The sequence below is a fragment of the Parus major genome, chromosome 1 (assembly GCF_001522545.3).
Source record: "Parus major isolate Abel chromosome 1, Parus_major1.1, whole genome shotgun sequence".
NCBI classification, from domain to species: domain Eukaryota; kingdom Metazoa; phylum Chordata; class Aves; order Passeriformes; family Paridae; genus Parus; species Parus major.
The window spans coordinates 87855715-88118176 of record NC_031768.1 but is presented as its reverse complement, the minus strand read 5'-3'; the positions used below and the strand labels follow the sequence as shown (position 1 = coordinate 88118176).

Sequence of the window (262462 nt, the reverse complement as noted above, 5' to 3'; positions counted from 1 at the left end):
AAGGGAAGGGAAGGGAAGGGAAGGGAAGGGAAGGGAAGGGAAGGGAAGGGAAGGGAAGGGAAGCTAAAATTACCTGCTTGAACAGAGGCTAGATTTTGCTTTGATGAAGCTGCAAAGAATATGAGTACATATGAAGAATATCTTATGAAAGTTTTTAGAGCCCAAATAAGACAAACTTCACTTCTTAAAGCAATGCCACAGAGCAATCCCTCATGTCCCATTTAGTACATCAGCCACAGTGCATCAAGCACCTTCAGTTTATCACTCTGGCATCTCTCAAGTACCTTCTGTTCAATCCCCTCCTTCAGCCTAGGCAGTTGTCTTTATTCTATCACATCTTTAAATGCAGGAAGACTAGGAAGGCAGAAGGAGGACAAAAAACACTGCAGCTTATATCATGCTACTGACAATTATTTTAAAGTGATAGAAAATGAAGGACGAAGCAGAGACTGAGTGAAAGCAAATGTAGAGCCCGTCATCAAAAAAAGGAGCAAGATTGATGCTAGTGAATGCTGTGGCTGTCTCAGATGGCATCCAGGCTACCAGCTGGACTGTTAGCTGTGATATAAATACTTTGTTGAGGTTTTATTTAAATATTCATGGTAACTTTTTGAAAACATTTTTCTCATTTCTGGAGTCACACTCTATGAACTGTAAAGTCACAGTAATGTATTTGTAGGCCAGGAATTGTTTAGAGTCAGGAGTAGAGCTGGTAGATATTTTTCAGTTGAAAACAATTTTTTGATGAAAAATGGCCTCTTTTGTGAAACCTTCTGTATTTAATGAAAAACAGAAAGCAAATATGTTCTTTGACTCTAAGTTAAGAGTAAATATCATCCCAAGGCAGTGTGAGCTCCACATGAAGGGGGAAATCAAAGAGTGGGAAAGTGCACACACTCCCCAGAGCTTCTTTCACTGAGAACCTGTCATTTCCTCCATAGGAGTGCTTAATTGAAACTGGTGCAGGATACAAATGTTGAATACAGAGGAAAATATCACTTGCAGGAGGAGGACTGTAGTTGTGTGCCTTATCAGAGAATATCAGCTAAGGGCTGATATTGTTGTCCTCAGATTCAGAGTCCATGGTCTACCTGTTTGAAAGATTTACCCATGCAACGATACTTTCTGGTAATTTTTCATTTTAGTGTTATTCATAGTCTTCCAGTGATTCTGAAATATTTATGGTCTGATGTGGGTTCACAGAGTGAGCCACGGCTAAGGCATTTTTCACTCTAAACATAATTACCTTCAAGTTGTCCTCATTTCCTAATGTGCTTAGTCTCTGCTCTGAGCTGGTAATAAGCTGGATTCATCTTCATCATGTAAGTATTTAAGTAGTAAATAATTTTGGAGTCCTATGTCATTGAACATCCCTGTACTTAAACATATGTGAACTCTTGAGACTAAATTCAATCCCCAGCCTCTTCCTCTGCAGGGAGTGCCAGCTTTGTGTGCTACAAGGGAGCTCATTTATTGATTAACTTGGTGCTTCATTCCTTAAGCACATGGCACAAGACTGATGCTGTGACTTGTTGCATTTCACTGATGTACTTCTATAAACCGATGTCTTAATTACATTTCTTGTCAAGATAAAGGGTTACAGACCCCAGAGACAGATATTTTGAACAGGAACTCTGTGACTTGGGTTTTCTTATGGGAAGCTTATTCCAGATAAAGGTCCTTTTTTTGAGGAGCAATGAACAGAGGCCATGGATCACCCAGGAATTCAGCTGTCAGCTCTGAGAGCTGTGAAATTGTCCTATCAGCAGTGTCATTGAAGGGAGTACCACACAGATCTTGAAACAGAGCTAAATGACTGGGAATTGTCCTTTAATATTTTCTCATGGTGCTTCACACCGGAATAAACTTTACACTTTTCCCTTAAATCTGACTGGTCAGAGAGCACTGAGAACCCTCTGTGTGCAGAAGTGAACATAGGGAGGGTGTGGTCCCTTAGGGGCCATCCTGTGCCCACTGTAGAAGGTCCTCACTGTTCTGCAGGACTGTGTCCCACTGAAAAGCAAGGAACCAGATACACTGTGTCTGGGAAGTCTTCCTTGGTGAGCTGTATTCACACCTCGTGTGCAAGCAAAAATCCTAGAAAAGATGTAGCAGCTTGCCATTGCCTTAATTTTTTTCTTGATTCCTAGATCAGTAGCACTTATGATGCCCCAGGCTGTTTCTTCTGCACCAAGGTTAGATAGCCAGGGGAGGAATAGGGCCTTATAACAGATGTGCTATTACACATCTGTGCTCATGCTCCATGACAATTTTAGTTCAAATTGGCTTGAGTGTCATGTTATTTTATTTTTTTCCCTTTTATTTATGCTCCAATTTGAAAGAAAAAAAAAGTATGTTGTTTATTTCTAAAGAAAGAACAGTTGCAAATAAATGACAAATCTTATCAATCAAGAGGGAATGATTGCTGAAGCTGAACATGCAGAATTTTTTTTTAGTTCAAAGGCTCTCTCTAATTTGTTCATGACTGTCTGTAATTTTCACCTATGAGATATTTTCAAGTCTGACCACTGGTCACAGTTTTTAAAAAAGTGTGAGAAAAAAATGATTTAGTAATTCCTAAGTAGGAAGAAAAGTGCAAACCTCATGCTTTCTGGGTAAAAAGGGATGGAAATGTTCTTATGATAATATAGCTACAGACAAAAACTTCAAAATAGGCAATAAAAAGTGTCTTCACTGAAGAAAAAAGCTTGTGGAAGTCCTGGTGAAAACTGATTTGCTTTTGCCTGAATAACAAGCACTCAGGGATCACACTCAGCCTAGGCTCAGTTTGTTTTAAAGTGCTCTTGTGGTACTCTTAAAAACAAATGCCCACTGGAGCCTTTACTGTGTCCATTGCGTTTCCTGTACATAAATTATTTTTGTGAACTGTTTGTCTGGCACATGCAGTGGTGGAGGGCACTGTGCATGTCTATTTGAAGGAGAGAAAATGGTATGGCAGAAGTAGGCCGGTTTCATTGGTACTGTAGCATTATGATTGCTTTAATAGTTGCCTTGGCATTCTGAAAGATCAAAATGCTATGGAAATACAAATTATAATGCAGTTATATAAAATTAGAGCAGCAGTAAAAATGAGAGTGGGCTAGAGCCAGGAGAGGATACATGAGAAAACAGTTCCTAAAGTGAAACATGGATTAAAGGTTCATTTAAGCAGGTTGCTGTGTAGCTCTGGACTGACCACAAGCATGTTAAGGCAGCATTCAGCTCTTCTGTATAACATTTGCTGGTCCACAGGAAGAGTTTGTTGCATTAAGTAATTTATGGGGTGCTAAGAAGTTCCTTAAGCTATTATTAAAAACATACAAAATCTTCCCTGGTTAGGACTCTTGTAACTCAGACTTCTAACTAAGCAGAACTGATAGGGCAGTCCTTTTGATGTTTAATGAGTTCTGAAGCAGATGTGAGATGTGATAGACAGGGGAGCCAGTGTGATTTAGTGCTCATGGAACAAAATGATGAGATCCCCTCCTGAAAAAGAAAATGTAGCTAAAAAGGACAGGTTTTCTGGTTTTTTGTTGTTTTTCGGGTTTTTTCTTCTTCTTCCCCCCTTCTTCCTTCGTGGTGCATGTGTTTTTGATTTCCTCACCCCGTGCCTCTCAGTGCTGGCTTGTTTCCATTCAAACACACACAGAACACTGAAAACTAATTAGCCCTGGATGCAGCCACAGGAAGTTAGCCTGCCAAGTCCCCTTTCCCCCACAATTCCTCAACTTTCTCAGCTTGCCTCAGGCCAAGGGCCTTGCACTGGGCCTCTCTGTGTAGGTTGCCAGGTCTAATTTTACAATTTCCCTTCACCTTATCAAGTGTGCCCCAGGCCCAACAAGGGGGAAAGGATCAGAGCCAATGTTGTGTTGTGGGCCTTTCTCCCCCACACCCAGTCCCCACCCACCTCTTTTCTTTTCTGCATCAGTTTTGGGAGTCTTGGTCGTATCTAGTTTCAGTGTTGACTTGTTAATCTGACCTTGGCTAATGCTTTTTAAAGGAACTAAAGAGAACTTCACCATCTTGTAAAACTTGAAAGTCCCTCCTCTCCAAGAACTTTTCTTGAAGGTTAACAAATTTTCCCGAGAGCCAGAGGAGTACAGGTGTCAACCATTTTCAGGCATCTCATTTCAAAGCAGAGCCCACCACAATCCCAATGCGAGAAGCCAGAGTCTGATTAGAGGAGCGCAGCAGGCTGGATGCCAGCCTACAGCGGGCAGAGTCGTGACATGTGCAATTCAACTAGAAATTACCAGCCTGGCTGCAAAGTTACCAAGGGCTGGAAGCATATTGGGGTTCTCTTCTTGATTCTCATGCTTGGTTGCTGTGGGACATTTAGCAAAAGTCCACTTCAGCACTTTTGACATGCCTTTCTAAGCTGGTTATACCAGGACATAACCCCTACAGAGGGTACTTTGAGCTTTGTGGATGAAAGGCACTGGAATACGATGCCTGTTATCAAACCACAGTGGAAAGAGCTGGAGAAGGAAAGACATCAGGGAACTGAAGCTCCCCTTCCTTCTTCTGCAGTATAGAGGAGTGGAAACTCCTGGCCCTGTTGGACTGTTGCCCATCCAATCCAGCATCCAGAACCCAAAGTCTTCAGAGGAAGATTTGAGGATCCTGTGGTACAGTAGCTGAGTAAAGAGAAGGGGATAGTTTGACTTTGTGTCCCAGTGCCATTCAGATCTCCAGGAGCTGGGCAGTGGCAGAAGCCCTCAAGTACAAAATGTTTACTATTGTTGCCTGGGGCAGCTGTGGATGTTCTTGGTCTTTTCTCATTGTTGTTAGGTTTTGAGCTGTGCCCATTTCCTGAAGCAGTGAGTTCCACAGTGTAATTGTGTGTTGTGTTAACATCCTCTTTCCATTGATGGGCTCTGTGAATATATGGAGAAACTCACACAGCATCTGCTGGTGCAGCACCTGCTCTGTGGACAGAGAACTCCATCAGGCACAGCTGAGAGTGGTGGGTCGTCTGGGAACCAGCTCTAAATCATCTCACAGTTTGAAAATAACCTGAAGAAAAACATTAAGTACAGTGCTAGGAACGGCTGCTGTAGGAAGGGAAGAATATCCTATTCTTATTTCATTCTTCCCTGATGCAAGACTTGAGAAGAGTTTTGCAGTAAAGTTGCATTTTAAACACATTTACCATCTTGCCTTCAATTTCTATGAATGCTCTTCCTGTAGAGCAGGTGGTGGCATCTGACATGGAACAATGTGTGGGGAACCATGCCTGCTGCCAGCCTCTTTTTACAGTCAGCAAAATGCCTGTTTTGCTGTTTTATTTAACATTTCATAACATTTGTAACATTGTAAGTGTTAGAGACAACCTGGTTACAGAGAAGTGACTTCACTGCACAGATACACTGTTCTGGAGTGGAGACCAAGCAGGAGCACTAAAGTATTATGTTCTAGAGTCCAGTTTGGAGCATTCTTAAATGTGTGGTATGTAACCTGTAAGTAGCCTGTAAAAATGAAAAGGACTACTCTGGTGACTGCTGTAATGCTAAGTTCACACAGCTTAGTGAGCTCAGGCAACCAAGATAATTTTTAGGGAAAAAAACCCTGTCTTCTTTGGGTACAGATAATCCTGCTCATCTGATGTCAGAGTTATCAGTGTAGCATGAGTTGTGTCGGGCAGTCTATTTTTATCTCTGTGTCTGCACCTGGCACAAGTGACTACCAGTGTGTCTGGCCTGTCCCTATTACAACACTGACAAATGTAAATTTGGCAGGGTAGTAGAACTAGCAGCTCACTAGCTGACCTATATGTTCTCCCTCTGGCTCCAAGTTTTAACACTTCTTACAAGAAAACAGACTCTTAGTTTTTTGATCTCTGCCCGAGTGTCAGGACTCTTGGCCAAGATTATCACATCACTATTGGTTGCTCTGAAGGAATCTCTAAACCCCAGTGAGAAATAAACAGCAGGACCTCGTGTGTCTTAAAAGAACAAAACAAAGAGCAAAGCACTTTCTATGCAAACATCCGTATTTTTTTTAGCAGGAGCAGAGAAGTGCAAAATGGAACACTTGATAAGGATTATTTCTGATTCTTGCTTTGAAGTTTTCTGAGAGGTATTGCTAGTTATAATGACCTATAATCCTGGAACCACAACACACCTGTGTTGTGTCTATCTTCTGAGATTGGATGCCTCTAGCTCAGCTCATTTTTCAGAATGCTTCACTTTTCCTGAAAGGCAAAAGAAGGGAAACAAAAGTCCAATGTGAGTATTTGTCCTTTCATACCTGTGACTTCAAAGAAGAGCTAATACTTTATGAGAGTTCTAGCAAAATGAGCCCATGTGTCTGGTCCTAGAGCTATGATTAGCGAGAAGAATAAGCTAAGAAATTTCTATCCAAACTTTAGTTTGTAAAACTAAAAAAGGGTTTTTAACTTAAAATGGGGGATTACTCAAAATAATCTTTATTTATTGAAGTTGTTCACTTTTTCTTCTTAAAACCTAAACAAAAAAATTTCAGAGAACCATTTCTGAGTTCTCTGTAGCTAGGATTTATAACATTTTGTCAGTTGTTAAAAAATGTGTGCCGTGCCTTGCCTTCCCGTTCTAGTTTGTCCTCTTTCTTAGTGACAGGCTTTTAAAAAGTTAATGTTTTATGTTCTCCTGTCAAATTTCTTCTTCAGAAATCTTCACATTTCTAAAGGTATTACTGCAAAAGCTGCAGTCTGTCCACTTTTGGTAATTCTGTGAAGGAGCAATACAAGTGTAGCCATTGGTGATGCCTGAGCATGGTGAACAGCTTCAAGTGAGTGCACATGGTTGGGTTTGAGGAGATGAAATTGCCAGATTTGAACTGTCAGCACAAAAATCAAATTTTAAAATGTATGAGGAACTGATCTCACATCTCTGACTTTGTGATCAACAATAGTCTCTCTCCAGTTAAATAGGGCTGAATATACAAGATCTTAATTATCTTTCTGTGTGGTCCTGTAAATTAGTCCAGGTTTCTTCAAGGTTCTTCTTGTCTAATACAGAAGATCTCTGAAGACCTTTCTCTGGAAACTGCATTTGTGAATGTGTTTACAGAGACTCACCAGAATAAAATTTCTGCTACATTTTGCCATTAAAATCAGTGTAGGAATGGTCTAGATCAGGACAACAAGCCTAATGAACACCCTCACCTGCTGCTACTGTGTCTTGGAAGATAAGAGGAACAGGAAGAAAGACAGAAAAGTTTGATTGCTATCCCCCATGCTCTCCCCATCACCTTTGGTGATGTCTTCAGGCTGGGATGCTCAGAGCTTATTTTCTGGGTGTTGGTTGAGCATTAAAAACTAGAAGCCTTCTCAATTTCTCTACCCTCTTTATCTTGTTCCTTTCCTCCACTCCATTTCTGTGCCATCTTTCCTTCACATGTCCTGAGGATTTGATCCCCTTATACATCCTGCTGTTTAACACAGGGAAGAACAAAATTCATATTCCCCAAACTTATCAATTCCTTTCCCCCAAAATCAAGAAAATTAGATAAAAATAAGCATAAACCACTTTCAAATTGCTGTAGTTGGATGTATTTTCTTTTTTCTCGCCCTCTCATTTTGGTTGTTTACTAGGGATGGTTGAGTTTTGAATTTTATTTGATTTGGGCACTTTCCCAAGGAACTTGGATTCTTTCAGTAAAAAATCAACATGTGCACAGAAAATAAGACTTGCAATGCCAAAGTACTGGTTTACATGGTTTGCTTGATGCCTCTCCCTGCTTTTCAGATTTTTGTCTCTTACAGCATCTGTCTCACCAGCAGCCCTTTCCTGGTGCATGATTATGGCAGAGCTTTAAGGAGTTATCACTTTAGGATTCCACACTAGAGAGGCACAGGGGCCTGAGTGACCCAACACAGGTAAAAGCCAACACTGGTCAATAGAACTGTCATTAATGATAATTCTGATATCTGATATCCCACTGTGGTACACAGGTGAATACATTCTATTTCAGGTACTTAATCAGTCACAATGGAACAATTGCATGGTGTACAATGTGGCAGATAGGAATGAGTGAGAGAAAAATCTTTAAGCTGGTATATGAAAAACAAATTAATAAAACCAATATCTCTCCAGAAAGTGAAATAAAAAGATTTATTGCTACTACTCTGTCAGTGGAAAACAGAAACCTCTCTAGTGCAGCTGACATCCTTAGAAAGTCTTTGATGTCGGTGTCATCTTGGGTTTCCATTTTTGAGAAGCTATCTAACTCTCAAATATATCCATGCATATGAACATGGCTTTTTATTTTTGAATCACATGAAATAATTTAGTATAAACTAGAAAATAACTTCCAAATAACTTCCAAATGCCCTTTCTTGCCTGCACTCCTCTGAGAACATGTGGGGAAGATAGTACATACTTTTCTTACAAAGAAAATGAAAATGTCATTGTTTTCCCCAAATGAATTTGAAAAATTGATTTTGAAAAAATGTATCTTTGAGATCAACCCGTCCCATATCAATACATCAGAGGGGTAACCAGTCACCTCTGCAGAAACATTTATTAGTTTTTGTCCTGTTGCATTGTTTAAAGATGAGACAGCACACTCTGCAGAGGGCAGAACTTCCTCTCCTCTCCACTTTAATTGCATTTCTGTTCTCAGTATTACTTAACTTTAAAGGCATGTTATAAATATTGTTCTGCATCACAGATCATGTCTATAATTTATACAGCAGTTTCACGTAGACATAGTCTCCTAAAGAACAAGTTAAACATGGGAAATTAAAATAAAAGAGGCCAATGTGCCCATTTGAAAGACATTTGGTGCTTTTTCCCCCCCAGAAGTTAATTTGATGTATTTTGCATGGCATGGTAATTCTTCAAAGTCAGATTAGAAGGGTTTGATAATTTTGTTGGAATGAGAAAAATATTTTAAATGAAATTCCCCCCTCCCCATCCCCATATCCATAATTTCACATAATTATTTTTGTTGTATTATTTCAAATTCAAGATGAAATCATGTCTGATTCCCACCCACAATGAGGTAACCAGATTAACAATAGTGCAAAGCCACACTAAAAAAAGGCAGATGTGTGAGAACAACCAACTTCATTCCTTGAGCTGTAGAGCAAGAAAGAGGGGTGCTACAGGTACAGACATTTGCTCTTTTCACAGGGTAAGGTACCAGCAAGGTAAAAGTTAAACTGCTATGGCAGAGAATAGGGTTGTAATCCAAAGACATCTTTCTCCTTATTACAAATTCTGGTCACTGGCAACCTTGCAATCCGGCCTTCATTTTCCCATTTGTTTATGAAAGTACAGCTATGCAAACTGTCACTTTTATCATTCAGTGTATGAATATGTTGCCATTTGTCTTCCAGTTGAATGTTTTTAAGTCTACTGTGGATGATTCACTGTAATTTTGAAAAGAAGTAAAGAATGGAAATATGTAAGTAACAATTTTTTTTTCTAAAAATAGCCTTACCATTAGCATATCAAATGCTCAGACCATGCACTTTCCTGCAGAGTGGGAGTTCTGAAAAGCTTTATCCAGGAAGACAATTTTTTTGACATCTTCATTTCTAAAACACATTTCAATATCCCTGAATTATGTTTACTTTGGGGTTTTTGTTGGGTTTTTTTTAAACCATATTTCATTATTAAAATCAGTTTGTGTACTGCATAACAGTCTATGTTGTTCACGTTCCTGTTCTCTCTTAGGTGTTGAGTTCCCTGGCCGGGCAACATCTTTCCATGATGTGCTCAGAATCTAGTGATTCCCAGGACAAACTTTCTCAGGAAAGGAGGAGAATGGGAGGTACATGTGGAGATGGGATGGATCTCATCAATGGTTTCAGTAATGTACAAAGCATAAGAAAGCAATGATGGCTTTGTTGATGGCACAGAGCTGGGGACATCGTGAGCACAAAAAAGGTTGTGTTCTACACAGGAAAAAGCAAATGGCCAATAAATGTTGGTGCATGGAAAGGGGAGGGCAAGGTTGTTTCAGAGCAGGATAAAAATTGAGGGTTTACTTGATTGCAGGTTGGCTGTGAGTTGCCAGTGGGATATGAATGTGGAGAAAACATATGTTATCCTACAGTGTACTGAAACATTTCTACCAGATGTTGACTTTTAATATCATGATACAAGAGTTCAGTGAGAACACAGCTCATGCCTGGCAAAGCCTAAACTGGAAGTAAAATTGCAGAGGATGTCTTGCTGGCAGGCATGGCTGCGAGTAGAAAACCTGTCTTATGTGTGGACACCAAGATAATTTGTCTTTTTTAACTGAGTTTTCAGAAGACCAGGAAGAAAATGCTAATATTATCTGTGTATAATCCAGGCTGAGCAGCCAGGGTACAGAAGAGCCATATAAACAGAGTGGCCATCCTGGCACAAGAACAAATGGCTCTGAGCAAACATGTGCTGTGAATTGGAAGAGTGAGAAAAAGCATCAGTAGGAATAATGGAAACTGGAAGCTGAACAAACTCTAAGATGGAGCTGGTAGATATTTTAAAAGGATTACATGATGTGATTGCCTGCTTTGGTGACTGAGGAGGTTCATTATGGTTCTGCTTTCTGCTTCCTTTCAGCCAGTGTAACCCTTTCCTGGACACCAGCCCTTGGAAACAAAGGCTGAGAGAGAGTTCATGGTGTATCTGCCCACACATCAGTCATGTGGGCTGTGCCAGAGGTCCCTTTGCACATCTGAAAGGATGGAGAGCATCCTGTTGTGTCTCAGCTTCAGGCAGTCAGGCAGCATCTGCCCCAGGTTTGCCAGGGTAGAAAATTTCCATTTCATGTTCTCCATACGGCTGCTGCCTAGCAGATGACAGCGCCTAAATGCCAACAGTCCCAGCTCTCCCCTCGAAAAGCAGAGTGATAAGGGAAAAAAAATAAACCAAACCTCCTCCCTAATCCCCCTCATCCCTAAAAAAAGTGCAGAAGTCAAAAGTCTTAATGAATTTTGTCAGCTGAGGAGCAGCAACCCATCCTCAGGCCTCTTAATTTGTTATGGATGCTTAATTACGGGGTTGGTTTTCTATGTTTTTGTTTGGGTGGGAAGTCTGCAGTTCCTCTTAAGGCCCTGTAACGTACTTTGTGACATGTGGTAATGCTGGGGAGAATAAAGACCAGGAAACATATGTGGCTAGACAGGCAGGGCCAGTCCTCCTCCTCCTGCCAAAGTAGGCTGCTTCATATGTGTTTCTGGCAGGGAGCTGCATGACACCTCTGGTTCCCTCCCATGTCTTTCCAAGAGTAACAGAGATTTTCTTCTTTGCAAAGGAAAAATGAAATCATGACAAAAAGTAATAAAAGCCATCGTCCCAAGGCACTCAAAAGAGTTTAAGACAAGAGTTGGTGGGTTTCTAGCAGAGAATTATTTCTTTGCAGATTATTACTGGTAACTATGTTTTATCATTTTGTATTTTATTTTGAAGTGTTTCATTTCTTTAAGGTGGTGACCTTCAGCATGCTGAAAGCATAAGTGAATGATCTTACCCTGTTTTGTATGGTCCAGTCATCCTTATACATGCTTCAAACACTGTAAGCTGCTCCTAAGGTATTTTGAGACCATAGTTTACTAATTAAATTTTTGACTAATTAAATGTTGACTTTTCCCTTTAGCAGTGCTTGCCTGGGTGCACTCAGGGGAGCAGTGGTAGTTTCCCTGCAGTGCAGGAGCTGGCAGCAAGGTGGGTGGTGGTGTACCAGAGCTTTCCTGCAGTACAAATCTGGGAAAGATGGATGTCCCAAGCCCTCAAAAGTGATCAGCCCATTCACTTTTAAATATTTATGGATTTATGATTCTTGCAATGGCATAAATTGTCTTTCCCTTCACTCTGTTTTGTGATGTCTCTAGTCATTTAATACTCTCTGAGAAAACTACTTTTTATTTCTTTCTCTTTCCTCTGAAGGGTCTTCACCTCCCCAGCCTCTCAACATCTCTTTGTTCTTTCTCTTCTGACCTTTACAGTCCCCTATGGTCCTTAAAATCCTACTACACCAGAGAGTCCCCTGAGACCCCTGTCAGCCCTTCCTTGCACACAGCATGCACACAAGTTTTTGTAACTACTTTATTCTCTGTGGTCTCCCCACACACCCCTATTTTCCTTACGTCTCATCCTCCTCTTCCATGTTCTATGATCTCTTTCCCAGTGCTAAGTAGTCCCCAGTAACATATTTACCACTCTTTTAATAATTTCTAATGATTATAGTGTCGTGAAAGGCAGGACTTGCCTAAATAAGTGATAATTCAAAGATGAGACCCTAATTCCCTCTTTAAAAGTACAATCCAATTTGTCTTCCTCCCCTGCTTTGCCAAAACTACAAACCAGCCTGTCTTACATTTCATATATATGATCTCATGTCAGAGCAGAAGTTTTCTGGAAAATTTGAGACAAATTGGATGAGGCATTTTTGGACTTGTACAGAAACTGAAGCATTCTTTTAAATGGATTTTTTTTTTTTTCCACAATATTTTGGCATGTCATGACTCAAAAACACATGGGCTGGAAAATTCCAGATCTGCTCAAATCATGGGTTTTCTCCCCAGAGTCTGTGTTTTCAGGTTCTTCTTGGGTCCCAAAGAGTAAAAACAATCAAAGGGGCAGCTCTTTTTGGTTTGTTGTCTTTTTCCCTTCCCTGACTGAGCTGTGGTGTGTACCAAGGGACAGCCTTCCACATAATTACCCATCACCTCTCAATTCCAGAAACTGAGGGTTAGGGAAAGACCTGGCCCAAACTGAGCCAAGCACATGGGTGTTCAGTGTCAGCTTTTTTTATAGTTATTGAATGCTAGTTTTTGAATACTTTATCAATAGGTGGTTTTTCAGCTTGAATTCTGAGTCAATAGCACTGAATTTTATTTTTTTTCTTTACTGACACAAATTTATTTGTTTCTCCCAGCAAAATAAAACATTTTTTCAAGATGCTTTTTTTTTTTTTTTTTCAATACTAAAGCAGAAGTTTCATTTAAATTTCATGAATTGCTTTTTAGTCTGTAGGCAAATTTCAAAACAAAATACTTTGTGGAAAAATCAAAATGTTTATCAGGAAAATATCAAAATTATTTCTTTCCTATCTCGCCCCCTCCCCCTCACTCCCTGCCACAAAATTTCTCTAGATTTTCTAAATTCAGTGTGGATTTATGAATAGTTTTGATTAACCCCAAATGATATTTTTCTGGGAAAATACATTAATTATTTGCACCAAAGTATTTTGTAACTCCATTTTACAATCTTATTCTCTGATGATCTCATCACTGACTATTGCCTATGACTACTTTGGTTAAAGTCTAAAGCTGAAATAAACCTATGGATGCCTTTAGAAACTTTGCTTGCTGATTTTAATGAGCCTGAAGAAGCCCACCCCAGCCAGCTATGACATATTTAAATTCTTTTGTAGCTTCCCTTTTTTGGATACAGCATAGGTTGAATTCTCAGTGGATATGGGGGGGATTTACCCAAGCAGTTTTAAACACAGAGAAAGTGACTGGGAGCTGTGTATTTCCTCTGTGATAGTGCCATCATCCAAAGATTCAGAGGGCTTTGTCTGCTGTAGTTGAGGATCTCAGCTGCTCTCTCCCTGTGCAAGCAGCAAGCTATTAGTATGGTTTTTATTCTTGCCAAGATCAGTTCCTACCAGAAGTAGAGGAAATGTTGCATGGAATGCTGAAAAATAAAACATAAAATACTATAAAATATGCATTGTTTTATCTTTGGAGTGAGAACAGTGGAGAGGAAACTCTCCATCTTTTCTTTCTCCCTTTTCCTCCTCCTCTCTTGTATGAACCCTGGGATAACTCATGAGAGCCATGGGTATGGTCTGCCATGAGTGCCAGAGCTTTGTGGAGAGTAAAGATGGAAGGCTTGCATGAATTTTTTATTACACACAATATTACAGTGTATTTTATTACAGTGTGACTATCAGGGCAGCACATGATCACAGCTGCCAACACAGATTTCATGTCCTACCCTGCTATATAAATCAGGTCTTGCACTGGCCTTTTGCATAAGATTAATTTTATTCTAGAAAGAAGTGACATTTCTTCCACAGAAAAATGAGCACTCCAACAGTCTAAATTAAATTAAGATTAAGAAAATACCATTCATGTCTGAAGAATGAAAAATAATGGTGAAAGACTAGAATTTAAAGTAAGTAGGCTTAATGGAAATTTAGTGAGGTAACGTACAAATCTAAAACCTCAGCAAGTTCAAGGCCTCAGTAATTTTTAGCCTGTTTTCCTCTTGTTGCACGACTTCCCTTTGCAATACTGAAAACAACCCACACAGATCTGCAGTCCCTGTGTACATGGACAAGATGAGCCATCAGTGTGCATCGTATGTGATTTAAGAACATCTTAAGCTCCCACCCAGGACATGTGGACTTCCACACAACCAGAAACTCTCTTCCAACTCCTGTATCCATGGCAAAATCTTGACCTTTACAGCTCAAAAAACTAAAAAAGCTTCCCAGGTTCCCATTTAAATTCCCCCTTCCATGCACTGAAAATATTAAACCAATTTAATCTCCTTACAATTCCCAGTAGTGCCCTTTAAATCAGCTTTTCATTGGGAACTGAGTACATACTTTCTGTAACATAAACTGAAATCTGGGAATTGTAAGCTGCCAGCAAAATATGAAGGTATGCTGCATTTGCTTAGATATATATGATATGACAATATTTAATATGTATTAAATTTAACAGGTGCTATGATCTCCTGCGTAGATACACAATATTCAAAGGTGTACTCCAGAGAACTCTACATTCCCTGCTGGTTCTGCATTTCTGTCCTTTCCAGCATATTCTTATCTCTAATCTTACCTCCCATTTCTTACAATCCAGCTTCATTTTATTTAAGCAACATTATCCATATTTTTATCAGGTTCCTAAATTACAGGCAACACATGCAGCCTTAGCTCTGGCTTCCCAGAGGTGTTAGTTGGGGTAATTGCAGACTGTTTAGCTAAGCTTTGAGTGAAACAGAATGGAACTTGGATGTCACATTTCTCACCCGGTCAGAAAAGCTGTTTCTCTCACATGCTTACTGTTTGAAACTTATGTGGAGAAATTATTAGGGAAGGGGGAGATGGGAAAAAAGGATACTTTTATTTTTGTGCAAGGTCCTTAGACAGTGAAGAGTCATCCATTGCTACCTCGATCAGGGATGTAAAGCATGTCAATGTGTCCGCATTCTAAAATTTACACAATCTAAAAATTACAGGTCTTTCTGGGAAGACATGGTTCTTGATTGCCTGTTACAGCACCCACACATTGATTTCACTGGTGCTGCAGGCTCTGTGTCCCAAACAGTGACCTTTAGTTTGTTTAATGTCTCACCCACTCGGGCATTAATAGAGACATCATCCCCACCCGCACACACACGTTCCATGTTTTCTGGACGTACGACACACACCCTCATTCACTCAGCACTCCCACATCCACCAGTCCTTCTGCAGCTCAAGGAAGTCACAGGGAGCTTTGCAGGCCAGTTTTCAGTGGGGATCTGCCAGCTGGTGAGAAGCAGGGTCTCTGAAAGTTTGTTTTCCCTTTTCTGTCAAAGGAGGATGTTGAAACATTGCTTACTAGGAACGCTATGTGAGAGGAAAATGCCATCATCTCAGTGAGCTACAAAGAACTGTATTTTGCTCTCTGCCTGGCCCAGTATTTTTAAAAAGGGGCTAAATTTCCCATTGATGATGCACTGTACACAGAAGGAAGGAGGCTTCTCAACACAAAAAGAGAGACACTTTTAGACATAAAGAAGCTGCATGAGGTTAAAATCCAAAAATCAGCCGATTAAAACCAGAAACGGTAAAATAAAAACTAAACCCCTGTAAACACAAGACACTGATGATGTTCCCAGAGATCTTAAAGCCCACAGTAACTCCTTCAATATTTGTAGCATAGGCTTTTCCGTAAGATAGGCCAAGGAATTGCACCATCATCAATAGAATGGTATCTTCTGCTTTATCTCTAAATTAGCTGTTAGAAATACATTCCAATTTTTATTTAAAGTGTCAGCTGATGAAGTGTTGCTTGGGCAAGTGCCTTAAATGGCTATTTTCATGGACAAGAATATAGATTATATTTATACTCTGAGATGATCTTCCTCCGGTTTCCAGTCGCTCAATTTCCTTTTGCTTTTATTTGTCTTTCACTGGGTATCTTTTCCCCATCACCACACTTCCAAGAATTGCATGACATTTAACTCCCATTTTTATAAATTGGCCAGGATGATGTTTTCTTGCTTCAGAGAAGACCATGTCACCTTGCTTGTATGAAAGATGATGGAAATCATTGAGTTTCCTTTCCAAACCTAACTTCCTACAATTCTGTGGTAAACAGAACTTCAGGTGATATCTTTCTATCAAGATGCAGTCTCATTCTAAAACACTGAAGTGTCTTTCTAAGTGATATCTTGAACACCAGACAGAACCTGTTCTTAAACCTGCAAGCAAACAGGAATTAAGCACTATTGAAATATGTTAGATCATGCTCCATGGTCAGAATGATACCTTAAAACGAGTAATCCCAAATACCTCCCACCCCACATAGTTGTCCAGCAGAGGGCCTGGGTACAGCTATCACTTGTTGCCTTGAGAGGAGAAAAATGCTGATCTGAGAATGCACATTATTTGAGGAGTGTGGAGGTGTATAAATTCAGTATGTTGGATGCATAACATGTTTCATCATGATGCATGGATGTTTTAGGCCACTGCAATCCTGCTGGGAAAGGTGTCACATATATTAACTACCAAAAAAGAAAAACCAAAAAAAGTTCAAGATTCCTTAATGCTGGATCCAGCCAAGATAATTTCAGAATCATCAACAATATTGCCAGCCATCTATGGAATAGACACACCTCTGTCAGCCAGAGGTGCACTAGTACAATCATGCTCCAGATTTAGGAAGCTTTCCTCTAGAAATATGAGTGTTCCATAAAAGTTTCTGTTAGCATTTTGTAATAAGGCACCAACCTCCATATATACAGCAAAGCTGTTAAACCTTCCAAGGGATTAGCTTAAAATGAGCCAAAGTAACTCCATTTAGATTTTAAAAATCAGGTATTTTAAGGAATATATGTTGTAAGATAGTTTGTAACTCTGGCATGAGAGGCCTGGTGCTTGAAAGCCAAGTCTGGTCCAGTTGAGATTGGGTGTGATGCAGGTGCATGGCTGTGGAGCCAGTTAACTACTGATGAGACTTATTTAGGCACATGTTGGAGTTTCCAGTAGTTGGAGACTTTAAATCAAGCCTTTGAGCACATGGAAAGGTTGAGTGTCAGGACTGGTGTAGAGAGAAATGTTTTAGATAATTTGTTTTGTCTTTACATTCTAGTAAAACCTACAAGAGAAAAGGATGACAGGAAATTGAGCTAGCCTCATTTGCTGGGAAAACATGTTTTGCACAGAATGAATAAACATCCCGTGGTTATGAAGTGGAAGAAGGAGAGAGAGTGAGGATAAAATGTGGAGCAAAATCTTGCTTTTTCTTTTATTATTTTGGTGGGGTATGCCTAGGCAGCATGGGGTGCCTACTTCATAAAACAAATAAAATTAAAGAAAGTATGGTATAAACAGCTGTGTCCAGTGTGGTGCATATCCCTGCAATGTGCAGAAATTAAATTTATGTTCTGTGATATAACTTGCTTCTGTCAAGTGGTTGCACTGGTTTTGGAGCTTGAGGAGATGTGTGGACATGGCACCCACAGCCCTGATGCCTGAAAATTCCCTCTATGGTTAGCCCTGAAATCTGATTCTCAGTGTTGTAGCATATCCACGTCGTGATGCTGCCCTGTCGAATATCTTGTCTTTAAATTCTACACATGTTGTTTCACAGTGAATTTTTTATGCTGCAAATTATGCGTCTTTCCATCCCAGAACTTGTTAGTTAATTGAAAAACAATTAGAATACCTTGGAGCTACACAGAAAATGATGGCAAAATTGAGGGAGAAGCTGAGATTACTGGAAAAACAAATATATATGGATTGAAAGCCTTCCTGAGACCCACAGTGAATATATTACTTTGTCATCTTGAGCAACATTTGGCACTTCAAGACCTACCAGTAATTGCCTGAACGAAAAATGGGAGTGCTGCGTGCAGGGAACTCTAGAATATGGCCAGAGTGCTGAGGGAAAGACAGGAATGTTACTGAAGTGACTACTTCAGAAAAACCTTAAGGCAGAAGAAAATGTCACATGAGAGGCTTATTAATTAAGAAATTGGATGTCACCAGAACAGGAAATGTAATGGAAACCGGTACACCACTTCTTAATTAAAAGTAAACAAACAAATGCATCTACAAGAAACCCATATAAGGAGAAAGTTTTGTGGTTGGTATTCTGTTATACCTATCAGGACCCACAGAAGGCATAGATGTAGCAAGTCACAATGTAAATCTAGAGACAAATTCCCTGTCTGAGGAGCGCGGGTAACCAATTAAGAAACTTTACTGTATTGCCATTCATTATGAATGACTCAATGGCTGTTTTCTGGACTCACTTGCAACAGGGATATGTAGAAGAAATGCTGGTTAGCTGGTATTTTTGGTGTTCCCATTGTCTGCCTGACAACATATGTTAAAGTAGGAGTAAAATTACAGAATCATCTTTGGTTGATCTTGACTATTACCTAGCACAGAGACTGCCAACAAGCTAAGAGGTTATTGGCAGAGTTACAAAAAACTGTAGGCTTCTACAGGATTTAAGATCAAAGTTGTAAACCTAAAGGGTTTAGAATTTTTTTTTCAGTGACTTTAGTAGCCTGTGGTTGAGTTATAGCATATCCTTTGCAAATCTTTTCAGTTTTGATGTAATGCATTTTTGTAATGGAAAATCACTCATGTCTCCCAGTAAGTGATTTCATTGTTTAATTAAAAGTCCTTTCCAATTGTTCCAAATTTGTAACTCTCATAGTCTTTTCTTGCTAAACTAAAGAGCTCTTTCTTATCAGATGCCTCTTCCCCAAATACATATTTGTAGTTAAGGTTGAAATCTCATTTCAAAACATCTACTGGATAAGGTAGGTTTGCATTTCTTCCTCTCTCACTATACAGCAGATATTCGTGACCTCATATTAGTCATTAAATTATCTTCTGGATTTTTTTGGAATCCATTCCAATTTTGACCATTCTGTCATGGGCATGGACACCAGAACTCAAACCATTGCTCCAATCACATTACTTTAGCTGTGGGTATGAATTGTTCGGCTGCCCATTTCTGTGCAGAAATTAGAAAGATGAGAGACACACAGTTGTGTAGGCAGCTCCAGGACACAGTGCAGAAGTGCCTAATCTCCAGTCCTCCAACGTGCCTCTGGGAAAAGCCATCCTCTTGTCAAGGATGGTAGAGGGAGCCTAGAGCTTCCCTAAGCTGAGGTTAGCCTTAGTAAGAAACCTCAGAGCTAAGAATTGCTTTGCCCATATTGTCACTACATGATTATCTAGCAGTGTGTAGACAGATTTTCTCAGGCAGCTGATTCAGACAGAACCAGATTTACACTTTGGCCATGAACCAGGTTCCTGGTTCAAGAACTTTCCTGACAGTTTTCCATGTGGGATGTTATTCTGATTCATGTTTGGTCTGCAGCAATAATTCAGTCCCTCCATACAGTAATTTTATGCTTTTCTATCTTGTTTTCTTGGAAGATCTCAAAAATGCTATAAATATTCGTTGATTTACATTCAGGATGATGCAAGGAAGAAAGTAAATATGACTGCCTTAATAAGATTCTTCTGAACCTTTTTTTAATGTAACATGTGAGGTCAGTTTCCAAGAGGGAAATAGAGCCAGTTTCTCATGCAAACTACTGAGTCCATCATATCTCTCTACTTGATATTAGAACTATTGTGCTCTGCACTGAAAATTGTCTCCTCCTTTGTCTGTGCAAGTAGCCAGCCCTACTGCTGTGGTACACAAATACTTGGCTATGTGCTAGAAAGGAACCCCCAAGCATGTGTTGAATGTGGCCCCTTTTTTCAACAGCAGGGTTTTTTCCTCTCAGCATTCAAAAGAAGAAGAAAATGTGGACATAAATTCCCCAGAAGCATAATGGAATATTCCTGCTTCATACACTTCTCTTTCTGGACCAAGCCCCCTTGGCTTGCAAAGGGAAAACTTCAAAAGGAGAGGGTAGGGAGCTCTTTCTCAGTATGTTTGTCTAAGTTGTGGTCCTTCGTGCTATGAGAAACCTCTCAAGCAGCTTCAGCAAGAATCTTCTTTCTGCTCCCTTCCACATCCTCCTTTATTCCCAAGTCCTCCTCCCCCTCCTCACTTTCTTTCATGTGGATCAAGGCCTGGAAAATGACAAGCCTCTTGATTAATAGATACAGAAAGTCTTCTTATGTAATTTATTTGCTTTCTGCACCTGACTAGAATCACTAGGTTTATCTGGAAAGGAAAATATATCGTCCTTCCTGACTCCGAGTGGCAGCAGAGAGAGCTGAGCATGTGATATCAAGCTGCGCATGGAAAGCAAACAAAACGCCATTTCTGTATTTTGTAAGCATCTCAGGTCATAAAAGTGTCAGCACGCTATATTTCTTGCTGGGATCCTCTCTGTTTTATTATCTGAGCCCTTTCCATTGTGTTAAATGTGCAAGGAGAGTCTCCAAAGCAGGCAACATCTGTTTCCCTGCCATGTTTTTGATTATCAGCTCCATATTCCTTGCAAGTCTCTCGCTCACATATTCCAATCAAACTCAATGGGGGCTTCAACAGTGAGGACACTTCCTTATCTCCCTTCCCCCAGACTCTCCATCCATCATTCTCACATGCTGGCTCACTAAATGCTGATGCAAGAGGCCTGTTCTTACACTTAGGTAACACACTCATGACCTCTCCAATTTGTTTTGTTTGCTTAAGTCTAATTGCAGTAAGGATGCCTGCCTCTTGGTCCTTGGTGGGGGAGAGGTCAGAGGAAGGAGGCAGGTGGGACATCTTACTGATTTTTGCTTTGGACTTTTGGAGAACTGTTTTCCAATGCAGTTTTAGATGTGTTTCCCAGTTTTCTTCCCTCAAGAGGGAGTTTCTTCCCCTCTTTCTCAGTTCCCAATTGCTAAATCAATCTCTCTGTCCTTTGCCAAGAAGAGATCTGTTTTACCATTTATGCAGGAATTTCAATCTGCAGATGGGGACTCTGCCAATAAGAATCAATTAAATCAATTGTCTTTTGCCTATGGTATAGCACTTACAGAATATATCCGTCACACTGAGATTTGGGAATGCAGAAATCTAAGTTACATGGAACTATGAGTTGTTTCTCCAGTGATGTTTTGTATTCATTTCCACAGGATTTGTTTGTGTCCTTGTGCAGAGCAGCATTGAACAGTCCTAGGGTGATGCAACCAGTGCTGCAGTTAAGATACAGAAATGACATTCTGTACAAGAGAATTGTATTTACTTATTTAAACTGTAGATTTCTACCACCACGGGTAATCCATCCATCCATCCATCCATCCATCCATCCATCCATCCATCCATCCATCCATCCATCCACAACAAAGTCATATTGTGAACCCCCATGGCAAAACATCCCAAAATATCTCCTAGATCTAGGGGAGAGACTGGACTTTATACTTGCCTTGATTCTTGACAGTTTCTCTTGCAGCTTGATTAATAGGTGTGTGAAAGAGATCAAGGGTTCGACAGGCCAATAACAGCACCCAACTGACTCCATGATGAAAGGCAACAAGGACTGAATCAAGAAAAAAAACCAAAAGAAAGTGGCTCCTTGCAGAGCACCTGTCACTAAAGAGACCTGGAGGAAACAGAAGATAAGGGTGAGGAAAAGTGGGGAGATGAGATGGATGGACATAGCTCAGGTAGAAGGCAGACATGGAAGACCCCAGTCTTTGTTGGTGGGCCCACAGAGCAAACTGTGAGTGCAAAGACAGACTGTTGTGAGAAATTGCAGTGCTCGGGCAGCTGCAAAACAGGAGTGTCCTAGAAAGGGGGTAGGAATTCCTGAGGAAATAAAAGGTGGGAGAGAAGAAAGGGAGCTGCGGTAAAGTGGGTTACTGGGAGAGTCAGAAGGTGCAGGGTATGAATAGCCTGAATGGAAATCATGAGCAGGGACAGAGAAATAAAAACTGATCAGGAGGAGAAGGGAGCACTAGAAAATTGTGGTGAGGGAGATTCACCGAGTGCTCTGTAGGAAAAAGAGATAGGACAGGTGAGGAAAGAAGATAAAGAGTGTGAGTGAACATGGGCTGCCCGTGAAAGGCAGAAAGAGGAGGGGGAGCAGAGATCACAAACAGCAGAAACTTCCTGTCAGGGATCCAGGAACGGAACACACAATACCACAGCTAAGGCTACTCATCCACAGCCTTTGCTTATGTTTCATACACCCTTTATTTATTAGATTATTTATTTTTTTTATTATTATTATTTATATGAATGCTACCTTCCCTACATTCATGATCAGAAATGTGTTTACATAATGTATTATTTCCTATTTTTCTAAACACAGTATATAATTTTTGTGTTATTTTAGTATTTACTGCATACTTATGTAAGATTGGAGCTAGTTAAATTATTTCCTAGGCTGTCTTCTTAATTCCAATTCCACTACATAAAAGTGTGAATGGCCTCATTAGTTTTATTGGTATAATTTGCCATAATGTTTTTAATAAGTTCTTTGGGAAATTTCTAGTATTAGACTGTCCTATTTAATACAGTATTTTTTTAGAAGCATAATATTCAGCTTTACTGTTTAACAAAATACACAGCAGCAAGTTTGCATTAATGAAATCAAATATTTCAGTTTGAAAGTGAATTGTCCCCTAGAGAAAGTGCCTAAAAAAAGCATTTCAGTGATCTTGAATTAAAATTTGAGATGGAGGGGGAAAGGAATGTCCTGCCCTGCTCCTTTAAAATGTCAGGATAAGAAAAACAGCATGAAAAACCTCAGACTGAATATCTGGGCACCAAAAAAACATCTGGGAGGACACTGCACTTCTGAAATGGGAGATGGGAGAGAAGGTGGCTGCATGTAAAACTTTCTTCAAGAAGAGGCTTTTGAGCATGAATTAGTTAAATTTGTGAAGGCATTCACTCTCATTGTAGAGGAAACCACATATCTAGACCTTATCAGGAACTGAATGAGATTATAGGGAAATGTGGATCCTGTTACTGCGAATTAGTGACTTTGGTTTTCATTCGTGGATATTTCAGATGTGCTCGCCAGGAAACACAATCCAATAAAAGGCAGTGTTCTGTGCAGTGGTACAAGGAGAGTGGATTGCAAGACAGATTGACTCAGGGCTTAGCTCTGCAGTGGGTGTAAAAGCAAGAGCCAAGGTAAACTGCAACTCTAAGTGCAGTTTGGCCTCAACTTGCTATGTGGTCTCCTACACAATATAAAGGTGCCACAAGTTTTTGCCCTGTCTCAAATTCATGTGCTTGACCTTCCCTGTTTTCTCCCCCATGCTTTGACAACTCTTCTGTCCTTTCTGCTGCATTTGGGACGCTCTGTCTTACCCCTCCCTTCCACACAGCTCTTCTGCAATGCTCCTCCCCACCCAGGAATTTACAACCTTCCTGTACAACCTTCCTTCCTTCCTTCTTTGTTGTCCCTTCATCTTTCCATCCTTTATGGATTTCTACATCAAGTTTGAACTGAGGGGCAGTAGAGCAGTGTTTTAACTGTGAGATGTCAGATCACCAGTTCTACTGTCTGGGCCTGGCTATTGATTAATATTTAGGGTAGATGCAGGCTATGATTTTTTTGCAGGCAAGTTCCCATTCCATTTGAAAATGCAGTTTTTATTGAGTATGCATGATTGATAACAGCAGAAACAAATCTGGAAAACCTGACAAAAGCAATCATAATGTCGTTAAAAACAAAGGAAGTGTTCTTTGTGTCTAATTTCTATTCTGTTTAAAAATATTTCCTCAAAAGTCCTTTGTGCCAGTCATTTGTGTTGCAGCATCACAACATCTGCAATTTTACACTCCAGCAAAATAATTCAGACTGGGAGAAAAGCTCTGGCCATGTTTTGCAGTTGGGAGTGTGCCACCTTATGACCTGTGCCACTTTATGAAGGGCTCCTGGCAAACCTTCTCTGCTTGATCTTGCCCTCTGCTGCAGCTGCTTCCCCACAGCGTATACATCATTTGACTGCCTAAATCCAGTGCTGTCTTTGAGCCTGGATGCTGTGCATCTGATCTCACCTGTCAAAGGATAAGTAGCAAGATCTACAGTATGGAAGCATGAAGAGAAAGTAGACTTTGTCAGACAGAAGCTTTTAAAATGGATTTCAGCAGTGTGTGAGATGAATGGGAAGAGGGAGAACAGTGGGTGGAACAAATATGACATGAGAACTTGAACACAGAGCCAGATTCAAATGTGCTTTTCATGGCCCCCTGAGTAACCCCTGTTCCTGTCCTGAACTGCAGGAAGCCAGTCACACTGCCTCCTCCTATTTTGTCCCTTCTCCAGGTCACCAATGCAAGCATGTCACCTTCACATTCCTCCTGTCCTCACCTCCTCTGGCTTCCACCTGCCTGAGGTCAGTGAGACCAATCAGAGTAGCCTTCAAGCAGTTTCAGCTTTTAGGAGGCGCTTGCAGGCAGTCAGACTGGGAAATGCTAAGAGTGCTTTGCTGCTAAGGTTCCACAGAGCTAAGCTGCTTTGTCCTGCTTTTTTTTGGGTTGTGTCAATCATGTTGTAACTCCAAATTCGGGCCTTTGATTTTAGTAGCACAATTTAAAATGCTTTGTCAATTAAAGGCAGTCTGAGAATTGTCTGAAAACTGGCTTACGATCTATAGCTCTCCAGAATTTTGCAGAACACATTGCACACTGAACAATAATGTTAATATTTTCTAGATCTTTCAGGTGAGAGGGTGAGGCTCAACTTTCTCATGTCTGCAGGCATGAGGGTACTACCTCAGGGTGATGGGAAAAGAGAAAAGCCCCAAAATTAGAGAGTGTGTCACTGGGTGACAAAATGAAATCCTACTTGGGAAAAGATAAAAACCAATACATATGGGGAAAATTATCTGAAACACATTATTCACCAAGGGAGCCAAGGAAATATGTCGGCTAAGAAAAAGACCTACGTTTCGGAGAAGTCCGTAAATTAGACATGAGTTTCCAATGTGTCAGCAACGGAGTTTGGGATGCATACACAAAGGGCACCACATGAGAGAACATGATAGTAAAACCCCTCTCTACATGTCTGGTGTGCCCACACCTGAAAGTTTCAGGGACTTTGAAGTCAGTGGAGTTGTGCCAATGAACACCAGCTGAGTGTCTCTGCCTGTTGGGTTTGGTTATAGCGGCGTCATTAGAGATTGTTATTGACAAATTGGGTGAATCCAGTCAAAAGGAACAAAAGTTATGACTCAGATGGCAAGGCCCACATCTGTAAATGTGTGTATATATATATAGATAAATATATATGAGTTATAGAGATATATATGTGTATAAATGATGAAGTTAACTCTATATGATTAATGTTCAAATGTTAGGGAAGGGTCATTTATTCAAATTCCAAACAGCTGGCTGGTTTGGCTGCAGCTATGATGCACTCTAGGACACATTCCCTAAGGATGTTTGTGTAATAGTAGGTCTTTACATAGATTTGCATAAGAACAAAGGTCTGTGAACAAACATGGGTATGGGAGCAGTGTTGGGGCAGTGCCCTTGGCATGCCTTTTGCAGTTGCAGTATCCCTGGAGCTCTGGGCTTTGTTTTTCCCAAGCCTAACCCTAAGCAGAGCAGTAAAAGCAGCCTTTTGCTGAAGTGCCCAGCACATGAGTTGTGCCAAGAAGAAAGGTGTGGAGGCAGCAAGCTTTGGACAGTGGGGTGCTCTTTTTTTGCATTGAAATGGGCTAAACCTTGCCAACATGATACTCATTGAAATCCTGAAATCAGGGAAAGAAGTGAAACAAAGAAACTGGAGAGAAATTGATGAAATTTAATGCTAAAAAAATAAAATTAAAAAAAAAAATCAGAAGTGAAAACAGTAAAAAGGAATGGGATGACACAAAGTGCAGGGAAATGTGCCAAACCATGCTGAATTGATCCTCATTGAAATCACAAGATTTAATTTCCTTTTACAAAATAAAGAATTTCATTTTGTGAAAGGAAGTGAAATCTCAAAGTCAGAGGAAAAAAATGAAACAAACTGACCAGGATGGACTTGAAAGGAAATTCAATGGAGAGAAATACAAAAAAAATTCTCAAAAGAAGTGATTGTAATCAAATGTAAGGAGATGACGTGAAATGCTCCTGTTTGGATGCCTTCTGTAACTGCAATGTCCATGAAGCTCTAAGCTTTGTGCTTTTCTCAAGGCTAAGCCTAACCCTAAGCAGCCTTTGGTAAGGGTGAGGTTCCAAGCACATGGGTGGTGCTGAATAGAAAGGTGTGGAAGGAGCAATGATGGGGCAGTGCTGTGCTCCCCTTTGCATGCCTTTTCTAGTAGCAGTGTCCCTGGAACTCTCAGTATTTGAGTTGCTAAATCCCAACAGTGAGCATTACCCTCACCCTAGGTGGAGCAGTGAAACCAGACTTTTGGGGAGGTGAGGTGCCAAGCACATGGGTGGAGCCAAATAGAAAGTTATGGAAGGAGGGAGACAGGTTGGGGCAGTGCCGTCCTCCCCTCGGCAGGCATTTCACAGTGTCAGTGTCCCTGGAGCTCTGGGCTTTGCAGTTTTAAGTGTAACCCTCAGGGTAACCCTAAGCCTACGTGCATCATTAAATGACACTTTTTATTGAGGTGCCAAGCACATGGGTGATGCTGACCGGAAGGGTGTGGAAGAAGCAATACTGAGGCAGTGCCATTCTCCCCTTGACATATTTTTATAGTTGCAGTGTCCCTGGACCTCTAGGGTTTTTGCATTTCTCAAGCCTAACCCTATAGACTTGTTTTCTCTCCATATCTATCTTAGTTATATAGAAGTTTAGTTTAGATGTATACATCTCAGAATAGGTGTCTATATTTTTGTTGCTTAGTGTACAACAGGCAAAGTTGCCCTGAAGTTTCAAACATTTTCCATTTAATTTTTAAAAATACACTGGCCTTTAGAGCTAGTCAAGGTCATTTAATGCCATGTCCCTTGAAATGAAATCCTGAAGATGAAAGTTCCCTGTCATTCTGTATAAGACTATCCAGGACCTGATTCACAGCTCTGGAATTCAGTGAAAATCTTTCCATTGACTTCAAAGTATTTTCAGTCGTTCCTAGATAATAGCACAAATGTCACTTCTTTCTTTCTTTCCAATTGGGTTGTCTGAAACTGCACAGTGTATGATTGAATCCCTATGTCCCTCGCATATCTCGCATGCCAGCTCCCTTTAACACCTTCTGTGAAGCCCGTGATATTAAATGACACACTCAGTTGCTGTAGGCATCTTCTTTCCAATCTGGACCCCAGCTGCCTGAGGTCTAACAGATCATTCTCAAAGGACAATGTGAAAGCAACATTTGCTGTACCTACTCAGTTTAGCTAAACACCTCTAAAGAGATGACTGTGGAAGCTGGAGATTTAATCTGAGGCACTGAAGCCTCAGCAGCAGACAAGTTTTTACAAACTTAACTATTCGTTTAACTTAATAAGGGTAGATATTTTTTTTTGTTTCCAGTGATTATAATACAGAAGAGTCATGTGACTGAAGTGCCTACAGAGAATTTAATCACTTAAATTAAATTTAAGACCCAGATGACCCACATCATATACACAGATGAATGTGAATACATGACCAATTCTGCAGACAGGCACTTATACACAGAAAATGACAAACCTTATGAAGTCTGCACTCAAAAAACCCCATGTTAAAGACAGGTAAGCTTCATAGGTGAAAACTCTTTGAGTTTCTATTAGGTTTTGTTGCCACCAGATGATGCCAGAGGTCAATATAGGATTATTCATCTTTGTATGTGAGATGGGAAATAAAAATCCTGGAGTCTCTGATGCCCCTGAAGCTGTTCAGTTTCTCCACCACCTGACTGATGCCAACATCCTCCAGATAGTATTTAGCTCCTATTTAGGTCCTATTGTTAGTTCTGGAAACACAAAGCCTGCTAGTTTCATTAACATTTGGTATCCTTATATCAAGAACTTGCAGGAAGTGGAATTATCTCTCACAAATAAATGATGTAAATGTTTTTTTCAGGGGATTCAGTCCCATCCCTGAAGCTGGTCTAATCTGTGGGTAGTTTCCCTAAATTCACAGACATTGTTTCTCTCTAACAGTGTACAATCCACCTTTTCTGTCAGCCTCCTCACTTGGACATTTCTATTGCATGTGACAGTGCAAAAAGACATCACTAACTAATGTTGATGCCTAATGAATGCAAAGAGCTGAAGTGGAGAAAACACACAGAAGAGGAGGCAAGACTATTTGCCCTTGTCATGCCAGCTGATTGGAGATTGGAAAAAGAACAAAGTTGAGCAAGGCAGATGAGAGGTCAGTGTTCATAGGGGCAAAATAGCAGCATCCCTTACTAATAAAACCTGCAAATAAGAAAGCCCTCATATGTAGAAATGCAGTCCAAATACCACAAGCACTGATGGAGAGGAAAGGAGATGATGGGCAGGTGGAATGGAGGAGAGCACTTCTGGCGAATCAAACAATAACTCTCCGTGTTACCCAGACACAGATTTTGGACTCCAGCCTGCAGTTTGGGCACTCTCAGAAGCTTCTCTCAGCATGCCAGACAGGCCTGCTTTTGTGCTTCCATGTCAGTCCCAGACATGTGTAGGCAGGTGGAGTATTTACTCTGTCACAGCTTCATACGCTCTTTCCTGAACTAATCCACATCTCCTTGAGACATGCTTGATCCCTGCTGTGCTATAATTTTCACTGTCTTGATGAAACTGAGTGCCCAGTCTTCCAATGTGAAATCCTCTCTCAGAGGTAATAGGAATTATGAAATTATTATGAACTATGACCTGTGGTGAACCAGGAACACCCTCCATGACTGAGGACTTGGAGGTGGACATCAGACAAAATCATGTATAATCTTTTGCAGACCAGAGCAGAAGAGAAGAGAACAGACAGCAGTGGAATGCACTTAAGAGAAATAGATACACACATGAAAGAAAAAGGCCTTGATATTTAAAATATTTATTGTCTTAAAAGGCATGAAAACTGATACTAGCCATTAACTAATAGACGTTCTGCCTTTGTGATGCAGCTTACATCCATAACTAAAACCACATCTCTCTTCTGACTTTGTCTGAAGCCAGGTGCACAGATGATTAAATTCTGGTCCAGCTGTAAGGAGAGTGTCTCCATCCTGTCCTCTCCTCTAAGCACACACCATCTGTATGATACTTATTCATCTCCTTTTGCTGGGCTGACATACTGAGCCCATATTCTTCCAGCATTGGTTGTCCTCCTATTGTCAAGCTGTGCAAATGGAAGGGATCTAAGCCTAAGGGAGTAACAGGCTCTGGGAGTAGGCTTCTGCTGTGTTAAAGCAGTATTAACTGCTCTGCTTTAACCTTGATGTTGTTCATATGTGTTTTCACAAAAGAGATTTGGGGCTCTCACTATCCATGTTGCCAGCATGACTTACACATCTGTATCCACTATATTGAAATGCTGCGCTGCTGTGAGTGCCCTCTGTGTGAATCAGAAAAGGGAAGGGGTTGGCTTTGTATCTCCAAGCATATGGATTCCTTGTAATGAGTGGAGGGTAGAGTGCTTAAAGCATTTTTGTTTTATTTTCTGAACATAATTTTTGAGCCCCTGTTCCTGTGTCATAGGCCTGCTTGTAGCAGGAAATGATAAACCCAGACCCTGCCTCTTTGGGGAAAGGATAGGTGGAGAAAAGAACTTCAAATACATGTATGTTTTTCATAAAAAGATAAGACAGCTACTTTAAGTGTGCTGTACATACCAGAGAATAGAAAGAGACTCCATTTATATATATATATATATATACTTTTGTTTGGTTCTTCTTCTGCTGTAAGCCATGGAGCCTAACCAGATCAAATATATGCAATACCTTTGACTCACATGCAAATGACGCACATGTGATTCAGACCTGGATCCAGTTCTATCACCCAGGTTTTCCATTCTGGCAGATATGGAGCCACACAAGATTCATTCAAACTTCCATTTCAAGAAATTCCTCCAAAGCATGTCACTATTGACTGACCTTACCCTTTATTCTCTCTTCATTTCCTCTAAAATGCAAAAAGGCATTTTCTTCCTCATCTTTCACAAGGCATTAGGATCTGTTTTCTGTTGAAGATGATGCCTTCTCGATGTGATTCTGCCCTGTACTTCCCAAGATTATTTCAGGGATGATGGACTTGGACTGCTCAGGGCACAGCCATAAGGACTGAGGCCTCAAATGCATAAACTTTGAGAAGAGAGCAGGTAGAGAGCAGAGAAAATACCTAATGGATTCCACAGACAAAGAGGCTGATGGTAGAGATTCAACAGTGCTTGTTGAATATATCTGGTCAGGAAACAACATCATCCTTTACCTCTCATCACACACAACTGGTGTCTCTCCAAGGCACCAGAACAATGCTCAAGAACCCAGAAAGACGAGGATAGATCTGTGCTCTCTCTGCTTTACCAGTGGATCACCCACCAGTACTGCAGCAGTTTCAGTCTGATTAGAATCTAGGGTGTGCTAGGCCTGGGCCAGGCCAAACAGACGTGCCAAAATTCCTAGGGATAAGGAGAAAAAAATTAGCATGTTGACAGGAAGGCGACTACTTGTCAATAGCATTCTGTCAAGTGTCCTACACCATTATTTGGATGCCATAAATAGCATATTCTGCAGGACATTGTCCCTCCATAAAAATAGGATAGATAAAAATAGAAGCCCTAAGTGAAAGGACATCCAGGGCAGTGAAGTGCTAAAGGTGAGGTAGAGGAGAGTATAGAAATTATGAACAAGCCACTTCCTAGCCACAAAGTCCTTGCTTTCCTCAGCCACCTAAGAAAGTTTGTAGGGAATAACTATAGTTCAAGTACAACTACAGACATAGGACATTAAAGATAAAAATAGATCTTGATTTTATCTAAAATTTGCTTTAGGGTCATTCTTGCAGTCTGACCTTAAATTGCTCTGAGAAAGGCTGTATATCCTCCTCTCTCCCACATGGAGCTGGGTGAAAAATGTGAAACCACTGCAAGTTAATTAAGAATAATGAGATATAATAACTTTATGCTGACATTATGAGTGAGATGATTTACTATACTTGAGATTATATTGCTTTTGTGGGGGAAAGAATTGGCCTTGCTGGAGAAAAAGTAAGCAGGAGAGCAATGCAGTAGCCAACAAGTAAGCAACATTTCCCACCAACATCCAGACTAACAGGGCAATGGCCAAACTTCAGGCTTCAAAAACAGCACAGCTGAAAAATCCATTGAACATTTATAAAGCCCTCGGGACAGAGGAAGGGAAAGAAGATGAATGTACAGGACTGTCAGTGGCTTCTCTTTGCAAGCAGCTATGTTGTTCTGCTTGGTTAAAACCTGTTTACTCTGTAAGTTTTTTTACTCTCAAGAAATAATCCTTTTCATTGGGACACACACCTGATTGGAGGATGGGATTGTCCTTGCTTCTGGAAGGAGCAGAGCAGGAAGTGCTGCAGGGAATCAAGGCACAGCAAGGAAGTTCTGGTGTCCTTCAGGCCAGCCTGAGGAACCCTTTCACAGGCACCTGCCCTTCACACAAACCTTGCCAAGGCTCTGGACCTCCATGAAAAGGCATTGGAAGGGGCTGCTTTTAAAGCTTCTGCCATAGACTCTTCTGGCTAATAGGAGCCAGCAGAAATGACACTCATGAAATCTGTGTACATGGTGAAAGAATGCTACATTTGAAAAATAATGATTCAACTTTGTTGTAAGTATTCTATCTAAAGGAGACTTCTTTTTTCAACAGGCTGAGAAGACTGATAAGAAATTGATTCCTAGAGCAACCACATATATTATTTTCTGCATATACTTCTCTTTGTTACAGAAATTCAATACTTTGTTACAGAAATTTGAGAAAAGCAACCAGAATACAAAGCTTATTCCCTCCACTACACCTCAGTTACCATAGTACTGCATCTTCCCCTGCTGCAGCAAAATAAAAGATAAGACTAACACTAAAGAGCTGGAAAAAGAGCTGGAAATTTAATTCACAGACAAATTAGCTGCATTGCATTTAATATTCCCAGTGAGGAAATGAAGAGAAATTTATTCTGTTCCTTCTCTCCACAAATTCACCAGAGGGAATGATAACCCTTAATTAAAGAAGACTGATTGCTTTTCTTTTTTTTCCCCAAGCTTTCATTTGCCCTAAAATAAAATGATGAGAAATAAATGGTGCATATAAAAAAATAAAAACCTCACTGGAAATGCTGCAGTCATTCAAATTTCTCATTGTAGCAGATACTACATTCTAAAGAGCTCTTTAATAATCTAGCAGGAGAGGAGCTCAAATTGGACAAATTCATGCCCGGTGGAGCAAATACATTCAAGAAAACAAACAAAACCCAAGGAATTATTTCTGTTCATTCAGGGCTTATAATTATGAATGGTTTGCAAGTATACAGCCATTTTTTTTTTTTTTTTTCCCCATAAAGACTATTTAAATATGAAGAAAACAGGAACATCTGGATGAAGAAGGAGATGGATTGTAAAGTAGAAAGGAGCCTAGGACTAGAACTATAATGATGACACCTTGGCATGGTCAGACAAAATTGAATAGGAAACACAGGCTGAACAGCAGAACTGATCCTAATGCAAGCTTAAAAAAGAAGTGTGGTTGTGCCTAGAGAGCTGCAAGCTGTTAAAATATTTGTCAGTGTTTAAGGAATGATATGTGAACTAAAACCTTTATTTGCAGCTTATGTTTATAAGGAATGTTAATATTTCCATTTATTTAAAAATGCAAAGCAGAGGAGTTGGAAACTCTAGTTAGAGAGGAGACATCTCAGTGCCTTCTATTTCACACTAGACCAAGAAGGAGCTCTGAAGAGTCTGATAGCAGGAGGCCCTTTGATAATGGGTTGGTAAGGTAGAGATGACTCTTGCATGGCTTGTTTCTCCTGACCTGAGTGTAGCTGTGGTCTACCTTAGACTGGTCACTCAAAGGACTAATGACACCATATTGACAGTCTTTGACCCATTTCCCACAGCATTCTACTGCAGGAGCTGTTACAGATCCTTTCTAACCCAAACAATTCTAGGATTCTGTGTAAGAAAGAGGTATATGAAAACTGTTTTCCTGTTTTGGTCAAGGGTACTCTTAGCTCCAGTGCAGATCCTTGTGCAGCTTCTCTAGAGACACCTGTTCTGAAAAATATTTATTGCTGCTCTCTATTTTCTTTATTTCAATTAATTTTTTTCATGAGCTTCCTTTTTATACATTGGCTATTTAGAGTACTTAGCAGGCTTTGGTGAGGCACATATCAAGGCAGATTCTGTCTGCAGGGCTGTCTTTGACAATCTGCTGCTGATCCTTTCAGAGACATCCAAAGAAAGCTCTCAGAGAAAACTTCTCTTTACACAAAGATTTTGACTCACTTGAAGTATATTCTATTTCTTCACATGTGAAGAATGAATTCTCTACTGAATGCTAATGATTTGTCAACAGCAGAATTCACCCTCTGACACAAGCATGCCCTGGTCTTCTGGAGCTGTGCTGTTCACATTTCTAGGTTTAAAAAATACTATGAAGCAGAAGAACTGTGTTTCCCTGGATGTCCCCCAGGACCTTTTTTAAAGGTTGGCTTCATAAATGTCACCTTTCAGTCTCCAGATCCCAAAGAGGTTCCAAATGGAAGGCTGTAAATACTAATTCAGGGTTTCCATCCTTGATTTCTGGTACATATCATCTGATTCCATCAGCTTGTAATATTTCACTTTGTCTAATTGAAATAAAATCTCATCCACAATTACTTTGATTTCAGACATATCTTCTGCTTTTTCCCCCATATTAAAACTTCCCCTTTTCTTCCTAGTGGAAAGCACTGCAAAATGGCTTAATTGTCTTTGATTTTTGCCTAATCACTAACTGGCTGTGCAGAGCCCCTAGCAAGACTTTTCTCCAGACATTTTTGATGAAGTACTAGTTTTGATTTCTTTAGCTAGTTCTCCTCAAACTCTTTTAGGATTTTTGCTTTTAATCTGCCTGGCAACACTATTCTTTTCATTTTATTGGTTTGGATACAATAGACATCTTTTTGGAAACTGCCTTTTTACTGCTAATAAACTTGCTTACTTGGCTGTTCATATGTGCTGGCCTCCTTCAATCCATTCTCCGGCCTTTCTCAATAGGTCATACGCAGCGGTGTTATGCTTCCAGTCTGGTGTTCTTCAGAAGTTTCCATGCTGTTTGCTAGGATTTCTCTTTGCTGACCTTTCTAGACTCTTTTTAACAAGCTCCCTCATCCCTGCATAGCTTTTCTTGAAGCAGAGGACAATGGCACTGGCGTATTTGGCCTGCAGTGCTCCAGTAGAGCTGGTGAAGCTGAGCTCTCTGTGGTCACTGTCACAGAGTGGAGCTTCCATTAGAAGGGCTAGAGCCACAGAGCTGAGGACTGCCTTTGCTCCTGTGGGCTCAGACCAGATGCTCCATGGAATAATTGCTGACAGAGCCCCAAAATGTCATCTCTCTTTCATCTGCTGGTATGACATTTGTCAATCTACAGGAGGGCTGTCCAAGTCTCCCATTGCTACTGTTTTTCCTGCTTCTCTGGTTTCTTGCAGTGTATTGAATTCAAGGCATTTTGCTATCCTGGGTCAGTAGCATTATCTATCATAACAATAATCTTCCGTTTTAGGCCTCAAATTTCAACCAGCACAGACTTCATGTAACTTGAGATGGTGAACTTGTAAATTTGTTTTGATGATGAGCTTTCAATGAGGAGAAGCAATGCTCTGCTTCCTGCACAGTTTACCTCTGTATTTTATATCCTGTGTTTAGTGTCCCTTTTCTCCACGTTTCCAACATGTATGGTTGATCAGTGTCTGCATTTTGGATCAAACATTCTGCTTCCCTGTGTCCTTTTCAAGATTTCAAATGTTATGTAGAAATGAATGTACCACAACTTTGTTTCTTTTATTGGCACCTTGTATAAAATTCATTATGTTTGTTTTCCTTTGCCTGCTGGATTACTTGCATCTTCTGGATTGTGATTTTCTTCAGGATTCAGAACTTTCCCATTTTTTATCTCATAAAGATATTTATGTTGAGCCTGGCCTTTCCCACACCTATCAGCTGGCCCCAGCTACTTGGGTTTTTCCAGCCTGTTGGGGTATATTTTAATTTCAAAATTGCTGTCTGAGGCCTTCATTTTTCCTAAGAATGTCTGAGAATGTTTTCAATTTGCTGCAAGACCAAGCAATATCATGAAAGAGACTTTGGATGTTTTCAAATCAGCTGGACTTGATGAAATTCCTGCTAGGATACTGGGAAGATTGTCTGAAGCAATGCCAGCACTATTAGCTGCTATCTTTGAGGAACTGTGAGGTACAGAAATAAATGTGTTGCCTCTCACATTTTTTTTCAATAATGAGGGGGAAGGGGAAGCAATAGTTGAGCCTCCAGAAGTCAACTACAAGGTGAGTGGCAACCAGGGTGAATTTATTAAGAACAAATCATACCAAACCAATCTAATATGTTCCTTTGATGGGTCTTGTGGCTAGGGAAGAACACCAAAAAGATTATTTTAACTTTAAAGAGGCTTGGAATATTGTCTCATATGAGCTTCTAAGGAGCAAGCTAAGGAAATATTGTCTGTGTACAGTTTTCAGCAGTTGAGAGCAATATTGACTGAAATACATATATATATCAAGTAGACCTTGATATTCAGACTTAACTTGGTGATGGATATCTTTATAGCTAACTTTTTAATTAATCAAATAACACAGAAAAAACATAGAACAGAATATATTTGAAGAGTTTGAAATTACTTTAAATGATCTTGACAGCCTGGAGAAATAAGCTTTAAAACCTAGCATGCAGTTTTGTGAGGGAAAAAAAACATCTTCTGCCTTTAGCTTTCAATCACCAGCTGTTCATGAGCTGGACAGCAGCATTGCAGGCAGGAATCTGGAGGTTGCAGTGTGTCCCAAGCTGAAAGCTTCATGCAAAGCTGCTGCAAAACAAAGAAACCCCTCAGTGCATCATTGCCACAGGTCAGTGGGCAAACAGGGTCACACTGCCTCAACTCAGCTGCTCCCCCACTCTCAGAGTCAGTGCCAGCCAGAAGAATGCCTCTGTAGTGGGCTGGTGGGGATTGGGGCAGCCTCTGATCCCAAATTGTGGCCTCTTGAGAGCAAATTCTCTACTTTCAGGAGAGACCAAAGCTCTGCTGGGAGTCCAGACATTGGCAATAGTAGACAAACCAACTTGAAATACACCAGAGGAGGTTTGCTTTCCTGAAGGCATCAGTTCTGGTGTTCCAGAGCCCTAGGCTCAGCTTAAGCACTAGTTCAGTCTCAAGGGTAAAGGCAGCCTCTCATTTGTATTTTTGAGTCCACAGTCTCGTTTACGCTGAGATTCATGAAAATCTCCTTTACTTTCTGCCCTTCCACCACCACGAAATCTCAAGGCTGAGTTGGATCTTTCACAATAGAGATTGTTCTTGGCACTGTTGCTCAAAGGCCTCCTTTATACCATATCAGTTTTCTCTGTCTCTTTTTCTCTGAGTTGACTTCCTGGATGTATTAGGGTGTCTCTGTCATGTATTTGGGACGGAGTCTTTTTATGTCTTCTGCCACCTCTCAACATTTTTAGCAAAAAATGAGAGTTCTTTGCTAGGTGGTTGATCTCTGAGATTTGAGACTTCTATTGCCCTTACCCTGACTCTTATCTGAGTTGAAGAAGAGATGAGATGAACAAAACTGTTTGTCTCCTTGCTTCATCTCAGGATGGAATGGCACATCTGAAGAAATAAGTAAGGAACATACTGCTGAGTAATGAACACAAAAATACTATCTATCATCACAGCTGAATAAACAGTAGTATTGGCAAAATCTGCCTCCTTTGTTCCATATGAGGGCCAGGAGAGGACTCAGCTGGAAGATCATGTCCAGTTCCTGGTGCTTTAATTAAGGGAGGATGTTGAACAGCTGGAGAGTCAGAGGACCGAACTGGGGATGACCAGAAGTCTAGAATACATGGCTTATGATGAAAAGTCAGAGGAATTTGCATAGCTTGGTTTAGAAAAGAGACAATAGAGGGGTGGCCCATTGATGAACTTTAAATATTTTAAAAATAGACATAAAGAGAAAGAGACTGAATCTTTTTGTGCCAATTATGGATGGAAAATAACCAAATTACAGGAAGGGAGAGCCAGATGAAGCATCTGTAAATTTTCCTTGTATAGTCAGTCAATGAAACTGGTTTTCTTTGGAGGAAGTGGCATCTCCATGAGTGGAAAGAGAGTAGCTAATTCTGAATTCAGGAACAGGAGTGGACTAGATGGCTTCTCTTCTCCAGCCTACTTTTCTATTCTTCTGTGAATGTTATCCAGTGGCTGATGAAGACTTAGTCCTCACTGATTCCCAAATGGAATAGAGGGACCACTCTCACTGCAAGTAGAAGCTACCAGACGTCTTCCAGCTGATAAGATGGAAGTGGGACATCAAGAGCAGAGCGCTCTTCAATGCAGATAGGGGCAGGTCCCTCTTGTTCCTGTTTTTACTGTCCTCTGTGGACTTGAACAAGCTACTACTTTCACAGCCAGCACCACGGTACTTTAAAAACAAGGTGAAGAAGGAAGGCTACAGCTACAAAACCTAACTGGCCCAGCAGGCCAAATTAATCTAGCTAAACCTACATAAGGGTATACCATGATCAATGTCATATCCAGCTGCCTCTGACTCCCTGGCTTCAGGAGGGACAGCTGTCCATGGAAATCAAGGGGAAAACCCCAAGCTGAGTCATGTCTGAGCGCCTCTGCTGCTCCACCCTGTGTGAGCTCAATGTCTTCAGAGACAGCTTTGGCAGCAGCTGGTGAGAACCAAAGGGTTTTCTGGGAAACAGCTTCTGTAGACCTTCCTCTACATGTTTTTGCTCACCTCACACTTTACCCTTATTTTTCATAATTGCTATAAGTTGTACTTATTTGTGGAGTTCTTTGCCTGACAGTAGTCTTAGATATATACCTGAGGGGTGCTGTATGTTTTTGTACTGAGAATATGCAGTCACTGCCCTCCCTCCTTCAGCCTTTCCCAGCAATAGTTCAATGGCTCTGCATCTGCTCTCTGAAATCCATTTTTTGATGTTTTGTTATGGTGTGCTCAGCCTGTGACTCTGCTTGCACACAGCCTCCCTGCTACCTGCAGGTGACCACTCCTCACATGACCCAACTGGGTCTCCTACATCAAACACTGATGTGATCTTTCCTCACAGCCTATTGGACTTATCCAAGCATTGGTGGTGTCAGAGTTTACAGCTCCAGGTCTTTTATGAAGAGAGGTAACCAGGGGAATAGTGCATTATCTCTCTTCAGTGACACAAAGCACTTTGGATCTTCCTCATCTGAAGAAATACAATGGAACAGACTTCCACGGCAGGACACAGAAGCATGCTCCTGAATTCTTCTGGGTTTTTTTGGGGGGGAGGGAAAGGAGGAATGAAAAAATAAATTGTAAGAATGAGATGCAAGAAAGGATACCACAAAAAATTCTGAAGAATGCTGAGAACAAATCAAGTTCTCTTCTGGTTTTTGGAGGCAGAGTTTTTTGCAGAAAGAACAGCCAAATGCTTGGTAGTCTCCTAGAACACTAGAAAAATGTATCACAGGCTGTCCCCTTCTGCCTCTTTCCCAAATTTATCCCCTTCTCTTGGTCCTTCTACCCCTCTAAAACCCTGCCATCCCAGGACATCTCTGCTTGCTTTGCTCCCACCTGCTCTGTCTCTGACCTTGTTGCCTCTGCATATCCCTCCCCGTGTGTTCCTGGATGCTGCCCTGTAGGTCCATTTTTGAGCCATTATTTTTCTCCTTCTCCTCCCCTTCAGTGCTGTTTAAGGCTGTATCCAGCTCTGGGTGGCAGGCACAAGGTGAGGTAGAGGGGGGCACAGCCAGCTCTCTGCCCTCTGCTCATATTTGGGGCTGAGCTCCTGTGGCAGAAGCGTGCTCTGCACCAGGCAAGTCTTCAGCAAAGATAACATCTGGATTTCAGACAAGCTCTGCAGGCCATGTGCAAGTGGAAAGCAGTGATTTACAGCTAGGTCAGATCTGACAGGATTTTCATATGGCCACCAAGTACAGGCTGATGTCTCCAGGGATCAACCCCCACTAATTTCGAGCCCCTGCATGAGGCACTGCACTGCAGTGAAACCACTGTAAGATATTTTCAGCGTGGGCCAACCATATTTTTCACTAACCTCATTCTTGGAAGTTGCTGACCAACTTTCAGTGAAATGTTCCCAAAATAAAAGTCAGCCCAACACAGAGAGCAAGGATGGAAAATTTCAGCCTAGGATGATTAAAATATGAAGAAGTTAGAAGCAACCGAAAAACAGATCTTACAATCAAAACTGTTAGGCAACATTAAATATAAGATTTGTTGCCCTCTCCACCTGTAACAGAGGGATGGCTATTTAAGTATTCCATTTGGGAAAAACTTTCTTGCATGACTGACATGCAAGGAGAAAGCATTTTCCTTCTGAACATGAGGCATATGCCCAAGAAAGACATCTGATAAGGAGAAGCAGTGGTGACTGTATGCAAACTGTTAAGTGATCTGAATTATTTACCTTGCTTGGAGTTCACCAGATTCTTCACCAAAGTGTTTTAAAGTCCCAGACTTAACTGAGCACTAGTGGATGCATCAGGGAGAGAGATGTCAGCTTGACCCACGGTGATTTGCCATCTGTGAAAAGCAAACAAATACAACCAACTGGAGGAAGGAGCATTGTGACTGTAATAGGAACTGAAGCACAGATTTACAGAGGATCTTTGTGTTTGGGCTCACAAGTCTTTGACTATTTTAGCATTGAAAAGTAAGCAGCTGCAAGAACCCAGCACAGATCTGTGCAAAAATCAAGCTTTGGCTGCTGGCTGCTTGACATTCTACCTGCAAGGGTGGACCAGATGTGTAACTATTTCCTACACTACTTTCTTTAGTCTTCAAAAGAAGACAGATAGGTTTCCAGAAAAGTTTTTAGGGGGTCTTTTTAAGGTTTTTACTGTACTCCAATGAAAATGCTTCAGGATTTAAAAAATTGTCCACTTTTTTCAAGTATATACAGGGGTTATAATAAAAGATATCTCTGTGGCAAATTTTGATTTCCTCAGATTACAGCTTCACAACTGAATCAGGAAGTTTACTGCTATCAGAGAAAATACCACTTTTGGAACAAGAAGTCACTGCTACTTTGAATTGAGTCCATTTCTGAAAGAAGAAAATACATCTAGATGCAAAGTACAGCCTCTTAAAAGCCACAGCATAAACACAGAGATTTTTCTCCTTTCCTGATCCAAAATACAGTAGTCACAGACTATTTTTAATTCATGTAAAATTATGATAATCATGAAAGCATAAACTTCATGGTTTGTTGAATTGGCTACAATGTGCATCCCTAAAGTAGGGAAGTACTGAGATCAGCATAATGAGAAATATGACAGAGGACCCTGCAGACAGCTTGTAGGCTGAAACAAAGATCAGCCCAGACCAGATGTAGCTACATTTATTGCTGTGCTGTGCATCAGAAAATGTTAAAAATAAAGCACAGGGAGTGAAGATTTCCAAACATATTAGCAGACCTCTGGTGATGTGATCCTAGTGGTTTTAAGGCCATAGTGCCTTGAAGGCCAGCAAATACTGGGCTCTTTTTATTGCTTTTACCAATATAGATTGATATATATGACCCAAACCTGACATCTAGTGGAGGAAGAACGAGGGCAGGATTTTCCTTGCCTTCCCAGGGATGCACTGGGCTGTGAGCACACAGAGAGAGCACTTTGCTCTTCTCCTCTGAAGTGACCTGAAAGCCATCTGCTGCACGGCTCGTCCTGGCCAGGGAAGCAAACCGAGGGGCTTGAGGGCACTCCAGCTGATTGTGCACACCTTGTCTACTTCATGACACCTGAATCCACAGCCATCCATGCCAGAAGCCAGTTCCACAGTGCTGTCAGCAGGTAATGAGCTCTGAAGGCTGAATTTAAAGAAGTTTCAAAAGACAGTAGTAGAGATGGCCATGTCTGGTTGAATTTGGGCAAGGTCTTGTGAATGCATCTGAGAGAAAGAATAGGTGATCACAACAGCTGCACAGATGGCATCACTGACCTACAATTTCTGCTGTCACAAATGTCAGGTCTGCACTCCTGGACCAGACCAGTCAGTTCAATGCTAGGTCATGAGGCTGCAGCTCTGATTAGATTCCAGCTTTTTCCCAGTGCAGTAGTTCATTCACTGCCCCACCTGGGCTGCTGGAGATGGGAGGTTAACAATACTTTGGGGAAGTTTCAACAAGTTTCTGCCTCGTCCTCTTCACCTGCCACTGTAATATCTCATTTCTCAGTTACCAATAATCAAAACTTCAGGCTCTCATACCTGCATGGAAATGATGAAGCCGTGAACCCTAATGGCTAAAAAAAGCCAAAAGCCAAATAAAACTGTCCAGTGCTTATTTTTAATATCTTGCAAATTTAAAGCAATATCATAAATTTTTTAGTACCTCAATCCTGATGAGAGCCCTTACAGGCCATTTAAAATGGCAGAAGACAAAGGGTGTTTTAGTTGTTTATACACTGCAGGAAGCAAAACACATCTCCCAGGTGCTAGTAAAGAGTCCAGGCTTTGTAGCTGGGAGTTGTAACTACTCATACAGTCTGTGAATCATCATTTTGGGAGGATGAGGCAGTGATTTATTAAAACCTCTGACATACTGTTGCTTGCCTTACTGAATACATCCCCATCAGACACTGCCAAAGAGCTCAGCTACAGGGCTCTGTCCCAAGCAGTCGCAACACTGACGAGGTGATGCATGGTTTTAGAAGGGATTTTTAATCTCCTGATAGCAAAACAAAGTTAGTGTTATACAAACAGTACAAAGTTTACCACAGGATTGAGCTTTAATCTCTGGTGGTTGCTTATTGACTGCAGAAGAAGCAGAAGCTACTCAGTGAAAAGACTTCCTCAAAATCCTGTTTGCAGACAGACTTGAAGGAGAAGCTCTCACCCCCTGCAGCTTTCCCTGAAACCCAAAGTAAGTCTAAACTGAGGTCTGAATTGGAAGACAGGACTAGATCTGGGTTGTTTAAAATTCCTCTTTATTCTGACGCAAGAAAATTTGGTTTATCTTATTGTGCTTGATAATTCTGACCTTTCTAAAAGTTAGAAAAGCAGAAGTTGTGATAGATGGTTTAAAGAATGTCAGTGTATATACGAAGACTTGTGCTATCAGCACAATTCTTGAACTCAGAGAAAGCAGGTATGGGATACTTGCACCTCCTGCTACCTAATGCCTGTAGGAGCAGACAGAACAATACAGAAGAAATCAGTTGCATTTCCTCTTCCAATGAGTTCCTCATCTTGGGCTCTTTACTAGCAGAGAATTGTGAGTCCTAATTTTCAGATGCAGTACAGGTACTTCAGTCAGTGAGAAGCAGTTTGACAGGTTGTTTCTGTGTACATAACCTGCATGTTTATCTGTGCCAAAAGTGACCAACATGGGACACATGGGGCTGATTTTGGAGAAGCTTGAGACCCTTTCTAATCTGCTGTGGGAGGTTAATCCTGAAAATTAGGATATTTACTTCTTCCTGTACACTTTTTTAGAGAAGTCAGACTGAGTCACAGCTGTTTTAAAATTTCATGTTTCCACATACCTATTTTAATCAGGACTGCAGAAGTAATTGCAACAAACAATTTAGAAAATTGACTTTGTCTGTGTTTTGTACATGTTTCTGCACACACGGGCTTGGTTTGCTAAAACATCAATTTGCATAGCTTTCAGTTCTTGCTACTTCAAAAGTATGTAAGTGCAGGCATTTTCTGGGCAGCACTTGTGTTGGTTTGATTAGACATCTGGGTCACACCACTTCCATTCCCTGAAAGGCTGAGTTAGTTCTCAGAAACATGTTTCATATTGTGGAATTTGTTTTTCTCCAGTGTTTTCTCATGATTTGTCCAAATTCTGTATGTTCCCTTTATGGTATATATCAGTGCTCCAGCATGTAATGCAAACACCAAGAAGATATTTGTTACAGAAGAGAAAGGAAGATCTGTAGAAAATGCTTTGTTTTTGCTACAGCACTGGCCTTGACAGAGACTTGGTCTCAGGGTCTGGACATAGTTTTACAGTGTGTTCATGCTGGAGCAGGTTAGATGCAGAATCTGTATTTACTTGTTTCCAGATTTCATGATCTTGAATTCTGTCACTGGGCTCCATAACTAATTGTTCAGTCACGGAGTCGTCCTTAGGGGTAATCTAACAAATGATGTTCTGGGACAACCCTTGAGCAGAATTAGTGGAACAAATAACACAGCCTGTTTTAAGATGGAACTTATGACCAAATTACACAATTGAAATAGCAGAGGATCTAAAATTTTCTCTTTGGGCTGCTGTTTAAAACACAATGAAGAGAGGCACAGAGATCCAAGCTTCCTCCTACTCTTATGGCTGCATCTGCAAGTTTTCCTCATACTGGGGTAGAGGATTCATAGACCAATGTGCAAGGAAGACTGAGACAACTCTCAGCAGCTCTTCTGTAAAACAGATGGCTCCAAGTTTTGCATTCAGTGACATTAGAGCCCATGGAAGGGAGAATGACAGTTCAGGGATCTAATTTCTGCTCCATGTTATTCTTCTCTTCAAGGTTCCCTACACTCTTCAGCAATGGCTATGGTGTGTCTTTCTGACTTCGAAGCTTATGCTAAGAAGTATTTACCCAAGATTGCTTGGGATTATTTTGCAGCTGGAGCAGATGACTGTACCACACGAGATGAGAACATCCTGGCGTATAAAAGGTAGGGTGAGAGGGAAACGAAGGGGGTTGTACCGGGATCATTCAAACTTGTTTTATGCAAGTGTTTGGACTTGACAAGCAAGGACACCTAAAACCTTGTCCTTTCCAGGGGGGGTCCCCAAGCTAAATGCAAAACCTGAGCGACATGTGCTGTATGCTCTGATACCAGACTGAGTATGGCATGGGTTGTATGAGGCTTTAGGGATGCTGAGGGCAGAGGCAGGTGCTAGGGCTGGGTAGGGTACAGGGTGCTGTGGTGTGTGTGGCATTACAGGAAAGGGCACGAGTAACTCTAATAGAATGAGGTGGAGCTCCTGGTGAAGAGCAGGAAGCCTTTGTGCAAATAGGGTGGGATTTAGGGAAGGTGCTGCAAAGCCTGAGGGCAGGAACACTGTACAGGGAGGACAGACACACAAATGGTGGAGTGGAAGGACCCAGCCTGGCTGCAAGTAGAAGGAACCCAGGGGAGGACAGTGGGAGAACAAGACACGGTGAGCTGAGGCAGGAGATGCAGGAATTATGTACTGTGGCCAGTAAAGCAGGATTAATGCAAACTTGAAGTGACTGAACTGCTGGCTGAATTGACCTCTAAAAGCAAACAGAAAGGACAAAGAGCCTTTGCTATATTTTCATTTATTATAATTCTATTATTTGCTGTTTTCTTCATTGGCTCAGATTCCTGCTTTGCAATTGGTGAAAGAAGACCTGGAACTTCCATGAAACTTCAGAAAACTCACTGAACATCTACTGTCCTGAAGGGTTTTTTTTGCCTTACAGAATTCGTTTCCGGCCACGTGTTCTGCGGGATGTATCTGTGATGGACATTAGGACTAAAATCCTGGGTTCTGAAATCAGCTTTCCTGTAGGAATTGCCCCTACAGGCTTCCATCAGCTAGCATGGCCTGATGGAGAGAAAAGCACAGCCAGAGGTACTCTTCTGCTCTGGTGCCATGTAGCAAAAAGGGGGTTGTAGAAAAGCCTCAAGAAGCTGTTAAGATGACCTAAGTGTGACTGAGAAAAATTTTTGTTGGCTTGAGGGGGTAAACTCCATTCCCCCTTTCTGACACCCTGCATAGGAAGCTGTATAGATGCTGCTCTTCTTCTCCAGCTACGACCTTACAAAATCAGCCCCATGGAGCCTGCTGCAAACTGAAAACAAGGGCAGTGGACACATTTCTGACTCACACCAAAAACCACATAATGTTTTCAGTCCTGGGGGCTCTAGATGGGTTGTAAAAGTGTTGGATGGGGCTCAGACTGTGAATTCTTTGTTACTGGTTAAGAAATGTCTCCCTTGGAGAAAAAGATATCTCCTTTTCACAGATCCCATGGTGAGTTTGGAGACCTGACCCCTAGAAATGTTTTTTCCTCTGTGTACACTGAGTAGATTTAATAGTACATTCCTGAGAGAACTCAGTCATAAAGATAAAATTCATGTTTTTTCTAAAAACATAGCTGCAAAATGAAAGCACAGATCAGTTAATTACCTCTTCCTTTTCTGCTTTCTTAACCATGGGCTAACAAGAGTGCACGGTAAATACAGTCACTGCTAATCCCGGGGCGTAGCTGCCCTCTGTTTTGTAGGACACTCTTGAAATCGGGGGTTGGGGTGGTCTCTGCAAACAGTGCATGGTTTTGTATCTGACATCTGGCAAGACCCTTCAAATGCCTTTGTTTCTGATTCCTTTCCAATGCCTCCCAAGCGGCCAGGGCAATGAACACCTGCTACATTGCCAGCACCTACTCCACCTGCACGCTGGAGGAGATCTCTGCGGCCGCGCCCGGCGGGCTCCGCTGGTTCCAGCTCTACATCCACCGCAACAGGGCAGCTTCCCAGCAGCTGGTCCGACGGGCGGAGGCCTTGGGCTTCCAGGGCCTCGTCCTCACCGCGGATCTGCCCTACACAGGCAAGAGACGCGACGATGTCCGCAATGGTTTCCGCCTTCCTCCCCACATGAAAGTGAAGAACTTGGAACGAGCCTTTGAGGTTTGTAAAATGAGCCCGTCCTTTCATTCCCTGCGCTGGCATGTACCACATGAGACAAAAACCACTGCGTAACTGCTGCCTTGGCATTTGCTCTGCCGGGGCGTATCTTCTCCCCTGCTGGTTCTGCAGCATCCTGGCTTGACCTCCTGCCAGGCTGGGTTCTGTCTTCAAAATCCCCATCCAGCTGCCCTAGAGACACTGATCTCCACCCCCATTGTAATTATTCTCCTCCAGAGACGTGTGACATTTCTGGAGCTGATGAACACGTCTGTTGGCAAGTTTGATCAATCTGTTCTAGGGAAAGGAAAGACACCAAGGGACCTGTGCATTGTTGCAGCTTGGATGAGTTTTCCTTTTGCTGTTTCATTCTGGCTGTAGGGAGATGACTGGTCTGAGTACGGACTGCCACCCAACAGCTTGGATCCTTCGGTCACCTGGAATGACATCTACTGGCTGCGGAGCCTGACACGCCTGCCCATCATCATCAAAGGCATCTTGACAAGAGAAGATGCAGAGCTGGCAGTGAGACATGGAGTTCAGGGAATTATTGTGTCCAATCATGGTGGAAGGCAACTGGATGAAGGACCTGCCACTGTAAGTGAGAAAATGGATGTCCCACATTTTCCCTGTTTACAGGTTTGATAACCTGGGTATCTCTCCATGCCCAGGTTTGTGTGTACACTTCTGGTGTACCTGAGTTCGCCCAGTGGCCATGAATGTGTGCAGATGTACTTTAGCTTTGAGTGGTGAGCTCCATGCCTTGGCATGGGTAAACACACTGAAGTGTTTGCTCAGGTTCTTGGGAGGGTTCTGGAAGTACCACAGAAGCCACATAAGCGCAGATAAGCTACTGGCCTAAGTCAGGAAGAGTTCCTGCCCGTGTCTCCATCAGCTGGTGCAGCACACTCAAACTCTTTGCGCACTGCAGCAAAAAGAAAACAAAGCTCTGGAACCAAAATTGTACAAATGACAGCATAATGTATTCTCATTGTTCACATCTGTCAAAACATGCAAAACAATGCAGCTAGATTTAGTGAGAGGTCTGCTTGTGTATTTACAGGCTCAAGTCTAAATGGGAATTTATTGACTTACATGAGCCAGAAAAAGGATAACTTATCTGGAGAAAAATTACCCTGCTTTTTAATTTGTAAAAAGAAATCATGCATTGCTTGGACATGTGTGTATTTCACTGGCTTAATTTGGCTTCCGTCAGTTTTTCCAATTGCTCTTATTTTACGGTTCTGCATTGCACAGTATCTTATGAACTTTCTTTTCTTGGTTTTCTTTTGTTAAATATAAATAGGTACCAGGGAATTCTCTCCTATTGTACATCAAGGCTGAAAATAATGAATAAAAAAAAATTAATGAACTCAATGCTAAAAGCGTAATAACAGAAATGGCATCCACATTAAATTGTTCTTCTGCCTTAGAAGTTGTTTCACAAACACAGACAAGGCAGTAGGTACATAGTTGGGCTCTGCAATTCTTCTGGTGCCAAGCCTGGCTCTTGCTGAGCTAGTCCTAGAAAATTTCAGCCTAAAAGTTTTCAGTTTGAAATTCAGGAAAAAAAAAAATATTAAAAGAAGGCAAAAAGGTATAAGACACTGCAGAAAAGAGAATTTTTTGATTTGCTCTGAAGGAGAGTTAATGATGTCCAGTGAAATGTCCTGCCCCTGGTTGTACTGCCTTAGGGGTCTGAGCCAGCATCTCTGTGTGGTGCTGCCCTGCAATGACATCTGAGGCTCTACTCCATGCTCAACTCTACAGAAAAGACCTTAGGGAATCAGGAGACCTAACCTGGAGGAAATAATTGACTGTACCACATAGCAAATGAAACCCTTTGAAGATGCTTTAGAGGGAGGCACTCAACAAGTGGTCACCAGGATTAAGTTGAAATGTGAGGTTAGGTAGCATGAGCAGTAGAAGTTTGATATCAGCCTTTTTGCAAACAGATGTATTATTCATCATTGTCTCAAATTAAAGTAAAATATTGATGACAATTATTCCCATTGAAATTTATATTTATAAACTTCCATAAATCTAGTGAAAATGTTACCTTTTCACTAATGAAAAGCGATATCAAAGAATACCAGTATAAGCAAAGCTCTGGAAAATGGCAGTAAGTATCTGGAAAGCAGAACAGGCAGCTGCACGTTATTCTGCAGCTCCTGGCACTGGGCTATTTGTGATGCATCGTCACATTTCATTTTGAGAAGGTATCCTACTAAAGCACTGCATCCCTGCCTGTCTCTTTGGAATATAGCCTTCTCTTGGAACCAAAAGCTGTCCTCAAGGTGAGACTGGCTTCTTTTTTTCAGATTGATGCTTTGGTTGAGGTTGTGGAGGCAGTCCGAGGCAGAGTTGAAGTTTACGTAGATGGTGGAATACGAAAAGGAAGCGACGTGTTAAAAGCGCTGGCACTGGGAGCAAAATGTGTCTTTATTGGAAGGCCAGCTTTATGGGGCCTGGCTTACAAGGTGAGTAAGGAGCTCTGAGTTCATATGCCTGCTTCTCACACTCTCCAGAAGTCCTGCAACTGAAGTCACAGTTTTCACTAGTGGAGACTTATTTTTAAATTTTATTTTGCTGAATTTGAAGTGGAATAACCCAAATTGAATGAAACCCCAACGTTTCCTCTGATTTAAAAAAAAAACACTGAATTTCACAATTTCCTGGGATTTTGAAGGTGATAGCATTGTTTCCTGGGATCTGATTTCTTGTTGTTGCAGTTTGGTGCTAGAATACTTTAGGACTCAGGATCATCAGTGCTTTTGAAAATTGGAGCTAGGCTTATTTCCCAGAAAGATGAGTCGGACAATTTAATTTTCTTTCAGCAAATACTTGGGAACAATATATGGTTTTGGTAGAACAGACTCACAGCAGTGCTCTGAATTCTTCAGATATAAATACAGAACTCCATCCCACGGATGGCTGAAACATTTTGACAAGGCTGAGCAAAACTGTCCTGGAGGTACCTGGGCTTTCCACTGCTATTTCAGTTCCAGCTTTGCTGCTTCTCAACCCTGGGCATATTTCTATGATCCAGAGTCATGAATTAAACCTCTGATGCAGGAGGTAAACTTAAGATAACTAAAATTAAAATATAATTATACCAGTTGGGGTTTCTTGCTATTTTTCTTTTTCTTTTTACATTCTGGATGGAATATTTAAAAACTTTTCTCTAGAAGAAAAGATACTTTTTTTAATGGTCTAGACACATTTACTTTCTCTTAAATGGCACTCTTGTCCAGTGGTGTGATTGCTGTGGGTTCCAGTAGCAAGGCTTTGAGAAAGAAATCACCTGAATCTCCTGAAAAAACCTGCAGAAAATGGCAGTACCACTTCTTTTGCCAGTAAACATCAAAAAAGGACCTAAGATGAAAAAGGTGCTCCTGCACTTTTTCCACAATGGAAACAGAAAGGAGATGGGCTTTTGGGGGGTTTAATTGTGCTTTGGTATTATATTCCATAGAGTATTCCTAAAGATGTACCTCAGTGGCATTACCAAAGTATACAACAGAGAAAGGGCATAAACAAGTGCTAACATTGTCTGCACCCAAAGCATTCATTATTGCAAGACATAAAAAGAAAATTGAATAGAAAAAAAAATTAATCCTCCAGTATTTTATACTGGATCAAAAGATCAAAATAGAAGATCAAAATCTTCTATACATTATATTGGCTTTTGAGCTTCTTGGTGTCACTTACACAGATTAAAACACATAGTCTATTGTTTTTAAAGATTCAGTCCAGAATTTGAGTAAACTACAGTTTCTGGAGTGGTAACGTATGTAAAGCTCTCATTACTTCATTAAAACTTGTCAGCACTGTAAGGCTTGACATTTTAAATGGCAAGCCCATTGGCAGGGGAAAACTGAAAGCTAAAAAAAAAAAAACGAACCGTCTACAAAATGTCAGAAGTGAAAAACAGCTTTGTTTTCTTTCCATGTTCAGTTGCATCCCAAAAGGAAAAGCATCTAAATTAATCTGAGATGAACTGAGCACATCCATCATATCATTTTAATCATTCATCTCCATGAGAGACTGGAATTGGCATGGATTTAAGGGACTATCCCAGATGTCAGGGTGCAGGCATCCTGCAGTACTGCTCTGTGCCAGCGCTCCTCTTCCCCTGACTGCTTTCTCTGTTGGTGCAGGGTGAAGAAGGTCTTCAGGATGTCTTGAGAATTCTGCAGGATGAGTTTCGCTTGTCTATGGCCTTAGCTGGTAAGGATTTTGTTTGTAATGGGTGTTACAGATGTTTCTGCATGCAAGCCCTATACAATCAGGAGTGTGATGGATGAGTCACAAAAAGAGAATCCACAGGAGCTGTGATAGTTCCAGTTGCTATACGTGAGATTCTCTGCTTCCTGTGAAACAACTTGGCATTCCAGGTGTCACAGCAATGAAGATTTTATGGAGGGAGTAGGTTAGAGCAGCTTTGTGACCCAAGTAAAGACATGCAAAACCGCTAAGTACAGCCAAGCAAAACTTGGAATTTCTGTTCTCCTGGGACTGGCAGCATATGCTTTTCAGTATTTAATTAGTATTTATCAAGGTAAAATGCAACTAATTTTTTTTTTCTGCATGAAGAGTTCATTAAAAATGTATGCAGAATTTTTCTCTGTGTGTTAGAGAATAGTCTGTAGGTGATTACACATTTTAAAAGCTTTTCTGTCTTCTCCCAGCTTTTGCTCTCACTCTGAGTTTCTCACTCCTGCTCAAGCTGTAGCTGCCCTTTTTGAACCCCTCACCAAACAGCAGATTTTCAGAGCCCAGTGCAAGCTCCAGTTTTACTCTTGAAAAAGAGGGCTGTGGGTGCTGGAACAGGCTCCCCAGGGCAGTGGTCAAAGCACCAAGCCTGACAGAGTTCCAGAAGCATTTGGACAATGCTCTCAGGAACATGGTGTGATCTTTGGGGTGTTCTGTGCAGGGCCAGGAGTTGGACTTGATGATCCTTGTGGGCTCCTTCCAGAAGGATGCAGAATATTCTATGTATTATGACATGTAGACCTCAAGTGGATAGCAACACTGACTGGGAGACTGGAGCTGAAATCCCGCTGGCCATCGGGTGGTTTTATGGGTTACTTTTTTCAACCAGTAAAGATTCCTGGGGTTTTTCCCCAGCAGACTTTTACAGTTCTCTTCATGCAAAAGGGCACAGGATTCAGCAAGAGTGGCAGGTTGGAATCCTTTTGCTGAGGCTGTGCAATTCATTGAATCATACAATCTTTTAGGTTGGAAAAGACCTTTAGGATCATCAAGTCCAGCTGTTAATCCGGCACTTCCAGTTCTGCCATGAAACCATGTCCTTTAGTGCCATATCTATGTGTCTTTTAAACACATCCAGAGCTGGTGGTTCAACCACTTTCTTGGCAGCCTATTCCAGTGCTTGATAACAATTTCTGTGAAGAAATTCTTCCTAATATCCAACGTAAACCTCACCTGAACAGAGGATTCAAGGTGCATCCTCAGCAGTGCCCGGTACAGGGGACAATCACTGGCCTGGTCCTGCTGCCCACACCATTGCTGGCATGGGCCAGGATGCCTGAATCACACCTGGGCACACAACTGGCTCATGTTCAGCCAGCTGTCAACCAGCACAACCCATACTTGGCCAAATGAAATGGCAATGCAAATCTTCACCTCTGGCCATTTGGCACACAGCAACCCTTATCTTTTCTCTGTGTTTTTGTGCTGACTTGACTGGATCAGATTGCACACTGCTCAGCTTGATATAAAAATAGTTTTTTCATGTTTCTAACTTTTCTTGTGGGGGGCTGAACTTTGAAGAGTGGAGAGATTGAAGTACCAATCTTTCCCAACCTGGCTTGTACAAGACTGTGATTCAGAACAGGGGGGCTTCCAAGCTTCATCCACATCATTCATCCTTTCTCTCTCACCAATGTTTCATTTATTGCAGGCTGTGCCAGTGTCTCAGAGATTGGCCAACACCTGGTTCAGTTCTCAAAGCTGTGATCAGCCTCCTGTCACACTCACCAAACAGAGACAATTGAAGCTAAGGTCCCAACCAGAGTGAAGATGAAAAAGGAGATGCAATAAGTATCTGATAAGGCCTTCTGGAAACTTCTGAAGAGTTTAGGAAAGGCTCTGTGTTAGCAAAGGCTGCGCTCTGCTTTTACTGAGACCAATGAATTCCTTAACAGTTCGTGTAATTGTTACTTGCCTAAATACATTTGCTGTAAATTGGCTGTTCCACAGCATTACCTATGTTGGGTCTTTCTCCAAAGTTCCACTACATTGGACAGCCAGACATGGAAAATCCCATGCCTTGCTTTTTCCACTTGTGCTGCCAAGTCTCACTGCAGCCCAATCCGCACACCTCTCCTGCTCTGGGACAGCGAGTGTTGTGGCTGCTATCTTCCACAGATCTGCCTTCTCCTGGGTGTATTCATAGCAGACATAGAAACAGGATGAATCAGCTACCAGGCTCCCCAGCTACCCTTTGAAGGCGGGGGCAGTTCTCACCCACTGCTCCTGAATGCCAAGCAGTGAAGGAGTGGAGCAGAGCACCACTCGTGGGGCAGAGCCAGCTCTCAGTGGTGCAAACCTCCTGCCTCACCCCACTTTGGAGCTGGCAGATATCCTGATACCCATTTCCCTGGCATGGGCAGGGGGAGCCACGCTACCTAAAGGTGATCTCTTGCAAAAAGCCTACTTTAAATCGGCCCAAAGGAGGCAGGAGGAAGAAGCTAACCCTGCTAGCTCACTCTGTGCAGACTTTAATTTCTCTCACAGATAACAGTGTCTGCAGTGATCTTCCAGAGGCCTTCACACGGAGGCCTGCCTCTGTTCCAGGGACAATGAACCTTGTGGGCAGACTGACAGCCGGCAGATAAGACTTGGGAATTGCACCACATAGCACACATTGATGGATTTCAAGGATGTACAAGAAGAGAACGAGACAACTGGGAATGCTCAGTCCCACAAAGGCTGAAGGCAGGGGGAGGGGGATCACTTTTACTACTCATTTGGAGAAGATCCAGGACAACTTCTTGGATGTGTGCAGTAAAAGGGTGAAAGGCAATGGGCACAAGTTGCAATGAGGAGAATTCCAGGCAGAAATCAGTGGAGGAAGAAATCACCATGAGGGCAGTCAGACACTGCAACACATGGTTTGTGAAACCTCCATTTTTAGAGATATTCAGAGCTTGCCTGGGTAAGGTCCAGAGAAACCTCTCTGACACTGCTGTGAGAAGAGGTTGGCACAGAGACTGTCTTTAATCTGAATTGTAGGAGGATATCACAGAATCATAAAATAAGAGCTGTATGTGAGATCTGTACCCTGCTGCTGCCGTGTCCAACTACATGGAGCTGCAGAGGCAGCACATGCAGCTCTGTGACAGGCTGCAAGAAAGCATTTTCTGAGTGAAAAACAAAGATCTTTGGTGAGTGAAATTAAAGTGAGAAGTCTCAGGGTTCAATCAGGATGGGAGTCTATTTTTTAGAAGCCCAGTTTTTTCCAAGACATTGAAAGTTTTCTATCATTTGGAGTAGGCCTAAGCCAATGCATACCAAAGTTTCATCTCCACTGTCTGCACCCAGTTCTGCTTTAGGTACTTGCTTGTTGCATCTCTGATACACATACAAGCAAGGTTACATCTTACAAAAAACTCTCCTCAAAGACTGTAAACATGTAGATTAAGGACTAATCAAACCCTGCTGCTTCCCAGCATCCCTGGAGGATGGGACAGAGAATCAGTCTACTTACAAGGGTAGTTTATCTGCAAAATGGATCCAAATATAAACATTTTTCTTTGGCATATGAAGCAAATTTCTCCAGGTCTTAAATATATATGAGTCACTCATCAATTTCAGCTGAGGAAATAATGTTCTTCCAAAAACTAAAGGAAAAAGGAGACTAAATGTTTGTTTCTAGTTAATTACTGAAATCATGTGCTGTCTAATATAGCAAAGACTACTACAAGAAGGCCTTTTTGATCTTGGAGATAATGTCAGAAATGTTTGCAATCACCTTCTCCGTCCTACTGGAAGAATTTTGGTATTACTTAAATACGAGATATTTTCTTTGTCAGGTTTGAGGACACAGAAACACAGACCTCTTAAGGTGGTTTCCTACATACCCTGATTGACGTGATTGAAGGGTCTTACAACTCTTCTCCACTGTGAGAAGTTGTATTTATTCAGAGACCAGCACAGGGCAGTTGTCCAGAAGTTAATTATTTAAATTTTTTTTTTCCCTCTTGTCAATGTATAACTAGAAAAGAGGGAAATGTTTCCAGCATTCTACAGCAAAGTATCACATCGTGGAGGCTTCATTTGACAAAGAAGTCAAAGAGAAGGAAGACATCAACATAGTTAAAAAATGTCTGTGCCTTGACACAGAATGCACAGTTGCTAAACTTTTCAAATGCTGCTCAATTACGTTTTAGTCTGCAGCAACTCTTGCCTGTGCAGCAGCTCAGGATTGCTCCTGGTGGTCGGCTGGACTTTGGCCCTGTTGCTCCTTGGCACCGTTCTGGGTGTACAGCCCACTCCAGCATCTGCCTCCGTGCCCCTTGGGAGCACCAGGGCTGCTCTTGTCTGCACAGGAGGAGCTGCCACGCCACCCAGCCACCCCAGCAGCAATGTCAGCAAGAAACAAGAGGTGAAAGTGCTGTCTCTAGGTGAGACTGCAGGAAGCACCAGTAGGTCTGAGCTGGAATTGAGCAAATTGCTGCTGTCTGACCACTGACACTCACACACAGCAGTTCAGATGAAGGCTGCTATGCAGGGATGTATAAGATTCCCTCAAAGGGAGCCAAGCATTTGTCTGAGTAGTCCCTAAGAGGACAAAGCACAGCAGCAGTAAATCTCCCTGCACTGAATATGAGGCACTCATATTCTCACATAAGCACTACCCTTGCTAAGCTTGGTCATTCTGATAGGCAAGCTTAGTGTACAAGACTCTTTTCTATCCTAAGAGGCTGTGTGGCTGGTTTTATAATGCCTCTTTAAAGCATTTTATTTCCTTTTTGAAAGCAAAATGGAAGCCCTCTTACAGAGAATGCCGCTTGGAGCAGCAGGATTTGGCCAGTTATTTTTCCTTGCAAAGTGCACAAAATTAATTTGCAGCAGCTTCTGATAAGAATATACAATGTCAAGGTCCTGACTGTGAAAAGCCAAGGAAAGAAGCACTGATAACAATTTTTTCAAGCTTTGTTGGGGTACGGAACAGATTTTCAAGGACGCTGGGATTGAAACACTTGCCAAAGCTTCGTCATCTGTGTCAGCTAGAAACATTTCTCCTCCAACAGAAATGGTTTTGCTTTCCTCCTGTCACTTGCAAGCTCAGTTTTGCTCTAAAAAACTAACAATGTGGAGATGCTTCTTCTACAGTTTTTCTCCAGGGTTCTCTTTAATGAGTGAACAAAACACATGATAGAATAAAAAAAGGAGTTTAGCACTTAGTGGCACAAATGAAAACAAAGCATTTTTAGAGATCCATTCCAGCTATGCCCCAAATCAAGGATCCCTTTTCCAGTGATTTCAGCCTAATTAATTGTGTTGCTGGACTTCTTTGTAACTTCCTCGTTGCTCAAGGCAGCTCCCTATTTATTATCCTGCTTCAGCAGGGATGTCAGCCTATCCCTGTGTGTGTGAGAGAGAGAGAAAATAGAGCTGCAGCCGGCCAGCGTGTCCTGACAGACCCAGGAGGGCAGTGCTGGCATCAGGAGGTTCAGGCTAATGCCCTGCCCTGGTCTCACACCACAATAGAGTTTTGCTAGAATGGGAGTGAAACCCCAGGGAGAAACACCTGGGCATTTTCCCTGTGCATTTGAGATGTAAGGTAGTAATGACACAGATCACTGCAGCACAAACAGCCTTATTTTAAATAGGTACTCTTGCACAAGACATTTCCAGGGGTGAATCTTTCCCTCCTGCAGCTTGAATTTAACTTTGATGGTACATTAAACAATTTCATCACTTCAAATGCCTGCAGTATACTGAACAAATACAAAATCCCCGGGGTTAGTTTCTGATCTTGCACAGAGAGAGTGAGAAACCCACATTATAATGGGGGAGCCCAGTATCCAGAAAATATACAGCAGCAGACTGAGGTTTGAGGAGTACATTCCTCAAACCACTCTAAATAGCTTGTCCTGCTATTTACATTTAATTTAAATCTTCTCTACCTTCAATATCGGCACAATATTGGCACTGTATTACACAAGTCAGTGCAGCTAGAGAGAATTATGAACATGAGGGTTTATTTTCTGGGGATTTAGGGCTGCAGGACCACATCTAGGCTCAGACCTCACTGCATCCAGAGCCTTCCTCTTTGGTGGGAGTGGTGTGGAAGCATCACATTCTTTTGCAGCACAGGAGGCACTGAAGAGGGAGGGGAGCAAAATGACCGAGGTGGTGCCCTGCAGGATATAAATACAGGCAAATCTCCTCCACAGTCCTCTGAGCACTAGAGAGGTGGGACCGAGACCCAAGGCAGACTGTGTGGGGTTTGTTTGGCATTGAAGTTGATTTTGAGCGTTTTCAGATTTGTTAATTGAATTGGTATGTAATGATTTGTAAGAATGCTTTCTTTGCATGGAAAAAATATGTAGACTACTTCTGAATAGGAATAGCTGGCAAAAGGAAGACATGCTAAAAAAATGGTTTGATGTAGGGATTAAAGTTTGTTTTTCAGTAGTCTCTCCTTCTGGTAACACCCTTTGATTTGTAAAGTCTCCAGAGGTTGATGTCATATGTTCATTCCCTCAGGCAGGAGGAGAACCAAGCTCAAGAGACAGCAAGTTCACCAGTCACAGGAGCAAGGCAGAGCAATGTCCCTGGCTGGGGTGAGCTGCCTGGTGACAGGAGCAGGAGGATTCCTTGGCCAGAGGATTGTGCGCTTGCTGCTGGAAGAAGAGGAGGCGCTGGCTGAGATCCGCCTGCTGGACAAAGCCTTCAGCCATGAAACCCTCGGGAGGTTTGACAGTAAGTGCCATTTCATGAGGACTGTGTGTTACAGCTGTAGGTGTTGCTGTCCCTCATGGGTAGCTTGGAAGCCTTTGCCCCTCATCCAAACCAGCTTTGCAGACAGAGGCTTTATGCCAAGGAAGCTTTGCTTTATCCACCCCCTCCCTCCAGCACAGAATCAGATGTAAAATGTGAAAACAAGAGGGGTTTTTGTTAGGCCCTGAGGCTTCTGTATACTGTTCATGCAGTAAACAGGCTGCCTTCAACCTGACTTCTCTTACAACAAAACCCACAGAGCAAAATTAATGCAAAAATCTCACATTTCTTCTTGGGGGAAAGGAAAATTTAAGTGTTGCTATACTGGGTGGGAGGGCAGAGATATCCAAAGCATGCTGTGCTGGGCTCTGGTATGTCAGACAGTGAAGCCAGTGAAATGTTGTGGGTGCAAATTCTAATGGTTTTCTTCAACCTGAGATAATTGTGGTAAATTCTGGCTGAAGGTGTGGTGAGGTATTTTAAAAACTGCTTTTGTAAATAACATTATTGCAGTTTCCTGTTTAAGCAAATGCTAAACAGAAGAGATAGAACCCATTTTCAAAGTGCAGGGCAGAACTCTGGCTTCTTGAATGGATTTGAGACAGCACAAATGGGTGGTGTGCCCAGTGTCAGAAACAGTCTGTGGCAGGGAAAGCAGCTCAGAGTGTTTTATTTTAGATGTCCTATTTATTGAGATACTGAACACATCAATAAAAAGGCACAAAGGGGGCCTAAATTCAGTCAGGTTTGTAAGTCCTTACATTATATTTACTTGACAGTAACTCCCTCCATCACATCTTCACTGCAAGACTCCTCTTCCTCTATGCAGGAAACTATATGGGAACCCTTAAGGAATATCTCCATATGATTTGCTGAAGAGCCTCAATCACTCTATAGAGCATTCAAGTGTCATCAAGGAGTAGAAAAAGTGCACAATAAACCTGGTACAAATTGCACAAGCCTTTATCATGGTTTTACACAATTCAAACTTCTTCTCCATTCAATCTGACTCAGCATTTCACTGAGGATTTCTAAATGCCCCTGAGCCTTGCAGCAGCCTCTCCTGCTCTGGTTTCCAGAGAGTTCCCATAGAAACAACCCCAAAACCTGCAGCTACAGTAGAGGCTGAAGCAGCAGGAGTGTGTCTGGTTTAGCACTGATGCAGCAGTGCAGAGGCATCTACACTGCTTTGGGCCAGGAGAGCATTGTGGGGGTAATGGAGCATCCTGGGGAGTGAAAACAATTGTTTGTGTGGGCACAATCTTGGCTGAGCTGCAGAAAACGTTCTGATGTTTTATTTTTTTGTTAATAGGCAAGCTCTATGCCCTCTTTCCATATCCTCCCTTCTTCCTCCACGGAGCACTGCCCACACACCTCCTTTCCCATTCTTTTAACATTCCTTCTGCCTATCTGAGCAGCACAGGAGGTAGGGAAAAATCTGTTCCCAAAGCCTTTTGTTCCCCATAAACAGGCAGTAGGGACCATAGGCTGACATTCCAGATGTATTTAAACAGATTTGAACCCCTGCACTTTGACTGGCAGCTCCTCTGTCTGTATCAGCCCTTGTGACTATATCTCTTCTAGTGTTCTCCCAGTCCCTGTGCTCAGGACTACCCAAACTATTTCCCTGCCATTCCCTTTCAAGCCCTTCTCCATCACAGTGACTCCTATTCCAAGTGTGAGGCTGCTACAAAACCTCTGTGTGGGGCTGGAGTCTCCTGACCTCCATTATTTTTACTACAGGGACTTGCTAGCAGATGTTATCTGGATTTTTGGAACAGCCAGGAGCAAAGCTGAGTGGGTTTTTTCCTCATAATGTCTTGAGCACCTTGCACTTGCAATATCTTTGCAGAGTCAGGGCTGTGGGCAGTAAGACAGAAGAGCACATGCAAGTCACAGGCCTTTGTGCCAGAAGGCACTCAGGGGCACTCCTCTTTTGTCCAAACAACTTTCCTGCTGAGAGCTTGACCATCACACTCAGTCTGTGCAGGACAGTGGCATTTGTGTCTTCCACAGCCCCAGGGAGTCTGGGATGATCCAGTCAATGTTGAGTGCTGTGAGTTGGAGTCTCCCCAGTTACGTTGTGTGGCTGAGAATGGATGTCACACTGCACATGGTGCTCTGGTGCCCTGGGTTTCTTACCTCCTGTCTCCATGCCAGATTTATCTTCCTTTCCTGTGCTTCCACTTACACAACTCTTTTTTTTTTTTGTTGATCACTATTGCTCTTCTGGAAAAATCAAAACTCCTATGTTGTTCTCAAGTTTAGGGCAAATAGTCCAACTTTTCTGCTGGGTCAAAAATTGCTCACAAGGGGACACTGAATTTTATTGAGAAATCATTGCATTTTCAAGCAAAAACTACCCCATAGCAAGCAGGGAGCTCACTTACAACTCAGAAGACACAGAAACCACAGGTGAAGAAGAACAAGCTTCCTCAGTGAGTAGGTACTTTGTCATAATCACTTTATGCAAAAATGGAGAGCTGACTTCAGCTTATTCTGTTCCTCCCCCTCCGACCTACCCACATGTGTTCTTTTGGTGCCTGGGCAATGGTTTGTGTAGATGAAAATCAAGTTTCTCTTTGCTGGCCTTCTCAGACTGAAACCACTGTCTGCCAGTCATTTCTTTAGTCTTTTCTTCCAAGCTCTCCTGTAGTTTTCACCCAGAGCAAAACAAGATCAATCTGCTGATTCCCAACATGCAGCTGATGTTGCTAAAGTGAGCAAGGCCCATATTGTACTTACCATGGCAACTTCTGCTGGCTAAAATGGAATAGAGGAGCAGATTTCCTGACTCATATCACACTCACACAAACTGCAAGCCCAAACAAGGCACAAAGCAGCTGGACAGCAGATTTCTTGTGATCAGCTTTAAAAGGGACAGGTTTCTTCTGTACTTTTCCTGAAAGCTTTGATTTGCAGGTGTAAAACCTCCATTTTCCTAAACTCTTCCTGGGCACTGTGATAACTTTGAAGGGGTCACATGTCAGAATTTATGTTGTGAAAACTATTTCTGTCTGTTCTTGAGATTATTACAACGCCACAAAGCCTTATTCATGGAGAACATCAGCCTAAGGGTGGTACAAAAACTAATATTTATTAGAGCAAATCTAACTACCAGGTGCTTAACAAAAAGCCCAGCCCTAGCCTGACACTTCTGCATCCATGGAAGTAGAGGTCAGAGTGAAGCTTCTGGAGACAGAGTCCTAGGAAATGAATGCAGTCTGTAAAATACAGGAGCAGAAGTGAGCATGTGGCAATGACTGTGCTGGGAGGGCAGCAACTCTAGATTTAGTAAGAGTTTTGCAGATGTTTCACAAATCTTAAATCTCAGACCAACTGTTTGTGGTGGAGGGAAAAGCACCCCTTAAGCCTGTTGCATCAGAATAATTGTTGATACAGGGCATCATTCTTAGCATTCTATAGAGAAAATGAGATAAAACCATTTTAAAAATATATTCCCACTCAGTTCCAGATCTAACAGCTGTCTCTCTCTGTGTTTCATACTAAAGACATGGGATAAAATGCTGCCTGCTTTGGAGCTGGTGACAAAGCACTAGGATACACGAGATTTCTGTCATGGCTGAAGCTAAAAGCTGGACAAATTAATCAGGTTCTTCTCTTATCTTAGAAGGTGCATTTGATTAGGCTGGAAGAAGACGGAGGCTGTGCCTGTGCTGCAGGGTCCCTGCCCAGCAGCTGTGCCTGGGGAGCCATCTAGTGCAGCCACAGCAGAGGCTCCCAGAACACTGGCTGCGATGGCACCACCTCCTTACAAGATGTGGGTCATGCTGAGAAAGTCCCCTGCTCTCCCTGCAGCCAGGCCAGCTGATCTCCCTGGAGAGCAGCACTGCCTTGGACTGCAGGTTTTTCCAAGTGATTGTCTGGTGCTGGCTCACGTTTGTGTAGAGCTCTGGGCTGCAGAAAGAATCCTTCTGCCCAGCACAGCTTAGGGAAGGATGGCTCTGAGACCTGGAGCTCCTCTGGGGTCACACACTGCAGCTTCTGTGGAGGGAGAGGGCTTAAAAAGTAGGATTTAATCAAGCTGGGCTGAGGTAGCTCAGGAGTCTCGAGAGTTCAGATATGAACTGGAAAGACGTACAGGCTAAAAATGACCCCACAGCACAGACACTGAAATGGAGCCAGAGCTGGAGCTGGAAGAGGCACTGTAAGTCCTGGCCAAGGTACAAGGAAAAGATGTCAGAATGGTATGTAATTTATTGGAAGAGCTGCAGTACAGGCAAGGTAGAGGGGCAGAAAGTAGGTATGAACACAACTCTGTGCTCACATGCTCTGGGTGGAGAGAGATCATTCATCAGCTTGAAGACAGGAACATGCAGTGCTTGGGTGAACACAGCTATAGCCAGCCAGTCACCAGAACAGCTAAAGCTACTCCTCTGTGAACTTTAACACAGTCACAACTCAAGGAAGCTTGCTAGCAGTGGAAAAGATTTCAAAAAATAAAATTGAAAGAAACATGTTGAATATTAGCTCCAGATCTGTGGTAGGTAATGCAAAAGAAACCTCTATAGCACTGGAGTTAGCATTTGACAATGGAGTCCTGGGAAAATGCCTTCTGTTTCACAGCCTTAAAATATTCCTGCTGCTCCTGGGCAGTCAGCACCTTCCAGGCAGGGTCAGCCCTTCACCACTCCTTCCAGTGCTCTTCTCAGGGTGCCTGTAAGGTCTTCTGCTCTGTTTTCTGCTGCCCCTGCAGAGTTCAAGGGTAAGACTGAGGTGAAGATCCTGGAAGGGGACATCCGAGATGTGACATTCCTGCACCGTGCCTGCCAGGGCGTCTCCCTCGTCATCCACACGGCTTCCCTCATCGACACCCTGGGCCTCATCGAGAAGAAGCTGCTCTGGGAAGTCAATGTAACAGGTGAAGCACCTTTCTCAAACCCACATCTATGTCCTGATCTCTGGCTGCTCAGAAAGGGACCACCTGAGCCGTGTTTGTTTTGAGCCAGGTTATCTGGGTTGTTCTGCATCTTGCACAGACATACCCAGGGGTGCAATCCCGTGTCTGTGCAGCCCCAAGAAGTTCTGGGCCTCTCCACACCCAGTCCTCCACTTCAGGGCAGTGCAGGACCCCTCATTCTTGTCCACACTTATGTATGCCCATGCTGAGCTCTGCACAGGCTCTGCCTTCAGTGGTGATAGTCATAACCCACGCTCAGTGGAACTTTCTGAAGCAATTCCCCTCTGAAATCCCAATGCTCACCTCAGAAATTGGTTCTTATTCTCCCACCCCACATGGCATCCCTGCCTGTGTACATTTTTTTCAAATTTTACAAAAACTGCAGACTTTGGCTTCGGTTACAGAAATGTTGTATTGATATACAACACAGTATATCAATACAGTCCCACAGTCTGTGGCTCTCTCCTTGCTGTTCTTTTTCTTTTCTTTTTCTCCTTTTCTTTCCTTTGTCATTAAGTCTGTGTTTGCAAGAAGGCAGGTGAGAGGAACGAGTGCTCTCCCACCTTGAGCTTATAATTTAAAATTCCCCAACAAACTCAGAGCTATGGGAGAAAGGGGTTTCAGTGACTCAGTGGTGGGATTTCCCCTTTCAAAAAGGAACCCCCATTCTTCAGGAAAGATCAGATGAAGGAAGAAGGTGTAGATTTAGGAATAGCCCATGTAGCATCATATACCAGGGATTTAAATGTATTTCCTAAAAGGAATAACACCCCCTGTCTGTGATGCCAAAATCCTCAGTGCCATTCAGAGAACTGGTACTGCCTAACCTGCATGCACACTGGCCTCCCTGACTGTGCTGCTTCAACAGCCTGGGGGAGATTCGGGGAAGATGTTCTTACTTACATGAACAGCTTTCCCAGTTCTTTGTTCCTCTCTGCCTCAGACACAGGGCTTCTTCACAGAAAAATAAGGAACATACCTGTACAGGCATCACTTCCACAGATATTGGCTGCTCACAAGTGTTCAGAAGAAGAGAGAATTCTTGGCAGCTGAGTTGTTTTTCACGTGTACCTTAAAAACAGTGGGATTACATTTTAGGTGTTTTAGTGCGGCTCATTGCCTGTGCCATTAACTTCCAGACCCTTTCATTTCTGCTCAATCAAAGCCACAAATCGTCAGTGATCAAAACACAGAGCCCAGTGGGCAGCCTCTTAGGCCCCTGTCAGGAGGGAAGAGCAGAAAGGCAAGTTCCTGGAAACCTGTGCATTGAGTAATATGAAAATATACATGGTTGGTAGTTCAGAAAGAGGATTTGTAAAGCTCTGGCCTTATGACAGTACTTCTACAATCTGGTTTTTCACAGCAGAATGTGCTGCTTAAACACATTTTTTCGATAAGTAAAAATGAAAAAGAGCAATTTTAAAAAAAAAAAGTATATTAAAAAAAATGAAAATCAAAGTACTATTAAAATGTCCCAAACCCAGAAAGATCTTTAGCTCTGACTCCCCAATACTCACCCTCTTGCTAACTGTTTGCCATGGGTGAAAAAAGCCCACTGGGCCAGTGAGGATTAGCTGATTACATCTGCTAGAATGAAAAACCCTCCACAGTCCTGCTCCCAGAGCCAGCTGGCCACAAGGTCAGTCAGTGAATGCTGCTGTCCTCTCTTCCTTGTTTCCTTCCATTTCCATTCTGCTGCTCTTCTGTTTTTCTGACCAGCCAGGGCACTGCTATGTGCTTCACAGGCTTGCAGGATGAAAGTCTTGTTTCTCCTGGAAAATAGAACTTGTGTAAACATAAATGTTTCGAGAATCAGATGTGGATGCTCACAAACCAGGACTGAAGTGAACAAGTTAAACTTGCCTTGATGCAGGGCTTTCCTCCATTTCCACACAATATCTCAGAGCAAAAATATCTTTTTAGGAAGGAAGGGAAGCAAACTTTTAAAAGGAATGGAATTGAGAAAATAATTATTTATAATCTAAACAAAATACCTTCTGTGAACCTCAGCCAGAAGAGCAAGAAAACCATGGGGACCCACTCACTGAATAAAGCACCTAATACAGTACTAATTTACTTTATTATATGATATGTGAAAGATACTCAGATTCCCATTACTGTAGGAATCTTTAAACTTTTACATAAAATTCTGATTTGCAAATAAACCACATTTTATTTGGGTGAAATTCATCTTGAACAGATACCAACTGTCAAGATAATTTTATGTTGGCTTTTTTCTAAAACTTGCTATCTCATTTGACTTCATCAAGACCTTCTGCAGTTGATTACTTTCCCTCATTTTGTAAACAGTATTGACACAGGAATTAAGCTATTTTTTAAAAAATAATATAATAAGTTATTTTTTTCCAGATGACCCTGGCTTGTATATCATCTAAACAGGGTGACTTGCATGAACTCATTTTTCACATTAGTTTATTCCTGTCTGCATAACGTTTTTTCAGTGCACTTCCTTAATGTTTCTGAAAGCCTCACCCAGATTTGTTTTCCATTTGTTTCAATTTCTTTCTTTTACTTGTCCAAGTTTGAAAAGAGGAATTTTGGTGCCCTAACAATATTCTTCCTATTTTTCACTAATTAATGAGTCCATATTTTGCTGCCAATATTCCTGGCTCTTCTGAACCTCCTTAATTCATTATATTCGTTTCAGTCACACTAACCTGGTCTGCATTGTGCTGCCTTCAGTTGTTGCTGTAACAGACTGAGCAGACTTGGAATATTTCTATGTGCCTCACTGCTGGTGTTTGATTTTATCCCCTGGATTTTAGGCTACACTTTTCTGATGTCACATCAGCCATTTTAGTTTAATGTTCCTTTGCCAAAGATGTTTACAAATGTCTTTGAGCTCTGTCTTCTCTTCCGAAGTCACTGGCCTTTTTACATTTAATTTCTCTCATTACACCATACACAACAAATAAGGCAATTTCTGCCTCAAAGCTGGGCAGAAAAATAAGATTCTAATTGCAACTATAACAACACAACTTATTAAAGTATTTATTTCCCCCTTCAGTGTGCTTTCCTCATTTAACCTTCTTGGCTATTTAAAAGACTTTGAACAGCTGACCTCTGCTGCCCCCAATGAAAGCATTAAAGGATTTTAAATGTAAGAAATCCTGTACTTCTGCAAGGAAAAGCCAGAATAAGCCAGAAAAGGAGGCATACATACACAAGCCTCTCTTTTCTTACTTCACTTTATGATCTTTGACTACATGTTATCATGCCTTGCTTCACCATGTTTCTTTCCAAGCCCTTCTCTTTAGTCAGTCGAACACTGGATAGATTTGCACTGGGTGTGAGTGCACTGATTTTGGAGCAAACCTTCAGGTCCCATACTAATTCTGTCCCTTCTTAGCAAACCATCCGAGAGCAACCTCAAGCCTGAAAAACATGGGCTTCACCACAGAGCATGGATGACCTAAGGAGAGGGGCAGCTTCTGATGGTCCTCTGCCTAAAGCCGACTCAATCCAACCAAGAGACACAAGTCCCTGAATCTGTGGTCAGTACCCATGCTGAGCTAAGGAGGGGCAAAATTTGATTCCTGCCATAAAAACACCACCATAACATGCAATTAGGACCAAATATTCACCCTTGTTTAACTCTGAAAGGTGCACTGATACTACTTAAAAACAGATTCAGAGCAGGTTCTGTGTCATTGAATATACTGCCCTGCTCAGGACAGGATTCTTCCAACTGCAGGGAGGGAGATCTGGCTAAGCTCAGGCCAGAGATGCTGTTTCTGATCTGAAACCCCCACTTTTTCCTGGTTAGGGGGTCCTAGACTGCCTTTCATGTTTGTTTTCTGAAGGTACTCAGCTGCTGCTGGAGGCGTGTGTCCGCTGTAATGTCCAGCACTTCATATACACCAGCACCATCGAAGTGACGGGCCCAAACTGCAAAGGTGACCCCATTTTCAATGGTGATGAAGATACAGCTTATGAGAGCACACCCAAATTTCCTTATGCCCAAAGCAAGAGACTGGCAGAGGATTCCGTGCTGAAAGCAGACGGCCAGGTGCTGAAGGATGGTGGCACGCTGATGACCTGTGCCCTGAGGTCCATGTACATTTTTGGGGAAGGCTGCCCGTTTCTCCAGGGCCATCTGGATAAGTGCCTGTTGAACAAGAACATCTACCTGCGCTTCTCCAGGAAGGAGGCTCTGGTGAACCCCGTGTACGTGGGGAACATCGCCTGGGCACACGTGCAGGCAGCCAGAGCCCTCCGAGCCCCGCAGAAAGCCAAGCACGTCAGGGGCAAGTTCTACTACATCTCAGATGACACTCCTCACATGAGCTACGCTGATCTGAATTACGAGCTGACCAAGGACCTGGGCTTTGGAATTGAGCCCCAGCTGCCCATGCCTCTGACAGTGCTCTATTACTTCTCGCTGCTGCTGGAGATCGTGAGCTTCTTGCTCCGGCCCTTTGTCAGATACATCCCCTCCACCAACCGGCACCTGGTCACGCTGCTCAACACCCCGTTCACCTTTTCTTACAGGAAAGCACAGCAGGATTTGGGCTACGTGCCCCGCTACACATGGGAAGAGGCCAAGAAGAGCACTGGTGAGTGGATTGCCTCTGTGATCCCCCAGAGAAGGGTGTGCTTACAGAGCAGCACTGCCTAAGCCTGAAGAGGAGCTGAAACCCAACTAAACAAGTAGGGCCTTGAGCCAGAGGGGAGCTGGGGGAAAAGCAGCAGCATCAGCAAACTAGAAAGAATTTAAATGAATACTTTGTGTAAAAGTCCACTGAAACCCCTCACCTTCAACTTCATAATAAATAAAAGTGAAATGTTCATTTGTTTTTTGAGTGCAGGCTGATGAGGGTAACTGTGCTGCATGGTCCACACCCACTTCTACATCTCTGCAGCACAAAGACTTATTTTAGTAAGATTCCACACAATCCACAGTGTGAACACTTCAGCCCTTCTTTCACTCCACACCACCTCCAATGCTTCTGTAAAACAGAACTTGTCCTACAAGTATGATTACACTTCACAAATGTGCACCACTCAGCTATGCCCTGTTCACTCAGTGTTTGCCAACCTCAGCAAACAGGCAGCAGGAAAAAGCCACCTGATGGCAAAAGCTGTAACAAATCTTGTTCACTTTTCCAAGGGTGTTGTGAATTTCATGTTCACCTGACAGTCAAACTTTGAGCACTGTAAGCATTGTGAGATCAAAAGTACAATAGAAGTGCAATACAGTTATAGTTAGGACAGTGTGTGGAGGAAAAAAAGGGACAGATTTGGTCAGGTGAATACTTCTTTCTACATCCTCATTTTGCAATAAATCTGGTGGGTGTCCAGGAGAACGACTCCAAGAAAATTAAAGGGAGAAAAATATTGCAGGACAGCCTTGGTCACCGAGGGGTTCCCACTGCAGAGTCAATATATTTGTGAACAATGAGAAAAAATAAAGAATGCTGAAAAAAGTCCTGCTGTTACCACGCTCCAGCTGGGAACAAAGGCTAACTTTAGGTGATAGGTACAGATGTGCTGCCCCTGTGCTTCTTTGATGGCCACATTATCTTCTGCAGAATGTGTAATGTGACTTCTGGGCAAAAATACAGATCTTGTCTGAGCAATCAGATGTGATCCAGCTTTTGTTTCTTAAACATACATCTCACTTGCTGAAAGCAATTCTAAAAGAGGGGAATTTCTCTGTTCTGTTTTGGTTGGTGTGAACAGAAACATTTTACCTGACTCACTACTAATGTAAATAAATCACATTTTCAGGTATGTTGACAGCTTGAAGTCTGTGCTGAGTTTAATTATTCAGTGCCCTAGATGTTAGATAGTCCCAGTGCAAAAAATACTTTGTGCTTTAGTAACACCTTTGGTTAACTATGAAAGATCTGAAGCAGAATAGCAGACACCAGAACTGTCAGTCATATTCTGGGGACACAGACCCTCCCCAGGGGTATGGGCTTTGGTTTCCATCTGCTTGTGAGGAGATTACTTAATCCCTCCCTCCCTTCAGAGGTGTGATGATTCACCTTTTCTGCCATGGTGACATTATCAAACACCCTGAAGGAACACAGGGCAACTTCTGGAAGTTTGGGAAAAGAAGGAAGGGCCACAACTATTTTGGGTGCAGCTGCTTTGGGCCCTGGCAGAGCATCAGCCTCACCTCTCCCTGCAGCTGGTACACTGCACGTAGATCTCTGTGCTTTCTTCTGCTCCATCCCCTTCCATGGACACTGCTCCTCTTCCCTCCCCTGCATGCACACTCTTATTTTATTTTTTCTGCTCTCTGCACACCCTTAGACAAGCAAGAATGTCTTTAACACAGTAACACCCATAGTTTTTCTAGGCTAATGATGTTTCATCCTAATGCTCCGTGAGTGCCAAGCAATGGGTGCAGCCACAGCTGCTCTGTCACTGGAGCAGGAATGGGAAGGGCAATCCAGGCACGGGGAATTAGAGCAGGAAATGGTGAACAACAGCAGCAAAGCTGCTATTTAATAGGGGGAGACACTTCACACATCAAAGAGCTGGGGTATTAAAACACATACCAGAAAACTGGGACATCTTGCCACAAGTTTAACAGAGGTTAATCCTAAAATATCCACAGATGCTGCCAGAGAGAATAAAGGACAACTTTTCTTCCACACTTTAGTGACTTGTTTCCCAAGTGCAAGCTCCCATTGCCAGAGCTTTCTTTGCCATTTCTGCCTTCACAGGAAGACAGTGGGATCTTTTCATCTCTCCAAGAGCCTTGCTCTCAACAGTCAGATTTCTAAGTGCCAAATTCCTCCTTTGTTGAACTTCCTCCCTTGTGTCTTGCTACCACATCTCTTCTTTAATCCCCATGACAAGCCATTCCTGCTTACAGGAAGCCTATTCCCCACTTCTGTCCCTCCCTGAGCACCCTTGGGTTGGCATCTGTGTTGTCTTTTGCTTCAGGTGGCTGCCCAAAATAGTGGAGTGCCTGCAATAAAACATCCTGAAAGACCAAGGGAGTGGCTACCTGAAACATTTATCCTACTGCCCAGAAGCACCAGAGCTGCTGTGTGCTGTTAACCAGTAACAAACACAAGCCAATAAGGATATTCCAAGGATATTCCAAGAGGGAGAACAGGCAGACTTACTGCAGAGGGTTGATTTTCTGCAAGTTTGCACTCCAGTTTACTTTGCAGTAGCTTGTTTCTACACTCTTATTCTTGGCTAGCAAAATGTCTACAAAATGTACTTGATCAGGATGAGCCTTATTGTTTTTACATCAGCTGACCAGGACCATTCTTCTGATTTAATTGTCTGGCAATCAATAAAGTAAACTATTGGTTATCAATGAAGCTCCACTGTCAACAGGATCACAGTCAGTAAGAAGAACTTTCTCACTTACTTACGTTTTATAACTTTACTTTTTACTTCTGTATAAACAATGGAAAAGAAAAAAGCCCCAAAATATTAAGGCTACTTTGCTGGAAAGGTGTTTATTTACCCTTCAGACATGCAGAAAAGGAAGAAATAGCAAATATATATATCAGTGGTACTTACATGCTACAGGCAACTTAATGACTTCTGGTTCCAGCAGGAACAAAATCCTACATGTATAAAGACCACCATTTGGCATTAAATATTTTGTCACTGAAGTGGAGCAGAGTTTTGCTTGTTAAAAGGGACCAAGAAATATAATAATGCACATTTTGAATAGATTTATGAATAAGGAAGAAGGAACAGAAGCAGAAGTGGCTATCATGTCAATACCAGAAATCGATGCCTGGAATTGGTATCATTAATATAGGATACAGGCAATGAAAGTTAATACCAGTATGTTTCTGTAAAAAAACCCATTTTATCAGAGAAGCATGACACTGGTATTCTGAGTGTGTTGCAGACATCAAATAATGATAGAATTTTTTTACATTATGAAGTTAAATTAATTAATACAGATTAAATTATAAAAATCACAGAATTAATATTAACTGTCTCAATTATGATCCTTAAAATTGCTTTTTTTTAAAAAAGTGTTGGCTTAATTCATAGGTTTTATGCAGAATAACAGTGTGAAAAGTTATGTACAGCTCCTCTTATGTAGGAAACCAAAAGTAACACTTGTTTCTTGACTGAAAAATCTGTCACTTTTATATGTAGATATAAGAGAATATAGTGGCTGTAAAGCTCATTTGGGAAGTGGGAATACAGTTGGGCACATTCCAGAATAACAGTTTCACCACTCCTTGTCATGACCCCTGTAGTTCCATGGAATATTCTCCCTCCTGAAGGCTTTCCATCTGCATCTCCATCTCAGTTCGAAGAGCACTGGATAACTGTAGCTCCTGTATGGCTGTGCAATTTCTTACTCAGACCAATGATTGATATTCCTAGACATTCCTCATTCACATAACTAAACTTGTCTCATTTCTTAAATAAGATGTGTCTCTCCAGTGCTGGCAGCAAGCACTGAATATTAAGTAGTTAAGGACTAATCTGCAAAAGGGAAAAGAACATTAATCAAAAATAAAGATTCATTAAATCTCCAGCTTGATCTTGTAACAGGTGCCACTCAAAATGCTTAACATGCATTGTGGAAGACCACTGAGATAGAGAGAGATTGGGATTTTTTTCTGACAAAAATGTGGAAAGACAACCTAGAAAGTTCAAAGAAAACAAAATACATGTGGGCAAAAATTGCTCTGAAGATACTGATATACTCAGTAATTGTCTCATCCTTTCTTTTTTTCTTTTTTTTTTAAACAAAAATAAATTACAGGAATGAAGCATCTTCACCTTCTCTATTTTCTTTTTCAAATATTCTTGCACCTCAGAATTTTCAATGTGTTGATTTCATTAGAAGCTGGTTATATACTTTTCTGACAATCCCACATGCAATTTTAGTTAGACATTTAGGTTTAATTTATCTAGACCAAAAGCACACTGGATTTTTGACATGCACTTGGGCTCTCTGCATACTTTATTTGCAAGTGCTGATGACATAAGGAATGCTGCACACTCACCACTAAGTCCAAAAAAATTCACTTTCGGGGGTGGTTTCTTTTGGTCCATCTTGGAATTGATGTCTCTTGTCTACAGGGTCATGAAATAAACTCTGGCACACAGGTATTGTGTGCCAGACAACGCAGCAATGGTTTCTCTGGCCAGCCACGAGGAATAATCGAGATATTAATCGAGGAAGAATCGAGAGATGAGAACAGTTTGATCCCGATCAGGGCACGGTGGGTTCTGCCTGTACAGGGAGGTTGAGGCGGCTGTTGTGCAGTGCTCAGCTTTTCCTGCTTTTCTCCAGGAACTTCCCCTCAGCCCCCTTAAATGTACTGCTTATGTATTTGTAGAGAGGAAGCAGTTACTTTTACAGTGGTCTCATATAATTTGAACTCTCTGCTCCTGGCATTGCTATAAATGAGGGAAAGGAACAACTTCACAGCAGGAGCTGGATCGCCTCTTGCAACAAGCTCTGCGATTAACTAGGAACTGAGCGGGTCCTCCTGCAGGCCACAGATCCCAGCTGGAATCTCCTGCCCGCCACGGCCTCTGTGCCTCGTCTTGGGCTGCGGGAGCAGCCGGCAGCTCTGGAAGCCAAGCTGGGCATCAGGTGCTGGTGGCAGAGGGCAAAGCTCCCTGATGTGGTGGAAAGGCGGGTGGGAAGTGGCCACGGATCCGTCTGGGAGAGGTCCCAGGGAGAGGTCCCAGGGTAAGGTCCAGATCCGCACTCAGATCTCGCCATCCTTGCCCTTGGAAAGGTGTTTTGGGCCAGGGATGTGCGGGAGCGGCCGCTGGGTGGGGTGAGTGCAGTGTCAGCCCGGGACTTTCCCTGCGGGTCCCCTGCCCGCGGCTCCTGGGCGAGGACACGGCGGGCAGACGGGGATCGCAGCTCAGGATCGGCACTTGCTCCTCGGTGCCATCCTTTTCTTGGAAAGGGAGGGGTGTATGACCAGCTGTGCGGTAGGACTGCTTCACACAGTCTGGATCTGCTGGCTCTGTTGGTCTGTGCCTCTTACTGCCACAAGATGGTATCTGCAGCGATGGTTTCCCCTCTCTCCCTTGCAAAGCCCAACTTAACATTCCGACTGCGGGCTCTCTGTCTTCACCAAGTCTGCACTTTTATCACAAAAAACACAGTGCTGGTCGCTGCCTGCTTCTGGCTACGGGGAATCCAGACAAACATAGACAAATGATCAACTCTGATACATGGCAGAAGTAAGGATTCATCCCACTTCCTCTCCTGCTAACATTCTTGGGTACTTTGCAACCCAGGACAATTCCTCTTACGAGTCAAAATTTCACAATGTCGCTTTAAGGGAATGGCTTGATACATGTATTTCAATAAAAGGTCTCAGGTTCATCCTCTGAACACTGCTCCAGTGGGAGTGATGCCACGCTTAGCTGTGACAACACAAGAACTACAGCACAGCTGAGATAGTGTCTGGAAGAAGCTTCCAAAACCAGAGTGTCACTGTCTAGCTTTTTGTTCCTGTCTGAGAACAAATTGGTTAATACACTGGAAGTCTGCTGGGTCTCTCTGTACACGCAGATAAGTAATACAGGATTAAAAATATCCCTTGAGTTTCTCCCTTGCTTCCTCCCTCCAGCACTCCTGCAGCAAGTGATGGGAGAACCACAGGTGACAGAGTCAAGGTCAAGTGTATGATTCCCATTCATTATTCACTTTGGTGTGGAAAAATTATTCTGTCCCTTTAAAGATCAGTGCAAAAATCCAAAAGCAATTGTGGGACTCACATTTATATCACAGGGACATTTTACTTGGGTGTCCTCTTTTTGAGTGTTACGTTTTGTACTCGGTTATTGTGAGCCATCTCAGTAAAACCAGGATGTTGCCAACTGTTTGAAGGAGAGCAGTCTTTAGCATAAATTGTGTGGAATGTCTATGGAACGAAGATCCACGTCTGCTTCATATTTAAGTTGTAAAATGTTGTGTTTTCTGAAAAGCACGTTGCCCTTAAGTATTTGTAGCAATGCTCAGGGTGAGCTTAATGCAGCAGTGCCCACTTTTGATCATTTCATGATGGTGGAACTTCTGCCAGATTGGAAAATGAGCCAAGTTTTATTTTTCCTTTATTTCTAAGAGTGGTTCTCACCATTCTGTGAAAAAAAAAAAAAAAAAAAAAAAAAAAAAAAGGCCAGGCCTTGGAAATATTAACCTATGAGTGACACAAAATCTCAAGATTAGAAAAAAACTGCAGACATGGAAAAAGATCCTTAAACTCATTATTTAGAAGCAGTCTCATCATTCTTGCAGCCTGAGTCATCAGTTTTTGAAAAATCAGGCTTGTCAAGCAGCTGAAGTACAGCCTCTTCTCAACAGGAGCCAGTTAAAATCTCGTGGTGCCCACAGAGGTTACAGACCCTCCACATCAGACGATTATTTTCTCTCCAGGAAGAAGGCTCCTTACAGTCACAGTTCATGTCCCACATCACAAATGCATTTTCATACTTTGTATTGATTTTCTGATCTATTCAGGGCAGACTGCTGTGGCCCCTTGTGCCTGGCTGGCTCTTCTCAGCCTCACTGACTCCTCAAACCAGGAACTTTGCACAACCTGGCAAGTTACGCACACAGAGGTGGGCAAAAGTTGCTCAGCATTTTGGAGACGCTGCAGGTGTTTGACATTTGACCCTTAATGTTCAAAGGTCACCATTCTGGAAGTCAGTCTGATACTATTTTTGAAAACAAATCATGACTTCCAGATTCTGAGCTGACCAGCACCAGAGCACACCCAGCCACATCCTTGTTCTTTCTCAACAGCCTGAGCTGGCAAAAAGTTTCTACTGCAGGGCTAAAAAAAGGATGTGGGCAGAGCATCTTCCTGATGCAGCTAACCAGCATCTGGCACTGAACATAACCTGTTCAGAGGGAACATCTCCAGAGCTACACACTGTGCTCTGGGAAGGGGTGGATGTGCTTTACCCATAGACTTCAATTAAGAAATAGCCTGAGTAGGATCTGGAGGAAATTTGAGGCAATTTTCTTAGGCAATATTTTCTTAGGGGACACACTTGAAAAAGCAGCATTTGTGTATTATTTAAGCTAATAAAAAAATCAATGTAACGATGTAACCTGGATGTGGCAGTGAATTTTTCACTATTGTCAGTGAACTCATCAAAGCCTGCTTCAGTGAAGCAATTAATTCCACAAGTTGATGGCTGGTGTGTATTCAGAGATTTGGAGGATTTTTTTCTTACAGAAAATTTCCACTTCAGTTGCTGAATTAGATATCAAAATATCTAATGAGAACCTGAAAACCTAACCTTGCTGTGATACAAGTTGAAACACAGTGTGGGAGCATGGCATCAGCTTTAGCAGGCTGTAGTACTGGTCTGACATAAGTGGTTGATCAAGTTACACTGGTTGTAAGATTTGAGCACACTAACAGCAAGAATCTATGGATTCTTGACATTATGTGCCTGGCTAAAGTGTACAAAATGCGTGACCATGTATCATGCAGAGCTAAGAGAACGCTTGCAAAAATGCCAGAGAACTGTCAGGGAAAGGGGGAAAGCCCTTGATGTGAACATTAATTAGCAGAGAAATAGCTCACAGGCATAAAGCACCTCAAGTAATAACGGGATGTGTACCCAAACAAAGGACAAGATGAGCCTTCTAGAACCAGGGGCAAAAAGAACTTAAATGCATACAAACAGAGAGTATCTTCAGAGATTCTCTCTTGAGGGTACTGATGATCTTCACTTACTTTGCTGTGTAAGAATCACTGCACAAAGGACTATTTGCAGGCTGTAGCACTCCTTTGTTTTAATAATATTCTTAGTTACCTGGGTTTTGTTCAGTAAAAATCTTTAGATCAAAAGAGACTGGTGTCCCCATGTTGTTAACATTGTGCTCCAACACACTGCAATCTGTTTCTGATTTCTCCACAGCAAATCCAGTGGTGAAAGGTCATTTGATAACCGTGTTAGAAAACTTAATAGGAAGTATTTTGGTGAATTTCTATTCATCACTACTCAAACAGCATAGCAAATGTGAATGAATAACTCCCATCCATGAAGTTATGAAAAGCTTTTTACTTCCTGATTCAATGGCATTTTACATTTGTCCTGCCTTAGAAACAGATAACAGAGCAAAGGAAAGAGCTTTTGTAAATTCAGCCCTAGACTTAAGAGATCCCACAGGAGCTCTGGAATGCAGGACAGAAAAGGACCTCCTACATCCTTGATTCAGGTACATGAAACTGCAGGCAAGCACAAAACATCATCCTTTTATTCAGCAGATAAACATATTTTCTATTCATTGTCAGAAATTATTTAGGCATTGCAGGTATCAGTTTGTGTGGGGCTTTTGTGCAAGGTTTGTCCTCCAGGAAAAACAGGTTTTTTTCTCTCCCAGGCTGACCAGCCACTTCATGTGCTGTGGACACCAGTTATCCCCTCTGTCAAGCTTCCCCTTTGCCAGGCTGAACTCCTCTCACCTCTCCTGATGCCAACTCTCCATTCCCTGGTAAGCCTCAATACTCCTGTCTCCACTGAGACAAGCTCTCCTGAATACAGGTAACCAGAACCACATCTCAGAGCTGCTCACCCATCTCTGCACAGCACTGGCACTCTTTTTGTTTCATCAGAAACACCCTTCCAGTGCATGGATGCCTTGCCAGCACCATGAGGCTCTTTGGCAGAGCCTGTTCTGCTCCCTGACAGCCGCTATTGATTTCAAGAAGTGACTGAACTAATTCCAAAGAACAGCCCCCCCTCCATGGATGTCAAGGCCTGTTAAATACCAAGATAACCACTTATGGCTTAGGAAGCTGCAGATCACTTCAGGGTACATTTGTGAAGTATCAAAATTCACTTTCCTGCTCTTCTGTTGGAATTTGCTCTTGATCAGGGTTGAGTCAAAATACGAGGTCATACAGACCTTAGTTTTGACTCAGCACAACCATTTTTATTTTCACTTGCTTTTTTCACCCTGCATTGGTGATCTGTGTATTATGGCTGACTGTATGTTCCGTCTTCTCTGTTACTGATTTCAGATTGATAACATCCCAGATTATAGTTTTTTTAGATATAGGTTTTGCTCCTCATCCCAGGAGGAACAACTTTGCATTTTGACTTTTTAAATTTCTCTTTTGCTGTTCCAGGCCTCAGCATTATCTGATCCTTCATTCTCTGTATTGACAACTCTTTCTAGATTTTTCTACAAACAAATTCTTCTTACCATTACAGACAGACATCATACCTGTCACCTGTGACTACTCATACAATGGAAACCATCTAAGAAGGCCAACAGTGACACTGTTGGTACACATGAACACACAGTGCTTTTTCCTTCCTCCCCAAATTCTTCCCTGAGTTTTTACCTGCAAATAAGTTTGGTTGTATGAGTGACTGCTCTTTCTCAAACCATTTCTCATGGGAGTTGGCTCAGCCTGAAATACTGTCAAAAAGACTCTTGCTCTTCATATTAAAAAAAAAAACCACACCATCACCAGCCTTCACACATCCCACACGTGAACCAGCACAGAGCGAGTTACGCTTCCTTTCCAAAGCCCACAGAAAGCCTAAGACTTTGCACTGAGAGAAGCCAGCTCCCAGAGCTACAAGACAAAGGCTAAAAATAACCCATTAAAGGATTAATTTTGGGATTTTTAAATGCAGCTAATTAATATGCATAGGAAAGGCACATGGTCTCCAGGAAGGAGCACACACAATCACAGAGTCTGCAAGGGAAGGGGGGGCGGGTGACATGCAGGCAGAGCGCCAACGGAGAGATAAAAGAGGATATTCCCTATATATATCCCTTGGGCAGAAAACACGCAAGAGAACGTGTTTCAGACAAGGTGGAAGCAGAGGGGTGAAGCATTTCACCGTTGAAGGAGCAGAGACGAGGCAGTGCAACCACAAAGGACAGCACACACCTTGCTACACCAAGTGAATTCCAGTGAGGTGGCTCAGGGGCCGAGGACACCTCGGGGAGATAGATCAGAGGACGCAAAGGCTGCTGCTTCGGAAGTGACGCTGCAGTTGGAAGCTGGGTGCAGCGTGAACGTGCCCAAGCAAAAAGCTATGGAGCAACAGCTGGAAGAAAAACTGGATCTTAAGGTGGACAGCATGGCAGTACAGCAGGGGCCATGTGTTGCACTCAATTATGGCACTTTGGAGGCAATTTCCTCTTGTGATCATTACATCCTGAGCTTGAAGCACCCTGGGAAGGTTGGGCATTGGATATAAAGCAGGACACAAGGGCTGGCAGTCATGGCACATCACGAAAACAAGGTACCATGTATGAGCAACATGAGTAACGTCAGACAGAAAGGATTACCTACAGTTAATGAGAATCAGAAAGCAAATCTGGTTATTCACAGGCTGCTCTGCAAAAAGTGGAGCTATAGCAGCAGTTCCAGGGAATTTCAAGGTGCAGGAGGAAAACAAGCTGAAGCCATTTCCTCATACCAGTTTCCCTATGAATAACACTTAAACATTGGAAACTTTTTCCATTTCACAGACATCAGAGGAATGGATGGACAGATTTTATTGCCCAACTCACTAGCTACTTAAGTCTCAAGAAAAGCTGGGGCTTTAACCTGGTGGCTTAATTATTTAGTACCACTGCTTGTCTGCCTGTCCCTTTACCCTCATCTAAAAGGATCTTTGAACCTTTTAGCTTTCACTAACTTTAACTTTCACTCAATTTGATAAATGGGGGAGAAATATCAAACTTCTGTGAGTTTTGGTGGTTTTCACAATGGCACCCAGGAACAGCCTCAAAGTGTTGTGCATGAAGCTGCATCTTGAGAGCCATCTGAGCACGACAGGGACCTGTTAGAAGCAAGTACAGGGGTTTCATTTTGCAACAGGGGGGTCTCGATACATGTTTAAGTTGACAAAGTCCTGAGTAGAGCTGCAGGGGAAAGAAAAGTTGCAGCACCACCAAGGCACTGGAATAGGATCAGCTTCACAGTCCAGTGCTACAGGATGCTGCTTTTGGAGGCAAAGGACAAAAACCACACTCTTTTCACTTAAAGACATTCTTTATTCAATCTTTTTTATATACAATATTATTTTTTATCTGTAAAAAGTACATATGCAGGATTCCAGGTCAGAGGCAGAAGATTTCCACATCAGAAGATAGACTTTTGCCCTTTTATTATTTTGGAGGAAAAAAATAATCTGTCAGTTTTAGACAAAGCAAGAATAAAGGCAGAATGCAAATCCAACTTCCACCAAGCGATTAGGATTAAAGGCAACAATTCACCGTAACTGGTCAGGCTGTCTCCTCTGACTTTGGTGGTTCCCAACTTTCCTGGGCAATTACAGAGCAGTTTGTTAGAAGGCGCTGACAGCTGAAGCAGCTCGTGCTTATCATCTCTGCTACAGTTGTATGCACACAACTTGCAAAAGAGCCTAGCTTTCCTCTTTGTATGGCAACTCAAATCCTTGAGTCAGATGACTGTTTTCTCAAAAGTCAAGGAGTGAGAGGGATGTCTTAATCAGGGTGAACCAATCTCCCAACTACAGTATGGATCAAGAGCTTGCTTTCATTCTTCTCTGGTATCAAGAAGCCTGTTTCTTATTTGTCCCCTTATAAACATGGGCTTGGCTTAGTAGCATGAATACCAAGAGGGCTTTGCTTAGGGGGCACACCTCTAACCTTAAAGGATGGCACTACAGGGAGTGTGTAATTATTATCACCTTTCAGAACCCAGGAAACATTCAAATCTTGTAAAATGCTGTGGGGAAATATGTCAAGTGTTTGGGAGCTAGAACATGGTGATCCACAAATTTGCAGCAGGGAGCTGAAGGAACAGCAAAAGTGTGACTGGCACATGAACTACTTGCTCCTCCTTCTACTCCATGGCACTTCCTATATTCTATACCTTCCTTGAACATTCAGTTGGAAGGACTATATTGTGAAGCAAAATTAAGACTCAGAATATCATTCAAGGGTTTTGTTTTTATTTAGAGGACAAAGCTAAGAAGTTGACTTCTTGACTGCAGGACATGCACAGCTCCAGGGTTGTTAATGGAAGCTGCAGAAATCTGGCCTCTTTGAAAAGTCAAGCTCTAATTGTCAGGAAAAAAAAAATTTACTGCTGGCAGATCTTGACCAACAGGCAAATTTGAGGCTTGGATTAGGAAAAGAACCATACATCCTTGTTTTGACTGCATGCAAACAGGAAATAGACAATTCTGGGATTTCCAGGCTCTTGCCCAAATCCAGTGTGTCAAAAATGCACATGATTTTCTGGTTTTTATTTCATTCTGTAAGGGGGGAGGGGGTATTGCAGAATTTGTAAAATGGGACAGCTACCTAGAGAAAATGAGGATTGTTTTGTTAGAGAGTACAGTGCAAGACTCAGAAACAGCTAGGACTAAAAAGTCATTTTTGTGCTTAAATTTACACTTGTATCTTCAAGAAAGTAAGACAGCAGCAACAGAATGAAAATGGCAACATTCTACTGTACCTTACATACCCAGAGGGAAAACAGTCTGAACTTTGGGTTGCACATAATGCCATTTTGCAGATCAGAACCTACTTTCCTGTGAAGGACTCAGAATGAGGGCACATCACTTCAGTCAGAAATTTCAGTATCTCTGGTGCTTGGTAATTAAGCACCTACCTTGTCCAGAACCCATTACCTCCAAACTCTGCTTGATCTAGGAAATATCAGGATGAAATTAATGAAAGACAGAGCAATTAGTCCTTAAGATGCATTATTTTTGATAAACTCTGCACATCATTAGCTTCTGGAGGAAAAGGACAGGTGGCATTTTAGAGTTATAGAGTATAAACTGACTGTTGTTGGGGTGGCTGGAAAATGAGATACAAGTGTCCTTTATTTGGTACCTGCCACTTATCTACACAAAGAAGAAATAGCAGTACTGTACATCTGCTTTGAGAACACCACCATCCCATAACATGAAATGGCTTAATCCTCAGTTCAGGCATTCTTGTGGCAGTAAATTAACCCACTGGGATTCACAGACAAGTTAAATTTGAAGGGTTCCTCTTTAATTCACAAGAGGGGGATAGAGGAGGAGAAGCAATAAGAAGTTTGCTGTTGCTGGGACTCCAGAATTCTGTCCTTGACCTTTTTGTGAACAGACTGGCAGCCATTCTACACCTCTGTTTATCAGGAAGAGTACAGGGATGGGTCTATGGGGCAAAAAGTGCTTTTATTATTTTTCCTTTTCTTCTTTTCTTCCTTTTTTTTTTTTAACAAGGGGGTCTGCTTTTCCTCTGTCTCCTATATACCCAGAGACATGTCGGAGAACAAGGCAGTCAACTGCACTTTTAAACTAATAACAGTTCTCATAGGATCAGAAAAACAATTTGAAAACACAGCATATCTGAACTTGGGAAAATGAAAAATTACTAGTTCTTCAGTAAGTCACTGAATAATAATTAGAAAAATAAATTAATGTGGGGCCAGAAAGAAGAATCCATTTATTAAGCTACTTCTAATTTTAAATAAACAATTACTGAAATCAGTATTATTTACTATATCAATTACTTTATATGTTCTCAAATTATTTTTAGCATATTGCTGAAAATTACTGTAACAAAGTAACTGCTATTGAAGTACAAACATTGAGACTGAAATTTCCCAAGCTCCATGTTTTCTTCCTCTTAAACTCAAGTAACTGTCTGGAAAAAAAGCATCTGATAGCATTTTTACTTAGATCATATGATGATTTCTATGTCTATGTGACACAGAAAAATGAAGAATAATTTTGTGTGGAAACTCTACAGTCAGGCGTATAATAGTATGACAGGGACAAAAGTCTTTTTTATATAAAACTTCATATAAAAACATTTATGAGGAGGGAAAATAGTATTCACTTCCTTTAAATCTGATGCTGTACCACTGTAGCTCACTGAAGAGTTCTTCCACTTCAGTACAAAAACATCAAGATTTTTTAAAGACTCAACCTGTGCATTAATTAGGAGGGAAACCAGCACCTAAAGGCTGTTTTTCACCAAAGGGGCCAGTCACCATGGCAAAAAGATTTGAGAGCTATATGGGGGAATAAAAAAGAATAATTTGAGCTGTAAGGGTTCTAAACAATAGTAAAAAGAGATCGAAAAAGACAAAACTGAATGGATGAAAAATCTGGAAAGAAAAAACTTTTTAGCAAATAAATGAAGATTGAAAAAGACACCATTTATATGATACTATCTACTCCAACCATGAAGTACTTGAAAAAACCCCATGCAGATAGCAGCATCATAAATTAGTGAAAGAAGAGACTCTTCAGTTTCTTTTTCCAGTCACATGTGAGAGATGTTAGCTTGCTTCCAAAGCTCATGTTGGATTTGTACTGGAGCACCCAGAAAAGCAAGTTTTGTTACGTAAATCAAAGGCAGTTTTAAGCTTCTGTCAGACACATATATACCTGCAAAGCAGGTTCTCTGACTATAATCCAAAGAATGAAATGTAACAGATTGTGTACAAAAACACAGAGCATCAAACTCTCACTGCTTAGCTCAAGGGGAGCTTTTTTTAGTTCCATATACTGTAGCCTCCTATATAAATCACAAAACAGTTGTGCTCACATTGTCATCTCTGTTTATTTAGCTAAGAGAACCAGGACTAAGAAGAGAATGGTTTTTTTCATGTGACGTAATTTGTGAGGAAGGGAAACTTAGGCTCCTTCCTACTCCTGTGATATGCTCCAGACTCTGAGCTTGCCAAATGAGCTAAGCCCACTCTGCTGAAAGTGAACTACAATCCAAATGCTTACTAATTGTTTTTTTCTTTTTGGATATAAGCATTATTTTAAAAAGGGAAAATGAGGAGACAGTAATTTTTGTACTTTAGAGTTTAGCTGTAACAGATTAGAGGCTCTGAGAATGGCTGCCAGTCTGGACAAGCAGATGCTCCTTAGAAAATTCAGACAGGTACAGAAAGAAATTCAAATCCTGATGCTGCTGGTGCAGTGGTGGTGCTTTTTGTTGTTGCTTTGTTCATGCCATCATTAAAAAGAAAAAAAAAAAAGAAAGAAAAATAAAAGAAAACCTAGGTATTTGGAACCCACCCAATCTGAAGAGGTGACTGTGTGTTGTTCCTTGCAACAGCAAGTAAGTTCCTCTCCCTAGGTGGGAAAGCCTCTTCTTCCTCATGCTGCTGCATTAATGTTATCTGTAGATTCCATGTCTTGCCAGGGTTCAAAGCGCATGAAGTCTCTGTCCTGCAAAAATCACACTGTGTGTTTTGGTCATGTATAAAACAGAACTTTTAACTTATTTATATGTTGAAGAGCTTTGTTTCCCATGCCAATACTTGCTTGACTCCGGGGTCTAGGTTTACCAAGTGTCTGTCTGTCTCCCCTCCTGCTAAAGTCTCAAGTGGTCCATGTAAACAAAACAGAGCTGAGAACAGTCTCTCTTCCTCTTCATAGAGCTGTTTTTATCGATATGCAGGATTTCCTGACAGTGTGGTGTTGGCTAAATGTAAAACAGGCAGAGGATGAGCTTCTGTGTTAAAAACCCAGTTGTCTAATGGTAGCAGATCATCGTTGGAGAAAAGCAGATACAAATACCTGGATACCAAGACAGAGATGAAAAACATGGGGATTAAAGCAGAGCACAGGCAGGCAGGGGCAACAGAGCAGCTTCAGGCCCCACAGTTCAGCAGCTACAGCTATAAACAAATGACTTACTTCTAAACTTTGTAAAGCACATACACAACCTTCCCTATTATGATGAAGTAATTTTTATTATGATCAAACCCTTCAATGAAAAGTTGTTTATGAAGACAGCATTTTAGTCTTTCTGATAAACTTTTGGTTTTTGAGTCTTCCTTCAGAGACTTGAAGTGTAAAACAAACATCAAGACACCAACCACAAGTATTTGAGGGACAGGAAAGCAGAGAAGTTGCCAAAAAGCTTTTCTTAACGGAGCAAATCCACTTGGAAATAACTAATCCTCTTTAATCCAACCAATGATTTCATGGCAGCACAAGGGAAATTACTAAACCATGGCAGGTATCTGATTTGTCATCACCATTATGGAAGCTGGTTCAGTCTGGTGAGAGGAAATGGAACAATAGATTGTGCAGAGGGTTTTCACAGATGTTGCACATTATAATACAATGCAGAGGACATGAAGCATGTAACAAAATAAGGGTTACTGGACATACACAAAAAAAAAGTATTAGTTGTTCCTTCTTTCTCAGTGCACACTTTTGAATGTGGCTGTGCCACAGCTCTGTAGGACACAGCGGTAATAGGGATCTGTCCAGGTTTTCTAACACAACTGCTGAAACTCTAAATAGACATTTCCCTTGTTACAGAAAACCTGGCTGTGTGAGTGCAAGCACAACAGCGTGGGGGTACAGGATCTCTCAGCTCCCACTTGCTTTCCTGCCATCCAGAAAAAGACATTTGACAAGGAAAGGGTGTCATTCCCATTAGTGGACTCTGCCATGTCCAGAATGTGCACACTTGTTCTGCTGTTCCTTTGCTCTCTCTCTGTCTGGGAGTGTGTCTGCTGCTTTCAGCCGTGTGTCACTGCCTGATCAATCCTTCTGCTGCCTTTATTTGCTAGCTCTATCCACAATCCAGTCAGTGAAGCCCTACTTTTTCTTTCCTTCCTCATCTATTTACTGTTTACAGTTAGAATTTCTTGCAGAGATGATTCAGTTTTGTCACACATATCTCATCTCCTTCTCTGCACTCTTCATCTGTCTTTAAAGCATCATGCCCTTCCTTTCCTCAAAACTTCTGCCTCACTCTCTCCTGCTGCAGCTCTCCGTGCTCTTTCTCACCACAGCAGCAATATTTCATCTTACTCAAACTCACCTTCCTCATTTGATTCACACTTTTCCTTTGAATAACTTAGCAACCTATTTCTCCATCTTGGTCCTTCCCACTCAACAGGTACCTTCATGCCAGGTACTGCTCAAAACTCTCAAATTTGCTGTGTATCTCTGATAAACTGAAGTATCCAAGAGCAACAAAGCGTATTTGGGATAGTTACCAAATTTGAATTTGAGAGGAATGAATATGCAGAAGTAATCATCAATAGCAGAAAAGATTACAGCAGACATTGCTTAAGACATATTTTATGCCCTCTTCTGAGGAAGATCTTAATTTTCCTCATGACTTCACACCTAACCCTTCTGTATTTATTTTCATTTGGGCTATCTTGCTTGACCTTATGTTCCCTGCTTTATCTCAGTGTGAAAACAGTTTCTGGTCTGGGTTATGCCAATTGCATCAATGTCAAAAACATCTAATATCCAGCTCTTCAATAAACCTTTGTTTTGTTCCACAAGCAGGAAATGCTCCTAACCAAATGTCAGTAAAAATTTCTGAGTTCTTTCCTAGAACTGCCACTGTCTGCAATGCTCGCACTGTAGTATATCCAGTTACTGAATGATGCATCGGTGAATTTCCAGATCTCCTTGTGATTATTTAAGATGCAGACAGGATTCTGGTGATACATCGAAAGTCAGCCTTGCCACCACAGAAGTCCCTTAGGAGCAAATTTCATTCTCTCATTTGGCTTTTTTAAGCAGATCAATCATATACCATCAGCTCTTGGAGAGGTACTGTTTCTCTGACCTGACCTGTTTGAAACTGCTGCCTCTCTCTTTGGGACCATTGCTTTCAGTCTCCAGAAAAAAAAACAAACAACTCGAAGGATTAAGTGAAATAAAATTAAAGACAACAGAGGAGGTAGCAGTGGCTGACTTTCTTTTTAAAATGGTAACACAAGGCAACAAAGTACTGTGATTACATAGAGGAATTTGGTAAGGAGCCAGCAGGATAGAATAGCCACACTATCCCCTTACACATGGACTTGGAGCCCCTTTTTCCTGGTGAGACATGCTGTGCTGCCTGAATTAGGCACAAGAACTGCCATTTTCAGGACCTGCTTTCTCCCTGTTCCATTTTGTGTTCCTAATACTCAAAATCAGTCTTTGTCTCCATTAGCTACCTGTGGAGTCACTACATTCTTCTAGAATTTAGATGTGAGCTTTTACAGAAAGTTGCAGGAGTGAAAAAGACTTACTTCAAAGTTTCAGCAAGGAAAAAGCTCTGCTGTACATCATCGTATGTAGGAGATGAGGAATAGACATCCTTGACACCAGAAAAGCCACCACTAACTCGGCAATACTTCTCAATTGCCTGCAAAAAGGAAGGGAAAAGACACAGAATTTAACTGTAGAACAAAATTTGGAAACTACAAAGCATCAAGCTTGATCAACAAAGAAGGTGGTTCTTTTTGTGCTGCATTTTTCTGCTGTGAATCTCGTTGTTGAAGGATGCTATGGACATTAACAGTTTATGCTGAAAAAAAAATAAAAAGAGACTGGACACATACAGAAGTAGCTTCCTTCCAGGGTTATTAATGACACCACATTTGGCAAACTGCTACGTGCTAAGAAAGTATTCTGGGGAAAAACACTTTCTTTCCTGGGTATTTACTGTTGGCTGATATTGATGACATGACAAGGACTCTGTAGACTTTTTCTCTGAGCTCATGCAGTTCCTCATCAGTGACATTGAGCAGAACATCCATCAGTCAAATCAGTGCAATAAGTGCTGTGATGTTCACAGGAAGGTAACAAACAACTCTGGATTTTGGAGCTGGAAGAGTCTGAAGAGTTACAGTAATTCTTTGACTGGTAGCTAGTCATGGAGACTTACTGAAAGTAGAAATAAAACACTCATCTTTATGGACTGTTGGTTTCATCCTGTAAACTCTTCTAGCTGCTGCTTTCTTCCCTCATCTCCTTCTCCTACATACGCTATTCTCTGTTTCCCCTTTACACAGCTGAAACTCAAGTTAACTTGCGTGCTGGACTGCAGCAAAGCTCTTTACCTTTAAAGTATGGAGTTTAAATCCATACATATTCCACGAAGGAAGGGGCCAATGGATTCTCCCCCAGCTCCAACACAGTACTGTAAAAAGCACAATGGAAGAGGAGGAAACTGGAAAGAAAGCGTTAGTAGCTCGGAGCACCTCTCGCCTACACTTTCATTATTCCACTCGCACACACGACCCTACAGCACACAGGGATATCAGCCATTAAAACTGGCTCCGAAGAAACAACTCTGAAATGATTCACAGGTTATTTGTGCTTCCCTGCTGCTTTGACTGTGCTTCCTCAGCAGACACCAACTCTTTTAATAGATTCATGCAGGGACAGAAAAGAAGCAGGGGTGAAGGAAAATGTTTGTCTCGGGATGTCTGTCATTACCAATGACTGAACGTAGCTACCTGTAGCTCAGTAATCTATGATTCAGCCCGATAGCCTTGTCTGAAGCTCCTCTCCACATGGTGCTTTAGACCCAGATTTTTGTTAATTTTGATTTTTGCTAGTTATACTCAGCAGAAGCTGAGGGGAGTCAAGGCAGGGGAGCAAATAAGTTTTGAATTATGCCCTTTTTATGCCAAGAAAACAGATTCAATCAAAACTCTTCAAGGACCTCAATATCGCCTTTGCATACTAGAAATACTGGGAGACAAAGAGGAATTTTCCACTGGACAAATGGACTAAGAATGTCAACAGATGCTGTCACTGAAATCCGGAGAAAAAGCACAAAGTTGATCAGGATACCCAGGACAGTAAGTCACAGCACAGCAGGTACTACAGCTGACCTCCTCCTAGAATAGAGTCTTACCCTGTGGAAATCTGAGCTGTTCATGGACCAAAGAATAATCCAGACTGTACAAAGTTCTTTCAAATTTCTGAAAAGCAGGGTTTTTAGAAAAGCAAGTGGAGAGACTGACAAACGGATGTTACTGGAATGGCTGTGGCTCTAGAGCCTCAACTTATGCCAAGAATAGTACAGTCCTTCTTGGCAAAATCTAATGCTTGCTGTAATTCCTTATCTCAAGCACAGCTTTGATAATGGCAACACTCCATTTTTTATTGGGACTCGAGTTGAAAAGGATAAAATGTTTGGATGAATTATTTTCAGATTTGATTACCACTGCAGGCTAGGCTGTACTGAGACTACTCTCATGCTAACATCTGGGTTGACCAGATTTTCTCTACAGTGAAGAGAAAGGTGTATGTCACACATCTAACCCAATGGCACCAAATGCATGATAATCTCTTTCTCTGCACATATAGCACAACAAAAGTGATGCTACCTGCTATGTGGCAGCCAAACAACCACATCAACAAAACAAACAACCTCAACACCACTCTCTCCACACAAAATCAAACCTAGCCATTCAACCAACCAACAAAAAAGGAAAGAAAAAAATTAATTGCTTAGCTTCTGAAGAAATAATGCACATGCTGTTTACATTTGCATATTCCTCCCCAGAACTCCTACAGCCACCAGGTAAGTGTTATATGAATAAAAAAGAGCCAAAGCACTTCTGCTTTATAGGTAGAAAATGAAGTGCCTGCTCTTGCTACTATCCCCTTTTATAATAATACAGAACATGACTTTGTGTCTCCTCTGAAGCATGAAGATGGAGGAGGAAGCCCCAGTGGTTACAACTCCTGCCAGAATTCCCAGCATACAATCTGATCAGGACAGAGTTTCTCTGGTCAACCAGTCAGGTGATGCTATGTGCCACAGCCTGTACAGGAGAAACCTGCTAGTGACCGTGGCAAAATGAAAACAAGGAATACATGGTACCACTGTTAGGACACCATCTCCTTCCTCCAGAAAAATTAAATCCCCAAGTCAGTGTAAGACACAAAACTTGTTTATTTTGGAAATTTGCTAATGGATAGCACTGAGAGTCTGCTCTGTGCTGTAGAGATCTCATACTTGGTAACTGCATGCAACTCTGGTGAAGCCAGCAGGCCTACAAGATGGGAGAAAGAGAATATATGATCTATAAAAACTTTTTTTTTTTTTTCCTTACGGTTACCAAGTAACCTTATGTCCTCAGGAATTTCTCCTTGGGAAGGCAGACTCTTGTTCAGAATAGGCAAATAATTTACCCTAGCTGATCACAGTTCTACATAATACAGGTAGTAATGAACTACACAGGAAAAAAGCCTCTGAAAGATTGCTTTACAGCTATTCATCCAAATAGAAAATTTTAAAACATGAATAAATAATTTGTCCTTGATTCAGAGCTGTACAGAACTTCAGGACACTGGGTGAAAAGCTTGGTGCCACAGACAAGCTGCTTAAATGCCACTTGAAATTTTTAGAGTTCTGTCTTCACACAGATCTCAGAGTACTTGGTGTAGTGGCATCTGATTTGCCACCCAGATTCACTCCAGAGTTGAAGACCAGTCTCTCTGACAAAACAACGCTAAATTTACTGCACCCTAGAATATAGGGAAGCTCCAAGATGACTGGAAAGGTATTAAGGTAATACTGCTACCATTACAAGGCATTGGCAGACTGAATAGTTTTAGGATGGCACATCTAATCTTGGTTCCAATCCATTACAGAAAGACATGAATATATGTATACGTACATGTGCATGTGTATGTATACGTATATAAGAACTGGAGGATAACTGACACCAATCAGCATGGCTTTATAGAAAACTATCTTGGTCACAAGCTTGATTTCATTCTTTGAAAGCTACAAATTTGACAAATAAAGGTAACTGCAGAGCTGTAATAAACTTAAAAGCTTCTAAGGCAATTGGCGTGGTATTTAAGATGTTATGGGAAGACAAGGCAGCACTATACCATATCAATATAATTCAATTTAAAACTGACTGACAGTGCTCTAAGAAAGAACTGGCAATGCAAAATCATCACAAAATAGAGCTGCTTCTCACAGAGATGCACAAGGAGCAGTCTGAAGTTTTATCAATCATTGCAATACTGCTTCTGGCTAAAATGACAAACGTAAATAAGAGCAGACAGTGTAATCTGCTGGTATCTGGGTGCCAAACAAAATGAGTTTCATAAAACCACATGCATAATCCTAAATCTAGTCATCAAGACTGTGTAACTGCAGACCCAGGCTAGCCTGGAAGGTAGAGACAACCTTTGGAATGCAGAGACAATTCAAAGATTTCCACTGCCTTGTAAGACAATTCATTCTGAGTTCCTGCTAGGACATTGTGGCAGATACACACAGGGACAGAAAAGGGAGACAGCAGCTGGGACACAGCGTTGTTTTTGCACAGGCTAATTTTTTTTTTCTTTGGCTGAACTGAAAACCGGAGTATGCAATTCTAAAATTATGTTTTTCAGAAGGATGATGAACTAATGTAGGTACAGGCATTTGGAGAAAATGTTTTACAGTGAGAGACAATGCAATTTGTTTAGCATCTTCAGTAGTCAACACTAAGCTTACTATAATTTATGAAAATTCTTTGGAAAGAAAACACAGGGAAAGGACATTTTAAAATGGCATAAGAAGTCATAGGAAAATCCAGTGATTGAGAGCTGAAACTAGGCAAATTCAAGTGGGAAATAAAACATGTTTTTTTTAACAGCAAGAATAAATAAATAATGGAACAAACTACCAGAAGTAGTAGGTTTTCTAGTTTCCTTTATTCAAATACAGAATAGAAGAGGAGAATATTCAACAGTATACTCCCGCCAAATACACGTGTCTCGACTCAAAAGTGACACAAAGTGAAATTTCAGTGCCAGGGAGGTCAACACGAACCTAAGTTCTTTGGAAAAAAAATATGATGTGCCTCTAGATTGGATCCCAGCTCCCTCAGTTTCTCTGAGGGTGTCTCTTGTGGCATATGTGACTTCTCTTGACTGTGCCAAGAACATGCCCATAAAAACTGTGCCAGTTTCTTCACCAGCTGTCATACTCACAGCTTCTAACCCATGAAACTGTGAAACCATATTTCTTTTACCTCCAACCTATGTCTGGCTCTTTTCTGTCTACTAATCTTCACTAAACAGAATCACAGAATGGTTTGGGTTGGAAAGGACCTCAGAGATCATCTAGTTCCAACCTCAATGCCAAGGGCAGGGATGCCACCCACTAGAACAGGATGCTCAGGGCTCCATCCAACCTGACCTTGAACATGTACATCCACAGCTTCTCTGGGCAACCATTTCCAGTGCCTCACCATCTATTCAGTAAATAATTTCTTTCTAACATCTGATATAAATCTGCCCTCTTTCAGTTTAAAACCATTGCCTCTTGCCTTGTCACTGTGCCTATATAAACCACCATCTTGCTTTCTTTAATAAGCCCCCTTTAGGTACAAGAAAGCTGCAATGAGGTCTCCCTGGAGCCTTCCCTTCCCCAGGCTGAACAAACCCAGCTCTCTCAGCCTGTCTTTGCAGGAGAGGTGCTCCCACCCTCGGATCATATTTGTGCCCCTTCCTGGAGCCTGCTCTAACAGGTCCATGTCTTTCTTGTGCTGAGGACCCCAGATCTGGGTGCAGCTGAGGTCTCAGGAGGGCAGAGAGCTATAGGTCTTTCCACCCCACCTTACTATCAATCTTCAATTTGCCTGAAGTTAGCCTGAGCTTCAGGTCTTGTCTATTTATTTTCTTTGTTAGTAGAAGCTCTGACGAGCTCCACAGCCTCTGTGGTGCAATCCTACTTAGTGAGATACACAAGTCCACAACTCTTAATTGAACCCTTAATTCACACAGCTCAGATTAGTAATTGGCTTTATATGCCTATTGTGAAGTGGTGGCTCTTATTACTTTCAAATAATTAGCCTGAGAAGGATTTTAGTCATTTTCTGTATTTACCCTGAGTATCTTGCATGCATATTTCTGTAATACTTCAGCCAGCCCCCCAGCACACCATCATCCAATTTGGCTGGCCCAATACAATTGAGATGAATGTCGTCTCTAGTGCTAAGTACTGTATTAGGGAGAATTAGCCTTTTTTTCATCAGGAAAGAGACAGAGACCCTGTCACAGGGATTTATGATCACTGAGGGAATGTAAGCTTGAACTTCCTGTTTTTTCCCCACAGACACTGGATTTGGAGAAATGTAACAAAACAGGCCTTGGACAAAGCATAGGATTTGCACTAAAGTGCATCAGTTTTGTCAAAAATTATAGATAATAAATCCAAGTATGTTTCAGAGATTGGAAGGTAAAAGGAAGACAAATTCAGACAGTGTTGTACAATAGCAGTAAGCCAACTGCTCTGTGTGTCACGCCAGATTCTTCTCTATTTATAAATGATGGAATAAACACAGCCAGAGCTGTGTGTGAGAGGGAAGAAGAAAAAGTAGTGAGTAGGTGTGAGGAATAAACACAAGAACTTATTATCTATATGCAATGAAAATCCTGAGGAACAAAAAGCTTGAAGCTTCTGTGTCAGTATGATAGTGGGCTAAGAAAATTCCTAATTGTGGGAAGAAGGGGTTTGCAAAACCATTTATGAAGAAGTCAAGAATATTTTATGGCTATGTTCAATAAAGAAATCTTCTATCAAGGAAATAAGCAGAAGAAGGCAGTCTGCAAGGACAGAGGCAATTAAGCACATGGGCTTGATTTACAACTTCAATGGAGGTTGACAGAAGGATAAAACAAAATCCTACCCCACATACAGAGAAAATTGGAGGCAGGGGAGGAGGAAGGGAGGGTTTGTTTTGGAAGCATTAACGGGGACCAAAATAATGCAAGCAAATGAAGAAAGCCGAACAAAATGCAATTAAAAGACATGCTTTGCATGTGTGCTTAAGAGACTGATCCTGCCCTGAAAATCTTTACATTTGTAAATTCTTCAACCTATTACAAAGGACCCCACCTCAGCTTGGATCATCCAGCCATTGCTTCTGAAAGGAGCTGGTGTTAGATCAGCAATAGTTTGAAAGATCTACACAGGCAAGGAGTAGGTTATTAACTTGGTCATATTAGAAATATGCATAGCTTAGGCAGCAGGGATGATGAGACTCAATGTTTGATGCTTTGGAGACAGTAGCAATGCATTCTGGAAAACAAATGCTACAAATGTGGAACTCATCTCCAGAGTAACATAATTCAGGTTGGAACAAAACAAACTGAAGAGCAAAACCACACTAAGATACAATGTAAAATACCTGGCTTCTTCTAGGTGTTGCAATTGTGCTGAGGGATGGATAGTAATGAGCTTGGCTAAATATTCTGAATACAGGCATCTAAACAGATCTCTTCCCACCCTTTTTCTTGATTCCTTGCTTCTGGAGCAAAACTGAGTTTCAGCCAGTGAATAAACTTATCCAGTCTCCTGGTTTGTCTCCTCCTTTGCTTTTCCCTCATCTCCTTTGGCTGTAGTCAAAATATTTCATTACTGTCCTATTATCTTTAATGTTTATTCTCATTTCTGAAACTGGCTTTGAGCTGTTTCCAAAGACTGATGGTGCAATAGCAGGGAAGTAGAGAAACTCTCAGGGGCTGTGCACTACTGACAACAGTAGCAGTCATGACTAGGGGTGTCTATTTCCACACCTACAATTCATGAGCTGTATGATGCTGAATACACCTCTTAACTGTCTCAGCAGATGCAAAATAGCAATAACTGTGTGCACCCTCATAAGTACCCCAGTTTACAGGAGCCTGTGAAAATCAATTACGACCCCAAGTATTTTGGTACCATGAGACTGAAGTGGCTTCAAAGGAGAAATACACTAAATTAAATTACTGACAGATGATGAATAGTTACCTGTGTTGCCTCCCAGCCCCACTGCCTGTACTTGGGATCGTGGGTGATTCTCCACATATACCAGTAGGTCTCAATCACCTCTGGCCTTAGGATGTAATACTTCTCATTCTGCCGTACAGCCACCGCCTCCACGCCACCATCAAATTTGAATGCTTCTGGGCCCAGCTTTAATGCTGCAGAGAAAACACAACCAAAAACAAAGTAAAAATAAGAAAAACTTCCATACCAATCTTTGCAGGAAGAATGGGTAGGAGACTATATGCCAAGCTTGTGAAAAAAAAAAAAGAACCTAGCTAGTCCTTAAGCAGTCTCATAAATATTTCCTACTGTTGAGGTCTATAATTTTTCTTATGAATAATTTATCAAATTCCTGTGAGAAAACTACCTATTTTGACAGGACTATAGTAATCCTCTTGAAAACTAATGAAACACTAAGAATATAAACACACTAACACATTCAATTATAGGATAAAATTGAAGTGACTGACATCAGTTCTTTATAAGAAAAAGAAAAAAGAAAAAAAAGGGTCAACACAGGTTTCAATGTCCTTTGATCCCACCCAGCACAGCAGGAAAAGATCTTGGAACTAAACCAAATAGCATCATGCCAAATAATCTGTATCTTTATCCAAACTGTTGGTTTAAGGGTGTGCTGTCAGGTCACTGTAACTGATGTGCTGTGATCTTCAAGTACAGGGTTTACAACTGGACAATGAAGCCTTGAGTACACCTGAAAATAAATCTCTGAACTAAGAGAGATTCACTGTTAAAGCCCTTAAAGGAACCTGTAAAGGCCAGCACCTAGAAGACTATTTGTATAAGAACAACACGCCTGTAGAAAAACTGTCTATAATATGAAGTTGCAATTACACATATTTTGTAATAGACAGCTGCACAATGGTCCTCAAATTTAACATTAATAATGTACTCTTATCTACAGCTGCACCCCACCATTTGTTTTGACAGAGAATTTTTAAGATGCTGAACTCTGAAGCTGCACTTGAGCTTTAAAAATTATCAAAGCAATTAATCATGTAATTCCTATGGGCCAGAGGTTCAAATTAATCATGGTTTCAGAGATCTAAAAGGGGAACCTTAAAATACTATAATGAAAAATACAAGCAACTCTCAGTGCATGCCCCAGCAGAAAATCTCCAAAAGAAATTCCCTCATCTTTTTGTTTCAAGGGACTATGGCTCTGGATGCCGAAAGAAAAAGAATCACTCTGCTTCAGTCACATGAATGGTAAGGGAAATTCCATCAAGAAATGTTTACTGCACTTCTTTCAAAATGGGTCACTTTGTTGGTTTCGCTTACAAAATTAAATAAATTTCACTATAAAATGGAGGCTATTAGAAACAGAGTTCTACCTATCCAAAATTCTGAATATAAGAATGGTCATACACGACCAGATGGAATTCTGTCTTCTCCAGTATCACACCACCAACAATAGCCAAAATGAGACATCGACAGAGAAGTACCCATCAAGAATATGTGATACCTTTTTCCATCTTTTCTACCAGCCTCTACTGTTTTTGAGCTCAAGACTTCTCCCAGACTAGACGTATTTTTTAGGTGGTCAGTAATTCTTAATAGATTAATTTCCCAAGTACTTATCAGGTGTGTCTTTAAATCTGTGTAAGCCTTGAGCATCTAAAACAATCTTTGCTAAGGAGTTCCACACCTCTAATATCTATTTGATGCAGAACCACTCTCCAATCCCTATGTGATTTTGCAAATCTGCTGAATCCTACCTAGAAGGTCCCTTTTCCACCCTGAATAACACTATCCAATTCAGTTGTGCCTTGAATGGAAACTGTTCCATGCCTTTAGTTAATCTTCTTGCCCTTCTCTGCAACTCTTCCAACTCTACTATATCCTTTGTAAAATGAGAGAGGACCAGCAAATACAGAAAAAAAAAAAAAGTGCAGATGAGATTAATACAGTGACATAATGACATTTTCTATTTTGCTCTTTCTCATTTTGTTTCTCCTGAGTACTACTGAGTTGACATTTTCATAATCTCAAAAGCAATTTCCTGAATTGCAATGGTCAGTTAACACTCATCATTTAATATGTGTGGTTAGAAATAATTTTTTCATAGGTGCCTCACTTTACATTTAACTACACTGGATTTAATTTAGCAATTTATTATGCAGTTACTCAACCTCATAAGGTCCTTGTGTAGTGCTTTTTATTTTTTGCTATTATCAGCACACTTACCTTACTGTTCCTGACCTTTCTGATCATTTATATATGTGTTTTATTTATACATATTACATATTAAAATATGAAATGTAAGTATACCATACACTTACAATGTGTATAAATAGAGTAAATATTTTGCACACTTATACACATATGTGTAAATATATATGAAATGTATCAGAGTACTGCTGGTTAACCAGCATTTATTCATTGCAAGAATGGACTATTTACCTCAGTTCTGTTTTCTATGTTATTCCCATTTTCTTCCTCCATGCAGGTATGTGCTGCTTAGACTGTAACTGTTTAATGTCCCTAATGGGCCTCAGTAAAACACTTGTTAAAAAAGCCTTCTGGAAGCCAGGGAAACATGACAGCTATGTTAGTCTTACCCACCAAAGAAGTTGGATTTCAGGCAGTTCTGGCAATCCACCACTGTGATGTCTTCTCTTGCTTTGGAACCTGCTCGTGCACTACATCTTTAATTCTTAACTCACACCTACTCCTAATGGCATTGGGCACTACAAGAAATTAAACTACCCAAGGATGGGTGAACTCTGCATATTGTGATGATTTCACTGAATTCCTATCTGAAACCAAGGATGTAAAATTAATCACAGCACTTCTGCTAATAGCTGACTAAAGAAAGGAAGCTATTATGGGCACCAGTACCTTTCAGGGGCCCTTCTTCTAAGCCAAAAACCATCTAAGGCCATTTTACAATGCTACAGTCACAGAATAATCCAAATATTTTCATATTAATAGCGCTGGTAGACTATAGTCTAGGCAGGGAGAGCAGATGAGAAACAATTTCATACCAGTGCAAAACTGCAAAGCTGAGCAAGCACCATTTTAAAAGATTTTAACTGATATAAAGTTGACTTCAATGAGAACTGCATTTAGCACTGCCCAAATAAAGGGCAAATCTGTATACTTTTAGATAAACACATTTCTAATTTTAGAAATACTTCTGAAAATATTGTATGTTTTGTATGTTCCTTTAAGACTACAAACAATCTAGCAATAAATTTCCTGAAACTAAGAAAGAATTCATAATTATAATAATACTTGCTAGGCTTGAAGTCATACAAAATTGGAGGAAGAGAAAACCCAAGATACTTCTGTTTGAGATTCTGAACTACTCCATCCACACACATTGGTATCTCATACATCTCAGAAAAACATGTTATTATTCTCATTTCTTCAGCCTTGCCTGTTTAGCTGCTTACTGAGAGTCTTGGGACAGAGACAGCATCTACTCATACCCTTGCATATGTCTCAACTGAAAGCTTAGTCATCTGGCTTATTCTGCACTAGAATTGTCACACATAAAAATCAGCTAAAGCTGTACCGCAATTCTGAGGACAGCTCTTGTCAAGAAACTTTAAAGCAGTGCAAAAAAATTTCATCCTAAAATAAACTCTCTGTAGTCTGTCAATACACGCTATCAGCTAATGGTTTGGAAAAGTCTTATGCATAAGGGATGGTATAATGTACTAAAAATACTGTGTGCTATAGATCAGCACACAATGCTGTATATACAGATAATTGTGCCTATTTATCTAACCTCTAAAATTCCTATGAAAGTTGATTATTCTGACTGTTTTGTTAGTGAATTATAATTTCAATTTAATTTGACTTTTTTGTTGCCATCTACAGATTTCACATTTGCCAATTATTTTATGCCTGTGCCATGTTTCTCAGTGGTGCATGTTAAGCATGAAAAACAAAGAACTAACCCCCAGAAACTGCAAGACCTCAAGATGTGCAGTACTCACACAAGCTTAAATATCGAGCAACCTTGCACCATGAAGCTCTATTTTTGTAGCCTTACCAGTGCCCACTGACTGCATTATGATTTCTTGTCCTGGTAAATGGGCATACAGATCAGAACATGCCTCCTCTATCTTTGTTTTTTTCAATCTCCTCTCCAAACTGAGAACACACTGGACTACAGAAAATCCTGAAATCTCCTGTCATAGGATGGGAGATTTAGGACAGCTGCAGCATTAATGTATTGATAGTTTATGGTACGAAAAATAGCGGAGTAGGTAGGAAGCAGAGCCATGCTTCCTAGATTACACATCATAAGACTATTCTGATTACAGTTTTCTCATTGACCATCAATAAGCCTTTTCAAACTATTGGTATTTCTAAGGGGTGCCACATGCATTCACAATTTCCTGAAGAGGGGAAGAGCCTTGGAGGGGGCTCTCATGCTGCCACATTCAATAGATCCTGGAAACACAAATCCCTTGATCAGAGGCAGACCAGAGCCATGACTACAGCCCCTGCCTTCACCTTCCAAAGACCACCAGCTTCCTCCAGCTGCTGAATTAGAAAGGCATCCTTTGAGGAGTGCTACAGACTGATCCTCAGCTCAAGCAGAATCTAACGAGGATTTTCACAGAGCCACGGCAAGGGCCCAAGCTTCTCACAACATACGTAGTCACTTCTCCAGCCTCTGACTCTGGAGTCCAAGGTTTTCTCTCAGATATTCCTGGAGAACATTGATAGGTGACTCAGATTATCAGCAAAACTATGTCCCTGCATAAATTTCTCAATTACATGGCAGTGATGCCAGTTGCTACTGGGACATAATCCCCAAGAAAATGCATCAGGAATAGTTTCAGCTTCTCTGTACTAGTCAGCACTGAAATAACCAGCTTTCTGAAATACCAATTTTTTTTTTAACAGGCTTTCAAACCTGCAATATGTGCAACAGGCTGATGACAGTTGGCAATATAATGCCCTTATTTTCCAGAAATGCTTTTATTCTGTGAAATCGTGTTTCAGTTTTGCTGAGACTCAAGCTCAACTATGGAAATTTAGGTTGCCTTATAAAGTAGTATTTTCATACTAAAATATTACATCACCAGGTACCTACTGTGGTTTATTACGAGCAGCCGTGGGATGATACAGGAAAGGGCAGCTCTGCTGGTTTATCTAAAGAAAGAGCTCCCCTGCACACAGTCTCTGCATCCTTCTCTCTCCTCTGAGGATGCCAAACGGAACTAGTTATCCCAAGTCTATAGGAAAAAGAAATCAGGCAATCCCCTTTGCCTGCTAAACCTTAAACCATCCTGAACCAGGATGACTGACTGCCCTCCTAAAGATGCTTTTTCTGCCATCAGCCAGTTCTGCCATTAAAGTGTACAATTATGCTCAAATCCTGCTGGTAAAACATAACAAAGTAGTTAACATTTTGCACGTATAAGTCCTTAATTTTCTTTGAAAAATCAGTACAGAAAATTAAAACCAAAACATCCAAACACAAACAATCTACATTCCTGGGACTGCACGACTGAACAAAAGAAAACAAGGGCATTGCAAATTTATTGCTGTCTGTGCAGCTCTCAGTCTTTCTTGCTCATGTGTTCTTACACAGTCATTAAATATGTAATCAAAACTTTTATCTCACCCATCTTTTGACTTATTTAGGGTACAGAATAAACATCTGAGGGAATAAAATTAGGTCTCCTCAAACAACTGTAAATTTAACATTGCTTATTTTTAAATGTTAAATTAAACATTTAAATGCAATTTTTCAGAATTCAACAATAGCTGCTATGTCCTACCTTTTCTTCTTAACCATACTCATATTTTTTTCTTTTCCTTTTTTTAAAGCTGTTGCTATCCAAATAAAATTATAGCTTGCGTGACTGAATTATTTAAAAAGACAGGCAACTATACAATGATACAGTGTAATCCTGTGAATAAATACATGAATTCTCATCTTAAAACTGCTTAAATGTTAGTTACCATTATTTCTACTGGGAAGGCATTTCAGAAGCTCACTTCTTTGATAGCTATGCAAAACCATTTCCAATTTCCAGCCTACATTTATTCACAGTGAGCTTAAAAATCTTGCTCTTGTTACAACTGTGTTTTTTTATATCTTAAAATAACTATTTCTCCTCAATGTTTACCCCTTGAGATGGCAATAAATTTGTTCCTTTCTTTGGTATTATTTTTCTAGCCTGAGCAGGCCAATTTCTCATATTTTCCCCAAGATAAAAGCTCAGTCCCTCTATTCATTCTGTTGGTCCTTCTCTGCATTTGTTCTACTTGAAATTCAGATTTATACAGAGTATTCTGGGTGACAAATTACACGTCTTCTAAGGCAGTCTTAATATTATCTAATCTCTGCTGAAAATTCTTCATCTGATACAGACCAGAATATTTTTCAACTCCCAGTTCAGACAAGAGCTCCTGACTTTTTGTAGTGAACTTATTTCTGATAGTCCAGTTCTCAAGATCTTCCTGCTTACTATTCTGAGACTGTTCCATTTCAATTATGTCTTACAACTATATGGCCACCCTAAGCATAATCACTACACTTCAAGCATCAAGGTCACTACTAAAGATGTAGAATAATCCTGGTCCAAAAGACTGACTTTGGGAGGCTTCCAGACCTACAATAAAGTCTAATGCTGCCTCCTCACTAGTCAGGCCTTTGGCCTTCTCACAGTATGTACAGTAGTCTTCATCCTCTCTTTAATTGTCCTTACTCAGAATAAACTATTACTAAAACCAGTAAAAGGTTTATTTACAAATTTTTCCCTCAACTGTATGAACAGTATATAGGAAATTAAAAACTTCCCTATATATCTGTGAGGACAACTGTTAACTCAAATTTCTTCCTCCCCATACCCATATCATCTATCTTAGCTGACTGATCCAAAACAGGATAAACATGCGTGAAGAAACCATGAAGTCTGGGTTTATATTTACTCACAATGATTCAGAGCAGAAGTAAATACATGGATGTTAAAAATTCATACTGGTATAAAACCAGGGCGTGTTAGACAAGGTCCATAACAAATCCTAAAAATTACAACAGTTGGTGTACTCTGACTATTGAAATAATTAGATTAAAAACAATTCTTACCTGTCCTGTCATATGACTCATGACATGTATGTGCAATTTCAGCTCCGAGCTGCAAATAATGTCCAGCTTTATCATCTCTAGAACCATCTGCTCCAAGGGCAAACATTCCACCTGCAAAACAGGTCAAATGGCCCATCTTTCTTTCAAGGTGTCCATTCTTCCACTCCCCAATGAAGGTCAGTCCTCCATTGGACTTTCTGATGAGATGTTTTTCTATGGCCTACAAAGAGATTAAGAGAACTTTCAAATGCTGGTTCACTTTCAAGTGTTATTTACTAAAACATTCCTTTATCAAGTGAAGTCTGGTTTTCTAAACAAAAATAATTTTCTTTTTTCAAATTCACTTCTGAGCACTACAGGAATAGACAGCTATAAGACTATCATTTCAAAGCACAAAAAAAAATACCCTACTAAAAATGCTAATGACATCTAACATAGGAAAATCACAGCATAGACAACATTGTACTTTTACTTGAGAATTCAGCATTTATTTTACTGCTCAAACAGTATTTGTCTGTTAGCTCTGGGAAGTACCTATTTGCTGCTCTGTGCACTCTGTGAGTACTCAGAAAACACATCCATATTGGAAACTTTTGGTCAGCAACATATGCAAACCTGTACCCTCAGCAACAGGAATGCTCCAGCCACCATCTGGCTTCTCCATAGCAGCTTTCTGATTGCACATTCTCAAATGATGGGTGTTAGAGCAGCTATCCACAGAAAACTTTATTATTTTATACATGAGGCAACTGCTGCTTTCTTTTTGCACATTTGTAGCAATATATGTTGTTGCTTGTGACTTATATAAATGGTATCTTTCTCTTAGAAGCTGGCCTGACTTCCCAAAGTTTGCAAACTAGATGGAACAACTTGCTTTAAGCCCCTTTCAGAGAGGATCACAACCCCCACCAAGATACTGCAGTATTTACTAGATGTCTAGCATTAGACAGTGAGAAAGTAATGAAAGAGAAGTGCTGGTCTGCACTCTTGTTGGGCTAATTCCTTCACCAATACCACTGATGGATCTGAGGTTTGTGCTAATGACAGGATACAAAGAGAAGAAGGCAGAAATAACTGACAGAGCAGAAACCAGTAAGTCTCTGACAGCTGCCAGGGTGGTTGTCTAACCATCATGCAAATTGGCATTGACGACTGTCTTCTGCTGCTAAGCAGCCTGATGTGGTTAACTGTACAAGCCTCATTTGGTCTGAAAGTACTAGTACAGGAAATATTGGATCTGCTGGAAACTGCCACTAGGAAGGATATTAAGATCTGGAACATTAATTCTGTTGATTCCATTATTCTGGATTGTGACAAAACTGACATTTTTTGACCATATGGTACAAAAAAGTTGAGTTTTGTTTGAAGGAAAGCCATTTTAACTATGAAGAGTAGAAAGGCACTAAGGCATATGGATTGTCTATTTCCTAGAGGAAAGCATTTTTTTCCAAATGTTAAGTGACATTTCCTTTCAAATTGTATCTTCCCATAATTTCATATCATAATTTCATGTTGAGGAGTAAATGGTTGCAGAAGCATTTCCAGTGGGACAAAACTGCTGTAGTTACCATCAGGAGAGCCAACAAAGGCAGAATTTATATACTTTTCCATGAGCTACTCCTCTGCTCCAGACTTGCTTTCATGGTTTGACTGAAGAACATGTTCTAGGTGCAACATGGTCCTCTTCTGAGCAGAAAACACATCTTCTGAACTTGAAAAAACTTCCTAGTAGAAGGGGTAGTTTTTGAAATCTGAAAATCAATCTCTACCAGCTACTTATTAGGTTAGATCCTGAGAGTGACAATGGAATTATCTCAAGAACATAAATGCAACTCTCTCAAAATATTTTATTGTTCAACCACCCGCTGCCTGCCAACTGGAGAAAATTAATTTTTACAGTAATTAACAAGGGACAGCTGGGCATTGTTGGGAGCACTGCCCACTGGATCAGAAAAGTTTGTGCAGGTTGGGATAGATGTGGTGTTTAAATCATGGGCTGGATGGCTGAGGCCACAGCACTCCAACAAAAACTGCAAAGCAATGACATCCAGCTGGACTACAAGGAGTATACATGTACCAGAGTGGACGTATAAACCCCAGCTCCCAAAGAGAAGATTTAGCTCACATCGACTAAGAGATTAACTAATGGAGGGAGCTTCCTTAGTCTGTGAAATGCTGGAACAACAGGGGTGGTTGAGGTCACTTGGTTAGTTCAGCCTAGGGAAGAGACTGAGGGGAGACCTCACTGCAGTCTTTGACATCCTCACAAGGGGCAGCTGAAGGAAAGGCACTGATCCCTTCTCTCTCGAGACCAGTGTCAAGACCCATGAGAATTGCCTGAAGCTGCATCATGGTGGGGGTTCAAGTTGGATATCAGGAAAAGGTTCTTCACCCAGCAGATGGTTGGGTACTCAAACAGGCTCCCCGGGGAAGTGGTCACAGCACCAAGCCTGACAGAGTTCAGGAAGTGCTTTGACAACACTCTCAGGCACATAGTCTGACTCATGGGGTGTCTTGTGCAAGGCCAGGAACTGGACTCAATGATTCCTGAGTGTCCCTTGCTATTCAAGACATTCTGTGATTCTACGCAAAACCTGAATGTTCTCTGAAGTTCATGTGATTTTTGTGACTACAAAAAATAGCATTTTCCAAGCTGTATTGCAGCAGTACTTGCTATGCTGTGACAGTCAAGCACACTGCTGAATCCTTCTTTTAGCTACCTAATGTTGTGCAGTAAGAAAGAGTGAGGATCAAATTTAGGAGCCTAACAGATTAGACTACTCAAGGCAGCAGATCAAAGGAAGCTTACCTATCCTGCCAGATGATGTGTGAAGGAAAAGAAGACATTTGAAACCAGACTAGCTGGAAGGCCCATATGATGATGTTGAAAGCAAAGTTAAGAGGCACATCCTCAATTTTTATCACCACAAAAAAATTCCCAACAGATTTCACAATTTTAGGTTTTTTCATAGCTGTGGATTTCCATACTAGGATGCAGCAATGAAGTGTCCTTTGCAGCGGAAGACTGCACCCATGTTATATACAGAAGGGTTTTGGATACACAACTTGTTTGTATTCATGTTAGGAATATGTGGTGACCTGGATAAGGCTTCATATACCATGGATTGGAAACCATGACATCTAAAGAACAGATGCTGCATTTTTCTTTCCTGTGATAGCTCCAAGGAATGAGATATCACTGTCTCCTGCAAGACTTAGGAGTGAGGTTATGTTGCCCATCTTGCACTCACCCTGCTGTAATAAGATAAGGGAGTGAAGTGTGGCTGGACAGAGACATTCTTTTAGACTGGTGGGTGCTGAGAACATTTCCAACTCTGTGCTGTGAGTGGGAGGAATGCATGCTACACCTTTCCTCTTCTGCTTGCACAAATGATGCAAAGAGCTTCTGCTCCACATTTTGAAAAACAAAGAACAAGAAGTGTTAGCTACAGAGGAAGACCTATATTATAGCCAAGAACAAAAGAATGGTAAGGGAATGGCCTCTTAAAAATATTTTAAATAAAATTTGAATTGCAGTTATGCAAAGCAAATCCTACTTAATGACTCTTTGCCTACATCTTTCAATGTCAGGTAGGACCTGGGAAAGACACAAACCCTGAAACAGAGTATGTTCCATAGCACAAAAATCAGTACAGTTCATGCAGACTCAAATGTATAGGGTGGGTTTAGCTGAGAAAAAGGGGAAGGAACCCTCTGATGCTTGGATTGCAGGTCATATCACACATGAAGCAGGAGCAGCTCAGCTCTTCCTTCTTCCTATAAACAGTGTTTTCACCTGGTCACAAATTTGCCTTGCTCTGTCTGCATTCAGAAATGTGCCCATACAAAATGTTTGCGAGATGGTTTACAGTGAAGAGGATGAATAGGAGAGTTTACTTCCTCTAATTTTGAAGTGCTCACAGTTTAAGAATCAAGAGTAAAATATTTCAACAGTAACCACAATGGAAGCTAGATATCAACTGCTAAACATCTTTAAACCCACAGGACCCCATAAATTGTATTTTAACCTATTAAAAATATACAACTGATGTCTTGAACTATTAATGTAGAATTTAACAAACCCTGGAAAGCTAAGGAAGTTCAAAAGGACTGGGAAATAGCCAATGCTTTATCAGTAGTTTAAAAAGTTAATAAAACAATGTAAAATGAATGATATATATAAATAAAAAATAAATGTTTTGATTGATAGGTATATGCTGATACTAGGAATATTAGAGTTTTCAATAATTTCTTGGCATTTTACAAAGTATTAGTCCTAAACAAATTCAAGACAGCACATATGGAGTGGATTAAAAACTGGCTTGCTAGAACAGTTCAAAGTAAAAAAAAAATTAAAAAAATGTGAAAAAATAAAAAAAGTCCTTATTCCAGGAAGATTCTGCATAGATACTTTATTCAACACTGGGCAGCATTTCTAACAATGATCTCCAAGAAAAATGCTAGGAAAAAAAAAATTGCAGATGACACAAAAATTTATGGAACTATAGATAAAGATAAAGTCAGTTCTGTAAAATCACTGAGAGCAGGTGACAAAACGGGTTTTGCCTGAACAACGTGTTGCAATAGAGATAAGTGTAAGGTCAAACACTGAGGAATCGGGAATGTAAATCACAGTGGTAGGAAAGTGGTAAATCAAAAAGATTATAACCAGCTTCAGAATAAAGCAACTGGAAAGTGGATGATGGTTTGAGGCAAAGGTTAAGAGTGCAAACAGAGCTCCTGGCTGAATGAAGAGGATAAAACCAAGAAGGGATCAGTTAGAAGAAGAATCACATTAGAAGAACCATTGCATTGCTGTCTCCATACTTAAGACACTAGAAAATACATAGAAAAAGCCTAAGAAATAATTCAAAATCTGTTTTATATTGTGACACAAAAAAAAAAAAAAAAAGCATTTTTCCTTCCGGAGAGAGTGTCTATTGTACATTTGATAGTAACCACCTATATGGTGCAGATAACTCTTTAAAGCAATGTAGAGAAGGAACAAGCCAAAGCAGCTGGAAGTCAAATATAATCAAATTCAGGTCAGGAATAAGACATATTACAGCTTCAAAGTAATTTTGTACTAGAACTTTCATGATATATCTTTTAAAATCTGAATTCTGAGAACTCCAAGACCAGGTGTTTTGCTTTAGAAGACCGACTGCACTAAAACTAAGCTTTAAAAACTTATATTGAAAGCAATGGGGCATGCACAGAGCCTGGAACACATCAGCACTGGGACAAGACTACACAGTCCCTGCTGCTGCTGGTACCACAGCTCATGTGACTCAAACCAGCTCAGTTACTCTCTATGTGCCTAAACTGTAGCAGAGAACGGTGGAACAGCAGGCACCACTATGAGGGGCTGCTGAGAGATGATGGGGAAACTGGGAAATTAAGAGCTGGGCAGCAAAAAGCTCAGTAAGTCCCCCACCCCAAATCCCACAGAACCATCCTGCAGTACTGCCCTGCTTGGGCAAGCACTTCTTGGTGTGTGTCAGGGAGTTAGACCACAGCACAAAAGAACCATAGAAACAGGAATAGATATGAACTACATTTTTACAAGGTAAATATGGAATATAATATGTAAATACCTTAGAAAATAATGCAAAGAATAAAATAAATTGGGACTTCAGGTCCTAGAATGATGAATTCTCTACACCAGAAAAAAGTGGCTTGGTTGTTCTGCACACATCTCAAGGTTGCTAGATCTCCTCCTAATAAATTAGAGCTCGGGCTTTTACATTGTACCATTTGGGACAAGCTGATTATTTTTAGCACAATAATCTGCATCACATGTATTCCACAATAATACTTTTTAAACTACTCAGAGTGAAAGCTAGTATTATTCATCACTTGATTTCTTAAAACTTACATAATCAAAACAAGTCCTGTGGTTGGTGGTAGGTTTTCTGCCTAGGTGGTTTTTCAAAAATTTAATCTAATTTCCTTGAAATCATTAAAGATGGTTCCACTGTATTGGAAAACTCAATGAATTATAATCACCTCAATTGCATCGTCGTACATTTTCCTTGCCTCCGTGTCCGTCTTGTCTGACATAAGCCAGGCTTTCAATAAATATTCATAAAAACTGTCTCCCAGCCCGCCCACGGATGTGTGATCTGTAGAAGGGAAAGAGGGAAGAAAACAAAAAAAAAAAAAAAAAAAAAAAAGGTTGAAGTTGTTATGTAATAGCACCTTCAATTTATTCAAAACATAAACTTATGTTTTTAAGGTCTACTGCTGTAGAATTATAAGCATTTTCAGCCTGTTTAGCAGGACAAAGCTGCACTGCACTCTTTCCCCTCCAAACTTCCATCACAGGCATAGAACCTCCTGTATGTGTTACCTATTTGTCATTCTGCATAGGCTGTCCCTCATATAAAAAATGTCCTTTAACCTCTGTTTTCACTTCATTCCAAAGAACCTAGCTGTTTTGTTGCTAGGGTTTGGGGGGTTTAAGGTATATGTGAAAAAAACATGGAGAAAACCTCCTAAGACCTCTGTATCCAGGATGTAAAAGGGCTCATGGCTGGCTACAAACTGCCATCCATGAACTACACAGAATCCAATCTTTCCAACAGATTTTTATTTCTAATGGGTAGTTACTCAACAGACTAGTGAATTCCTCAAACTAAATGTTCTTACTGAAATTATTTTAGTCAAAAGGGAAGCGAGCTGCCTTGGTAGTATACAACACAAGCCCTGTTCTGTTCCACTGTGCCTGAGCACCTATGCAGAGCTGTGCCATGTGCCACAGGGTAAGGCTGCTTCACTGCTAGAATCCACCAACACATAAACTGAACCTCCTAACACACAGGTTTTTCTTTTGTCCCATCCCCACCCTTTTTGTTTTTTCCTCTTGGAGAGGTTGCCTTTCACAAACAGTTTCACTGCTCTTCTGTGTTGACAGACCACTTGAGCACTATCAGTGTTTCTCTTCAGCTGAACTATCATACTTTCCCACAAAAAGGCTACTGATGGTCTGGCAGTCTTGGAGCTCCTGTTCCAACCAGGGTAAGCACTCACCCAGTACACCCTTCATTCAAAAGGCAGCACTCTGTGAGATTTAATAAGTGACTCCAACCAGAATACACATAACCTTCTCTTTCCTAATGTTACAGCCCTCAAAACAGTGGCACCAGAACAGTCTTAGACTCCTGAAGATAGGCAAGGGAAATGTTTAACACCAATATTGTCACAATGCCAGAAATTCACTGCCCCAAGCATGGCTGGTTGAGTCATGCAAGTACCCTTTCAGTAGGTGAAGAAAAGATATGACACTTGCTTTTACAAAATACCTCAAGAAAGTGGTATTATTCACAGTTTTTCTGGGATAAAGGTGCAAAAGAGAGGTTGAACTCTCCTTCTGTTCTTCTTTCCTCCAAGCACCACCCTACCACAGCATGTCTGCTTGTCTCTGAAGATGTGAGTAGGAGGTTAGAGCTGGTAGATGCTGCTATCCTAACTCTTCTAGCTGCCTCTTGGCTCCTCTGCTACTTAAAAATGGATTTCTAAACAAAGGAAGGAGCAAGTAGAGAGCCTGTAGCTTTCCCATTTAGTTTCAAGTTGTGAATTTGAAGCAAATTACTTCATGCCCTTCTCCCCTTCTCTTATACCTCAGAATCTCCTCGATTGCCTTTTCACACCCAGTTACTCAGTGATTATGAGTTTTCACAAGCTTTCTCACTCTGAGCTGCAAGAGGACATTCAGGTCATGAATCACTTTCTTAACACAAATGAAAGGGCTAGAAATTATTCCTTCAATTTACAATTACATTCTTAAGTAGACACAAGAAACAACGGTCTGTGGTTTTCAAGAAAAAAACAACAAAAAACCCACGAACTATCCCAAGACTTCAAAGCTACAACTCATGCCAGCACTGCTCAGGGACTGACTTCACAAGAGACACTTTAAAACTACTTCTGTTAAGCTGCTGCCTCGTCCTCAGCTGAGCTCTGTCAGTTGAGACAGGGGTGATCCTCAGCCAGATTTCCTTGACAGATGCACTCAAGCCCCAACAAGGACAGGCTGTTGAACCCTCAGCAGCATTCTTGTAGTAGCTCCAGCTGGGTTTGGGGCAGGAAAGAGCAGGAAGATGAGTGCAAAAGGTTTATTTCCTAAACAGAGAAATCCACATTCCAGGTGCCAAAAGTCAATTATCAGCAATATGTCCCATTCCGTGTCTGCTTCCCCGGGCAGTCATTTGAGAACTGTCCTCTTCTGTCAGCAGCTCTTCTCCTTCCCATTGCTTCTCATCTTAGACAAGGGTATAGGGAACACAGGCACCCGAAGCATCAGGGGACATAGGATTCAGAGCAATCCCCTAGACAACCTTTTCTTCATGCAGAGAACAGGGCTGCTCAAGCCTCTCAGATTCAGATCCTCCTCCAATTCAGCAAGTAGAGAAGCACATGGTAAAGCACTAAAACCTTTCAAGGGCCTTGCAACTCCCAGCAACAACATTTTCCTTGCTTCTTTTATGCACACCTCACTCCAGCTCTGACCAAGCCAGAGTTTTAAGGCTCCTCTCTCATTCAGTAGTGGGCTACTCCACTCCCCAGCTGATGCCTTTCAGAGCTGGACCAGAGGGAAGACCTGTCAAAAAAGGCAAACAGATCCTGTTCCTTCTTTTCAGCAGCAAGAAAGGCACATATGAAATATTTCTGGTGGGAACATATGATGGTATTTCAGGGGAGCTGGCTGCATAAAGATGCAGCTGTCTTTATGTCCCTGTCCCCTCCCCATCCACAAAAATAGACAAAAGAGGATGGAAATGAAAAGGACGCCAATGCAGCAGCTGAACTGAGGTTTGAATGCAGTGAGCTTTCCAACTTCTGCAGTTGCATTAACTGCATCCTGGCAAGGTCTTCTTCAGGTTTTCTGCTAACGTCTGAAGGTGTTGCTAAAGCAGAATTTGCTACATTTTATAAGAACTATAGGTAGAAATGACTTAAAATACAGTTTGTGACAGACTGTGGGGTCTTTGAAAATTTGCTCTCACCTAGAGTAGAAATGCAAAGGAAATATTTTCCAAGATTGCTTAGCAAATACATAACTGGTGAAAACTGTGGATTTGGGTCATCACGTATCATTCTCTCCTAAAAACAAAGCTCCCTATCCAAACTTATCAGAAGGTCCACGGTGGTTATCATTTTCTCCTGCTATTTCAGCTATAGCTCAGATGGACTCAAAGATTTAAGTCAGCTCAACTCAGAATGTGCTGCTCAGAAAAATGTTTTCACATAGAATTTATTGACTTTTTCACACTGGCCCTAACCTTTCATGTTAATCCAGAGTACTAAAAGGAAATAACTTGTGATTTGAATAACTAAGCTTGCAACAGCGTCTTGACACTGGGTACTCCTCAGTAAACAACTGTCAAGATAAGCATTAAGTACAAGCATTTTGAAAATTTTAAAATTGATTCATTCTTTCACATATTTGATCTATAAGAATCATTTAATTAGCTCTTTGTCATGTTAAGGTTTTTATTTTGAAGAAGTGTTTTACAGTGAAATCCTGAAGCAGAATTCATTCCAGATTAAGACAAATATAGCAAAAAAGAACAGAAGTATGATAGCACAACAAATGTGGCTGAAGCCACATGTTCTGTTCAATGTATACATTTTTAGAACATTCAGTCCTTCAAATCAAGACAAATTTGGGTAATTTCTTCATTCGCATTTTTTCAAATGTAGGCCCAGATGACTGGGCAAACATAAAAGGATTCCAGTCAAGGTTTGCTTCAGAATTCTTTTCAAACTGAAAGACACAGTAGCTGCAGTTGGAAAGAATACCTTCAACTCTTGCAACCAAAAGCAATTACAAGAAACCCTTGTTTTTTCTGGTTTGTCACACTTGAAAGCATATTGTGTGCAAACCTGTGCAGTTAGTCTGTAAGGATTCTTCTTGCCAAAAAGAGACAAATAAAACCTTAATAGAAAGACAATGGTATTTCAAGTTCATAGCAACATTTTTGTTCAGCTACTACAAAGGATTTACATCCTGTTAAATATTGGCATTTTTTTTCTTAATGAACAGCACTCAACTGTAAACAAAAAACCCTCAGTGAAACCAGTCAATCTCAGAGCAATATGTTAATACGTTTTTAACATATTGATAAAAGATCTATAATTATTAACAGATTGTGTGTCAGCTAATATTCCAAAAACCAGATCTACCCCTTTCCTACAGAGAGGGGGAACCTTCTTTTAAAACCTCACACCATCATTATCTAATATTCCTAAAGATATTTCTACTACGAAAGAGCTTACTGGTTTTAGCAATCCACAAGCTCACTGCTGACACAGTCTCCCAAGACAAGAGGCAGGACAGCACTAAACCACAGCACCAGGCTGGAGGTGAAAAGCCACTGGATCTCAGCCCAAGAGAGGAGGGAGGGTCTGCAGAGCTCTGATGATTTCTTCTCTCTAAATGAAATTGTTTCTTTACAAATCTGGGGAGACAAACTTTTTTTTCCACAAACAGCTCTTCAAGGCATTGGCAACAAGGTTCTCACTCCTCAGTGACAGGTGAGGCACTGAGATGGATCTGGCTCTAATTTTTGGGGATGGTTGTAGACAACAGGGATACTATGCATTCACACAACTCATTCTCACTTGTGATACCCAGGCCTACCTAATATCTGTAAATAAATTCCTCCACAGCAATCCAATTTCCACATGACCAGCAGTGGTTCCCAAGAATACAGTTATGGCCACAGAAAGCAAGTTACCAACATGTGCCACTTTCTTTTGTTTACAGGAAAGTTTGGTTCCTGAGCAATAGCATGTTTCCCACAACTGACAGCCCCCTAAAGATAACATTAATAATGAAGCCTGCTCTAATGAAGGTCTACCTGCTCTCTAGAGCAAACTTAAGATGTGCAAATTATTTTTAAGCAGATGGCTTTAAGTAGTTAACAGCAGCTTAATGAGGCAAATTAAAAACAGTTCATGATTTGCTAAACCCTCTCTGCTTTGTGCCTTAATTGTTCAATTGCCATTTCTTGGCAAGGAGCAAGAGTAAAGAGAGAAGCCAGGCATTGTATTAAAGGCAGCACGTCACCGATGCTGTAGTCCCAGCACCTGAGGGTGAGGTTTCCTGCTAGAGGAGCAGACCAGACAGGGAGGGAGCCACTGCCCCTCCCTGACCCCAGGGCACATCCACCCTTGGCAGAAAGCTTCTGCATCGCTTACTGCACACGGAATAAAAAAGATGAAATACAATACTGAGCAGAGGTATGTTTAGCATGCGCAGGCTGCCCTGCTGGGAAGCGAGACGGTGAGATAACGCTGGAGCAGTGCAGAGGCACAAGCAGGTGGAGATGAGGATCAACTATGCCCACAGTATTTTTAATTCACAGATTGTAACTACAACACTGATTCAATATTTTAAACTAGAAACAGAAAGAGAAAAACCAAGCAAAAGATTACTAATTTGGCTATTTGTAAACTCAAATCTCAGAACTGCAATCATTACTTTTGACTTTGAAATAAAGCAGAACTCACTAAAACCTGTGCTATACTCAGTAGACTGGAAATGCCAAGATAAACAAACCACTGATTCATTTCAACCAAGAGCAGTAGCACAAACCTACTTTGCAACAAAAGAAGGAAGCAATAAAAAGGGAGCCTGATCTTCCTAAAGGATCACAAACTGACAAAGTGCTATTGTAATGTGTCAGAGGAGTTCAAGAGTGGCAAAGTTAAGTGACCAGGAGGGGGTAGCAAAGTGATTAAGCTAACACTGACTTTCATTAAGAAAGCCACATACCCCATCATCATTAGTTGTTCTGGCCTGCACCAACTGGCCTTACACAGCAGAAGCCCTTTTTCTCTGTGCAGGAAACTTTCAAAGAATTGTTTTTCTGTTTGTCTTCAGGCTGGCTCTGATTAAATTTCAGTTCAATCTTTACTTCATGTAGTTGGACTTACTGCTCCTCAGCTGCTCTAAATAGGTGCAAGCTCCCCTTCTAATCCTTTAATCCAGAAAGCTGAGGCCCTAGAAATTGCAGCTGCTGCAATTCACAGCAGAAATTCAACCTCAGGATGTCATAAGCCATAGCGGTTGGCTTAAAAGTGCAAACACTTTTAAATTAACAGCAGCAGAGGCAGACCTGATAAAGAAGGTGGAGGTGCAATTTTTAGTCAAATATAAACTATGTATCACTAAGGAACACATTACCAGCATGAGAAATATTCTGAAAACATGCAGGGTCTCATATAACAGCACCAAATCTGAAGAATATAAGTTAAGCATTTATCAGTTGGGAGGTAGCTGAACAGACACTGCTTCCCATTCTACTGTCTGGTGCCACAACAGAATCCAGCAACACGAAACACCTTGCTCAGCTCCCCCCAACCTGGGGGTGCGTGATCACACCTGCTCAGCACACACAGCTCTGGAGAATGGAGCAGCTCAACTCTAAATACTCCAGATGGAGAAACTAGATGTGAATATTTTAACAAGGCTTGGAAAAATATGGATGGTTCTCAAGCTCCTTAACTGTACTCTTTGAAAAAACAAATTTTAATCTGAGTAGAATCACATTCCATTTCTAGTTTCATTTAGAGATGGCTAATGCGTTTTTGTCAAAGTTGTTTAAAGAAACCCCAACAGAATGGCTTAAGGCAGACAGAATATTCCAACTGGAAGAACTGAAGTCTGGCAGCTGCAAGAAACTCTAAACACAATCACTTAATGGAAAGTATTAAGCAATCTTAATTGCAAGTGCTACCAGTTTCTCATATGATAAAATTAAGCAAAATTACTTCCTAGAACTGTAGGAACTATCAAACTAAAGATTAAAAATGGTCAAATTTGCACAATTCAAGTGTGTCCAAAGATAACAGAAATACTTTGAAACAGACCGGCAAGTATAACTAGCCAACTAATACACATATTTAGATAACTAATGTTCTTACAATCAAAACACTTCTCCAGACTGAATGTAATTTATGATTCTGTAATGTCAAAGGAGTATCCTAATTTGGTATCTTACAACAGACTGTACTTTCACTCTCAGGAATTCACAGCTGGAACAAATGCTTTCTTTTTTTTTTTTTCTTTGTATTCAAACTTTCCTGAAACATCAAAACATTCCAGCTATTATTTATAATTCTGGAAAGATTTAGGTCATCTCTCAGAAGACATGTTCAGGAATTAAACACCAATCAACTAAATACATCAAATCCACATGCTAAAATTAGAAACACATTAAATCCTTATATCAGTGTGTTTACTGAGAAGTGGCCTTTTATCACCAGAAATTGTCTTTTCAAGGTTATTACACACACCCACAAGAGCCACCCAAATGAAGCACACCTGTCTCTCAGCCAACTCTGGAGTCACTGTAAAACCCAACTGCGTGGGCAGCTTTAACAAAGCTGCTGGGATTTGCAGCGGATTGATGGGAAATCACGTGCATGTTTGTTTCTGATGACTTTTTTTTTTGCTTGACAAGGTGGCTGTGAAAAGCAGCTAAAAGGGGTAACATCACCTGCTGCAAACAATACTGCTGTAGGTATGTGCCCAAAACCCAGAGTCCCTTTTGAATAAGAGTTCATATATTGACATATATATTGAGGGGGATTGACAAGCTCTTAAGGTCATTATACCCTTTAGTTTATTCACCATAATCTTCCTTAAAGATCTCAATTCTCCTCTTGAAGATTATAAACAAGAACATCAGAGATGGAAACCTTTATTAGATTAATTCTAGTCCAACACTCATCTGGACCAAATCAGCTGGCAAAACCACTGTCAAAAACTTCACCCACCAACTTGTATTGAGACACAGCAGTTTATATATTTACATACATATACATATATAAAAATATATTTATATATACACATATATCTATATCTATCTATATATCTCCCATGTGGAAGCTAACAGTCAAAAGTGATACCGAGAAACAAGGAAAGACACTTCCTGTTTTTGATGTACTTTTGGATTACACCACATACAATACAATTCCAGGCTACTCTTGACTTTTTTTCTCCTAAACTTCAGTCTATGTAGTTCTTATTTTTCTGCTCCTTACAGATGCCTGAAATGGCACATGCAGCCACCTAAAGTTTTGATCACTCTTTAAGTGCTGGGAAATTGTGCTAATTGTAAGACTTGTTCAGTCCATGTTCTGTGACTGAGACTGAGTTACCTGACCATATGTGGACTGCATTTATCACCACCCCTCTCTTACTTGACTATATGTGTCATATGGGACCACATCTGCAAGATCACACAGATCCTCAAGGACAGTCCAACTCCCAGTGGAACTTCAGGATTAAAAGAAGCCATTGGTAAGACATATTCAATGTTCACTGAATAGAACTACAGACGCTCTCTTCTCAGTGTCAACAAACTGGAAATGTTTCCCACATGACCACCAGCAGGTACATCTCCACACAAAACTCAGAATATGAAGTCTCACATACTGAAGACAGAACAAAAAGAAACTGATGTCAGATGTGACAACAGATGTGTCATCCAAATCTATCAATCATCTAGAGAGCATCAATAGAAACACTTAAGTGCACAGCCTCCAACGTTACAGAGAAGGAATAAAATAAAACCAAGGAAGTTTAATAAGGCTGTAACAAATTTGTAACTGGACTTTGATGGGCTTCCCTTTAGTAAGAAGCTAGTAAACCGAGAATGGGTCAAAAATGCAGCTTTAGGCATAAAATTATCAAAGAAATAATGAGATTCCACAAGAAATCAAACACTAAAAACTCACAGAGCATGTGTCAAAGGATAAGTTTTTACTCCCCAATAATTTTAAGTTAATGTCTTCAAAGCCATCAGTGTAAACTCTCAAAAATATCAGGCAGTACCCTAAACATGTCAGACTTCATTAATACAGATGAATTTACTGAATTCACAGTGAGAAAGATAAATGGAAAAGCTGCTGTAGAACAAATCACAAATTCTAGATATGATGCATTCCCTACCGAGATCATGTTCTAAAGTATAGCTTTGTGGCACAGCAAAATAAAATATTTATCTCTTTGCCTAGCTATGTATGCAAGCATTCTCATAACCCAAACTTATACCATATCCAAATCCTTTCTTTAGGAATTATTTATAGACAATCCTTTTCAAATGCATAATTCGTATACATGTGTAACCTTCCAATAACACTAGATTCTATAACACACTAAACAAAGCTTTTATTTGTTCACCTTTTTCAGCATCTTGCTCAGCAGACCAGCAAAACATCTTAACCTTGTAGTCTTCTAAAAGCATATTCCCTGTAATGCACAGTTCTGTTCTATTTCATTAAAATAAAGTTTTAACAGATTATATTGCTTTTGGCTTCTAATGAATAAACAAATTTCAATGCAGCTCTTTCTTGGAACACAGCTAATTACATTTTTACAAGGTTGTAAAGGAAAAGGGCAGGGGGAATTCCCCAGCAGAGATTACACAGATTATTTTCTATTCAAAACACATGCATGTTCCTGAGGATGGAACAACACAAAATGAACTAGAGAGTAAAATTAAGGACACCTGCCAAGACAGCAAAAAATATTAAACTGCAAAGAACCACCTTCATCTCCTCATATGCAACAGCATGCCTACTGTTAGAAGTCTAGAAATAATGCTGTAATTTTATTTTTTCATAATGTAACAAACTGAAAGCAGATTTCAAATAGAAAAACCTACGTAAATAAATGCTTACACCAATGTCCAAACTAACTATCACATAGATCACGTACCTCCAGTTCTCTAAATGATGTTCCAAACATGAATTAAAAAAAGAAATTTACTTGCTAAATCAAATAAATGTGCAAAAATGCAGTCAGGTTGGGAACTACTCTGCAAGTACTTTTACAACATGCAATTATTTTAATTCTGCACCATTTCTATTTAAGAGAGAGAAAATATTTTCTTTATGCTGAAGGGGAAAAATAATTATCTGCGAGTTAAAGTAGTAGAAATTATTATTCACAAGTCCAAATAGAAAGTAGTTACCTGATAAGTTTTGGAAAACACTTTGGAATATACAGGCTTACTTGACCCAATTCCCTTTGCTTCCTTTTAGGTTATGAATGTTTTTCCAGAACTTGACATTACATTTCACAGTTTTCTTTTTCTTGACTCAAGGCATTGCTTGTTTCTTTAAAGAAGGTACAGGTATTAATAGACATAATTTAAGATACTCCTTGTACGAAGCAAGGCATGTAGTAAATAAATAAGGGTAGAAGAGAGAATGTAGAATATCTTCATAGTTAAAGGAGATTATGAGCAGATTCATCTGGCAAAGACAGGTTTTCCAATACTAGCATATTTTGACTATCTCTAACTACACTATCAATCTGCTAATTTATGCTACTATTATATATTTATCTGAAATATGTATCTGTAGTATTTCTTTGATCTTTTGAAAGACTACTTCATTCTTTCAGTATTATTCACTTCACCTTGCCGTCTGCAAGGGTTTTCATCTCCCAGAGGCAGGTGTAAAGACTGAAAGGGTTTCTTGCTTAATTTAAAAATGAAAGGCCTGATAACTGATAAATAAATCAGGATCTGGATTTCTATCTCTGTAGCACCCTTGAAAGCTTGAATTCAAGAGAACCACTCTCCCTATGGATCAGATAGAGCTCACACTGTCAGGGCAATACCCTTCAGCTGACATGCTGATTTTTCTCAATGTTTGCATTCTCACAAGGGGATATGCAGAGAGTGACAGCATCTTCCTCATCAAAAAGGGTCTGCAGATCATAGGGGCTGGGAGAGCTGGATGGCAGAGCTCAGAGGCTGATGGTGGGTCACAGTGCCCTAGGTTTATGTGCCAGCAACTGAGAACACCTGTGTTTGTTTTTCCCAGTGAATTTAATCCTGAGTGGACGTGTAGTTCATTTGCAAACTCTCGGCTGGACAACAGGAGACCTGCACCTGAAAAGACCCAAGCTTTGTGCCAATGGCTGCAAGCACAGGTATTGGACTGAGAGCCCCTGCTAATATTTGAAGTGTCCATGAGCATAAGGACACTTGTGAAGGGTGCAAGCCCATGCATCTATTTGCCATGAACATAAAGAGGAGGATCAAAACCTGCCTATCTGTGGGTGTGTTGCAGGTGAGTTGTGGCAGGACTACACGGGGGGGCTGCAAAGGCAGGGCTGTTGGTGGCTCTCTGTGTGGGCAGCTGCACCAGTGTCCTCTTAATGGATGTGTGCACCTCTAGAATATGTTCTGACTGCAAATAGGAGCTGCATCAGTTCCCATTTCAAGCAGTCACATCCATCAGACAGGGATGGAGACACTTGGACCTGACTGGGCTTCAAGAGCTGGGAAGGAGGAATCCCCAGGTCTTGGAGTCTACTGAATGCAGCGGTTTTCTTACCATCTTTAACCATGTTATATAAATTTACATCAAATTTATTTTCACTGTTCCCTTAAATTCAGAAAAATAGACAGATGGTGCTATGTATTTGATACAATATCATATCACAAGTGAAAATAGATAGGATGCATTGCTCATGGTTTATCTATTATCTGCAAGAGTTTAAACGAAGCAGTTTGGTTAATTACCTAGCTCAGCCCAAGGGCATTAGCCTCAAACAAGCTGTACAGGCAGGCATAAAAACCTGGAATATTTGTCCAGTATTACCACTGACTTAATGACAGTAATTTAATTTTTTTCCCGATGTTTGAAAATTGCACCATTTTAAAAGAAGTATAAATCTAATACAAATAAATTAAATCCACAGATGACTTCTCCAAATAGCATTTTAAAATTAAAAGTGCTTGGTTTAATTTTAGCACTTATTGTTGAAAATCAAAGACCACCCCAAAAAAATGCAATATGCACATCCATAAAGATATTTGCTTAAGTTTATTTAAAAGCCAGTCTACAGCACAACCAACTGGGATATAGAGGATGTAAGCTTCTCTCATTCAGCCACCCAGGCTGTGCCTCTACCTACTCTGTAGTAACAGGTGCAGGAAGCTGCAAGAGAAAGTGAAAACATCACCAGAAGGGGCTAAGGTAGTTTAAAAGGCTAAATACCTGTGTGAATCTTCTTATTGTGTTTAAAGGATAGCTATCACCTTCACATGAAAGACACCATTTAAATTTAGTGCATTTAATACTCTAATCACATGTGATCAATATCACACTGTCAGTGAGTCCTTATAAAGATGATGACAGTGTCCCCCACTGGGCTTTTGACTTGGACTGCTTGCAAGTCTGAGTATGGGGCTTGTTTTCTGTAAGAAGACATAAATAAAGCAGCAGAGAATAGACTGCAGCCTGAATGTTCATCACATCAGCATTTGGTGGTGACAAATTCAGTGCTGCAACATTCCTAATAGCAATGCTCAGCTCATGCACTGTAAACTCACATGCTAGCTTGCTTCCCAGAAACTTGTTAATGTGTCCACATATCACTAAGGTGTAATAAACATATAAGATTAACACAGAATGATGTTTCTGCTGATTTTCTTGCATATGGAAGCCGTATTTGGTGCAAACCCCAACTTCAGTTAAACTGACAACTCTCTCAGTAACCAATCCATAGGTAGCCATGATGCAGGAAATGAGATTTGAAGTTAAGAGTAATTAGAGTTCCCCTTCAATAACATTATTACTTGCAAGAAATGCTGGAACCATTAGAAATTAAGTGGTTTATTTTCAGTGGTGGAAAGTAAAAAGGAAGAATGCCCAATTTACAGAAATGTGCAAACGTGATGTGCGTGCCCTGACTTTGCAATAACTCGCAGATTTGGCATTTCTTTTGTTACTGCTCTTCTAGTTGGTATTCTCATCTAACATGTTTGCAAATGCAAATTAAATTTTTTCAACATATTTTAATTTTTTAAGAAATCGCTTTTCTTCAGTACAAATCAATTTCCATAATTTGGAAATCCCTGCTTTTTAATCAACTTTCTGTTACATCTGCTTAGGAGGCTTCTCTTGAAAGCTCCGTGACTGCTTTGGAAAATAATCTAAATTCAAAGTTCTGATGCTCACACCAATCCAACTACTCATCATGTGTAAACGAAAAGCTAACAAAGTCAACTGAAGGTTAATGTGAGAGGCTAGAAAATCCTTCCTGCCAGCTATTTTCCTTTCAGTCTTACAGAAACTGAAACCCCAAAGAAGAAATACTGTAAAAAACTTGTTCCTACTGGGCTATCACCTTGGCCCATAAGTAAAAATGGAATCTGTCAACATTCCTGTGGGCATTATAGCCTTTTAGCAAATGCCCCAGTGAGCTGACAAATCCTGAGCTGAACCCATTCAAAAGCTGTCATGACCCCCATACTGTAATAATACCTGAACATTATAAGCTTAAACCCAAATATTTAGCCATCATTTTCCTCCTCCTGGGTATAATAAACCCCCTTGCTGCTACACAGCGTGAAGCATCCACTTGTATCACAAAGCATTTGCATTGGAAAGGACAGGGATTTAGCAATGACCAGTAAACCATTCACCCAGCAGTTTTAGGATTGGGGTTTACAGAGTCCAAGTGGAAAGAAATGATGGGATGAAGCAGTAGTCCTGCCTGCTGTGGCTTCAGACTCTGGCTGCTGCTGCTTCATTGAGGCGGGCAGAAAGAGAAAGAAGTAATCTGTCACCAGAACCCTACTTCAAGGGCTATGTCAAGTGCATTAAATGCAAATGAAAATTTATATTAATTAAATTGTAATCACTTCAAAGACATGGCTATAGATTAATGCCACACTGACATAATGATTTGACTCATGCAACTTGCTAAGAACCTGGAAGCAATGGTCACATCCTTCTTGATGAAATCATTATTACTAATTGACTGGTAAATTACTTCACTGATTATAACTTTTCAAGCATTTGTAACAGAAACATTGACTGGTTTGAATGAAAGTGCATGTCTTTGTAAGCTCCAGCAGACAGACAAGTGAAAAAGATGGTCTGCACATCTCAGGGCAATGTCCCCAGCACATCATTCCCAGCAGTGAAACTGCAGAACATGCAATTTATACTGAGATCAAAAGGCCTTCACTCTGATAAATCAAACCCCAACAGAAATGACTCACTGGACACTGCACCCTCACATCAGAAGGATGTCAACAAGGTTGCAGCATATCACATATCCCTTCTCCTAACCCAAGATGAGCACAGACCACATTTTGAGCATACATTTAAATAAGGCAAACCAGACAAGACACAGCAACATGGCCTAAGATCTTTGGAGGCTAAAACAGAAATATTCTGAGGCACAGAAAAACCTCATAACAACTGCTGATCCCCAAAAGGCCTGAAAGACCTTCACAAAAGCTAGCTCATCACCATTCAAGAACCCTGGATATGTGAAGAGGACTGGGGGGGCAATGTACCTTTGGTTAAAACCCCCAAAACTGGGGTGTGCCTAATCTCCTACCTAGTGCAAACAGCTTTGAGAAAGTATCAAAATACTCTATCAAGTATCAAGGTAGAAAGTATCAAGAATTTTCCACAAGGTTCTTTTTGCAAATAGAAATGGATCCAGTTCACAGCCACACCAAAGCCACAGAAAATGATGCTTCCCTTTTCTTCCACAATCTTGCAACAAGAATTTCCTTTAAATATTCAAGTTTACCTATCAGCTTGTTGGAAGAAAATTAAACAAAACAGGAATACTTTTAGAAGGGTATAATTTTTCTTTTATTTAAATAATATAATTTTTTTCTTTAAAAAATAAATTAAAAGGCAAAGACAAAATATAACTGCTGAGAAAACTTGACCTAAATTAATTCTTCCACTATATATTTTGTCTAATACTAAGAATAAACTGGTAGTAATAGCACTAATTGGTCTGACTGCTAAGTTCACATCACCACTGATGTTTTTATTACTTTGAATAAAGGTACTTACCACTAGAATGAAGGGTACAGAAATAGAAAATAAACCCACCACTAGTGCAGCTATATCCCATAGTTCTTCAGCATAGTACCTTCATTTAGGTATGTAGTTATGCTGATTTATTTTATCTGTTTCACACCCCTCATGGCTTACTTGGAATACTGTACAGATTAACAAAAAAACTAAGTAGAATTGAACTAAAAAATGTCTGAGCAGAGAAAAAAATGTTGGAAGGAAGAAAGAAAGAAAGAAAGAAAAAAAGAAAGGAAAGCAACACCAGAAAGGTCAGAGTGAAGAGTTACTTGTATCTAGGCAAATAAAGTGTTCCAAAATAATTCTCAGAAACTATGTTCAGAAAGTACTTTGTACAAGATACGATGCATCAAACTAAAGGTCACAGCAAAGATGAAAAGGGCAGCTTTCCCAGAAGCTGGAAAAAGAAAAGTTATGCTTTGATACTCTTTCCATTGTCTCAGTCTTTCCAGTACAAAGGTATATAACATGCCAAATACAATGCTCTTTGAAATTACCTTCTGAGGGGAACATAAAAGCCTTGCCTGCCCCTAATACCAACCATGGGACTCAAGCCAGTCACACTGTAGGGGACTTGGGCAGGAGTCCTCTAGTGAATTGGGATGTTGTGTGTAAAGGCATCACCCTTACTCAACTCACTTATGAGTAGCTGACCACATGGCTCCTTTAGTGTAACTTCTTAATTTTTTTCTACCAGGGATACAACAGAGACATTTTCTCATCATTCAATCCAGGTTTGTGAAAGGAAATGCAGAATTATGGTTTCTTGCTGTCTAGTCCCTACAAAATCAGTATTAGGTTTACAAATGCTGTTTGTCCTAGTTTCAGCTGAGATAGCATTAATTTTTTACAGTAGCTGGGAGGGGGCATGGCCACACCCTAATGTTATTCAATACCATCTCAGGTCATTGCCAGAGGCAGGGAAAATGACTCCTCTCAGGAGAAGGGCATCCCTTCTGGTCAGAGAGAAGAAAGTGGTTGGAAAGAACAGGTGTTCTACGTAAATAGTTTCTTTGTCTTATACTTTTTGTTGTTAATATTGTCACAGTTCATTTTCTTATCTAACTGTTGCTTCCAATAAATCATTCTTATCTCAACTGGTGATCTTTGCCTTTTGTGCTTCCATCAGGAGGCAGGCAGAAAGGAGTGGGCAGTGGGTGTGGTTTTAGCTAAGCTACTAAATTGGAGACTACAGTCCTAAACCATGACATTGTTGCACTGGGAAAATCCTAGAAATATTACCAGAACATCTGAATATGCATTTGGAACCTTATATGCTCAAAAAAAAAAACCCCAAACCCCAACCACTAAATTCCAGAAAACAAATTTATTACTCATGATCAGCATAAAAAAATTAAAGGCTCTATAAATTTGTATTTCTTTTTATCCTCAGAACATAATTCTTTTTATTACTTTTTAGAACTATTTTATTTATTTCTTTTTATCCCCACATTAGTCTGTAATCCTAAACTTGAGTCCCAAATATATTATCTTGTAAAATCCATTTAATAGTATGTTTGAGCTCCACCAAACTTCTGCAAAGTTAAACTTCTCACTGTATGTTTATTTTTAGTGATGAGGAATATTTTATTCCCAAGAGATACTAATTCTGTGCATTGCTATTACAAGAAAGTTGGAGAGGGACTCTTTTCCAAGGGCATGTAGTGACAGGACAAGGGGATATGGATTTAAACTGAGAGTAGGTTTAAATTAGATATTAAAAAGAAATTCTTTACTTTGGGAGTAGTGAGGCACTGGAACAGGTTGCCCAGAGAAGCTGAGTATGCCCAGTCCCTGGAAGTGTTCAAGGCCAGGTTAGAAGCTTTGAGCAACCTTATCCAGTGGAAGGTGTCCCTGCCCACATCAGGGTGGGTTGGAACTAGCTGATCTTTACTGCCCCTTCCAACCAAAGCCATTCCATGATTCTATGAAATAGCCTCTAAAGAATCCTGGTGATACATCACATTAGACTACTTTTGATAAAACCAGCACAAACAGATGGATAAGAATAAAAAAAAAATAAAAAATTCTTTCAAATCAACAATATAAAATTGTCCTTTGAATAAATAATGCCTGAATATTTGTGTTTGCATATTTTCTTATTTCTGAATGTGTTGTTACATTTATCGGAAGAATTTGTCCCATCAATCCATTTGCTCATCTCAGACAGTGTCATGATTCACTCAAAGATATAAAATGCTTTGGAGAGAATTTTGGCTTTAATCATGGGATTAGATAAGTATTTCACAATGACTGCAGTGACAGCTGTATTCATCTCCCTCACATACCAGATTCAAAGTCAGAAGCAGATTCTCAGTTTGCAAGCCAGAACATGTTCTGCTGGATATTTACAGCCAACCACTGAAATCCCCAAAACCTATCAATGATGTCAAACAGGACAGAAATAGAACATCTTGCTTGTTTTTCCTAAATAGACCTGCATTTATAAAAGAAATAGAAACCTTGAAGAGAAAAATTCTCTTTTATCACTGCCACTATGAAAGCAAAAAACCACTCAACTTTTTTTGAAAGAACCACTTCAAGAAAAAATCGTGTTTGTGTCGCTTGCTTGATGTTTTATCTCTCCTCTTACATTGTCAGCAACAGTATCAGCTTTTTCTTTTCATTCCAAAGCTTTTTTTTCCCACATCTACAAGGAGGTTCATCATGACATTTCACATGCCACTAAGTAGATGAATTATGTTTGTAGATGTCAGTGCCTAACACAATTTAACCACCACAAACGTGCATTAATGCATGTCACCTTACAATAATCCACTTACCAGATGGTTTGCAGAACAAAACCAGGAACAGAATCAGAATGAGGAAATACTTTCAGCCTTATTCTTTATTACTGAAGATTTTATTGACTGATAAACATAAGGATAGGCATCAGATTAAATAGGGAGCTGTTTTCAGAAAGTACCCTATAAAGTGAGCTCTGTGACTTCAGACAGCAACAGGAAAAGATTCATTTCAGGAGATCTCAAGTTCAAGAAATCCTTCTGTGCTTAATGTTTTCAAGCAATGCTGTTTGTGCCCTACAGAATAAACTTTCTGATCTCCAACTCAGCAACAAAGTAAGAAGTAGACTTCTAATTAGGAATTAATAAAATAAGAATACTTACGCTGACCCCACCGGCCTGTTCTTGGATTCAAATAATTTGGATAAAGTCCATTAGGACGATCCATTTTTTGAAGTAACTTCCGAATGTGCATGACCTAAATTAAATCAAGAATCAGGTTCACCGCTAACAACGTTCGTCTGCCCTCTGCACATAGTTAAATCTAATCTTTTTTATTTTTCTTTCATTTTTAGTAGCAAATTTTATTAACCTGAACCACAAGCTTTTTTTGAGGGCTTTCTTCAAATTTGTATGTTTTTGGTTTTAAAGGACTGCTCACACAAACATGCTTAAAAATAATGATTTTTAAATGTACTCTGAAACAAATAAGAAAACCTGTGTCGTCATATAGTTCTACTCGAAAAAGACATCTATTTGGTAACAGAAATACAAGCATGAAAATATCTACCTACTACCAAGAATGGAAGTAGAATTCAATATAGAAAGTACTTCCCCTTTAATGCAATTTATGATAAGAAGTATGACAAGAGTATTGATTTTTGAGACTCACCTTGTTGTAATATACAGGGTCCCCTGTCAAATAGCTGAGATGGACAAATTCCATGTGCAGAGTACCAAACTCAGCAAGGATGCTGCTGCCAGCAGAAGCCCAGCCCCAGTTTCGACCAACACCACTGAATTCCAACAAGTATGCATAAAGAAAGGGAGAAAACAACAGAAAATTCAGAATTTCTGTGCCTAGCCCAACTATCGAAGCAAATTAAACAAGTAACAACAACTTTAACCCACACTTAAGATTACAGGAGTTGTGATTTGATTGATCAGTTGGTTCAATGGTTGGGTCTTTTTAGAACACAGATACCATAACCTCACCATCAGAAAGTCCTATGCTTAAATAATATAATACCATGATGTCACACAAATATGATGACTTAACACTGGGCTCAATCACAGCTGTTCTTTATTCCCTGCATGTTCCTAGGAACAAGAATCAAGATAAGGCAAGTTCTGAAGGTGGCAGCGTTTGCTGCCTTGTCCTGCTGATCTGCTGTGTTCCCTTTACTTGTGTGGGATGTGCTTCCCTATCTTGTGTCTACATAGGAATACAGGATGTTTACTGTAGGCACAAGACATTAGTTCCTCAGGCTCACCTAAAGAATCAGCAGAAACTGTCCCATACCTCCTACCTTTTGCACTCTAAGTAACACCATCTTGCTAAATCCTAACTCCTAAATGACCTCTGGTTTAATCTAATCTGGGAGTTTTCATCACCTTTCAGGATTGGGTTTTTTATTTTCTGTAGTTAACTACATACATCTGAAGATTACTTCTACTTCCTCTCCTAAAAGATTTCAATTATGAGTAAGTGTACACACAATCTAGATATAAATCCCAATTCAGCTACTGTTTAAGGACATAGTGAAAATGTAAAGAATGCTTTGCATCAAAAATGCTCTCTTAAAATCTGAGGGAAATACTAGCACTGAGCAAGCAATACAACATAAATTAGGCAAGGCAGATGTCTTCCATGGGGCAATGCAGACCATCTAAGTTCAGTCTGATCTAAACAGTCATCTAAAGGAGCTTCTCCATCTGCACAGACCACAGCTGAATTCAGCAAGCCAGACTTTATACCCAAGCTAAAATGTAAAATGAAGTAATAGCTTCACAGTTCCATCATCTTCTCAAATGCTGGGAATCTTCATACAGAAAACCCAGTAAGTTCAACCATGTCCTGCAAACAATTTTGTTTTTTAATAGATTTTGTAATGACTAAAGAAACAATTATTTAGCTCTAGAGCAACACACAGAATAATACATTCAGTGTGGTCCAATGGCAAATTGAATGGTTATTGCAGAATAATAAAAAAAAAAAAAAACAGGATCAAAATTTATTGCAGTTAATGAATTAGAATGTGCTGAACTCTATCAAAATTATTTTAACATGCCAGGAATGACAATTTGTCTGCATTTTCTACAGTTCCACTACTAAGAAAAACTAATGTATGCCATTATTAATTTTAAGTTGGAGGGAGGGGGAGGAACACACTTCACAAAAGAAAACTCATTACCTTTTCAGATTCACCATTGCCCATGGTATACCCGTAGGTGTGTTGAAGGCTGGAAGAAGTTTTCCTGCCAGTTGCACTGCTTTGATCTTGAAAACCTAAGATAGTGGGATCAATTGCAAATAGTTACAAAGCCTGATTTATCTCCAAGAACTGTAAAGACTGAAATTTCCTTGCCCCACCTACCTCTTTGTATTAAAAAAGCTTTACGTTGTAAAAAACATATTAACTTATAATTTTTTGCCACTTGTTCACTTTATAACTTTCAGTTAGATGTGAGCATGAAAAGCAAACTTGTCATTTTGATTTCTTTCCTTCCAAGCTCTCCAGCAACAGTTCTTAGATTCCTATTACAGAAGAATATCAGGTCTCCTCCCACCTCCCTCCACCAGTATTAGGAATTTCAAGTGCTTTTTAAAACAGTCTTTAAATCACACCTTGTATTTTTCAGTTAAAAACCAAGACATAACTCTCCTACCCAAATATTTTAATTTTTACAAACTTCCAATGTCTTTTTGAGATTAGTGCAGACAGAGTTCCTATTCTTTTATGAACATTGTCTATGCAAAACCAGACATGCAGTTTCCTCTAGTTTTAATTCATCGATAATGCATATGAAAAATAATTACAGGGTTAACCTTCCCTCTCTAGTCTGATCCCTCACAGAAATTACTGACAGGACGAAATCTCAGTCATTTTAGTCATATTTTAGAACACAAATCTGTAATAGCCTTACTCAGAGCCCAATGTTTATTAGACAGACAAGCAATTGGGAGAAACTTCCTTCTAAGTCTACCTGCAGCATCTTTTCCAAAGGCATATTTGGTGTATCCCCATGGCATGAATCTGCTTTTATCAGTTAGTTGCTAGCATACATTTTAATTAATGCATTTTTAGTATTCACTACATTTCTAGACAAGTGCCTCCTTAATCTGGAGATACCATTATTTTCCAGTTTGATGCACCACACAAACCAGTTACAAAAAGAGCTACCACATCCCAGAATAACTTAGGCAATACAAACATAGTACAGAAACATCATCTCTTTGGTGATGAGCAATAGCACACAAAGAAATCTGATGAAGATGCATAAGGGCAGTTTCACATAGGGAAAATGTCCTTCACTAAGAGAGTGGCCACAGCACCAAGCCTGTCAGAGCTCAAGGAGCATGTGGATGATGCTCTTAGTCATATGGTTCTGTTTCAGCTAGTCCTAAGAGAAGCAGGGGGTTGAATTCCCCAATGCTTAAAGGTCCTTCTAACTTAAGATATTCTACAATTCTATTGTCAACTACCTGACCAACAATCTGTAATCAAAATAAATAAAATCTTTAAGGAGGACTGCAGGGGTTGATTTGTAACATCTGTGGGAAGAAACTGAAGAGATGCTCACTAGAGAAGCAAGCTGAAAAATAAGCAATCAAGAACATCCTTATTTTTCATATGAAGGTGGGGAAAAAATCAATATCTTAATGTTTGAGGAGTTGACTAGTGAGACATGAAATAAACCAGAAGAAAGAATTCAAGATGACATCTAATTGTATTTGATGCAGTGGAGTATGGAGAGATGAAGGTGAATCTGAAAGCAATGAGCCAGAATAAAGAACTTTTAGAGAGGTTCTCTATATGAATTGTAAGATGGGATATGTCCAAACTAAAAAAGGATATACCTGAGAATATGATTTGATAGAACTGTGCAGCAACAGAGGCAATACAGCTTGAATGATTTTTAGCAAAGAAACTGACAAGAAACAGTCTTTGAGAAAACATGCAGAAATTTAGCAGTGAAATTCATATAACACTTTGACCTCGAATAAAAGACCAATTCAGAATAGGAAAGCATAGTCTAACAGGTGTAACACAGATGGAATCTATGGTAACTGGGGAAAAAAGAAACCCTTAAGAGAACTAAAACCTCAGTCTTGGCCCAGTTGCATAAGAACTACCTCATTTGCATCTATAAATAAGCGTCAAAAATTCATGTTGAACTTTTAGAATTTTAAGTAGTAGATGGGTGAAGACCAGACAGAACTATCTACTGGGAGTCATCTGGAGGGACTCCTTCTACAGTGCAGGCAAGCTTCAATACCTAATCAAAACAAGAATGATGACTTCCAGTGAAACAGTTTGGAAAGACCTTTGTAACATGAATTTGTTTATCTTTAGCTTTAATATCTTGCACACTCTGGAAGTGCTAAGCAGTATCATAATGTTCATTAATAAAAGATACTGAAACCTTAGGGTAAGAATATTCAATGGAAGAACATCCTTAGAAACATCCTCGCTCAAGAATATTCTTAATGACTATTTACATTGCTATCCAGCTTTTAATCAGTTTGAAATGTATCTGAGGAAGGAGTTATTAGCTATCATATATGAAGTAGAGGTTGAGCTGATCTAAATGTGAATGATTCTAGACAAGACATTTAAAGCAAGGCAATCACTGAGAGCCATTTCAGCACCAGCAGGAACTGCTAATTCAGACAACCATGCTGTTAGCAGTACCTGCCCAAACTGACTGTGATTAAAGGCACTTTCCTGTCACCTCCATTGGGCTGAGGACTCTTGAGCACCACTGATCTACCATCAGAAGGGTACAACACTCCCTGTCTACATGCCTCTCATCCAAAACTGAATGTACAGAAACAAAAAACTGGTTGAAGGCCTTTACTTTCTATTCCTGCCATCTCAGTCCAATCTCACTGCTACTTCTGCATAAAAAAACCACTGAGCTTTGGCACAGTGTTTACCTATGCAGGCTGGAGTAAGAACCAGGAGACAGCTGCATAGGATTTTATCAGAGCCAAGTGACCATATGAGCATTTTTGGAGAGAGGGAAGGAAAAGAAATGTAGAAAGCAGTGGTGAGTGAGGTGCCATTTATGAGAAACTGTAGATGTGTCCAGAGAGTTCTGCTGAGCTCATTAACGTGCCTTCTTCAGCAAGTTTCAAACTTACCATAAGAACAACAGTAAAAGCCTCAGGCTCTAGCTTATAAATAATGTGCTGGTATCAGACAACACCGTTACTTATCATGTAATATTTTTACTTTAATTTTTTTTTTAAGTGGGTTGAACTCATAGATTCTATTTCAGCCCTGACAGTTCCCCATTGACAGACAATGCATTTCAAAAAATACATAGGCAAGAAGAACAGAAAAGAACAAAATGAATGGGTGCCTTAAAAATAGAGCTCATTAGGAAACAGTAGAAGAATTGGGGTTATTTAGTCTAGACAAAAGATGTTCAAGAGAGGACAAGATAATGACTTTTCAGTCATTAAAAGGCTAACACAAGTAAAAGGAAATTATATTTTTTCCATGGATATGGAGAACATAAAATAACACCAAAATGGACCAAGGAAAAGTAAGTTAGTTATTAGGAAAAACTTGATGATAAGAATAACTACTACTGCAGCATGACTCTGATTGCTGCAAAGCCAGCACTACAGCTTTTAAAAATCCTCTGTACAATACATACAAAGACTTAGATGATTTAACTTTGCCAAGGAACAGAAGAATAACAGAATTACTCAGCTGCCTTACCACTCTTCCAGCCATGTTGCTGCATTTTATTTGCATGACAAGGTTTTGGTAGTGGGGGGCCACAAGTGCAGCTTCTATGAGAAGCTGCCAGAAGCTTCCCCATGTCTGGCTGAGCCAATGCCAGCTGACTCTAAGACAGACCAACCATGGGTCAAGGCTGAGCCCATCAGTGATGGTGGTAGAGCCTCTGGGATAACGTAGTTAAGAATGGGGTAAAAAAAACCAACCACAGAACAGCTGCCAGAGGAGTGAGAATAAGTCATAGAATCAACCCTGCAGACACCAAGGTCAGTGTAGGAGGGAAAAGAGGTGCTCCAGGCATCAGAGAAGAGATTCCCTTGCAGACCATGGAGGTCCCTGGGAGAGCAGAGTTCCACCTGAAGCCCATGGAAGAGCCCCAGATCAGAGCAGGTGGATCCCCAGAGGAGGCTGTGACTCTGCAGGAAGCCTACACTAGACAGGGTCCTGGGAGTCTTTCATTGCTTTTTTTTTCTCTCCCCTGTCCAGCTGAGGAGGGGAGTGGCAGAGCAGTTTTGATGGGCACCTCCCATCCAGCCAGGGTCAACCCACCACAGCTCCCAAATATGAGATGGCTTGTGCACATTTTGTACATGCAAGAAGAAAATCTTTTGCCTCTCAGGTATGGTATCTGTAGACACACACAGCACCTTTCATGAATAACAGAGACCATCTATCCCCAAGTTTCTTTGCTAGCACAAAGCTGCAAGTATAAACTGATCAGAATCTTCTTAAAGACATCATAACAGCAGTAGCAAGATATCCTGCTTTGAAGATGCAAAAATACTTTCTACATAAACGGGTATTAATCCCAAGGTAGCTGTTCTGCCCATCCTCAAAATACAGGCATTCTTCAGAAAAGTTTTAGAAGCCACTGTAGACTTGGAAAAGTGCTTCCATTTCACATGGCAAAATCTAATACATTAAAGCCATCAATTTACATGGCCTTTACTAGGCTAATGCTTCTTTCTGCAAATACTGTAAAGCAATGGAGGAATTTTTCCCCCTTTCAAAAACAAATCAAGCTGTTTACAGCTAGAAGGAAAGAGAGTGAAAATTGGCAGAAAAAGCAAAATCTAAACCCCAAATCGGATAAGTGGATCCCTCATTAAGATGAAAACAGCAATCAGTATTTACAAACTAGTATGTACAGCAGACCAGCTGTGAAGGCCTGAATAATTTTCTTCCATTAAGTTGATGCTTAACATATCAAACCTGCCACCTAACCCACAATATGAGAGCTTGCTCCTGAGCCCATTAATCCAAGCAAGGCCTTTAAAACATTCACAAGAAAAGGCCTTAAAGATTTCAGCAATTCTTCAAAAGCCTTATTGATGTATCCAGTGACTGCCTAGATGCATGGCTACAGCCGTCAGAAGACTGTATTATGCTAATACTGCTCTTAGGTGTTCCCTTCCAGCACTAAACAGCACCAAACAGCCTCTGTTCCTAACTCTGAGAGCGATGATAGATGTTTTCTACAAATAAGGAATCTCTTTCATTTATCTGCATAGAGCAGCCTTTGAATCATTCTTATTAAAACGTAACAAATACCAGACTTCTCTCTAATCTGATGGTTATTAACTAGTGAGAATCTATGGCCATGCAACGTGGTTGGATCTGTAGGCTTGATAGCCCTGGATCATTGAAAAACACATCAGACAAAACAGAAACACTGCACAAGTTCACAGAAATGTAGTACACCATCAGTACTACCACAGGTATCAAATCCTGAACACATTTCCTTTGAACACTAAGGATGAAGACAATGGGAGAGATGTATCTAATTACTAAATGTAGATTGAAAAACCAGAGCTCTTGACAGCAATACCAGACTCAGACCCTCAGAAACTATGTGGTATTCCTTGACCCAATCAGGAATAGATATCTTTCTACTTTCAATCTGCAGCAGTCAGCTCCTCACTGCCTTGTGGTGGCTAAACACTCATTTAAAGGTCAACTTCTTAGAGAGGACTCTCTGCATGAGCAGAGATTAAGGCTCATGGTGAAAACCAAGCACCATTATCACCAAATGAAGAAAACCAGAAGTAGCTTATTAAGCATTGTGGGTTTGATGATTGTTTATACATAAGTCTTTCTGCATAGGAAAAAGATATCTGCATGCCAGATGAATAGCTCTAAGTTCCTAGATGAATAGCTCTTGACTTCCAACATGCTTTGCCCCTGTAAAGTTTGGGGGCTCACAGGTTTTACACTGTTCCTAGGGCATTCCCCCCTGAAAGTGGAGGCCATTTTGCCGCTGAGAAACAGAGAAACATTTCCCTCTTTACACATCTGCTTCTAGTAATTTTCATGAATGTAATTACAAAGTCATCTTGTGAGTTGAGGGAGATGCAATAAGATTCTGGTAACATTTCAGGTATTATACTATGAAATGAGAGTGGGAGAACACTTGAGGTATATTTCATATATGTTTGTTAGTGATGATTGAAGTGGTATACCACAACTAGAATTGGTCCTGGAGAATGTAAATCATATTCATGTGAAATTTAGCAATGCAGTTACAAACTATACTACCTATAGAGGTGAAATGGTGTAGAAATACATAAATTCAACAACACCTCATCAGCACTGTAGGTTTCTTGAGCTCTAGCAGATGTTCAAGGAGGGAAAATTTGCAGATACTGTAAAGACAATGCCATAGCTGAGGTACTATTGCTGTCCTTGGTGAGCTGCAATGATTACCAAAGTACTTGATAGTACACTTAGCATTTCCAAAGGACTGAAACTCTTTAAACAAGAGAAGACTTATTCTGCAAAGGGAATGCTCTATGAATTTATATTACTTTGTGACAGAAAAAAAAATCCATATGGAAGTGAAAAATCTAAACCCAACCCAGTGGTTTAAGATCAGAGTCAAAAAACCAATAATCAACTTGAATCCAGACCATGGTGACAACTTAAGATGGCTATGATGACAATTTGTTCTACTTCCTTTACTTCCTCCCTTCAGATATTTGCACACAATGATGGGGCCTCTCCTGAGCCTTTTTCCTCCTGGCTGAACAGTCCCAGCTCTTTCAGCATTCCCTCAAATGAGAGATAATCTAGTCCCTTAACTATCTTTGTCAATCCTTTGCTGGACTCTCCAGTATGTTCATGTCTCTTGCACTATGGAGCAACAAAGGGTAAGAACCACCTCCCTTGACCTGTTGGCAAATTTCCTAATGCACACCAGGATACCATTCACATTCTTTACTGCAAGAGTGCATTGCTGCACACGGTCAACTTGCTGTCCACCACTTTTCTGCAGAGCTGGGTGGTCCTCACATATAATGGTGCATGGGTTTGTTCCTCCCCAGGTGCACTTTGTCCTTGCCCTCACTGAACTGAATGACGTTCCTGTCAAGCTCATTTCTCCATCCTACTGAGGTTCCTCTGTGTATCAGTTGCTCCTCCTGGTTTGGTGTCATCAGCAAATTTGCTGAGAGTGCCACCTGCCTCATCATCCACATCATTCCTGAAAACATTGAACAGGATTGGATCTGGGGTGCACCACTAGTTGCTGTCCTCAAACTGTGTTTTGCATGGCTGATTAACACCCTCTGAACCTGTCTGCTGAGACGGTTTTCAATCCACCTCACTATCTGCTCATTCAGCCCATACTTCACCAGCTTCTTCATGAGGATCTCAACAAAATACAGTCAGCTCATCATAGGTCATCAGGGTTGGTTGAACATTGAGTTCCCCAATCACCTTGTTGATCATGGGCTGGGGAATAGTTTTCTAAATTAGTTGCTCCATCATCTTTCCAGGGATAGAGGTAAGACTGGTCAGGCTGTAGCTCCCTGGACATTTCTGCTTGCCCTTTCTGAAGGTAGGACTGATCCAGGGGCAATGCCATCATGCTCATCTTGTACATTAGCTTTGGTGCCCAATGATACTCACTTAAACCTCTGGCTGCAAAGCTACTACAGCTCTGCAAGGCATCCAGCAGTTACATGCAGGCAGTTCACACAGGCACAGGGAAAGAAACTTGGCTTAATTCTAACAGTCTCCAAAATTTTAAAACACTGCCAAATTCACCCTCGTTGAAGTCCAGGACTGGTTACATCTGCTGCTGTGAAGTACTCCTGTGCTATGAGAATTCTGGTCTCTCAAGAGCAACAGGATAAAGCAGATAGTACTTAAGCCATTAATATTACATAACTTGATGGTTTGCTCATCTCACAAGGCAATAAATGCTTCATGGAATATTGCTTCTTTGTGAAAAAAGAAACTCCCTTAGTTTTCAAAACATGTAGACTAGGTTGACATTTTCCTTAACCAGGAAAATCACAAACAAGACTTCTACACACACTTTTTATTAAAGAAAATCACACTGCATTCCTCCCTGAGAGATACACTTTTGCTGACAATTTTAAAGAACAGTAGGAAGGCAAGGAAGGGTGTCCAGTTTCAGATGATGCATGAAATTAGGTGATGTAACACCTAACCTAAACTTCATGGCTACACAAACTTGGCTCTCCTTAGTTTCTCTGCTTAAGGATCCAGAAATTCAGCTTGTAAAAAAATTTCTAATGCAGTATATCACAATTATCACAGCTTCCAAGGTAAAAGCTGCAACTGTGCTCTGCCCTCTACTTCTGAAACCAAAAGCTCAAGTAAAGCGCACAAGAGTGGACAGGTCTATTCAGGCACCCAAGCTGCTTCTTTCCTAGAGGCTCTAGACTGTTTTGAGATGAAAATACAGGTTGTGATTTTTTGGAATAAGGAACACAGGGACAAAGACTATCAAAAGAAATGGAAGAAACTATCCCATCATAATAATCTAGAAGAACTATCCTAGTGGTGCTTCCTAAGTTAAGAGTTGTACTGAAAAGTATTAAAATGCCTATCTGATCATATTGTTCAGCTACCATCTACAAATGAGTTGCAAACAGACAAAAATACTTGACCTCCATCAGTTAACTGCAGATAAGACAGATATTGTTGGGTTGACTACAACTTCCCCTATTTACATTTTACAAATTAGCAATTATATATTCAAATGCTTCTTAGATAAAAGATAAATACTCTGGTGATTCTCTACCATCAGCAGGGAAAGATTTGCAAACAGAATTCTTAAGTGATACTATCTTTATCTTCTTCAAAAGTTTTCCAAAGCTGGTTTCCCGGACAAGAGACATGAGGAATCCAGTTACTGTTGACTGAGGCATCTCAGGATGTCATGAAATATTCATAGGTTTCACACTACTGATATTTTTGAAAAACCTATATAAGAAAGTCTGTGCATATATTAGCTTATTAGAAATATTCAACATTTTTGCTTTAGAAGATCTGAACATAAAAATTTGGCATGCACTGGACAACCAGCTAATCATATTTGAACTACCTGGCACTGGCTAATAATACTTCAATTAAACTGCATAATTTCCATTTACTTCAATAGCTGTATTAGATTCCTTGGCACAGGTTTCATGCATTTCTCAGTAGAAATGTTACATGTTTCTCAATTTTTAAAGGGCCTTCAAATCCAAGGCACTTTACACCAGTCAGTCAGAATCACAGATGACTTCAAATTCAGAATAAATGTGATGAAAATATGGCATATAAATGCCTCCTCACTCTGATAATTCCAGAAGATGTAGCACACTGCTTCACATCCCATCTAATTGAGCCAAAAACCATGGCAGTCATGAGTTAATTTTCTCTTCTGCTATTATTATCAAGAGTAGTATGCAATTTTTGTTCTTCATCTTTCCTGCTTTTCATATCTCTGGCTTCTTCACTCTAAGTTTACCTGCACAAGCAGTATTAACCTACCAGTTTAATTACCTTTGTAAAAGAACAAAGCAACAATCTTGAATTTGCAAAGCACACAAACCACAATCACTCATGCTAAGCATAATCTCTTCTTTCCATGGGAGCTACTACAGTAGCAGAGGGAACCAGATGTGAGAGCATGGACAATGTCTGGCTTCTCATTTAAATGTTCCCCCACTAGTAGCTGGCACAGAGAAAGACTGATTTAAACTGTGGAATAAAGGAATGGAGAAAAGGAGAAAAAGAAAGGAGAAAAATTAATTTGAATGGCCATCAGGAAATTGAAGAAAAGAGCCATCAAGGGACAGAAGATCAGCATAGAGCTGTGCCAGTGGGGAAGCAGAAGTGGTAAAGGACAGGGCTTCCAGTCCCCCACCTCCTACAAGGTCAAGTGTCAGGGAGAAGTTGGTAAAAGAAGGGAGCATAAATAGGCAGTGAAGGGAAGAAACAAAGGCATCAAGAGGAAGGACAGGGAACAAATGGAGATCTAAAGAAGGTGAGACATAAAACAGATGGACTGCCAAGAGTACAGCTGTAAGGAACAGGATTATGAGAAACATCTTACAGAATCTGACAGGGGAAGAACACTTTCTCATCTCCAAATCATATTCCTAATTCCTAGAATTGTCTCCAATATATATCAGTCTTTCAACATGCCTTTGTAGCCAAACACATCCAGGCAAAGCAAATGGTATCAATGCATCTTGGGGGTGGTTTTTTTGGTTGTTTTTTTCTATTAATCAACAATGTTTGGTATTTTGGTACTACCAGCTGTTCTACAGAGTTGAGTTACAGACTGCATTTTGTGCCTGAATTTCACAACCCTACTGATGATCCGCTCACTCTGTGGTTTTTAAGAAGAAAAATCTGTGTTACAAACCTTAAGAAATGGTTCTGAAGTCAAATAATTAAGCTGCTTCTACTAAGCTAACAAGTTTTATCAGAATTATTTTTGTGCAACAGAAGTGACCTACTTCATGTGATTATTAATCTCTCTTGACACTGGTTTTCTTTTTGGTAACACCTTTTTCTATCACCTTCTCCACTCATGACAAGTATCTCCTTTGTTTCTCATGTATTTTTCTATGCCATGAAATGTATTTCCTATATATTTTTCTTTGTCTTTCAGCTCTGTGCTTCAATTGTCTCAATTTCTACTTTCTTTCTCAGTTATTCCTCTGTCTCCCATTTCTCTTGAATGTGCTGCCAAGCTTTCCATTTTAAATTTCATCTTGATTTCCCCTTTAGTCTTTGCCAGAAATGACTCAGACCCTTTTAGACTGTATTTGCCTTTAAAAAGAAAAGTTAAACAGAGATTAAATTACATATTGTTTTACACTGTGTGCAGTCATTATACACACAGCCTCCCTTCTCCCACTGGTACAGTGTGACAGATTATAATGCAAAAATCACAGTCTAGGGGAAAAAAAAAGTAAAAATCACACAGCTTTTACCTCTACAAAAACATATCCCTGACACAATGACAGATGCAAAGCACATTACATTGCACCTGATTAAAGTAAATAGTGTTTGGTTGTTGTTGTTTTTTGGGGGTTTTGGGTTTTGTTTGTTTTTTTTTGGTTTATGGGGTTTTTTATTAACTTGTTTTTCCAATTTTTATGGGCTTTTCCCAATCAACAGATATGTAGCATATCTACACTTTATCTATCTATATATATGTATGTGGACTGAGTTCTGACAGAAAATTAGTTGGCAAACAAAATCTATGAGCAATGAATTAGTAAGCACTGAATCTTCAGAGTTGCATAAATTTTGCAAGGCACTTGAAAAACCAGACATTTGTTTTGACAAAATGGTGAAATAAATATCCAGACTCCTGCAGCATAATTTATAGTTCTCAGGACCAGAACTATAAGATAAAAATGTTGTTCCTTTATGCCACACAAGCTAAAATAGAAAAGGTTCAAGAGCAACAATCTGATCATCTGCATAAAATAAGAAGTGTCAATATACCTTTCTACTTAGATCAATAAGCAGTACTTCAATGAAAGATTCCTTTCAGAGAGATCTCTGGTCTGCATCCTGTACCACATCCTGGCTATTCATGTGTCCAGGAGGCACAAATACCAGTCCTCTAACTCTTTACAACTTTCTACTGTGTCTATAAATCTTTCTAAGAACATGATTACCAAGAAGCTTGCCGCACAACAACAGCAGTCTTATAAGTCTTATTAGTGACTTCAACAGAAATAAATTTCTCCTCATATCTTAAGTTTCTATTTATAAACCCAAATGCTCATAGGTCTTTTGCCACAGGGTTTCATACCAAAGGTTCAATCTGAGCAGCTTGCCTTTTTTGAGTTTCACATACTCTTCCAAAGCCACAACTACTTGGAACATGATCCCTTATCAAATCCCCATGTTGGTCTGTTCAACATGGGTTGTTCATTTTTCTTGTAACTTCCAGTCTGCACCTACACCTTTGGCAACACTGAAATGGATTTAATTTACACAGGCCTAGTTGAACAATTTAATTAAATATCTCAGGAGTTTTCTACTTATTTGCCATCTTAACAAGAGCAAAACTGCACTCAGATATAAACTCTTAAGACTTTATTGTCAAGTCACTACTGTACTGATGATCTCTTATTTTCCATTATGTAAATTTCTGGGATAGGAAGAAGTGAAAACAGACTATCTGGTTCACAATTACCTAGGTCACCTTAAAAGACCTTTTCCTAAAATGCACATAGTTGCATTATTTTGATATAGGCACTTATCTTCAATCTTGTGTTTTGAATTGAAAAAAAAAATAAAATCACAGAATATGCTGTGTTGGAAGGCTAGAGAACTTCTTGGTCATTCCTTTAAAAGTTTGTTTCTTGACTATCCAATTCATAAATGGTAACAGAATGTTACTGCAGACAGCATCCTCTTGATTCTTAACAGATAAGAAGAGTTCACCATTTTTATCATGTGGTAGGTGCACACATCTAGAGGCAACATTTTTTTGGTTAATATTTTTCCTAGATTCTAGTGGCTTTGCTTAGCAGTTATTGTAGCATTCCTGGCATTTATTTTTCTCTCACCATATCTGTTCTCAGCTAGCATGCAAATTCCTTTTCAAGACAAAAACATAAGAGTTAGTTACTGAATGAGAACAAGTTCCAAAAGGCAAAGACAGCCAAAGATGCTCAATTTTAAGGCAGTATCATGTCCAGAGTTGTATTTTCGTTCTGTTTCAAAGTGAAAAAAATCCTGCTGGAAGAACTGTGTTTTCAGTTGACAAAAGACAATGCCATACTTCCTTTCTGGATCAGATAAAGCGTGAAAATCCTCAGGAGGAAAGAACAGGAAAACTCTGTGGTAAAAGCTAAAGTGTTACTGTGTCAAGAGTAATGCAAAAAAATGAATGTCTGGAAAAACAACAGGAAGCATACTGTGCTTGGTGTCACTGGTGCCTATCAGTATGTTTCTTAAACTACTCAAGAGGGACAGAAAAACTAACAGATCTGATCAAGAGGAGATACATAAGAATAGTTAAAATTACCTATTCCTTCTTAGTTTTTACAGCCCTCCACAAGAAGATGACCAAAGAATGAGTTTTAGGAGTAGCTATCACTGCACAGCTATTGTACTTTCTAGTGCTAAAACAGATTGTCCTTTATTTCCCCCAGTTTAAAGTATATTACACTAACAGGAAAAAGCTATTTCCAATCAGAGTGGAAGAAATGAATCCAGAATTAAGTCAGTTTTCTCTGCCTCAGGTGTCGTGCAGCACCAAGATGCAGCAATAAACTGGGTTAAGTGTCCTTTGCCAGTCAAGAAAATGATTACTACAAGCCCAGTAAACAGAAACTGCACAGGCATTGCAATCTGCACTGCAGTGAGCAGTGGCAACGCCCAATATGAGACAATGCTTTAAAAGTCAAAGAAAAATAGAGGGTTTTTTTGACGCTGTGTCCTGTTAAGAGACCAGTGAGCTGTCACAACTACTTATGAATAAGCAGCTCATCTCCTGGCAACAAGCTCAAATCTCATCTTCATTGAACAGGACATACACAATGCTGTTAACTCTTCTGAGATTTTCACCCTTTGAAAACTTAATTTAGATAAGCCTTAAAGCTTTAATTTAGGTAATTTTATCAGTACATGTAAGAATTCTGTGAAACCAGTAGACATGGTATTGTCTTACTTATTGAAAACCTGTATTTTATATATTTAGGTTGATTGTTGGGGATATCCATTGACACATACAACATAATTTGTCTAACTAGTATTGCTGAATGGAGGAGATGCTGCCTGTCAGATTCCTGGAAAGGATTAGTTTGATTATCTGTTGATAGAGTATCAAGTACTTAACATCCCTCGTGCTCTACTTTAAATGAGATTTGAGGCTGGATTTAGCCACACAAACGATATTACTATTTTGCTCAGAAAGAGATGTCATTTTGATGGTGTTTAAATGAACTGCATTATATCTAAAGCTGACAAAAGTAACCACAGTAAACTATTAAACTTTTTTTTTACATTGCAAATAAAGTAAATAACTTTGTTCAACAAAAACAAAAAATAAGCTACCCTTTTTACTGTATTAATAAATCAGCAGCAGACAAGAACACTTTGTCATAATGGTCTAAGTGTCCTCCTGCTGCTATCACACAAGAGGCATTAGAATAATATTCACTTTGTTTTCCTTACTTGACGCTGTTCCTCAAACACAGCCATGTACACTGTGCAACAAGCAACCCTCTATCCATCTCCAGGCTTTTGTCATTCCATGCAGTACTGCTAGCAGGAATATTTTATTTCCAACTGCCAGTCATGCCACAAGTTTTAATGATTTGTGAAGCTTCACTTCATGAAAAAAAAGCAAGCAGTCAACGGGTCATTTGTGCACTCTCTCCTCAGACGAATGCTGTTCGGACCAGAGAATTCTTAGTTACTCTAAAGGCAAGATGGGCTCACTCCTGCATACCCTACAAATCTCTTATGTGCTACAGTCTGCAAACACATGCAAGACCTGGAAACAACTTTCAAATTCTGCTGCAAACAGCTGCAGATGAACTTCTGTGGGGAGCAATTCTGAAGCCATGGACTCAACATTTGATTTTGTTACAGACTTTCTATCAAATACCAGTCAGAAGAGTTAAACCCAAGTTTTAAGAGACCACTGTGGCATCTTGCTTCAGAAAATGTGCTGAATTGTCAGAAGCTTTAGGGACTCTAATCTGTGAGGGCCACAGGCACTCAGAGTGCTAATTGCCTAGAAAAGGTAATGTCATACTGCTGATTACTGAAGCACTCCAAATCCAGTAACTATCTCCAGTATTTTTATCCTCAAGTCTATCCACTTTGCAACTACGAATGCCTGAAATGAGCATGATAACACACACTCTCACAACAGTGTAAACCCTCATGACATTAATGGGATATATGTCCAATACAATTCCACAGAAAAGATAGAGAACAGGAAGTTCATCCTGGGTGTTCATAAAGACAGGTGTTACACACACACACACTCACACCTGCCAACTCTCCTGCACAGCATGTATGGGTGATAACGAACTAGCTCTTCCCCTGTGATGTCCCCTCTGGCTGAGGTTGCATTTTGTACATTTGCAGGACACAGCTCTACTTCCCAAGCACCCTGGAATGTAGTGACCATCTCAGACACAGAACAGAGGAGTGCTGGTAGCATGATACTACAGTCAGCACACACAGTGCTTTAGAGGAAGTCTTAGCTCAAAACAACCAGCTTGGCAGATGCATTGTAGAGGCTATGATGCAATTTTTTAAAAAATCACAGAGTAAGCACATCAAAACAAGCAATGACTTCTTAAGGATCAGAAAATAAAACAGGCTTACTCACTGAAACAAGCATTAAAGAATTTTATTTGTCTGTACAGATGTGGGCTTTATTTATATGTTTTTGTACTATTTCTTCTTTACTGTTCAGAAAGATGGGGAAGTCCACACATTAAAAGGATCCATCTTAATTTGGATAAAATCTAGGTACCTGAAAGTCTACAGTGAAACAAAACAGATCCATGTAACATCATGTTCCTCTGACTCTTAGTTACCTACACCTCTTCAGCCTCCTGACAATGACATGCATTTTGCATCCTGCCCTCTCCTACTTGGAGACATAGCTCCAGCAAGTGCCTGCATATGTTTGCTCCAGGTATTCTCTTTCAGTGTTAAGAGGATTTGATTTCCTGCTCTCCATATAAACAGTATCTCAATACATATCTTAACACATATTATGAGAAAACAGAAAATACTGCATGCTGGGAACAAACATGGGAAATACAAAAATCCCTAACCCAGGCTGAAACTGCTTGACACCAAGCCCCAGAAGGGGTCCATAGTCATGAGGGCTCACCACAACAGCTAGCCACCAGTTAGCCACACATTGTGACAGACCCAGGCTGGGCTGTAGCCATGGGGAAGGGGCAGACTTGATATACAGAAGGTAGAAGACTTGCTTCTCTCTTGAAGAGATGCTGATAACTCTAAGTATCAATGGATAATTTTCTGCTTGGCTAGGGCTTGCTGTGTAAGAAGTAAGTATGCCAAGCCCCTCTGGGAAGACAAACTTTTTTAAACCAAGAAGTGGTCCCCAGCATGGAGAAGAAATAGTACTCCAGATTATTAACCTTTAGGGAAGATGTCACAGTATCCAGAGACAGCAAAAATGCCTGTGACTGGGATCACTACGAAGAGATTACTACTCTTGTAGATTTGCTCAAAAAATTGGACTTTATCTATTTCTCAAGAAGTTGGACAGACATTTGGCAGGCAATCACATTCATTCTAGCAGTGGGTATCATCAATGCTGGAGGCTATTGGGCAGGAGCCATAGAGGAGCAGTGACAGCAATTCATCAAATACAGCTGTAAAAAAATCGGATTTTGAACACAGCAATAATCTGGTACAAGACTGTTCTTTATCTTACTTAGGCTTTATTACTCCAGTGATCACTCCCTGTGTTTAATTACAGGATGATGCTGCGCGTACGCAACACTTGGGCTCTGCAGATGCCTATCCCTCCCTCCTTGAACAAATTCCAATTTGGAGAGCAGAAAGTTCATTTACAGTGTGTTCACAAAGACTAGGAAGTGAAAATACTGCTCATGGCAGGGTTCAGTATCTATCACTGCTGCCTTTTGGATGGGTTTCAGAAATGAGGAACAATGGATCCTGCAAGATGCTCTAGCAATCTCCATCTGCCTTTATGACCTCAAAGAAGTTCACACACCCAATATGAAGGAGTGAAGTCGGCTTCTTCTGGCATTGTCATCTGTGAAATCTTCCTCATACTGACTGCTCCTTCACTAGCCAGGTCTGGGGACAGCACAGCAGTAATTACAACTCTTGGACCACTCGATGCAGCACACCAAAAGAAAATCCAACTGCTGTTGAAGATTCCAGTGTGATATCCTACATCAGGTTGCAACAGACCTTTTACTGTTTTAGTCCTTAAGGACATTGTAACTCTTGGTCTCCAGGTAGTCTACTCTTAGAAATTCTACATACAGACACAATGATCATGGATCTATTTCATAAATTCTTCTGCAGCTTATTGCTGTGGTCAAGCAAGCTTATTGGCAAGCTTCATTCTTTCAGCATTAACACAGAGAGATCAGCCAACTCATTTCTGCTTTGTGCCATTCATTCTTACTGTTTGCCTGCTTGTTGCTTTTTTGCACCAGGGATTGAAAGCATTGTGGACAGGCAATGATTTTACAAAGCAATGCTCCTATCCTCCCTCAGAAATCAGTATCAGCTACCCTGATGCCCAAAACGATCCACATCCACAGATGTGACTGAAAGCAGTGGAAGAACTTAGAATCACTCATACACCAAATAAAGATCAGTCAGATAATTTGTGTTGAAAAAAAGAATTTAAAAATACCAACATCCATATTGAAGAGAAAAACCCCATGTTACCCAGAGAAAAACCAAGCACCAAACATGACTGATCTTGAACTAGACAGACACCATAGGAGATCAAAGAATTCCAGAGGCACATCCTCAGAAACCAGCCATACACTGTGGGTTCATTTCCAAGTAACCTCCCTGGAAAACTATAGAAAACTGTATGATCCAATCTAATAAGGCTACAAATTGCAATAGCAATATAAGTAGCTTTATCTTGCTCTAATCTCCTTGTATACATGATACTCTTTCATTAAGCATTTCTATCCTGATGCTGTTAAATAAAATAGAGTGATATCAAGATACTTCATTTTATTAGTGCTGGATACTAAGTAAAAGAAAATCACAAAGAACACAAAACATTCTTATACAGAAAGTTAGGGAATTAGAATAAACAAAGAAGTCTATTGTTCAGGGGAAAATGCTAAACAATGCATTGCTAGGCATCACTGAAAACTATAAAAAACACATGGATTCATAAAGACAAAAATTAAATTTGTGCCAGAATGATGCACAAAAGCAACAAAATCTCTTAATGTAGCCACATCAAAAAAAAAAAAAAAAAAAGGTTTTTTTCTGTTGTTGTTGTTTTGTTTGGGGATTTTATTGATGGTTTCTGTTAGTTTGTTTTTTAAATCATGTAGGGCTGGTTTTCATCCTAAGATGCCATACTCAATGTTTGCTCCCAACTAGGCATATGGAACATCTAATTTCTACTTATTTCTGTTACATTATCAGCTGTATCATAGTGTTGTCCCCCACCCCCTCCCCACAAGCATAATGAAGACTGTATGTAGTTCTTAAAGAAATTAAAGGATTGTTGCAGGGATTACTGAGAAACAGTCTGGCTCAATTTAGATAAGAATTCATTATATATTTTACCATCAATATGTTATTTTGGACTATTAATTCTATTTGACAGATGCTAAGGGGAAAGCACAGTGGTGCCTCTCAACTCACAAGGTAGAAAACTGGCAGTTCACACACTTTAACTACAATTCTGTTTGATCAAAATGTAAAATATAAACATGTTATCCATTCTATCACAACCTAGGGTAGAAAGCAGTGCCAAGTTTTCATAGTATATGTCCCAGTCACTCACAATTCTACTAAGCAACTCTCAAATTCTATACCCCAAAAATACTTAATTAGTGGCTCCTTACTGAATATAGGAACAATGAATTTTGCATTTCTTCTTTAGCTATTTAGGTACTTAAGAGATTATACCTATTAGCATACAATTTAATCAAGAATAACAATGAGTGAACACTTTGCATTGGTTGCTTACTGGAACTGGGGGAAATCTCTGGCATACAGCAAAATACAAGAGTCTGCCTGGAGAGGCTGAACTCTTGTCAAGGTTCTTTCCAAACTTGATAATCCATTATTTTATGACACATAGCACTCCCAGGAGAGATCATGCTTTTTTCCTTCATTTTTTATTGAGCCTCTTATTCTTTCACAGAATTGGGCAGATTAGAAGGAACAACAGTGGATTATCTGGTCCACCCTTCCCTTTATTTAGTTTGGCAGTGTAATTTCAAAAGAAATACACTAAACCACCCACTTATACTGAGGACCCTAATACCATTTGCAGCTCTGAGGTCCCAATAAAAGAATATTGTGGACTTGTTGGAGCAGGTCCAGAAGATGGTCACAAAAATGATCCAAGGGCTGAAGCACGTCTCCTTTGAAGGCAAGCTAAGAGCTGAGGTTGTTCAGCCTGGAGAAGAGAAGGCTCCAGAGGGACCTTATAAGCACCTTCCAGGACCTAAAGCGGGCCCTAGCTTCCAGGAGAGATCAAGAGGACTTTCTACTATGGCCTTTAATAACAGGAGGAGAGACAACTGTTTTAAAACTGAAAGAGGGTAGGTTTAGAGTGGATATTATCACAGAACTGTTTAGGTTAGAAAAGACCCTTAAAGATCATCCTGTTCCAACCCCTGCCATTGGCAAGGACGTATTCCACCAGATCAGGCAGCTCAAACCCCTCTTAGGGCCCTATCAGGAAGGTATTTGTTACAATGAGGGTAACAAGGTTGTACTGCCCAGGGAAGCTGTGAACACATCATCCCTGGCAGTGTTCAAGGCCAGATCAGAGAGGGCTCTGAGTAATGTGGCTGTTGAAAGCTGTCCCTTCCTACGGCAGGGGGCTTGTTCTAGATGATCTTTAAAGGTCCCTTCCAACACAAACCATTCTATGATTCTGTATTTCACTGTTTTAACGTATATTCATTATATATTCCAATAATGTCCCCTGGAGAAAAGCCATCGCCTCAAAGAATTTCAAAATCAATGACAGATTGAGACCTCATTTCTCTGTGGGAAATGAGACAAAAGGCACACTATTTTAGCTGATAACACACACCTAGCCAGACACCAGATGGCCTGTCCACAACCAGCCAGGAGAAACATACTGTACAGAGGATTTAAACAAGGGCCCCCCAGACTGCACACCTACAACCTCTGCCACCAGAGAGGTATCACTGTTGTTTCCCCTTCAGAAGACTGAAACAGAATACATGGGCAAATTTTCCTCTATGTCAAGGTTTGCAGTTGTATCTTGATTATCTTTTACTCAAAAGGCATGCTGAGATTGGAAAAATGGAGAAAGACAGTGATCTTTCACACATCAGGAGAATTGCCTGTTAGACAGGAAAACAATTTTGTCTCCCTGCTTTAGCAGAAAGGTACAGTGAGGCAAGACAACCATGACACTTGCAGCAAAATGCATCCTTCTCAAGCTTTAGCTTTACATGCTCATCACTCATGAAAGTCCAGCAGAAATTCCCACATGTGAAAGGCTGAGCTGTTAAAAAATTTACACGCGTCAGTGTTTCACAAAGAAAGGCCTGTGACTCAACACTGGACAGGACAAGCCCTACAGCATTTTCAGCCAAGCTGTCAGCTGCTAAAAACAGCAACTTTATTTTTGGTTGTATGGGAGATATATTTCATTATTCACCCATTCACTGCAGTGAGTAAGAGGGAACCCTTACTGATAAAAGGACAGGAATATTCACAATCTTAACACAAAATGCTTAAAATCCTACCATTAGCTATAATCAGCATTATTAAAACCATGATCTCAGCTGATGCTCCTCCAAGTAAAAGTAGTAACATGGCAGTTTAAATAAAGCATGGAAGCCACAGAGTCGTGCCACTAGACATGCTAAATAAACTTTAAAACCTGACATGTTTTCAATAAAAGCATTTAAAAGGACTATTTAATCTAAATTAATAATCTGCCATACCTGAAAACTATGATCAATAGCTACCATTATGAATCAATCAGATAAAATCCTATCAAGGACAGTTACCCTCTCCCTACAAAGGGCATTGTAGATAAACCACAATGACTATAAAATTCTCCAGACGTGGCCATTTACAAATTATTAAAGTTCCACAGCTGATGTTGAGTCTCGGACACTGTTTTATGGTTGTCTCTACAGATCTTTATCAACACTAAGTGATAGAAGTCAAAATGAAGTAAGAACAGCTTTTGTAAATATCACCAAACAGCAGTAACTCCTGTTGCAGACCTAAGCAGAATCTGTATTTATTAAAAGGAGAAAAATGGAATTAATTCAAAGCAGCAGTTCATTGTACTAGACCTTACTTTAAATACATCAAACAAGACATGCAGAAGTATGGAAAATCAGTATAAAAACCTTTTAAAACCAATCTAGCAAGTCTTTTAGAAGAGGGAGGCTTGGAGGTAGGAAGATGGTAGCTGGAGTATCAACAAGGTGTGGTAAGTGAATATGATCAAGTAAATGATGGCTTGATGAATGAAGAAATAATACCTACCAAGAGACAGTAAGGTGTCTCTTAAAGGTGCAATGTTCACAACCTGATCAGGTTTTTGAACACCCAAATGGCTGGGAACAGGCTTGTCTGTCTTAGCAAGGCTAGAAAGTGTCTCCTCACATGTCTGAATGCAGTGAATAAAGAAATCAAGCATGCCCCAATCCTGAGCTAAGGAATATGTTCCCTTCTTAGGGAAGAGAGAGGACCAGATTGGAAGTCACATCTCAAGCAACCTGTTTCCAACTCCAAGGAGCTCCCAGACGCAGGTGTCTCTCCTGGGCTCAGTTGCTGAAGAGCCTCAAAATTCCTTGCTTGTCATATCCACAGTGACAAATTGAAGAGAAACCCCATCCAACTTGGCAAATGGAGCAGTCTCTCAAGATACCCAAAGCAATCCTAGCTGCCACACTATTTTGAAAGAAATGCAGTCTGAGCACTTTTTTTAGCAGTTCTTTAGGAAAATAAAGATGATACATATGGACATTTGATGGGAATAATCCTGTATCACAAGTCATACAGCATTTGAAGTCTGCTGGAGAGAATGATGCCATAAAAATTTTGAAAACAGAAGACTCAGCCTAGCCAACATTTAGGAAAGACAGGGTAGATGCTTTCTAAGAAGGAAAGAAAACAAAGCTATTTAAGCAAAGGAGCTTGTTCTGACTCTACCAAGAAGTTAGAAACAAATTTAAGAAGGAATACTCTGCTTTACAAATGCAGGCAAAAAACACATTTTGGCAGTGTTTGGCTGCACCCATCTGCATACTGGGCCAAAAGAAGTTCCTTTTAAGGGGCTTGTGCAAAAGTGCAGTATCAACCTATACAAATAATCCAGCTATGAATGTATCATCCTTGCTTCTTCTCTGAGGTTTTTCATATCCACAGTAGATGCCTCCAAGGATGCATGTTCCAGTTTGAAGAAAGTGAAGCAGGGACACTGGATGAAAAATAAACCACCCATTTCTTTCAACATATACACAGGAATTTTGCTTTGCCACTGAGCTCTTCTTCCTAAGAGAAGATGCTCATAAAAGAGAAAATTCACAGATGCCAGGATGATATCAAAGAAAGAGACAACAAATTATGAGTTTTCTCTGGGTTGCCTTTAGGGCTGCAGTCTTAAAATCCCTGCGAACTTGTTGGTATGTATGTGGTGCTTCCCTAAACAAAGGAAGAAAATATTTAAGAACACCTGAAAGTCTTAAGCCACAAAATATGTCTGGTAGTGGGCTACAGAAGGGTCGTGAAAAATAAAGGACAAAACCAAAGAATCAAAGATACAGGCAATAGATTAAAGACAGGTAGCTCCTAAGACATGGGAAGAGCTGGGGGTCAAGCTCTAGCCTTGTTGAAGTATGTGAAGTAAGAGGTCACAGCACTGTGACTACTGGACTAAGGAAGTCCATTGTTGAAAGTCTTTGAGGACATGCATCCTGTCAATCTAAGCATGTCTCTATATCTTTTTTAACAGAAGTTTCAGAAGTTGTATAAAATTGGCTTGTTATTTCTCAGTTTGTCACTGAGAAAATGGTAAGAAGATTGAGTAGCACTTGGATGAAGCAATCCTACAGCCTCGCAGGACGAGTGACAAAGATACTATTTCTACCTTCATGAAGTTACAGAGTATCAAAACAAGTTATTGTTGACATGAGAAGGTTGACATTTCACTTGACATTTCAAGCTGATGCTTATTTGAGTGGATAACTTCTGAAAACATCTTGATAAAAGAAGCATTTCTGAACTGTAACCAAGTGTCCTAAATGGCACAAGATCTACTCAGAAACAAATTTTAAAGATTCCATACTCTTAAGAATTATGTTATTTTGGACAACTGACTGCTGTGAAATTAGTTTGCAAGCTACTGAGAAGTCAAAATTCTAGAAAAGCCTTCATATGCCACATTTGCCAGAACACACTGAATTTTAGACACCTTCCAATCTCCTTACCTCTTGTCCTGAAAGGTAGTATGCTGCTAGAAGACCGCCAATGAAGCGAATATTGACCTCAAAAACAGACACTTCAGAATTCTAGAACAGAAAGAAAGCATTAATAAATAATTAACCAACCCCTTAATCAAGGAAGAAAAAAAATTGTCAAGGCAGAAGAAAGTACATATCCTAAGGCAATCCACATGCAAGGGTCTGTACTGTTGCAGTGTCTAGATCCAAACTGAAATTCTCGTGCACATCTTTGTGACACCAAATGACAATTCTAGTTACAGCTTCAATCGATTTTATTAAAATCAAATTAAGTTTTTCTCCAGCCCTCTAACCATTTTATCACCACAAAGTGCAATTACAGTAATTTGAGGCTGGTGGGAAAGAAGGCAAGGACTGCACATTTCTAAAATTCAGCATCTTCTCTCTTATGCTTCAGCATAACACCAAACCTTCAAGGTTTAAAAGATAAAGCAAAATAATAATTAGAAAATTCCCATAATGCACTTTTGTAACCTGAATTACTAAAATCAAATTCAGAGCTCTATTTTAACATAATCTTTGTCTCGGAATAGCCTTTATGTTATGACAAGTAGTACTGCAGGACTACTGAGAAACTCAAAAGAATAAACCATTTTATTGCCTTCTTCCACACTATTATCCTTAGGTTAAATTCAACAGTATCTTTTGACTCATTTAACCCCCCAAAAATTAAGAGGAACCAGATAGTTTTAACAACTGACTCCCTCTATGCCCCATTTGCTTAATTTTCCACATGCACTCCATCTGTCTCCCCCATAAACTTCTCTTCAACCTATATTCTGACACAGAAATGTAGTTTTATTAAGAGATTTTGAGATAGGTAAGACTTTTCCTTTTATCCAGAAAAGTCACTGCAACATGCAGTGAACAAGCTGACTCACCAATCTGCACACAGCTGAAATGACATATACAGGTACGTCTTTCCTTTCGTGCTATTTCTATGGCACCTGCAGTGCTTGGATCAAAACTAAATGTATTTTGCACATATTACATATTTCAGAAAGATTATGTAAATAAGGATTTCTTCAGACAGCACTGATTGGAACTCTGAAATATTCCCAAATGCTTTTAGTAAAAGGCCTTCTCTTTTCACATAGAGCTGATACAAGAAAAATAACACCAATACAGCATGATTCCACTTAATACCTATTAAAGTCATGAATCACACATGCAGTGGGACAGTGTAAAGTATAACCAATGATTTCCATTTCCCAGTAGAAGAATCCAAGAGGATCAAATTTATGTATTTATTTATAAGTTCCAAATCATATAAGAAAATTACTCAAGTTTGGTGTATACACAAGACAACTCATTAACCTTCAGAAATGGTTTTTGATACATAGGAAGATGTAATTGAACCCCAGAGGGTCATGTAAATTTCTTCCATCCAAATCCTAGATTAATATTGCAAATTTATATTGAAATTGCCTTAGATCAGACAAAAGTTATGGAAGCAATTTAGTTCACCCTCATAATGGTATCATTATGTCTACACTGTCTGATATATTTAGGATCTTCAGTTTTAGACAGAATAATTATCTGGCACTAACTGAAAAAGCAGAGTAAAGTTTCTTTGATGTTTGCCAGACAGTGAAGGTATAAATCAAAAGGAAAAAGCCCAAACAAATAAGTTTTGAAAAGTAGGTTAAAATACAGAAACAGTAAGCATTTGCTGAATTCTGAGTACAACTGTATTTCATTATGTGCATTTACTGAATGAAAAATTATTTTTGGAACCATAGGGCAAATCCAAAGACTGAAATACAAATTCCATCACAGAATCTGTGACAGTCCCAAAATTAGTACTAAGAACACTAATCAATAAGACTAAAATAGAGCCATTTCTTCCATTTAATGCTTCCAAACTCCCAAGAATGTCAGATGCTGTATGATCAACTGGGAAATTCTTGTGATAGATTAAGAGCCTGTAGGAAACCTCAGGAATTCAAGTGACATACTTTATATTAAAACTCTTAAGAAATGGAAGAAGAGACAAGATTGTATTCTTAAATAATTGTTACACCATAGTTTGAGGGAAAATTGTCTTTCAGTTATTTGCAACAACTATCAGCCAGTAAAACCTTGTCTTTCTGTCTTCATTTCTGAGGCCTGGCTGTTTCTCACAAAACACTTCCCCTTACTTCTGCTATCCAATTACAATTTGCACTTTGAAAATACAATATATCTAAGTATCTTTACTTACAATTCTAAGTGTGAAAGGGTCAGGGTATATATTTTTTCCCTAAAACAACGTTAGATATACAGAGAACGTCACTAAAGTTTACATCTGACACTTAGATCCCTAAGTTTTATTAAGCTTCATCTGAAAGATCTCTTCTGTCTCCCCCCAAAATGAGCACTGTGAAAAGGATTAGAGAAATATTAGGGTAGGCTCTACTCACCACACTGAAATCAAGATTTTTGTCAATCCATTCTTGTCCTTCTCTGAATTCATCGTGAAGGCCCATGATATATAGAGTATCCAATGCATCTACTATGGTAGCACCCATTTGTGAGTTTCCTACATGCAAAAAAGAAGGGTTTCTATTACAAGTGACCATTTCACTACTTTTCTTAAACATCACAAATATGAGAAAATAACCCAAGCACTAGCAAAGCAAAGTTACCACAAAGGTGTCAACACAAAGAATAATCAAAACAAACAAGGAATTAGCAGGTACATAAGAGGATTCCCACTTCTCTTTTAAAGTATCAATCCTCTGGCACAATTTGGCTTCTGGAGAGAAAAGAATACTAAAGACGGAAAAAAGATCCCTTTTCATCTGCTTTCCTAACTTGAACTTGAGCAACTGTACTCTGACCAAAAAAACCCAAAAAAACAAAACAACAACAACAAAAAAAAAACAACCAAAAAACACCCAAAAACCCCCCAAAAAAACCAAAAAACCCACAAAAAACCCAAAGGACAGAAAGACATTCAGCTTCAAAAAGCTACTAGCAATTCTAGGACAGAAGCATTACTAAGCGGGAGGAAAAAAATGCATATGCAAGATATAGTAATCAGTACTTGCAGTAATGCCTTGCATTTCCCAACATTTACTTCTGAAATATTCAAAGTTTTGCAATTATGGATGCTAGCTAATGATTGAAAAGCACGGACTGATGAGCAGGGAAGCGCTGGCCTGGCGAGGCTGCCAAAGCCGCAGTCCCAAGATGTTCCCCTCAGCGTCTGCAGGGACACACGCTCTGCGCCACTAATGGATTTCTCAACTGTCACCACTTCAAGTGGAGCATTGAAAGCCAAATAAAAATCAATGGTGCTTTAAGCTAAAATGCCATTCACTTGAAACAGCAGCAATTTAGAGCTGATTGATGAGTGACTCATCGGTCTGTGCAAGAGATGAGAGGTGGTGAGCCATGGCCCATGATAGCCCTGGCCTCCTGGGGCCATCCCAACCCAAGTTGCTGCCCTCAGTAGGCACAAATCTTGGCTTCTAGAGGAAAGCAAAAATTATCACGGGTTATCTGTTTTCATGGAGTGCATAAAACTTCCTGTGCACCAACAAAATAGCCAAATTTCACTGCTCATACCTGTAATCTATAAACCAGTGCAATAACTCTGATTAGCAATTTAATGACACTAGTGTCCTAACAAGTCAATTTTAGGGTTCTTTTAATGTGCTTTCCACCCATAATGGGAATCTCTACAGCACAGTGTTCCTGTTTGGTAGTTTTTATTCATCCATTTCTGCCTTTCACATGGTTAGAGCTATATTTTTTTCCCCTCAACAATAACTGAATGAAGCCATCACCCCCACTGGGTTCTTTCGCACACCTAAACAACTGACCTGCAAGCTTAACTCCATTTTCAGGGACTTCTTTCCCCAAATAACAAAAATTAAACACAACAGTATCCATGACAAAGTAACCAACAACTAATTTTTAAAGAATAGCCATGCATCTGTTTGTTTTAATTTCAATTAGATTTGGAAAGCCTAAAGTTGGTGGTGTTTGTTAAGGAAATTCAAGTACATATCGGGACATGCTGCCTTTTGCAAGATTAATTAAAAGACAAATCCTTTGACAAATTGTCCACCAGCCATACCTATAACTCTCAGGAAATAAATTCACTGTGGTGCTTTAGTACTGTAAGGTTTAATGCCTTCAGCCAAATTCCACTGCTTGTGCTAAAGTGGAGCCACAGCACTGCACTTAACTTTGCACCTTTTCAAAAGCATAATGTCACAGTTATCTAATTTATCACTTCAAAAATATGCAAATAAGACCATGACACAAGGATTACCTTCAGTACTAGCTGACAAAGTATTTTTTAACAAAGTTGGAATGTGTTATCTTCCAAGCCAAGATACAATGCTTCCACGACACACTCAAAGTAATTTCTGTTCCTTTATTTAAACCACATTGATAAAACTTTCATATACACAAAGTGTTTGAATGAAGAGGGATACCTAAGTCTTGGGAAATCCTGAAAGTTCCTCTTGCAATAGTTTCAAAAAGTAAAAACATTTCAACTTAAACACAGTGGTAATCACATCAGTAAGGTCTTGTATTCTTTAACTGGCATGGGATGTGGAGAACACATTGCATGGAAATGAACCGGTGTGTCATTGCCGGCCACCCTACCTCCCCACACATACTCCAAAGAACTTCAGACACCACAGTACAATCTGCCACAGTTTTCTAGATCTCAGATCCAGTGTCCACAACATGGGAGAGTAATATGTTGGGAGTAAGACTTTGGATCAAAACTAAATGTATTTTGTACTTGCCAGATCTCAAGAAAGTATCTTCAAAAACACAAATTTAAACAATCTTTTTCACGTGGTTCTCTCTGCACAGAACTATGGCAAAAGGGCCATGGAAATGAAAAAGCACGTAACTTTTGCCATCTCACAAATCCGATAGATGAATTCAGAGAGAACAGAACAGAGCTCTCTCCAGAGCTAAGCAAAAATGTTCATAGTTTCCCCAGTGCATCCCATAATGATTGATCAATACGACTTCGCCAAATGCAGACAAGAAATTTTCTTTCACTATCACTGTATCAAAAGTGAGCCCTCAACCCCACATAAGAGATCTCATCTAAACCAGTGGTCCCCAAAAGGAATTGCCCACAACCCGTTTCACACCAGATCCTTCAACATTGTTACATTGTTTGCATCCACAGAAACAAACAGAGCTCAATAAAACCAACTTGTTAGGCACTTTTTGTCCCTAAAAGTCGATTAAAGGCATAGGCTCACACTCTGAGATTTTTTTCTGGGCTGTACCCTAAAATTTTGTTCAAGCCCTCCCTCTGTCTGCCTTTACATTCCTTTCTTTCACCTTTTATGTTTATCTTTCCTAGAACCATGAATGTCCGACAAAACTACTAAGAAAAGCTCCTTCTCTCACGTGCCTCTTCCCTAAGCAGTGATGGGCACTTGTTTCTGAGGCACAGATCAGTATGGTTATAATTTCTAGATTCCATGTGACAGCCCAACTGTTTTTTATCCCAATCTCCTAAGGATAGTATACACATCCCAACCTATAATAAATTATTAGTTTTTCTTTTTTTCATATAAGCAGGCTTTTTCAACCAAACTTGAGTTATTTTAATTTTTTCTACACGTGAATACTTCTTCCTTGAGGAAGACTTGGAGGAACAATCTTTGCATTTTCAAATCCTTTTGGCTGAACACATTTCCAAAAGGTCAAGATATGACAAGCCAAAATTTTAGAACAGATTGTCTGCCTAGTCTTCTTCCTTTAGTGTCAACCAGGTAACTGGAAGCAAGTTAATTCCCTCCTCGTGGGTTTTGAGGCGGAAGAGTCCAAAATGCAGAATTCATACTCAGAAGTCTTGTGCCTACAAGAATACAGGGCAGAACTGAACATAATGCAACACTCAGGACAATACTCATGTAACACCTTGGCTCCTCCATACTACAACATAAGTACAACTTAAAACCATTTGTGCCTACATTATGTTTGGTCAGAGAGTAAAATTAATTCATTGCTCTCAGCATCTTTCTTCAGGGACAATGTAGAAAGGATGTCATTCTTAATTTATTCTTAAGTAAGAGCTTCCACTGAATCTGTATCTACAACTTGACCAAAACAAGCAGTGACATTGTAATAGCTGTCTTCATCTTAAAATGTACTGCACTACTAGCAAGGCAAAGTAGAGTAGGTAAAGTAGAAATGCATAGGCAGTGGTACTTCCCCCTACTGATAGAAACCATTCATCTAAAGTCACAAAGTGAAATAATTTTCCATTCATAATAGAGAACATTCGTTTTTTTCCTTTCACAGCCATGGCAAGATCCATAAATTTTGCCTTAAAGGACAAGGGGATAACCTTCCTGGAATTAAACTGCAGAAGGTATCATTTGAAGCGCCATAAAGTAACCCTAAATAATGAGATAACAGTTTCAAGTATACACTTCTTGCTACCACCTCAAGCAGTCTGTTATTGCTCCACAAATAGAGGGAGCAGATGTCTCATTGTGGTGAAAAAAGGCTATAAAACAATTAAACTATAATAGAAAATAACACTTCTGCTAGCTGAAGGCACTCCTCCCAGGGTCTGCCTCTGTTCAATACAAAAGCTCAGCTAGTCATGTCACATAAGATAATAACCAATTCCAAAAAGGCTCAGTTTTACAAACGTCAGATTAGGAAGTTTCCTCTCCATATAATTATAGTTCTGGTTGATTGAGCTCCAAATTTAATGAAGTTTGCCTAATGAATGCAATGCTCATTCTTCTAAATAAAACAGAACATCCATCATGAGCTAATGGAAAGAATTTAGCAGTGAAATAGCTGAACTATTAAGAAAATCATGCATACTCTCATTAAGCAAGAGTATTATTCCAAAGGACTGCAAAATGGTAATTCAGATTTGCAGTTAGGTAGACTTCAGTTTCCTGAGATAAGCCAAATAATTCCTTCACTTGATACCACATAAATCTAGTTTGAAATTTCTAGCAAATCATATGACTAAGTGTAAATATCAGGGCCTCTGAAAGAAAAATGGTCTTATCTAGAATTCTTTCAGTATGCCAACGCACTAGATGAAGAACTGGCTTATTAGTACCATTTGAAAGTCTCACAAGAGACTATCAAAGTACGAGGGAGACAGATTGTTGTCAAGTGTTCCACGACAAAAGGAATATGAAGAAAATAAATAGCCCATTTTCATTATACCGTAAGAAAAAGAGTAGAGATTTAGAATGTCTGATATCAGCTCGGGGTTGCTTAGTGTATTTATTACATCGAAGCAGAAGAGACTATAAGCAGTGAGGTACTAGAGAAAATATGTGAATAGATCAACTATGCATAGATCAATTATGAAAAGAAAATATTAAAGATACAAGACATAGACAAGTTAAATAAGGAACAAGATGACAAATTAAAACTCTGCACCAACAAACTGAAGTAATACACTAAGCTGAAAGGTAATCATCAAATAGGTGCTTCACAGAAACTGATTATTTAACATCTTACTCATACCTCCTCCTTACTTCAACATGTATACAACACACACAAATCTCATTACCTCTCCCGAAAAATACTTCCATAGGGGCTTTCATTGGCCTGAGTGGAGGTTTGAGCAGGGATACTGAGTCTGTATGGGAGTGAGTTAATTTTCTTCACAGCAGTTTGTATGCTGCTGTGGAGTTTGAATGTGTGACTAAACCATGTTGGAAACACACAAGAATTTTTACTATTGCTTCCACAGCATCAAGGCTTTCTCTTTCCCACTCCCCTACACCCTCACAGTGAATAAGCCAGGGGAAGGCAAAAGGTTGGAGAGAGAATTTCCCTCTTACCCTTTCTCCCTCTGCCTGTGCTCCAACACCTCTGTGCCACAAGTGTGTGTGTGTCTTACAACACACTTGGCAGTTACCCAGAGACTTGCTAGAGGAGTAACAATCCTGAAGGAAGTCCAGCCTACACAAATGGATCTCTCATTACCAACATGTATGCTGCTGCTACAAAGCCAAGGAAACCAGCCTAAGTGGAAAACTACTAAGGCTGCTCTGCTTCCAAGGAAGTCATAGAAATGGGCCTAATTAGCTGCATGTAACCATTCCTACTCTTCTACCTCAAGCAGGGACTGAGAAGGAAGCATTTTACTTTTCCTTGGAAAAGACAGCAGATGACACATCCAAAAGCAGGATGCTCATCAGTCCATTTACAATCTAGGTAGGGTTTTCATATCTCCTAAACCAGTGACAAAATCACACAGGAATCTAATAAAGACTCTTATCCTCTGCAAGAGCAGCCTGCAGACGTGATCTGCAGCTACATTTTGAAGAAAGCTAGGGGAACTGGCAAGATTGAGGAAGAAGCTGCATAAAGTAAAAGCATTTGGGCCAATACTGAAGACAACTGTCTCTATACCACACAAAGAGCAAGTATCTCTGTGTTAAGACATCCCTGCAATCAAAATAAGTTATTTTACACTCTACAAAGTAGACTTATCTTCCTAAGAAATAAAAAGCTGGAATCCATAGTTAGTTGTGTGCAAAGACTAGAGATCTAGATGCAAGAAAATAGCTTTCACTCTCAAAACACCTTCCCATGGCCAATGGGATGATCACACTGATTGACAGGACCATAAGATACAAACAGAAATAGTGCCAGAAATAGTATTGGTCTCAGCCTGTCTCATATCCAAATCTTTTTTTCTGCAGGGCCCTGGCCAGACATCACTTAGTGGAAGCTGAACCTACACCTAGTGGTGCAGAACATGCTTGATTAGTGGTGTAGCTACTTGGGGATAGAGGCAGGATCAGCTTGCAAAAGCAATGCAAGAGGACCAAAGCCTCAAGGGATAATTTGATTAATAAGATAAATTTCCACTAAAGCAGGTGACCTCAGCTTCAGACTGGTCCAGCACTACTGACAGGACACCCAACCATTGGGGTGTACACAAGCATAGATCCTCCCTTTTCCTCCCTTTTCCACTACAGTGATTCCAGAAACAAAAGAGGAAATGTAAAGCCTCCCCAAGGAGGAATACATACTCTCTCACACTTTGCAGCTAAAACTTTAGTTATTTTTCACATAGGCAGTTGCTTTAATTCCTAGCAACTGAGTGAAAATGCTTCCTTGATAAACTCAGCCTGACATTAAATACAGAGTTATTACAATCTTCAAGAAAATAAATATTCTTGTTATTGACATTCCTGTCTGCCCAGATTCATAATGGCTGAAAAATACATACTGGGAAAGACTGCGCTATATAGTTAAAAATATACCAATTTCTTCTCCAAAAGATTTAAGTAATTCAAGTTTTCAGGCTGTAGCAACAGGATTTCTTGATGTGATAGACAATTAGAGACATGGTATGAAAATATGTAACATGAAAATTAAAAGCAAACAATTATCAACAGTTTTCTGTATCTCTAACGAGGGTCTGGCAATAAAGCTACCACTACTGAAGCATACCACTTGCAAAATATCTTAATGACTCAGAAGGAACAAGATAATGTTTAAGAAAATTAATTAAACTTTTGAGCAAGGGAGTTTAATTTCACTGAGAAAACAAGTGCTTCAAAATTAGTCAATGAAACTATACATTTCATACAAAACTGCAGTATATGATTTCAGCCCAGTCATAAAATGCAATGAATAAGCCTGTAAGTATCCATGAAGAAACCAATTGCCTTTAACATTTTAGACTAATTAAAAAAGCAGAACAAAAAACTAACCATACTGATTGCTTAGTTCTGTTAAATTGCTGATAATAGACAAGATGAAAAGGAGGTCTTAATGTTTTGTACCAGACAATAGAGCATTTTAGCATATAAATAAAATTAAATGATCAACTGTAATGCTTTCCTTAATTTCATAACTGAGGAAGTAATGGGAGTAGAACACTGAATTGTATGCTAGACTTTGAACCTATTAAAAACCAGACCTGCTGGTATTTGTTAATAATCAACAAACTGGTGCTTAAATACCTATACTCTTAAGACTCAGATTTTAAAACTCTGCCTAAGAATCTATACTGCAATAAACCTTCCTCTTGACTGCTCTTCCCTTGATTGCTTTACTTTGCTTCCTAACTCTTGCATGGCCCTTCAAATTAATTCAAAATTCATGCAAGCAAGAGCTGAATGCAGTCTCCCTACTACAAAGCCTGAATATCCTCAGACCATTTCAATTTTCTACATTTCTATCCAATTTCCTCCATATTTTTTGTTCTTTTATTTTTAACCACAAAGACCAAACTGAATTACTGTACACAGGAGGAGGACTGTATGCAGACCATAATACAGATTAATGCTGAACTATGATCTGAGTTAGTGAAAGGTTAAGACCTGCTGATAACTGAAAAGCCACAATGTCAGGAGAGAAAGGTTAGGATGAATTTCAGAGTAGGAAAACAAGGAGGGAGAGAAGATGGCATTGTGTACAAAGGAGGACATGGAAGTGTATCAGAAAGAAAGCAAGAGGAACATGCAAAAAGTGAATGGTGATAGCAAATCTGCTGCACACACAAAGCAGTCAACCAAAACTAACCAAAAATACAGATCTAAATTAAGTCCATTTTGAGAAAACAAGTGGAAGACTGAAGGGAAAAGTGTCTGTGAATGATGGCCTGGGAAGTATGAAGAACCTAAACACTGGCAGCAATCAGTTAAACATAGTGGCAAGCAAAGCAAGAATTAATATTTGAGAGTAAATAAGAGAACAAGATGGTATCTGAACTTGAGTATAGTTGTATGACCTGATCCATGAAGCAAGCTAAGTACAGATCTTCCAAGACAAGATACAATCTCTCACAGATAACTGTAAGCTAAATTACTTTGTCAGCTAGGCAGCAGGAAAAGCATATTAAAAAAAAACCCTCCTAAGAGCCATCATGGCACACAAGCTTTTCTGTCTTTATACCTGGGCCACTTCCGCACATTTTGGTCCAAACCACATTCCAAATTTTCTTTGGGACAGCATAAGAGGAGCAGATTTTCAGTGGTATAGCTGCAGAACTTCACCAGAAGGGTGCAAAACTTGAGTGAACAGTATCAGTGTATTAGGCACAAGCACGGTGCTCCACTCACATGGTTGAACTGTTCATGAATTCCAGCTGCCTTGTACATCTGCTGGCTTCAGATGACAGCAAAGCATACCCACACCTGACTCCTTCACTGTACCTGTGCCCATGGAGCTGTGCTCAGCAGATTTAGTTTTAGAGCTCAGAATGCTAATTCTTACTCAGTTGTCATGCCCATCCATATTTTAACACAGTCCAAAACAGGACTGCATAGCCTTAACTTCATTTCCTTTATTATACCCTCTGCTCTCAATTCCAAAGGATAGGAAAAAAGTCTAAATTCATTAATAGCATTCCCACAACCTAAATAATTCACAGATCAAAATAAATGTTAAGTCCAAAGATTTCCAACAAGAAACTCTTTTTTTTTTTTTTTTTTTTTTTTCTCAGAGCTAACCATCTGGTTTATACAAGAACAGGAGAGAATGCTATTGGACAGAATCAAAATTCTCAGTCTGAGTCTCAGCCCTGAACTCTAGTACAACTTAATTTTTTCATTACCATTTCATGCAGATGTTTACCTCACTATCCCACAGAGCAGGTTACAGAAATGAGGTGTGTTTATCTAATTCCACTTTGAATTTGCACATCTTTTGTTCATTTTGTGGGATTTTCTGGTTAAAGCAGAATTTTCAATCTTCTGAGCAGGATTTTATATAATTGCTTCAGACACTTAAAAAGTCACTGAGTACAACTGCCCTAAATGTGTTGTACACGAACTAACACAAACTGTGTGAGAAAAATTCAGTAGGAATATTGTACTATTAAAAACAACAAGACAACAGCTGCTCATGATGAATTTTCTCAATATGCATAGGCACACTTACGACAGTTTGATGAAATATCAGTGACATTCAAAAAACATTCTTTGCTAAACAGTTGTTTTTATCTACAGCACCAGTACTGTAAAACACTTAAGAGGGAACACACAGATTGTATCCTGTCTGCACAAATTTGCAAGTTTCAGAGAACAACTATATTCTGAATAAGCACGATACACATTGCAGTGAAGCAAAGCAGTGTTAACAAATCACTGTTTGCCCAATTGGCCACATCAGCCAGAAGACAGCTTTAAATGAGATAAACAGAGGAAAAGTCAGAAATTTTGTAGCAGAAGTTTTATTCTTAGCATCAAAGTCTTTTTAAGAAGCAAACTTGCATACAGACAGGGAACATAACACAGAAGGGATGTGAGTCCACCCCTAAACAAAAGCTCTTAAAGAAACTGACCTGCCACAGGGTAAAAGAGAACTGTTCTCATGCAGATGAATAATGGTTTAAAAGATAGGAAATGGATAAGTGTAAACAACTATCAGTGTGAGGTAAAATCACCAGTGGGATCCTACTGAGATGATTGCTCAGGCAAAAGCTTAAATAGGAAATAACTGAAAATATTTATAACATTAGATTTATAAAATATATCCTTGGATACAGTGGATGAGGATTTCCAAAAGGAATGCTAGTGCAGAAAATCTACCCTGTACTGTTTGTAGACTCAACAAGGAGCCTAAAAGACAGAGAATACAATTATTAGGAAAAGAACAGCAAGCAAAACAGAAAAAGGAACAAGGTTTTAGTCTTCCTCTCAAAGACCAAAAAAGACCCCAAAATCACTACCTTAAAAATATACAAAGAAAGAAGATAACAACATATCAGTTATGAAAAAATGTAAGTAAAATAAATCAGTTTACAGGCCAAGACCCTCCATGCAGAACAGGAGCACTACTGAGGGTATTTGCAGTTCTACACACTCATGAATGGCAAGCAAGAGATAAATAATGGATTTTTTTTTTTCCCCAACAACAAAATTAGTAATCCAGGACAGTGAGCAGACTTCAAATCTAGAAAGTTTTCAACACAGTATCAAATCTAACGATGGAACCACTCGTAATGGGTTATGTTGCTCTTAAGGTTGCCCAGACTCCAAAACAGTTTGGACAAAATCAAGGAAAAATAAACAAGAAGTGATTAAATAAAACTTGCTGCCTCTGACCACAGAAGCACTGACACTACACAAACTTCTGTAAGGCTGTGGAGTACTCTGAGACAAGCTCATTGTGAACTTTTCCTGTTCTTACATGACTTCCCTCAGTACCAGCTATGAGCAATTTTTGAAGACTGAGTAACAATCATGTTTGATGTGTCATCTGACCTGAAGGAACTTCTCTTGTGATATTAGAACATTGTTCTAGTTTCAAATAAAGCCAGCAACTCAAGAGTTATGCTCTTTCTCAAAATTTTATCTTTCCAAAATTTGTGTCACTGGTCAAAAAAATATACATTCAATGTACATGTAAGATTCAACATTATCTCTCTGTAGTCACTCATTACTGAGTTTGCAGAGGACACAGATGCATAGGCCTGTCTTAAGGCCATTTCCATTTATTTTAAAATTGACTTGAACCTGAAATACAGAGATTAGGCTGAAATTTGCATTGTGAAATTACCACTTTCCTAGTTAGCATGAATGGATTTTCTTTCCCCTTCCATTTGTCACAGAAAAAGGCAATAATGAGTAGATTACTTGTACATGTAAAACTAAAAGATAAGAACAACTGCTCACTAAAGGAGGGGGTTTTTTTAATCAAGATAACATACAGTCAAGAACACTTTTATTTACATATATACCTCATATTACCTTTTTGTGCCCATTTATCCTACGTGGATTCAGAGGCTGAATACATGCACAGAAAAAAAGAATGTGGAGCAGAAGCTGTGTTTTCCACCTGTCTTTTTATTAGGATTTTAGAGTGAGAAGATACCAGAACTTTTCCGTCATATTTTCAAAAGATCTTTACACAATCTTTAACGTGTATCATCTATTTTCTTGCCAGTGGAAGTGTTTGTCTCCATACTGTTTATGAACAGGTATTTTTCCAGCTAAAGACCAACCAACCAAACCAGAAAATACAAAAGGCTTACTAAATCAGACACCCTTGACACTCAATGTGAACTCCAAAAGTAAATTACAACTAATCAGGTGGCAGCAGATGATCGTGTCAGAGCAGCTCAGGCAGCCCAATAACTGCTACAAGGACAGATAACAAAAATGTCTTATAAATGAATGAATATTTCCAAAGGTAAGTAAAAATAAAAAACCTGTTACAGCATTTTCTTGTAGCGCTTACAAGAAATATTCCACCTCTCACTTCAAGAACCACAAAGTGGATAAAGAAATCGTATTGCTCTCCCAAGCTGTACTGTACTTGTCAAAAGTATTGGAAAGGAAGGCCCCTTTGCCTGACTCAGCTCCTGCTTGCAACAGCCTCCCATCCTTGCAGTCTGACAGATGCATTCTCTTTGGGAGTTTTGCTGCTCCTGCTACCTGGCACAGGGAGAAATGCACTGTCACATCTGCATTGCTCAGCAACACAAGGAGCTGCCACAGGAGCTTCCTACATTGCTGGGGCCCTGGGCAGTCACCTCAGCAACTTTCTCCTGTGGCACGAGGGTTCATCAGTGGCACTGGCAGCAAAAGGATGAGGCTGGCTGTGCACGAGCCAGCCAACAGCACACACACAATGATGTGCTACAAACCAAGTAGTCCTCTGGAATATTCAGCACACAAGCTGCCCCACCTCAATTCTTGAGTTAGTCTCTTGGTTCTATCTTGCTCACCAATAACACTTAAAATGCCAGACAAAAAATCCTCATAAAAGAGAGGACAGATTCATTTGGTCAAGTTTTAAGGAAGATATTAAGGCACTGCATTGCAGCCTTGGGGCTCTACCACAAACACAACCACAATGTGACTGCACTGACAATTCTCTCTTCCCCTCTAGAAGACAGCATCCCAAGAGAGCTGGCAGGCAGCTCAGGTTAAATTGACTGTTTGTGTGGCACCTGAGATGAGAGAACAGGAGAGGCATGGAAGCACTATCAATGCATGAGACAGCTCTAGTGTGACAAAATAATGACTTCATTAAATCTTTGTGCATGAGAATGGGTATGTCTGTATGCAAGAGTCTACAACTTTAAAATGTTGTATCACTCTTTAAGATCTTTCCACACCCTTCAAACCATATCTACACATATAACTGTTTATGGATTATGTACATTACCAGATGATCTTCACATATAGCAGCTCATCTCTAGATACAATACATCCAAATGTAAGGTTTAGAAATGCACTGCTAGTAATATGGGAAGTTTTCAATTTTGCAAGTGTTGTATCAGTACTTTGCCACGTACTTATTACTTGACAAACTGCATATCTTCACTTTATTTTTAGATAATTAAAATTAGCTAAACCAAAAAACAACCCCAAAACACAAATGTCACACCCCAAAACACTTCACAAATGTCAGAACTCTCATTTCAGAAAGCATCAGGTTAGATGACAGCCCACAATTTCAAGTTTTGCTGAGGACAGTGTTACAAATCGCCCAAGCATTGTCTATTTTCTTTATATTTTTCTTTAAAGTGGTTCAGGTTCTCAAATAAACATATTTTAGAAAAACAGAGATTGAAGACTCATGCAAAGTAGCTACTCAATTTAACTCACAATAAAGTATCCTTACAGCTTATGCTATGGTAATTAATTCATAAGATGCTGGAGTACAAGATACACCACAAACACACATAGTTTAAAACTCTGAAGCATATCTGGACTGAATAATTTTAATTGTGTTTTCACGAGATTTTCACCTATGGGACATCAAACAAGTGCAGAGACAAATCATCTTCAAACAGCATGTTTCAGGTGGTTACTCTCATCCTCAAAAGCAAATCCAGTCAGTTTTCATTAGAGGAAGAGAAACTGACAATACCATCAACTATTCCAGTTTGTGCTAAATTCAGAAAACCCTCCTGAAGCAAGCTCAGTGTTTGTTGTGCTTGCTCATTATCTTACATTCATCATTTTCCATCAGCCTTTTCTCTTCACCCTTTGTGTTCTAATGAGAACCTGACCAAGATCCCTCACAAACCCCCTCTGCAACAATGCCCTGTGGCTGCCATCAAATTTTTTCACCAATTTAAGCAGTCCAACAAAAAAGGTCAACTTTTTTCTTTTCGGCTTAGCTTCAACAACCTTCAGCAGAGCTGCAAATAAAAATTTAAACTGGAAAAAAAATTCAAATCTCTCTGTTGCACTTTCTCCTTGACTTTTATATTTTGTTTTACAGAGTAGGAATAAACACCAGCCTTTTCAAAAGGAGTTTTCACCCTGTTTCACCAACAGAGAACCTACTAAGGTTTGTTTCATGTATCACCTAAATATAAGTATCTTTAAAAGCTCACCCACTCCCAGTCACACTTTCCCAAAGCAGTACCATACTACTAATTCTGCGACCCTGCTGTTGAAGAGGTGCTATTCAAGTTTACAAGTACCACCCAACTACACAGTTTGAAAGACAGTAATTTTAGCAGACTCACCTTGACAATTTACAGTCAGACATCTCAAAAGGACTGGCAAGAATTTCTTGCTGCAGGCCAACTAATGCAAACCTAGCATGTTTTGTCATAGAAGTCAAAGTAATAACTGAGAAAACCCACAAACATTCTTGCTGGCATGCTTCAGTGAGGCATAGAGCATCTTGCTTTAAAGTTTGTATTTTTAATTACTGCAAAACTAAGATTTATAAGAGCAGAGCAGGTCACCTCCTCTCCCCATCTCTGACCCCAAACTGAAACCTGCTAGATCCTGCTATGTTAGAAGCACTGGTGTTCTCCTTGGCATATACACTGATATTAGACAAAAGAGGAGTCCAGCAGGGAAGACTAATGACTTATTTGTCTTCTAAATTGAATCGTGTTTAACCTCACTTGGGAGTTATCAGCAAACCTGATTTCCCAAAGATTCATGCAAAGGGCTGCCGTTCAACCAGCGATACCATCTCCTTGCAGGATCTCACAGACGTGCTAGGAATTGAAATGGAAGCACAGTAGATTGCAGTAATGGCTGAAAATAGTTTGGATCAAATCATCTTTGAGATGAATAATAAAAACAGATTTTGCTGAGCATCTTTTTATTAAAACTAGCATGAGGTTTCAAAAAAAATTAAGCAACCCTTCTATAATGGCAAATACTGCTGGGATTTGAGTCAATAGGGGTAATAGAGATTGGTAAAGAACTAGGAATAAAAATACAGCCTAGACAGTCCTTGATACAAAGACCAATTTACACACACATACATCCCCCCCCATCAACCATTCACCAAATGAACAATAGCTGATTCTATTTTAGACTTGATCTATGCTGAAGATTATGTGTTTCAGAAAAGTTCTTCATATGAAATAGCCTTGAATAGAGCAATCATGACATGATTTGGCTAAAAACTAAATGGCACAAAATAGCATCTGGATTTTAAAAGGACAGACATGTAGGGCATTGGCTGCTAGAGTCAGCTGGAACAAGAGGAGCAGAAACTTTAACAGGGACAAGACCTGCAATTTCTTTCAGAAAGCAATGCCAATTTTTTAAAAAATAAGCATTCCAAAGAATAATCATTCCAAGAGCAAAAAGCAGAAATCCTCTAGACTCATTAGCAGCCATGTTTGAAGGAAGCAGAGGAGGAATGGAAAGAAAAGACTACAGTGAAATTGTAATTCATAACTGCTTCAAAATATGATGTCAGTCACATTAAAAACAAACATCGTAAAAATGTCTTGCTGACACATGAAGGAAAAAAAAACTTACTTCATAGAGTCTGGGTTACAAACCAAGGCTAATCTAAAATAACACATGGCAAATTAAGCAATAGAATTGCAAGCAGCAAAGACTAAATGATCATAAAGGTGAACATTAAAGAATTTTCCCTGTCAAATCCAATTTCATCAGCTAGAAAAAATATAAAGGAAAGCCATCAATTAATCATAACACTAAACTAAATCACAGTAAGGTTCCGAAGAGATTTTCTTAGTGAAACTTAAGTCAGTGCCTATGTACAAGATAACAAAGTATTAACAATACTAAACAATGCTGTCCTGGTATCTAATGCCCTTCTGTCATGAGAGAAGCCTTTTGCTCCAGTGTTCCCTTCAGCTCACACCCTCTCCTTGCACTGTGCATGGTGAGGCACTGGCACAGGCTGCCAAGAGAAGCTGGGGGTGCCCCATCCCTGTCAGTGTTCAATACCAGGCTGGATGGGGCTCCCAGAAACCTGGTCTCATGAAGGTGCCCCAGCCCATGGCAGGCAGGTTGGACTAGATCATCTTTAAAAGGTTTTCTCCAGCTCAAACTGTTCCATGAGCCTCATGGAATTAAACACAAAGATCTAGGTAAGATGAGATGGGGTTTTTTTTAAAAAAAAACCAGCACATTTCTATTCATTGCATATCAAAATATAACCAAAAAATAACCATCATTGCATCAGGACTTTCATTTATATATATACACACACACAAAGCATCAGTCACATAGACACAGCTTAGCCTCTGCAGCAGTAAGAACACACTATTCCCAAAAAGATAGGTTAATAAAGTAATTCAATGAAATACCACTGAAATAATACATTTCTGTCACTCACACTTCAAAAGATTTTTTTATTAAAATAGAGTTTGCTAGAAAATTTTGGTAGACTTTCAAAGAAGATGCATGGACAGAAATATATTAAAAAAAATAATAATCACAAACAAACCAGAAAATATAGCCTACCAAATATGTTGGTGGAATGTCCTTTCCGGGCAATTGGTTTGAGCTCATTATGTCCCCATCCATATTGCCTATAATTGTCCCAGGCATGCTTCATCATCTAAGAAACAGAAAAAAAACAGGATTTGATTACATTATAAAACTACTCTCTATGAATACAATATTTTACTCTTTATTTGAGACTTCATCTTTCACAGACATCCCAGCACACTGACTAATTACTTTGTCACTGCTGCTGTTGCAGAAATCAGATTTTACAGCATGAATAAATTTGGAAAATAATCAAGTCTGTTTGACTTGAGCTATGGAGCCTAATGCTCTGTGTTAGGTAATTTTCTTTCTTTTCCTTTAATATACGCAGATATTTAAGAATATAAGCATAAGGAATGCATTTAAGTGTAAGGAATTGCTGTAAAACACTGGCTAATGTCTTAAGATGCTAACTAGAAGAAATATATATCTACTGATACCTGAAGCATAAAAAGGATTTATTTACACTAATACATCCAAGTAGGACTCAACAATTTTGTAAAAGGCATAACAGATTTCTCATTAGCAACACCTACTTGACAAAGATGTACTGTCATATAGCCTCTACCAAAAGAAATGCCAAAAGCTTTGCTTTTTAGAAAGCATAATGAACAAAGCAATATAATGTTTTTATTATTTATTACACAAAACATTTAGCTTTTTAATAGAGATTTCTACCACGTAGTAAGAAAATTGCATCTAAAAACCCAAAAGGTCATGCTGACTAGTTGTGCACATCAGCCACTAAGAAATGCTTTTATTGATTTGCTAAAATTCTTCAAACTCCTCAACTGTTGGAAAAACAGCAGACACCAAACTGCAAAGTGAATGCAGTTTTAAATAAATAAATATTATTAGTACCTAAACAGATAAAAGCAAGTAATAGGAAGAAATTAGATATCAAAAGACACTGGCTGCCCCAGACACAAGAAAAGTAAGGAAAAACCTTTAGAAAAACAGCCATGTGTATGTATCCACAACATTATACATATTTTTATATTTCATTTTTAAAACGGTATTTACACAGTGATAATATAAACAAAATCCCCAAGAAAATGTACAGGACTTAAAATCATGATTTTCACAAGTTTGATAAATACTTTCTAAGAGAAGAAACTATGAGAATGTAACTAAAAGAACAATACTAACTGTGTAAGAAACTCAAGCAAGGCCATCTTTTTTCACTATGACTGACATTACTGTAATTCTCTTCTTTTAATCAGAGAGTCGCTGTAATCAGAAAATGTGAGGGAACAAGAAGATGCTGGCTAAAAAATGAGGTGCAGCCAGCTGCCTTACCAGCACTACCTCACATCTCTCCTCTTACTACCTCTCAGATTCCTCCTCCTACCAAATTCAAGATTTACTGGAAGTCAGCACCCAAGAATCCCAAATCTTTCAAACTGCATCTAAACTGCCTGCTGAGACATGGAAAACAAAGTCTCTGTTCTCCCTACAACCATCAAGAGATCCCTTTCCAAACCACAAAGCCGTAATTCCTGTAAATGTAAACTCCCTCCAAATTCCCCATGGCTCAATTAACTCATGCCTAGACAGTAAATTTGAAACCCACACACAGGCCCAAGAAGCTGGGGAGCACTTCTGTGTTAAACTGGCATCAACTTAAGCTAACAGCTGCCCCCCTCAAGATGCCAAAGTTCCACTCCTACTGCTACAGCTCACATGTTGCTTTCAGTATTTACACTAATTTTGACACCTGATTAGGTCATAATACTCTAGAATTTCTTTCAATGTCATGAACTATTACGTTTTTACACACATGTAAGAAATAGTAGATGCAATATATTAAAAGAGGAGAGAAAAGCCATTTCCCTAGCATTCACAAACTCCTTAGTGTTTACACAGCAATTATCAAACTGGCCAATTCATAGCTATTGGAACATCAAGATGAGTTAAGTAAAGGGATCCTCTCTTGACAGGTAAGAAAACTACAGCATGACAAACCAAATAAAAACCTGCTCACAGGCAGTAACCACACAAGTTCCTCTGAAGCTTTTGCTAATGTTATCCAGAACAAACCTACAAATTTCCATTGTAGGTAAAATTGTTCGTTAACTTGATATCATAAAATTGAGACTCACAGCATCGTTCAGATGGGAAAGAACCTCAGGATGCCTCTCCTGCTCAACAGCCTGCTCAAAGCATGATCACTTAGGGGATCAGACTGGGCTACGTAAGGCTTGATTCACTCAGTGTAGTCTTAAGGACTGGGGACAGCCAAGGCTTCTGTGAAGGGTCTTGTTCTAACCTGCAACCTGCCAGTCCTAAAAACACTACTTGGGAAAACAGACTTAAAGGTTTAGAAAGAACTAGAGGATCAACCTAAAGACTGACCAGTGAACTCTCTTTGTTTGAAAACAGATAGATGACTAAACAACCATGTTTAGTTAGACCATGACATAGCAGATCCAACCAACTGCCTTGCACATCAGGGAAACTGGGCTTCTTTGGTCTTTGGATGCCCCAAATAAATATTTCATGAAGGAGAATCAAATAGCCACTGACATTCTAGCTTTGTAAAAATCTGATGGTATAGGCAAATAACCAGAACAGTTCAAAACTAGCTAAATCCAGGAGAAGAACAACAACTTGTTTCCTCACAGCAGAGTGTTAACTGGAATATTTCACTGTCCTAATTTGCTGTGCTTCTGGGGGAAAGGTACATATTTTATTACAGAGTATTTAGTTCTGAAGGAAGCCAAAAAAAGCATGCAAATTACAAACGGCTAAAACAGAATATATAAAACACAAGATGTTTCTATACATATAATTTATCCTAAGAAAATCTTAAGATAGAAACTGCAAAGGAGTACATTTCAATGGATGCATGAATTAATGCAGAAGTAACTTAAGAATACACTAGTGAGACCTGAAAGTCTCTTGAACACAAGAGACTGACACAGTTAACTGCGTCAGCTAAGGCTGAGATAAGAAATCGCTTTTTGAGGAGACTAAGCTACTTTGATAACCACAAACACGTCTGTCCTGCCCCTCTGCCTGCCCCAAACACTAGGAATATGGTGTTTTAAGTCCTCCAGAACCATTTATTGCACTAGGTAGCCAAGTGATTTTTTCCAGATGAACACAGACCATTACTCTGGCACACCACTCACTGCTTTCCTCCACCACAAAGCAAGCAGACTCCACGATATCATGATAGCAGAGAACTGCACATTACATGCAAGTGAGAAGTCCCACAGGTCTTGCATACAGTATTAAGTTTTGTATGGATGAAATGTCAAGAGATCTTGTAACAACATGGAGATTTCTGTTACTACCAGAACAGGTAGCATGTTATACTATAGACAGAACATCTATACTATTGGGAGCAGTTGTGCACACAAAAGCTTTGGAGAGACATGAGAAGACAGATGCCTCTGACAGCTACAAAACTTAACTGAGGATGGCAGTTTGGCTCAGAAAGTACAAACAACATGAATGCCTGATTGGAAAAACAAAATTATTTCTCTAGGTACGCTGGCTAGTGTTTGCATAGCAAAAGTTGGAAATGCTGAAGAATAGCTGCAGGGATAGACAGGCTTTTCCTAAAACAAAACTCTGTCTTTAAGGGAAGATGAAAGTCTCAGAACTGACTGGAACATCAGCACTACAGATAACAGCAAGAAGGTAAAACTATTTGGAAAAAATTTCACCCAGCCCTTAAAGCACTCAAGAGAGGCACCTTAGGGTCAGTAGAATGAAAATGACAATCATGGATCAATAACTGTGAAAAATGCAAGACACACATTTACATAGTTGAAATTTCCATACCTGAGAGCAATTTGTCACAGGAAAGGACTGGAGCTTGGGCATATCATATATAGATCTTGCAATCTGTCCACCAGAGAACAAGCAGTTTTGGCAATGGACTTTCTACTGACACCATCAATCACAGATCTTGCTCTTGAAAGCAAAATCATTCATAGGGTATTGGTCTGTTGCGAATCTTGAAAACGTTTATTATAGGATGCAATGGAAATAACAACCAGCAAGATGCTGCTGCAAATACAACTTGGTAATTCTACAAAAAGACTAATTTGTCTGCTGCAAGACAGTCAGAAAGGCAAAAAGCAGGACATGCCAATTAAAACTGTTTTGTGACAGGTACACCATTATGTAGTTGGTTTTGCTAACTTTAGAACATGCTCATGGGGTCTAATCCTCTACAGTTACTGGGAAATCAGATTTTTACACAAAATTTTTATAAAGACAGAATGGCAATAATGTCTTCTGTCTTAATTGTCTTAAACAATAAAAGGAGGTTACAATTGTTGAAAAGACTTTTGTAAGGAAGCTCTACCACTACAGCAGCATGTCAGAAACTGTAACTGAAGCTAAGGATTGGTTCAAAAAACCATTTCCAGGACAGGCAACTAGCAAACAGAAGGTGGGAGTCCTGAGCAACAAGTAAAAGAACCAATTTTCCAGCAAATTGCTGTATTTACTGGTTCCCGACATTCCATCAGGTACATGCATAACAGAACAGCAAATAGGTTTTGCTTTCAAAGCTATGTATTCTGCTTTAGGGTACAAATTTGAGAGATTTATATAAACCACCTTCAAACTCTGTTTTAAAATTAACCAAGGACTTGCTAGACAGAATTACTGCTAAATTGGCAGATTAAAAATTAATAACCATTTTCCTACTGTCTGCAAAGAATACTTTTTGGACATTAATTTAAAAAATTGTATTTTCCTTGTATATTCAAATTTTTGATGAAACTTAGAAGACTCATGCATTTATTTTATTTTTCCAGGAGATCTATCTCAAGAAAAATTATTTCAGGCATCAGTTAATGCCTCTGTCATGCATTTTTTTAACACTGTCACTGAAAAAGTCCATTTGGAATATGTTCCTAACACACACAGAACACTGTGTTTTCTTTTACTGTCAAATCTGGTAGCAAATCCATTACTAAAACAAAAACACTTATCAAATGGATACAAAGTGGGAAACTCTTTTTGCTGGCATGAAATACTTGAAGCCTTAGATGCCTAATGAAATTACATAGGAAAATCCTTCAGACTGGTGAAAACTGGAACAGTAGATGTAAAGAGCCTAAATCCGGAGAGCTTGCAGTGGTGAACCTTGCTCAAAAATGTTCAAGAAAACCAAATATTTTTAATGAGGGATGGTTCAGGTATTTTTGACCTTGTGTATCATCATGATTTTAAGAGAATATGGTATTCATGAGATTGACTGGTGCTGTGTTGTTTGAAAAAGCAGAGCTTCTCGGATCATCTTTGTAAACAACCACAACTGCACATCAGCCAGGAGAGAGAAGTTCCTATAGTTCCTTTCTTCCAGTCTTGACCTTTTAGGCACAGTCTAAGTATGTCCATCAGCTTAGCCCTGCACCTCTGCCAGTTTTACCCTATCCTTTTTGAAGCTGAAAGACTAGAACTACATGAAGCTTACAAGATGCAGAGGCACCTAAGCTTCACAGGCTACCCTAAGAACCTCATCTGTTCTCTTCTCCTTCTCTGAAATACTGAATATCTGCTCACTGTCTGCTGTTAAGCACTACAGTGACATTTCCAAGGAACTATAAAAAACACAATTTCTCATTCTCAAGTGTACTAAGTCACCTCACAGCTTTTCATACTTAGCATGAAGTTGGAATCTCTCCATCTCCAGCCCCAATATGCATCATTTTACATTTAGCTGAGAAATAAAAAAGGAGATTATCACTCAGTCCCATAAGGTTTTTCTGCAATTTGCTGCTTTGTTGGCAGCAAAGTTGTCATACCACTACTCATCCATTTTCAAACTCTAAATAATTCATTTGTATAATTTAGAGCATGGATCCCCAGCACATGTCCTCTGTGGCCTCCAGCACAATCTACTCTCCATTTCTTGACTTCTAACCAGTTTCTCCAGGCAAACACACAAACTATGCTCCATCCTATGGCTTCTTAGTTCAACACCTATTAGCAGTGAACTTTGCCAAATATTTTTTTAAAAACCATGTATCCAACCATCTCTCACTTGTTCGTTGACTCTTCTGGGGATCTTGTATGGCTTTGGACACCATGGTATGAATAAAAATAGAGCAGGACATCTTACATATCTGTATGCTTAGTGATTCTACTCCCTGTTCTGGTTTCAGGTAATCTGCAGTTCATTCAGCAGGCACAGGGTTCTGCCCTTGAATCCCTTTCAAAAACTGACGCTTTGTTAGCCACTATTCCTCTGGTAACAAAGCAGAAAATAAGAATAGATGCCAGCAATGCAAATCAGGAATCCAAACCTCAGAGCAAACTAATTAGAGTGAACTGTAGGGAGTTTCAGGTAGTTCAGTATTGTATGCAGATGGTCTCTCTCTTAATGGAATGAACTGCGAGAGGTTACTCATCAACTACCAGTAGCTCACACTGTGTTATCAATAACATCATTACTATCAATACTTGAGAGCTAACACCATCGGGCAAACTGCATGTTAAGAACACATTGGCATATATTCTGTGGAGCTGCTCCAGAAAACACAGAGGAGAAATTGTGTAAAGATGACTAACAAGAACATAACAGGATGATCTGGCTTTCCAGTCAAAGTCTCCATAGCTGAAAACACCTATTGTCACTTGTATCGTGGATCATGTGTAATTTAGAAAAGAGATCTCTTCAATCTAGCTGTAATTCATGAATTGAGATACCGGCATTTCTGTCTTACAGGAATAAATGGCATATAAAATACAAAATTAAAAATAAAAATAGCAGTAAGGCCAATTAGATTTCATGGAGCCTTTTGATTTATCCAGTACTGAAGATAAGAAATTTATGTGGAGTTTTGCTCATTCCTGTTTGGCTGATAGTATCAGGTAAGTGAAATATTTCTGTATTTCTTTGATTTTAATTTGCATTTATGATCTTTAAATACTGCAAATGTGCTAATTCATTGCTGAAAGACAGGTTCTTCTCACAATGGTCTGGAAAAAAGACATCTTTAATAATGAACGCCTTCCTGAATTTTTAACGTTTCCAATACTGCATGAGTGCTGGAGAATTCTGTAATTTCTACAACTTGACTCAATTGCTTCATTTTTAAAATACCCTCAAACAAAAACTTGCATTCTTCATGAATTTAAGTTACCAATCAAATCTACATATCCAGGATGTGCAACTGAAATATTGCAAGCTCCACTCTAGAAGTTTTATTTGCATTCTTCTATTCTAGTAATATAAATACACCGAGCTTCAAAGCTTCTCACAGACATAAATGATTGATTTAACAAATGTGAAATGAGTTCTTTATAAAATCTTTCCAACAAGCTGGGGCACAACTTTGTTCCAAGCCACTCCTAACATGCCTGTACTGGCCAAAGTGCCAATTTTGAACAATATTCATTCTAATATATAAATGGAAAATTAGTTTACCAACACACGTAATCAAAAATATTTTATCCTTAATTTACAGATTTCACTACTTCAGTAAAATTAAGATAAACTTTAAAAGAGCGTAATAAAATTAATTGAAAGCCAACTTGCCTGTTCTCAACTTGTCATATTACATTGGAAAACCCAGAACACAGAGAATCCAAATAGTGTGCAAACAAAACTAACTAATAAACAATGTGTGTCTATATACGTGTATACATACAAAGAGATTTTTATATGCACACACATATCAAATGTGTATGTGTGCCTTTTATACAAACATTCACACTGCAGGGAGTGTTACCTTAAATACTGAAAAAGTTAGGTCATGATACTTATGTCTTTCAGTTTCAGGAAATAAGTGATGGAATGTAAGTCGGGAGCAGTGAGCTACAAAATACAATGCAAAACCCCTAACGCACATGGATTATTACAAACTGATGTTGCAACCAGCTAGAAGTTCAAGTAAATTTGACCATGGAAACAAAGACTGAGAAGTGTCAGCAATAATGAAATTGTTCTGAATTGGTTTTAGATATTGAAAAAAGGTACCCCAGTCACAGAAGGCAGCCTATTTGGCTAGACTAATTATTACTGCAATTAGCAACAATACATGTTACTATTCATGCACTAAAAGTTGCATGAATAGTAACTATGAAAAGAGGACTTAGGCAGCATGGAAAGATCTCTGGATGATTAAGTAATTCTTCTACAAAGTTCTTTTCACAATAAGCACACAAAATAGAACTCAGGTAAAAGGACACTTACTATTTTCAGCCCAATTTCTTAAAAGAATGAGGTTTATGCCATCTTGCTCTCTGTACATCCATCATTTGACACATACATTTACAGTGGCCTTTTAATCCATTTTATAATTTCACACTTGATTTTAAAGAGCTGGAGGAATGAGATACTCTGCTTTTTGTGAGGAAAAGAAAAAATATCTGTGGCTAGATAAGGCAAACAGGCACAAATTGGTACCCTCAGTGAGACAAAGGCAGTTATAACTCAACCCTTTATTCATTCAGGGGGGCAGCACTTAGCACACCAGTAGCTCTAAAGAAGGTACAGAACACAGTGCAATTCATGCAGTCAAACAGGAAGGTAAGAGGATATTCACAGCAACAAGTGCATGATGAGCAGAGGGTGGTATAAGGGGATGTAGGTCAAAAATCCATAGGAAACCATTAGTTTTACTACTTATGAAACAGCCTGTTACTTCTCAATGGTATTAGCAACCTCTTGAGTACCATCCAGAGACCACGAGGAAAACACATTTTAATCACTTGTCTTCTTGGCAAATATCTGTAAGTACTTCTGACATTGCCTCCACTAATATTAAATAAATTAACTTCCTACCTTCCATTCAAACAGGCAATATATTACAACTCTAATTTTAAAGGAGGATAAATGGAAGTTTTGCTGATGGAAGTTCACTGGCAAAAGAACTTGTCAGAACATTCCCAGCTTCCCAGACAGACTTGTTTCCTCACTTGTGCAAAGCATCCGAATTTAACTCCTTCTACAGGTGTCATATGTCACAAATGAACTTCAAGTTGGACTAGATGACCTTTAAAGGTCCCTCCCAACCCAAACTATTCTATTATTCAATGACCTTTAACTCTGGCTCTTCTGCTTCCTGGATGTCCATTTGATAACAACTTTTGCTTAAATGTCTTTTCCAACTTTTTGGTTTGTTTTTTTTAACAGAAAGCTGTGACATGCAGGAACAGAACCAGAATTCTGCTGTGTTGAGAACAGCTTATCAGAATAAGCTGTTCCTTGCCATCCCATCTCATCAAACATAAGAGCTTTGAAACTGCACAAGCAAGAATGGTACGGCCAGCAGCTTGAGTCACTTCATAACTCTACCTTACCTCTGTGGACACCACACCTCCTTTTAGCTCAATTTTAAAAAAAGTGAATTTACAATTAGCAGTGTGCAATTACAGAATTGCAATATCACAATAAAGAAGAAGTAATATAACAGAAACTCTAGAAAACTCAGATTTCCCAATCTATTTGAAACCTACAGCATTATTATTTAGCTGTTAAGTTTACCATGTACACTTCTGTAACATTCTGGAGAAGCTCTCTTCCAGCTGACGGGCTTAGTCAACAAACATCATCCTACCTCAGAATAGCTGAGGTTGGAAGGAATCTCTGGAGGGTGTCTGATCCCACCTCCTCGCTCAAGTAGGGTAATCTGAAACAAGCTGTCCATGTCCATTCCCAGTCATTTTATGTATATTTCCAAGGAGGGAGACTCCACAATCTCTATAGACAACCAGTTCCAGTGCTTGATCACCCTCACAATAAACAATGTTTAATGATGTTTGGATGTTTCAGTTTGTGCCACTGCCTTCGTGCCTGCCATTGGGAATAACTGAGAAGAGCCTGGCTCCTTCTTCCTCACATCCTCACTCCAGGTACTTTGTAAGATTCCCTCCCTTGTCCAGCCCAGCTGCCTCATCCTTCACTCAGATGAGGGATGTTCCTTCCAGTCCACAAAGCATCTTTGTGCTCTCTCAGCGCACCCTCTCCAATATGCTCCTGTCTCTTTCTCACTGGGGAGTCCAACACTGAACAAAGGACTCCAGGCGTGGCCTCACCAGTGCTGAGTAGAGAGAAGGATCACCTGCATGGGATTAGGACCATTATTGGATGAAATACACTATTTTAACAAGTATCCTAAATGAGTGCTGGCAGTAAGATAATACTGTGACATCTTAGGATGAAATTAAAGAAAACATGAACCCTGAACAGTGTGAAAAGAATTATAAAATTTTCCTTATTTGACTGGCTAAAAGTTACCTTCCTTTGAAAACAAAACTCACTGTAGACCACAGAGCACTATGTAATGATTACATTTAAACTGAAAGGAAAAAAAAAATACTCTGAATGCCTTTAAAGAATACAATAATGGAAATTAAGTGCCAAAATTCCAAGTGCTTGAGCCATTTATAGCTAATTTAACTTAGCTGTAAGAAAAAAGGCAAAAGATAGGATTTGTTCTTAATTTCTCTGCATTAACCACAATGAAAAAACACATCTTAAAGCATTGCTGTAAAACTACACAAGTTGCACTTGTGATCTTAAAAAAAAATAAATTTCTATTTTCAGTATTTTTCTTTTACATAGTACAAAAATCCAAAATATGAATACAAAGCAAAAGTGTAGCAGCAAGAAGAATTTTCAATGTGTTTGTTCTTAAAGTACCAGTTAATTAAACACCACAGCATCTTTTAATAGCCTGAACAGCAAGATAATACGCCAGAGAAATGCTATAAAACATGTATGGTAAGCAAGTGGAAAACCTTTACTTCGCAGAGTTGTCACCATGCATCTTAAATAATCATCCAACTCATAAATGCTCCTTATTGAAATAATTAACAGCTTCTTAGAAGAATATAGACAGATTATACAATTTTGTAAATTAAACTTGAGAATACAGTGTTACACCAAATATCAGAACCAAATTACACACAAAAACAAAACCAGTAAGATGAAGATTCTGCTTCCAATTGTATTCCATGACCTTAAGAAGCCTCCCTCTCTGTGCTCAGCAAACATTCCTATTATATAAAGCTTCCAAATGTTTTCCAAAGCTCTCTTAAGAGCATTACACAAATTCTTTTCTACTTTTATATGCATTTTTTTCTAAAATCAAAATATGCCTTTCTAAAATATTAAACTACTGCCAAACTACTTCTTATACAGAGATGTTAAAAAAACAGCCTTCATCAAGTTACTATTTGGAAAGAAAATCTGGTAATATATTTTCTGCAAAAATAATAGAAAGTGGATCCTCATTTGAAAATTTTCCAGCCTTTCCCCCGAATTTGAGGACTCATATGCATTAGATACAGCCCCCATCATTCCACCCAATTCTATACACTTTTTCACCATTTGATAAGAGGTGAAATAGGCTGTATAATTTATTACACTTAATACATTTATTCTGTGAATTTGAACAGTTTAAAGCTGTTCTTTAAGAGTGAAGTTCCTCAAATATGTATCAGGACAATTCACAGTAAACCAAAGCAGGTCAAATGCTTTCTGGAGACCACCTGGAATTCTCAAGCTAGATATGCAGCCTCCAAAGAGTCAGCAGTAACTTCCCTGGGCTATTTTTCAGGCAATCATGTCAAAATTTATATAGATATATATCAGTTGTGGACCTACATTAGCAATATTGTCTCCTGGAACAGCTTTTTTTTTTTTTTCTGCTAAGTTTCTATCTACAAAGACTATTTGTATTAGTCTACACTAGTTACATAAAATAGTGAGGGAGGAACTCGGTGATGAACATATTTCACAATGCACTTCATATCTCTGAAATCACTGCAGACTTCTCTGAGGTATCTGATGCTGTCAAAAACAGGTTTCAGACAAAATATTATTCATTTGACACTATTAATATATGCTTTGTCTCAGTCACGTTGTTCCATCAATGGTTCCTCAGCATTACCATTTGTCCACTCTCCCTAGCAGACCTCCCACTCCAAGTGTTCTGTGCCTTCACACATCTAGCTGTACAAGTGACAATCTCCTGCCCTGCATGAAACAAAAATTAATAATTCTGGAGATCACCTGGCTGCTACAGTACTAACATGACTGAGTCAATGAAGGCAATTCATGTAACAAAGAATTTTCAGTCATGTTCCCGTGATCCTGGGCTGTTACAAGTGCGCACACAAGTGAAAACTGCTCAAGACAAAGGCATTATTATCCTAAGGGAAGGATTTACCCACTTAAAACATAGTGCATAAAAACCTATGGTCTAGTAATGAAAAGCTACACTTCAGAAACCATAATAGTAGTAATCAACAAGTTATGCAATAGAAAAACAGCTTGTCAGTGTGACTCACGCGTAGGCTGATCATTAAAAAAAGGAGTAAGCGTTTTACAGCACAAGGTGTGTGGCAACTGCAGCTACGGATCACCACCTGGTGATTCTTACTCACAAACTACCCTGAATTCCTTGTAATTTGCTATACCTTCAGGTTTAGATCAGCAAGACAAGAAAATTGCCATTCTATACTAACCTAGAGCTTATCTCAGTCTACATTCTGACCAAACAACCTCAGAAATACAAATACTAATTTCCACACACACCACCCCCCCCACCTCCAATTCTAGGTCTATAAGAACTTTGGTTGATTATTTCTTCCAGCTAGCTCTTCACTGTTAGCTGTGCTCAGTAATTTTGCATTGCTTGGTAAACTCGATTTTATTCTATGCATTAAATCCATATCAAAAGTATTTTGCTACAGTAATCTGTAGTAAAAATTAAGAAGCGTTGACAACCATACTGTTCACTATTCACCCAATAAAAACATTTAGAAAAGCAAAATCCTCTGTATATTCTCACTCAAAATGTTTGCAGACAAATCAGTACAGCCTTTTCAAATTCACAATTCAATGCTGTCCTTTGGGAAGCAGCCCTAACCAAGCAGGGTCAAGGAGGTCCAATATTCCAGACACAACTTCCTAGGCAAAAGTACTCCTGCACTAACAGGCACACCTTCCAGGGAAGGATTTGCCACTTCAGATATTCAGATTGTGCAGGGCTCTATATGGAGTAACTACTACAAATAGTGATACAGCTCCACACTGCATCACTTGTATATAATAAGCAGTTACCCATTACTTGGTAAGAGCGGATTCCATCTAGACATCATTCATATTCAAAGTAAAATCCCAGCTTGGGTGATCTACCCACAGAACGGCACGTAATTCAGCTACAACTCCTTCCTATGACAAGGACAGGTGCACGACTGATTTCTGTTTGGTTTTATAAGGTAACTAAACTCGGATTACAATTTAAAACTAGATTTACCAGATGTAAACACTACGTGCTATCATCCTGGACATTCTTTAGTATCAGTCTGTGCTTGTCTCCACCTGGCCTGAACCATTCCTGCTTTGCTAAACTGATTTTTTGACATAAAACTAACCTAAGTGCAGGAAAGAAAAAGAACAATATGGCTGTAGAAGGTTTCTGCCATACCAGTTAGAAGTACAAACTCAGAGAAATGTCTGGCAATAGCAATAGGAAACTGGCATTGCCAGGACATAAAGGGGCAATGAATCTCACAGCCAACCAGTAGTGGACAGGATAAGATCACCAACAGCAATTTCCATAGCAGAAGTTGCCACAAAACCAAAAGCCTAAGCAAAGATCTTAGTTTGCCTCATTTACTGTAAAATATTCAATCCACTTAAATTTACTCAATTTCTTAGGCCCATTTAAAATGTGTTTTGATAAGTATGTGATAATTTGGTGATTTTCAAATATTAGCAGCAGGTCTTCTTTTCCCTTATCTTTTTGATATTATGTTTCAACATCTAAAAATATCCTGTGACACAGTAACACATCCCATTCTTTGAAACAAAATGCACAAAGTCATGCTCTACTTTAAAGATGTTCTTGTTACTGTTCCATGTGTTAATAACAAACTCACTTTGAATCCATACCACAAAGCAGAAAAAATTCCTTAAACTATTTTTTAAGTTGTTATCCAGTGAGATATTAACACTCCAACACCAGGAAAAAGAAAAATGCAATAACGCTGATGCTCATTAGTACTTTTGCACTTTTAGTCTACTAAACAATTTGTAGACCTGTTTTTTCTTTTTTAACATATATCATAGCAACTAAATTCCATATAAATAACTGCTGTTAGACACAAGAATGGGTAGGACCACATCATCATCATCATCTTTATCTTTACCTCTTTAACTTTGTTTCTCTTCTCTCGGATATCTGGGTCTGCTGGTTCTCCACTGTGTATCCCTATCAGGTTTGGTAAAGGAACAGGAGGCAGTGGCTTGCTGTCTTTCTTTTTCAATTCTTGCACGACTTTGTTCTTTTCTGTCTGAATCTCAGCTTGAATCTCATCCCGCGATTTCTTCAATTTCTCTTTAGCCTCTTCCAGAGCCTTTTCATGATCTGCTCGGATCTTATTTCTCAGACGTTCCTCTTCTTCTCTAGAGACACAAATGCTAGTCAGCATTTCATTACTAAAAACATATTGCTTACAAACTGATGCTTCAACAGAAGCCACATCCTAAGTTGGCTTACTCCAAGCAATTCTAATGATTCAGGCAAGTTTATTGATTCATGTTAGTGCACAATCCTACACTGCTTTTGCCAGGAAGCCCAAAAGAACACCACACACATCCACAACAATATTGTGGGAAAGTTTATCATGGGAATTTTTTAGATTGTCTTAGTGCCTTTGCTTGCCCACTCAAGCATTTAGAGAGCTGTACTTCAACTACAGGATGTGTGCAGAGGCACATCTAGCAATAATTCATTGGAAATTTTTTTTCAAGAAATCAGAAGGGATCTTCTTCACAATAAATAACTTGTACACAACTTGATCAGATCTGAAGTAATCACTACAAAAAAAAAAATTAAAATATTACAGCCACTTCATTTATTAACAACCCCCACCACAGCATGTTTTCCCTTCAATTCACAACTCACTGTTTCAACCAGTACAGTCCCTAAACTATCAGTCATAAAAGCAGATTTAATTATAAAGCCATTTAGGAGCATAAGAGCTTTAACTAAAACATGATTTTGAAATTCACTGTCAACAAGACCATCATCATCTTGGTTTTAAGCAGTATCTTACAGAGTGATCTTTAACGATCAGTTAAAGTTTTAAGATTTGCACATAGAACATAGAGTGCTATTCTAAAGCTTGGTTTAAATAAGAAGTTATTCTAACAACAGACAAAAATGGCCCGTTCCAGTCCTAAAATATTTCAAGGCATTAGAAAGACACATCAGACTCTCAATATAGCACCACCTTTTCAAGCTTCTTTAAAAAACAGAGTTGCTCAATGACTAATATAAGCCAAAAAAAAAAAAAAGTTGTAGGCATTTAAAACAAGAATTACGTTAAAAAAATGCGTTGTTACACAAAGAGTACTTTATTAGCCCTTACATTTTTCCAAAGTGCTATTAGGTTTGCACTTAAAATAAATTATAGCAGCATTATTACTTTCAATATCACAGTACTAGGAATACAAAGCAACGTTTTAATAGATGCACTGATGAAAACGCTTTCAAACTGAAGTTCTTCAGCCACTTTTCTCAATATGATTCACACCACATCCATATTTCTTCCAGACAATAAGAAAACAAAGCACTGAGCTCCTCAATTTGACTGCCACATCCAAGCTCATTAATACCATCTAACAGTATTGGTGCCTCCCTCCCTTAAGTGAGAGGCAAAGAAAAAAAACTTTCAAAGCAGCAAAACAATATTCTAGAAAGAGAAAATAAGTAATACCATTTAGGGTAACTTTTACTTCTACTATGACCCACTTATATGAGAAAATAACTTCCTTGTATTCCTGCAAAAGCTACTCACACGCCGTTGTGGCAGCAATATCATGCTCAAATATCAATAGCAAAAGCAGACAAAAATTTCTACCACTTGTAAGATTTTTTGCAAGGCTAGCAGAGGGCTCTGCATAAGCTGCAACTAGAGAGAATGAGAATGAGGTCGCCAGAACAAGACATCATTCCCACAGTCATGTCCTCCCCAAGAGACAGCATGATGTAAAGGAGCCAAAGGGGTGCTTGACAGAGAATGAGAAACCTGAAATGTTACTGAACGGTTAAGAATTAAAATACTTCAGTGTGGGAATAATGTATTTTGCAGGTACATTTCTCATATTCAAAACTCAGTATCTGGAGGCAAGTGACAATCTTTACATTCTCACTAAATTCACTAATATTTTGCAGATAGACATTGAAATTCTTTTTGCAGAGGACCAACCATCCTTGAAATAACTGCATTTTTATGAGTGAAAAGGTAACAACATCTCCCAGACCTTAATAAAAAGCTGGTCATGGTATATTTACATCAACTTAATTACTTTATTGACAAATAGAAACAAGTTTGGTAAAACACATGGTTAACTTGCAAGTCCCCAAATACAATCCCCCTGTGTGAAAAAGAATTATGAAGTTTGAGTAGCTACACTGAGTCTGATTCACTGAAATGAGTCACTGCTGATATTCTTTGTGCATCTTCACAGTTTTGCACCATCAGTATCAAGTGCCAGGAAGATTTTGCTTTTACCTTTTTTTAAGTTTTTCGTTACAGGTGCTGCATGCAACAACCATAATATAAGTTCCATCACTCTACAAACTTCATCTGTTTCTAGATTCAAACTGCACAAAACAGGCATAAATTGGAAAATAAGTTTTGAACTCACATCTGTTTACACTTCAGGAATCACTGTATAAACATACAAAAGCTGTTGATTTCTAGAGCACTATAATCCAATTAGAGTCATTAAGAAAGTTTGAATGGCAGTCTCCTTTCCTTCAGTCACTCAGAAGAAAATACACAGACTCAATAGAGATGAAAAATCCCAATGCTAACTGTACAATCAGCTCAAAGCTTTCTTCCAGGAAGTGACATTTTGAGATAAACATAAGAAAACAGTAAGATGAAGATAAAGGTCAACAGGTATTTGAGGGAGTTTACAGGAGATAGTACAAGAGCTTCTTTTGCAGACATATTCTCTGTGCAATTACCAATGATGGACAACATGATCTACACGATATGTCATATTCTACATGCCAGCTGAAGACATATTTCACAAAATATATTCAAATATAAGACCCTGATAGAAGAAAAATCACACCCCTAAATAATGATGATGGTGGAGTCACCATCCCTGGATGTGTTTAAAAAAAGACTGGATGTGGCACTCAGTGCCATGGTTCAGTTGAGGTGTTAGGGCTGGGTTGGACTTGATGATCTTGGAGGTCTCTTCCAACTGAATGATTCTGTTATCACAATACCATGTTTCTTCTGACTTCTTAAGCAACAAGAATTAAGTGAAAATACACAATAAAGTTTAGAGAATGAGAAGACTGATTATGTGTAAGCAACTGACCCTGCTCAAGTCACCAACAAGCTCCCTGGCCAGCAGAGGAAAGAGTAAGCAACAATTTAATACATGCAGAGAGCACTATATTAAAATACTCATAATTAGATATCTCAGAAAGATCAATTTAAAAATATAAGATTGGATAGAATCCCAGCATAAACACGTATATCAAAACCTGTCAAACTGTTTCCGTATCCCACCCCCGCTTCCAAGCAACATAAGCAAACTCTTGAAATTTAAAGTATTTTGAGTAAATCTCATCTAACAGAAAGCTACTTTCCTGTAGTCATCCTAAAAGCTTATTCAAAAGTCTCAAGAGAGGTTCAAGTACCGTGAAACTACAGCAGTAGCTACTTTAAAACAAGCAATGTTATTAAAATAACCTGTGATTAGACTGTTTTTGCCAAGAAGAACCATAAATAGATCTAATAATTAGAATCTGAAACTAGAAACAGGTGCAAATTTTTAAACAATCACTGCAATGAGCTATTCCAGCTGCCTATGTAGGAACACTGTACACTCTCAGAGTGTCCAAGAGCTGCCTAAATATCATTCAGAGAAGTCCACAAATTATAACACTTGACATCCAAATCACCAACTGGAACTTAATGCGCTTTAATTACGCACATAGTAGCAAGTCTTCTGAACAGCTACCAAGCCTCACTTGTCAAGACAATGACTTTTAACCAAAGTCTCTCCTATCTGCTGTGACACAACAGGCTCTTTAGAAGGCAAACCACAAAATAACACTGTAAAAATTTGTTCAAATTTCTTTGTGAGATTCCAAATTAAAAAAACAGAAATAAAAATTAGAATAAAGAAAAAGCAAACGGGCTACCAGAAACTTTCTTGCTACTAAAAAGTAGGCCCCTGGCTTACTATACCAAAAGGACACAGAGTTTATTATCATTTGGATTTTCAGCAGATGGATAGAGGACTGTTAGAGGACATAAATATTTGTGTAAGCCTATCGTTCAGAAGTAACCTTCTGTGTGGAAATTGTGAACTTTTACCCTTTGGTCAAGCTTGATTTTCAACTACAGGCTACTTTCAGAGATGGTAAAACAAAAAAAAAAAAAAAAAAAAAGGGGGCACTAATTAAAAAAGTTTGAGAATCAGTGCCTAAAACACATTTCCCACGTTTAACTGCAAGACTTTACTCCAGTCTTTCAGCAGACACGGTTTTATAATATCCCCACCCATCACAACCCCATTACATTCTCTCAGTATAGGTGAACATATACACATATATAGGTGAGTATAATACACTCATGGCATATAAGAGGCATGGAGATACATATACTGCCCCTCACATGATTGGAGTCTGAAGGAGGAAGAACTGGAAGAACAGAGCAGTTGTGCTGGGTTTTGTTTTTGATGGATCACCCTTCCTATAAGGATGGCACTACTCTCTACTGTCTAGCATGTACAGAAAAAGAGGCTTGATTATTTTTTTCTAATGCTTGGTTTTCATCATGATCATCCTAAAAAAGTTACCACTTTCTCCCAATTTTCTGCGCTGCTCTGAGAAATCAGAAGTACGCTCATGAAGGAGTTCCAGAGCTGTATGTGTCTGTGACAGCTGAAGAAGGAAGCTCCACCGTTCACAGGGAGGCTGTTACTTAGCAAGAGTTTTCTCTCTCAAGGCAAGTTAGGGTTGTATTTATTTCACTGAATGTTTTTTCTTCAGGTAATGAACTTAGTCAGAGATCACGGGTTAGAAAGGAATATTTTTACTGGAAAATTAATGAATCCTTACAGGCATGAAGGTAATTTCAGTGTATCAAAAACATTGTTGAAGTATTGCTATAAAGATTTTCCAAATAGGCTTTAAGAAGAAACTTATGCCTGCTTTCAACAGAATGTTTTATCCCCAGATCATCTATGTGACAGTGTCCAAAGCACTGTTTCTAAATATATTTTCACCTTTTTTTAAAATAACCTTGCAGATGGACACAGCCTAAAACTCTAGCACAGGCAGAGTAGACAGATGATAACTTAGTAGAAAATATTTTTGTTATTTAAAAAAATTACAACCAAACTGTCCTTTGTTGATGTTCTAAACTACTTTAGAACATTATTTAGAACTTTAAGAACATTATGCTTTTAGTTATCTGCAGGGCATCCTCCTACCTGCTCATTGTGTTACAAAAAACAGCAGTACCTATATGTGCTATATACACACACTACACAGTTACTTGTGCATGTATGTGGTGGCCTGGGAACAAAATGCTGAAATGCAGAATATTCCCCATTTCAGCCCTTCTTCCCCAAGGGAGTTAGTAACAGTTCATTATGACATCAGAAAAGAACATATCTAATACACTTTGAAAAATCATTGTTAAACAACTTTTCCATACACAAAAAAAACCTGTGGAAAGGAATCTGGGAATCCTGGTCAATGGTAAGTTGAATATAAGTCAGCAGTGCCCTGGCAGCCAGGAAAGCCAACATTGTCCTGGGAGGCATCAGGCACAGCATGACCAGCAGGGCAAGGGAAGGGATTGTCCTGCTCTGCAGTGGTGCAGCCACACCTCGAGGTGCTACAATATAAGAAAGACACTGAACTATTAGACAGCTATTAGTCCAAAGAAGAGCCATCCCCTGATGGTGAATGGGCTGGAGAGGAAGCCATTTGAGGACTGGCTGAGGTCACTTGGTCTGTTCAGCCTGAAGGAGAGTGAGGGAGGACCTCACTGGAGTCTGAAACGTCCCCACGAGAGGAAGAGGAGGGGCAGGCACTGATCTCTTCTTTGTGGTGACCTGTGACAGGACCCAAGGAAATTCCCTGAAGTTGTGCCAGGGGAGGTTTAGCTTGGACATTAGAAGGTTCTTCACCCAGAGGGTGGTTGGGCACTGAGACTCCCCAGGGCAGTGGTCACAGCACCAAGCGTGACAGAACTCAAGACAACACTCAGGCACACAGTGTGACTCTTGGGGTTGTCCCCTCAGTACTAGGAATGACTTGATGATCCTTGTGGGTCCTTTCCAACTCAAGATACTCTACAATTCTGTGATTTATTGCTCAGAAAATTACCCCAAAAATCAGATTCCTTGAGTGGTTTCTTTCAGACAAAGATGACAGTAGAATTTATTTCTAGCAAGTGGTTAGAGGTTTGCATATAACATGAGCACTGTTCCTCAAACAGAAGGAAGATGAGACAGAATCCTTATTCAACTCCCATCCCTCTCCATCTAGTTTTAGCTTTTTTTCCCCTTGCTGTGACACTTCCTCTTGACCTCCATCTTCCTACCTTCCTTTACTATTATTTGTATCAACTTAGGCTTCACTAGCTTCCTTGCTTGGTCTTCAACAAGGGCATGGCCACCACTCTGGATGCCATTCCTCCTCACTGTAATCATTCAACTTATTTGGACAATGCTAGGGAGAAGAGAGAATTCACTGACACAAGTATTCTCCTTGAATAATAAATACTCCCGCAAAGTCTATGCAGACCTTCTCCAAATAAAATTTCCTTCCACTCCTCTGCAATAAATGATGCCACTAATTGATCATCTTTGCAGCCAAATCTCAGACCAAGAATCTGGGCTTTCAGCCATCTTCATCATTGCCCTCAAGACTTCTCATCTCCACGATAAAAGTTCATAGATCCTGTTTCAGATCTGGTCTTGTTTAAACCAAAACCTTAGCCGCTGACATTTCTTTGTAGATAGCTGTGTCACCTTCAAGGCAAATAAACTGTAACTTAATTTTTAATTTTCCTTCCATACCTTTTGTTTAGCAATGGAAACTTCTCCAGATTGCCAGTATCTGGGCATTCTTCCCCCACTTTCTAGAACCTAGCTACACCTAATTTATCTGCTTAGTTTTCAAGTATTTTAAATTCAGTCTTTCTTAACCCATACCATTAAAAGCCTTCAGAACTTGGTCATGCTCCTTTCATCCAGCAGTTCTACCAGGAAGACATGCCACTTAACTACTAACATCCTTAGACTGTCTTTCTGTATTTTTCCCCTGCAACTCTAATTCATTATGTCTACTTCCATAAGCCCAGTATGTTAAATTCACAGATTTTGATGCTGGTCATTAGAGGCCACTTCTGTTTGTTACTCCTTTACTGTCTCTACCTAATTGTTTTCCTTTGTCTTGTAATTTAGGTATGGGCCTTGGAAACAGCTCTAGAATGAGGACAAGCAAAATCCTGGGGGAAATATATTTAGAGAGAATTTCAAAAACAGACTGAATGGGCACACAGAACTTGCAGAAGCAAGTGCAGAGTTGAAGCACATCCCTTATTCATGATGTCCTCTACAAAATGAAAAGACACTGAGTATTCCTTGGCATCTCGTATAGTATTTGGGAACATAGCCAGGACCTTCATGAACCTTCATACACTAATAATTTATTAATAAAGAATGGTAACATAAAAGACAACTCATAGGGTTTCTTTACAACCATAATAAAAAGAACAAAACATACCTTCCAGTCAGGAACAAAACAGTACAGCTAACAGTATCAAATGTGGAATAGGTAGAGCCTTTGAAGGAAGAAGAAAAAAAAAAAATAGATATGCAGGTAAAGGATTATACTTTGGGAATTATTTGCTTCCTATGTTATAAATATTTACATGAACAGAATTGGTAAAACTTATTTTGAGAATCCGTCAAGTGGTGTGACCATTAGCAAAGGTGTTTGGTCCTCACCTCTGTCTCCAGCAGCTATGTAATACCAAAAACCAACTTAAAAAAGGACAAGGGTGCCAAGCTCAGGAAGAACTGCCATAGCTGGTACAGTCAGCTCAAGCTTTGCTAGGGAAGAAAAGTAATTGTTTTCTACAAACACTCCTACACTTGCACTTACACGAGCAGCCAGGCGTTTGTCAATGCTAAGAAGGGTCACTAGACACTGTGTAAACATTTTAAGCTTACATGAAATTTCTTTGTTTTGTAGTTACAGTATCAGCTGAAACAGATTTTCAGAAGAACCAGATCAACTATTTCAGGAAAAAAATATAATACTTTTTAAGACTACAACAGAAATGAATGCAACTTTCACTAGTGGTGAGCAAACAGAATTACATGTTTTCAACTAGATATAAGCAAACTCATTCAGTTTTTAGTGTCTTAATGTCATTCAGGTACAAAACCACTTCAATGGAAAAAGCAATAGTTGCACAAAGTACAACAATGTAGAGTTTTCAATCACTACAACTCTATCAAACACATCTCTTTTGCATCTCTTCTGCTCCTCGAGAGTAAAAAAGAATACAACTAAAAAAGAATACGTTTGCCTCAAGGCACTAACACAATCAAAAATAGGCATTATTTCAGATTTTTTGATGATTAAAGGAACTTGAGTTAACATCTGCAGCTAATTACTTCTACACAGTATATTAAGCCTCTGCAGAACATGGTCTTAAATCTGTCAAAGTACTTACAATGCTAATATAGAGGGGGGGAAAGATATATTTTAGGAATCAATCCTATGCCTAAAAAAGGACTCTGAGAAGTCTACTAAAAGTTCTGGAAATTTAGGATCTCCCCCGTTTCCTCAAGAAAACTGAATGAGAAGAATGGTGGTACCTTGTCCTGTGTAAAACTATTTTAAATAGCTTCCTGTATCCTAGCACCATACTGACTGAAGCATCTGATCTTCCTTTCCAGCTAGTACCCAAATGAGACAGACTTTATTTTTTTTAAAGTAATAAAGATGAAAGAACTTTGCAAGAAATGGGAGTGAAAAATTCCTATAGACTACAGGAGTAAGAAAAAGAAAAATAAAGCAGTAGTGAAGAAAGAATTAGGTAGGATCAAAAATTCTCCATTTGGAAATGTAAGGTTTATTTTGAAGTGGATTTCAATACACCAAAAACCAGCAGGATTATTTTAATTTAGGATTAATTTTAGAAGCCCATTACAATTAACAATGTCAAGCCACAGTATTTTCTACTACAAATCACTCTAAGTCACTGGAAACACTGCTGTTATACAAATTTAAACATGTATATAGCAATGTATTTGCACTCTACTCACTACAGTCAAGTCCAAGACAGCATGGACCAACATCTTGCATACTGTATTATTTATTGACACAATGAACAGTTTGATGAAGGCAGAATAATACACAGCTGGTCCTGTGACACTGAGGAAGTAATGAACTGAGTTCTCCTGCAAGACCAATGCATCATCTCTGCTTCTTATTAAAGAAGGAATTTTTATAAATAAGTACATTTACATATAGGACAAGGCTGTCCCACTGATGTTGATGGCACAGATACTGAAGCATATGCTCAAGCAGAGTTAAAAGGAATCAGAGTACTCCCACATACAGCACTAAGCCCTTAAATATTATTTCTAGTCTACTACTATTGCCCAAAACTAAGTTCCCAATAGGAAAAAAAAACCAAGTATTTAAACCCATCAACACAAGCCATCAAGGAAAATAAAAGTGGTTTGGCATACATCACAAAAGTTGCTACAGAGTCTGAAGCATTGCTCTATTTTCCATATCACTCAAAACTCATCTTTTGCAGAGGTCATCACGCTACAATCTTCACAGGCATTACTATTTTTTCTTTATTCTATATAAAACTGAGTATTTGTAAACTCAAGTTTTTCACTACGATAAAAAAAAAGCTGCTTTGATAGAAGTTTTTCTGGGAGAAAGTTGCTAACTTAGCTATCAAACATTAAACATAAATTAGCTAGACTTAGGCAATTTTAGATTTAAAAAAATAGATTCAAACACCTAAAACCCAAGAATATCACTGGTTTCTGCTACACCTTAATTTTCACCCTTTCAAGCACATGCAAGCCCACAAGTTACATGTGCAACTACTGCTCAATACAATGTTTTAATATTCTTTGGACTGAAGTTTTTGATTTTTCAGAAACATAATTCTTAAATATTTTTTTACCTAAGGAAAATGAATCATGGGTTCCATTTTGTACACTACCAGAAACTGTTTCAGTGTATGCTCTACAGAAGCTTGAATTACATGTTCAGCACTACAGTACTGACTTGCTACTCCTTCACCCTCTGTACCTCCCACATTGCCTAAGAGTTGTGCCAAGACAAGATGCTGGGTTCAAAATCTCAGATTTGTACAGGACTTTTGGGAGGATATGGGGACAAACCCAAGAACAAAGTGACAACAAAAGAACTGCAATCGTACATGTGCGTAATACACAGTATCTTGCTCTCCTTTTCTGCTATTCCTTGACTCCAGAACTATAAACGCCTCCTTTTACACGTGATACTACCAGAGGAAAAGAAAAAGTTTCTGGAGGCATAGCAGAAAATCTTCAGGAGTAATGGAAAGGACCCAAATAATGCCCTTCAGAAACAGAAATTCTGAGTAGGAGCTTTAGCCAGTTGAAAAAATTTATTTTGGTCTTGCCTATGCACATCTTAAAGCAAAGGAATTTTTAACACATCTATTGATGTGCATGTGCCCTTGCAGGTTGTTCAGCCCAGTAAGAGAATGGTATTTGTTTGCCTAATAAGATATGAAGAGTTTACAAACATTTCACCTGACATGCAGAAATAGCAATATATGAGAATCTTTAAGCAAAAGAGAAACTGGATTTTGCCTGAGTTTGAAAACTGTATTTAGTTTCAAATAACAACCAGAAAAAGTTAGACACCAACTGTGAGCAGCAATATATTACGGACTTACAGAAGTATCAAATAAGCAACCTTAAGAACAAAACCTGTTCAAGACAATAGAAAATAGGCTGACAAAAGACATTTGTCATATAGAATTGTGGTTGGGCATAAGGGTGTACTTTCTGTGAAAATTAAGAAGCCACAATCACTAAAAATTATGACAATCATTTTAATATTCTTGAGCTTCAAAATGGAAATCCTGGAGCTTTTCATCATTAAGAGAATCCACCATTTGAGCTAGTAGCAGGAGGCTGTCATCCTCTATCTGTGTAAACGAGAGAGGAGGAGAAAATACCTTGACAGGGGGTTTCACACGTATCAGCTCACAGCAAAAAAATAAGACGCTCCAGTTACAGTTGCACATTATATTTAAGCTGATTAATACCTAGCTACTGACAAGTGAAATGTCCCAACAGCAATAAGGCAAGGACCTTCTGGAAACTGAGGACTATTGGATAAAAACATGGTGAGATAAATGATAATTGGACAGTGGAAACACCTAGAGCACAGATCACTACTGCATGCACAAGCCTCGGCAGGCTAAGCTTTGGGAAGCTCTTCTCTGACAAACTCAGAGGGGACCCATCTGCAGACCCAGCTTCCAGCTGGACAAGTGACAACACTGCCTTCACTGCATACCTGAGATTGAGAAGTTAACCTGTGTGGTAAGGAGATATCCCTGGGTAAGAGTCACACACCATCAGTATGGGTCCCCACTGCTGATCATCAGCCAGATAAAGCCCAGAACACAGCTTCCCTGGCATTGTCACAGCCAGTCACACATGGCTGCAAAACTAGCACTTCTGTAGAAATAAGTCAACTGGCACATAAGGATGCTTGGGTGTCCATACATGCTGCTGATTCAGTAGGTTAAAGACTGATTGTGTATGACTGCAGCATTATTGGAATGATCAACTGTAACAGCTGAAATACTGGTATACGGATAAAGGATGTTATAACCCTATATTCCTTATATTGGTCACCATCTTTGTGCAAATCATTCTTTTTTCAGGGTTTTAGTGGCCCTGTAAAAGCAAGCTCACTTACTCCTTATGCTGGTACTCAGGAGACTGGGCAACAAGCCATTCAGCCAGTGGTGAGCTGAGCCAGCTGAAAAATTATGGATCATTTCAGGCCAAATCAGGTCTCCTAACTGGCTGACTGCCCAAACACTGATGTTGGGGCTAGAATATAGTCGAGATTAAATGTCTGGGGACACAGCAGAACAGGAAATGAGCTTCAAAGTGTTTCAGACCTGCATGTTCAGGGGTGTTAAACTAAAGCCCAAGGTTATTAGTCTCTGGTATCCCACTCAGCCAGTGTCTGACTCTTCTTACACCTGAGACAACAATAAATTTTTTCTACTTAGGAAGAAAGGAAAGGAAACCAGAAAGCACTATTTTGGAGTTATCCTATCCTCATCTATTTTGCTGCAAGTGCAACTTCCATCTCCAGCTTTGAAAGAAATAAACTGCTGCGCCTCACCACCACCACCAAGGTCTTCTGCTAGCCCTGGCTCAATCTCACCCCTCCCCTCCAGGTTCCCATTCCTCATCAGGTACTTCCTTCCCTTTTCCCACCCCTATACCGGGAAAATGAGAACTATATTAACTGAAGGAATAGCCTCATCCTTATGTCTGTGTTCAAAAGGGGTATCACAGTAAATAAGATAGATCCCTCCTTTGACACTGAGTCTCCTTGGTAGACTGATCTCCAGCAGTAAGCACCAAAACTCTCACCAACAGAAGAAAAACAGCTGGAGAAAGTTAGCAATTTAAAGCAATAGTGATGATATTAGTATGGTCTTAGTCTGAATTCTTAATTGTTCAAATACCAAATAAGTTGACAGCAAAAAAATGCATAAAGTGAGAATGGCCGTTACAAAGTAAAAGTAGCAAGTGGCATATAATGCAGACTCAGAGATGGCAAACTTTCAGGTAAGCAGATGGTACCAGGCTTCTCTGCATGGGAAACCCTCTGGCAGGTCCTACAGAGCTCTAAGGAAGTGACTACCCTCACACAGATGTTCTGTCAACTCAAGCTACCACATTTCCATAATGCTATTTTAATCGCCCAGTCAAAGCTGCCTTGCACATCCCAGAAGCAACACTGCTTTAAATATCTGATTGGAGGCTCAGACACATTGCTCACACTTATCTTCCTCCTGTACCAATAATTGTTACTGTATGTCTATATGGTAAATTGACACCTGTCTATCAATGTGTTAAAACTCAGAATAATCCTCAACATGCATGGTGCCGTAAGCCCTGCACTGAAATGTTGTATGGCAGAGCTTGAAGAGAAAGAGAAGGACTATCCTGGGATCTCCCACAGGAACGTGAGACAAGCTCTTCGTTATGGGGAATCAATGCTACTAGGGGTGTGCAGCTCTGTCCAACTGCACAGGCCTAGAACAATTTCTCCTGACTTGTTCCTCTTGCCACCAGGACACCACTATGCTCAACCCTGCTGGCTCACACAGCATCAGTGCTATTCATTCACCTCGCTGTGACACAGCAGCAGCACTGGATTTGTCTGAAAGACACAGATCCTTGCAGTGCAAGACTGGCAGGATCATTCCCATCTTTCTACATGGCAGCAATTTAAAATGTAGTCCTGCTCTGCAGAAACTGGATCAATTACAGGGCCGTAACAGTAACAAAATAAAAAAAAATTTAGCTTGAACTGAGTCTCCCAATATCAATAGTTTCCAGAAGGCACTATGTGACATGTCATGAGAAAAGCTCTGACAGGACAGGATCTGAAGGCAATGTTCTGCTGTTAAACACAGTTGTCCTTGTTTCGGGGGGAAATATATACACACGCACATACATACATACCATGTAGCACATATGCTGTGATTCAAAAAGTTTTTCATATAAAATGATATAGACTGCAGTGTAGATATACATAACAGTAATGCTGCATTAATTACAACAGAAATCTAAGTTCTTCTCCCATTCAGCACCACTGGGAGTAGTCAGAAGAGAAGAACACCAAAGCTTTATACCTCTCCACTTAGCTAATCAGCCAAAACAGTAACTAAAGACAGAGCAACAAAATACCTGGAAATCATGACGTACAGTCTAATCTGCACTGCTTCCACAGAGCAAAACTCTATCTCATTACTCCCAAAGTTCTTTAATCCTGTCAGTAAAGCAGAAGATAAGAGACAACTATATGACAAATTATTTAGCCTTCCAGGTGCTTTTAATAAGTTTCCACATGACAATAATCCCCACTGCTAATAAAATACACAATTTTGATTCAGGAGACAGATAAATGGATGTTGGGTTTTTTTTCCTTTTCAAAAAGGCCAGAAGAGTAACACTAGATTAGTAACTCCCCATCCAAAAAAAAATAACAATGCAAGGCTCAGACTTCTCAGTACATCTATGAATATGGAAAGCAAGTATTTGCATGTCACATTAGAACACAGTCCTCATCACAGAAAGGTTGAGGAGGAAAGGGGTTTCTGGACTTCTCATCTGATCCAACCCCACTGCTCAAGCAGGGTCACCTAGAGCTGGTTGCCCAGGATCATGTCCAGATAGCTTCTGAATATCTTCAAGACTATAGATATCATTGCCACAAATTATGCAGGAGTTTGCTCATTTGCTCCACTCCATGAGTAAACTGCACAAAATATGAATGATAAGCTTCACTCTGCAAAATGTACCTTCCCAACTGAGTAAACAAAGTACACAACACTGTTGACAGCCATCTCAGTTAGCAAAATCCAGGATGTAGTCTAAGGAATCATTGACCATAAACAAGGTAAAGATATCAGCATCATGACAGTAAACCTAACAGAATGCAAAAAGTATGAGGGGAAAAAACTGTGATGTGTAAACTACTCTTAACACATTACAAATAATTCAGCCAAAGATGACTTGGCATTCTTTGGGAGCTCTTGAGAAAATCTTTGTTCAAGTATATCTGCAATCAAAATATTGTCAGGACACAAGAAGTGAAACAAAATACAGTAAATGAGCAACCTTTCAGTAGTATGTACATTTAGAACCACCATGTGTGCTTTGCACAAGCCTATCATAATATTAACAGATTAAGCTAATGCAATGAAACACTGCTATCAGTGCTATTTCCAGTATCAGTGAAATACTTTAATACTAACATGATTTGCAAGCTACAGGCTTTAGATGTATGCAGCAGCAGATGAGCTGGACACAAGCTACTCCTGACATGACCAAAACAGAAAACATATAGAAGTACCAAAACATTAACCTAAAACAATGGGAGAGCTGGGGATATAAAATGTCTCAGCACTTTGCTCTTTGAGTTGTCTTCATCAATAGAATCTCAGGTTTTTCACAGAACTTTAGAAACAGTACACAGCACACAGTGTAGTCTTCCTCTTTCCATCTGCAGAACAAAATAACATATGCATCCAGCATGTAAAGTCTAATTTCTTCCTTCTCTACCACTACTACATACAACTTCCTGAATTCCCAACAACAAAATGCAGCTCATGGATAGTCATAGTCACGTGTTTGATTCCTTAAAGGTTAAATTAAAATTTGTTTCATTACTTAAAATTATTATGGCAATGTTCTTACTTCTTTTATGAAAAAGAGTTCATTTCACTAACAAATATATCCACACTATAACAGCACGTAATTAAGAAAGAGATGACTCAAGCAGGATAACACTGTCGATTTGACTAATAAAAGTTTTGGAAATGGAAAAAGACTCACAACCCTTTCCTTCACTTCACTGGCTGTAGGCAAGTAAGTCATGTTTATTTTGAGTTCAGATCTAATAGTTCCAAATACACTGGTCCAGAGTAAATAAGCATGCAGTCCCAAGATCCCCAAACGAAGAATTCTACTCTTTTACAACCCAAAAGTCCAGTGTGAGCTTGGACTGAGCTCCACCAAAAATAAACTGATACCTTGTAAGAGGATTCTCTCACTGCTGTAAGCCACAAAAGGCAAGAAAAAGAGTGTAATTGATGAGATATTAACTTAATCATGAGAAAAATATTGACTCAGAGGCATAAAAGCTGAGAAGAAAGTGGAGTTGGAATATGTTGTCTCAGCAAGATCAAGAATCAACCCACTCCAAGATCAAAGGAGGCTGGTATTTTCCTACCTTATACCTTCCAGGCCAGCAGGGACTCCTTGAGCTGGTAAGCACATTAATCCACAGTAAATTGCCTAACTGGCTAGGCTCTCTGCATGAGCCAGTAAATAATTGCTGTGTATCTCCTGCTTGAAGAACTTCTGTGCGTCGTAGATGATGCCAAACACTCACCCATGGCAATTTTAAAGACATATTCTATTTCTCAAGACTAATGGTGTGGCAAAAGGTCATATTCTTTTTCTTCTCCAATGTCCTGCATGGAAGATAATATTAGCTGGAAGTTCTTTCCAACCCTAAAGTAAAGATACCACAAAATTAAGCTTGCAGACTAGGAAGTGGAAGATTTATTCCCTCCCCTATAAATATTGTATCACCATCAGTCATTACCATTTTGGATTCCAGAAATAAGATATGGGGCAAAATAAATAACACGAAACATGGTATTTAAGATGGCTGTCAAAGTCTAATATAACTTCCTTTCTTGAGCATTACTTTAGTTTTATGGAAGCCTTTACTCATTCCTTCTTCCCAGAGGTGGATGTTCAGTCATTATCAACAAGTTAAAAGAAGAGGCAGTATTACCCATCCATCACCCTAACACATTTCAGGACCACACCTAACCTTTGTGGGAAAAAGGCCAGGGCAAAAGCTGTGATGTGAAAAAACAGCATGGTTTTCGTGGTTTAGGGCAAATCTAGGGAGGAAATCCCCAAAGGGGTCTCACTAGAAAGCAAATTCAAGTGGCTCCTCCCCCAGTCAGTTTGGGAGACAAAAATCTCCTTTGAGAAAAGTGGAAAAAACCCTGTTTATTTAACAAGCAAAGTACTCAAGAACATGGAGAAATGGATAATATTAAACAATGGAACCTCTCGTAGCTCTGAGAAGACAGCAAATTCAGAGAGAGGGGGTCCTTCTCGTGGGGTGTAGCTCAGTTTGCTGGAAAACACCATGTCCTGGGTCCCAGTGGGCCACAGGTGTGAGCTCCTAGTGTTTTTCTGGGTTTTCAGTCCAGAGCAGGGCTGATCAGTTCCAAGGAAAAGAAAACCCACAGTCTGGGGAACTCCTCAGCTTGCAGAAAAACTAACTAAAAGCAAAGGAGAGCTCTCTCTCCCGCTGTCCATGCTGTAGACAATACCACCTGTGAGAGAGAAAGCTGAAACTGTTATCCCTATGTTTTTGAATACAGCCGCCTCAGACATTGCACCACTCCTCCTTCTCCCCCCTCTTCACTCTCAGATCTAGTTTTAAAGGTGCAAAGCTTATTTCTGGGCTAAACAGATGAATGGGGATACAATTCAGCTTCATAAAGTCATCCCAGGATGTTGGTATAAAGGAATACAAGAAAAAATTCTGGGTTACACTTCAATCCAACTCTTCCTATCCTCTCCTCCCTTCCCAGCTTTTCTTCCATCTCTAGAGAGCATAGAAGATGATGCTGCTGTTTTAATAGTTCTGGACTATAGAGCCACTGCATAGCCTTTGCTGCATCACTGCCCTGTTTTATTTCAACTGTTGAGCACTGAACTGAAGCAGTAGGGTCAAATTGCTAAAAATAAGTGAGCAGCTCTATAAAAAAGAAAGGTAGAGCAGAAATTGAAAATAAAATACAAAACCAAAAACCATCTGCCACAAATGTGTTTTGAATGGTTTGATGTAAATATAAGAGTTTCTAAATCTCAAAAGACATTCTATTTTAAGCATTACTGAATACACTTTAAAGCTGGAAAGAGCAAGGTTATGATGGAGTTTAAGGCCATTTTTTCAAGATAGCTTGGAAGAACTCTACTTACGGTTTGTACAGGTTCCAGGATTTTTTCTTAAAAGAATTCAGCTACAGAAAAATGAATTTGTTAAGTATCATATTTAAGGAGTACTTAATTTTTTTTATGCTTCAATGAATTTTCTAGTTACTAAAATGCTAGACAATATTACACAGCTTGCTTTTCTTTCTAAAAAAATGCCACACTGATCCATGAAGTTTCAAAATAAATTTGCTAGAGAACCAAAGAACAGCAAGTAATTAACAATTGACTCAAAAGTTACACACACTGCTTTGGAGTTTGGGCTAGTTGCTAGTCGATTTACTTGTTACTGTACAAAAGAAAGTTCCATGGATGTTTCCTTGGATTTTTTTTTTCCCTTTTAAACTCAAAAGGTACTTTTAAGGGTTTTTTAAGTTTTCCCAGGATCACCATCCCAACCAAATTCTAGATTGAAAATTTTTTTACAAAATTAAGTATCTTAATGGACTAAACCACAATCTTGTGATGGGTATTGATCAGGTGGCTAGTGTCAGTATCTGAACCTCCCAGCCCAAGTAAAGGTGGCATTTTCTTTGCACTGCCTCAAGTTTCTCCTGCAAGTGTTCCCCTGCAGGTTACGTTACCACTTGAAATGTCACATATTTCATTGAGCATAATGATTCAGGCATCTTGCCAAATTGACACGAATATGTCAAGCCTCATTTTTCTTTGTAATAGCAGTAGATTGGATGATCTAGTCCCACTGTAGTGTGATGGCCAGATGCTATTCTGAGAAAATTATGTCTGAAGAGGGGAGACAGGGTGTCAAGCAAATGACAATGCATAACTGCAATAGCAAATCCATCTGAATAAAATTAGTGCTCAAGTGATTTATGGAAATCAAAACAAACATATCAAAAGACCACAGATGTATAAAACCCAGACCAAACCAATGACCAGGGGTTCTTGTGGAGTATTTATAACACAGTCACAAAAATTCCATCGTTTCACCAAAAGACACAAGAACAAATTCACCATTAGGCATTTGGCTTAGTGAGTCAATAAACTGTTCCCAATGCCTACTCTGGCCAGCAAGCAGCTGTCAAACACTGCAATGCCAACAAGGGGCTAAGTAAAACCCAGTCAGAACGAACAACAAAAAAACACTGGTGGAAGAGAACCTGCAACCTTTTTCACATTAAGAAATACCAAGAATGATGGAGTGATGGCAGGGTTTATTGTTTGGGTAGGGATTTGAGTGGATTTTGGTCTTGTTTTCACAAAAGAGCTTCCTTTGGTTACCAATAAAACTCTCAATTATTTCCAATCATCATGTTCATCAATGCCACTTCAAGAAAATACCGAACCATTTTCATACAGAAGTTATTCATAAAAACTGCCAGTACAGTATCAGTCATCTCCTTAGCCATTGGCTTTAAAGTTTCACATTCAAGTACTTAAATGATGGCAGTGACAACTGATTATCCACCTCACTGGGCAGCTCACAGACATCACATACACAGATACCTTGGTATCCTCCCATAGGTATCAGACCCTCAAAATGACAAAGCTCCCAGACATGATACATAACTAAAAAAAAATTAGTTATCATTATTAGTGTGACAGTTACTGAAGAGCAGTTAAGTTCCCTTCCAGTATCTGGGATTTGGATAAGTAACTCATTTCATGTAAAAACAGGTGTAACAGTGAAACTCTTTGAACTTTTCACTGCATGGATCTGGAGCAATATAACAAGTGTAACAATTAGCAGATCCAGCTTAACTGTTTTTAAGTATCTAAATCAGAACAGTTCAGAGTAACAACCAGTTATAATAATGTGAGACAGCGATAAAACTGAAGTTGAATTTTTGTTTAATTGCTTGCATTATTTCACATTTGTTCTGATTTTTTTCTATTTATTTGAAAATGGCAGTATTACAGACCCATCAATATTTTGTCATGGATTCCACTGTCTGAAGGTGGAATTATTCACAAATTAGAAATCTGAATTTCCATTATACTCGTTATAACATCAGAACTCCACAATGCAAAGAGCCTCTTACACCTCTGCAATATTTTCTTCTCCAGAACTCTGTGCATTCCAATTCAGAATTCACTACATGTGTTACTTAATCACTTGGAGAACACTTTCCACTCAAATAGAAGTCACTGACAGCAGAACAGATGCCTTTAGGAAACTAAGGCTGTGTGATTACAGTACTGGAAAAAAAGACACATGCTTGCATGATCTGCAATTATTAAGTTTAGAATTAAATAGTCATCAGTGTTTCCAAGATAAAACTGATTAACAGATTTAAAAGGTCACTAGAAATACAGTTCTGAGTCAAGCTAGATCATGCTATCATTTTTTCATGACAAAATACTTTCTTTCTGTGAAAAAAAAAATAAATTGTATCTTAACGAGGAAAATAAATAACTTCCCTCTTCTCTAAGCTTCTTTCTCACTACTGCAAGCCAAGAGAGAGGAAGGTCTTTTTTTCAAGTTTTGTTTTTAAAGAGTACAGCAAATTTTATTTCATAAAAGTGATAAAAACAAACAGGAAGTTTGTGGTCCAGAAAGTTAGCTCTGGATTATGATTCTCTAAACATACTGTAGAAAGAATGCAAGTATTCTGGAGCAAAAGCAGATCTTGCATTGAGAGAACAGCAAACAGCCCTCAAAATGCAATACATTGGTAAAGACAGCAACATACCCAGAAAAATGTACTGAGGAAACAGCACATGGCTGTGAGCTATTCTTACTAGTCAACAAACTTAAACCAGGAATAGAACCCAGTATATTTACCAGAGGTTTGTTTATCCAGCAGGACAGTCAAAGCAAGAAGATATGACCTTCCCATTCCCACCAAAGGATTTAAGAGCTATGCTGCTCCCATAAATGGTATGTTTTTCCCACCCTTTGTAAGTACATTCAGGTTGATCCAATAAAAAGTAAATTGGATTAGTTTGATTTACAGCCGATGGTCACCTGCTCTTAAGTGGCCTGATGGTACACTTCAGCCTTAAAACGTGTCAGCAGGTCAGAGAGAGATATGATAACAAATTACTGAGAAAATACTTACACAGCTTGTCTGTGCAAGCTTCAAATGCCTTGCTGGCCTGCAAATGGTGCTAAAACTCAGCTGACATGAATGTCATCATGCAAAAGACTTCCAGCTGGGTACTAGCATACAGAAAAAGCTGGAGTATCTCTTCGTGAAGACAGGCTGAGAGAGTTGGAGTTGATTCAGCCTGGAGAGAGCTCCATGGAGACCTTCTACCAGCCTTCTAGTACCAAAAGGGGTCCTACAAAAAAGCTGGAGAGGGACTTTTTACAAGGGCATGTAGTAATAGAATAAGGGAGAATGGCCTTAAACTGAAAAAGGTTTAGATTAGATATTGGGAAGAAATTCTTTACTGTGAGGGTGATGAGACACTGGAATGAGCTGTCCAGAACACCTATGGATGCCCCATCCCTGGAAGTGTTCAGGGCCACGCTGTATGGGTTTTTGAGCAACCTGGTCTAGCAGAAGGTGTCCCTGCTTTTGGCAGGGGAGCTAATAATTGAAGTTTTTTCAGTTATCTTCCAACCCAAACCTTTCTAGGATTCTGTGAAAATGGACAGTTCTGCATGCTGGTGCTAACAGACACAAAGTAATCTCATTGAGGAGCTCTTAGAGCTTTATATAGCAAGAAAATACTTTCGTCACATGCACTTCCTTAAAACTGTAATTTTGCTCATGCCATACTGATCAGATTACATAATGTTAAGCCTAGTGAAAACCTCAAACTTGCTGTCTCAAATAGAATCACAGAAAATAGCTAGCTGGCCACTGGAAGCTGCAATGGCAGTGCTACTGCAAGGAGCTGAGGAAGCACTACCAAAATCCTTTGGTGGCTTAAGAGTTAACTAACAAGTAATAGAGCACATCAAACATTAACGAAACTGATGCTGAATACAATATGCAAGGTAATCCAGTTCAAAGGTGTGCATCATAAGAATATTTAAAAGAACAAAGGCAGCAAGACAGAATGACAAATATGATTCAATGTTTGGGCAAATAAAACCTCTGGGAAGCAGAACTAACGCAGCCCTGTATTTCAAACATGAATGGCCTTTAGCTTTCTGTCCATGTTTTCTTTCCAATGCTTTCTTTCCAATGTTTTCTACCACCTCAGTAAACACACCCCATTGCTACTGCTACCCCACAAAACCCAGGTTTTCCTTCCCACAGCATTCATTTCCAACCACCCTTCTCTAACAAGTGAAGAACAGAAGACTCATGCTGTGGCTGGCTCAAAATTACACTTGTGCAGACTGACTAGCAGCAGCAGAAGTATCACAAACTACTCTTGGGCTCTGTGATCATTCCTTCAGCACTGCTCCCAATTAAGGTCTTTCCCTCAGCATCAGGACACACACAAGACACAGAAAAGTACTTAGTCTAACAGATCACCCTTTGCTACTGATTGACCAGGGAAGGGTCAGTGAGAGCTACAATGTGTCAATAGCATGCCCACATAAACTCTGTTGGCTTCGGAGACAAGGCTAAAAAGACCCTTCAAAAGCAGTCTTTAGATAAAAAAAGCATATTACAGGTTACTTACTAACCTAGCTCCGCAGCTTGCTTTTTTTTTTTCTTTTTAAATCTTAGAAATGCCAGTGTACCTGGTTAGTTACTCCAAAAAAACAAAAATGGAAGGAATGGAAATTTATCTCCCTTTACTATTTATCATTTACTATTTGTAGAGCTCAAAAATAACACAGGACCTCCACATCCTTGAGTGAATGGATGAAGTTACATAATTTGCTCTATACAGGGCACTAGATTAGACAAAAGCAACCAAAAGCCTACATATTCTATGAGCAAACGTATGACAAGAACTTAGGCACAAAAACTTTCCCCCTCCATGAATATATGTATTCACTCTAAATAAAACAGTTACAGGCATACAGGACTGTATGTCTGTAACAAACACATATTTGAAGCTCTCAGGTTTTTTTTATTTGTGGTTTGAGGTGGTAGGAAAAAGGCATTTCTTTTTTCCCTTTCTTGCCCTTTACTGGCTTATTGGCCTATCAGACACCCCTCTCCCCACAGTTTACTTGCAACAGAACTCTACATTTCAGTAAAAAAGTGACTATCTAGTGAGAAAAAAGTGGCAATTACTAAATTAAGACAGATGACAGCACTCACTTAAGCCTGCTTCTGAAAAGGAAAAGAACAAATCCCACAAGCTATACTCAAACATGTGTCCCCAAGTTCCTACTCTGTTAGCCTGAAAAACTACTTGAGAAACAGCTGCCTACCCATGAGACCAGACTTTCTCAACATTGAGAGCTGCAATAATTAAAAGTGAAGGATGGTGGAATAAAAGCACTGACCATGTTTAGAATTTTACAGGCTTCCTGGACATAAGAAGAAAAGCATTACAAAATTTCACTTCTTTGCCCACATTCAGCCTTGGTTCAATTGATTATGAAAACATACACATACCACACGTGTACATAAAACTAATTATAAGTTTGGTAATATTTGTTGTAAGGAAGAAAAAACCCATAACTCAGAACTAGCCCAATAGGATTAAGATGTTTGTATTTACTATAGGAAACTGAAAGGACCAGAAGATGGGGGAGCTCTTGTAGTGCAGTATGCCCACAACTAGCCATGCTGCTTACTACTGCCTGCACTGCTACCGTCATCAAGCAACCCACATTTATGCTAAAGTTCTTCTGAGATTTTAATCTACAAAACTCCAAATGAACCAAATTGCTACTGCCTCCCACCCACTAGCTGGCCTAAATCCAGCCAGCAGGCTTTCGGCAGTTTTCCCACGCCTGATTGTTTTCCAGCATGTAGACAAAGTGTGGATCACGCAGAAAAACAGTAAGTTCAAGCTTTTTTGTTTTTTACTGGAAAGGGTAAGAACTGGAGAACACCAGCACTCAACTCCTCTCTTTCATAATACAGGAAATACTTTGACTAACTGGAGTACAGCAAGAGAACATGAAGAAAGCAGCTCTCTACATATGATGTAGGCTGTTCAGCAGATGGGGGGGGGGGAGGAGGGAGGACATCTAAACAGATGGTCTAGAATATGCATTTTGTATTTCAAAGTTGAAAGCATTTCTCAGCCTACAACATAAAGTGCTAATTTCAGCAGACCCTTAGATATAATGCAAGAGGGCACCTCTCCTACTGCCCAGTAAAACTTCAGGAAAAACCCCGATTAAACTTAAGGTAATAATGTGGGCACTCCAGAAGACATCAAACTCCCATAATTCTTCAAGCACCAGCATCATCTCTCAAGTCTCTTCTCAACACAGGCTCCAGAGAAAAGAATAACATGTGGCTCCTAAAAGCTCTAGCTGAGAAAAGTCTTCAAATAAAGAGGGTCAGTATTCTTGCAAAAGCTTCAGCAGCTGAAGACTACCACCAGACACCTCAACTTCACCCTAACCATTCGTGATATTTCTGAAGCCTGATTTGGAACACACTATCCTGCCCTCACTGGCTCCAGAGGTGTCACCATGAGGACTTGCATTTCCTGAATGTGGCACTCCACAAAATCCTTGCTTCTAGATCAAGCATCTCAGCCTAATATCAGTGCCCACAATTCAGAGTGACTGTGGGGAGTCTGCTCTGAAGACAGGCTCAATGTCATGCACTGAAAAACTGAGTGGAGTAGGAGTTGGGATGCAGGCACTAGAGTAGCTCCTGATTTTTCAAGGGAAAAAAACAGGTTCCCTGAATCACAATAGCAAATACTCTTCATTTCATTAATGAACTGTGCCTCAAGTAAAGCTGGAAAGGAAGAGCAAAGAGTTTTATGCACTTTTATATCTGATGGCATGGCAGAGGATGACAGAAGACAGTGATCCCACTGAGTAATAGAAGCTAAATTATCTCATCTGCCCACTTTTACTATAGCTAATTAAGTCATATAGATGAGAGAAGATAAAGGGATTCAAAAGAAGCATACTAAGCTTTTCAAGTTTCTTTAAAAAAAAACGTAGACATTAGAAGAGATTAAAACCAAAAGCACCTCAGAATAGGTTTTTACTTTCACCTCCTAAGAGTAGAGACAGCAGCTGCTACTACCAGAGACAACCACATACTGAGCAACAGAAGAAAGAGCACTTTTAGACTATTGCCATACAGCTGCTGGCCCACAACTTGTATCAGACTGCAGAGCTTCCATCTTTGCATAACACAGCAATCAGTATTCCTCAGCATTCCAGAAACAGAGTCAAAAGCATGATTTAAATGGATTTATACTCACTGCCACACAAAGGCCAAGGACATTGAGGTGGGCACTTGTAATAGCAGCAGCAGCTGTCAACCTGACGACTTCAGGGTTGGTGAGCTGTTTCTTTTAAACACAAGACAGAAATGTTGACTTGAAGTGATACACAGGAATTCAGCAGCTGAAGCTACATCTTCACAAGTTCTGAAGGATTGAACTGTTTGCCCAGCAGCAGTCCAAATGCTGCTACAAAGTAGCTAAGAGTTCATAAAATTACATTATTCGTTGCCTCTAAGATTAATGTACTTTCACCACAGAAATGGCTTTAGCTTTTGTCAAGTAATACAGCGAGCAGCTGCTTTGACACATCATTAAAGAAACAAGTCTTCTCAATTTTCATATTGCAGATAATCTTATTTTTAAAAACTGAGAAATCAAGGAGATTACAGGGTATTTGCATTCTCACTCATTTGCATGAGATGCAAAGAAGCTATAAGAATGTTTTGGTTTACTTCCAGAGCTATCTTTTAAATCTAGTATTGAAGAATGAAATACCACACATGCTTGAAAAGTAACTGGATAGTAAGAAACACCTTAAGTATCTTTGTGCGGCAAGAGATGCAGAAGTTTGGTAAAAATTACAGTTATCTAAAATCATGTAACAAATTTTGGGTGCTACATAAGTTTGTTTGGCAAGATGTGCCTGCAAAACCATGCAGCTCTCATTCCAGAATCTGTGCAATATCCTATTAGAAATGGAAAGAAATGCATCTTCAGGAAGTGAAATTGATTTTTTAAAACTGTATGTATGCATGTATCTTCCCAAGTCCTGGACTAATCCTTTCTCTTCTCAAAGAAAAAAAATTCTGTTACACCTTCCCAACATTATTCCCCAAGCACTACCCTGCAGGAAGAGCTTACAGATGAAATGAACAGCTGAAAGTGAGTATTACCTTGCAATACAGCCCATCCATTTCCCAAACACAAATTGCAGTTTTAGTCCAGATTTTAACCATCTTCTTAGAAGAAATGTGTTTTTCTCTGGAGATAGGCAAGAACATTTCAATTCTTGAATAAATATTTTAGACCATCAGGAAGGGAGTAGGGCTTCCCCCCCTCCTCATTTTTCTGCCTGGAAGGGTAAAAGAGGGACAGGAGCAGTAAAGAAAACAATTTAATAGAAGATGTAAAGTTAATGTCAGCAAGGGGTAACCACTGTAACAATAAAAATAAAAGCACTCAAGAATGTCAAGGGTGCCCAGGGGAAGAGGTGGGAAAGCAATGCAAGGAATACAGAGGAAGTCCAGTGGGAACCATTGTTTGCACACCCAACACTAAAGTATGGTTGTTATGATGATTTTCTACCTACACCACTGCATTTTTCTAGAAGACAGAAATAGAAATATTTTCCAGTAGCCTACAAGATTTGAGTAAGGCAAAATGAGCATTAAAATATTACAGCCTATATACCAAGGGAGCAGTTTAATAAGATGTGTGTTTTATCATTTGATAGACATCAATACCAGCATTCACAGAAGAAACACTTTCCTTTTTAGTGACTAAATCAAATCATCTGTCATTTCATAATCAAGTGTATACTACATATGAATGACCTTTGATCCAATTAGTTCTGAAGCCCCTCAATTTCTCGAAATACAGCTTGTCAATCCATCCTCCCATCTCACATCTTAGACTGCATCCTCCTTCATATATTAGGAGTACGTTAATTTCTCTTGATCTTTTGTGCCGTAACTCCTCTGCCTCACCCAAAAAACAACACTTACAAAGTAGCTGATACTTGACTTTGCCCCTTGATAGTAAGCAGAACAAATTTTTCCATCCCAAACTGAGACAATAAGTAATCTAGAGCTCACCACTGAAGATCCTACACTTTCTCAAAATACCATCTGTCTATGTCCCTGCAATCCAGGAACAAGAACTCAGTGAGGAAAATGGCAGCATGTATTTTCCATTATGGTAAACAACCACATCAGCCCCAAGCTGATGGCAAATAGCCCATTGGTAAAACTGTAGTAATCAGCCAAAGAAGTTGCTTCAAAAGCAAAGCACATACCCTTGCTTCACAATGAATATTGTGACATTCACACAGGGGTCTTACAAGCAGGTTAAGCAGGCAGGCATTTTGAGTAGTTAAGATATGCCTGGTTTGCAAAGCTAAAACAACAGGAATAATAACTACTCCTGCTCAAATAACAGCTCAAAAAATGAACATGACAGGGAAATTTTGGATGGAGGGCAGGTGTGAGGTGTCATAGCAATACAGGAACCACAGCACAGCTAACTGATAACCAGGATAAACACCTTGTTTAAGAATGGGTCCCAAACAGCCAAAATACATTTAGCTCTGACAGTTGTAAGCTACTGCTTATCTACATGTGACACACAAAGAAGTATGTACTTCATTCCTAAAACTGTGGCCTCAGTGACTAAAAGAGGGAATCTGGAAAGGATTCATATGAACTATCACTATCAACAGACTCCTTTTTTCTACAGCCCATCTACTGGGCAACACAAGGTACAACAGCCACAGTTGGAGTTCTGAACATTTCTGAACTCTTCTTTTTGTTTCATCTGCCCTATATTTTAGAAACTGATTTGACTGCATGTGCCACAGGGACTGGGGAAGCTAAGAAATAAGATCACACACAAAAAAAAAAATAAACACACACAGTGAAAGACAAGAACTTCAAAGGCATATTAGACACTGTCTAAACCTATGTTTAATGCAGCGTTTAACCACACCAGCAATTAACATCATAGACAAAATAAGTCCTTGCTGAATATTAAGTACCCATGCCTTTTCAGATAGGGAGAAAGGGCTCATGTTGAGTGCCCCAAGACATCCAACAGCCTTAAGGAAAAATACCGTAGTATTCACGTATTCTTTATAACTCATAACAGAAAAATAAAAAGAAGTAGATTAAACCAACTCCTTTTAATCTCATACAAATAACCTTTAAATAATTTTTATGCCAGTAAGATACATTTTAAGATGTTTTCAAAGGAACACTATCAGTCTAAGAAACCTTTCTTTAAAATTCCTTGTATTACTAATTTGAGTATGGAAATGCAGGTATTTTATCACCCATCATCATATTTTAACACATCTCTGACAGTGAAGAGAGATCTGTCAGCTTCATTAAGATCCAGGCAGCAGGGTAGGATTTAGGCAACTGAAGTATGTTAGAAGCAAATATACTGTGTAATCATTTTTCAAGGTTTTTTTACCTCTGTTTTCAATGCTTAACTTCACATGATCCAGTCCTGAACATTTAGAGGCTTGCACCACACAAAGCTTCAGGTGGCCCCAAAAAGCTGTTGATACAGCATATCTACCCTTGATACTCTTATTTTATATTTTATCTGTGATTTCTTTATGCTGGCAAATACAATTAAGGAAACTCAGCCACCGGCACCTTCAGTCGTCTGGATTAACATTAGAGCAAGTGATTTTAAGGGCCAGAAAAAGGCAATTGTGCCATCTGCACTAGTTCTGTGCCCTGCACGTCATAGGCTGACAGCCTCTGGATCACAGCATGAAGTCTTTTTCAGATCAAAGTTCTTGTGCACTATTCAGCAACAAGCAGCTGTTTTGAGTAAGCACATAATAGCTACAGAAGAGATGCGGCAGTTTTTCAGTCACTTACACTGTCTTCGCAAATACCATAACTTAACCCCCTTCTTTCCATGGCTGATGCATGGAACTGGCTAGGGTGAGAAAATAAATCAGTCGCTGGAGGACACCTCGTATTTGCCCTCCCAGTTCTCACTCGCCAGAAGGCAAAATTCACACTGGGGAAGGCAACATGGAGCCACAGCTATATATGGCAGCTGGAGGACACAAGGCTAGCGCTCAGAAGTTGATACACGTCGGGGAGACACGAGGATGTCGGTGAGAGGAGGGACAGCAGTGCGGGAAGGACCTAATTCAAGGGATCTCCCTGTCACCCAGTCCCGCTCCCTTGCCGGCGAGCGAGGCACCCACCTGTGCCGGTGCTCGTCGTGCCCTTGCCCGTGGATAAGGAAGCCGCCGAGGTTCTTGCCCCCTTTGCTGGTGTCCACGTGGGGAATGAGCACATCCTCCAAGCCCAGGTCAAAGCGCTTATGCTTCGAGGAGTCGGGGAGGAAGAAGAACGCCCCGAAGCACAGGGTGATGAAGGCACTAAGAATAAGGAGCAGGATAAATTTTTCGGAGAGTCTCAAGGTAGCCCTGTGGTGCGGGAAGGCGGAGGCCCCCAGGTTCAGCGGGGGCAGCCTCCGCCCGGAGAGCGGCAGCAGGGCGGGAGTGGTCATCCTTCCGCTAGCGACCCCCCGGCGGGGCACGGCTCATCCCCTCAGCCCCTGCGGAGGGCGGCCCCGGCCCGCCTCGGGGGCTGCGGGCGGCTGCACCATCATCATCCTCCCCGCGGGCGCCGGGGGAAGGGAGGGCAGGGGGGAGGCCGGGCCGCCCCGACGGCCCCCGCCCCCACGGGGGTTCGGGCCGGGGCGCGGTCGCCCCGCTACCTGCGCGCCCCCTTCCCTCGCCGCGGGACCAGCCGGGCCCGAGCGAGCGACTCCGGTCAGCGACGCTCCCCGAGCTCCGCGGCCGCGGGGCTGCGGGACGAGCGGCAGCGGGGAGCCGGGAGCCCGGCCTGGCGCGCGGCGTCGCTCCACCCACGTCCCCTTGTCCGGGCCGGGCTGAGGCGCATCCCCCTGGCCGCGCCGGGGCCCCGCTGAGAACGACACCGGGAGCGGCCGCCGCGCCGGTCCCGCTCCGGACCCTCTGCCCGCCCTCACGGCGCCTGCGCGGCGGCGGCGGGCGGCGCACGCGCGCGGGGCGCGGCCGGGGCCCGGGGGCGGAGAGGGGGCGGAGAAGGGGCGGGGAAGGGGCGGGGAGGGGGCGGGGCCGGCGCGGTCCCCGCGGGGAGCGGGAGCGGGGCCGGGAGCGGAACCCGCGCGTGTGGGTGGGGAAACAGCGCTGGGACAGGCAGCTACGGGAGAGGGCCCATGGGAGGCCGCGAAGATGTTGAGGGGACTGGAGCGTCTCCTCAGCATCTTACGAGCGTCTTACGAGGGATCTGGGCCTGTTTTGTTTAGAGAAGGCTGAGAGGGGATCTCATTAACGCACATAAATATCTCAAGGGTGGGTGACAAGAGGATGGTGCCAGGCTCTTTCCTCTGGTGCCCAGCCACAGGGCGAGGAGCCACGAACTTAAACACGAGAAGTGTTCCTCAACTGGAGGAAGAACTTCTTTACTCTGAGGGTGGCAGAGCGCTGGAACAGGCTGAGATCTGTGGAGTTTCCCTCTCTGAAGACATTGAAAGCCCAACTGGACGCATTCCTGTTCTATTATTTGCACCTGGTAACCTCTTCGCTCCTGGTGACCCTGCCTTGGCAGGGGGGTTGGACTAGAGCATCTCCACGAAGTCATCCTGGGCATAAGACAAGACCCCATGTACAGACTTTGATGCAAAAGCAAAAGGAAAGGTGAAGGAAAGGCCTGGTCAGGGAAGCTGCAGGAACCAGATTCCGTGAACATCACAGAAAAAAAGTAAGTTCATAAATTTGGGAGATGAGCCGCACCTGCAGCTTTTTTCAGAGTAAGGTGTCTTCCACATTTTAAAGGTTTGACAAGCTGGAGACTCAGGTACTCCCAGATTATGGAGGCCGGTCTGTTTAGTGAACCTGGCAGCCAAATCTGAATCACAGCCAAGGAAGTATAAAGGCAGGGGAGAGCACAGGTCAGCTCAGCCTGCCGAAGTAAAGCTAACTGGGCTGGAGAGGACTTCCCAGGTGCAAGGCGGCAACCCCAGGTTCAGGTAGGAGTGACAGGGTGAGAACTGAACTGAAGCAGCAGGCTTTTCTGCTCCCTGCAGGAAACCTTCCTGCTGAGACAAGCTCCAGAAGGAACAGGAATCCCACCTAGAGGTGTAAATACACAAAGAGAGTGAGAGAGAAAGCACTGAGACATGTCCTGCAGGTAGATGAAGCAGACACAGAGCCAAGAGTGGTTTCAAGTACCACAAATGCTGCCGATGCCCCTGAGTGGGGTGCCCTTTGGTCCCTGTCACAGCAGCTGGAATCTGAGCAATGCAGGTTTGACAGAAGCAATCTCAGGCATTTAGGTTTGTTTTCTGGCTTATACTTTGCTTTATATGTTTTGTATTTGTGGAATTATGCTGGCCTGTGGAAAAAGAAGTCTGAGTCCAACTAGACATGCTGAATTAATAATGATTAGTCCTCAGCTTCTCATCTGAGTGTGGTTTACTGTGAAAATTAAGCCCTCAAGAAAGGTTACTTTGGGAGGTTTCCAGGGAAGGAAAGCAGCTGAGCTAACAAAAAATACCCTGAGAGTCAATATAGTGGCACAGGTGTGGGTGTGTCAAAAAAATCCAGATTAATGAACACTTAGGGCAAATCAAGTTAGTTGAAGTTAACTGCTCAAGGTAAAGGAGACCTTGACAAGTTTAACTTCTATGCTATGTCTTCACAACCAAGCTATGAATCCCATCTTGCTGGATCTTACTGTGTACCATATCAGAGATGTTGGCCTTTCCCATCTCTCCACCCAGCTAAATTCTTCCATTGACTGATTTTGCTTCCTCTTCTCTGTTTTCTACAAAGAGGACCCGTGACAATGCCCTGCAGCAGACAGCTGGGCCTTGCTCAGTCATCTTGCACTGGTGAAGAATAAAGTGAGAAACTGCCATGAGGTGACAAAACCCAAAAAGCCAGTGTGGGACAGAGATACCAAAGAGAGGATGTACAGAAAGAGCTGTATTATCAATGATACTACAACGCACTCCAGTCAGTACAGCAACTAAACCCAACATTTAATGTTAGAATGGGACCAACATGCTTCAACTGGTCTGCTGGCCATTTCAACTGTCTTCTAGTTTTGATCTGGTAAAGTAAATTATCTTCAAATATGTTCATGTCTTCACTTGTTAAATTACTTTTACACATAGTCTAGAAAACAAAGATGAGTCCATGGAGACTTTTGTTCTTCAGTCTTTTTGCCCTTTGCTTCACTCTTCTCTGCCAACTGCTAGTTTTTCCTTTACTTTAAAAGACTAAGCAGAAGGTTCCAATTTCTCTATAAAATGTTTCTTTGTGTTTAGCTTATTGGAAGAAAGTGACATTTCTGCAGGTTTTTTAGTTTATGATGACCTTTCCAAATTGTAAAATGTCTGTGTCTAAACCATGATGAAGTTTTGTACTTCTACAATTTTGTGCTTGTTTTGACTTCCTTACTTTTTACCGAAGTCTAATAGTAATTTTTCATCCTTTGGTTCTGTCATTTTGGGTAATATGCATATCCCTGTAAGTTTGCCAGTGATTTTCCACGCTGCAGTGGTGTTACTCTGTAGCTGAACAACATCAAATATAGAATGATATTGAATGAGTTGGGTTTTGTGAGCCTGTGCTTCACTATATAGATTTTGCATCTATTAGTATTTTATCACAGATGCCCAGAAAACTCTCAGAAAGTGTCCTGAGCTGAAACCTGAAGGTTTTCACAAGAACCAGGAATTCCTGTACTCACTGCCTTGACTTTGATCAATTGCTAATGTAACTGGGAACTTGAGGTCCAAAAGTGCTTGATCATCAGTACTAAAGTCACTGTATTTCCACAAGCCAACATTTCTGGAAAGCTATTACAGCAGTTCACATTTTTCAAAGGTACACAAAGTAAGTCTTGTAGAAGTACAGATCCATATCAATGTACTATTTCTGTCTTCTTGAAACTGCAGTGATCCTTTCTAGCATCACAGTTCGGGCACACAATCTGGATTCATTATTTGTGAAGCCTCTTCTTCAGTTTCTCTCCAAAACTGTCCAGTCTTTCCAGGTTCCATGGAAAATCTGATGTAGCTTGAAATAACATTCATATTCTCCTGGTCTCAATGGTGACTGGGGTCCCAAGAGCACATTCTTTATGAAACCTAGACTCTAGACTCACTAGAGGCTCCTGTGACTGTCTTTATGTTTTTCCCTCTATCCCTCCAAACACAGCTTCTCTGAAAAAGACTTTACCCTCAGCCAAGCTTTGCCACAAATCTTTGGTCTTTGGCCCACTGCCCTGCTCTCTACATCCTCCTCTCTGTGTTGCTGGATGTATGTAAACATACATTTTACTATTATTTCTATCAAAATAATTATCACAAATCGACCTTTGCAATTCAGATCCCATTTTGTTCCAAGCAACCCTTACCCTATAACTTTATGAGGAAGACTAGCCTTGTTCATCCTTAATCCAGCTACAGCAGGATGATTAGTGCTGTCCTAATCTCATTCTCCTCTTTCCAATTTCAGTTGAGGTGAGAACACACTCTTCTCCTAATTCAGACCTACATCCCTTGTAAGGTCTCCTGCTCTGAATTCTCCTTATGTCCTCAAATCCAACTTCTGACTCACGCCTTGCTGAGTTTTTTCTGTGTAACATATCAAAGATATGAACTTTCTGATCCATCACCTCAGCCAAACTATTCCACCTAGGTATTGTCATGCTTCCTTGTCTCTGATTCTGAAAAAAGCAGTATTGCACCTTTCATGTCCATTCAGAGTGCTTCTGGAAAGGCATTTTCTTTGTGAGTGATTGTCCTTGCTGTGTCACTTCAAGCTTTGCATCTTCCCAATCTTTCCTGACATGCCTTCCCCCTCTCCTAGCATTTCTGATTCATCACTAAGACACCAGCTCCTCCTACACCCAGTTGGCCCATAATATCAGCCCCCAGCACCTATTTATTAATGTTTCAAGTACTTCCATGCTTTCTTCTGTGCTTCCCTAAGGCATGAAAGGACTTGCACATCAAAAAGAAATTTGGGAACCATGAAAGTGTATTAGACAACAGCAGAAAATTTGCAGCTATGAAAACTGAACTTACTCATGGCAACTTCTCTACAGAGACACAAAATGGGCATAAATATCAGATTGTAAATGAAAATGTGATATCTTTGAGTGTGTATTGGAATCAGCGGCAGTAATGCCATTCTTTGGCTTAAAAGTGAAAATAAGTTTTCCAGGGGTAGTCAGAAAAAAAGCCAACAGCTGCACAGCTTCAAAACTTTGAAACCAAATAGTTGCCTGTAGTGTGCACTGGGAAGACCATCCCTGAATTATTGCAGCTTATTAAATGCATGGAAGAGCTTGCATAACAAATATATCACCTGCTTTGTGGTGTGGTTTTGCATATGGTGGGATTTGATGGCTGAGCTTGTCCCTGGAAATAAAAACCAAGCTGATCATTCAGATGGACACAAATCTCACACATTTGATGTTCGACATCCTAACACAATCTGCTTTAAAAGAAAAACAGGATTTATGCCCCATTTGTGCAATCCTAAAAATAGGATTGTTAAGACATCTTTACGATAATAGAGATGAGAAATTTCTAAGTAAATAAATTATAGCTTCTCGGTGCCAGAAGTTTATTACAGAAATGAGTCAAGATAAAGATTTTCAACATAATAAAAAACAAGTCAGAGTCCTCTTTGAAACATAATTAGAAAAAGCTGTCACCCATGGGCACAAGCATACTGAGATGGACAACATTTAACAGTGGCAGATCAATCGATGTTTGAAAGGGTCATGTTTTTCTTAAAATTCCATCCCTAGTCTGGTGAGCGCTACAGAAGAGTGTGAAAATCAAGTTCATATTTCATAGTGAAGCGTTCTTCCATTCTGGAGAGGGCAGATTAAAATTTGGCTGGAAAAGAGAGAGATTCACTCCCTTGCAGCTGTGTTTTGGAATATCTGCATGTCCCCTGTTCCTCTATGCAGATCTTCGTGCCTGTCTCAATGAGCCTCCCTGCAGGCATATGGGCCCAACTGCACTGATTATTTTGCAGAACTGGGGGTTAGAAATTACAAAGCCACATGCTTTATAATTGCAAAGTCACTAACTTATCCCAGTCTCGTTCAACGATCTTCTCCTTCCCAGCAGGGCCCATCTGTCACCATTTCACTAACTCCATGTTTTAATGAGATCCAATTTCACTCTTTGCTTTCAAGTGTTTTTATTCTATATCTGTACATTGAAAGAAAAAAAAAGTTTTCTATTAAAAGAAAGTCAGTCATAAATATGTGGGAAACTGAAGGGCCCCTGCATATATTGCCATCTAACATTTTTTCATTGTATTATTGATAGTTTTGCACTATTTTCATTCAATACCAAAAGAGCAATTAAAAGATGTTTCACGTTAGAAAGAGAAAAAACATGAAGGAAAGGTGGACATAGAATAAAAAAAGAAAGGTGGACATAGAATAAAAAAAGAATAAACTGCCTTAGAACTACAACAAGCTGATAAGCAAATCCTTTGGCAAGCTTAGTCTTTGGGTAAAATGTTCTCATTCAGCACATGCTACTGAATGAGCCTTGGACCATGAACAGTCAGTGAAGAATTCTGCTGTTACAAGAGAGTATACCACTTGGTGTAAAAATAACAGCATCAGCTCTCACATTGTTACCTCCCTTCTTTAGCCCAGCCACAGATCTGGAGGGAAGAAAGGTTCTACACAAATTGCAGCTCTTCCAGGCTTTACCTATATTACCTTTATACCTGAGATCTCCTAGGCTGACTCAAGCCTGAGGGTGTCGAGACAATTTGACCAGATGCAGTAGCTGTCAGTTCACAGGATACACTGTGAAGTTCATGTACCAATGCTCCTTTCTTCCAAATGAACCAAAAAAGCCAGATCAGGAGCACCATCATCAGCTACAGTGGGAAAAAAACATGACTTTGTTTCATGGATGCAATGCTCAACCAATAAATGTCTGTCAGTCTGTTTCATTTATCCAGCCTGCTGCGGAGCGATGTGCAGCTGGGAAAGCTGCTGTGCTGTGTCCCAAGCATTGTGCTCATCCTTGCTACCCTGTGAAGCCATCAGGTAAGTTCTTATCAGTACTGGTAAGAAAGGGATTTTTCCATCCACATCTGTGTGAGTTGAAAGACAAGCCAGTGGAAATGGAAGATTTACTTATCCAAACACAAGGCTTCCTCTTGGTTTGTTAGTCTGCCCATTACATTTTGCAGTAATCCTGCCCTCATTTATCTAACACTTTCTCCCATCATTCCCTCCAAGACATCTAAAGCCACCTAGCCCTCAGGTGGCCACTGCTCTTCCTACCCACCATCTTTTAGCTGAGCTCGTGCATGGGTCTGTAATTAGACATATCCAAACTATCCAGGGCTTCCCTGCAGAAGCTGCAATGGAAATGTATCCAGCAAAGGCCCTACATTGCATCTCCAAAGTGCCTCTAGTTAGGAACTTCTAATACCCTCCCCCCTTCCACTGCATGAGGCTTTCCAGCCACAAATCCCACAGGATCCCAGCCTGTATTCCAGCTGTGTCATGTGAGCCTGAGTGGCCTCCCACCGTAGTCTGGGATTTTCCAGATGTACGTAGGTGTGGGTGAGTAGTAAGCCTGACCTTTTTAATCATGCTGCATTTATTAAGGTATGAATCAAAGTCATATATACATAAGGAGCCCAGAATTTGCTTAAAATGCTGTTCAGTCTCCACTAACTGAGTAGCAGACAGAAGGTAATTGAGTCCAGTGCATCCTCATGGCATGAGCTCTACTTGACAGGTATGCAGCAACTGTGTGCAACAGTGTGAGGTGTGTGTTTGAAACCACCCTGATTTCCAGATACACAGGCCCCGCCAGCTGGGACAACTATGCAGGAGACTTGCAGATACTTGGATCTACTAGATTTCTACACTTAAAAATTCTCCTGTTCCAGTAAGTTTGAAATTCTGGATACCAAACCAGAGCTTCTCTGGTGAAATGTAGGCCTGGGACAACGGGAGAAGAAAAAAGGTGCTTCTGTGCCTGCTTCTACTGGTTGTGATGACCAGTGTTGCCACTGTTGATGAAAATGCCCAGAGACAGGAGACTGGGAAATTCTGCTCTACTGTATCTGTGATTATATACCTTCACCATCATTATACATTCTCTTATTTCCCCTTCCAGAAACACCCACATGTGAGCACACACTCTGAAAACTAAGAACATGGAGCTGTCTTCCCCTCAGGAAGAATGAGACCAACTTTATCCCTTCTCTCAAGCATGAATAAAAATATGCTGATCTTACCTGAAGATCTTCAGAGCTTTACATTTAGTCCTTTCATGCCTCAGAAATCCTATCCAGCCTCCCTGTAAATGCTGCAATGGAAGTTTATGTTCCATCCAATAGTTAAATATCTGCTGACAGGTTATTGTGTTGTATCATTGCTAGACATTCACATACTCCTTCAGGGACAGCGGCCGAGTCAAAAGCTAGAATAAAAGATAGCAGCATGAATGCTGTGCTTACTGTTTGTTAGGTTTTGTTACCTAAAATTCATATATAATAGGATTTCAATGCATTTGAGTCCTTAAAATGGAAATCTCAAGTCCCATTAAATATAGAAGTAAACATCAAGGTAGTGGAAGATGTTGCCAGATCCTGCACTTGAGTCACAACAACCTCATGTAACACTACAGTCTTGGGAAAGAGAGGCTGGAAAGCTGCCTGGCAGAGAAGGATCTGGAGGTTCTGGTCAACTGAACATGAGCCAGCTGTGCCCAGGTAGCCAAGAAGGCCAATGGCACCTGGCCTGTGTCAGCAATGGTGTGGCCAGCAGGACCAGGACAGTGATTGTCCCCCTGTACTCAGCACTGGTGAGGCCACACCCGGAATCCTGTGTTCGTTTTGGTTCCCTCAGTGCAAGAAAGACATTGAGGTGTGGGAGTGAGGCCAGAGAAGGGCAACAAGGCTGGTGAAGGGTCTGGAGCACAAGTCCGGTGAGGAAGAGCTGAGGGAGCTGGGAGTATTTAGCCTGGAGAAAAGGAGGCTCAGGGGGCACATTATCACTCTCAACAACACACTGAAAGAAGGCTGCAGCCAGGTGGAAGTTGGTCCCATCTCCCAAGTAACAAGCAACAGGACAAGAGAAAATGGCCTAAAGTTGTTGGGAGGTTTAGACTGGATATTAGGTAATATTTCTTTCATAGAATGGGTGACCAGGCATTGGAAGAGGAAGGAAGTATCTTTTAAATACTTCCAGGGAAGAAGCTGAGTCACTATCCCTGGAATTATTTAAAAGACACGTAGATGTGGCACATAGGACACTTTTAGTTTAATGCTGGACTTGAGAATGTCAGGTTTGTGGTTGGACTTGATGATCTTAAGGGTCTTTCCCAACCTAACTGATTTTATAACTTTGAGATGTTAGATGAAAATCACTGACCTTTTTTTTTTACAGAAAAATCATAATAAAAGCAGAGTTTCAACCTCTCTGGGGTGGCACTGTGTAAATAACATGGCAACTTTAAAAATTATGAGATACTGATGAAATCCTGAAAAAGATCAGATTCAACCAGCACTTTCTATCATACATGAAAATCATTTAGACCAGTAAAAGAGATGGCCATTAAAGGAATGGCACTGCTTTGGGGAGTATTGGTTGCCTTTTGTAGAGGGAGATAAAAGAGAACATTTATTTGAAATGCCAGTGCAGAGGTAGGAAGAACATTGTGTCCATAGGAAAAAATGTCCATTTTCTCAGAGAGAATTCAGAATAAAAAGAGGAAGTAGGATTTCCCCCCCCACCCTGAAGAGTTTTGTTGTGGGGTGTAGGGGCTTTTGGGTTTTTTGGTTGGTTGGTTGGTTGGTTTAATCAGAACTATTTATTAATGATCAGAAACTTGTGATTCATTGAAAAAGAAATATCTGAGTGACAACTGAATCAAAATCCCAAAGGTCTTTAAAAGGCACAGATTATATGATACTAAACAACCCATTTAAAACTATTTCAGTAAAGACTAAAGAAGACAAAAAGCAAATATATAAACATGCCAAACAATATCATCAAAACAGCAGCTGACATTGTTTGAGCGGATATAAAACAAAATGTTGAAATACCAGAGGTTGTAGTGATAAGCCCAACTAGTTCACAAAGATGTAAATACAAGCAGGAAAATATTTGGGTTAAAGATGGAATACCTAGGAGTAAGGCCCTTGTAAGCAGGATAAAGGGGAAATGTGCAATTTCTGAGAATACCTAATAAAACCAGGCACATAAGTTCCATATTCTAACATACAGAACAGACAGAACACCATCAAGGAAAGTGAAAGCAGAAATAGAAATAACTGAAACAAAATTATTATACACATGGAACAAGCTTGAAATGTCAAAGAGTAAAATGCCACACTGGGGGAGAAATTCCAAGAACCAAGTGTTTGGGCTTCATCGATTCAGAGAAAAGGCAGAGCAGTGAGATAAGGGCGCAGGGGTACATCCAGGCAACCAGCAAGTTTCCATCAGAATCTCAGGGGGAGCACATGTTTGCCCTTAACAAGGTGTATGTAACTACAGAAAATCAGCTTCCTTAACAAACCTGACCCAGATCTGAGCGAGCCGGTTGCATCACACCGAGTTGTATTCGCAGGAAAGAGATGTCTCTCAGAGACAAAAGAATATTTATAGAAAGCCTTGGAGATCACTGTAACTTGCAGATTTTTTACAATACTAAAGACTTGTTCTTCTCATGTGTTTGGTAGACACTGCCTCACAAAACCCTTTCATAGCGTGCTCTGCAGCTGTGACATTTCTGCACAGACACAAGGACCTGACTAGATATTGCCAGACCTGGTTTCTACCTCCTGCTTGCTCCTTCTCTGCCTGCTTTTGCATAGAGGAGCAAGTCTGGCAGAAATTCTGTGGCTAAACTAAAACACTCCCCAGCCCATCATTCTCCCACCATCAGGTCTATCAGCTTCTCAATTTATCAGATGTATTTTTATGAGTTTATGACGTACCATACCCACATTTTCTGCCTCCTTTGTGCTATATTTGACTCAACCTGGGTAGCACCTACATCTCAGGGTGCAAGAATGTTCCAGAAATTTATTCTTCAGTGAATAAAATCTTCTAGCATCTGTTTTAAATTTGCTTGGACTAATTTATAGCCATTCATTTCAGCTCAAATGCTACTGTTAAAGTACCAGCATTCAGGTTTTATGATTTCTTTTTATATAGAGCTTGAAATTTAGTTTTGGCTGAATTTTTCTCATGGCAGAGATTCAGAGATTAGTCATGGATATCCCATAATAAATAATGCAAATGTCTGTAACATTTAGTGTAGATCTGTGCCTGGAATGGTACTGTTTATGCTATTTCATATTTTTTTCATGTCTATTTATCTACTTACCAACAGGTAGAAGAAATATACTGTTTGCATTAGACAGAAGGCTTCTGAGTATGGCTTACAGCACCAAACTTCCATGTATGGCTAATGACAGCACATAAATCTTGCATGTTCTCTGTCATCATCTACACTTCATATCCCTCACAGACATTATTTAACAATTGAAATGTATTAGGAAACTAATTTGATGCACTTAAAAAATAATTTTAAGGTACACAAGTACAAAATAGTCTTGGCATCAACCCTGGGAAAAAAAGGAATTAAAAGTTTGGGCAAACAACCTGCTTCCACCTTCCACACCTCTCCCAAAGGCACATGCGTTGTGAAAGTTACCTTCCGAATGAGCAGCTCAGCTTCCCATCTGCATTTGCCTGGGACTCCCCCCTTACCTGGGACACCAGCACACCACCCACATGGCACAGCACCAAACACCCACACAGCCAGGCACAGACAATTCTTCAGCCCCACTCCCCTTTTTGTCAGCTTTCCTTAGAAATGTGCTGGCACTGCTGCACTCTTCCCTCCCTGACACGAGGTATGATTAATGACAGTTCTTAAAAACTACAAATTCCCTTTTTGTCAGCATGGCCAACAACTGGAGTTTCACATGCTAGCAGCTTCATCAGTCTTCAAGCAGGAAACAAATCATGACACATTCCCCACAGGTCAGAATAAATGTTCCACTGTGGTACTTCTTTATCATTACTGAAAGAGAAATGCACCTGAGAAAGCACCCAAGATTCATTCTGAAAAATCCTTCCAAAATTCCCTTTAGTCTCTTGAGCCTCTGCTCAGCGCTCCTGGACACGGATTGTTGGAAGCAAATAAATATGTGCCTACACTGAGCCTCTTTCTATGGGAAGAAATAAAAAAGAAAGTAGTTGAAAAATTGAGGCTAAGCAGAAGATACATCATCTAAAATGTAGTTTTATTGAATCACTAATGCTTGTTTTGCTTAGGATGCATAAGGGTTTAAATTTAACTCTCTTGTTTACAATTGCCCATACTTACCTTCTGACAAAATACATGCCTGGTTTATCCAATTGCTGAATTTTCTTCTGTTAAGTTTAAGCAAAACAAATTTCAGCCATTCTCATCAGGAAAGCAGGGGGAACTCCTGTTGTGTTACAATCTTATGTCCAAACCGTTTCCAACTTGAAATCAACAAAGTTCTGACTAAATAAGGTAAGGAGACATTGAAAATATATTTCTGGAGCATTCCTGCCTCAGTCAGGTGGGAATCAAGTTGGCTTCTCTGCCCAAGAAAAGCCAGTCCATGGCTATCAGACCCTCTGAGCTGATTTGCACCAAGTTCCTTGAGCTATTTGCCCACATGCATGGACTATCAACCAGAGTCTTCTGGTGTTTAGCAGAGAAAGAGGGCATTTTCTTTCAAAACCATCTGGGGGAGAAGCTGTGGTCCATTTACCTATGGTTTTGTGCTAGAGTTATGACCGTCCTCAGGCTTCTCACAGTTTCTCCCATGGCACAGGGATCTGCCCCACAGCAGGGCCCTGCTGAGCACAGCATGGCTGCCCAGAAGCAGTTTCAGAGGAACCCACAGCGCACAGCACTGACGAGCCCACTGCCAGCTGGTGCTCACTTCTGAGGAGTGAAGCACAATTGCTCAGCCACGGCTTCTGCTTTGCAAATAGGTGCTGGGAGCCCTCATTTAGCCAGCTATAAACCCAGTTTATGTGGGCTCCCGTCTCACTGCACTGTGCAAAGTTTTGATCGGTGTAATGAGGTACTGAATCCACCGCCTTGAAAACATCTGCATATTCTGTATCAACGGGGTTGTCTTTATCAGTGTATCTTGCTGTCTTCCCAGCACAACTGTTTGATCTGACTCATTTCCCTAAAAACATGCTAAGTGACATTAATTATAATCTTACCCCTCAGGTCTTTCTCAGTTAATCCCTTAACCGCTTTTCCCTTATTTTACCATGACTGAATCAGGCTAAGTAAGTTATAATTAGCAGTATCATTCTCATTCTCTGAATATTGACACAATATCACCACTAAGACATGATTTTCTGGGTTTTTTTCATCATTCCCTTATTTGTTAAAATTATCAAAAGTGCAGAAGTCAAGTTGGCCAATACTTTTATAACTCATAGGTGGAAATAAACTGGGCCTGCAGATTTATCAATGTTAGCATCTGTTATTTAATAGGCCAATAATTAGTGTGTCAGAAATTCGTTCATTTGATATACATGTATCACACTGCTTTCTTCCAAATATAGTAAGGAAATTATTATTTTGTCTTTTCTGCACCATTAAAAGCAATTTTAGCAGCTTTATCTAGCTATGGCCAAACATTTCTGGGGCTTGAGGATGGGGTTTGTTGGTTTGGTTTTTTTTCTATTTATGCTCTTAACTTCATAGTCCCTTTTGACTTTCCAGTCAGAGACCTTCCTCTTTGGCAGCTTTATCTTTCCATATCAATTTCCCAAGATTTGTGGCTCCTCATTCAACATTCTTCCAGCCTGGATCCAAATTTTTCATTTGTTAAAAATTGCTTCTTTATTTCTAATCATGCCTTTCCCTTAACAACTGAAAACAGTACCAATGTTCTTTTCTTTTACAGTGACTTTTGGACAGCTAATAAATGCTCTTCAAGAGCCATCATCTTCCAATGTACATTGTTCAACCCAGATGTATTACTCAAACAGATTTTCCTTATAACTACCCTGAGATTTCATAAATTAAAGCTTTTGAAGCCGTGTTTGAGATTCTCATGTGATTGGCCATGCTAAATATAATCAGGCCTTGAACACTGGTCTCTTGGTAACCACCAGCTTCCAATTCAGCAACTTTCATCTTTATTCCTTGTAGTGAAGTCCAAAATATTTATCTTATGATGGTAAGGCTTTTAAGTTATGTAAGTGACATTTTACCGACTTTTTGGAAAAAAGTGGTTAGGTCACCATCCCTCTGAATGCAGAAGACAGATTAGATCTTTTTTTAAAAGACATTTTTTGATCTAGTTCTGAAAAAACTTTATCCAGCCTCTGCACAGGGAGGGTCAGCCTAGGTGAACAGGGAGGCCCCTTCTGTCCACAGAGTCTGAAAGTCTTTGAACAAAAATGAAACTGTATTGATGTTTAATTGGTAACTGCAAATCTTTCAGTTTTTAATTTCCCCATAACAGTGCAGATTTGAATTCTGCCCATTACAGAAACTTGGTTAGAAGTAACTCATCAATATAATTGCAGGTTTTCTAACCCTTCTAAGAGGTCAGCCCTTTTCACATTTCTCTTTTTCTCTCCTTCCACCCTGCTGCTTCATTGTATTTTCCAGTGTTAGATGGCACACTGGTCTACAGGCATTCGGGAATCTTCACTTCTAATTCATCTCTTGCTGCACCTGCACAGCAATAACATGAGAGGAAAAGACACAAGTTAGAACATGAAAAAAGGTGATTATAGATCACCTTTTATGGGGTTGATTTGGGTTTATTTTTTTACCTTGAGAGTGGTCAGATACTGCAAGAAGTTGCCCAGAGAGGTTACAGGATCTCCTTCCCAAGAGGTGTTCAAGACTCAAATAGAAATTCAGTCCAGAGGAACCTGATCTAATTATACTTACTTTGAGCAGGGAGGTTCCCCAGATGACCCCCAGAGGTCCCTTCCAACCTAAATAATTCATGGCTCCATGAGCTATAGACCTAAAACGAGGTAATTGTATCTTCACTGTACAGTCCTACCTCTGAAACTCTTTTTTTCCTCTCTATCTGTCTTAATCACATCATAACCAGAGGTGTTAACATTCACATCATTAACATCTCAGCAGGTCAATGTAATTGATAATGTCAGTGAAATTAAAATGTCTTTTTATTAGGGCTGTTCCATTTCTTCAGTTCTTTTCCTCACCAGACTGGAACCCAGCCTTTATGCTTCATAAAAACAAAGTCCTTGATAATATGTCTTATTTCAAGTGTTAGTATGCCAGCGTAGTGAGGTACTCCAGTGCCGCCCCCGACTTTTTGTAGGATATAAATAGTTTGTAACAGAAATAATGCATTGAAGGAGGTGTTTGAATGGTACTACACATAGGCAGATACATCTGCCTCAATTAATGGGGTTTTGACAATGCCATTCTTGCACAGTACTAGTTTTGGTACATTGCTTCCTTCAGGCCTACAAGAATGAATGCACTGGGCAAGGCAGGTGGAGCATTATAATATATGCAGGAATTTCTGAGTTTTGAAGAGCCTGCCTTTGCAATAAAAATGTAAATCTAGAATGTATGAAAAACATCTTTGTCAATTATATAATCATTTTTGGCATATTCTGATGGACTAAATATTTACAGCATTGCTAATACACTCCACAGCTTTTCACTTGTGTTTGACAGAACTGTGATGAGGTACCAGAAGCACATTAAATCACCTTGAAGAATATTTCAAGATCCATTGGCTGTTATACGTAATGCCAATTCAGGGAGAAGTATTTAGAGTTCTAGAAGTTACAGTGGTAAAAAAGTAGAGCCTAATGATGACAGATGACAAAATACAGTGGGAACTGCAGTGTAGACTGAATTTAGATTTTTAGGAGACCATAATTGCACAAACAGTCCATTAAACCTTCTGAAGTTATATTTAATTAGAAATAGCTAGGTATTTTTTAATATTTATTCATACCCTGTTAATATAGTACTCACTAACACAGAGGTATATGTAGGCTTCTAATATAAGTCCTAAAACCTAAGGTAAGCAAGTGTCTTACACACAAGTGTATCGTGTACTGTGAAGAACACAGGTACACATCAAGAGATAGGGATAAATATTTACCAGCAGAATTACTATAGCTTTTATAACCTTACTGCATTTCTGAAAGGGAAAAATCCTATGCCTGAGAGCCATTTACAAGGGTGATTACCTATTAATAAACTAAGAAGCCTAAATTCAGTATTACCCATTAAGCTAAATAAAATAAAGCAAGATAGATCTCAAATTAAATTATAACTGTAATAAAGTGAATTAATATACTTTTAAGATACAGTAGGAAGTCAACAACTGCACTTTATATGAGCACAAGTGGGATTCAGATTGTGAAATTACCTGTCTGAGACTTAAGAACACATGATAATGGCAGTGTAACAAACACAGCCTTCTTCCAGCCTCTTTGAGAGAGCTGCTAGGCTTATCAGAATTGCTGTATATTGAGCAACTTATGCAATTTTCCATTATTTAAGCTAATTGCCCTTGTTTCATTCAAAATGTCTTAAAACCCTCTCTTTCCCATTTTGGCAAGCTAATACACTACAAGCACAATTTCTAACCCTTGCAATGGAATATGATTTAAGGCAGCAATTTCTACATATTTGGATGTGTACAAGTTGTCATGCAGACACACTTAATCATAATTTCTAAAGGTTACAAATATTACTCACCGGTAGGGAAATTATCTACAGGCAAGTTTGCAGAGCCTTAAGCTGACATCTGCTTTGGACTAGCCCCAGGACAGCAGTAATCTGCATCTTGCTGGTCCAAGAGGAAACTTCCTGTGCTGCTTACCCTTATGGATGGGATCCTCCTTCCTCTTCAACTGCTCAGATGTATTGAGGGATGTCACATTGTACATCTCTGAAATTGGCTGTTTCTTCTCCTTTTTCTGTTCACTTTAACTTCAGGGGATTATCTTCAATTTAGCCCCATGTCAAACCCTGTAAATTGAACTCTTCTGCTTGCAGTTTGCATGTTGTCAGCCTCTTTTAAAGCCATGATAGAAGGGTCTCAAAATAAGAAGGTTTCAGGATAAGGAGATTACTGCACAGCTCTTTTATCAAATCCCACATAGAATAAGAGGTGAATTGATGATGCTGTCAGTTTCTTTCACTTCATCTGGCTGTTTAGTTTAATTTATGATCCAATTCACCAATATTTTCTCTGACTTCATTGATACCCCCATTGCACCTGCCAATATTTTGTACTCTCTAAATGATTTTTCAACCTTTTTTTGTTCTATTAGCACCAAAGGATCAGGAGAATTAAGCAATTTTATTCACCCTAGCCAAAGGAGGTCACCCCTTGCAAAAAAAAAAAAAAAATTGCGGGTACATAATAAGAAATTTAGTTAAGCAAGTAAAACCAGTGCTAGCAGAGCATTAGATAGAAGAGTATGGAAAGACAGTTCTAAATACATAAGCTATGTCCTAAGGAGTTTATTATTTTACTGCTGTCTCCAAGAAATGGCTTCAGAGTAATTTCCAGTATTTATTTTTTAAAAATGCACAAAAGTGATTGAGAGATTATAAATTGCCAGTTTATGTGATTATTTTCATTTTTTAGCAATGAGTTTAAGATATTTATAAAAAACCCTCAAAAACATTTAAGAGTAAAATCTTTTATTTCTCCTTTGATAATATTTCCACACAGTGGACTTGCACTGCAGAAGAGGCTGCAGTAGTTTTCTTCCATTTTCAGCCAGGTTTTGTTTTTATTTTTTATCAGGAGGACTGCCAAATTGTCTTATGCTTGGGGAGGACTTGAATTGAAAAGGATATTCTCTCTGCTGTGGTCTCAAATGTCATAATTCTTCCAGCTGGCATAATATATAAAACGAGTGAATAAGTATATAGGATGCATGGGACAAGAGCACTTCAGTACATCAGCATATATACAGGGTTAAGTGTTTGTAAACTCATTCCCTGTATTTAAATTTCATGTATTTTATTCCCTTGCATGTTAGCATCACTTCCACATCAAAGAATCACATTTTGTTTAAACAAGTTGCAAAACCAGATGCCATGAGAATGAAATGCTCTCCAAATGCACTGGATGCTTTAATCTCCGTCTCTCAAAATGCAGGCATTATATATTAAATAAATTTTACTCCCAGTTTAACTGGAACATCCTGTAAGATCCAGTGCATTAAATAAACTTAAAGAGTGAAGTTAGAATCTAGTTCCCCTGCCTCATTATAACAACTCCTTCTTTCTCTGAATCAAAACTAAGCAGGGTGTGCCCGAGAGTTCTCATTCGTGGACAACTGTTAGGACCTGCCAAAATGGGCCCTGGGACCAGCAGAATTTTAAATCTCCATCTTTTCTGAAGGCTAGAGGGTTTTCCCAGGCACTGCTGGGCATGGCTCCTAGGAACTGTAGTAGGTACCTTCTATGAGATTTCCTTTAATCTCTAGAAATTTTTTTCCATGCTATGGGTTGAGAAGATGTGGGATGTAATTTTCGGCAGGCATTGGTACTCACCAGTGATCAAAGACATAACAAAAAGCAGTGCAGGAACTGCCCCTGGCCATGAAAGGAGAGAAAAAGTCTGTCCAGTTAGGACAAATCCACTGAAATCTCTCAGTACTTAGGATGGTGCCTGGGCTGGATTTAAGGCATCCAAACACATACTGACAAATATAAAAACCCCTTTTCAGCTGTTATTTAGCCAAAATTCTTTTGACCTCCAGGATTTCAGGTTTCCAGGTGACAAAACCTGAGATGCTTAGCAACAGTTTACTAATTCAGGCCCTACTAAGAGCCAGTCCCAGCCCTTCCTCTCATTGTCTTGTTTGATGGACTAGACGTAGTTGGTTGTCTCAGAACATATTTATTGAATGAATCTCTGCACAAAATTGGATTGCATGTGCTTATTCCTTTGGAAATATCATTAGAGGAATGATGTCTCTCTCTGCCGATTGGATTGGGACTATTTTTACAGTTGCTTAGTGGTTAGAGTTCTCATTCGGAGGTAAGGAGGGTGCAGGCCAATTCCCAGTCCTGCCTGTCAGATGCTGGTATGCTTCCAACTCTCACATTATGGAACAGCACTGTAGACAGCTATTCCCTGGTAGATGGCAATTCTCAACCTCTCCTGAACCTGTGAATTAGAAAGGGGGAATATTGCCTTAGCTGCATGATGCAAGAGGTATCAAAGAAAGAAGAGCTCATTCCTGGTCTTCTTATCACAGCCCCAACCACTGCCTGTGCATTTGGCATAATAATACTTAACACAAAACTCTTAATACAGTCCTGGGGGCAGCAACGTGAATCCAGAGCTCCCACATCCCACTTGAAGCACTAGTAAATGGAGGTCATTATGCTCCTTCTTTTCTGACCAAGAGATTTCATAACTCTTATGTGCAAAGTGGAGCTGGCTCAGAAGGGATTTGGTCCTACTACAGGACTGCCTTTAGCCTGGTACACAAAGTAGTTCTGCAGTGTGAAAAAGTAAGCTAGAATCTTTGGATGAACCTGAGTCTCCTAAAGAAGGGAAAAGGATTTGCTTGTGTCCTTATGATAGAGTGCTGCATCCTTCTTTTTGGAGGAGGTGATGAAGGCGCCTGTTAACAGAACAAGCTTTTTGACTGGGAATCCTGAGGGAAATCAGGTACACATTAGCATAGAATGAGAAAGCCAGATCCTAGAAAGTGGTCAGATTGAAGATATATTTTTGCAGGCTTCTCTCATAGACTCATGTATGTGACTCCCTCCTCAGCGTGCTAATTGCCAAAATTTCCATTTGGAAGCATTGCATTCTCCCCATGAACTATGTTTAGCATTTCTTGTTTTCTGAATGTGGGCATTCAAAGCCTTAATCATAATAGTAGTCTTGATGTAGCCAGGATAGTCTAAATGAAGCAAGATCTGTAGAGAGATCATGTTTCCTAATAGAGCAACTTGTACCACAGGAAAAAGAAAGCAGGCTATCAGGCATTTTTAAAGCCTTTTGAAGCTCCTCCTGTTTTTTCTGTCAATATTTGGATTAATAAAAGATACATTTCTCTGTCTACAAAACTTGCCTCTTCAGTTCATGGCAAAAAATGCATCACCACCTTCCTTAGATTTTAAGATTTGTCCAGTACAACCCATTTTGGTAGTATTTCATGCCTTTCATTTCTCAGAGTGAGCTGTGACTGTGGGAGCAGAAGCAGGACAGCTTGGTTTCTCAATTTTTTTTGTGCTTTGTACCCTGAAGCCACTTAGCAGAGGTTTTGTCCTTGGTGGTACCCAGAGACTCTAGGAGAACTTTGCCAAAACAATTTCCTAATCCTATCTCCAGAGTCAAGATACCTCCTAACAATACCTTGGGTGCTTCCCTGTTGTTTATTGTGACACACCATTTTATGGAACTTGCTTTTTAATCGCCTAGGCATCATTTTTGCATCAGCATTTAATACTCTGGGGAGAATGAAGAATATTTTGCCATCCCTTATGACTTTGATAGAAAACTCAGATCCTACATATGGCTAAAGGGGTTCTGTCAGTGTAAAATGGGTGGTTCTCTTTGCCACTGATGCCATCATCACAGTTCTGATCTCCTCTTGATTTTTCACCTCCCATCCTGGTGGCTACTTCAGCCTTAGGCACTGGATCACAGAGTTCCTCTGGAAGCTTTCTGGGGTTCCCAAGGAAGACAGCACTTACTTTCAGGCTACACCATTTTCTGAGGCACTAGACAACAACCCCTTCCTTCAGGATGTCCTTTACCTCCTTTCCAGAACAACCCAATACCAGCTTTCTAAAAAAACCTCTCCGTGTCCTCACATGGTTCAGCACGCCAGGTCTGCTTGCCTTTGATCATTTATCCCATGCTTTTCCCACTCTGATAAGTACCTACATAACATCTGCCTACTGTAAGTAAAATCTAACATTAACTGATAAGTAGTACCTCTGTATACAAAAATTAAGACTTCAGGCATCCTCACTGTGACCCTCTGTCAGCTTGGGGTGTCTGCTGAGCATGTCTGGGCTGCTCACAGCAAATGCACCCTGCTGTGGGTGGCAGGCTTATGTCCCTATGTGTCCCCATACACCTCAGTAAATCTTTTTCACTTACAGTCCAATCATAATGTAAGTGTATTGCAATATCACAATCAGCTCCAGATTGTCAAACCTTTTTAACCTGCAGGCCTGATGCAAAATTGTAAATTTCAGTGAGGCTCTGCACACACCATAGCATCTTGTCCTTGCTGCTACGTTATCTCCAAGGGAAGCCTTTTCAGAGCAGGAGTCTCAGCTACAAGGAAACATCTTTCCAAATACCTGTCAGCTTTTAGGGTTCTGCTGTATTAATCATACACTCAGTGTTTTGTGTGGCCAAGTTTCAACATGTTTCTTCTTTCTGTATGTGCCAACTTGGAGCTCTATCTTCAATCCTTACTTTGTTACCTTTGTTATTCCTTCAATTTCAACTTCAAGGTCTTTGTTTTAGGAACAGACAAAGAAGTGGATGAAATTCTGATGAAAATTCACTCTTAAGCCTGGGCTTTCAAGTTCAGTCTGTCTTTCTGAATAATTGCTTACCTTTTATTTATGATCTACCATGAAGTATGTTTTTCCCCAAAAGACTAATATTAGAGTGTTTGCACTGACCTCTTCTTAAAAACCTTCTTATCAGCAGCTAACTCCTAATTCTATTCTACAAAATCCCTGCCTCTCTATGATCTTCTCATGTAGCTTTTATGTGTTTCAATTAAGGCCTGATCTAGTTTCTCTTTCTTTGCCTACACACTCTCTCTGTCTTGCTTCGAACTTTTTACATTCTCTTCTGATTTAGACACATTGGTTTCCTATTTCAGATATCACCCAACAAGTTTTTAAGAGATCATCACAAGCAATACATTGCCAACACAGCTATTCCTATTAAATACATATTATTATCAATAAAATTATAGGTAAAGCTAACCTATAAATGCATAAAAAAACTTTCACCATGAAACTAGGAACCACATCCCATCTCATCGCAGGTTACCCAGGCCCATACAAAGAGCACTACCTTCTAATCCAGCTGCAACCAGCGTGGCTGGTGAGGGTTCAGATGAAAACTGAACTCAATAAATTTGTATGACATTCAGTATAAATTCTGAGACTCTGTAGGCAGGAAGACAAAGAATATTTAACATTTCAAATTTGATTTCTTCCAGTCCAATGTTTAGATCTCATCCATCATTACTTTTGGTGACATGTCAGAGTGGGAGGAGGATATTCCATCATCTCTGAAAATCCCATGCACTTCTCCTATTTTCCTTGTTAACTGCAAGACTAAGTTGCATGCAAGGGAAAAATCTGAAGCCTGTAAATGCTTCAAGGTTTTAGATTTTTGCTGAACATGTTTGGGAAACACTTAAATTAGGTCCAATTAGTCTTCAATCAATCTAGTTGAAGAAATTATTCTTTTGGCTGCATTCACAGGAAACTGTTAAAAGTAAATTATAGTTCTCTGATTGCTAAAGACTGGAGAAAAAACTTCCCCTTCTTCACTCCTAACAGCCTACTTCTCTATTTTTAATCAGAGCTGTTGAGTAGTTTGTCCTGGGCAAAGAAAAACGTGCATACAGAAACTGATTTGGAATTCATTTCTAATAATAGGCAATAGATCCAGATGCTTAATAGGCAAAGGATACAGGATGAATTTTTTTTTTTCTCCCCAGGCAGCCCCTTTTCGAATGCCATGTATAAAATGTGATTCAGACAAAAGAGACTCAGGTGTGAATATTGTTTGATCTACAGCTGGCAAGAACAACTGCACTCATTAAGCTGGGCTTTTATGAAGCTCACTGCATTCTCATAAGCCAACTTGAAACAAATCTAAATGGATGATAAAATTACAAGTTTTACTAAGCTGGCAGAATCAAAATGAGGTTACAGGAGAAATCAAATTCCATGTAAATAAATTGGCAGTACAAGAAAATGAAGTTATCAATTTATCAAAGGATTATACATATAAATAGTCAAACACATAATCACAACTTCTTTATTCAGTCATGTAGAAAAGTCAATGAGAATATGGCAAGAAGGGCAGCTGTGTCATAGATACGGCCTTAAATTTCTTCAATTTCCCATAAATATTATGGAATCAGTACTGATATCACTGTTCTTACATAACAATCCATTCAGATGTGTTTTTACAGTGTCATCAGTTCTTAAATTAACTTTGTGACTTTCAGCGGTGGAGTACTGGGGAAGGACAGGCTGCTTTTTTTAATCTCATTGTAGTAACTTCAGTCTTTGCCAAAAAACTGTATTTTATATTCAAAGGCCCATTTAAGCAAAGAAAAGTGAATGGTATTTGCCAGCCATAAGAACTTAGTCTTCTTCAAAAAGGGTTATTTCCTTCAGGCAAAATCCAAGCAAAGGTTTACGTGAAGGATAGGGCTTACACAGCAGCTCAGGGACGCTGTGAATAACACTGACACTTGTGAGAGAATCAAATGTGCCTTAAAAGGGGAATTTCAGCTTAAAAAGAGGAAGCATCTTTTGCACAGAGAGTACTCGCTATAAGTAGCACAAACATTTTTGTGATAGGAGAGGGTGGATTTTCTGTGATCTGGACTTTCTGCACACAGTGGAAGGCAGTCACTGAGGACAGAGGAAAGGATGAACATTTCTGTTATCAAGCAAGATCCATACTGGAGTATTTTGCTGCCTCTGAGACAGGAACACTGGAGTAGGAAATCAGGCATTCCCCAGTATTGTAGTAATCCTTTTGATTGAATGCTTTAGCCTTTTTTATTTATCTGATAATGATTTGGACAGTTAGAGACGCAAGCATTTGTAATGCTCCTATAAGCAAGTAGGAGCACACCTTCATAAACACATAATTGTTATTAGTGAAGTGACTCCATAGCTGCTCTCTGTTTCATTTGAGCCACAGTTGCTATCATAGCAGCTTCACACACATCCCTTACTTCCTGGAGCAAGCTGATCAGGCTATAGCAGAATGAGGCAGAGCCCATCCTATGGTGGCATCAGCACAATCATTTCCTGAATTCCTGGAGCAAGATGTTTATAATCAGGACCTGGGTGAAAGGACCATAGTGGATCTCCAGGGTGTTGTCCGATCATACACATTTTAAGGAGGCTGGACCTAATTTACACCAGTGAATATGAGAATCAGGTCAATTCTTCACAGCTTAGTTCTGGTGGCTGAGGGGAGAAACCAAAACCGAAAGGCAGAACCTTTACCTTTGTAAAGTTAATGTACTATAAGAAGCACTGTGAGAAAATCAGTATGTGTCCCCAGAGTGATTTCTGTGCTAGAACAGAGGCTTGGCTCATTTAACTGAGCTACTGAATATCACATCTTCATTTAATAATTAAGATTAATTTGTTGCAAGAAAAGTAGCACTTGATCAGAGATCCTTCTGTTTTGAAAAGCAGTATGAAGTTCGTGTCACATGCCCAGCTGATTTTGAAAGACTTCTACTGAAAATAAGGAATCTAACACCTAAGGACTAAGCATTGAATATATTGCATGGCAGCTAATCCTTGTTAGCTCTGTTTGTGTAGTAAGGAATCAAATACCGATTCATCTTTCTGTATACAGCACACACCTTGACACCAGAGGTGCCTTGCAAGCTGCTATTTGAAATTATGCCTGTACTGCATTGTGTAGCAATGATGCCCTTTCCAGGCAAAGTATCCTGTGCAAAAATAGGAGACTTGGAAGAGGGACAGCCTGGGAATGGGCATTTACATTCCCTCTTCCATACAATGACTCTTGAAGAGTCTCCAGCAACTGACTGGCCTGTTCATCAGCTGTCACCTCTAAATTGTGAGCTGTGTGGGAATAGGAGTGTGTTCCCTTTCTGTTTCAGTGCAAATTTGAACGGCCTGCTGTGAATTGGTGAGACATGAACCCAGCAATTACTACCTCCCAGCAGAGAAGTTTGCTGTACTAGCCTTGATGCGAGTGCGAGAGCTGGGAAAGGACGACAGACATCATCTATTGTGCCTGTGATGCAGAAGTGGTTCAACCAACTTGCGATCTCTGTGGCCAGGTGTGGCTTAAAGTGTGGAAAAACATGTACACCTGACCTGTACTTTAGGTGGAACTCAAACACCACAGCTAATCCAAATGAATGTCTAATTCTAATGTGATGACGTTCTTCCCCTCTGAATTTCCCCTGCAGTTTCACTTGCAGGGAGAACACGCTTGTGTCCTATGGTTTGTGCAGTGAGACTCTGTCATTAGGTAGCCACCGTGCCCTCTTTCAGAGACCCAAGTCGTGGATGAAGGATTCTGCTTGCAGAGGCACTGGAATGCTCCATGATCTCTTTACCAAAGGTATTATTTAAATAATTGGTGTTTTTTAATTGCTATTAACAGAGGAGTTTCTAGATGTTAGAGCAAAGTGATCCCAGAATCATAGTGAAAGTCGTGGTTCTCCTGAAGATCTTAGATACTATAAAAGGATGTTGCTGAATGGGAAGGGATATAAAATGCATTCAGAAATCAAATATTAGGAAGGCAGAGGGTTGGGTTTTCTTCACATAATTAAAAAAATAATTAAACAACAAGCCCAGAATTTTAAAATATAAGTTGGAATGAAAGACAGTTATAAAAGAATGAGCAAAGATAAAGTTTTGCAACTAATTAAAACAGTGACAGTTTTCTGACTGGGGAAGCCCATAGGAAAATCAAGTTGCCTGAATAATGTATGTTTTAAAATATGTGTCTCGTTGGATAATTATATGGCTTAGCCATATGGCTTAGTATTAGGGTGGAGGGCATCATAGAATCCTCTGAACTTGCCATGTTAAAGAAATTTTCTTAAGGTGTGATTTCCTTTGATAAGACTTGTACAAATCAAATTGTATTTGCAACATGGGGGTAGGCTGGCAAATGCATTTTTAGGATAATTTAATTTACAAGCCCCAGGGATAGCTTCCAAGTCAGTAGTGGAAAGTCTTTGTCACAGATGTCCTGCCTCCAGGAGGCTCACAGCACTGCTCATGGAGTTGTTCAGTGTTGCATAGGGTGGAAATTTTAGAAAAATTCCCCATGCTAGAAAAATAAAAAGAGTAATTTACTAGTTCAGTGTTTAGTTTTGTTTTGAGTTCAACATGGGGCAGGAGAGTTTTCCCATAGAATATGTGTACCTGTTGTAAGAAAACAAGCTAATTACCTGTGGGAATATGCAATAAAGGAACATTTTGGAAGGAACTTAAGGGTCATGAAGGAACTTAGGAGTCAAAGAGCGCAGATGTGACAGTGTCTTTCAAAAGATAATGACTATATTCAAAACTGAAAACAGCAAAAAAGAGAGCAAATGAAAACCCAGGCAAGTGTACCTGATACAAAGCTCTTGTTTACTCCAAGACCTTCATGCTTCACTGTGCCTTTTGGGCATTTACATGCTGGTTTCACATGCTGGATTGGGAGGAACAGGACAGAGAAAACCAGTCTCAAAATAAGTCACACAGGGCTTTCTGGCAATTGCCCTCAAAAGTAAAGGTTGCTCTTTTCCCCAAACATTGATGTTGGAGTTTTGCCATCCAGAGGGACCCTGACATGCTTGAAAGGTGGGTTGATGCAAACATCCTGAAGTGCAACAAAGCAAAGTCCAAGAGCCTGCACCTGAGTTGTGGCAATCCCAGGGACACCAATAGGTTGGTGAAGTGATTGAGAGCAGCCCTGTGGAGAAGAACTTGGGCATAGATAGTTGATGAAAAATTGAACATGAGCAGGAAGTGTGTGCTCACAGCCCAGAAGGCAAACCATACCCTGGGCTGTATCTAAAGCAGCATGGCCAGCATGCAGGAGGTGATTCCTCTCTCCTCTCCTCTCCTCTCCTCGAGTCTCCTCGAGTCTCCCCCCTGACACAGGAAGGACATGGAACCCTAGGAACTGTAGTGACAGGAAAAGAAGGAACAGGTACAAATTCCAAGAGGGGAAATTTCAGCTGGATATTAGGAATAAATTCTTTACTGTGAGGGTGGTGAGGTACTGGAACTGGTTGTCCAGAGAAGTTGTGAATGTCCCAACCCTGGCAGTGTTCGAAGCCAGGTTGGATGGGCTTGGAACCTGGTACAGTGGGAGATGTCCCTCCCCATGGCACCTAGTCCCAGGTGATCTCTAAGGTTTCTTCCAACTCCTAACGTTCTATGATTTTATGATTCAGGACAGGAATCCCCCTGTACTGAGCCAAGTGGGAACTGCCTCATGAGTTTTCTCAGACTTGTTTGGACCAAACCAAAGCCCTCATGAATCAGGCCTGTAGAGTGCATGTGCTCATATGGTTTCATCTCCTTTCAGTGATTTCACTGTAGAAACAGTAAATAAAGGGTTGAGTGTGACTCCTGACTGCATACTGACATAATTTCAATTAATATACTTCTCCATTTTCATCTCTGACATCCACACATGATTTGTAATTGTGAGTCATGGAGACTCCTCCAGGAATGGCTGAAAAAGCTCCAAAAGAGAAGAAAGACACCCCATTGTATGCTAGCTTTATTATCAAGGGAAAATGTTTACCTCCCCATGGACTGACCTCACATTATTGAGGATGTCAGAGATAATTTCTTGGGTCTTCCAACCAAACCACTTCCATCTCATCAGTTATCACTGGCACCATGAGAAAGTGCCACTTCCACAGATGGATGCACTCAGCCTGTGAACAGCAAAATTGCACATCCACACACAGACCCACAGTGTCTATCTTTCCTCTCTTACCTGGCCCCCTTTGACTGCTGCTCAGTTCTGGGACACAACAGGACTTTCAATGGTCTGCAGATGTAAGAGAGAATTGAGCACAGAATTTGTGTTGAATATGCCAAAGGAATAGTGTAAGGAGCCCACAGTGATACTGTGTAATTCCCCTTCCTCCCTTCAGTCTTCTGGACACCAGCTCCAAGGATTTGCATTTGTTGGTTAAAGGCATTTTATAGAAAAGGAGAAGAAAAGCTGTTGGCAGCACTGAAGTTGTAGTGACCCAATTAATGATTCAGCAATTCTCTATAAAGCAGCTCCCATGAGAGAAGCAGCTTGACACACTCACACTCAGTGACAAGCAATTCCCCTCTGCAGGGAAGGTGGGTGTACACCCCTCTGCAGACTCAGGGGATCCTTCTTCATGCCAGCATCCCCAAAAACACACTTTCTCCTGGAAGACAGCAGCTGGGAAAACATGAAGGAACTTTGAGACTTCTGTCCTCACAGCTCCAAATCCAAACCACAAAGAAAGGCATGCAGTGCTATTTGGTATTTTTGCCTGGATTTTTTTCTCTCTCATTCTCATTTTTAGTTCTGGTTTTTTTCTTTGTTTCTGTGAGACAGTCATTGCAAAACATGCAGTATACTCTCTCCACTTATGTCAGTAGCTGCTGAATTGCTTTAATTTCTCCTCTTACACACCTGCACTGAATCCAAAAGAAAAACAGAGCTATCCTTTATTTTTCACTTGACTGAAAGCCAAAATTCTTATTTATAGGATAGAAATGTGACTGCTGCAAAGTAGTTTCTGTCAATTTGAGTGTCTTGGCACAGTTATTTTTACTTAGGCACTTTACTTTTACTGTCTGGTTTAGTTCAGTGGGGCTCATTCTGGGAGGGAAAACCCCTTGATAAAAGTTTACCATGCATTTGGGTGGCTGGAGCAGAAAAAGAATGACCTCTGTCTATGACAATGGATTGTGCATGAGCCCTCCCTCCCCTCCCACCTCTTCTGCTATGACAGATGGATCAAAACAAAATTATCTATATCCTCTGAGCCATGCGGACTTGTTTCTCCCCTTTCCTAAGAAAAGGCAGAATGAAGTTGGAAAAAACACCATTGTCAGTCCTGTAAATTACAGTACACTCACAAAACACATGTCAGTGGACTGAGTGGAATCTGTATTAAACAGAAGAAGACACCAGAGACCTGAGGTAAAGGTAAAGACCCAAGCCTAAAATAAAACATGACAAAAAATGGGAAACCATCCTTCAGGAAAGTGTACTACTACTGAGGATAGCAGACAGTGATCTCACTCTTTTTAGTAGTATGAGAGCTGGAGAGTTTTACATCTGCTCCTGCAAAAGAGGTTTCTTTGGCGCTGTTTGAAGGGGGAGAGTGAAGGACTTTGGCAAGGATGGTATGGAGGTTTCTCCCAAAAATATGGAAAAGGCACACAAAACCCACAAAGGTGCTGCTAAAATGCAAAGTAGTAAACACAGAGCAGATAGAGGTGCCGTTCTCAGGGTGCATGGGGATGACATCTGGCTGTTTACCAGGACCATGGGCCCTTACACCACATGAAACCAAGCAGGCAGAGAGGTGTTTTGCTTAGGAGACAAGACATTGGAGGTTTTTCTTTTTTTCTAAAGAGAAGCTAATTTTTTCTTTACCATGAACTATGTGCTCTTTAGCATCAGCTGTCTGTATCATATATCATAGGATTTCCCTGTGTTATCCTTTGCTGTTGCTAAGGATAGATTCCTGTCATGAAACTGAAGATCACACATTCATCACTTCTGGTAGCTGACGTCTCCCCCACCTCTTCCTTCTTCGTCACACTCTCCTCCCCCTCTACTTTCAATTCCCCATCTTCTTCCCCACACTGCCAGGCCAAGCATGCTCCCCATTCCTCTTTCCTCCACTCAAGGCGTTTTGGGTACTTGTCCTGCCCTTTGGACCTCAGGAACTCTGTGTTACTCCCATGGCATACACAGTCTGCAGTAATCTTGCACCACATCACCTTCTCTGTAAACCAGGGATCTGCTATGGCATGCTAGCTGTGGTTGCTAAAGGCTGGGAAACACATAGAAGTCCTTGCACCAGTCTATGGAAAACGGTGAGATTAACTTTCTCAGTACTCTCTCCCTTGCTAAAACTTCTTGGTTTACTTCTTTGGGATTACTGGAATGTTTTCAACCTCTAACATATTTATTTATTTCCTTCTTCTTACAGTGTCATGGAGGTCTGCACATTCTTCCTTTGTGCTATGATATTTCTCCCAGGTAAAAGGCACATTTTCAATCGTTAAAACTGTTTAAATTCTTTGTGTCCTGCTATGTGATACTTTCTCATCCATTAAGAAGCTCATTCCATAGTAGTATTAATCACTTCCATTGCAGAACCAAGGTCATATAGCCTATGTCACATGTATTTAAATTGTGTGCAGGGACTCTATAAAATATATATAGTAAGTACTTTCTCTCTTCAACTTTATATCTTTACATTACACTTATTTTATGTTGCTCTTAAATTCTCAATTTAAATCTGTCTTTAATATGTCTGTGTATCACCTGTGTGCATTATAGAGAAGAGCAGTGTTAAACTGAAAACTGTCTGTTTGATATGGGACAACTGGAGTTTGAGGCAGCCACAGAGATCATTTTGCAGTCTGGTGCTCTGCAAGAACAGGCAGAACTTCGCACCAGGGGAGAGACTGTAAATCTCCTCCTTTTGAACATAGCAGAGATGTTTGTATCTTCTGGGACAAGGGCTGCATTTCTTATTCCAAGAAAATACAGTCCCCCCAGACCACCACCATTCATAATAATGGACACATGCACAGGGGAAAGCAGGAGCAAAATCATCCCTTGTGTAGTGCAGTTCATCCTTTCTTTGCATTAAGGCAGAATTGTGTTTATTGACCATTTCTGTTAACAAGATCAGCAACAGAACAGTTAAATCTGACATTTACTCTGTCATTAAATTGTAAATTATTACGGAACAGTTAAATCTGACATTTAATTTGTCATTAAACTTTAGATTAATTCTTCATTGAGACTGAAAGTGTTCTCCTGCTTCTGACCTTCTGGTCATGCATTCCCTAGACACTCACATTTACCACACAGTGTGTACTTCATAGTTTCTTCAAAAATTTAATGCTGTGTTATTTTCTTAGGAGAATTAACTTTTTAAATAGAAATTTTTCAGCTATCTTCTTTGTGGTAGAATCTCATTGCACTCAGGATGCTGCAAGAGGGAATTGTTTGGATCTTTGGCCTGCAAATAAGTTTTCTAAAATGTAGATGCTCACAGTCTGTGTTTGCCTTCTTTGGAAAGTAAAATATAGGAAGAAAAATAAGAAACAGTTTTATGACCTGAACTCCACAGATTTGAACAAATATGTGTCCTGTCATCCCTAGCGGGAGAATTTGTGTCTAAATGCTGGTGGTTTTATTTCCACTGTTGTTAAGTGCTCTGAGTGCAACTTGGTATTCTTCCATAGCTGGTGGAAATCTTAATTTTTCTCTCTCTCTGTCTAAGGTATTGCTGCCAGCATGCATCCGGTGAAAGCATTTCTCCATCACACTGTACACCTATCCTGCTATTTCCCAAACTCTCAGAAAATTGACATAAAGAATTTAATACTTTTTTGGCAAAAAGACACTCATAAAGTGGTTCATGAACTATATTATGGCCAAGTAAAACATGAGAACCTTAGTCCTGAATATATAAATCGCACCAAGCTGGACATGGGGAAATGGACCTTGCAGCTGTTAAATGCAGGAGTTGAGGATGAGGGACGCTATCAGTGCATTATTATGCAAAAAAAAACTGAAGGACCAACAGAGATCATACACCAATCTGAGTGCTCACTACACATCATTGGTAAGTAATCTCTTCTGATTGCCATCTGGTCTGTGGGATTCTCTGTGATTTTGTTCAGTCCAGAAATATGGGTCCTGTCTCCAAGCCCCTGAAAATGTGCCTGCTCTGGAGCAGAATTCCTAAAGATGGATATGAGACTTCCTTCCTGCAAGTTTTATTGCTTTTAGGACTCTGGAAAATAAACTTGTTTATTTGCATCTGACAAACTACCTTCTATTAAAAGTAGCAGTAGTTACTAACATTGTGAGCAAATTAGAATTGAAACATCTCTGCAAACACACAGCTATTTCATGATCATATAAATCACAGCGAAAATAAAGAAAAGTTTAAGAAGATGTGTGGCATCAATGGCTCAGTCAGTTCAAACAGTTGAATCAGTTATCAGCTCAGCCAACATCTGAGCTACACGCTACAGATGTCTCATACTTAGGACTAAATGTCTCCTACACCTTTTAAGGTTCAGCTTAGAAAGACAGTTTTAACAATGTACTGTTGTCTTCCTTCTAAATTACTCTCTGTTCAATAAACTCCCAAGGGAAGAAGCAGTATAAAACCATATTTTAAAGAACCTCAAGCCCTTCAAAATAATTAGATTAAAAATACAAATATTGAAATGTACCTGTGCTTACATGCTGCTGTTTAATTAGCATCTCATATCATACACGAAGGGATTTTTTTAGTTTGGCATGTCACACTTCAAATGGGCATAAGAAAAACTGAGGCCTTTACAAGAGTAACAGGGTGGTCACACAAAACTATCTAGATCACTTGGCAACAAAGTGTTCAGAAATACTGCAGTGCCTTCAAATAAAATTTAGACATGTTATTTTTATGTATTACATTAGTACAATATATAGATAGCATGAAACTGTGTTAGGGGAGATTTAAGTTGGATATCAGGAAATGGTTCTTCACCCGTGGGGTGGGATGGTCAGGCACTGACAGGTTCCCCAGGGAGGTGGTCACAGCACCAAGCTTGACAGAGCTCAAGGACAGTTTGGACAACGCTTTCAGGCACATGGTTGAGACTCTTGAGTGTCCTGTGTGGGGCCAGGGGTTGGCCTTGATGATCTTTGTCCCTTTCAACACAAGAGATTCTAGGATTCTATATGTATATTATATGTATTTCATTCAGCCATGATGACTTATGTAACAACAAACTCAGATCCATCCCCAGAAAAAAAGAGGGAAGGCTTCACAGTGGAAAACTTTGGCTCTTAAAAATACAAGGTGGGGACCATGGTTGCAAGCAGCTTAACTGGAAAATCTGCTGTTGTGGCATGTCTGCAGTGCTTCCTCTGGATAGATCAATAAGGGAAGCAGGTGAGACTAGGGAAGCTGTTTCAAAATATGCACTGCTCAAAGTGTTGAGACTGAAATGATGTCACAAGAGAGACTTACAGTTGCTCATTTTAAAGAGGATGTTGAAAAACTGAAAATTGTGGAAAAAGCTCTAGTAGAGTTATCTGATGGCTGGAAAAAATAGTCCAACTAGAAGCATTAAAACCTATAACACAGAATAATGGGAAGAGTTTTGTTTCCAGAATGTGGGAACCTGAAATATATGTAAAATACCTGATATTAAAAAAAAACTTAAAGGCTAATTAATTCAGTGACAGTGTCTGGAAGGAAGTAAGGCATATGGTCACTTAAGAAAATAGAACAAAAGTGAAGTGATTGAACCATTGAAAAAAATATTAAGGGCTTGATGGATTTCTTTCTCTTGAGGTATTTAATTCCAAAGCTTTTCTGGAAGATGCTAACTTTAAATACAAAAGACTTTCTAAAATGTGCTTTTCTGTTAAAAAACACAAAACCCATATATGTAGCCCAAACCCTGCATGCAGCCAGCATCACTTTTCAGTAAATTGAGTTCCAGAAGCTATAAAAGAGAAATGCAGGGTATACTCCACTATTTCCACTTGCTTACTGTCAATAAGATTGAAACCCTTAAATCACCTGGATGTTGTGACAAGTTTCATAGCCATGGATTACGTTCCTGCCATCCCTATAAAATACCAAGGAGAGAGTAAATACTCCAGACCAGAAGTCTGACAGCAGTCAGCTAAGCAAGTCAAACCTTGAGCTTTCCTGAGGGACAACTTAACTAAATTTTGGGGTGTAAAAAATGGGGGGCTTTTTCCATTTTGAATTCATATCCATCAATTCTCTTGGGGGGATTTAAGTGACTAATCTAAATCCTATGCATTGTGTACTAGGATAGAGAAAATAAAAGCAACATCATGTTTCTTCATTCATCCATACTGAGAATTCTCTCAGGCAAAGATTAGATCCTTGTTCCAGCACACTGTGTGTGCAGAAGAGTGAAACCCTCTTAAGACTCACATTTTTCTAAGAACCCCTTTTCCCTTCTCCAGTATTTCTCCATATTGTCTTTAGTCCTATTGGCCCTAAAATAATGAAGCATTATTTTACTAGATTAATTTATAATTAATATTATTTATTTACATATTTAGATATTTATTTAATATTTCTATATTTGTTTGTTTATTTATTCATATATTATCACCTTAAAGGTAAAGCCACCCCATAACATTGATATAAATAGTTTATTAGATTTTTGAAGTCTTCAGTCTATTTCTTGGGATTTGTTTCTGATTTTCTGGGAGGTTGTTGGGTTTTTTTAACTTGCTATATGAAAACTTGTGGTTAGTATTATGTCAACCTTCCCTCCTTTTCCATTATAGTCTACTATTTTTACTATGAACCTCTAACCAAACAGATCCTGGTTGAGAATATCTAGATTAATCCAGAGAGAGTATTGGTTAAAAGCTACCATTTATCATTCATATTTTATGCTTAAATAGTTCTTCCCAATCCTATTTCACTATTTCTCGCAAGGGAAACTTGGCTTTTTAAAGCAGCAGGGTGTTTTTCATTGATTGTGATGAGTCCTCCATGACACAAAATAAAAAACCCATATGCTACAGTCATTTCCATCAGAAAAACTAAGCTAAGAGTGCCCTACCACAAAGTGATGGTGAATTATATGCTGCAAAATGTTTACTTATAGTACTGACAGACAGCAGGGGTATTTCTACTTAAGACAGCACTACACTTTGAACTTATCCCACCTGAATTCTCTCAAATGATATCTTTCTTTACATTTCCCAGTTAGAAGTTTGCAGCTTTCACCTTACCCATTCAGGAGGCCAAAGGTTGGGAGCATTGTGGTCCCTTCCTATCTTCTGCTTAAGCCCTTATGTGTAAGCGGGCCAGGTTTCATTATTCTGAGGTATTAATGTGTCTAAAACAGGTGGGAGAGACTGAGACCCATTGTCTGGCTGATCAGACTTACATCCTTGAAACGCCCTGAAAACAAGAAGCAGCAAGTCTAAATACACACCAAAAAAATGCCATACAAATCCTTTCTTTGAATGCCCATTGTCTTCCTGAAGAGAACTGTTTAGACTTGTTTCTGCCTGAAAATCTTAAATAACTGGCAGGGACTGTCACAAAGGTGGTGTGGCTGGCTCACGATGCTCTGTCTTTGGTCTGTTTCAGCCAACTATAGCCAGCCTGAGATAGCAGAACTGCACTCTGGGGAACTAAAGCCCAATGGATACTTGAATCTTTCCTGTTCTTCCAGTGGAGGCTATCCAGAGCCCAAGGAGATGACTTGGCTAATTTCACATGAGAACATAACACACAGCAGTACAGCTCACATGGATGTCTCACAGGATGCTGTGACAAAGCTGTACAACGTTACCAGCAAGCTGAATATCCCGGTTCCTACAAAGAGCCGCACTAATATCAGCTGCTTGCTTCACCTTAGGGAGCAGCTGGGAAGCCTTGTCTCAGTCCCACTGGGCATAGGTGAGTCTCCATTTGCCCATTCCAATTTTTGCATGGGTAGGAGTGGGCAGTACTGCAGAACTCAGAATAAACTCTTAAGTAGGAGGAGAAGTTGGTTTAAAGGGTTGTATGTTCTCCATCCTGGTCGCCACTGAACTTCCTCTCTTTTCAACATGTTATTACAGCAAGGAGAGGGAACAGGCAAGGAATTGCTACACAATCCAGAATACAGCCCTATTAATCCCCTCCCTGGAAGATGCTGCAGTAGCAACAAAGCAACCTAGGAGTCTAGATCAGGCAGCAACCAGTCTCTGGAGGTGACAACTGTTGGGAGAGGTTGTCACTTCACAGAATTAGAGAGCTGGTGAGGTTGGAAGAGGCATCTGGAGATGATCTAGTTCAACCACGTTGCTCAAAATAGGGTCAATAGCTAGCATAGAGCTTTATATCCAGTTGAATTTTAAGTGACTACCAGGAGGAAGACTCCACAACCTCTCTCAGCAAGCTGTTCCAGAGTTTGACTACCCTCATAGCAAAAAAGGACTCTTTTTCTGGTTTAAAGTGCTTGAGCTTCTATTTTTAATCATTCCTTAGAAAGAGGTGGAAGGCCAAACAGAAGAGTCCCATGGACCATATTTGGTTCACAAACTGCCAAATAGTCTGTTCTGACTTTAAGTGTAAAGACCGTGAAACTTGGACTAATATTAGAAGCATTCCTGGTGGTTTTCATAACATTTGGCAGAATGAAGTGCACATTCCATAATGACTGTCTGGGGATTTTTCTTCTCTGAGATTGTGTCTTTTTTCAGACACCTCCTGCAAGAAGAAACTGAGGACCCGAGTTCCAGTATGACTTTATTGCCAGATTATCTCAGGGTTCCACATGGCTGATCCTTTCTTTAAACTAAAGTAGTATTTTATTTGTCTTCTGGACCAGGAAAACTTCTTTTCACATGTTTTTGTTTGTAAGCTATGGCACAAGAACATCAAAATAAAGACAATTCCCACTTTGGTCATAAGTTCATTTGGCTTGCACATGTCTCTTTTAGACAATGCTGAAGATGGAGAGCTGTGCTCCAATTAACAGGAACAGGGAGCCAAGAGGGAATGGTAGCACTGCAGGAAAGCCTACCAGGGTAGTATAAACATGCACCTTACTACTGCAGATGTAAAAGAAATTTGCCACTTGTTCTGAACAAGTTCCACAGTGCAGTTTCCTTAATATAAATTTAGCTAAAGGGTTAAGTTATCAACACCAGACATGGCGAACTGCCTCCGATGTCTTTGCATTCTGGGACTTTTAAATACTATTAAAATACAATCCAGAAGTCTTCTAATGTTTGTTTAGCTCTGGACGTTGCTCATGAGTCTTGAAATAGTTATATTAGCTATAACACTGAATCTTCCTCTTCTCTCTTTAATTCTTCTCTCCTCTCTGGCTTTATGTAAATAGATACCTGACAAGCAGTGGTGGTGGGTAAGAAACCATGATCTCCACACAAGCATAAGCTTTGTTTGGCAATAACTGAAGCTCTATCAGCTGCTAACCCTGCCAACCAAAACCTCAAAAACACAAAAACCAGAAATAGAGGGAAAGTCCTTTGAATTCCCTGCTACTTTCACATCCCTTACAGCATTTCATTAGGCTTTGAACATCATTTCCAGCAGACATGAAGTAGTAACATGTTCCAGGTTCTTTCAACTTGCATGGTAGCACAGAGTAGCACTGGCACAGTAGTTGCTTCATAGGCTCTTCTATGAATTAAGTTGCTGATCTTTCACATGTTACTCAAACTTCAGAGAGAGTGCTTTGCTTTACTCCTGTTGAAGTGACCAGTAAGACCAGGTAGTTTCACTGGTTATTGGAAAGGGAAATAAAACAATGTGGATAGTGATTTATTTACACTATTAAAGCAAAAAGATGCCAAGGGCTTCAACCTAAACTTCTGTTTCATGTAACTTTGGGATAAAGCGTTTAAAGTCATTGTCACCAAATTAAATCTTTGCTGTGTGTACCTTCTCTGCTTTCTTATTCAGAGATACAAGATAAAGAAATGGAGCAAGCAAAGATAAATTTCCTTGGCCCACTTATAGCTGTGGTTGTACTGATCACTTCTGCACTTCTTCTGGGTTTTGTGATATTAAAGAAGAACAGAAATATCTTGTCTACCAACCAGAGTAAGTTACTACCTATCATTCAGCTCTACCGTCCCTCAACTCACAGGCTTTACCCTTTGTAATCATCCCTTTACCTATTTTCCAGATGCTGACAGAAAGTTAGGTTTCATGTTAGACTTAAGCTAAACTTCCTAGGACAATTTATTTCCTGTAACAACTTGGTCCATCTTGCAGCAAGTCTTTCTCCTGTCTCATCCTGGAATCCACTTCTCCCTCTACTGTGCTCTGTGAGACTGACATGGCACCAGCTTACTGCCTTTTCCTGTAGTTTCATCCTTCTTTTTTTCTGGATTTGGGGTAGATTTGGCTCCTAAAATAATTGAACTATATAAATCTTTCTTGCCTATCACTACCTATAAGAAAGGTGGAGTTGGGGCAGGGATAAGAGGAGCTTGCATGAAGTGCACAGAATTGAACAGTCAAGGCATTGCTCTACCACAAGCTGCCCACACACTGGGCTGAAAGAGTCATCTTGTACTGGGAGCAGAATTTGATTTTGGCATTTCATTTCTCTATTTTGTTCCGAGACTACCTCTCAGCAGTCCAGGTTTTATTCGGCACTGAATCATGCTGACATCAGAATCCATTTTTCTTGTAGCAAGGGGGAAATGCATTTCTCAGTCAGTTCTGTTTCCCTGTACAGACAGGGGTCCTGAGCCCCACCTTGTTATTTCCAAATTCTAAGAAAAATGGACATTTATTATCAACTCTTTTACAGCTCCTATTTTTCACATTTCTGTAAATCTCATATTGATCTATTCTAGGTGTCAGTCTAGCAGTCTAGAAGCTATCCAGCTTGAAACTGAGGTCATCAGGAGACTTCTGACTTGGAACCTCCTCTGCACACAGCAAAGCATAAGGTGCCATGTTTTTAGAGGTTCTGTCAGAACAAGAATACTCCCCAGAAGCCCTACAAAACAACAAGCAACACTTTTGTGTGATGGCTGAAACCTACTGCCCAGTGTTCTCTGCTTTTATTTTTGCTCCAGAATGGTGGTAAATATGATGCTCTGCCTGTCTGCATGACTACCTTCTTGTTGTATCTTTTATTATGCACTGTGATGATGTAAAATCCTGAGAGTCAATGGAGAAAGCAGAACTGCATGAATGTCTCAGAAATAGAAGGATTTAAGTCACAATCTCTCAGTTATAACCATCACTGCAAACACAATCAGAGGCAGGCTATTACCCATGGAACTTGTGTTGGAAGGGACCTTGAAGGTCATCTAGTTTCAAACTTCCTGCCTTACCATGAGCCATACATGCTTTTGGCAGAGCCACCGTGACTTTGTACCAGTAAATTTCTTGTAAAGCTTCACATCAGAAAGAGGAACTTCAGGGCAGTTCCCCACCTTCTGAGAAAAGACATGGAATTACTATCAAGCACTTGAAACTAAAAATAATCTAAAGGAAACACTTGCTTTAAACATAAATTATGATTAACTTCATTTTTTTTTTATATATCACCCAAGCTTAATATACCAGACAGTACCTCCACACTTTGTTCCTCTGTTCCTCATTCTGACTGAGAGGTGTAACAGTTGCTCAGGTGGATGCAAGGATAGAAAATGATAGCATGAGGTGTCATATGTGTGTATATCTAACCATACAAAATTAGGCTGAGCACATAATGAAAAAATATTACATAAGTCATGTTCTTTTTTGGTAGATTATGTTCTCTCTTTTTTAATTTTACTTCAGACCTTGATGATAGAGCAATTCATACACTGTGGTATGTTCAGCCATAGGAAGGAGTTTTATCTTCCAGAAAAGATCCTTTGTTTGGCGCAAAATGTGTCAGTTCTCCCATCTTGAATGATCTCTGCACTTTATATTCTTCAACAGCACTGACATCTTTCAGGAGGAAGAATGCAGCAGAACTGAGACAATTCAGAGATCTTGATTGTGTTTGTAGGGCTGACACTTTCAGAAAGAGCAGGGACATTAGCATCATATTCTCAAGACAGATTTCAGCTCAAAGTTGTAGTCTGGGGACATAAATTCTCTACAGCTGTTGGGTAGAAATATTCTTTTCTGTTAAATTATGTGAGTTGCTATTCCACCTGAGTTGAGATTCCACCACAATTTTTACTCCATTTTCAAGTGTGTGAGAGAAATGCATATCCTTTTGAGTTAAACTATCTGGGAGTCAGTTTATTAAGCTATTACACTAACATTCCAAATATTTTTATTCAGATTAATATCATTCAAATGTTGTTAGAAGGTAAATGTTATTAGAATTTTCATTCAGATTAATATCATTCAAATGCTAGTAGAAGGTAAAGGTTTTAATTTTTTGTAAAATTTTATACTTTCTAGCAAACTTATTTAATGACAGATTAAAACATATGTCTTTTTCTGTGTTGCTGTTTTTATTCTCCTTCCATTAAAGCATCATGTTAGGAAACACCAACATTTGGTGTTCTCAGGGAGGAAACATTTCCAGAATTACTTCTTGGAAGCAAATGAATAAAAAAGGTATTGCTGCAATGACTGAGAATGGCACAGCTGGAGGTTTCCTATGTTCATTCATACATATGTACATACGATATGTACATCAGCAGCTGTAATGGGTGGAAAAGGCAACATGGTGTGTTAGGTTTATCCTTTGACAACTCCCTTCCAGCCTTAATTTGCTCCTAATTGGTGAAGTTGTTTGTTTTCTCCCTTGTCATCCCTCTACTTTAGGCTGCCAACCTCCTTCTATTAACTGCTCAATTTCTCTACCTCCTCTATTCTTTCCCTTAAGTCTAATTCCTTCCTTCAGGTAAAGATTTAAGGGGAAAAAAGCAGATGGGCTTCAGGGAAAATCCTAATTTGTCTCTGTGTGTTGAAGCACATTAATCCTCTGCACTAGCAGGTGTAAATAAGCACAGTAGCAAGGTACAGGAAAAGCATGGCTGATGGGCTGGGGTTTTTCTCCTCCATACAAATGTATTCAGATTTCCAGGCTATCGCCTCACACCCGTAACGTCTCCCTTTGGGAGCTTTCAGTCAGTTAGTGACTCCATCAATGTGGCAAGCACATGAAAGTGTGTACACCCGCTATGTACCACAGCATGGAACAGCTTCACTCAAAACCACCATTCCTTTATTTTTGGGCAGAACATTATGAATTTCAGAAATTGTCAACAAAGAAATGCAAGAAAAGCAATGGTGCATCAAACTCACATCCAGTGCCCTAATGTAAAATTCTGTTATCAGACTCAGAGTTGTGATAGATTGCTTCAGGTTCACTGATTAGCCAGCACTGAATCACCGAATAGTTGATATTGGAATGGATCAAGGGAGATTGTCCAGCTCAACCCTCCTGCTTGAGCAGGGTCACCTGGAGCAAGTTGCCCAGGTCTGTGTCCAGACAGTTTGTGAGTATCTCCAAGAAGGGAGGCTCCACAGCATATCTGGGCAACCTGGTGCAGGGTTCAGTCTCCCTTCACAGTATAAAGGATTTCCTGGTGTTCAGAGAGAACCTCCCGTGTTTCAGTTTGTACTTACTGCCTTTGGGGCTGTCGCTGGGCACCACTGAAAAGAGTCTGGCTCAGTCTTTTTTACACCCTCCCTTCAGGCATTTATACACACTCATGTGTTCTCTCTGAGGCTTCCCTTCTCCAGGCTGAGCAGCCCCAATGTACTCAGCCTGTGATCAGATGAGAGAGGCACCAGTCCTTTAATCATCCTTGTAGTCCTTCACTGGACTCTCTCCAGTATGCCCGCATCTCTCACATACTGGGAAGCCCAGAACTGGACACAGGACTCCAGATGGTGCCTCACCAGTGCTGATTAGAGGGACAGGACCACGTGCCTCAGCCTGCTGGCAAAGCTTTTCCTGAATCCGCCCAGACACTGTTGGCCGCCTTTGCCACGAGGGCGCACTGCTGCCTCATCTTCAGTTCGTCCACTAGGCCATTCCTGTCCTTTTCCACTCCTCTGCTTGCCGGATGGATTGCCCCAGCCTGTACCTGTTCATGGGACTATTCCTCCCAAGCTGCAGGACTTTAGATTTCCTTAGATTTTTTTTTGGAGATTCGTCTGTGCTCATTTTCCCCAGCATCTTTGAGGCCCCTAGATGGCCACACAACTGTCTGGGGTCCACTCCTCCAAGTGTTTTATCATCTTTAAACCTGCTCCCAGCATACAGGTCATTAGCAAAGAGGAAAGTCAATTAGTTTTACTGAAAATTCCTTAATGCAAGCAAGTGATACTGCAACAAGCATTTCCCTATGGTTAACAAGTGATGGAACAGTGAAATGTTGCATTTCCAGAATATTCTAGTTACTTCTGAGATTGTTATTAACAAAGCACCCCGTGGCAAGTATGCCTTAGGATACTTCTTCCTCTTTCAGGTGAATTATTTGTTACTGAAGGTTACTTCAGGTGAATTATTTGCTACTGGAGGTTTACATGAAAATACAGTAATTCTATTAAAGAAACCTATCTATCTATCTATCTATCTATCTATCTATCTATCTATCTATCTATGTTTTGGTTTCAAATTTTCTTTCTTCCTCCTTTCCAAACTCAGAAGGCAAAAAGCAAAATTATATATATATATATAACACACACACATACATGCACATGATATAGATATAGATATAGATATAGATATAGATATAGATATAGATATAGATATATACAAAATACTTCTCTACACTGGAATGCCAGGCTGTCATAATTCATGACTGATCTCTCCTTGGTCTTCAATCTTCTGCATTAGGAGGACCATAATGCTGGGACAGGGAAGGATTTAAGCAACACAAGTTTTCTGATTTCAGGACAGACTGCCAGAAGGTTTTCAAGAGAAAAACTATGATTAGATAGGAAAGCTGGTGAAAGTTGAGCAAGATGGGAAATGGATGAGGACTGAGAAAGTGTAAGGAGAGGAGTGATACACCAGGCTGCATTGCAACAGGAAGTGCAGATGCATCAACTACAGAGCTGCTTCAGGAAGCACTCCAGGAAAGCCAGGCAAGGCTTCCCACTAGCAAGGAAAGATGCTGCACAGAGGTCCAGAAATTCAGAATATTCTTACAGACATTGCCTTGTCAAACCTCCTCACATACTTGTGAAACTTATGACAGCTATGCAAGCTCAAATTATCCTGCACTCGGTGTGTTCTTGATATTGAGATCAGCATATCTTTCCTCCATTGCTTTTGTTAATCTCTTAGAACAAAACCAAAAAACCTCATGAAAATAATAAAAACTATGGCAAGCCACGTGTTTCTAATAAGCAATGCTTACTATTTCAGAAGGGCACAGACCTAGGAAAAAATGGAAAGATGAGTTGAGAGTAGCTCAGATTGCAGTTCCATAGCTACATGCACAGCTGGTGCACCATGAACATTGCCTGCCCTTTTGATTTAACTTGAACAGGTGTGAAAATTGGACTATGACACAAAAGCAATGGAGAGATCTTACTTCTTTACCTTGCACTGTTAAATTCATATCCATACCATACCCAGAAACATAAGTCATGTTTTTTAAAAAATTAAAGTATTAGAATTGGAGAAGAAGAGAAAAAGGGTGATTAAGTCTCTAGAAAGCATGTTTACAATATGGAGTTTATAGAGTTCAACCTATGCAGGTGATGACGAGAATGAAGAAAGTACCTGATGAATCAGTCCAGCATTCCAGCTCTTGAAATGACTGATTAAATAAGGAAGGTGTGAAAGAGCCTTCCTACTAAGTGATGCTTACTGGGGAGCCCAGAACTGGACACAGTTCTACAGGTGTGGCCTCACCAGTGCTGAGTGGGGGAAGAACACCCCTCCTAATGCAGTCCAGGACACCATCAGCTTTCTTTGTCACATATGTTCAGCTTGGTGTCCACCAGCAGTATTTCTGCACAGCTGCTTTCCAGCTTGTCATCTCCCAGCATGTGCTGCTGCATGGAAAGGCGATAAAGCAGTTGAGTCAGAAGAGTCAGAATATGTTCTTAAACATATATGAAAAATCCAGCATATAATATGTTTGTACTGTGGAATAGAAAGGGACTCATTTAACAAAATATGAGGGGGGAAACGAATTGTGACACCTAGCAAGAGATTCTGTGTGGAAAGAAAAGCCAAGACAAAACCAAGGAAAGAAAAAAAGATGCTCAGTATACTATTCCTTTATCACTAGATGGTTTCTTGAAAGAATTATGAGTAGCTGCAGCTTCTATTTCTCAAGTTGCCTATGGCAACAGAGCATATTGTGAGTGAGGTAGGAGCCTTTCCTAGTAGATCAGACATCCAGAAGCAGAAGATCTTAAAACTGTGAGATCTTTCTTCAGAGATTTTTCTTTCTGTGCCTGAGATACTGTGCAAGATCCACTCTCCAATTACGGTTTGGAGAGTGACGTAGCTGTGGTTGGATTGGATTGGACTGGATTGGATTGGATTGGATTGGATTGGATTGCATTGGATTGGATTGCATTGGATTGGATTGGATTGAATTGGATCTTCTGAAACTGGCAGAATTATACTGAGGGATAACAACAGGTTCTGTAGCCAGTCCACCTGTATTGGAAAAGAAATTTAAAATAATGAACCCATCAGTAACAACTTATTCCTCCTTCTGCTTTAATTCAATCAAAGTTAGAGCTTGTACTTGAAAGGCAAAGCTATTGCTTAAGGACTTTGAAATCATGGGAAAGCAGGCTAGAAGTGCTCAGGAGTGAAAACTATTTTGCAGACCTAAGCCTTTCTAGAAATTCAATTAGACTTTTAAGAAGGTGTTTTTTTGTTTGTTTTTTTTTTTAAATCGGGTCAGTGGTTAAGTCCCTCAGTATTATGTATGCACCCAGAGCAGAAAGTGTATAAAAACAACTCAGTACAGGAACATAGAAAGTTTTATCAATGAAAATACAAAAATACTTGATCAGCATTACACACAGAAACATCAAACCCCAGCTTCCCCTAAAGTGAAGCAAAGCAGCTGTTTGATCCCAGAACACAGAATTAGGATCCATGGCACATACTTATCTTCTCATATCAGCTTTACCACTCCTAAGCTTCTTCTCACTGACAGAAAGTGAGTGGAAGTCTGGATTTAAGGGTATCACATCCCAGACACCCATCAACAAAGGAATTTCAGGGTGCTGGCTGTATCTGCCTGCTCTAAATCCCAGCACAAACACCTGCAGTGGCTGTACACCGCAGAGGGAAAACATAGTTATGTCTTATGGTGACAGTCTCCAGTCATGCTTTGGGCTTGGGTCTTTATTTCATCCTTTTTCTTTCCAGCAGCCCCCACAGACCCCGAGCAGGCCTGGCGCCCTTTCCCCACCCTTCGCCCCCCCAGACTCCCTTTGCCAGGGAGCACGGCTTGAACTCACATCCTGCGACCCTTTGGCTTCCACATCAATTTCACTCCAATTGCACATCAATTTTATTCCTTAAAAGTCGAGGCTGCGGCGACGGCACCGCGGGCTGAGGCGCGAGGTCCCCCTGCCGGCTCCGGAGGCCGCTCCCTCTGCCCGGGGGCCCCGGGGTCGTGCGGGGGCTGTGCGGGGTTGTGAAGGGCTCTGAGGGGATGGAGGGGCTGTGCGGGGTTGTGAGGGGCTCTGAGGGGATGGAGGGGCTGTGCAGGGTTGTGAGGGGCTCTGAGGGGATGGAGGGGCTGTGCAGGGTTGTGAGGGCGCTGTGCAGGGACTGTGAGGGGTTGTGAGGGGGATGTGAGGGGGCTGTGAGGGGCTCTGAGGAGATATGAGGGGCTGTGCTGGGTTGTGCAGGGACTGCCGTGAGGGCCGCTGAGTGAGAGCTGTAGGGTCACAGCGCCAAGAGCTGGAAGCAGCGCCAGGAGGGCTCCAGTCCTCCCTCACACTCCCAATGGAGTCAGTTCTGAGACCGGACTGGGCTGTGTCCTGCAGGTCCTGTAAACAGAGTCATGGACTCACAGAATCAATAAGGTTGGAAAAGACCTCTGGGATCACCAAGTCCAACGTTTGACCGAACATCACCAGACCAGACCAGAGCACTGTGTGCCACATCCAGTCTTTCCTTAAACAGTTCCAGGGACGGTGACTCCATCACCTCCCTGGACAGCCCATTCCAATGTTTAAACCGCCCTTTCTGGGAAGAAATTCCTCCTGATGTCCAACCTAAACAGCTCCTGGTACAGCTTGAGACTATATCCTCTCCTCCCATCACTTGTTGCCTGGGAGAAGAGGCCAACACCGCATCTGGCTACAACCTCCTTCCAAGCAGCTCTAGAGAGCAGTAGGTGTCTCCCCTGACACCCCTTTTTTGCAGGCTAAACATCCTCAGCTCACTTAGCCACTCTTCATAGGACTTAATCACCTGATCCTTCCACAGGTTTTTTGCCCTCCTCTGAACTCAAGGATGGAAATGGCACACCTTTCCAGGTGTAATTGTTTGCTCTATTGCTTGAGTGTCCTCCTAGAGAAAAATTTTTACTTTACACCAAGCCTGAGCTGCTCTTCTTTCAGTTTCTGGCTGCCATCTCTGATCCTCTCACCATGCACCACTTTGAACAGCCTGACTCCATCGTCTCAATAACCTCCTTGTGGTTGTTGGAAAGATGCAATTTGGTATCTCTTCTCCAGGCCAAGCAGAGGGAGCTCCCTTAGCCTCTCCTGACAGTGCAGGTGCTTCTGTCCCATCACCACCAAACTTGCACTAATTTATGTATGTTTTCTCACATTGGGGAACCCAGGAGCAGACATGCTATTCTAGAGGTGGTCTAAGAAGTGCTGAGCAAAAAGCAGTAGCGTCATTCCCCTCACACACTGGCAATGCCGCTATCAATACAGCCTTGTTTGCTGCCACTTTTCTCATGAGTAACATGGACAGAAGTCATCTCACTAGCATCTTCTCCTCTTCACCTTTTCCCCAGAGCAGCTACAGCACTTTGGGACATGAGGTATTGAGAGCCTATGCATTCGCTCTGCTGGTGTTTAATGTTGCACTGTAGTTTTCTTGTCACGTTTCCCCCTCCACTCAGGCCTGCCTCATGATCAATCCCACAAGTCTAGCCCACTCTCAATAAATTCTTTGCAATTTGCTCCATTCTCATTCTGGGAAATTTTCATATAAAGCTAGAAGGAAATACAGGGAAAAGGAGAATTATTCATGTGAACAGAACTTTGAGGCAGTCAAGGCAAAGACGACATGGGACAAGAAGACTGAGGTTTAGAAACGAGGGGAAATTAATTATAAGGTGTTTGAAAGTCTAAAGCTATTCAGACAACTGAATGCAACAGGAAAAATTTAATTTGTCCAGACAAATGAGAATATAGATGATAGCACATCAAAGACAGGGACAGAGACTCTCTAAGGGGAGAAGTTCCTATTTAATGAAACTTGCAAACTATGCAGGTGAAAATTTCAGCTGATAGAAAGGAGTTTTCCTTTCAGATAAATCATTAAGAATTAAAAGCATACTCTTAAAAGGGAAATTATGAAAAAATGTATTTGTAAAACTGAAAAAATCTACCCGAAGCATTTAATTTCCATTAATAATGACAGTACAGTACAATCTAAACATCCAAACAAAATTGGGAACAGAATGAGAACATATAAAATATCAAAATAATCTTTTTACATTTTTAATTGTCTGCCCCCCACCCTTCAATTTCCAAAGACAATCTTTGCAAGTTGTTTTCAGAATTTTCAAGAGAAATTTAAAAATCTGTTTAAGGTTTCTGTTCTAATACCAGAGGCTTCCCTGCACTGAATTTTCATTATGGGCTGATTTCAACTGACCTAAAGAGAAGCACTTGGGAGGCTGATGTACCAGTGAATAAAGAGACCTGATAATTTTAGTTGTCAAACACAGGTCATTAGACATGTACCAATACAAGTATATGGTGGCTTTTAAGCTCCATAGTACTGTACAACTTCATTGTGTATACTCTTCTCCACCAGCTGTTTCCTAAAGTATTATTGCTGTAAATAAGTACAATTTTAGAAACAAGTAACAATATGAAAAAAAAAGTAATACCACTAAAAGAAGGAATGTCAGGCAGTAAAAGACAATGTCAGACAAAAAATTCTCCATCAGGCAGAACTGTGAGAGAACAGAGAAGCCAAGAGGTGTGGTACCAATCCTTTCAGTTTACATTAACACTCTGTAGTTCTGAGAATGGAAATCCATTCTTTTACATGCCTCTGACAATTCCCAAGCATTTAAGTGAGTTGAATATGAACCCTAAGGGGAAGGCTTCAACATCACAGTTATTACAAACCAACAGTGACTCCCGTTATGCAATGTGGAGTGGCACTGGCAAAAGTGTTAAGCTGGGTAGGGATACCATAATGACATTTTGCAAAGCATTCTTTGCCACATTTCTTGGTGAGTTTAACACCTTAAAAGTGTAAGATAGTGTTATCATGTCCTCACATGATAATGCAATGTTACAGTGAACAAGCAGATGAAGGAAGAAGTCCCATGACTGGATTTTTAGCAGCCAATTTTTTACTTGCCCTGGGCATTTTAGGAGATAAGCTGTGGAGCACATGGGATTTAAAGATTTGGAAACATTGCCATAATTATTTATTTGCTTTATATAAAAATGATACTTATCTATTACTGATCTCTGAGATACTCTGTGTACATTCCTGCCCTGGCTGTACAAGCAATATTAATGGAAGTTTTTGCATTGATAAGATTTGAAAAACAATTAAAAACCCTACTTCTTTTTCTCCCCCTCACACGTGCAGGATGGAAGAAAAAAAGAAAGGAAAAAAAAAAAGCAGTGTCCCACCCATCTAGCTGTGGCAACAGCTCTGCATGTTCCAAGAATACACAATATTCTGGAAAAAAAGGCATCGTTATCACTTGAATTGTTGCAGTTGATACCTTGATTGTAGTAAAGCATCTTTTTTCTAATTTTCACTACAAATATCTGAGTAATATGAAGTAAAATAACAATCTCTGTGCTGATCATGCCAGCTCTTAGGTCTCTTTAGCTCAGAAACATGTCATTGGGCCCTTTGTGGATGGAGAAAGGCAAAGTGCACAGGAAGCTCAAAAATACATGCAGGAAAATCATACAGAGAGGTACTACTCCTGGTTCAAGGGAACTCCTTAAAAAGTCTGTGAACAAATACAGTATGTTGGACAGCAGGCAACTGCAATGAGTCTTTGCTTTTCTTTCTCTTCCAGGTGATGTAAAGACAACCAAAATGTTCATGTGAAAAGATGAAGAAGACAGCAGATCACCACAGGCATCTGAGCATTAGTTAGGTAAACCTAGATTTTGGTGCATTATGACCTTCAAAGTAGTTCAGTGAGCAAAAAATCACCTAAAACATTCTTTTGTATACAGTGGCAGTACTGCTTCCCAAGAATTCAGTGGGAAGACGCACTGCTTTTATTTTAAGCAAGTAGTCCAATATAGCTGGTAGAAATGCAGTTTCAGGAAGAAGTGAGCTAGATTTCACACATAATGCAGATTGTTCTGACTTGTGTGCCCAGTGGTCTTCTCCCAGTGGTTAAAAATGCCTGTTATGAAGAGCAACAAGCTTACTCTATTCCTCCTTCTGAGAGCAGGGAGCAGCTGATGTGATTAAGCAGGTGAGTGATAGAGCCACTCTTAACTAATCTGAAGAAGATCTGTGAGAAGAGGTAAAATTGTGGAACTCTGAACTAGAAAATATAATATGGGCCCTGGAAACAATCCTGCATGGATTGTTGGCTGGGAATTAGAGGAAACATCACAGGCTCATCTTTCTGGTAAGTACCCATAGACCAGTAAAAGGAGGTGAACTTACCTGTGTCTATTTGCATATTTGGAAATATGGGTGTTCTGTGCCTTTTTACATGTGAAAGAGTAAAGATGTTCAAAGCTTCATTCTGTTCAGCAATTTCTACAGCAGAGTGCAATTTATTTCAGTAAAGAGAGGTGGTTGCCCTGTTAGTCATTCAGCCTGATGTAAAATTAAACAAGGGGGAATTTTTTTTAAACTAGGTAAAATTTCTGGATTCGTAAACTAAAGGAGGAATCTGCCACTTTAAGTCATAGGAAAAAGAATTACAAGCTCATCCTCTACAATGTCCCTGATGAAAGTGAAAATCAAGTCTCTGGTGTTGTGGAGCTCTGCTACAGTAATACATTCCAAGAATGAGCTACAATGGAGTCTCAGACACAAGGAAATGCACCAGGGAGATTGATACCTTCAGTGAGGGAGCTCTGTAATGGCACTAGTTCCCTGTATGTCACATTTATTCTGTGTAGGATCAACTCACTAGTGAAATATCTGAGAAGGACCACAGCAATTTTTTAATATTGCCTACAGAGAAATGGTTCAAATGAAATTTGAAGGATGGCTGACTAATTGAAAACTCCAAGAAGCTTATTTCCTGCATTTGAAAGTAGATAGGAAAAAATAAAATTACTGTTTCCATTAGCTACAATCCCATTTATAATCTGGTATAAATTAAACATTTCAGCAGTAAATAAAGCCTGGAATTGAAACAATGGACCTAAATGGTTCCAAAGAAAAGCTGAGAAAACACTAACTCTGAAACACTGAAACTGAGAAAAAGCTAACTGAGAGAAGGCATCTGTGAAAGTCCTAGTACCTTTGTAGTACTGAGGTTTATGTCAGGGCAGAGACAGAAATTGGCATTGGAGTTATCTAGACATTTAGGTGCTTTATTTGTCAGCATCACTATAATATACAAGCATTTCCCATGAGAAGTAGACAAGTACTGTCATACTGCAAGAGAACTAAAGCACAGAGTTAAGCAATTTGACCAAAGTCATTCAGGAAAGTTGTGAAAAAGCAAGGTACATAATCTGATCTGAGAATCACTCCACTCTCTGATCCCCAAGGCCATTCTTCCTTGTTGAGCCAACTGCTCAACAACTGATCTCAGTCATTGCAGACCACTCTTCCTACAGGAAATCGAAATTCTGTGCTTTGCTTGAACTAGGTTAAAAAAGGATGTGCTTGTTTCTGAGCGGCAATAGGATAACAAGTATATTTAGAACTTGGCAAACTTTGATCTGCAAGGGGAGAAGAGCACAGTGGAGGAAACAAGTCAAGTCAGAGGCTTGCAAGTAGCAGTTTAACAAATGTGTACTAAAGGAAGCATTGGTTTATTGGTTCAATTACCCCATATTTTTGTCAGAATATGCTTTTGCACTGTCTAAAGCAAATATCCCTTCTTGTCATTCATCCGAGTGAATACACTTAATCTTCTATTAATAACTTTGTTTCTTAAACCAGCCATTGGCATTTCCATGGCTCCTGAATCCTAAAAGATTGTTCAAGTGCAATCAGTACATAGCAGTGTTAATATATTTTCCATAATAATCTTTTCATAGTTGCTCAATTTCCCAAGGAAATGCATCACATCTGCAATACAGTGCAGAGACAGCTAGTGGGAAGTGCTAGGAAACTGACAGGAGGCAGTAGGGACCAACTTCCAAACCTGAACAGGAATTTTTGAGCTTTACCATGCTGGGAATTATATAGCAATAGACACATTTCCCTGCAAATTATTTCATGTCTCATTTGCAGGCCACAGAGAACAAACTTTCTTGTGTGCTTATCTATGTGAATAATTAATGTGTCCAGTAATTCCAGCCTCTGTAAAAATTAAAAAAAAAATAAAAAATAAAAAATAAAAAAAATAAAAAAAGCTCTCATGTTATCATCTCCTCATCTTACTTAGTCAGGCCTCATATTCAGAATACCTGCATCAGCACCTTTTTTTCTGTGATGGTCTTGCTGACCTGTACCTTTAGACAGCTGCTGATAAAAAGCTGGTTACCACCAGGTGATATGTTTGTTACTGGGCCCCCAGGCCCCCATGTAAGGAGTTTTGCATTGCTTTTGAACACAATGCCTCTTAAAACTGGTTATGGCTTTTCTGAAGTAACACTGTTTATTAGGAAAAGCCAGTTCTTTGAAATCAGCCCTTCTGGTGAGAAAGTGCTGCTTTTTATTAATTGACTCAGTAAAATTTGGGGAAGAAATTATGTGGTTATGCTATCTGAATTTAATATTTTCAAAAACAGGCATTCTTTTTCAACTGGAATACCTTTTGGTTTCCAACATTTATGTTTTAAAAGGTTTAAAATATTCATAAGTTCTGATGGAAAAAGTGGTATACAAAATCAGTGTAACAATATTTTAAATCTCCCCTAGTATTTTTCCCCCACAGAATTTCCATTAACTATTTTTGGTAAGCTTAGGGTCTTTGTGACACTTCAGGAAGAAGAGATACTTCAAAATCACACTTTCACAGAATCCAAAACTGCTTCAGACTTCTCTGAACTACCCAGATACTGCAAATCAGGCACTCTTCTAAAGTGGTCCTTACTAGAGCCCTTGCCAGTAACTTTGCCTATTTTCTGAACATCTGCTTGTGTTTAGTGTGGTTCATTTAAAATCACAGACATTTGGCAACATGAATACATTCCATCATGCCCTTTCCTGTAGATCACTTTGGTACTCTAGGTGTTATTTAGACTTTCTAGATCAAAGAAACAACCACTTCATATTTCAGTTCCAGGATCTACAGTACTGGTGGAACAATCTGGTCTATCTGTTCAGTACCTATTTCTATTCCTATTTCTAGTTTTATTCCTGGTTGGTGAGGGCAAGTGAAGAGATATATAAGCACTTAAAAGCATAAATCAAATCTGAAGTTGGACCACTGATGTTTAGTAGAAACATAGACAAAACATGCCTAGCATTGCTGTTGTCAAGCTCTGTATCCAGAAAATAATTTCTTTGATATTGACAGCATCAGTACCCCATTGTGTGGTATCCCAGGTGGAGAGTTGATACTTAGGGCTCAAGGACAAAATCAGAGCCTGCAGGAAGGCTGATTTCAGCAACAGTGATGCTGCTTTGTCTAGAGGTGTGTGTTTCAGTATGTGTGCTCTTATAAAGGTGGGCAGAGTAGAGGTAGAAGTATCTTTTAATCCACTAGAACATGAGACTGAGTGTTGAGTATCTCA

At 40.0% G+C, this 262462-nt stretch overlaps 4 protein-coding genes and 1 long non-coding RNA gene across 14 annotated transcripts; 4 read left to right on the top strand and 1 right to left on the bottom strand.

Moving 5' to 3' along the window:
* Window positions 1-41977: 41977 nt before the first annotated feature.
* HAO2 (hydroxyacid oxidase 2) lies at window positions 41978-52052 on the top strand. Its single transcript, XM_015643523.2, has 8 exons — window positions 41978-42084; window positions 43697-43847; window positions 44624-44775; window positions 45550-45833; window positions 46212-46427; window positions 48152-48310; window positions 49991-50060; window positions 51757-52052. Exons 2-8 carry the CDS (start codon window positions 43717-43719, stop codon window positions 51810-51812), a joined length of 1068 nt encoding a protein of 355 aa, XP_015499009.1. The 5' UTR covers window positions 41978-42084; window positions 43697-43716; the 3' UTR covers window positions 51813-52052.
* Window positions 52053-52289: 237 nt separating this feature from the next.
* On the top strand, window positions 52290-67497 carry LOC107211459 (3 beta-hydroxysteroid dehydrogenase/Delta 5-->4-isomerase-like). 5 transcript variants are annotated; one of them, XM_015643500.3, is made up of 4 exons: window positions 52290-56279; window positions 56574-56789; window positions 61525-61689; window positions 65553-67483. In XM_015643500.3, exons 2-4 carry the CDS (start codon window positions 56636-56638, stop codon window positions 66365-66367), a joined length of 1134 nt encoding a protein of 377 aa, XP_015498986.1. In that variant the 5' UTR covers window positions 52290-56279; window positions 56574-56635; the 3' UTR covers window positions 66368-67483. The 5 variants fall into 5 exon arrangements, with proteins under 5 accessions (XP_015498986.1, XP_015498978.1, XP_015498963.1 ...); XM_015643492.3 differs by having other exon boundaries at window positions 52290-56306; XM_015643477.2 differs by having other exon boundaries at window positions 52290-56366.
* A 10189-nt stretch (window positions 67498-77686) lies between these two features.
* Window positions 77687-210495, bottom strand: MAN1A2 (mannosidase alpha class 1A member 2). Its single transcript, XM_015636714.3, has 13 exons — window positions 210079-210495; window positions 181160-181415; window positions 167000-167096; window positions 150776-150894; window positions 148341-148421; window positions 125338-125432; window positions 123816-123939; window positions 123308-123401; window positions 105309-105424; window positions 99300-99519; window positions 92204-92376; window positions 84696-84811; window positions 77687-82218 (listed from the first exon to the last, which is right to left on the bottom strand). Exons 1-13 carry the CDS (start codon window positions 210384-210386, stop codon window positions 82086-82088), a joined length of 1932 nt encoding a protein of 643 aa, XP_015492200.1. The 5' UTR covers window positions 210387-210495; the 3' UTR covers window positions 77687-82085.
* A 517-nt stretch (window positions 210496-211012) lies between these two features.
* LOC117243672 lies at window positions 211013-219357 on the top strand. Of its 4 annotated transcripts, none has more exons than XR_001524152.3 (3): window positions 211013-211624; window positions 212698-216964; window positions 217668-219357. It is a non-coding gene; the product is annotated as an uncharacterized LOC117243672 (long non-coding RNA). The 4 variants fall into 4 exon arrangements; XR_001524149.2 differs by lacking the exon at window positions 211013-211624 and having other exon boundaries at window positions 211631-216964; window positions 217668-217820; window positions 218052-219357; XR_001524150.2 differs by lacking the exon at window positions 211013-211624 and having other exon boundaries at window positions 211631-216964; window positions 217728-219357.
* Window positions 219358-234741: 15384 nt separating this feature from the next.
* On the top strand, window positions 234742-249902 carry CD86 (CD86 molecule). 3 transcript variants are annotated; one of them, XM_033517160.1, is made up of 6 exons: window positions 234742-235290; window positions 239897-239946; window positions 241205-241549; window positions 245075-245386; window positions 247403-247543; window positions 248308-249902. In XM_033517160.1, the coding sequence occupies exons 2-6, from the start codon at window positions 239901-239903 to the stop codon at window positions 248325-248327; spliced, it is 864 nt and encodes a 287-aa protein (XP_033373051.1). In that variant the 5' UTR covers window positions 234742-235290; window positions 239897-239900; the 3' UTR covers window positions 248328-249902. The 3 variants fall into 3 exon arrangements, with proteins under 3 accessions (XP_033373051.1, XP_015498748.1, XP_015498735.1); XM_015643249.3 differs by lacking the exon at window positions 234742-235290 and adding an exon at window positions 238991-239780; XM_015643262.3 differs by lacking the exons at window positions 234742-235290; window positions 247403-247543; window positions 248308-249902 and adding exons at window positions 238987-239780; window positions 246175-247377.
* Window positions 249903-262462: the final 12560 nt, after the last annotated feature.

Bases quoted from the DNA above. Each gene is read 5' to 3' on its own strand.
- HAO2 (XM_015643523.2), top strand. From the start codon at position 43,717: ATGGCTATGGTGTGTCTTTCTGACTTCGAAGCTTATGCTAAGAAGTAT. The intron at 48,311-49,990 runs GTGAGTAAGGAG...CTGTTGGTGCAG, and splicing joins TATGGGGCCTGGCTTACAAG to GGTGAAGAAGGTCTTCAGGA. The intron at 50,061-51,756 runs GTAAGGATTTTG...CATTTATTGCAG, and splicing joins CTTGTCTATGGCCTTAGCTG to GCTGTGCCAGTGTCTCAGAG.
- CD86 (XM_033517160.1), top strand. From the start codon at position 239,901: ATGGAGGTCTGCACATTCTTCCTTTGTGCTATGATATTTCTCCCAG. The intron at 239,947-241,204 runs GTAAAAGGCACA...TCTCTGTCTAAG, and splicing joins TGCTATGATATTTCTCCCAG to GTATTGCTGCCAGCATGCAT. The intron at 247,544-248,307 runs GTAAGTTACTAC...GATCTATTCTAG, and splicing joins TATCTTGTCTACCAACCAGA to GTGTCAGTCTAGCAGTCTAG.
- LOC107211459 (XM_015643485.2), top strand. From the start codon at position 56,636: ATGTCCCTGGCTGGGGTGAGCTGCCTGGTGACAGGAGCAGGAGGATTC. The intron at 56,790-61,524 runs GTAAGTGCCATT...CTGCCCCTGCAG, and splicing joins AACCCTCGGGAGGTTTGACA to AGTTCAAGGGTAAGACTGAG. The intron at 61,690-65,552 runs GTGAAGCACCTT...TGTTTTCTGAAG, and splicing joins CTGGGAAGTCAATGTAACAG to GTACTCAGCTGCTGCTGGAG.
- MAN1A2 (XM_015636714.3), bottom strand. From the start codon at position 210,386: ATGACCACTCCCGCCCTGCTGCCGCTCTCCGGGCGGAGGCTGCCCCCG. The intron at 150,895-166,999 runs GTAGGCTATATT...TTTTGCATGTAG, and splicing joins ACATTCCACCAACATATTTG to GAAACTCACAAATGGGTGCT. The intron at 92,377-99,299 runs GTAAGAATTGTT...TTTTCTCTGCAG, and splicing joins TGAGTCATATGACAGGACAG to CATTAAAGCTGGGCCCAGAA.